Source organism: Hippocampus bargibanti, linkage group LG05 (assembly GCF_051943395.1).
Source record: "Hippocampus bargibanti isolate YZ-2025 linkage group LG05, ASM5194339v1, whole genome shotgun sequence".
Classification (NCBI taxonomy): Eukaryota; Metazoa; Chordata; class Actinopteri; order Syngnathiformes; family Syngnathidae; genus Hippocampus; species Hippocampus bargibanti.
Genome location: NC_142738.1, coordinates 24850299 through 25117800, shown reverse-complemented (window position 1 = coordinate 25117800; position 267502 = coordinate 24850299). Strand labels below are relative to the sequence as shown.

Here is a 267502-nt window from a genome sequence, read left to right as displayed (position 1 = left end):
GAAGGCACACACTGAACTGGTCGCCGGGCAGTTCCAGAGCACGTAATGTAGAGGGAAAATTCACATTCACTCAGTGGGAAACGATTCCGCAACCCCCATACAAGTCATCAGAGAGTACCACTACACCAGGGGTGGCCAACCAGTCAGAGATGAGGAGCCATTTTTAAAAATTATGTTACTGCAAAAAGCCACATACACGCACGCAAGCGCGCGCGCATGTGCACGCAATCGCGCGAGCGCGCGCACGCACACACATACACGCACGCACACACGCAGACGCCACGCACACACACACACACGCACGCACACACACATGCACGCACGACGAGCAACAGCCGGAACGCCCGAACATAAATTCATCCATCCATCCATTTTCCGTACCGCTCATTCCTCATTAGGGTCGCGGGGGTTGCTGGAGCCTATCCCAGCTATCTTCGGGCACGAGGCGGGGGACACCCTGAATTGGTTGCCAGCCAACCACAGGGCACACAAAGACCTACAACAGTCACTCTCACACTCACACCGAGGGACAATTTGGAGTGTTCAATCTGCCTGCCATGCACGTTTTTGGAATGTGGGAGGAAACCGGAGGACCCGGAGAAAACCCACGAGGGCCCGGGGAGAACATCCAAACTCCACACAGGGAGGCCGATGCGAACCGGCGATCTCTGCACCGTGAAGCCGGTGTGCTAACCACTCGACTACCGGGCCGGCCCAAGCATGAATGAAACCTAAAAACACAAACACACAAATGTTGTTTCCCCCAATGTCCTCCTCCCATCGCTCGCAGTCCACTTGGGACCAATCTGCTGGCTCTTGGTCATTTGCGATCGACATTTGCGATCCAGTCATCTTATTGGCTTCCCTCTATGTCAATCAAGTAGCGAGATTGATGATAGGCTGATGCGGTTCGTTCTGTGTAATCAGAAACGTTTGAATGGAAGCGCCATTGGCGAGGCGTTTTGGTTGTCGTGTGAAAGCCCAGGAGCCACATTGAAGCAGCCAAAGAGCCACATGCGGCTCACGAGCCTCGGGTTGGCCACCCCTGCTAGTGTATCACGGTCTCCTGTCCGAGATCTGTTGAGCTTTTGCATCTTGGAAAAGTACGGGAAAATTTGAGCGGAACAATATGGAACTTCTCACGCCAACAGTTCAACTTGGTGTAGAATTGGCTTTGATGTGGCCCCTGTTCGATAAGACCCAGTCTACAGCGAGAATGAATGGTCGCCCCATGGTCACGGTTCTGTCCGAGATCTGTTTTTCCCGGAAGCATCTGAGCTCAAGTCTAATTCAAGTATGGATACATGATAGAGATATATTCTTTATGGATATGCCTTGTGTGGCCGGATCCCACTACAGCGAGATCATATCGCCATGGCACTCCAGTTTTTTTTTCACGGAGCTCAGCAAAGTGATGAATTCAGTGCATGAACAGTAGAAGAATGAATATACATGAGGACTTATTACGTTTTTCCCCCAGTTGCTACGTTTCACATAAAATAGCACAAATATTGACACGAAAGCATCACTGTCATCCGGATCGTAGGACTCATAATGTTTAAAACGTGAAAGATGTGCTTATACATTGCACATTTAAAGGACAACCGACATGGCTTTTTTGGTTTCCTAACCGACATCAGAAAAACGTTTTATAGCATCTAAAATACCCAAAACACGCAGACTGATATTTTTATTCAAATGCAAATCACCAATAAAAATAAGTTAAAGTGTCCAAAATCTGCAAAAAAATTGAGCTGCGAATTGGGCATTTTCAGAGAGTCCCGCCCCCTTGTTCGTGACGTCACGCCAAGACGTCTTGCCTTGCTCGAGAATCAAAACAATGGCTTCAGATTCGGAAAACATGCTTTCTTGTTACACATCCAGTTATGAATATGATTCAAATAGTTCTGAAGGGGAAAGTATAAATGTTTGCAATCGATTAAAGAAGGCCTTCTGGGTCATTTTGATGGATCAAGACTGATATGTAGTGTCACAGAAAATGCAAATGGCAGCAGAGGTCCGTTGGAAATAGTTTTATTTTTCAGCTTGGAATTTTTGTCAACGAATATCAAAGAGTTGCCTCGGTGTAAAATACAACGATTCACCATTGCGTTATTTATGTGTTTACCTTCTAATTTCGCAATCATCACGGATCAACACGAAGTTTTCAGACCAAACAAAGTACCGCAAAATGCATTGAGGTGATGCAAGGTATGGCCTTTCTCAGTCAGGGGCGTTCCTTCAGTGACGTAGGGTGAGAACCCGTCAACAACTCAAAAACAAGACTTCCGGAATATTCAGCGCAAGTCTTAAAACGTAATATATAGCTATATGCGGTGGAATCTTTGTAAAATATGCTCAGTAGAAGTCAGTTGAAGTGATTTTACAAATCATGGACACAACTTGTCCGGAGACATCGGTTGTCCTTTAAGGCGTTCTAATTTAGGCTGCTCATATACACTGCATCCGGAAAGTAAGTAATGAATGAATTATTGTTGTTATAATCCTGACCAAATTTGTAAATATTGTTTCACACGACGTTTACACAAGCTGTGTAGTGTTAGCATTGCAAACCAACAAACTAAAGACAGTACACCTTCTCCTCTCAACGTTCCTTCTATTCTATTCTATTCTATTCTATTCTATTCTATTCTATTCTATTCTATTCTATTCTATTCTATTCTATTCTATTCTATTCTATTTTCTCAAAATCCTATTTTTTTACATATGCTCACCAGAGTTATTTATGAAACACACAATAGAATGGATGCAAAATTTGGTCAGAGAAAGAATAATTATTCGTTAATACAGTACAGTGTCTTAAAGGAAACCCCAATCTTGGGCACGAGTCAGTACCTCGCTTTATCCGCATGATGTCACTGTGCATTAAAAAGGCGATTCCGTGACTTCTAACTTCCGATACACGTTTTATTGAGTTATATTTATCGCAGTCGTCCTTGCCTTCCCTTACGATTGTAACCACCTACTATCACTTAGCGTACAACCTACCCTGCTTATTCATGAACATGGACAACGTAATAAAGAATACATGGCCACGAGTTGAATATTTATGTGAGAGAGTGCCCTGGCCTTTAGGCTGACCGTGGCTTGGGCAGCGCTCTATACATACAGTAGAACGCTGCAGACCTCCTTGGTGAAGCATGAATGGCTGAGAGTTATTAACAGGACAATTTTAGGAGAAGGAGAGTCAGGTAGAAGGTAAAATCACATTTTAATACCAATAAACCTATTTGAATTGGATTGAGGCAATGAAAATGTTGGGTGGGGATGGGATAAAGGAGTGATGATGACAAATGGTGAGCATCAGACAGAGATCTTGTAAGAAAGGGAGGGGGAGCAGGGGCGGGCTGGGAAAACATATCCTTTTATCACAGCCGTTTAAATTATAATCTTGTTACATCTTGTTATAAAATTGAAATCCCCATGGACACTTTAGTGTTTCCAAGTGTTATCACAAGTCATGGGAGCTAAAAGCTCTCACTCTCTCTTTCTATCTCTCTCTCTTTATCTTCCTCTCTCAGAATGGACACACATTCACACACGCACTCTGGCGACCCCTTGAAGGGAAAAGCCGAAAGGAAAAGAAGAAGAAGACTAAAAACTGCAAAACGACAAAGTCTCCTTGAAGAGACTCACAAAGCCACTCAGACTCTGCTCTACTACTTTTCAACCACGAAGCAGAAGACTCACTATTGATTACCACAGACCCATCTTTCCTTTAGGGGATATTGTTTGACTAGTACTCGGATGCCACAGGAGATAAAGAATTCCTAAAATACAGTATGCTGATGGTAACAATAGGCCAGCTATTCATGTACGATATATGTGTAGTGTTTTGCTTATTAGAGATGATCTATTTATGTCAGCAGATGCAGTATCTCCCTATCCTATATATTAAAATTGGTCTGGGACTCTTTCTTGCTGTCTGACTTTCAATTGACCTCAACACAGCAGTGGCTCATATTCCATGTTGGGCTGGGGTATCAGAGTAAAATCCATCCATTTTCCACACTGCTTTTCCCGAAGATGGTCGCAGTGAGTTGCTGGACTCCTATCCTAACTGACTTCGGGCAGAAGGCACACACTGAACTGGTCGCCGGGCAGTTCCAGAGCACGTAATGTAGAGGGAAAATTCACATTCACTCAGTGGGAAACGATTCCGCAACCCCCATACAAGTCATCAGAGAGTACCACTACACCAGGGGTGGCCAACCAGTCAGAGATGAGGAGTCATTTTTAAAAATTATGTTACTGCAAAAAGCCACATACACGCACGCAAGCGCGCGCGCATGTGCACGCAATCGCGCGAGCGCGCGCACGCACACACATACACGCACGCACACACGCAGACGCCACGCACACACACACACTCACACGCACGCACACACACATGCACGCACGACGAGCAACAGCCGGAACGCCCGAACATAAATTCATCCATCCATCCATTTTCCGTACCGCTCATTCCTCATTAGGGTCGCGGGGGTTGCTGGAGCCTATCTCAGCTATCTTCGGGCACGAGGCGGGGGACACCCTGAATTGGTTGCCAGCCAACCACAGGGCACACAAAGACCTACAACAGTCACTCTCACACTCACACCGAGGGACAATTTGTAGTGTTCAATCTGCCTGCCATGCATGTTTTTGGAATGTGGGAGGAAACCGGAGGACCCGGAGAAAACCCACGAGGGCCCGGGGAGAACATCCAAACTCCACACAGGGAGGCCGATGCGAACCGGCGATCTCTGCACCGTGAAGCCGGTGTGCTAACCACTCGACTACCGGGCCGGCCCAAGCATGAATGAAACCTAAAAACACAAACACACAAATGTTGTTTCCCCCAATGTCCTCCTCCCATCGCTCGCAGTCCACTTGGGACCAATCTGCTGGCTCTTGGTCATTTGCGATCGACATTTGCGATCCAGTCATCTTATTGGCTTCCCTCTATGTCAATCAAGTAGCGAGATTGATGATAGGCTGATGCGGTTCGTTCTGTGTAATCAGAAACGTTTGAATGGAAGCGCCATTGGCGAGGCGTTTTGGTTGTCGTGTGAAAGCCCAGGAGCCACATTGAAGCAGCCAAAGAGCCACATGCGGCTCACGAGCCTCGGGTTGGCCACCCCTGCTAGTGTAGTGAATACACTATCAGGGACTTTTATCAGAGTTAAATGATGGTTTAAATACCTTTTTATACTGATGTGAAGAAAAGAGTCCCACACTTTTCAAAGCATTAATTCATTTTGCCTTTCATGCTGACATTGAATTCACACAACTGATGTAACTTAGAAAACACAAGTTTTCAGAGACATTTTGCATAGCCATAGGCCCAAATTTTTTATTATTATATTGCCATTCACACCTTATTTATAGAATTTATATTTAAAAACGGAAATATCTGTACTGATACGCTTCAATCCTCTCCTTTTTCATCTAGACCTGCTTCATGTCACAAAGAGGGTACAGAAAGTGCTGAAGAATGAATGACTCTGTGTTGTCATATTATTTGTCATTTAGTTTTTTAGTTTTTATTTTTACTTTATGTTACTTCCGGGTTGAGTGAACGCTGGCGCGTGTGGCTGCCGCTGCTCACCCGCAGAAAAAATATCTTGTCACTGTAAAGTGTCCTTGAGAGTTTTGAAAGATGCTTATAAATGATAGTGGTATTTCTAGAGACTTACTGTGACTAGGCGCATCCTGGTGACTTAATAATGTGACTTTCTGGCATCAAGTATCAGCGTATCAGGGGGTGCTGAAGCCTATCTCAGCTGTCTTCGGGCACGAGCCGGGGGACACCCTGAATTGGTTGCCAGCCAATCGCAGGGCACACAAAGACATACAACAGTCACTCTCACACCTCGGGACAATTTGGAGTGGTCAATCGGCCTGTCATGCATGTTTTTGGAATGTGGGAGGAAACTGGAGGACGCGGAGAAAACCCACGAGGGCCCGGGGAGAACATGCAAACTCCACACAGGGAGGCCGACGCGAACCGCGACCTCTGCACTGTGAAGCCGGTGTGCTAACCACTCGACAACCGGGCCGCCCCAGCGTGAAAGCAAAGAAACTTTATTTGAAATTAGTATTGAAACTTGTAAGTATAGTTTTGCTTTTTTGATTGTTGCTGTGCTGATGACCATTTTGTGTTTGTGAGCCTTTTACTGAGCGAGTTGCTTGTTCTGTAGCCACAAAGGGACATAAGTCTTCTTGTGCCGGTCCCAAGCCCGGATAAATACAGAGGGTTGTCTCAGGAAGGGCACCCGACATAAAAGCTTGGCCAAAACAAACATGCGTATCATACCTCTGAAGATGGAGGTTACTGATTCGCTGTGGCGACCCCTTGAAGGGATAAGCCGAAAGGAAAAGAAGATTGAAACTTGGAACGCACTATACGAGTGAATAAAGAAGCACGATTAAAACAAATCTAAGAGCAAGAAAAAAAAAGAAGTAACAAAGTGCAACCTAATAAAGAATAGTGAGCCTGAGACAGATCGGAAAATAAGGGAAAGTGCTTTGCAAGCAAACACCAAAGCAGGTAAATTGATTTAAAACAGATTTAAGGGACAAGACTAAATTACAGCCCAAAAAGTGGGAAGTTTAAAGCTAGTTTTGAAGAGAACTCATCAGATATTATGCTGTGGTTTATGGTTTTGAAGCATGTTCACGCAATAGATTACCTGAGCAGGGAACACAGTGCTTATTAATATAGCATGATGAAGTACATGTAATACCATATTGGTTATCTACGCAATCTTCTCATTGATTCAATTCAACCTGGCACCTGGGTGGGGGGAGGAGGGCGGCTCGTTTTTGCTTCTGGTTGACATTGATGATGACATATATAGAAAGATTTAAAATAGAAGTTCAATTAGTGTGTAAATTCATTAGCCAAGGTCAAAATGTAACAATATTGAGTACAGATTAATGACAGTTCAACACATTGCCTCAAGGGGACAATCATAGTCCAACTGGCTGTTGGCTGTTATGAATTCTTACATTTCCCAGGAGTGCATCAAGGTGTCATTTGTGTAGCAGAGATATGATATCTCTGAAATAAAAACTGCAGAAATGTCAATCAGGAAGCAGGTATAGTGGAAACAAACAAACTATGTCTTGCGTAGTGTGAGTGATAGATAGCAGTGTAGCATTGCCGATGTGTATACACATAGACAACTGAGGAAAGGAAGTTCCCTGAGGATAATATTGTATCATATGTATATCGCTTGAATCTCTGAGAATGAAATTGCCTTGGTGCTTGTGGGTTGACTAATGTATGCAGCATTGCAGATTGTGTATCTTTGAATGATCTTCTCCAAAACAACAGTTGTAAATTCAGCAATAATGTGAACAAAAATCTTGATTCGTTACATTCTTACAATTTTCATTTCGGGGGATGGAGAGAAAGCAAGACAATTTTGGATGAAAGCAATTAAGATTCTTGGACATTTGCTCAAGTCAGCCACCTGTGCAGCACATTGTTACTTACTATTGGTTCTCTGCTCACTTTGATAAGATTCACAGTGTAGTGGAAAGTAATTTTTGATAATGATCCAATCAAGGTTAATTGTGCACATTCACCACAAGAAAACAGTTTTCGATATTGTGCTACTATTTACTTAAAACTACAAACATTATGAATTTATTGCATAACACCACATTCATTTTCAAGTCAAGAACAACACTCGTGTTGGAATGAAGGTAATAGTGATTCAGTTCTGTGATTTGTTTGACAGAATTACCTTTTTGAACAACACACAAACACAATGAAAATGTCCTCAATGAATTTTGCTCCTCCTCTATTCTATTGCCGAGAAGGAGGTTCAGACACAAGCCATGAACCTCCGTATTCTCCCCTGAGCAAAAAAAAGTAAACTTGTCTCTTGTCACTGATATTTCTCAACTTTTTATCGAAGAGCATAATTGTATATTCTGTATTTAAAGAAGCATTAACAACATTATGTCTATGTTACACAAGATCACGAAATTCCAATCATCTGAGCAATTTTCCTTGTGTCCATTTTCTCTGGTGATTGAAGACCTTCTGTTGGAACTGTGTGAGTAGTGCAAACACACTATATCACATGTAAAAAAATGAAGAAAGTGGCAGAAGCAATACGTGCCAGCTATTGTAATACTGTAGGTGTCAAGGTCACACAGAAGTTCCCAGAGATAAGCTCAGTAATTACATCTCTGCAGCCCAATGATGTGTTTCAATTGCTATGGAGCCACAATCATGACCTTTGAAAAAAACTGCTTTGTGTACACAAAACTCTAACTTGTGCATATATATAACTTACGTATTTGTGTGCACTAAACACTATTTTGTGCATTCTAGTTTTCGAGTATGTGTGCACATGAAATAGTTACAAACTGCACATAAAGTAGTGCTGATCTGTTATTGGACAGGGAAGGACTGACCGAATAAGTGCCCTCAAAAACTTATTTCATCTGATCTTTAAGTCGCTACACTATGACACAAAGTGTTTTTTTTTTTCATATACATGCAGGATCAACCATGCAACCATTATTCTTCCCAAAAAGTTGCAGTAGCTATACACTAAAATTGATCCAGGTGTCCCAATCACACCTTTGCTGGTAAAGAAACCGAGCACCAGCTATATAATTACCTTAACCCTCTTTTCAAATGCCTTCATGAGAATTATTTCTTGGAATTCCAAGCTTTCCCTGATGTTTTTATAACTCATATCATTCCAACAATCACATTATTTCATCCTGTCCTTGTCAATCATGGAGCTTTCACGTACGACAATTTTCTCCAGCATGACAGCATCTCACTCGCACAGCAATCAGGGGGTGGGAGGGGTGTCCACCGACGCCAAGACAGAACGGGTGGGATCGCCGCAACGCAAACGCCGCGTCGGGCTCACGGTCGGCGCCACCGCCTCTTTCAGACAGGTGACCTGAATTTGTTCTGAAATCTCTCCCTCTAGCACAAACCTCGTGGGCATTTAGGAGCCCAAACTAGCTTTAGTCTGGACCCAAATATCCATGCTAGTGTCCAACTCACAGTTGCCCACATAGGTAGGTTGGCATGGTGTTCTCATTGGGCAGTTGATGAGTCTATGTCGCTGCTGGCCACAGTAGAAGCCGGTGCAATCTTCCCTCTGATGGCTCCTGGCAGCTGCATCGGTTTCTCCCCGATGATGGAAGTCTCCAAAACTGGGTCACATTCTGATTTGGGGAATTGCGACATCTTCATGGTAGCCGATGTCTGCGCCACATACACGCACGCAAGCGCGCGCGCATGTGCACGCAATCGCGCGAGCGCGCGCACGCACACACATACACGCACGCACACACGCAGACGCCACGCACACACACACACACACGCACGCACACACACATGCACGCACGACGAGCAACAGCCGGAACGCCCGAACATAAATTCATCCATCCATCCATTTTCCGTACCGCTCATTCCTCATTAGGGTCGCGGGGGTTGCTGGAGCCTATCCCAGCTATCTTCGGGCACGAGGCGGGGGACACCCTGAATTGGTTGCCAGCCAACCACAGGGCACACAAAGACCTACAACAGTCACTCTCACACTCACACCGAGGGACAATTTGGAGTGTTCAATCTGCCTGCCATGCACGTTTTTGGAATGTGGGAGGAAACCGGAGGACCCGGAGAAAACCCACGAGGGCCCGGGGAGAACATCCAAACTCCACACAGGGAGGCCGATGCGAACCGGCGACCTCTGCACCGTGAAGCCGGTGTGCTAACCACTCGACTACCGGACCGGCCCAAGCATAAATGAAACCTAAAAACACAAACACACAAATGTTGTTTCCCGCAATGTCCTCCTCCCATCGCTCGCAGTCCACTTGGGACCAATCTGCTGGCTCTTGGTCATTTGCGATCGACATTTGCGATCCAGTCATCTTATTGGCTTCCCTCTATGTCAATCAAGTAGCGAGATTGATGATAGGCTGATGCGGTTCGTTCTGTGTATTCAGAAACGTTTGAATGGAAGCGCCATTGGCGAGGCGTTTTGGTTGTCGTGTGAAAGCCCAGGAGCCACATTGAAGCAGCCAAAGAGCCACATGCGGCTCACGAGCCTCGGGTTGGCCACCCCTGCTAGTGTAGTGAATACACTATCAGGGACTTTTATCAGAGTTAAATGATGGTTTAAATACCTTTTTATACTGATGTGAAGAAAAGAGTCCCACACTTTTCAAAGCATTAATTCATTTTGCCTTTCATGCTGACATTGAATTCACAGAACTGATGTAACTTAGAAAACACAAGTTTTCAGAGACATTTTGCATAGCCATAGGCCCAAAATTTTTATTATTATATTGCCATTCACACCTTATTTATAGAATTTATATTTAAAAACGGAAATATCTGTACTGATACGCTTCAATCCTCTCCTTTTTCATCTAGACCTGCTTCATGTCACAAAGAGGGTACAGAAAGTGCTGAAGAATGAATGACTCTGTGTTGTCATATTATTTGTCATTTAGTTTTTTAGTTTTTATTTTTACTTTATGTTACTTCCGGGTTGAGTGAACGCTGGCGCGTGTGGCTGCCGCTGCTTACCCGCAGAAAAAATATCTTGTCACTGTAAAGTGTCCTTGAGAGTTTTGAAAGATGCTTATAAATGATAGTGGTATTTCTAGAGACTTACTGTGACTAGGCGCATCCTGGTGACTTAATAATGTGACTTTCTGGCATCAAGTATCAGCGTATCAGGGGGTGCTGAAGCCTATCTCAGCTGTCTTCGGGCACGAGCCGGGGGACACCCTGAATTGGTTGCCAGCCAATCGCAGGGCACACAAAGACATACAACAGTCACTCTCACACCTCGGGACAATTTGGAGTGGTCAATCGGCCTGTCATGCATGTTTTTCGAATGTGGGAGGAAACTGGAGGACGCGGAGAAAACCCACGAGGGCCCGGGGAGAACATGCAAACTCCACACAGGGAGGCCGACGCGAACCGCGACCTCTGCACTGTGAAGCCGGTGTGCTAACCACTCGACAACCGGTCCGCCCCAGCGTGAAAGCAAAGAAACTTTATTTGAAATTAGTATTGAAACTTGTAAGTATAGTTTTGCTTTTTTGATTGTTGCTGTGCTGATGACCATTTTGTGTTTGTGAGCCTTTTACTGAGTGAGTTGCTTGTTCTGTAGCCACAAAGGGACATAAGTCTTCTTGTGCCGGTCCCAAGCCCGGATAAATACAGAGGGTTGTCTCAGGAAGGGCACCCGACATAAAAGCTTGGCCAAAACAAACATGCGTATCATACCTCTGAAGATGGAGGTTACTGATTCGCTGTGGCGACCCCTTGAAGGGATAAGCCGAAAGGAAAAGAAGATTGAAACTTGGAACGCACTATACGAGTGAATAAAGAAGCACGATTAAAACAAATCTAAGAGCAAGAAAAAAAAAGAAGTAACAAAGTGCAACCTAATAAAGAATAGTGAGCCCTGAGACAGATCGGAAAATAAGGGAAAGTGCTTTGCAAGCAAACACCAAAGCAGGTAAATTGATTTAAAACAGATTTAAGGGACAAGACTAAATTACAGCCCAAAAAGTGGGAAGTTTAAAGCTAGTTTTGAAGAGAACTCATCAGATATTATGCTGTGGTTTATGGTTTTGAAGCATGTTCACGCAATAGATTACCTGAGCAGGGAACACAGTGCTTATTAATATAGCATGATGAAGTACATGTAATACCATATTGGTTATCTACGCAATCTTCTCATTGATTCAATTCAACCTGGCACCTGGGTGGGGGGAGGAGGGCGGCTCGTTTTTGCTTCTGGTTGACATTGATGATGACATATATAGAAAGATTTAAAATAGAAGTTCAATTAGTGTGTAAATTCATTAGCCAAGGTCAAAATGTAACAATATTGAGTACAGATTAATGACAGTTCAACACATTGCCTCAAGGGGACAATCATAGTACAAATGGCTGTTGGCTGTTATAAATTCTTACATTTCCCAGGAGTGCATCAAGGTGTCATTTGTGTAGCAGAGATATGATATCTCTGAAATAAAAACTGCAGAAATGTCAATCAGGAAGCAGGTATAGTGGAAACAAACAAACTATATCTTGCGTAGTGTGAGTGATAGATAGCAGTGTAGCATTGCCGATGTGTATACACATAGACAACTGAGGAAAGGAAGTTCCCTGAGGATAATATTGTATCATATGTATATCGCTTGAATCTCTGAGAATGAAATTGCCTTGGTGCTTGTGGGTTGACTAATGTATGCAGCATTGCAGATTGTGTATCTTTGAATGATCTTCTCCAAAACAACAGTTGTAAATTCAGCAATAATGTGAACAAAAATCTTGATTCGTTACATTCTTACAATTTTCGTTTCGGGGGATGGAGAGAAAGCAAGACAATTTTGGATGAAAGCAATTAAGATTCTTGGACATTTGCTCAAGTCAGCCACCTGTGCAGCACATTGTTACTTACTATTGGTTCTCTGCTCACTTTGATAAGATTCACAGTGTAGTGGAAAGTATTTTTTTCAGGCACAATAATGATCCAATCAAGGTTAATTGTGCACATTCACCACAAGAAAACAGTTTTCGATATTGTGCTACTATTTACTTTGGAAAACTACAAACATTATGAATTTATTGCATAACACCACATTCATTTTCAAGTCAAGAACAACACTCGTGTTGGAATGAAGGTAATAGTGATTCAGTTCTGTGATTTATTTGACAGAATTGCCTTTTTGAACAACACACAAACACAATGAAAATGTCCTCAATGAATTTTGGTCATCCTCTATTCTATTGCTGAGAAGGAGGTTCAGACACAAGCCATGAACTTCCGTATTCTCCCCTGAGCAAAAAAAAAAGTAAACTCGTCTCTTGTCACTGATATTTCTCAACTTTTTATCGAAGAGCATAATTGTATATTCTGTATTTAAAGAAGCATTAACAACATTATGTCTATGTTACACAAGATCACGAAATTCCAATCATCTCAGCAATTTTCCTTGTGTCCATTTTCTCTGGTGATTGAAGACCTTCTGTTGGAACTGTGTGAGTAGTGCAAACACACTATATCACATGTAAACAAATGAAGAAAGTGGCAGAAGCAATATGTGCCAGCTATTGTAACACTGTAGGTGTCAAGGTCACACAGAAGTTCCTAGAGATAAGCTCAGTAATTACATCTCTGCAGCCCAATGATGTGTTTCAATTGCTATGGAGCCACAATCATGACCTTTGAAAAAAACTGCTTTGTGTACACAAAACTCTAACTTGTGCATATAACTTACGTATTTGTGTGCACTAAACACTATTTTGTGCATTCTAGTTTTCGAGTTTGTGTGCACATGAAATAGTTACAAACTGCACATAAAGTAGTGCTGATCTGTTATTGGACAGGGAAGGACTGACCGAATAAGTGCCCTCAAAAACTTATTTCATCTGATCTTTAAGTCGCTACACTATGACACAAAGTGTTTTTTTTTTCATATACATGCAGGGTCAACCATGCAACCATTATTCTTCCCAAAAAGTTGCAGTAGCTGTACACTAAAATTGATCCAGGTGTCCCAATCACACCTCTGCTGGTAAAGAAACCGAGCACCAGCTATATAACTATATTACCTTAACCCTCTTTTCAAATGCCTTCATGAGAATTATTTCTTGGAATTCCAAGCTTTCCCTGATGTTTTTATAACTCATATCATTCCAACAATCACATTATTTCATCCTGTCCTTGTCAATCATGGAGCTTTCACGTACGACAATTTTCTCCAGCATGACAGCATCTCACTCGCACAGCAATCGGGGGGTGGGAGGGGTGTCCACCGTCGCCAAGACAGACCGGGTGGGATCGCCGCAACGCAAACGCCGCGTCGGGCTCACGGTCGGCGCCACCGCCTCTTTCAGACAGGTGACCATAATTTGTTCTGAAATCTCTCCCTCCAGCACAAACCTCGTGGGCATTTAGGAGCCCAAACTAGCTTTAGTCTGGACCCAAATATCCATGCTAGTGTCCAACTCACAGTTGCCCACATAGGTAGGTTGGCATGGTGTTCTCATTGGGCAGTTGATGAGTCTATGTCGCTGCTGGCCACAGTAGAAGCCGGTGCAATCTTCCCTCTGATGGCTCCTGGCAGCTGCATCGGTTCCTCCCCGATGATGGAAGTCTCCAAAACTGGGTCACATTCTGATTTGGGGAATTGCGACATCTTCATGGTAGCCGATGTCTGCGCCACATGGCTGAGCTCAGGTCAGAAACAAAACTAATCTTGTCCGCATTTCTGATTTCTCTCCCGCAACGGGTTGTTCAGGCGGATAGCTACTGTGATGAGCTCCAGATTGCTGCTGTCATCACGGACTGTAAGTTTGTCCGTCAGAGAGGAATTCAACTCATGGCTGAAGATGGTGCAGTTACAGCCAAAACACTGAAAATAATGGCCTTAACAGCTACCGATTGCCTACCATGAATATCACTCATTCACCTGCTCCGGCCTCTCTTCCCTGAACAAGGTGGTGGAATATACAATGGAATTCAGTGACAAACTCAGGGAAGGAAGACCAAGAATTAGGGTCGTGTTTTGCTTATTGCAAGAGAACAAGAAGCTGCATGGCCAGTAAATACATTCAGTTTAGAACTAGCATCGACACAAGCAGATGGCTGTTTATCAAAAATGGAACTGTATAGTGCCACTTAGCAGTTTTTTTGACAACGATACTAGTGCAGCGTGTTCTACCGGAAACAAATTCCTTGTGTGTCCTACATACTTGGCAATAAAGATGATTCTGATTCTGATTCTGATCACATACCAGTAAGCACTAATGGTGGTATTGCCCACACAAATCATGTTTGCCACTATAATGCGGATGATATGGCAGATTCGGTTCGTTACCAACCATTGGGGAGGAACAGCGGTGGGAGATGTACTCCCGTGGTAGTTTTTCAGGTTTCAGGGTTGATGTTCGCCGGTTACCCAATTGCTCCACTTGTGAACATAATTCTTTGAACCAGTGAGCCAGCATGGAGACTGTGTCCTGGAGCTCTGTTAACTTTGTCCCTGGCTGGCCAGTGTAGTCCTCATTTTGTTTGAGTCTGCGGGATCAATGATGGTGAAATTATTCTGTCACGGAGCTTGGTGTTGGAGGGCCCGGAAAAGTAAGCCAGGAGCTGAGTGTACTTGACAAATTACCGCATTTTCCGGTGGATAAGGCACACCCAAAAGCCTTCATTGTCTTCAAAAGATGACCCTGCGCACCTCAGTCTTGTTCGGATCAAACTTAGATAAGTCACATACAACAGTAGTTTGTTTTCTGAAGGTGAGCTAGGAGTGGTTGTTCCCTGAGCCTTGAGCAACCGTGATGTCATTTTCTCTCATCAGCTCGTGGCAAAATGGCCGCCCCCTCATAGTCCACATATGCAACATCAATCAGAATGTTGTGTTTGACTAGTCAGGCTGTATAGAACACATTTTTTTTCTACCTGCTGTGATATCATGAGAGGCTAGCTCTCATCGGGACAGGACAAGAAGTGCAATGGACGACAGGTTTGGATACAAACAAAAGGTTTTAATCAAGGGTTCCAGGGGGAATTCACAAGCAACAAAGGTTTGAATAGTGTCTCTTCCAATACTTATCAAAATAAAGTCTCTTCTGATACTTAAATCCAAATAAAGTCTCTTCTGAGGTAAAACTGAAGACGGAGTTCTTTTCCAAGAGTCTCTAGGCCTCACCCCTCTTGACGTCCTCCTCATGTAGCCTAGCCACCTTAGCTAGGTTCAAATCCAGTGTCCAGTCGTGTGGTCCCAACTGGCAATGAGTTCCACGCAGCCATTAACTTCTTCACAGAGCACAGCAATCGAGCTTGTCTTTCCCCCAAGCTCCACATTCAGAGGCTCTCTGCCTTAAGAGCCTTGCTTGCCAATCAAGCCCTGATCAGCTGCAGGTGTGTGGTTTTAATTGCTGCCTTCCACCAGATGGGGCCAAGACTCTCTCTGGGTGGAGCCATCTTAGGGGGATGTATTTGCCCTCCAGGACACAGCCTCTCGTGACATCACACTGCATAGTAAGAGAGGTGAGGTACACCTTACTAGACAATTTAGATTCTTGAATCAGCCTGAGATCTGTACCAACACAAACTTCACATGAGAAAGCCAATGCAAAGATTTTATTCTCTAACTTCAGAACTAAGAACACTTCAGAACACCTTTTTGTTTTGTTTTGTATGGTTTTGTTTTTTACACAGCAACAAATTTTAAACACAGGAATCACCCTTCTTCATCTAATATTTATAGCTAATATTGCTCCTTTTCTATCAACTTGGAGTTTTACCAAACCCCGTTTCTCTCCTTCTGCCATTCCACGCCTCACTATCTCGTCACACCCTCCCCCCCTCGATCTCGAGCTATAGATAATTCATCAGTGTTTCTCATGGCTGCTGCCTTCCTGCCTACTGTGATTTCCACAGGGACTCTTTCAGGGACCATTCCCACCCAACAGGGAATTAGAGTCAGAGCTACAGAGGGAAATTAATCACAGTCACCTTATTCTAACCCATAAAAGCACACAAACACGTACTATATACAGTTTTCCTCAACCTCTGTCCTTTCTGATTATTAGAGTGACCATATCATTAATGTATTTTTGCTTTTGAAGAAATACAAAATTATTCAGCATGTTTCTTCATTTGGATGGGCAAAACAAGGAAGGCAAGATGAGGCTCAAACAGGGCCGCACGTTCAAGACAGTGGGGCGATTTCACAACTAAACAGGATACTGCTAAGAGCTGTTTGTGCGTGTGTGTGTGTGTGTGTGTGCGTGTGTGTGTGTGTGTGTGTGTGTGTGTGTGTGTGTGTGTGTGTGTGTGTGTGTGTGTGTGTGTGTGTGTGTGTGTACGCATAGTGAGCGTAATGAACAGCAATCGAGTGGCTCCCTCAGTGAATCAGTGGAAAGCTGGGATGTACTTTGAAACCACCCTGCATGCATATTTCTGTGCATCAGGATCGGACTGAGAGTCATTTTCAACCCTGAAGATTCATGGCTCAGACCAGGCCGTATGGCATTAGCATAAAAACATAAATACAAGAATGTAAAAATGTGTGTTGTATTGTACTGTTATTTAAAACAGCTCCATCTAGTGGATGCATAACGCCATCCATCCATCCATCCATCCATCCATCCATCCATCCATCCATCTTCTGCCGCTTATCCGGGGTCGGGTCGCGGGGGCAGCAGCTTCAGTCGGGAAGCCCAGACTTCCCTCTCCCCAGCCTGAAGTCTGAAGCAGCTATTAGGGCACAGGTGTCAAAGTCAAAGCCAGGGGCGCAAATCCGGCCCGCCACATCATTTTCTTCGGCCTGCGAAAGCAAATCAAACTTGTGAAATTCCTTGATGTTTGAAGATGCATGATGCCAAAATTTCATATTTTTGGACGTAAATCACAATAACAGTCATAAAACTAGTTATTCATTAATTTGTTGTGCGCTCTCTGCGTAATATGTGGAGGGGATTAAACAGTCTAATGGCTTCCCCAAATTCATAACAGCCCCCGAGAGGAAACCATAACTACAATGTGGCCCGCGGCAAAAAAAAGTGACTTTGACACCCCTGTATTCGGGGATAAACTCCAATACTTGCAGTGTTGTGGTATTTTTTCCCTGTGTGCAAGTTTAAGATTTGTTGTCTGTATGCCCATTAAAAAAGAGCAATCATCCGTTCATCTAAACAAATGCTGTTCTTGCCTGAGATATGTTTTAAAGCTTTTGATATGGTGGCATATTTTAAAATGAATGAGAGGCAGATGACCAAAATTAGAGTTTTGCATGTCACAGAAGACAAAGTAATGACAGATTCAGAGCTGTCAATTGTATAGCAGTAGTTATTACACATAACCTTGGCAAAAGAAGAGTAGGCGATGTCGGATAAGGAAATTGTGTAAAACAATGTCATTTAATAAAGAGAACTTTAATGATGATGAAATAGAACAGCCTGATTACATTGTCCTTTTCATTTCATTTTCAATTCATTTTTAGGCGGAATTGCAAATTGTACACTTTATTTTCTGAAGGACAATTGATATCCTGTTGTGCATGAACGTCTACTGGGAGCGTGCTTCTGAGTGAAGGGGAGATCATGTGTCTTTCGAGGCCTTAGAAACGACCGAGCTCAAACGAGGCGAGTCAATTATAGGAAAGGTGAGGTCACAGCTTCGATGATAAGGTGATAGATTTCACATCCATACATCCCTACATCCCTACATTCCTACCTCCCTATCTCCCTGCCTCCATCCATCCATCCATCCATCCATCCATCCATCCATCCATCCATCCATGCCTGCCTGCCTACCTACCTACCTACCTACCTACCTACCTACCTACCTACCTACCTACCTACCTATCTACCTACCTACCTACCTACCTACATACATACATACATACATACATACATACATACATACATACATACATACATACATACATACATACATACATACATACATACATACATACATACAGACAGACAGACAGACAGACAGACAGACTAGTATTACGTTCAGACCAACACGTACACTGGCACAATTAAACCAAATGCACATTAAAACACACAAGGCCCTGACCAAAAGTGTTGAATCACAAGCCACTGATTGGTGTTTTAAAAAACACCACAAATGAGTCTTGCAGACAATTTTATCCTGTTAAGATCAACTCTTAGATCATTCTGCTCAACGTGTGTGTCTTGAAACACAGTACAAAGGCATGGGACTGCATTGCTCAAGGTCTCAAACCCTCTTACTCTCTCACATATGCACACACTCTTTACTTTTACTTTCGTCCATCCTTACCGTCTAACCACTCATTAGTATAACCTTCATTCTCTTTCTGTTCTTTTCCTCATCACTGTGTTCATTCCACCTTTGCATACTGTATCTTCATATGTCCTTCAAATTTTTATTTCCCTTTAGATTTTTTTTCTTCTGCACTCGTTTTTTTCTGTCCCCTCTGCTGCCGCATTATCTGCATCCATTCATTTTCTCTTACTGTGTTTGCTTTTTGAAGAAGAAGAAATGTTTTAAAACAGAAATGGCAAAGGGTATCGGGATCACTGTAGATCACAACTTTCTTTTACCATACTTTCCTGTTTTTAATTCAAAACAGTAGGATGTAATGTAAGTCATGAAATGAAACTTCTTTGTGAAAAATAAACACAAGGGGAACTGAAACACATAAATAAATGATATTCATCACTGCAACACAGCAACCGGTCCATCCCACGTTGGCGTGGTCCACGTCATTCTCTTCAGACCGCAGCTCCGTCCTGTGGGGAACAAAAGAAGACTTGTGCCAGGTCACATGTCAAAAGGATTGGTTTCATTCTACACATCACACTTTCTTGGCGTTTCTTTCCCTATCAAAGTCTGTCTCATCATTTAGGCTCTGCAATGCATTCTCTCACAGAAATGGCAGTAAGTCATTGTTAGATGTTAGTTGGTTAGTACATGTTAGTAGTTAGTGAGTCTGCATTTCTGGAGGGCACAACTTTCTTGGGGAATGACGTTGCAGCCAACATCACTCATTACCAAAAGCGAACATTTTGGTAATGGGGATCTGAGCTATCTTCACTCCCACCTGGTGAGACAAGAAAAGTCTCAATTTGCCAACTGGGGACTTGTTTGCGTGAAAAACACGATCCATCTTTGACATTGCACAGATTATCAATTTGTATAAAACCAATCACTGTTCCAAAATTTTGGAGGCCAAATTTTGGCATGTCTCTCAACACCTGCATGGGAAACAAATCATGTGGCCTGTACCACAAAAATTTTGTACGTTGAACGCAGCTTCTCCTGCTGTTACTCCTCTGCTGGCACCCAAGCAAATCATCTCTGCAAATTTTTGTGGGGTAGACATTCGCATGTCGCCACATTGTTTGGGTGGAGGACAGCCTCCTAAAATTCTTTAGCGTGAGTTGACATGGTCTGCACACATTATGGCAATCTGCGTAAATAGTCATCATACTCGCCTTTTGTCATTCAGTCGGAGGGCACCAGTTGACAGTCAGTCTCGCTTCTGCATAGGACATCCATCCGTGCAAACCAGCTTCATCTCCGGTCACCATGGCACAGATGCCCCCGGGAGTTCTTCCCTTCCCTTGATTTTGAAGCTCAGAAATGCTAAAAAAAATAACTTTTTTCTAAATACAGACACACGCATGCACACACAGACACAGACCCTGCTCGGAGTGCAAGACTCCGGCCGACATAGCTCTCAGGGTCATTGAGACGCGCAAAGTGCCTCACCACGATAAGGTGGAGATCCCAGTCGAGACACACACACACACACACACACACACACACACACACACACACACACACACACGCACGCACGCACGCACGCACGCACGCACACACACGCACGCACACACACACACACACACACACACGCACACACACAGACACACGCATCCACACACACAGACACACACACACAGACACAGGCACACACATGGATTTATTATTGTGTTTTTGAATGAACGAGGTAGCAACACATTTTCGGTCTGTCACACTCTTTGTGTGGTATATCGTCAGTGGTCATCTATAAGAACTTGGTCTTCAAATGTTGAGGGTCATGGTTTAAATCCTACTACGGACAAAAGAAATTGCATCTAGCGAGAGAGGTGCTTGTCTGCATTTTGATTACTCACAAGGTGACCTGAACAAAAACTATCCAACTGTATATGAATATAGAATTGTATTGTCCACTTTTTTTCTGTCATGTCTGCCCAACTGTTAATGAGAAATTATTCAGCCGCGCAAATCTTTCGTCATGGACCTATTTCTAAAAATGTGTCTGTGTTTGAGCTGTTCTGCACTTCTGCCCTACTTTTACAGAGCATCGTAACAGTCCATGGTCGTATTAGTAAAGGGCTCCAATAGTATTATCCAAGTAACTTGTGGGGAAGGATAAGGGCTGCCTCACTGATTCACTCTCAGGGTCCTCTTAAAAGGGCTACATTTAGCAACACAACAAAATGAATATCTGAACTCTCCTCTAAAAATAAATGAACAGACATGTTCTAAAGAACCCTGGAAAAATATAGAGCACCTATTATGCTGCTATCTTTAAAGAAAACAAACAAACAAACAAACAAACTACATTTAACTGAATTACCAATGTGTAGCAAAAACAAGTTGCTTGCAACACAGTTACTGTTGAGATCGTCTGTATAAGAGTATCATTGAAATTGTGAAACCGCATTAGTGGTCATAGTGGCTTAAAGTAAAGTTTGTTTGTTTTTTTGTGTTGTTTGTGCTTGTATTGTAAGTTAGTAAGTGACCAGTATAGAGCTATATACTGTGTATATCAAAAAAGAAAACGAAATAAACACTTTATGAATGTATACATTTTATAAAATATTTTATACATTCAACAAAATCAAATAAGCTTTTGCTCAAACATAAAAAGCACTTCCCTTAGAAAGAATGGAAATTGTTGATACATTTTGTCTGTGTAACTATAAACTTCTGATAACTTACTGCTCTCTTCCGGTATGTGCCTTAGCAGCGGATAGTTGGGTGACAAAAAAATGTTAAAATATAACTTGTTTTTTTAAGAAACGAATTCTTTGCACAGGTCATCTGTTTATTTGTATTCCCATTTTCCTTGTCTGGCCCCCTTGTCATCTGGATCAACAGTGGTCATCTATCTATTTATATATGGTGCAGTGTAAAAGGCTGGAGCCAAAATTTCACATTGGCCAGTGAGTCTTCATCTGCTACACCACAGGTGTCAAAGTCAAGGCCCTGGGGCCAAGTCTGGCACCCCTCATCATTTTATTCGGCCCGTACAAGCAAACCAAGTTCCATGATGCTTGAACCAATATTTCAAATTGTCCCATGGAAACCACAATAACAGTTACACTATTCTTGACTTCAAATTTGAAAACAAGTTATTCATTAATTTGTTGTGTGCTCTGTATGTAATATGTGGAGGGGATTACACTTTGTAATGGCTTCCTCAAATTAATAATGGCCCCTGAGGGAAAACGTAAGTACAATATGGCCGGCGGCAGAAAACACGTTTGACACCCTTGCGCTACAACAACCTTTTGTCCAGTTTAATTGAATTTTGTGTGTGTTGAACTTTTGTTTCACAATTTTTGTTATCATATTTTGTATCACATTTTATGTAGAGTATTTCCATTCTGTCAACCCCACAGTGCAGAGATTCCAGCTTTGGCCTTGCTGTTTGGGGTTTGCATGTTCTCCCTGTGCCTTGCGTGGGGTTTCTCCTGGTCATACAGCTTCCTCCCACATTTCAAAATCATGCAGCATATGTTCATGAAACACGCCAAACTGTCCCTCGGTGTGCGTGTATGTGAGTGCAGATGGTTGCTTGTCTAATCCGCCCAACGATTGGCTAGCAACTATTTGAGGGCGTCCTCCGCCTCCAGCTGGGAGAGGTTCCAGCATGCCCCGCAACCACGTCACCATCCACATTCAAACTCAAATTGGGACAACTGTGTCCCCCATTTTTTTATCCCTCCGAAGCATTGGTCCGGGGGATGAATGGAAAACAGCCTTCAAGACACCTTTAGGGCACTTTGAATACCTGGTGATGCCGTTCGGGCTCACGAACGCGCCTGCCGTATTCCAGAATTTGATAAATGATGTGCTCAGGGACTTCCTCAATGTTTTTGTTTTTGTTTACCTTGATGATATTCTTATTTTTTCTCGCTCTGCAGAAGAACACCGGCAACACGTCCGACGGGTCCTGGCGCGGCTCCTGCAAATCCGGCTCTATGTGAAGGCAGAGAAGTGTGACTTCCATGTCCGCTCTCTGTCGTTCCTGGGGTTTGTTGTGGAGCAGGGGCAGCTCAGGGCCGACCCCGCCAAAACCAAAGCGGTGGTGGAATGGCCGATCCCAAAGACGCGCAAGCAGCTTCAGCGGTTTTTGGGGTTTGCCAACTTCTACCGCCGCTTCATTCGCGGGTATAGTCAGAAGGCACTCCCTCTCACTAACCTCACGTCCACCAAGCTCCCTTTCAGGTGGACTCCCGATGCTTAGGGGGCTTTCAACCGCCTCCGTCTTGCCTTCACCAACCCCCCTGTTCTGCGTCATCCCGACCCGGAGCTCCCGTTCACGGTCGAGGTTGACGCATCCGAGTCCGGAGTAGGGGCCGTCCTTTCCCAGCGCTCTCCCACCGACCAGAAGCTACGCCCATGCGCCTTCTTCTCCCGCCGGCTCAGCCCCGCCGAAGCCAATTATGACGTCGGCAATCGGGAACTGCTGGCGGTCGTCCTGGCCCTGCAGGAATGGAGACACTGGCTTGAGGGAGCTAAACACCCCTTCACCGTCTACACGGATCACAAAAACCTGGCGGCCATCCGGTCGGCCAAGAGACTTAACTCACGGCAGGCCCGATGGTCACTCTTCCTCACCCGTTTTGACTTTTCTCTCACCTACTGCCCAGGGTCACAGAACACCAAGCCCGACGCCCTATCCCGTATCCATGAGCTGGCAGAAAGGGAGGAGACCACCGCCAACATCCTGCCGGCCCAGCGCATCCTGGGCGCCCTGAGGTGGGAGGTTGAGAGAAAAGTCCAGCAAGCCCAGGGAACTACCACCATCCCCAGGGGCTGTCCCAAGGATCGCCTTTTCGTCCCCCCCCCCCCCCCCTACGCACTGAGGTGCTTATCTGGGGGCACACATCTAAGATAGCCTGCCACCCGGGGGTCAACAGGACGATCCAACTCATCGCCCAACGGTTCTGGTGGCCGGGGTTTAGGAGGGACATCACTCTCTTCGTGAAGGCCTGCCCGACCTGCGCCCGTGGAAAGGCCTCCCACCAGCCCCCGGCCGGACTCCTCCAGCCCCTACCGGTTCCGTCCAGACCCTGGTCCCACATCTCCGTCGACTTCGTGACAGGCCTTCCCCCCTCCCGTGGCAAGACGGTCGTCCTCACCGTAGTGGACCGATTCTCCAAGTCGGCCCACTTCGTTCCGTTAACCAGGTTGCCGTCCCCCACCGAGACGGCTCAACTCCTGGTTAACCATGTCGTCCGTCTCCACGGGATTCCGACGAACATCGTGTCGGACCGGGGACCGCAGTTCGTGTCCAAGGTATGGAAGCGTTTCTGTCGGTCCCTAGGGGCATCGGCGAGCCTGTCGTCTGGTTACCACCCCCAGACCAACGGACAGACGGAGAGGAAGAACCAGGACCTGGAGGCGGCCCTCCGGTGCGTGTGCCTCCACAACCCGGCGTCGTGGGCCCTGCACCTACCCTGGGTGGAGTACGCCCACAACTCCCTGGTCTCCGCAGCCACAGGTCGGTCCCCATTCATGTCCGCCTGTGGCTATCAGCCGCCCTTGTTTCCCACACAGGAGGGCCAGGTGGAGGTCCCGTCTATCGATCATCACCTCAGACGGGCCCACAGAGTCTGGAAGGAGACCAGGGACGCCCTGTCACGCACCGCATCCCGGAACCGGCGGGTGGCAGACCGCCATCGGCGGCAAGCACCCAGCTACCAGGTTGGGCAGGAGGTCTGGCTATCCACGAAGGACCTTCGGCTGGCAGGGTCCTCGGCCAAGCTGGGCCCACGCTTCACGGGTCCCTTCCCCATCGAGGCCATCCTCAGCCCGGTCTCGGTGAGGCTCCGGCTCCCACCCACCATGCGGATCCACCCCGTTTTTCATGTTTCCCTCCTCAAGCCAGTGGAGACCAGCCCCTTATCCCCCCCCCCCCCCCGGATATTGGACGACGGACCAGTCTACACCGTGCGGGAGATACTGGACTCCAGGCGCAGGGGCAGAGGAGTGCAGTACCTGGTCGACTGGGAGGGCTATGGACCTGAGGAACGTCAATGGGTCCCACGTTCCTGGATCCTCGACCCATCCCTCACCCGGGCGTTCCATGCGGCTCACCCATCCAAACCTGGTGGGCCGCCGAGAGGCGTCCCTTGAGGGGGGGGCACTGTCACATCTCGTCGCCATCCGGGGCGCGCCCCGCCCTTATGCTGCTATCTTTAAAGAAAACAAACACAAACAAACAAACTACATTTAACTGAATTACCAATCTGTAGCAAAGACAAGTTGCTTGCAACACAGTTACTGTTGAGATCGTCTGTATAAGAGTATCATTGAAATTGTGAAACCGCATTAGTGGTCATAGTGGCTTAAAGTACAGTTTGTTTGTTTTTTTGTGTTGTTTGTGCTTGTATTGTAAGTTAGTAAGTGACCAGTATAGAGCTATATACTGTGTATATCAAAAAAGAAAACGAAATAAACACTTTATGAATGTATACCTATTTTATACATTCAACAAAATCAAATAAGCTTTCGCTCAAACATAAAAAGCACGTCTCTTAGAAAGAATCGAAATTGTTGATACATTTTGTCTGTGTAACTATAAACTTCTGATAACTTACTGCTCTCTTCCGGTATGTGCCTTAGCAGCGGATAGTTGGGTGACAAAAAAATGTTAAAATATAACTTGTTTTTTTAAGAAACGAATTCTTTGCACAGGTCATTTAGTTATCTGTCCTCCACTCTTCCCTGTCTGGCCCCCTTGTCATCTGGATCAACAGTGGTCATCTATCTATTTATATATGGTGCAGTGTAAAAGGCTGGAGCCAAAATTTCACATTGGCCAGTGAGTCTTCATCTGCTACACCACAGGTGTCAAAGTCAAGGCCCTGGGGCCAAGTCTGGCACCCCTCATCATTTTATTCGGCCCGTACAAGCAAACCAAGTTCCATGATGCTTGAACCAATATTTCAAATTGTCCCATGGAAACCACAATAACAGTTACACTATTCTTGACTTCAAATTTGAAAACAAGTTATTCATTAATTTGTTGTGTGCTCTGTATGTAATATGTGGAGGGGATTACACTTTGTAATGGCTTCCTCAAATTAATAATGGCCCCTGAGGGAAAACGTAAGTACAATATGGCCGGCGGCAGAAAATTTGTTATCATATTTTGTATCACATGTTCCAGTAAAGTATTTCCATTCTGTCAACCCCACAGTCCAGAGATTCCTGCTCACGCCGTGCTATTTCGGGTCCTTCCCTATCGCCAAGATTCTGTCGCTGGGGTTTCTCCTGGTCATACAGCTTCCTCCCACATTTCAAAATCATGCCTCATATGTTCATGAAACACGCCACTGAGTGAGATGGTTGCTTGTCTAATCGATTGGCTAGCAACAGGGCGTCCTCCGCCTCCAGCTGGGAGAGGTTCCAGCATGCCCCGCAACCACGTCACCATCCACATTCAAACTCAAATTGGGACAATTTTGAGTGTTCCGTCATCCTGCTTTTATCATCCATGTTTTTAGAATGTAGGAGGAAACTGGAGTCCCCGGAGAAAACCCAGGTGTTTGTGCTTCCCGACCTCAAAAATGAATGTGGCACTATGTCTTTGAACTTCAATCCCCACTTTAGACTTTCTTCTGATGTCCGTGGGAAAAGAAGCATTTTTCGAGCTGGAAAAAAACCCTTTGTTTTCATTTTAAGCATTTTAGTCCAGGGTTGTGCCATCTAATTTGTATCCGCACACGCTGCATCACTCTAATTGACGGCAGGACATCGTTTTCTGCTATTTCCATCAGAAATGTTGTATTATGTGGTCCTTTTTCTCTTGGTGTCCATGGAGAGGGGCGCGTTTTATCACTCTAATTGACGGGAGGAGCTTGTTTTCTGCTATTTTCGTCAGGGTTTGCGATTGAGACAATTAAACACAACCAACACAAGAAATCCTGCTGCGCGCCATCAACAGTCTAAAACACAACACTGTTAGACACGTTACACATGGGAAAATTGACATGAGTCAGGAAAAAAAACTCCTGGACAAGAAGCACCTTGTGCATGGGCTGCAAAGGTGAATAATCAGATGCTAACTTGTCGGTGTAGCAGTTCTGAAGTCATCCCCAGATGGTAATACTATGTTACAGTTGCAGCATCAGACAAAAACTCCCACAACTCTTGCCAGAAACTGAAACCAAATGCAAACAGGAACACAACAGCCGCCAGCCTCTTCACAGCTTTCAAGACTGAACCCAGTTTTTCACTGCTATCACCGAATTTATTCGGGAATTGAAATTAGACGTGAAGCGGCAATTTGTTCCGGTTTTTGTATTTCTTACGGTGGTTCCGATAAAGCGCTGGTAAGACCTGTGGCAATGTTTTTTTTCTCTTCCACGAGGGGACAGCATTTTTCTTTTGTACAGCTGGCTCATGTTACTCCTTAACCAAATAAACCAAAAATGAACTTTTTTTCTGATAAAAGAAGAGAGTTTGAGGTTTCTGACACTGTGTTAAATGTTTATGTAGTCCTAAAACTCAATATTCTGTGAGTCCTGGAATTTGAGTGAAAATGACAAAAACTCTGGCACTGGAGTAGACACATTTTCGCACGTCTGGCAGTGAATGAGTTAATGTAACGAGGAATACCATTTCCAAACTCGGTTTCACTCCATGTCAATATATGTGAAGACAATGAATAAATTAGTCATAAACCAGTTGAATTCCTTTTCTATCAAGGTAGTAAAACATCGTGGGATGTAGGTCGGATAATTGGAGGAAAACAAAGGAGAAAAGAGGGCGCAGTGACAAGCACGGACAGATATTAAAGCACAAACACAAATGTTGTTGAATGTGTTTTCTTTACAATGACACAAGGTTGCTCTTGCAAGTGGAACAATCTTTTGGGAATGAGATATGCCTCGATATACAGTATTTACAGCGCCTTTTGAAATGCCAAGGTCATTTCTCGTATGTGGAGAGAATCCATGTCGTGGGGTCTGTGTGCATGCATCACGCATCTTTGGAAAATCCCATCTTTAAAAAATGTCACGTTTGAGTTTCTCCGTTGTTTCAGATGAGAACGGCACTGCTGCTGGTGCAGGAGAGTCACATAAAATGCATTGCTTGAGCCTATTATCTCGTTCAGGTATAAGGAATTACCCAAATGAATTGCCCAACAGCTTTTGAGGTGCTGCAGTACTAACAGGCATCGAAAGCATCGCATTGCATGCTAAAGTCCATACACATTGAAAAACTACTACAGCACACATACTGTATAAAAGGCTGGCTGATGATTAACTCAACAAGCCATTTTCTACCAGAGTGACAAACACATCGTGACAAGTACGTCTTGTACTCCACTCCCCGTAGAAAACCCAAAGGGTCTATCTACTGTACAAGGTTTAGCATATTTTCGATATGGGAAATGGAATTATATGCTTGATTTGCATTTATATTTTCCTCAATTCTGTCATTGTGAAAACCGTCACATTAGGTTCCTATTGTACTATGTTTGCATTGTACATATTGATAATGTCGGCGGCTGTGAAATAAAACAATTACAATGAAAGGAGTTTTAAACATGGCACCTGCACAACTCACAGAATGTTGTGTAGGCAGTGTTTCAGTTCACAGTATTTGAAATGCACAACAAATGCCTAAGTCTTTAACATTTTGCTCATATGCATGCACATTGATATTTGTATTTCTCTCTGCTCCATTTGGGGTTCATTCCAGTGTCCTGCAGGAATGCATCTTGGGATGACATATTAGATACATAGTTTATTTTTATTTTTTTAAGAGAAATTGTGCCCAAATAGCAAATATCACAATGTGCGCACAAAATTGGCTATGGAAAAGGAACCAATTCAAACCTACTTTTCGACTTCCAAATGTCGGAAGACAAATTTATATTTAACCACATTTTAGTGCAGTAGATGTGTTTTCGGAAAAATGAGGCAATTTAATTTCTATGTTATTGTGAAAAATAATGTATGTGGAATTTTTGATCACGAAGGGCACCAGCGTTAGCTCATGCAATTCAGTGTGTAAAATATCAACCACTATCCGAGTTCCCCCTGAACACTAACAAAAAATTTACCACAACTCAAAAGGTTGACACTTAAAAACCTCACTCTTTCCCTACTCAAACACTAAGGTGATACATCAAAGATGGAGGAAACAAACTTTTCATAATTCAAATCCTTTTTGCCTGGCGAAATACCTGTACTGTCGACAGTAGGCTGTTCACAGACTAGCTATTCACTGATTTTTATTTTATACACTCTTTAACCTGAATGGCAACCTACATTTAGCCAATGTTCAACAATGCAAAAAAAAGCATTACATACAAAAAAATGTCTGCGATCCAAACTATGGTTAGCATGTTCGTTGTACTAAATTCATCCTATCTACTTGATAACTAATGTTAAGCAGATTCCTTACTTACAGACAGTGTATTGTAGGTGTTCAAATACCTGACATGTTTCGGCGACTACTTCCGCCTTCGTCGAAACATCGCCTTCGACGAAGGCGGAAGTAGTCGCCGAAACATGTCAGGTATTTGAACACCTACAATACACTGTCTGTAAGTAAGGAATCTGCTTAACATTATATATGGTTAGCATGGTTAGCACCTTACAATGTATCCGGCATTCATTTCCACCTCCAAGTGTGGGTTTTGCATGTTCTCCCCCAGTGACGTGCAGTCAAGGGAGGCAGGTGAGGCCGTGCCACACCTGTCATCATGGAAATACCAAATGAAAAAATAAATTAAACAGTTATATTTATTTCGTGATTTGTACTTTAAAGTTCTTTTCCATTTAATTTCACCATTTTTTAATTTCTTTATTGAAAATCGCTGAATTTTCACATTTACCGTTCAAATACTAAGGAGAGACGAGCGGTGAGGCAGCAGCCGGCTGAGCCTCGCCATGGATTGGGCAATGACTATGCTAACTGTGCTGGCTTGCTCAGTGAGACCGCATTGCTGTCCCTCTATCGATATTAAAGTGTTCAAACACTTTTAGGATATGAACTACATTTCTACAGTTTAGTTGGTGTATGTAATGTAGCGTCACTTTACATTTTAAACACTGTATTACAGTGTTAATTTTATTTTATTTTGTATCAAAACTGTGTGCATGGGTGAGGCACACAGTTCTCCTGCCTCATGACAGGGGGCGCTGGTGATTACAGAGATTCTTCTTGCGCCTCCTCGGCTGAAGAATAATAGAATTAGTGAGAGCAAGCTACAGTAAACAGTTAGCAAGTTAAGTGCAACCATCCAGTCATTTATTTGTGTTGCTTGGCCTTGTTTTCAGAATGGAGGATTACATATCTAAATTGGAAGAAATAGAGAGACTTTTAAAACTGAAGAAAGATAAGGAAGGCTTCTACAAAGAAGGTATCGATGCCTTTCTTCAGAAGGAGCGGCGCATGGACTTCATTTATAAGTAAAGGTAACACGATAATAACGTTTTTTTTATTCGATTTTCTATGCTACAGTTTATATAAAGAATACTGACGTGACATTTTAAACAAAACACGTTAACTGTTGCCAATCAAATGGCAAACCTACTTCCTTTAAAAATATTTTCGACTTCCAAATGTCGCAAGACAAATTTCTATTTAACCACATTTTAGTGCAGTAGATGTGTTTTCGGAAAAAAAAGAGGCAATGTAATTTCAATGTTATTGTGAAAAATAATGTATGTGGAATTTTTGATCACGAAGGGCACCAACGTGAGCTCATGCAATTCAGTGTGTAAAATGTCAACCACTATCCTAGTTCCCCCTGAACACTAATGGAGATGTCACAGTTCCAACCTTATAACAAACAAATGAAAATTCTTCCAAAACCGGATGTGCTTATGAAACCGAAACGTCAAAACTTTTTTTTTTAATTAGTGTCAATATACTTTGATGGAGACATATATGGATGGAGATATACTTGGATTTACAAACATATGAACTCTACTCTGTAGAGTTCATATGTTTGTAAATCTAACTGTGATGACGTCAGTGCCTCACCAGCCATGAACCTCACCGCACGTCAATAATCTCCCCATGCAAGCATGTAGGTGTGCTTGTAAATATTTTTTGTGTGCCCGGAAATTGTCTGACAATCAGGTCAGGCTGTACCCTACGTACAGTGCAAAGATGGCTGAGATGGGCTCCGGCACATACAGCAACCCTCCTGGGGACAAGAGGATTGGAGAAATGGATGGATGGATGGATGGATGGATGGATGGATGGATGGATGGATGGATGGATGGATGGATGGATGGATGGATGGATGGATACTGTAAATCCTTCAGACAGGGAGCCCGGAGTGGAGATTGAACAATCGCCTTCTGCAAAATAACCACTGGTCCATCGACCCGGTCACTCAGGTCAAAGGGCAAAAACGTTTTTTTTTTCTTGAGACCTCCAAGAACTCCTTTACAATGCATGTGTTTCCTGCGATTTGAATCTTTTGCCCGCGCATCTTTGAGTATTTGTGTGACTGTGACATTCCAAAAGCCAAACAATTTTGTGGTTCCTCTGGCATGTGGTCGCGTGCTCTTTGTGTTTAGTTGTTCTCCATGTGCTTTCGCACTTAAACAGTGATTCAGTCATTTTGCAGCAGTTAATTGCACCAATGAAGGTTTCTTCAGATTTCCAAAGGATAAAGAAATATGTAACCAGTGGATCGGAAAGTCGAAGGGCGCGCAAGAATGTGTGGTCACTTGCAGTCGCCAAGGAAATACTCCAACCTCTGTGCTGATTATTTCAAATAGATGTGCTTCTACAAACATTTAGCAGAGAACATTAACTCATTCACTGCCAGACGATGTGCAAAAATGTGTCCACTCTAGTGCCGGGGTATTTGTCATTTTCATTCAAATTACAGGACCCACAGAATATTGAGTTGGAGGACTACATAAACATTCATTTCAGCGTAAGAAACCATAAACTTTCTTCTTTCATCAGAAAAAAAGAGTACATTCCTAAGTTATATGGGTCTGGAGTTATCTGAGCTTGAAATTGGGGCAGCTGTACAACATACAATACAATACAAACATTGATTTATATAGAGCTTTAACAAAAGGTCCAGCTGTAATAAAGCGCGAACATGAGAAAAAGGGAAATGATGCCCCCTTCTGGAAAAGAAAAAACATTGACAGAGGCCACGGCGAGCGCTTCATCGGCACCCAAGAACGAAAAAACAAAACCCTAACAAATTTGTGAATGGCGCTCTACATCATATTTTCAATTCACGAATAAATTCATGAATGGCAGTGAATGAGTTAAGCTCAAACCTATGTTCTATGCCAACAATTTTCCTTTGCAGAACTTGATCTCAATCCGCAGCGACAGGAGAATTAACCCTGGTTTTCGTGGAGCTTTAAAGTGCCGCAGGCAAGAGGTGAGCACTTAATGGTATGCACTCGGAATATCTGAGAAAAATTATTACGAATTGAGGCGTTGAAGAAGAAAAAAACTCTAGTGTGTTCTGTACTTATACTGCCAACGTGGCCTTTCTGTGGAGCATGTTATAAGCACCCCAATTTATAGCCGAGTGCTGTTGTCTTTACTGCACATATGATACACATCTCCAATTTCATGCATATAAAATGCAGCTCATGATGGGCTCTACGATGCAACATATAAAACCGACGCATTATTGTGGCTCCAACACACACAGCACGGCTGACTGTTGATGTCTAACGCCATTGTGCTACCGAGTTGAGGTTGTTCGAGAAAATATATAGTCACAGGAGTGCAAAAATGTATCAATCTGTATTTCTGAGCTGCATTGAGTCGACTCTAATCCAGGCTCCTCACTGGCATTGTCTCTGTCCTCACTTTCACTTTATATGCCACTAACCCGGCTGAGATGCCCTGATAGGGTCAAACACGCACAGTCCGACAAGGTCGGACAACAGATGTTTTTGTTGGGTGCTATGTGTAAAAATGCTACTCTTCGAATTCCAATACATCGCTTGCCATGGAATTGACTGTGTTGTGTTGCGCATGGAGATCGTATAATACCTCTCTGTTGTCTGTTACTGAAACATCACTTCCAGTAATTATAGCGGCAAGAGTAACTTCAGCCACAATGCCACAAGCTTCCAGTTGGTTCGGAAAAGGTGGGAATGAGTCATTAAAACCTATTTTGAATCCAACTGTGGTTGATAATTTGCAAAAGGTGAGGTTCATGTCTTACAAAACATATTAGCAGTGAGAATGTGGCTTTTAAATTTTACCCCAACTCGAGGGGCAAATCTCAAATCTCAGTTGAAAATGGATTTTCCTTGATCTTTAATTGCATTTTCTTTTGTTTTATTTTTGATTTAAATGTTTCATTTTCTGGTTTGTTTGGCCTTGTTTTATTGTTGCATTCTGTGAATAGATTACACAAATGACATATGTGTTCTTCAGCAAATAAACAAAGTTGGCTGGAGACGACACATAACATTTAAAGGACAACCAACGTCCCCGGACAAGTTGTGTCCATAATTTGTAAAATGGCTTCAAATGACTTCTACTGAGCGTACTTTAATAAGATTCCACCGCATATAGCTATATTTTACGTTTTAAGACTCGCGCTGAATACTCCGGAAGTCTTGTTTTTGAGTTGGTGACAAGTCCGTACGTGATGTCACTAAAGGACCGCCCCTGACCGTAAAAATGATGCATTGTAGCGGTCCTTCCATCACGTCAATGTATTTTGCTGTACAGTGGTACCTCGGTTCTCGAACGCCTCACAGTTCGAACAAATCGGTGTTCGAACAAAATATTCGAGATATTCTTGGTTTGGCGTTCAAACATCAATCGGTGTTCGAACGCGCTGAGCGGCACACGGGTGTATCGCTCTCTCCGTGACCAACTGTTGTCGCATGTGGGCGTGGAACGTTTGCGTTGTGTTGCCTGCTTAACACTATGAGGACTCCACTTGCTCAGCGGGTTTCAAAACTCTGAAGTACACTTTTGAGTCAGGGTGTAGTCCGAAGCAGGCTTCTGATTGGCCGCCGGTGCAAATTGGGTATTGCCAAACGAACGTTCGAAGACGCGAAAAATTATGACACATAATGTTTGTTAAATCCTCTCGCAAATTGCCAAACGAACGTTCGTTTGACAATTTGCATACTCGGCACCGGCAGCCAATCAGAAGCATGCTTCGGACTACACCCTGACTCAAAAGTGTACTTCAGAGTTTTGAAACCCGCTGAGAAAGTGGAATCAATGTGGCTCGTAGCGATTTGTTACCTGCTTATGGTGCCAAAAGCAAATGGCACATGAGGGTGCAAAATGATGCAATGCCAGAAGATGACATAAATTTATGGGACGCAGGGAAAATACCTCGGACCGGATACACTTGCGCATTGATGGAAGAGTCCAGGTATGGTGGCGAGTTGAGTCAATCATCTGGCATTGGCGAGGTGATCGCGAACCGTATAAATGCCCCGTGTCTGTGATTAGAGAATTGACAGCAGGTGGAGAACGGCCGGAAGAGGCAGCCCTGCCTCCTCTCCCCCGCTGTCAACTCGCAAGTGACAGGAGCAGAGAGGTGGTTTCGGTGTTCGAAAAAAATCGCTTTTCGAACAGGGTCCTGGAACGAATTATGGTAGAGAACCGAGGTACCACTGTACTTGTTTGGTCTGGGGACCTCGTGTTGCACTCAAAAGCCACCAGAAGAGGGCGTCCAAGCGCCATATAAGGAATTTATCAGGCTGTGGAAACGGAGGTGGCCACAGGAGGTCGCCATTTTGTGCCTCTTTTTTTGGTAAGAGATTTCCCTTGCAATGCTGCCTCAAAATGGCACAAATAAATTATTTAATCGATTGCAAACATGTATGCCTTCCTCTTCAGAACTATTTGAATCATATTCATAACTGGATGTGTAACAAGAAAGCATATTCTCCGAATCTGAAGCCATTGTTTTGATTCACTAGCAATGCAAGACGTCTTGGCGTGACGTCACAAACTGGGGATGGGACTTTCTGAAAATGCCCAATTCGCAGCTCAATTTTTTGCAGATTTTGGACACTTTAAGTCATTTTTATTGGTGTTTTGCATTTGACTAAAACTATCATACTGCATATTTTCGGTATTTTCGATGCTATAAAACGTTTTTCTGATGTCAGTTAAAAAAACAAAAAAGTGACGTCGGTTGTCCTTTAAGTCTTGCTCATACTAACTCAATTTGCGACTACGTCACGTGGAGCACGATAATGTTTTTCTTTTTTTAGAAAGACAGCAGTTACATTTGTTGTTGCTACCTATCAGCACATTTTTTTTCTTTTACCATTTGTGTTAGGGACATTCCAAAAATGAATGAAATCATCAATGAAGTAAAACATATTCCTTTTTTTCATTATGACTACTGTAATTTCTGGATATTGTAGACCAAGAATGTCACATGTAGTCACGGCTTCCTCTTGAGGGCCATTATGAATTTGGGGAAACCATTAAAATGTTTAATCTCCTCCACAAATTACATGCAGAACGCACAACAAATTAATGAATAACTAGTTTTCAAATTTGAAGTCAAGAATAATGACTATTATCGTGGGTTACATACGACAATTTGAAATTTTAGTTCAAACTTGAGCAAGCATCATCACACTTGAATGCTTGATTTGCTTTCGTGGGCCGAATAAAATGATGTGGTGGGCCAGATTTTGTCTCTGGGCCTTGACTTTGACATCTGTGTTGTAGTTCCATGAAATTAATTCACTTTATCCTGACTAGGGTCGCAGGGGTTGCTGTCTTCGGGCGACACGCTAACCACTGGCCCACTGCGCCGCACCTATGAAATTATTACTGACAAATTATTCTCTACCTGAGTTTTTCAACAACTGCCAGCTAACATGAAATGCATGGATGGGCTTGTGCCTTGTGCTTGTCATGGGCAGCATTTTCACAGCGCCGCTTTGTTCAGCGGAAGGGTTGGTGCTGGTGGACAGTCTGCGGCTGGATGGATGCATGGCTTGACGAGCCCGCAATGAGAAGAAAGGAGCTTCAGCGCAGAGCGCCGATGCTTATATGGAACTGTTGCGACTTGGAATTGAAGCGTATTTACGTGTGACAGGAAATGGTAGACAGTCTTTCCATCAATGGTTGCTACAGATCCGTGTTTACTTTTAACATTTAGCTTGTAACAGACCTGCACATTTCACAATTACGTCCTTGATCCACTGGTGAAAAGGATGCTTCGATCCTCTCCTCTTTCATCACAAACTGTTTCATACAACAAAGAAGGTGCGGAAAGTGCTCATGATTGAATAACTGTCTGCGTCTTTTGTGTTGTGTCACATTATTAGTTATTATTTGTTTGTGTTTTTTTGTTGTTTTGACTTCTAAATGGCGCTGCGAAAGTTGCTGCCTTTACATTAGGTCCTGTATTTTATTTTTCGACTTCTTCGTTTCCTTTCCTCTTACTTTGATCACTGTGCTGCTGTGAAATGTAAACTTCTCCACTGCAAGACTAATAAAAGATAATCCAATCCAATCTTGGGAGGCACCCTCTATACAATCACTCGGGTATAGCTGAGTATGCATTCTGCATGTAGGACATAAAATGGCACAGCATATCAAACTTTTCATGACTCATGCTAAAGGGCAACAACTTATCTGCATAACAGTTGTTTCTAAATGGTTCCAGCTATGTGATGAAGGCCTCTCAGTACTAATTCTGGCGGTTTAATTAAAGTTCAAAACGAGCATACCTTCTCTAACCCACTCAAGCATATCTCGGGGTGAAGTCTCCTATGTTAAAATTAGAAGTGGACATTTTTCATTTTGATAGATTAGTCTCCATAATCCTTCCCTCTTCTTTTTGTCTTTAAGTCTGCCGTTGTTTTCGTAGCCCATGACTTTATTCCCTTAGGTAATGTTTTCACAGCACGTGTAAACAGAAATTTCTTGACGTTTAAAATTTACTAGACTTCTTTTTTTACATGAATATCCCAAAATACTTTGGACAAATAACATCCATTTACGCCACATTTGAAACATGATTTTTCTTGATCTCGCGCTGTAGATTGAAAATCTAAACTTGCATCTGGTTCGGTAGATCAACCGGCTCAATCCATGGTAAAATCCAAATGTCTTTCTTGACATCTTCTTTGTCACAGTTATTCATTCGCTGTTTACCTTTTACAAGATTCTTATACACTTGCCTTGAAGCGGTCATTTCATGTGTACACTGCTTTCAAGTCGGACAGCCTTTATTTATTTTAGGTGAAAACAAACAAACAAACAAACACACAGCTCTCATTTCAACACGCGATGTTAGACAAATAGTTTCAGTTTGGTGCATCCTAACTGAGAACAAAAAGTGTTTGTTTTCAAAGTGGGCTTCTCTTTTCTCCCCCATTTGACTGCAGTGTGATCCTGAGCCAGACAGAAGCAACTGTTCCCGGCAGCCAGTTAGAATAACAAACATTTCAGCAGGCCTGAAGGCTCAAACTACAATTCCCGGAGCATAAAATACACTTGGCTTATGATCGGGCTGCAGTGCTGTCAGAAGCACATATTGGTCCCATAATGTAAAGCTACTGTGCAGGATGCCAAAGAGGGTCCCTGGAGTATTCCAGACCTGGATAAGAACCAATTAAAAACACTCACACACGCACACACACACACACACACACACACACACACACACACACACACACACACACACACACACACACACACACACACACACATGCACACACACACACACACACATACACACACACACATGCACACACACACACACACGCACACACACACACACACACACGCACACACACACACACACACACTCACGCACACACACACAGCTCAAGCGCACGCTCACAACGCAGTGACTTCCGCCCTAAAAGTCGTTGACTGTTGTCACACTTGGATAGGAAACTGCTGTGTCATTTCAGCAAATAATGAATAGCTGTAAAATGGTTATCCTTTTGTCAAAGGTAAACGGGGTATGTGTCAATGTTCTTTACAAACTAGTCCAAGAAAGTCTCCGAGAAATGTTTAATTTCCACATCTTTTTTTGTGTGTGCAATTTTTCCCATTGTGGGAGGAATAAAGGTTTTCTGATTCTGATTCTTACTGCATTTTTTCAACCATTAATCCATCAACCCATCCATCCATTTTTCATACAGCTCAATCCTCATTAGGGTCGCAGGGAGTGCTGGAGTCTATCCCGGCCATATTCGGACACGAGGCGGAGGACACCCTGAACAAACAAGCATGTGTGCTCACACTCACACCTCAGGACAATTTGAAGTGTCCAATCAGCCTGCCATGCATGTTTTTGAATGTGGGTGGAAACCGGAGGACCCGGAGAAAACCCACACATTTTTTTTTTCAGCGAGCCTGTTTTTAACACAATTTCATTTTTCAAAGAATCAATCACACTGTGCTACAATACAATTTTTTCATTGATGCGTAGGCAGCACAGTGACCAAGTGGTTTGCACTGCTGCCTTAAAGGACAACCGACGCCCCAGACAAATTTGTAAAATCACTTCAAATGACTTCTACTGAGCGTATTTTACAAAGATTTCACCGCATACATTTTATATTTTATGACTCGCGCTGAATATTCAGGAAGTCTTATTTTTCAGTTGGTGACAATACCTACCGTGATGTCACGGTAGGTATTGTCACTGGCCGAGAAAGCGACACACAATGCATTTTTTTGGGTACTTTGTTTGGTCTGAAAACGTGTTGATTCGTGATGGCGAAATTAGAAGGAAAACACATAAATAACGCGATGGTGAATCGTTGTGTGTTGCACCAAGAGTACTATTTGATATGAGCTGACACAAATTCCCAGCAGACAAATCAGCCCATTTCCAACGGAGCTTGGGCGCCATCTTGTGCACTTTCTGGGACGCTACATTTCAGTTCAGATGCCTCAAAATGACACAGAAGGACTTCTTTAATCGATTACAAACATTTATGCTTTCCTCTTCAGAACTATTTGAATCATATTCATAACTGGATGAGTAACAAGAAAGCATCTTCTCCGAATCTGAAGCCATTGTTTTGATTGTCGAGCAAGGCAAGACGTCTTGGTGTGACGTCACGAACAAGGGGGCGGGACCTTCTGAAACTGGCCATTTCTGGTTTCATTTTGAAGTAGTTTTTTGACACTAAGTCATTTTTATTGGTGTTTTTCATTTGACTAAAAATATCAGCCTGTGTGTTTTGGGTATTTTAGTTGCTGTAAAACGTTTTTCTGATGTCAGTTAGGAAACAAAAAAATGGTGTTGGTTGTCCTTTAAACTTGTGAGGGTGAGGGTCGGAATCTCAGCAATATCCCCCCACCCTCATTCAGCCTAAACCTGCCTGTTAAGCCCACATCCCGTATGTTCTCGGCACAAATCAGCTGGGATGGGCTCCAGTTAGTCCATTCACACTCATGTTCACAGTCACTGAGTGGAAACTGAACCCACAATGACTGATAAACCTTTAAATACATTTTAAGAAATTACAAGTGTGTAAACGGAATTTGTATTTGTAAAAGTAAAACATAGTACATGAAAGAGACTTTATCCACAGCTTTAAACCAACACGTTAAGTCACAACAAATTGTGAAGAGCATAATTACATCCTTTGACAGCATGTGGTTTTGAGTGAGATCAAATGTGTGGGACAGCTTGAAATTCCAGAGGGATTTGATGTGATCAATCCAGTGCTTTCATGCGATGGCTCATAAATGGATCTGTCTTATCAAGCATGGAATCTCTGGAGAACAGTGACAATTTGTGGCTGCAGCGGAACACTCTTCCCCACCTCATCGGTATTAGATAGCTGTGCATGAAGTAAAAGAACCTTACAGTTTAATTAAGGTATAGACTATCATGCTTTATGTACTTGATACGGACACATGCACCTTTAAAGATCGAGACAAGCTGTGCACTCTACGGGCTGTTAAATCCTTGGAGTTCTTCTGCAGATAGATTCATTCAAAGGCTTGTAACAGGCAATTGTCCTATTGTCTGCTGTTTTGATGAACCTGAACAAGCCGCTGGATACAGATCATAGCTTTGTCATTTTTCCCAACTTTAAGGGTTAAATAAAAGCATTAAGACAGCTGGCTGTTTCCCCCTCCCAACTACACGCTACCAGTTCACAACAGTATCATTTGAAATCTGTAAGAAATCGGATTCAGGAAATTCAGAAAGAAAGCATGCATTCTCTCTTCTGGTGTTTCAGAAAAGGTGGACAGTGATAAAATTTGGAGGCGAAAATGCACAAAGTTCATGTCGTATTTACATCAGTCCCATTCTATTGAGACAGTTCTGTTCAAAACAGCAACATCAGAGGAGACAGAAGCAGGATTAAGTAGTAGGTGGCTGCCAAACGACTGACTCGTCCTCTTAGAGACTCTTGGTTGAGCTCTCCTTGGATGTGGGACCCACGCGGGTATGCTGTGGTTAATGTGTGACTGTCACGGTTGGAACACATGTCGTAGAGGTTTCCTGAAAACTGCATCTTCTTAGATTCTTGGCGGAGAGACTCCCAGACGTTTGCTGCTTCCTCTGGACAGCCGATCATTGCCACGTTGGCACAGGCGTGAAACTCATCCCAGGACCTGAGAAAAAAACATTTGGAAAAATGTGAGATTGATCTGAGGATGGATCTCATTCCTTTGTCACTGTTGCCGTTTTTTCTCGATGTTTGCCTTTTTTCGCTTAATCACGTTTAATTTTATACTACAGTATGTCCTTTTGTCCTTTGTCGCTTGTTCATCTCGTCAACTCGTTACGTTTTCATTTCCGCTCATTCCAATCTGCCCTGTGTCAAATTAATCAGCTCCCTCCAGCCACTCGTTTCTTGTCCAGGTGTGCCTCGCAGTCTCGCCGGTTTGCTTGTATTTAGTTGAATGTTTTTTGCCTCTTTATGTCAGAGTTTTGTGGTGATAAGTATTGCTTTTTGTTAATTATTTTTTCATCCTTTGATGGATATTGTTTTTCTTTAACCATCAACATGATCACAAAACAAAGACGGAATATTCTGACTAAAGATGCACCCAGCGGGCAGTGCACGGCAGTGCACAGCATTGCCTTAAATGCACACAGTCTATTTGCTGCCATCATCCTTCTGCTAATGAGGATTTTTCACACCCAATTCCTACTTTGTGGCAGCCCCGTTCCAGCGACACAGTAGCAACTCAAGGCACCTGGTCTGTGCAGAAGCGCCATGAAAGTTACTCCTGACCAACCTTTAAAAAAGGAGATGAATGACAAATGTTTAAGGCCGCAACATGACACTGATGTGGCTGATAGGCATGATCAAAACTTAAAAACAATAATAGTTTAACAAAAATACTCATTACTAAAAAAATTGTAATCCATATTTCACAAGTGAATCGTGATGAGGCCAAGAAATATACGTTGGAAGGAAAAAGAACAGTGTGATGTCACACATACACACACAAATAAAATTACAAACACCTTTTTATAATTTATCACAGAATGGACAGTTCCAAAATATAAATAAATAAATAAATAAATAAATAAATAAATAAATAACTGATGGAGAATAAGAAGTTATCATATTTAAGTTTCATGCTGTTATATGCTTAGTGAACATGTGTGACTCGAACACACAATTGCCGCACGTACGTACATACGTACGTGCGTGCACGCACACACGCGTGCACGCACACACACACACACACACACACACACACACACACACACACACACACACACACACACACACACACACACACACACACACACACACACACACACACACACACACACACACGCTGACTGCTTAAGGTTGTCCATCGTGTCCGATGATGACAGTCCAACTCTACTTCTTGTGAAACCATTTCATGTGACTGTATAGCCCAATCCGTGAGCCACACTGCTTGCCACAGGCAGAGTAGGTGAAGGCATTGACTGGGGTTGTGGGTGTGGCGCTGGCTTCATGTCTCCTTTGACGTTTCGTGGTCCGTCGGTCACCTCGCTCTTCCTCAAGTTTCTGTACTCCTTGTTGGAGAAGCTGCCGCCAGAGCTGCAATGTCCTCCAGCTGGGTCGGGTTCAGGCAACATTTTTTCATGGCAGTCATCACATGGTCTTTATAGCGCCTTTTTGGGTCTCCTGCCAGGTGGCGGCCGAGATGGACCTGGTCATAAAGCACCTTACGTGGCAAGCTCGTCTGGCATCCGGATCACATGGCCTAGCCAGCAAAGTTGGTGCTGCATGACTGTAGCCTCCACACTGGTACAGTTGGTTTTGCAGAGTATTTCAGTGTCTGGGACTCTGTCCCTACAGGAAAGTCCAAGGATACATTGTAGGCACTTGATGTGGAAGGCCTCAAGCATCCTGAGGTGGCGACTGTACAGGGTCCATTCTTCGCAGCTGTCGAGGAGGGTTGACATAACAACAGCCCGAGAAACTGCAGTCTTGGTGTGGAGTTTGAGATCTTTGTTTTGAAAGACTCTCTTCCTGAGTCTGCCAATAGATGCTGATGCCTGTTTGATCCAGTTTTGTATCTCTCTGTCGATGCTGCAGTCATCAGAGAGAAAGCTGCCCAGGTATTTGAAAGACTGCACTATTGCTAGTGGCTTATTGCAGATGGTGAAGGTTGGTGAATGAACTGGAGGAATGGATGCCCACTGACAAATTACCTCAGTCTTTTCCTCAGATTTTTCCACAACACAGAGGCCCTGCCTGCCATAGGCACCTGCAGCAGCTGAGAGACTAGCTTGTAGTGCTTCTGGTGTGTGGGCCACAACTGCACAGTCATCTGCATATTGGAGTTCGATGACTTGCTCTGATCTTACTTTCGTGACTACCTGGAGCCTCCTGATGTTGAATAGATTTGGGTCTGGTGCTATTCCCTACACTTCTCCTGAAGCTGCCGTGCTGTGACCACCATTTCTATGGTGCTCCTGTTCTTCCTGAATCCACACTGGGATTCTGGCAGCAGATCTTCTGTGATGCAGTTTATCAGTCTATGTAGCATCACTTTAGCCAGGACTTTACCAGCAACTGCCAGAAGTGAGATGCCATGGCTTTACCACAGAGGAATTCATCCCCCTTGCCTTTGTAGATGGTGACAATATTTGCATCTTTCCACTGCTGAGGCACAGTTTCATGCTTCCACACATTGCTGATGAAGAGGAAGAGGGCACAAGTGCAAAGGGAGCCTCTTTGCTTGAGAATCTCGGCCGGGATACTGTCAGGACCAGGGCTCTTGTTGCATTTCAGAGATTTTAAAGCACTCTTAACCTCTTCAAAGGTTGGTGGAAGGTCAAGGTCTTGGATGGTGGGGTGATCAGAGAGTTCCTTTACAACTAAAGGGTCTGTTGGGGAAGGCTGGTTGAGTAGAGATTCAAAGTGTTCTGTCCATCTTTTGGTGTTTAGCTTCTGGTCTTTTATGAGTGTTGTACTGTCGCTAGACTTCAGAGGGGAGACAGTACAGTTTCTTGGGCCATATATGACTTTTGCATCATAAATATTGTGCATATCGTTTTTATTGGCATGAAATTGTATTTCAGCCGCCTTCAATGACCACCACTCATTCTGCAGGGCACATAGTTTTGACTGCACCTCCGCCCTGAGTTTCACACATGCACACAGCACTGTGTGCTGTGTGCATGTGTGAAACTGTGTTTGAGCATCAAGGTTATTGTGCCTGTGTTGTCATCAAACGAGTCCTGGTGCATTCTGCGCTTGTATCCGATGGATTTGGATGCTGCCTCATAGAACCTTGAGCTGATAACGGACCATTTTCAATCAATGGATTCCTCTCCCAGAAGGATAGGCTCAATATTTTCCAGGTTTTCAGCAAGGAAGAGACGGAAATTGTCCCGAGCCATATGCTCTCCTAGCCAGGTGCAGTCCAGCCTCTTCTTCCCTGATCTCTGGAGACGAATAGCAGGGCGTACTTGCCCTCGAAGCCTGGTCATCATGAGTCGGTAGTCGGTCCAGCACTCCTCTCATTGTGCGAGTGAGCAAGACGTCTTTTATGTCCGAGCGTCTCACAATGGTGTAGTCGATCAAGTGCCAATGTTTAGAGCGTGGGTGCATCCAGGATGCTTTGTGCTTGTTTTTCAGTTGGTAGATGGTGTTTGTGATGGTCAAGTCATGCTCAGCACAAAGACTGAGCAGCCGTAGGCCATTTGAATTCACATGTCCAATGCCATGCCCACCAATAACCCCACTTCACACCTTGTTGTCCTTCCCCACTCTAGCGTTAAAAACGCCCAGCAAGAAGATCTTATCCTCCTTAGGTATGCCGCGGAGGAACTCATCTAATGCCTTATAGAAGCTGTCCTTAGTGTATTCCTTTGATGGTAGGGTACGTGCATAAGCAGTAAGAAGGGTGGCATATCTTTTTTTTAGCCAGAGGGATCCTAAGTGACATAAGCCTTTAACTTATGCCAATCGGTGATTCTGGGAGTTTTAGCAGGTGACTATTTTTTATTGCAAGTCCCACACCATGCTGATGCTTTCCACCTTGAGAGGGGGGGGGGGTAACCTTGTCCTTCTTCCTTTAGGGAGCCTTCATACTGGAGTCTGGTTTCACTAAGTGCAGCGATGTTAACGTTGTAGCGATTGAGTTTGGCTGCAATGAGTGCAGTTATGCAATGCAGTTTTGCAATGCAGTTTTGCAATGTGTGCGGTGAGGTCTAACAGTGTTGATGTTGGTGTTCAGGAGTGTCCTTATGTCCCATGATGCCAGTATGAGAGGGATTATTTTCTTTGTTTTATTTCGACCGCTGAGTGGAATTCCCGATTTGTGCGGTGGCCTATCCAGGATTTCTTTGAGTTGGCAATGTTTGGGTCACATTTTCTCGGCCCTTCCCCAGTTGGGGTGAGCAGTGCGGTCCTGAATAGGGCTGCTCAGTCGCACGGGGGTCTGCCGGGAGCAGGTGCCACTCAATTCCACCTGCTAGCAACCATGAATAGTCCCGTGCCGCTGGTGTGCAGAGTTCTGATAAGGAGCCTCCGGTGCATTCATACCTGCTCCCGTCACCAGACACCCCATCACCACCAGATTCTGGTCAATTTCCGGTAGCTGGTCCCACCGAGGTAGAGATGGATACCTGCGCGGAGAAATTATTTTAAGTGCAACTGGGGGCGCGCATGTCCCAGCAGCACTTCTTCACTGTAGGAGGATGGGATCCGGTGGCAAGGGGAGCCCAGGATGACCGGCACTCTTCCACAGTTGCAGGAGGCTGCCGGAGCTCCAGTCTTTCTGAGGACCGCCTATTGTGTGCCACCAGAATACGTTGCTTTTCTCTCAGGGTGTGCTCCCATAGCCTTAGTCTTCCTAGACTCCCCACTAGGCAGCAGGGCACACACACATGCATGCACACACGCACACACACACACACACACACACACACACACACACACACACACACACACACACACACACACACACACACACAGACACACACACACGCACATACATTTTTCATGAATTTGCTGTTAATATTGATGACATCAACAGGACATCGAAATGAATGAATATGGACTACCTTTAGACTACAGATAAATACAGACATAAACCTGAATATGTGACAAAAACAAAATATCAAATATGGAAAATGTAGCTTATCTTTCAGTGAGTCACCTGCGTTTTAGTACGATCAAAGACAAATGAAGTAAAACTACATTTCTTTAAATATTAAAAAAAATTATCGGAATAAGTTGTAAATATACAGTGAGAGCTCAAATTACGAACACCTTATTTTACAAACTTTTTGTCTTTCGAACGTCAAATTTCTAAAAATTAAACCTTATAATAAGCATTATTTTCATAATACACACCCACCACGGCTGGTGCAGTAATGTTCGGCGGAAGAACACCAAAGCACACGACCTTTGGATCTGGCGGAGTGATCTTCGGCGGAAGCACATGACCGAATTGCGCTCCAGCCGGCGCTACTTTCCACACCCCCTCTCATTGAATGCACACGTCGATCACCTACGTGGAGCTTTTTGCTGATAATTTTACTATGATGGGACCGAAAAAAAAACACCACAGGCTCGTGTTCAGCCCAAGAAGACACAAAATAAAATCACCGTCGCTGAGAAGAAGGAGATATGATGTGTGCGTTTGTGTGATTTAGTGGCAGAGTACGGCTATGCTAAGTCAACCATTGCTACCATTCTCCGGAACAGAGAAGCCATCAAAGGTGCGTCTGTTGCAAAAGGTGTTTCCGTGCTCTCAAAGCGACGGTCTTGGGCAATCAAAGAAGTTGAAAAACGTCCTTTAATTTGGATTAACGAAAAGCAGCTATGCGGCGACAGCGTGAGTAAAGTTATTTTATGCGAGAACGCACGGCTAATTCACGCCGATATCGCCATGCGCCAACCTGGAAGTTCGGCGCTTATTGAGGATTTTAAAGCCAGTAACGGACGGTTCGAGAACATCTGAGGGCAAGGAGGAGATTACTGCAGCATCAAGTGACCTCATAAAGGCAATTTTGGCAAAGTGGAATGATGTGCAGGCATTTACAGAACAGTTCTATCCAGAAAAGACTGTGGCTATGACAATAATCAACATGATGAACGATAATGTGTCGACTCAGCTTCGTAAGACCTTACAAGTCAGAAAGCAACTGGTGTCAATTAAGAGGTTTTTAATAAGCAAAAATGATGAGTCTCCAAAGAAAAAAGAAGAGAAGCCATACCAGAGGTTAAGTTACCAACAGTCCTTATGGAAGGTGACTCTCTTTCCATAAGTCATCAACGACCATGAAAAAGGTAAATAAAACTTTATTTTACAGCACAGTTTATTTCTTTAATTACAGTCCTCATGTAATGTGCCTCTCTTTGCAAACAGCAATGCCCTTTGACCTTCGACCTCCAACGCCATTCCATCAAGCCACCAATGACCATCACAAATGTAAATAAAGTGACTTTATGATACAATGCAGTGTATTTCTTTCATTACAATACAATAGCACATTTATTATACATGGAATAAGGTATGTTGTGTGTAGTTTTAATGCTTATTTAGTTGAAAAGTATATTTTATGGAAACCCGGGAACGGATTATTCCCATTTTAATGGTTTCCTATAGGAAAAAATCTTGTGAGATACACACTTTTCACTTTACACACTCTGTCTGGGAACCAATTAAGTTCGTAAGTTGAGGTCTCACTGTACATTGGTGACTGTAAGCCGTATTTTTCCCCTTGCAAAGATGGTCCGATAAGCATACATTTTATTATTCCTGGTGTCATGCAGTACTGGCTTCAAAGATATTATTTTGTCAACATTTAATTTCACTTCTTTATCTTTGGTGGCAGGTATTTACATCGAGAATGGCACTGTCGTCTTTTGAAGGAAATCACATCAGTAGGGGCACTTGATGCCTGCATAGCGCACGGATGTTTTTTGCCTCATTATACCCACAAAATGAAATATATTTGCTTCTATCAAATTATTAAAGCTAGAAATAAAATTAAGTATGTATGTTTTATTTAACTAATATACCGTATTTTAATAACCTTGCACCATGCCTTGCTTTAACACTGACATGTATTCCATTTTTTATGTCTGACTTGATATATAATAACCTTGTGCAAATAGTACAACATTATCTGATTCTTCTGATTCCTGTAGTGTCCTACTGTACTTGCTCATGTCATGCAATTGCTCATTTCATGCCATTGCACATTGACTCCATATATGATCACGTTGCGCAAATATGTGTGTGATGTTAACGCATTGCATTAGTCTGAAGTCTATTGATCACAGTCTTGGAAAGTTTGTCAAACATCAAATTTGTCATCGAAACATGTCATAAAACTAATCAAAAGGTTGTCCGCACCGGTCAACAATCAGTGCTGAACTGATTGATTTGACATCGTCAAGATAGTTAATATCCATCCATTTCCTATCCACTTCTCCTCATAAGGGTGACATTTGAGCTGGAGCCTATCCTAAGTTATTTTGGGCGCTGGCCAAAGGCAAACCTCTTGGGGTAGAAAAACCACACACACACACACACACACACACACACACACACACACACACACACACACACACACACACACACACACACACACCTGCTTTTGACATGCACGTTCACAGGTATAAACAATTAACCTGACATATATACTATCTCTCTCTCTCTCTCTCTATATATATATATATATATATATATATATATATATATATATATATATATAGCTAGCTCTCAGCGGGACAGGACAAGAAGTGCAATGGACGACAGGTTTGGATACAAACAAAGGTTTTAATCAAGGGTTTCGGGGGAATTCACAAGCAACAAGGGTTTGAATAGTGTCTCTTCCAATACTTAAATCGAAATAAAGTCTCTTCTGAGTTAAAACTGAAGACGGGGTTCTTTTCCAAGAGTCTCTAGGCCTCACCCCTCTTGACGTCCTCCTCATGTAGCCTAGCCACCTTTAGCAAGGTCCAAATCCAGTGTCCTGTCGTGTGGTCCCAACTGGCAATGAGTTCCACGCAGCAATCAACTTCTTCACAGAGCACAGCAATCGAGCTTGTCTTTCCCCAAACTCCTCACTCAGAGACTCTCTGCCTTAAGAGCCTTGCCTGCCAATCAAGCCGTGATCAGCCGCAGGTGTGTGGTTTGAATTGCTGCCTTCCACCAGCTGGGGCCAAGACTCTCTCTGGGTGGAGCCATCTTAGGGGGATGTATTTCCCCTCCAGGACACAGCCTCTCGTGACATCACATATATATATATATATATTGACCATCCTGCTGCAAAATGTGCCCTCTCTTGCGGTTTGGGATATAATGGTGTTAGAGATATGACAGGCAGACACTGTGGACAGATTTGGAACCAGAAAGATTATCCCTACTGCCGGCAGTAGGGATAATCTTACGAGGTCTGCCAGACCTGGACTTGTCATGAACATCACCGGTTTCTTCAAATCTTTGTCTTATCCTCTCCACTTGACGTTTGGACATATTAAAGATGTATGCCACCTCAGTGGCAGACTTGGTCTTCAGGCTCTTGATGATCAGCACTTTGGCCTGCGGTAGTATCGTTGGCAAGTTGTCAGAGGTCAGGTTGCACTTCACATGTAGGTCTGGTGTTCTGGGGTTCTTTTTATACACACCTGGGAATGTGTTAATTACAGTATTTGTCACAGGTGTAGCTCTAATGCAGGGGTCGGGAACCTTTTTGACTAAGAGAGCCATAAATGTAAAATATTTTGAAATGTTTTTCAGTGAGAGCCACACGCGGGCGCGCGCACACACACACACACACACACACACACACACACACACACACACACACACACACACGTGCGCGCGCACACACCCACACACACATGAAAACACACACGCAAACACGCACACATGCGCAGCCACTTTTCAACAAAATGTCAGAATACATTACAGTAAAGTCTCGTTATATCGATATCGGTTATATCGATAGTACCGCTTATTACGATACTATTTTCATTTCCCTTGCACATTTCTAGTCTTTTTATGTATAATTAGTACCGTTTAGTTAGTACGATACCCGGTTATTACGATAATCCGGTTATTACGGTGCTCCTTTTCATCCCCCGCCGGCCATTTTGCTGTTTATATCGTTACATCGGTCGCGCCATTGGTCGACTTGGTCACGTGACTTGGTTACGTGGCCAAGTCGGCCAATGGCGCGACTGATGCCGTGTCACGTGTCTTGGTTACGTGACACGGCATCAGTCGCGCCATTGGCCGACTTGGCCACGTGACTTGGTTACGTGACACGCAATCGGTCACGCCATTGGTCGACTTGGTCACGTGAGTTTGTTACGTGCCCAGCACCCGTGTAGCAGATCCATTTTCATTTTCAGACGCTAGCTCGTGTGTAGCAGATGAGATTGAAGTGTTTGTGTTAAAAGGTAAAAATGGGAAGCAGAAGAAGATTGATGACTTTTTTAAATTGTATACATAATACAATAAGATGTAAGCGTTGCAGTTTCCCTGTTGTGTTATGTACATGCCCACTGTACTGTATATGAATGCAATCGGTTTTTGCAACAAGGTTTCTTGTTTTGTCTGCTGAAGCGTGATGATTTTGAAAATTATTAACATTCCATACTGTGTATTAAAGGACAACCGATGTCACTTTTTATTCAAATGCAAAACACCAATAAAAATGACTTCACGCCAAGACGTCTTGCATTGCTTGTGAATCCAAACAATGGCTTCAGATTCGGATAATATGCTTTCTTGTTACACATCCAGTTATGAATATGATTCAAATACACTGTAGTTCTGAAGATTAAAGCATACATATTTGCAATCATTAAAGAATTATATGTGCCATTTTGAGGCAACATTGGGGGAACATCTCTCAGCCCCCCAAAAAAAGAGGCACATAATGGGAGCTCATGGCCAGCTCCGTTTCTTATATGGCGCTTGGCTGCCCTCTTTTGGCGGCTTTTGTTAATGCAGTTCGGCGCAGGATCGGATATATCGATAGTCCGGTTATATCAATATTTTGTCCGACTCCCGAGAATATCGATATCACGAGACTTTACTGTATTTAAAATAACTGTGATTGTACTCACCGTTAACATGAATGGTATTCCGTTCCTCGTAATTGTTAAATATCCAGCCAAACGATCGGGTCCATAGGTCAAGTTACTGCTAGCTAGCCTGCACACGGCTCATAAGCTTCCACACCTATCTGCAATCTACTTCTCGCAGAAATATATTGACGCTAACGTTAACATGGGGCTTGTTAAAATGTCACTGACATTCGACTGTTTCATATAGGGAATTGTTTCATTGCAAATTAGAATCAGAACATTTTCTCTCCTCAAAGGCGAATGCTCCGGTGCATTCAAGCTGAAGTGTACTCGTCAGGCTCATTTAAAGGGGAGTTTACCTGTTTCAACATGACGGCCAGTATTATCCAATCAAAATTGCGCTCTCCGCCAACCTAGGTCAGTGTCATCCAATCAAAATTGCGCTTTCCGCCAACTGCAGCCCCAACAGGAAATGAACAGTGACGCGCGGTGAGGTTCATGGCTGGTGACGTCATCACAGTCAGAATTACAAACATATGACAACAGTTAACGTGTTTTGTTTAAAATGTGAAGTCAGCATTCTTTATATAAGCTGTAGCAAAGAAAAAAAGAATTAAAAAAATGTGATTATCGTGTTACCTTTACTTATAAATGAAGTCCATGTGCCGCTCCTTCTGAAGAAAGGCATCGATACCTTCTTTGTACAAGCCTTCCTTATCTTTCTTCAGTTTTAAAAGTATTTCTATTTCTTTCGATTTAGATATGTACTCCTCCATTCTGAAAATAAGGCAAAGCAACACAAAAAAAATGACGGGATGGCTGCACTTAACTTGCTAACAGTTTACTGTAGCTTGCTCCCACTAATTCTATTATTCTTCAGCCGAGGATGCGCAAGAAGAATCTCTGTAATCACCAGCGCCCCCTGTCATGAGGCAGGAGAACTGTGTGCCTCACCTATGCACACAGTTTTGATAAAAATAAAATAAAACAAACACTGTAGTACAGTGTTTAGAATGTAAAGTGACTCTACATTATATACACCAGCTAAACTGTAGAAATTTAGCGCCATACATGGCTTGCAAGCCATAGGTTCCCGACCCCTGAGAGTCTGTGATGAGTTGAGTCATTTAAAGACACGACAAGACTTTTGTCCTTGCAGAAACTGATGTTATGGGTTTTACCAAGCTGTGCACATGAGGACACTTTTTGACGGTTTCAATTTGCTCCCAGTAATTAATGTGAAAGTCCTTGACATTAAAATGAACCTTTTATTGTGACAATTGATTGATTAGTTAAGATATATTAATAATTATAATAATTATAATTAATGGTTAAGATATATTAATAAAGATATATACCGTTTTATGTCCTTATGCAACAAGACTTCTGCCAATGACTATATATATATATATATATATATATATATATATATATATATATATAATTAAGAAGCAATTTGGCCATTTATTGCTGTGAAAGAAGACATTAAGGTAGCTGGTGCGAGAGAAGAGGATGCACAGAACAGGGTTAGATGGAGGACACTGATTCGCTGTGTCCTGAAGGGAAGAAGAAAGTGTATCATGCGAAAAAACGAACAGAACAGTGGGCACAAAATCTATCAATACTGTACAACAGGGGTGTCAAAGTCATTTTTTGCCACGGCCCACATTGTAGTTATGGTTTCCTCTCGAGGGCCGTTAGGAATTTGGGGAACCCATTAGAATGTTTATATCCCTTCAAATATTACATATAGATCACACAGAAAATTAATGAATAACTCGTTTTCAAATCTGAAGTCAAGAATAATGACTTTTATTGTGGTTGACATCCAAAAATATGAAATTTTGGCTCATATTTTAGCAATCATCATGGAATTTAACAAGTTTGATTTGCCTTCGCGGGCCTACAAAAATGATGTGGCGGGCCGGATTTGGCCCGCGGGCCTTGACTTTGACACCGTGCTGTACAACATATTGTCAGTTTATTTCAAGAGTTCGAGTTGGATCTTGAGAGCTCAGCCTGTCTGCTTACATGTACTTTAACAATGTTGGCAATCTTTTCCCAGTGGAAAAGAAGTGTGGGGAAGAGAATGGGGTGGGGGAGAGAGAGGGGGGGAGGGTGAGAGAGTGGATATAGGGGGGTCGGTGAGGAGAAACCGAAGCAGATGGTTCTGTTCATAAAAAATAATAAATAAATGAACTGACAAACACTCCAAATGTAAAGATATTTCAGGAGATTCCATTGAGATTAGCTCCAGAGAAAATCACACTCAGATCATTAACATGACAACAGCAATGTTCATTTGGCACAACACAGATAAGAAACAAATTAAGCAGTCGATAGAATAATGAAGTATTTACTATCCCGACTGGTTTCAAATATGACTTATTTAAGGTGGGGATTGAGATGGTTTGTGTTAAATAAACTATGTAAGACCTGGTGCATAAAACACGTTATTTGCACACCAAATCACACGTGTTAATAAAGTAACTTTTGTAATTTCCACTTTTAACCGCTCACACAGAGGAGTGTGATATGAAACCATTCAAGGAACTATCACCATGCATACAGTATCCACAATTTAGATCCACATACGAAAGAGGCATTAAAAAGTGCACCCTGTGTGGAGTTTGCATGTTCTTATTGTGCTTATGTCTTTTTTCTCCTGGTACACACACACACACACACACACACACACACACACACACACACACACACACACACACACACACACACACACACACACACACACACACATATTCGCGTTTTTATGCTTTCTGGGGACCACTTTTTGGATCATCACTTCTGGGGACCACCCTTTCTGAAACATTTTTATATGTTTTCTTTATTGGGACCAGGTTTTTTTGTCCCCATACGTCAAATGGTCCCCAGGACGTGACTGTGTAAAGAGGTTTTTGTCCCCATAACCACATATAAACAAGAGCATTCACACGCGCGCGCGCACACACACTTACACACACACACGCACACACGCACACACACACACACACACACACACACACACACACACAAACACACACACATGCACACACACACACAGATGCACGCGTACACGGACTCCAACTGAGGATATATTTGTGCTGCGAAAGGATTGCTTCAAGATCCTCAATATTAATGACACACCATTCATAGAGACAGGAGGCATTCACTGAGGCTAATTAAGGTTGCTGAAGTAATCAGAAAACATCTCCGTGGTAGAGGATTCGCTTTGGATACCTCAAAGTTAGCAAAGCAGTAGGTGGTCTCACTTTCATGAAAAATGACAGGAGGGAGTTTTCAATCCACTTATTCAAGAAGACTTGACAAGTGTCAAAAACAGTCAAACAGCATTACAATTTGTATTGTGCTCTACTTTGAGGTATTCCAATGCACGTGTTGTGGTATTGTATTAAATGGTTTCCAGGAGTATGAACTGCAAAGATGCCAAGATGACGAGTGGTGCATCCACAGTCAGAACATGGTTGGTTACATCCTCTGACTTAAGTAAAGTTCTGCCTCAAAGTGGAGGAGTATATTTTGGTCTTGCGGAGTGAATGGAGTATGACATTGACAAATTACTGTTTACATTTTGAACACAAGGTCTTGCAGTCTTCATGTGTTCAGTTTCCAGTCTGTGACGGTGTGTATTTGGTTGTCTGTCTCCATATATGCCGTGTGACTGACTGGCGACCAGTCCAGGTCGTTGTCTGTCTTTCTCATGACATCATTTGGTCACGGCTCCAGTTCCCTGTGACTTTGAACAAGATTAGCAATGTATCAGTTACAGTATATATGAACCAGTCCATATGTAACAACCAAATACACTGAATAAAGCGTATGATAACATAAATCAATCCACCTTTCCACCTGTTTTCTATCAGGGAACCGTAACAGGATTTCAGGTGTTCCGGAACTCATTCCAGATCATTTAGAGATGCAAGGTGATTGCAAGTCAATCAGAGAAAACCAAAATGATAGGTCTTCAACTACTGATAAAAAAAGCCAACCATTCTTGGAAGAAGAAAGAAACTGAATTAAAAAAAAATAAAAAAAGAAGACACGTAATGGTTCCACAGATAGCTTCTGTCTTCTTTCTGTTTGTGACCAAAAGGTGGCAGAGTAGGGTTTCCCCTGCAGCTGCACACCTGTTGGACATTGAAGGATTATTGCTTTAAAAGGACTGCTGGCTGACCACTTGGCGTCGGGTCATTGTTTGTTTATGTCATGTTTGACTGTCACATTTTGGTCACTGTTAGGATTCAGCTTCAGTAATGGCTTATTGTTTGATTATTTGGAATCCTCCTTATGACGTTTTTTTAGATTGAGTTCTCTCTGTATTTCCTAAATACAAGTTGTCAAGTAGACCCAATTCGTCCTTCTTACTCGCTTTTTGGGGTCCATCACCACGCAAAGTGACAGAGTCTCTACACATCGTGACAGCCTCCAGATTTCAAAATCAAAATTCTTTTGACTGTGAAGCATATGTGCGAGCCGCATGTGTTGCCTTCTGCTAATTAACAGTATTTCAAGCATTCTTTTTATTACTTCATTATTGTTTTGTCACTGCTGTATTACTTTAAACGAGGTACTTTATCAGCAAGTTAAGCTTCTTCAATGGTCACCTCGTTAGGATTTTTCATTTAATTGTAGGCATCTAATTCCTTCGACTAATTTTGACTTGTGCCACCATAAAAGTGTCTTTATCAGTATATCTTCTTTATTTCCAATCAATGTTACTCTTCCTGGGTTGTTAATATTTTCTTTATTGAGCTTCAAAGGCATTCCACAACCCTCATAATATTATATTGGAATCTTTGCAGGCTGGTTAAGTCAGTGTTTCTGGATTATTTAGGCTTTATAGCTCAGCTATTAAACTTCAGTATGCAATTGCACTTGTTAGACCAATCGCTACAACTTTGAAACTCTAAATAAAAGGTGCTTTGCTCCTGTCGTCCGGCCTTAAGACAGTTATTTACACCAAGATGATCGGAAGGAGGTGTGTATTTGATGAGCGCGCATCATAGATGATCGGAATGAGGTTCACTGACAACAGATTTTAGAGCACAAACAAGTCACTGTCTATGAGAAGAAAACATTTCAGAAAATATTTGTGTTGTTTTTTTTTTTTTTTTTGATAGAGGCCCAAAAAAACAAAATGATGTGACAGCAACAGAAACAAATAAACACAGGGTGTTTTGTGTGGCAGTCTTTTCAAAAGAGAAAACTGACTACTAAAAGATGCAAGAGTGGTAAAAAAGCCTTACTAGGCAACCTGTTTGTTCAATACAGAACATAACTCTTAAAACAAGACCAAATGTAACCTAAACATAAACAGAATCATGACGGTAGGCATCTCACTTTTATGGCCAAAAACTAACAAAATATTTTAATCTTGAATTTCTATTTGTGAGAAGTGCGAAATTATACTTAACTGTTTCAGGATCACATTTTAGCTCAAGGTTATCAAGGCTAATTTTGGATGGACATCTCACCAGTCATTCACTTGGCATTTGTTGGCCAACAACCATTCACACTTGCATTCAGATTGATTAGCTCTTTGCAGAGCTGAATAAACATGGTTTGGAATGTGGGGGAACATTCCAAGTCAAAGCAATGTCTGAGTCAAGGTTCAGACACACAACCTTTGGTTCTGAGGCAGGTGCACTATCCATATTTGCACAGTCAGCACCCTATAAAATGTAACAAAACTTTTCACCAACAGTACACCAATAGTGCCTGAGTGTGAAATCACCAGGCAGATAATGTGTTATTTAGTTTTCTTTGTTCTTTGACTTGAAGATGGTGCCCTGAGAGTGGCTGCCTTGCCAGCAGCTCCTGTATTTTGTTTTCGTACTTCTTTCTTTCCTTTCATCTTCCTTTCATAACTCTGCTGCTGTAAATTTTTCCACTGTGAGATTAATAAAGATAAATCAAATCAAATCAAATCCAACAATGTGTTAATTTGTGTGTAACCAGCGAACCAAGCGTACTGTCGCAGCTCGGTTTTCGAACATCTTCGTTCTTGAACAAATTGGGTTTCACCCAGACAATTCAAGATTTTTTTGCCCCTTGGATTATAACCAAAAATCGTTTTTTGAACAAACTACTGTAATCAAACCCTACAACGCCACTCATATCCTCCCAGCTTCCTTCCATGAGGAAGTGACTGTAGTTTGGTGCAATCTGAGCAAATAGTTTGCTGGCTTGGAAGCCGTTGATATTGTTATCTCTTTTCCTAGGCTATCACCACGAATAAAAGATCACTTGTCAGCAGACAAGTGACATAAATGTCCTGTTGAAACAACCACATGCTGAGTTGTTGAGGAAAAACACACCTGCTGTGCATATCACGTTTGTCCACTGACCAATGGGATTTGGATTGGCTCTCGAGATGTCAAGATGCCCATCCATTCATTTTCAATAAAGCTCTCCTATGCAGGGTCACAGGGAGTTGGGGTTGACCCCTGCTAATTTGAAACAAAAAGCCAACTAAACACATGACTGGTCAATGGGAGCGTATCGAGACAAACACTCACATTCACACTGTCACCGAGTGAAAAACAAAATGCCTGGATGGAAATCAGTTTAGTAAACAACTTCAGCACCGCTTAAACCACCTTCAGCCAATGAAAACAAGCGATTAGAAAGCTTCGAGAAAAAAGTGCACATCTTCTGACAGAAAAAGAAGATTCTGTCTGTCTATCTGCTTGCCGGTCTGTCTGTCTTCCATCCGTTCATCCTTTCTTTCTAAATGATGCATCTATGTGCCGATTGTTCTTCCCCTCCTATTGTTGCCCGTGTGCGGGTGGGTTGGGGTCGGGGGGTTAACGGAACAAAATGTGGACACTGTGATCACTTAACATTATTCATCAAACTGAGAGTTTTGCAGCTAAATGGATTTTCTTCCTACACAGTGTATCTTACTAAATTAATTTTATGTTGGATCATAAAATTCCAAGTCAGACAAAAGGTCAATGACTCACAGATTGTTAATTATTTGAGCATACCAGAAAATAGTAGCAGGTAATTCAGTTTAAAACGTTTATGAGGGCTTTTTATCCCGTGTTAAGCAGTACTCCACACTGTAAACCTTGAAAAATGGAAATTGATGTAGCATCTTTAATGACTTACTTTTATTTCTGTCTTTTGCTCCTTTTAACCTCTCTTTGTTTGTGCTGGAAGCCACTCCTCATACATGCACATCTTTTGTACGTTATTTTTCCACTTACCTCACAGTTGCCACCACAATCCTCCATATCGTATATACTGTACCCATCTGTCAGCCCTCACACTCATTGTGTCATCTCTACAAACTGTTCTATTTATACATACGGGACATCTTTTATCCATTTTCTCGTGAAGACATGCCACAGACGAAGGTAAAGATCTTCAGCCTGAGTGTCTTCGAAAAAGGTCACAGATTTTAGCATACTGTTACTGTCAAATAAAAATAGCTTAAAAAAAAACGCTAAAGGAAGCAAATGCCATCATATCAGTGACTGGCGCAGGACATGTCAGTCAAAATTACCTGTAGTCTAATGCTGGCTGCTTAATAGAAGGGATGAGGAGTTGCACTTCTTGCACAATACATAAGGAAGTAGGGTTTTACAGCAGAGCATGCTTAATCCGCCAGGGAAGGTGTTCATTTTCTCAAGGTAACTTGGCTTATGTGGTTTGCTCTGGCTATAGCCTGCAAGTCACAAGGCGTGTAGGTTTGAGTAAAAGACGACAACATACGAGTCCTTGGATTTTCCCCACCAAAATCCCTCCCTTTATGTCACCTACTTTATTTTCCAACAGACCAAATGATAAAATTGTGTTTGAAGTGAATTAAAGAGCGTGAGCCAGTACCCCAATCCTTTGCTGAAAGTGTTTTAAGGCTTTTTTCACTGCTTCATAGCAGGTCATTCAGAACCTACAAAGTTGGTCTTGAAATAACACGTAATTCCTCTCATCTCACACCATTTTACAAGTTATGTTAAATGTATAAAACAAGCAAAAAAAAGCTCATGATGCAAGAAATAAAGATAAATATCGAGGTGTCCAACAATGACATAATGGGTTGGTTGCAGAACCAGATGTCATCAATGGACACCGCCGAATCTTTGTAATCCAAATATAGTTCATCTTCCTTTTGGGTCTGTTTCTTGAAATTGTCTGTTTCTCCTTTTGATTTAATGTATTCATGCATTGCGGCGTCTGAGAAACTAGAGACTTGTGTCGCAGAACAATGCAATTACAATGCAGTTAAACATCACTCGAAAAGCCATGGTTGCTTAAAACACTGTTGAATTTGGATATCAGTGTGCATATTGGTACACAACGATGTTCAGGGGGGTAGCTGGTGTTGCTTTTAGAAAAAAGATACCTTACTAACTCACGACTCAAATAATTTTGCCGATGGCAATTTCCAATGACCTTGCTCAATGCCCTGTTTATGATACGAGCACCACCACCACCCGAAAATCAATCCAGCTGTGAGGATATTTGACAGAATAATGAGACATGAGGAGATATAAATGGTTTGAGACACTTCTTGAATGTTTTGATCATTCCTCGGCCATGTGGTCGTTTGGTGCAATCGTTTGGTCTACTAACGAGGACCCCACGTCGCTCATGGGAGCCACAAATGAGATGTGGAGGAGAGAGGAGCAGAGTGGACTGACCAAGATGTATGACAGCAAACCAGAAGACATCGAAGCAAACCAGATTTCCATCCATCATCCATTCATCCATACATCCATCCATCCATTTTCCAATCCGCTTAATCCTCACAAGGGTCACGGATGGTGCTAGAGCCAGTCCCAGATGTCTTTGGGGGGTGGGCAGGGGACACCCTGAACCGGTTACCAGCTAATCACAGGGCACCGCAAACTACTGGGCCGCACTTTTGGAAATCATAATGCATATATTTGAGTAACAAATGACGTGACTTGACTTACGTGTAACCGGCTGCCAGAGGCAGGAGTGAGCGAAAATTGACAAGCCTTAAAGGACAACCGACGTCTCCGGACAAGTTGTGTCCATAATTTGTAAAATGGCTTCAAATGACTTCCACTGGGCGTATTTTAATAATATTCCACCGCATATAGCTATATTTTACGTTTTAAGACTCGCGCTGAACATTCAGGAAGTCTTGTTTTTGAGTTGGTGACGAGTCCATACGTGACGTCAGAAAAGGACCGCCTCCTCACTGTAAAAAAGACGCATTGTAGCGTTTTTCCATCACGTCAATGTATTTTGCTGTACTGTTTTTTTAAACCATGTCTTACACCCAAAAGCCGCCAGCAGAGGGAGGCAAACTCCATGGAAGGAATGTATCAGCCTGTGGAAACGGGCTGATTCATTCCTCACCGGAGCTGGTCGCCATTTTCCTGCCTCTTTTTGGGTGAGACATTCCCCCCGCCTGTTTGCCTCAAAATGGCCCAAATAAATTCTTTAATCGATTGCAAACCTGTATGCTTTGCTCATCAGGACTATTTAAATCATATTCATAACTGGATGTGTAACATGAAAGCATATTCTCTGAATCTGAAGCCGTTGTTTTGATTCACAAGCAATGCAAGACGTCTTGGCGTGACGTCACGAAATGGGGGCGGGACTTTCTGAACATGCCCAATTCGCAGCTCAATTTTTTTGCAGATTTTGGACACTTTTAGTCATTTTTATTGGTGTTTTGCATTTGAATAAAAATATCATACTGCATGTTTTGGTTATTTTAGATGCTATAAAACGTTTTTCTGGTGTCAGTTAAAAAACAAAAAAGTGAGGTCAGTTGTCCTTTAAATGAACAGCACACTCTTCTCACCAACGGTGCATCCCTGACGCATGTATTACAATATAAATCTAACAAGTAAAAGTATATTTAAAAACGGATCTTATTTCGTATATTTGTGCTACCCTGACCTTACAGCCCACCCACATCACACCCCTTCACTATTGTTCAGTTGGTGCTATTCCTTGAGGTACCAATTAAAGCACTTATCCTGAAAACCAGCCGCATTAGCGTGAGTGGGCCTAATGTAATGACAATGGTGTTAAAATACTCACACACTTGTCCATGGACACACTTTTTTCACAAGCTGTTCTCCTAATGTTCCTCCCATAAATGTCATTTCTTTTTCAGCATCTTGGTTCTTTTCTACTAATTTGTTCATTCTTCCTATTCCATCTGTACTCCACCATTCCACGCTTCCCTCTGACAACATGTTTTTTTTTTTTTCTATCAGAGGGACCTAATGAGAACCACCACACATGTTGAGCTATGCTCACTGAGAAGGTACATTTTGCATCTAGGACAAGGTTGCCCCATTGTCAGAGAGATCCCTGGAGTGCATCGCTTCTCTTATTCCTGATCGCCACAATAGGTATTGTGGAGTTGTAATCTTGGCGGCTGCAGACCAGGAGAGGTGAAAAGGAAATATTAGGGGCTAAGGATGCACAATAGAATTAAACAGTGACCTTTTGCGGTGCTAAAGAAGAAGAGAGGCACTGATGAAATATAGTTGCTGTGTTACAACAAGACAAAATTATATAGCTTAAAGGTTACTTGCCCACTGGAATAGCAATGGTAAAAAGCACTAAATAAAATAGGGAATTGAATTGAGAACCATTAAACAATAACTCCATAATGAGTATTCCCCATCTCTTCAACCTACCGACTCAGATTATTTAATGGATAGAGCTGTCTATGTGGGTATGATTGTTTCAGTATGGTCAACCACAATCTGTTCTGGGATGAATGCTTGACCTTGGATATGATTTTATTTTGAAAAAACAAAATTGGGCAAGTTAAAATAATACCAATGTTGTACTGATTTTGAACAAACAAAACCGACAATTTCCAAGTCCTATTACTTTGACAAAGAAATGCAGGGAAAGTGCTTCCACTGTGTGTCAGATGGAGCTGGCACGTAGTGTGTCAGCCATCCAAGGAGCACAATAGCGAGACTGACAACTGAGGGACTGGGTTGGCTCACCATGTAGGGAAAGACGTAGAGCAGTACACATTTATGCACTTAAATCTAGACAACATTCTTTACACATTATTCAGGGGTGTTGCTGGGCATCAAGCTCTACCGGGGCAGAGAACCCAACCCCCTACACTGGCCCTCCAAAACTGGTTCGCGGCCCAGTTCCACTCAATACTGAACTGCACAGACATTACCCCCCCCCCCCAAAACATACTATAGTAGGGAATCTTCTTGCTTTCCTTTCGGCTTTTCCCTTCAAGGGGTCGCCACTGCAAATCAGTGTCCTCCATGTTTAGCGGTATGATCCACATGTTTGTTTTGGCCAAGCTTTTACGTCGGATGCCCTTGCACTAATGTATGCCAAATTTCCCCATTGTGGGACGATGAAAGGCTTTCTGATTCTTTCTGATTCTGATGTTATCACCATGGCAAGAATTGGGTACAACGCCCTTCTATACATACATACATACATACATACATACATACATACATACATACATACATACATACATACATACATACATACATACATACATACATACACACACACATACACAGACACACACACACACACACACACACACGCACACACACGCATACACACATACACACACACATACACACACACATACACACACACATGCACACATACATACACATATACATACATACATACATACATACATACATACATACATACATACATACATACATACATACATACATACATACATACATACATACATACATACATACATACACACACACATACACAGACACACACACACACACACACACGCACACACACGCATACACACATACACACACACATACACACACACATACACACACACATGCACACATACATACACATATACATACATACATACATACATACATACATACATACATACATACATACATACATACATACATACATACATACATACATACATACATACATACAGACACTGCTGCAGTCCCGCTGCTACATTCTTACCCAACTACTTGAGATATTAACAAATGTACAAATTCAAATTTGTCACAACAAATAACAATTTCTTTCATTTATTCATTATCCGAACCGTTTTATCCTCACTTGGGTTTGGAGATTGCTGGAGCCTATCTCAGTTGTTTTCAGGAGGTAGGTGGAGGGGACACACTGAAGCAGTTGCCAGTCAATCGCAGTGCATACAAACAACCATGCATGGTCACACTCAAACCTAGGGACAAAATAGATTGCTCAATCAACCTACAAGTGCTTGCTGGCACCTTTGATGTGTTGTAAAAACTTGATCAAGTCCAATCCATTTTCTAACGTGCTTATCCTAACCGGTGTCTCTGGTGTTCTGCAGCATACAGATGTGTTTGGGCTGTAAGCAGGGTACACCCTGAACTGGTTGCCATACAATCGCAGGAGACACATCGACGAATAACCATTCACAGTCACAATCACATTTAGGACCACCCAGACGAGATCCAAGTTGATCCCAGAAGACATGTCGGAACAGATAACATTTTCCAGTCACATTTGCACAATCACTGAGAGGGGCCACTGGATTGATACATCAGCCACTACCGTTGAAATCAAATAGTAATATCATGTAGAGCAGTATAGTGAAGTACAACGTTGTACATATTCTGATTCAACTTTGATACAGAGTATCTCAAATGTGGCTTTTGATTTAAAGGACAACTGATGCCTCCGACAAGTTGTGTACATAATTTGTAAAATAGCTTCAAATGACTTCTACTATTTTACAAAGATTCCACCGCATATAGCTATATTTTACGTTTTAAGACTCCCCCTGAATATTCAGGAAGTCTTGTTTTTGAGTTGGTGACGATTCCTGACGTCACGTCACGGAAGGAACGCCCCTGACCGAGAAAGGACACACAATGCATTTTGGGTAATTTGTTTGGTCTGAAAACATTGTGTTGATCCGTGTTGATGGCGAAATTAGGAGGAAAACACATAAATAACGCTATGGTGAATCCTTGTGTATTGCACAGAACAACTATTTGATATACACTGACCAAAATTCCCAGGAGACAAATCAGCCTATTTCCACGGAGCTTTGTCACCATCTTCAGCATTTTTTGGGTGCTACATTTCTTTCTAGATGCCTCAAAATGACCGGAATAAATTCTTTAATCGATTGCAAACATGTATGCTTTCCTCTTCAGAACTATTTGAATCATATTCATAACTGTATGAGTAACAAGAAAGCATATTCTCCGAATCTGAAGCCATTGTTTTGATTCTCGAGCAAGGCAAGACGTCTTGGCGTGACACCACGAACAAGGGAGCGGGACCTTCTCAAACTGGCCACTTCCGGCTTCAATTTGAAGTATTTTTTAGACACTTTAAGTCATTTTTATTGGTGTTTTGCATTTGACTAAAAATATCATCCTGCGCGTTTGGGGTATTTTAGATGCTATAAAACGTTTTTTTGATGTCAGTTAGGAAACAAAAAAGTGATGTCGGCTGTCCTTTAAGCTCCATTATACCCTTCTAGGGACACTATTCCAGTTGAGGAAAGTAACTGCAAGAATAAAGCTCAGAACAGAGGTTTGAAAGTTTTAGAATGACAAGAGTCAGATGTTAGCAGCAGTAGAGCAGAATTCTCTTGAGGTTTTCGTCTTCTCTGAACCATCTGCTTGTCTGTTAAGTGTCCTCACAGTTATTCTGCTGTTTGCACACCACCTGTGACTTCAAGCCAAATGACACGCACACATTGCAAGCCTATACATACACACACACATGCGCACTCACACACACTCACACGCACACGCATGATGGATCGAAGGATGGATGGATGGATGGATGGATGGATGGATGGATGGATGGATGGATGGATGGATGGATGGATCGATGGATCGAAGGATGGATGGATGGATGTATGGATGGATGGATGGATGGATGTATGGATGGATGGATAGATGGATAGAATAAAAATACTATGATGTTTGTGAAGTTTTATTTCTGATCTCACTTGATTATGTAATTTGTCCCTGATCATGCCACTAATAACGGTGCTCATTTAAGAAAATGCACTGACCTGCAAATTGACTGTATCTCGTGTGTGTCTTCATCCTTGCGTGCGGTGTCAGTCAGACTGTCACCCAGAGCCATGAGACACTGAGCAAAGCCCTTGTAAATGGAATGACACCTTCTTGTTGAAACCGCATCGAAAGGGTAAGGGCTGACCACTGGAATCATACACAAAGAATCAAAACCAGATTATTAATTTAGAATTGAAGCAAATAGCATCTGTTATCCAAGAGTATATTTTTGTTCAATCTGCATGTATGTTTGACTTCATGATAACCTAAACGTGTTTAAATTATTTTAGTGGATGTCAAGAAAAAAAATCTTTGGACAAATTTGTACCCTATTTTGAATACACACGCCCAAAGCCTCAAAACATGCAGCTGCCACGTCCAAAGCCTCGCGAGACGGGCTTCCTATATCAGCGCCAACTCATAGTTTCACGTGTCAATCAGTGGAAATCAACGACCCAAAAAAAGAGAACATCCCGTCTGTGATTATATTGAGCAGATCTGTCCTAAAAAGGTACAAATTATAGTAACCAGTGCGAATATATAATGCAAACTATGTGATAACATGTGTATCCCTCGTAATATCTTTCGTCTACTTGTTGATATTTCAAAAGTGTTAACTTTGCTCTAAAGAATTTGGGTACCAACAGAACATCTTTCCCTCGACAAAAATGAATGAAATGTGTGTCTTGGTTCATGTTTGTTTGTCAATGTCTAAAGTAAAGCAATTATTTTTTTCAAATAACACACACACATTCATTCACATCACAACTCTATGCCATTTTTACGCAAGAGGATTAGGGCTAGCGCAGAAAAAAAAGTAAAGTTGGCAAGATTCTAAGTTTTATCTCAAAATTCTGAGTTCACCCATCCATTTTCTGTACCGCTTCTTCCTCATTATCCCAGCCGTCTTCGGGCACCGGGGGGGGGGGGGGGGGGGGACACCCTGAATTGGTTACCAGCCATTCGCAGGGCACACTGAGTCAAAGACAAACGACCAAACACACTCACACTCACACTCACACCAAGGGACACTTTGGAGTGTTCAATAAGCCTACCATGCATCCTTTTGGAATGTGGGTGGAAACCAGAGGACACGGAGACTACCCACAGGGGCCCAGGGAGAACATGCAAACTCCACACAGGGAGGCCGGAGAGTGTCTTGAATTTACGACCCTGCGCTGTGAGGCTAACCACTCGACTACCGGGCCAATAAATTCTGACTTTATAGTCAGAATTGTGACTTTATTCTCAAATTCCTGATTTTAATCTGAAAATTTTGACTTTAAAGTGAGGATTTTCACTTTGAAGTCTGAATTTGAGATAAAAGTGAGAATAATGGCAACTATTTTTTTCTTCGTTGGCCCTAATCATCTTCCATACATTTTGACTCCATCAAATCCATGGTATCATTTTAATTACTCTCTCTGTTATGACATTTATTTTCCACATGATGGTCCAATAGAACAAATGAGGCCTCATGATGCTTTGGCCCAGGAGCGAACCATTTGAATGAAAGCCTCATTGCCTCGTGATGCCTCATTTTGCCATCATTACCGAGCACCATTTTTGGTGAACTCTGAATTGGCAAACAACAAATTTGCACAACACTCTCAGTTTCCAAACGGTCCTAGAGAAGCGGTGCATGCTTGGAGGTCATTTTCAAACACATACGTAATGCGCAGGTAACTGAAAGACTCTATCCCCTCACCAACACACATGGGGCGCAGCTGCAGCACAAACACTTAAACAAATATTATATTGGAACAGAATGGCTGCCTACTTGTGAACTTCAAATAAATCAATGCGTAAATAATTTGCCAGGGCATGGGGTTGCTGGGGGGAGTAAGGCCTGACAGATTTTTGATGGGTCTCCAGCTCCCCCTAGCCCTAATGTAGTGCCGTGCATGGTGCAGTTTAAGTAGACTGTTTTTGTTTGTCACTGAACAAATTAGAACTGTTTATTCGGGGTGAGGATGCTATCATCTATAGCTCCACTAAACTTTATTTAAAAAAAAAACTCCCTGCTGATGCCGACAACATCCATCCATCCATTTACTGTAGCGCTTATTCCTCATTAGAGTCGCGGGGGGTGCTGGAGCCTATCTCAGCTGTCTTCGGGCACGAGGAGGGGGGGGGACACCCTGAATTGGTTGCCAGCCAATCGCAGGGCACACAAAGACGTACAACAGTCACTCTCACACTCACACCTAGGGACAATTTGGAGTGGTCAATCTGCCTGTCGTACATGTTTATGGAGTGTGGGAGGAAACCGGAGGACCCGGAGAAAACATGCAAACTCCACACAGAGAGGCCAGACTGGGACGCGAACTGGCGACCTCTGCACTGTGGAGCCGGTGTGCTAACTAACCACTGGACTACCGGTCCGCCTGCCGACAATATGAGCAGCAAAATTTAAAAAAACAATGACAAACATGCTGTCAACTGACTGTTAATTCGCGTTTGGTTTGACAGTCTGGGAATTCTTGTCGTACAAACTTCATGCAGCAGCCACCCCAATCTGCTTGTTGTTATCCATCAGAGTGAATTGTCAAGGCCGCTGGTGACTGCAGTGACTACATCGAGAGCTTTAGAGTGCATGCAGTGCTTACACACCAAAACAGCCCAAGCTAACAAGCTAGCCCAAGCTAGTTATATATATATATATATATATATATATATATATATATATATATATATATATATATATATATATATATATATATATATATATATATATATATATATATATATATATATATATTTTATATATATATATATATATATATATATATATATATATATATATATTTTTATATATATATATATATAGTAAAGTCTCGTAATATCGATATCGGTTATATCGATAGTACCGCTTATTACGATACTATTTTCATTTCCCTTGCACATTTCTAGTCTTTTTATGTATAATTAGTACCGTTTAGTACGATACCCGGTTATTACGGTGATCATTTTCATCCCCCGCCGGCCATTTTTGTTGTTTATATCGATATATCCGTCGCGCCATTGGTCAACTTGGTCACGTGTCTTGTTACGTGAGCCGCCATCGATCGCGCCATTGGTCGACTTTGTCACGTGACACGCCATCGGTCGCGCCATTGGTCAACTTGGTCACGTGTCTTGGTCACGTGTCACGCCATCATTGATCGACTTGGTCAGGTGACTTGGTTACGTGCCCAGCACCCGTGTAGCAGACCCATTTTCATTTTCAGACGCTAGCTCGTGTGTAGCAGACGAGATTGAAGTGTTTGTGTTAAAAGGTAAAAATGGGAAGCAGAAGAAGATTGATGACTTTTTAAAATTGTATACATAATACAGTAAGATGTAAGCGTTGCAGTTTACCTGTTGTGTTATGTACATGCCCACTGTACTGTATATGAATATATATATATATATATATATATATATATATATATATATATATATATATATATATATATATATATATATATATATATATATATATATATATATCATAGCTTGGGCTAGCTTGTTAGCTTCGGCTGTTTTGGTGTGTAAGCACTGCATGCACTCTAAAGCTCTCGATGTAGTCACTGCAGTCACCAGCGGCCTTGACAATTCACTCTGATGGATAACAGCAACAGTGGATAACAACAACAGTGTGCCGGACACTGCTATGATAGGTCTGTTGCGTCACACGAGTGTATGATTTTGAAGTGCGCCTTTCAACACTTTCATGTCTTTCAATTTTTTGATCTCCTTGATGTGCGTATCATCCTGACGCATAGCACACGCTTGTAAATTGTATAAAAGGAGCTGTCACGGGACAGAGAGATTGGGCGAACCACGGGCAGAAGCAGCTCAGACTCACGCCCGGCTCACGCCGGGCGTCGGACGGACATCACGGCACGACTTGCTCAACTCCACGCCACGATCAAGCTCTGCGCGTCACCTGCCTGGGAGATCTGACAACGAACCTACTTACAAATAAAGAGAACCATCCAACTCTTTAGGTCCTTACTCTCACGTTGGGGGGAGGAGAGGACCACTCCCTGCAGCCCCACAGATTGTTCCTACATTCCTGACTAACGACTGGCCTGATTGCCCCACTTCCACCGGTATCACCTCATCAGTATTACTAATCCTATGTTGCTTAAGCAGGCTATTGTATGAACGATCCAAATTGAACCTCACCCCACCATATCGGTTTAATGAAGGATTTAGCTTTTTTATAAAAAATTCTTTTTTTACTCGCCTTTCAAACCATCTATGTTCTTTTGACTCATTGTCATCAAATGAGTGGTTGCTAGCTTTTAGGTGCATATGTACTGCCGATTGAGGCCCACTAGTAGTATCCCTGCGATGTTGATAAAGTCTTTTTTTGAGAATTTGTTTAGTCTCCCCAATGTATTGCTCTTTACAATTTTCATTCTTACAATGTGTTGAATAAACTACATTACTTTGTTTTTCATTTGGCAGCCTATCTTTTGGATGCACTAATTTTTGCCTTAAAGTGTTTATCGGTTTGAAATAAGTAGGAATTTTGTGTTGCCAAAGAACTCTGTAGTTTTTCAGAAACTCCTGCAATGTAAGGTACTGCTACTCCTCTCCTTTTTAGTATCTTGAGAATTTTTGGTTTCATTCCCTATCTTTCTTTCTGACATTTGTTAAACGACCACTGAGGGTACCCACAGTTAGCTAGCTAAGGAGTTTCACCCGTTTTGTAAAGTAGGCTGTGGCTCGGGTGCCTTGATTCAAACATGGCAAGTCTAAACATGAACTGTAGTCAAGATTCCTAACATGACAAACGTGAGACAGACGTGCAAACCACTCACCATGTTTTTAAACGGATCTTATTAATTCTGTGTTCTACTGTCAAAGCAGCCTTGGATTTCATGCAGAGCAGCAACACTCTTCTGGGAGAAAATGCAATGCTGTTTGATTAAGATTATCATTTTTTTTGTCTTTCGAGTAAAGGCCTGCAAGGAATCTGCGCATCAGTGGTGAAATGACTAAATAAAAAGATTTTACCATCACACAATTTTGCCTTCCTTTCAATGAACTCATTTTCCTCATCCTCTCTTCAATGAAGTAGTAACACATTTAGTCAAGTAGTTTCTCAGATGAACAGCGCGCAAGTCTGGATCTTAAACAAGGAGAAAGCACATCAATGCATCAACACAAAATACATCCTCACAACATTACTCACAACTGTGACAGGACACATTGATAAAAAGAAACTCAAAACACTGATTTGACAGTGAAAATTAGATTATCCTTGTGCCATCACCTCATGGGCAAGGCTACTGAAGAGGTGGCATGAATGTGTGTTTATTCACGTCACAGTTAATCCCCTAACTCGCTCATCTGGAAGCTCATATCTGCTGACAGGCAGCACACACCATTGAAGAGCCGCCGGTTGATTTGCAAGGTCTGAAGTGTGCCCACAAAATACACCAGAGAGAGCTGAGGTAAGGAAATGAGGAATGATGACAATTAAAAACGCATCGTCTTATGAATATCATGCAACACGTTGCATAATAGCCTAGCGGGTGACAGTCATATCAGCTCACAAAAGTCGTTCAGCAGGTATGAGCTCATGAGACAGAAATGTATTTATAGAGGTGGTGTGGTACAAAAAGCTTTGAAAAGCTCTGCAGCTCAGCAGCTGCCCTTTCCAACCACCACCATAATGCCCCTGAATAAAGTGTTCTCAAGCAAGGCAGCTAACTCCTCTAAATCAGAAGACGTAGTCGTTTATGTCCACGTTAAAAATTGTCTGTGGAAATGTCGATTAAATATCGAGGTAGTGAGCATCGCTTTGGGCAGATTTAAGACATCTCCTTAAATAACTTTGACAATTTCCAACATTTTGGGGCCAATTTGGTGACTTTAAATCAAGAATTAAAAAAAAGAAAAGCAGGACCTTAAATCATTCTTTCATTTATTTTCTGGGCGGGCTAATTTCAGGGAGGCTAATTCCAGCTGCATGACTATGTATTTTTCCTGGTCCAAGGTTGGAAAAGTCCGACTTCTCACCTTCCTTGAATGCAGCATCAATTCACTGGTTTCTTTCAGTCCTTGCCCACGATGAGTTTAGTCTGATAGTTTGTTACTTTATGTCTGCTTTTCAAACTTAAGATACACATACAGTAAATGTATTTGGGGGGGTAATTCTAAGGTTTTTTTTTATGACTAAAATAACAGGATTTTTAAAAGCCCGCTAGTCTTGCTTCCAGGCAATTGGGTCCTCAACCCTGCCGGACCTTAACAGCGACACAATTAACTGAAAATGAGGAGTGTCCCAAAAAAAGTCTTGTCATGAAACTGTATGAAGAGATCATGTTTGATATTGAATAAACCACCCCCTTCATCCATTACCATCAGTGTTTACCCCCAATGGATTTTAAGCAGGATTACCCATTTACTCTAAAGATTATTGGCTTCACTGTTCATCAAGTACAATCAAACCTCAGCATTACTGTAACTTTGCATGGAAAAGGGTACTGCCCATAGGGACGCTATAATAATTCTGGTAATAAAGTCAGCATTTATCAACTATTTAGTGATCCCTCTGCAATTTCCAGCCTGGTTTGGAGCAGGGCTGAAAAACGTAGAACAGAATAAGGCCAGCAAGATCATTGAGGGAAAATTGTTCCTTCAAATTCAAATCACTTTTTGTCCATCGAGAGCCAAGCTGTTGATTGTCTGCCATGATGGGTGGGATGGCGCAATGTGCGGCCCATTATACTGACAGCTATATCAATCAATCGTCGACTCCCTTGATGGCCTCATTTACATTATTTGCTCCTTCTTCTGGATTTATTGAATGGTTGGGTTCAACCACACCTTTGACATGATTCAACCACTTCTCAGGAACTACTTAGGCACTTGGGAAAACAAAGGTCAGAACTAGAAAATAGAAAGCATCATCCCTTGATTTTTGATTGATTCATGAAAAAGACCCCAACGTGCAATTTAAAGCATACCCCTCTTCATTTACACATGGAAGGTATCTAACAAACTAGCTACATATTTGAAAAAGAAGAAAAGGAATAAAGCAGAGTACACTTAACCTCTTAAGACATTTAAATGGTTAATAAACAACTAATTGGTTATAGCAAAACCTAAATTGTGCATAGCAGTCGATCATATTTTGGGCTATATGGGACCCATTTTTGTCAGAAGCAAATTTGGGCTTATTATGCCTGTGAAAACAATACATTTGAGTAAGTCTCCTTTAGTCAAAATAAAGGGCATCATGGAATACCAAGATGTCAGGAGCAGACCAGATAAGTTTTGTTGCGTCTGATTCTGCACCTAAAAAAGATGGTAACAAATTGCACAGCATGCATTAAAGAATGAGTCAACCCGCTTGAGCTGCTGTTCATCAGCGTGCTTCCAGAGAGACCGTGGCAGCGGATTTGCTCCTGTTTGGCAATACAAATTATCTTCTCGAAGTGGACTAATACTCGCGTTACGTGATGATTGCTAAATAAACACCGACTACATCCGCGGATATGATCGTGAATTTAAAGTCTACATTTTGACATGACATTCCTGAGCTGCAAATCGCAAAAAAAAATGCTCCCAATTTGCTCTATAAAGACTTGCAGATTTTTCGATGAAAACGTATAGATTGAAATTGCATTCTGATTATTTTTTTTGTTCAGGGGGCTGTCACCTTAAAACTGTGAAATGCATGTTGATAAATGATAAACCATTGGCTAACGGCTACAGCCCTACCGAGTTACTCATGGACAGCAGGCGTCGTCACATGTCCCCCAACACTCTCAACTTTACTTCTTAAGAAAAAGCTGATCACGCTATTGTACAGAAAGAGAATGGGAAACGAAGATACTGTATCTCTCTCTCTTCAACATTACCTAAAAGTTCAGAATGTCTGAACAGTCATAAAATACCCTTACATCAGACCACTGTCTGAACTATTTGTTTGAGAAAAGTTAAAACCCGCATAGACTGGATTCGTAGAGTGAGGGAGTTTGGGGGGGGGGGGGGGGGGGGGGTTGAAGGTGCCTTCTGTATTGAAGTTCTTTTTGGAGTATTGTAACGCTCAGAGTGGAAGGAAAATGAAGAAAATTTATATTTTGAGAGTTGAAATGTGATGCAAAAGTGCACTGTGTCATTTAAAAAGGAAAAGGATAAAATGGTCATTTTATTGTCATCAGTGTAAATGTATTTTCTTTAAATGTAAAATAAAGGGTTGGGGTGATTTACTGTATTTTGAAGGTCACAAATCGTAGAGCAAATGGAAGTGTGTGTACCGTAGCTTGCTGGTTAGTGAACCATTGAACTCACCCACATATTTACTGAATACAACACCACTCTGAAACAGTCCTTACCGGTAGTTGTTTGTGATTCTTGTCAATACAAGTGTAAAAATATAACAAAATGGTGGTGTTGCTTTGTTTTATGTTGTTGTTTATCATTACAAATGGGGGGAAAATGTTCTTAATGAGGCTGCATATAAAAAAATAGGCAGTAAACAAATGTATAAGGCGCCGACCACAAATATAACAAAAGACATTGGTGTGGTATAAGCATGCAGTCAAATCAAATGCAGGACTGCTGATCATTTTTTTCCCTGTGTGCTTGAATTAATATTTAATATCTTGACTAAAACCGGGTAGCAGCAAAGCAAGCAGAATCTTTATTGCCTGCAGACTTGATTGTTTTTACAAAGAGGGGATTAGGGGATTTTTTTTTAAAGATGAAGCTGGAGAGACTGATGACATTCATGGCATTTTGCTAATTTTGCGGAATAGTTTAAGTGTAGTGAGGTTAGCAAATCTTGATTTCATTGCGGACTGTAGTTTGGTATTTCAGGAATCGGGATGAGTTGTTTGTTCTGTAGCAACAAGGGGACATAAGCCAGTGTCTTATTGTGCTGGTTTCAAGCCCGGATAAATACAGAGGGTTGTGTCAGGAAGGGCATCCGACGTAAAAGCTTGGCCAAAACAAACATGAAAATCAAACCTCTGAAGATGGAGGACACTGATTTGCTGTGGCAACCCCTCAAGGGAAAAGCCGAAAGAAAAAGAAGAAGGGATGTCAAATGTTAATTGAGTGTGTGAGGTATGGGGAGGTCCTTATGAGGTCCTTATTCCTATGCATTTTCCTTTTTCCAAGAAAATTATCCCAAAATGGGTCTACACGACATTCTGCTGTAGGTACAAATTTGCCCATTTTACATTATGGTAATTGTTGGTTCCCACTACGTGTCAATGTATAAAAATAACATCACTGGCTTTTGACAGTGATCAAAAGAAGAACATCACTTAAACATTCCACGGATACCTGCAGGCATATAAATCCATTTTACAAAGACAGATCGCGAAATCATTCAACTATTATCGTCTGTCAAGAGTTAAAACTTGAGGAGCGGTGATTGAAGACATCTGATTAGATAGATAGATAGATAGATAGATAGATAGATAGATAGATAGATAGATAGATAGATAGATAGATAGATAGATAGATAGATAGATAGATAGATAGATAGATAGATAGATAGATAGATAGATAGATAGATAGATAGATAGGTGGGTAGGTGGGATAGATAGATAGATAGATAGATAGATAGATAGATAGATAGATAGATAGATAGATAGATAGATAGATAGATAGATAGATAGATAGATAGATAGATAGATAGATAGATAGATAGGTAGGTAGGTAGGTAGGTAGGTAGGTAGGTAGGTAGGTAGGTAGGTAGATAGATAGATAGATAGATAGATAGATAGATAGATAGATAGATAGATAGATAGATAGATAGATAGATAGATAGATAGATAGATAGATAGATAGATAGATAGATAGATAGATAGATAGACGCAATGATTGCCAAAGATCCACTTTGCATCATGTCACAGTCAGCGAAGACACGTGGCTCAGGAGATCTGACTTCTACTCCACACATTTTTAACAAAAAAGTTGAACATGTTCATTATTTAATTTGTCAGGTGTTTGCCGTTATTAGCGACTGGCAACTACTCGTCCAGAGAGAGGACAAAAAAAGACATGTTTTCAATAAACCACCAAATTACGCTTCTGAGTTGGTGTTTGGATCAGTGGTAGTTGCTATTGCAATTTGAGACGAGCCCTTGTCAACTCAGGTGCACTATTGTCCACGGTTTGGTTACGTCTTGTCGTCTGGACCGTGTTTCAGAAACATCTGCATGAACATTAGCGACAGTTTGACTTCAAGTGGTTGCACTTTAAACTGTGAAAAGGTGTCGCTAACATCACAACTGTAGTTTTGCTTTTTGTACAGATGGCATCTTGATACATGCTTGCAGACTAACACCCACGGTACTGATCTATTCATGAGTTTGCTTGTGCAGAGGCTGGCAAGATCACATGCTGACTGGACTGAAATGCTACTGATGCCTGCTGCTCTCCTCACCTGACAAGCACATACGCAAGGAGCAGATTCAAATTGATTAGACCTGCAGCTATTTTTCTTGAGCTGTCAATCCATTTCCAAATGATACACATGCCTCCATGTTATCACTGCCTCTCCAATAGCCTGCGGACACATGCAAAATAAATAAATAAATAAATAAATGTGCAGGTGAACCTAGGAAAATTTGATTTGGAGGGAATTTTTCACAAATTGACAATAATTTAGGCAGACCGGAGTGCAGAGGTACCGGGTTCAATTCCAGCTCTACTCTCCCAGTTTGGAGCTTGCATGTTCTCCCGGGCCTGCATGGGTTTTCTCTGGGTACACCAGTTTCTTCCCACATTCCAAAAACTGATTGAACACTCCAAAATTGTCCCTAGGTGTGATTGTGAGAGCGGATGGTTGTTCCCTCTCTATGCGAATGGCGGCCAACCGATCCAGGGTGTCATCCGCCTCGTGCCCAAAGCATGCCCTGCGACCCCTGCTTAAACTACCTTTTTCAATTAACACCCGTGCGCCCCGCTGGCCTTTTTACAATGTCTTATGCAAGACAGACATAATGTATTATGAAAATAGACTGTGCACAATCAGCAAGGGCTCCAGAGTTTTCGGTGTCTGTCTCTCTGGGCTAGTTCAATATGTGTTTGGAATTCTTCATGTAGTCTTTTTTTTTTTTTTGAAAGTCATGTGAAGTGAGATTAGGAAGAAGTTCCTCCCACGCAAGACTACTTTCATCCCCCCCGGATGACAAGTCTTTAAATTGCTGCTCATGTTTTATCTATATGGGACCATTTCACAGTTGTGGTTAAAGTGTAATTCATATAATTTTTATGAGACATGCTGTTGCCAGACGACCGGAATGGAACAGCCTGCAGAGCAGATGTATAAATTGAGGATTTTTAGGGATGCAGCTTGTTAAGCAAGGCGTGTTCTTGTACATTTAACATGTTGTTTAAAGTAATCATGGGAAAGGAAGAAAAGATTTTGAGTGTTTTGCTATTTTTGTTTTGTCCACTCATTGTAATCCTTTTACATGCTCCTTTTTCACCATTAATTATTTATTATTCTCGCATGTATTGAGTGGAGACTGTGCCAGAATGTTGAAAATGTCAAAAAGCTACACACGTGTTTGGAAGCAATACAGTACAGTGATTACTCTGTGATACATTTGGTTGGTTCAACAAAAATCATGAAGTGATCTGAAGCTTCATGAATTCATGAATGAATGAAATAATCCAAAACTCTATTTTTAGTCAGAATGTCGAGCTCAATCAGCATACTGTTTTTTTTTTCTTTAAATGATTAGGTCAATTGCATTGTATTAAAAAAGCAGAGGGAAAAACGATGAGCTACAAGCAGGTATTTGAACCTGCTTGTCCCTGGAATCTCTCAAAACAGCATCCTTCAAAGGCTTGCATTCGTGAAGCTGAATTTAAGTCACCGCTAAGCAATCCCAGAAGGGGTAACATTACAAAGTGGAAACCTGATTTACGAATATAATTGATTCTTTGAGCCCATATGTAACCCAAAACATTCATAAATTAAGGTAATTAAATACAAATACAGGTAACATGTTCCAGTTCTAAATCTAAGTGATACATACCTATTTTTCCACCTGTGGGTGGTAACAAATTAATATAATGCACGGTAAATAAATAAAATGATGATTTTTTTTTTTATGTTCCACATTAGTCTGTGATTCGGATATTTTTAGGCCGGCAGAGAAGGCCTTACAGCACCTGGTGGCCCACCACTGATACTGTATAGAGATGCAGACAGAAACTATGACTTACAATTTCAATACAAGTCATTCAAGCTGTTTTCATGTCAAATATCCCAATGCAATTTGTTTAACCTAAAAGAATGATCTTAAATCAGAGCCACACTTTGATGTCATCATATTCTGTCTCGGAAACAGTTCCCCACCAACATTGAAGTGCAGCAAGCCTTGCTGATACGGTGACTTGTATGTTTAGTCAGGTTCAACAAGCAGCCAGTCGCGTAGTGGACTTACCAGTCGTGCCTTTATAACCACAAGTGAAGAACGCAACTTTGCAGAAGTTACATCGAGAATTTGCTTGGAACTAACAGTTATATTAGTGGTGCATTAAATTGCTGTCAGGAGAGAGAACTCCGATATCAAAACAGAGATGAAATGCCTCTCAGAGTTTACTCAGAGCTTTTTAGTTTAAACCTTGAGACGGTTGATTAAATTGGTTTTAATGGCAGGAAAGCCTCCGTTTTCGTGTGTTTTAAATTCTGGTGTGATGTAAATTGCTCAAATTGGAGTGCTGCCTTTCTCGTCTTTTTGCGCATTGCAGGGCAAGTATACCCAAAAGGTAAAAAACACAGAAAGGACAGATATGCACTGTAAGCAACGACAATTTGGCCCCCACCGACTACAGTGTCTTGCAATGGGTGAGAATGAATATTCATCAGCACATCCCACGAGGTCACAGCTAGAATTTATCCGCGAACACCCAGGCTAGATTCACCCTGTGATGAAATATGGCTACGTCTGCTCATCTTTCTCAAGGAACACCTAAATCCTTGTGTTAATGAGGACAGAAACAATCTATTCTATCATCAGAAGTGCTGAGTCAGGACATGTGAGCAGTGTGCATTAGGGTAAGACCCAACATTCCGTATGGTATGTGTTCTGACAATAAAAGTCATTCTTGCAGAGTATGCCAACTGCAAAGTCAAACACCGGGAATCATGAATTATGTTGTACAACACGTCTTAAATTGTGCAATGTTTGGGCTGTATACAGTGGCAATACAATGGAACAACGTCATCAGAAGACACTCTTCCACCTTCATGCGCCACACAAACAGCTTTTGAGAAAATCGATTTCACTCAACCAGCACAGGTAGTCTGTTTTACTTTCACCTGCTTGATAAACTCATATCTACAGTACAAACATTTGCCTCCAAAGAAAACCCCGCGAATGTGTATTTTTAGCAACTATCCTCATAGACACACACTCCCAATTGGCTCGAATAGCATTTAACTATCAAGAGAGGCGACTCTAAGATTCTACAATAGGGACACTATTTTGCACATTATGCAGTTACCCTGTTTGTTTTCTTTGCTGCTGTCCGCTCTCCTGAGCAAATAAGGGCATCAAAGCTTTTTCTTTACTTTGAATCTTTGTTCGGGTTGACAGGCGCTATTCACATGACTGACATACTAAATGTCAGGCAATATGTTGTTCACCCTGCAATGCCTGACCACAGAAAAAAGACTGTTATTTCATATTTGACAGATTTTTTTTCATAAAAACAATGCAGAATGGTCTCAATGTTTTTCAATTTGAAAAGGAAATGATACCACAAGCATGGCATGTTGTTCTTGCTGATGCAACAGCACATCTGTCTCTTCAGTTTTTTTAGGTGGAGACCTTTTCCATTCACTTTTTTTCTTATTTGTGAAAAGTAGTCAGAAACAAAAAAAACGTTTGGCCTGTTCAACAGGAACAGTCACTATTTTTTTCCAAATTACTATGCTTTCCAATATTGACTGTAAGACAGTTGTGAGGTGTGCTGTCGGTATGAGTGAGGAATTCAAGGTGGAGGTGGGACTCCACCAGGGGTCAGCTCTGAGCCCCTTCGTGTTTGCTATGGTGATGGACAGGCTGACAGACGATGTTAGACAAGAATCTCCTTGCACCATGATGTTTGCAGATGACATTGTGATCTGTAGCGAGAACAGGGAACAGGTGGCGGAGAAACTAGAGATGTAGAGATATGCCCTGGAAAGGAGAGGAATGAAGATCAGTCGCAGCAAGACGGAATATATGTGTGTGAATGAGAGGGATCCAAGTGCAGGAGTGATGCTACAGGGTGAAGAGATAAAGAAGGTGGAGGATTTTAAGTAATTGGGGTCAACTGTCCAGAGCAATGGATAGTGTGGAAAAGAGGTGAAGAAGCGTGTCCAGACAGGCTGGAGCGGCTGGAGAAAAATGTCAGGTGTGATGTGTGATTGAGGGTTTCAGCTAGGATGAAAGAAAAAGTGTATAAAACCGTGGTGAGACCAGCCATGATGTTTGGATTGGAGACAGTGCCACTGAAGAAAAGACAGGAAGCAGAGCTGGAGGTAGCAGAGCTGAAGATGTTGAGGTTTTCTTTGGGAGTGACCAGGTTGGATAGGATCAGGAATGAGTACATTAGAGGGACAACTCATGTTAGAGGCTTTGAAGAGAAAGTCAGAGAGGCCAGACTGAGATGGTTTGGACATGTCCAGAGGAGAGAGAGTGACTATATCGGGAGAAGGATGCTGAGTCTTAAACTGCCAGGCAGGAGACCGAGAGGAAGACCGAAGAGGAGGTTTATGGATGTGGTCAAAGAGGGATAGATGGATAGAACAAAACTGGGATAGATGGAGGGCATTGATTCGCAGTGGCGACCCCTGAGGGGAAAAGCCGAAAGGAAAAGAAGAAGACTATGCTTTCCAATATCAGCTGAATAAAAGCAGAATGAAGAAAATAATGTGAATAATGGACTGTAATTACAGTATTTTAAACACGACAAAGGGATTCATATTTAAGGTGCATAGAACGGAAGCCGCAATAATGACTGTGTTTGCGTTATGCATCCACTAAATAGAATTACAGTGATACCTTGGCTTACGAACTTCATTGGTTCCCAGACAGAGTGTGTAAGGCGAAAAGTGTGTATTCCAAAAATTAATTTCCCATAGCAAACCATTAAAATGAGAATAATCCATTCCCAGGTCCCCAAAAAGGCATAATTTTCTACTTTCTAATTTTCTAAGCCTTAAAACGACACAAAATATACCTTATTTTATCTATAATAAATGTGCTATGGAATTATAATTAAAGAAATAAACTGTACTTTATAATAAAGTTGTTTTATTTACCTTACAATACAATACAATACAATACAATACAATACAATACAATCCATCAATTTTCCGATTGGGTTTATTCTCACAACGAGGTTTTGGAGCCTATCACAGTTGCATAAATATCATAAATAAATAAATATCTCTAAGATCCAGTGAAGATCATCAACAGTTCATTTTACACAAAAACGGCCAGTCTTGCGGCCATTAACAGCGTTCTTTACTACAATGCAGCGGGCTTTCGTGAAACAGTTATGCCAAGATGTGTGGAGGAACCTTATGTCGCTAATGGGTATATTGTGTCTCCACCAGGAGATACACTATGCATCTGTGGCAGTCCGATCAATATGAGGACTGAACCTCTGGAATAAGAGCTTGCAGGGAAATCCCACAACACACTTTCCTGCACATCCAAACTACCGCTGTTTTCTTCACTAAAACCAAATGTAATCAAAACACTTTTGATTCAGTCAAACAAGACAGTATTTCTCTCTATAGGTGCTGCTAACTAACCCCACATGAAAATTTCAACGTGGGATTTACTGAGAAAGAACAGCATACTAAGACTTTGCTGGCTTAAAGAAAGTAGTTGGTGCGTAGCCAATTATACTGACTGACTGCTAAGTCTATGCTGGTCACTGACAAACAAACATGAAGAGGGTTATTAAAGTGCGGCCGGTATTGTCAGATCTATTTTCATTTGCGTTAATATTTATCAAACAATGATTCTCATATTGTGTTTAAATGATTAAAATGTTGGAATTCTTTTTGATCTTATTATTAAATGAAATCCACTAGGCCAGAACATAAAAGATGTTAAACAGTGGGAAGCTGTGTGGTATTTGCGGGTCCTCTTTGTGGTTGTTACTATTAACAAGAGGGTGGCGAGGAAAGTAACAATGTTTGTTTGGTTTGTAAATGGTGGTAAGTACATATACCCGGCCGCGGAACAGTGGACCAGCTCTACACCCTTAGCAGGGTCCTCGAGGGCGCATGGGAATTCGCCCTACATGTGTTTTGTGGACTTGGAGAAAGCGTTTGACCGGGTCCCTCGTGGAGTTCTGTGGAGGGTACTTCGGGAGTATGGGGTACAGGAGCGGCTGATACGGGCCGTTCGGTCCCTATATGACCGATGTCAGAGTCTGGTTCGCATTGCCGGCAATAAGTCGGAATCGTTTTCAGTGAGGGTTGGGCTCCGCCAAGGCTGCCTTTTGTTACCGATTCTGTTCATAACCTTTATGGACAGAATTTCTAGGCGCAGCCGAAGCGTTGAAGGCTTCCGTTTTGGTGGCCTCAGTATAGCATCTCAGCTTTTTGCAGATGATGTGGTACTGTTGGGGCCTTCAAGTGGAGCTCTCCAACTCTCGCTTGAGCGTTTCGCAGCCGAATGTGAAGCGGCTGGGATGAGAATCAGCACCTCCAAATCTGAGACAATGGTTCTCAGTCGGAAAAGGGTGGAGTGCCCTCTCCGGGTCGGGGAGGAGATTTTGCCTCAAGTGGAGGAGTTTAAGTATCTGGGAGTCTTGTTCACGAATGAGGGTGTGAGGGAGCGAGAGGTCGACAGGCGGATCGGTGCGGCGTCTGCTGTGATGCGGACTTTGTACCGATCTGTCGTAGTGAAGGAGCTGAGCCAAAAAGCAAAGCTCTCAATCTACCGGTCGATCTACATCCCAAACCTCATCTATGTTCACGAGCTATGGGTTGTGTCCGAAAGAACGAGATCCCGGATGCAAGCGGCCGAAATGAGCTTTCTCCGAAGGGTGTCCGGGCTCTCCCTTAGAGATAAGGTGAGAAGCTCGGTCATCCGGGAGGGGCTCAAAGTCGAGCCGCTTCTCCTCCACATTGAGAGGAGCCAGATGAGGTGGCTGGGGCATCTGATTAGGATGCCCCCGGGACGCCTCCCTCGTGAGGTGTTCCGAGCATGCCCCACTGGCAGGAGACCCCGGGGACGACCCAGAACACGCTGGAGAGACTATCTCTCCCAGCTGGCATGGGAGCGCCTCGGGATCCGCCAGGACGAGCTAGAAGAAGTGGCTGGGGAGATGGAAGTCTGAGCTTCCCTACTGAAGCTGCTGCCCCCGCGACCCGACCCCGGATAAGCGGCAGAAGATGGATGGATGGATGGATGGATGGATGGTAAGTACATATGTCTGCCTCACATTTTGGAGTTAGGTGTTCACATTGAAAGGGTTTAGTGAAGACGCTGACTCTTTTCATGTGAAATATGAGGGTGAATTGCTCTCCTGCACGTCAGAGACCCACAAATCTAAAGACTCGAGTGCATTAATTGCGAATTGACCACAGAGTTAATTAGAAAACAAATAGTTAAATCACCAGTGAATTCGGTGTAGTTTTGTTTCTTTTCTTTTCTTACAGTTAATTTGAAAACATCCTTTGTTTTTGTTCCAGCTCTAACAAATTGGGTTTTGGGCATACGTCAACCGAGTGGATGCCCTTGACGTGCCATAAAATGATATTGTGCAAAGGCGGTTGCAATTCAAATATAATTAAAAATCATCCAGATTCGTGAAATTGAGTTAATTTCATGTGCCAAGTCTTCAATTTCAGCTGCGACCCCTCAGCCTCAGCTCCTTCACCTGTGAGAATCCAGTAAAGTAAATGTCTCTTACACGTGCAAGTTAATTTGAACGAAAATAGCAGGTTAATACAAATGAAAAACAACAGCTAATATTTACCTTAGCATACACAACATAGGCATGAATGCATACATATACACATACAGCACATGTTTTTCGTAGATTGATCGGATGAAATATTCCTTACGGCTCCTCAAACACATCTTTTGTTGAATTATTATTTTTTAAATAGAACAACAACACAAGGTTAATCCATAAAAATTGATGTTCAGTCTTGTGTTATGAGTACTGTACCTGCTGTAGGATTCTATTTCAAAGTCAAAGTCAAGTCAAAGTCAGCTTTATTGTCAAATATGCTAATATGCATGACATACAGCACAGATGAAATGACTGTCCTCTCCGACACAGCGTTTCTTCAACCTTCTCAGAAAAAAATCCCTCATAGAAAATATCACATTCACAATTTTGCTATCACGCGCCCAATGGTCCAGTGGTGAGAGCATCAACCTCATCGTGCGAGAGTACCAGGTTCAACTCCAGTCCCAGCCTTCCTGTGTGGCCTTTGCATGTTATTTCTGTGTACTTTGGTTTCCTTCAACATTCCAAAAAGGCAGATTGAACAATGAAAATTGTAAAAAAGTGAGTGTAACATGGATGGTTGTTTGTTTAAGTGTGCCCTGCGATCGACAGGCGGTTCCGGGTGTCCCCCACCGACTGCCCGAAGATGGCTGAGATTGGCTTGAGTACCCCCCGACCCTTGGAAAATTGACATAATGACCCAATATGTTCTTGACCAATCTTTGTCAGGAATTTTTATCAAGTGTTTTTCAGTAGCACAAACAGCACTTTTTTGTCTGTGACTTATTTTCTCCTTTGTAGATGATCCGCACGCCATCAGGTTTGAAAGGTTAGTTTGCTAATTTTACATCACTGATGGGATGCTCAATCAGGTTCAAGTATCGGCTCTTTGTTATCCTGGCAGCGTGCTCAGGACACGTCTTGTTCAAAGTCTGAAGTGTACAGGAGCAGTTTTTCATCAAAGACCACTCTTTATTTTGCTGGTGTCATTTTTCCCCCTAGTCTTTGAAAGCCTCCCAATTCCTGTCGGCGAAAAACATCCCCACAGCAAAAAGCTTATATCGCCGTGCATGCTTGACTATAGGTAATGATCAGGAAAAGGGCGGGTAATCGTATTTACTCTGTGAATGCAACTGTTCACACCCCCCCCCCCCAAAAAAAAAAAATCATAAGACATAAGTGCTGGGTTCTTACTGCAAGTATTAATGCTACATTTTAAAGGACAACCGATGTCACTTTTTTGTTTCTTAACTGACATCAGAAAACCGTTTTATAGCATCTAAAATACCCAAAACACAGAGTATGATATTTTTACGTCACGCCAAGACATCTTGCATTGTTTGTGAATCAAAACAATGGCTTCAGATTCTGAGAATATGCTTTCTTGTCACGCATCCAGTTATGAATATGATTCAAACAGGGCTGAAGAGAAAAGCATACATGTTTGCAATCGTTTAAAGAAGTCCTTCCGTGTCATTTTGAGGATTCTGGACTGCAATGTATCGTCCCAGAAGAGGCAGAAAAAATGATGGCGACCAGCTCACGTGAGGAATGAATCAGCCCGTTTCCACAGGCTGGCAAATTCCCTCCATGGAGCTTGGACGCCCTCCTCTGGCGGCTCTTGGGTGCAACACGAGGTCCCCAGACCAAACAAGTACAGCAAAATACATTGACGTGATGGAAGGACCGCTACAATGTGTCTTTTTTTTTCGCTCAGGGCGTTCCTTTAGTGACGTCACGTACGGACTCGTCACCAACTCAAAAACAAGAATTCCGGAATATTCAGTGTGAGTCCTAAAACGAAAAAATATAGCTATATGCGATGGGATCTTATTCAAATATGCTTAGTAGAAGTCATTTGAAGACATTTTACAAATTATGGACACAAATTGTCCGGAGACGTCGATTGTCCTTTAATACATTTGTGGTACACCCTGAATTGGTTGCCGGCCATTGCAGCGGACACATCGACGAACAACCATCCAAACACACAACCAAAGAAAATTTAGTCTTCATTCATCCTGCCATGCCTATTTTTGAAATGTGGGAGTAAACCGGTGTAGGCCACTTGATAGGATACAACCAAGAGTATCGCAGAGAGAGAGAGAGAGAGAGAGAGAGAGAGAGAGAGAGAGAGAGAGAGAGAGAGAGAGAGAGAAATGACGAATCTTAAAAAAAAGAATAATGTTAAATAATTCTAATAGAGATACAAATGAACAGGGAATGTGTGAGGAAAGTGGATTATATTGAGCCAGAGGTAGTAAATAACAGGTTGGTGCTGAATAAAGAATATGTTGGAGGAGTTACATTGACAAGGTGACCTTGGCAAATAGAAAAGGAGAAGTACATTCCACACAGTAAAGCCAGCTTTGGTGCATTGTTTGAAGGTATTGTACGCTGAAAAAGAAGAATGAAAAAAGGAGCGAGAAAATAGCAAAAAATGATGAAGGAAAGAGAAGCAATACATAATTGCTGTGTATATCTGTCAGTCATTTCCTTTACGACAAAGAAGGCATTGATGTGTAGCCATGATTGTTCTTCATGATTTCCCATTGGTGCATGAACACCCATATAGCACACACACACACACACACACACACACACACACACACGCACACACACACACGCACACACGCAAACACACACACACACACACACACACACACACACATAGTGAATGTTGCCGACACACACTGCTATCTCGTTTTCGTGCCCATCAGAGAAACACAGAGAGTCATTATATAGACCTTTGAACAAATGGGGTTAGTGCACGAGGTCTATTCAACTTTCAAAGTGTTTGTCAGTGTGTGTGTTCGAACACATGCACAAAGTGGTACGAATGCCTCACTGAAAAGTTGAATGATATCTGCGTACACACACACGCAGACACACACACACACACACACACGCACACACAGTATTCAGTGTGTGGGGCACCTCAAGAGGTAGATGATCTAATCATTTTGGCAGAAAGCTTTTAAGGACTGTGCCAGTGTTTTATTCAAAAGACAGCATTGCTCTCATCGTCCACGAGCGTGTCACCAACAAATTAGAGCGAACTTTGTCACCAATTCATTTTGTGTTAAGATGTCTTTGCATAACTATCAAATACAGCGTTTTCTTCCTCTATACTAGCTCAAAGCTCCTGTTACAAATAAAGATCTGGTAAGTAATGTGTCAATAACGTTAATGGATTGGGTCACGAAAGTGCAAGTTTCCCCTATTATTATTAGCCAGACTATCTGTCACGTTCCGACAACGACAGTGGCAGCTGACGAGTGGGAACGTAGGGAGTGGTGGTGGATCCCCAAGCAGGTGACAGAGGCGTTGGTGAAGGCAGAAGATTTATTAACAGAAAGCGCGGGTCCAAGATGACACGGACCCGGTAAAAGGTTTGCAAAACAAAAGTGACAAAAACAGCAAGGCTAGTGGGCGGGCGGCGGCAATCCACCCAACCACACTAACTACACAAAATAAAAGGCACAACAGGCAAAACAGCATACGATCGTGGCTAGACAATTCTCGGGCGAAGCAACTCCCGTACTGGATTAAAGTTCATGGTACGGGCCAGAGAGCACTGATATGGCACAAATAAGGCTACTGACGACTGAGCCTCATCTGTCGTGACAGAAATCGTAGATTTAGTGAACACGACAGCTGCTCACGGCTCTCCTAAAATGCATTTTGTTCTATCTATCTATCTATCTATCTATCTATCTATCTATCTATCTATCTATCTATCTATCTATCTATCTATCCATCCATCCATCCATCCATCCATCCATCCATCCAAGCCCAAAAAAAACGCCCATGTGACCCATCCATCCATCCAAACCCAATTCCCCTTCCATCCATTCATCCATCCATCCATCGAAAGCCAACCCCCAAAAAACAACTACCGGACCCGTCCATCCAAACCCACTTCCTGTCACGGCACTCGAGGCTTGAGGGCAGGGCTCGAGTGACGAAAGGAAAGCGGGGAGGTTGGATCCAAAATACACGGCGAGACAGATACTCATGAACAAAAAGTCTTTACTGAGACACGCATGCAAAAATAACAGCAGGGAGAGGTAAGTGAGAGATAGGTGACGGCAGACCTAACGGCATGGCAGTAGTAATGGTGGCTTTCAGAATACTCCGACGGCGACTGTAATGCGCGATCTGTAGATATAGTCAGAAGGCACAATCAAGGGAATGACAACCAGCTGTGGGGACCCAGGTGCATGATGATGGGAGGGGCCGTCTCCAGGGAGCAGCGGAGGAGGTGACAGGAGGGGCGGGGCGCGCCCAGGACGGCGACGAGATGTGACACTTCCCCATCTTTCCATTGATCCATCCATCCATCCAACCCCAAAAAAGACCCACTTCTCCATCCATCCAAACCCACTTCTCCATCCATCCATCCATCCATCCAACCATCCATCTATCCAAAGCCAACCCAACCCCAAAAAAATGCCCACCCGACCCATCAATCCATCCTTCCATCCATCCAAACCCACTTCCCCATCCATTCATACATTCATCCAACCATCTATCTATCTACAGGCACCTGTCCGTCACATGTGGCCGTTTTACACACACCCCAAAAAGACCACTTGACTGCAATATTTCTCACATTCGCTCAACTTCTCTGTTCTTTGCGACCACAAAATGACTTGACACGCATTCCCAGATCACAAAGACATGAAAGACTGGATAATGGTGCAATTACACAATGTGGACATATTCAGTAAATGTCTAGTTTCTGGTGTTTCTGCACAACAATTCGCTACGGACACCGTCTTGTGGCAGCATACATTCGTGGACATGAAGACACGAGGTTGATTAACATGGCCTGTCGAGTGTTTGGCCGCTCTTCTTTGATTGCCGGGTGCCACATCCAGTCAGTACGTCTGCAATGAATGGAAGCGCAACATTTCACAAGGACAAATCCACAACCTCATCAAAGCCGTTCAGGTGGTGTGGTGGATGCACAAATGCTGCCACACCACGTGTATGCCCTGCTTAAATTAGCCTATTTTTTTTAATTCCATCTATGTATTTTGTAAATAAATTGTCAAACTTTTTTCCAGGCTTGAACGCACGCCTTTTGGACCCTTCTAATTCATCTCTGCATCATTAAAGCCACCATCAACTATTTGGCCTTTACCCAGGACAGGCATGTTTATAATACAGACAGTTTGGGTTATGCATGTATGCTGATTGACCTTTCACTGGTCATGTCACGGTACTCTGTGTACACTTGTGTAGCGTCGTGTGCACGTGGCTGTGAATGCATGGCTGTTTGTCTCTATATGATCCCTGTGACCAACTGGCACCTGTGGCCAACTTCACAGTGTTGTCAGCCTGCTGCTCAAAGTCAACTGGAATAGGTACCAGCAACCTCCCTGCGATCCTGTTCAGGATAAGCCGTGTTGAAAACGGATGGATGGATGGATGGATGGATGGATGGATGGATGGATGGATGGATGGATGGATGGATGGATGGATGGATGGATGGATGGATGGATGGGTGGATGGATGGATGGATGGATGGATGGATGGATGGATGGATGGATGGATGGATGGATCCTGATTAGCAAAGCACGCTGGCAGAGTGCACTGATAATTAAGACTAACCTTATATACATCAGTCTTCACACCTTTATTTCATGGCTTCATTAGACAAAAGCAATGGTATATCACAACATCATATCACAGAAGCCAGAGACTTAACTACAGAGAGGAAAAATGGAGGACCCTTGCTTTCCATTTTTAACAACTCCCACTTGTCTGGAGGAAAATGGCTTTTCTAAGCCTGAGTAAAAACATAATGCTCTTTCAGTTTCAAGACAATTTCCAAAATGTGATGGGAAAAACATGATGAGTGTTGAACAAGTAGTGAAGCGAACTCCACCGGACACAGCCCGTGATGGTGAATGACTTGAGACATGTTTTACAAACACAAGCACTCAGCACAAACAGTAGTTTTTGTAAGTAAGGCAATAACGCAAGCTGCCTGTGGAGCCAAATATACAGAGAAACACAATAATTTGCACTTCTACAGAGCATGTCAAAGACTTAGTTTGATGGTTTAACTGCTTTTCCCAGTTGATTTGAGAGGAAAATATCACTCTTTGCTCACTGCAGCATAATCAGTTGTCTTTTCAATTGCATCTTTGCTGACTATGAGCTGATGATGAGATAACTATGACTGACTGGAATGTTGGAAAAATACCCGTAGACTAGACAGGTTGCCCATAAGTGTAACACATTTCAGACAATTAAAATGACGCCTAACATACATTGTCTCCACTTTTCCTGAAGCAGTATTGCAGGATTACATTCCTGTATGTGTTCGCCACCCACTACTTGCAGAGAAATTCACTTATCTGCATTTGTTGTGACGTTTTTTTTTTTTTGTTTGCTGAGAGATACTTTTTTGCTGTTTTTATTTTCAGGCCAATTGCTTGGTTGTAGGATCTATGTGGAAGTGATACAAAGAGCTTCTTTTGATACAGGTCATACATTGTCCTTGTCCTAATTTTGAAAAGTAGTGCTTTGCTGCCATCTCTAGCAATTATATTCTCTCAAGGGGAAATCAATTACTTGTGGAGTTTTGCAGCAGTCACGCACAGTCCCACAAACTGAAATGGAGAATAGTCTGAGTTAGATGAAAGAGGGAGGAGGGCACCACGCCTGATTAATTAATTCATGAATTGATAAAAGTTGATATCCCAAGAGTTTTTTTTTTCATGCACTGCATATTATTTTAATGAAGGGCAACCACAGGGCTGTCCATAGAGAATGCACAAGTGTGGTGGGAGTGTGTATCACAAATTGGATACCTACAACTTCTCCCTCCTCCACCTGTATGTTATATCAACGTGCCCTGAAGGAAGGCACTTAACCTTCCCAAATCTTCTCAAGGCCACATTTCAGTGGAGCGATGCCATACTCTGCCATGGTAATAAATTGGATCGATGATCAACAAGGAGCTCCTGGCTATTACTTGGCACATTATGCAGCCGAAAGGCTTGTTGAAAGGAGCCGACAGTTCAACCAAAATGAAAGATGAAACAAAACTTAGTTGGGTGTAGTTAAGTAAAGCAATAAAGAATCAGTTGGCAAGGAAATGATGAGAGGGAGACAAAGCACATACCCTGAACATCCTGAAATCCCACCCACTGCCCCACGTGAAAAAAGGAAGGGAAATGACACAATTATGATGGGGGCTGGGGGTGCGGCGCGGGGGTTGGAGACGTCATATAGTCTCTTTGTCCATCCATCCATCCATTGTCCGTACCGCTTAGTCTCTTTATGTTCAAGCTATTAAGAACACATTAGAAACGATTAAGGAAAAAGCAAGTTGTTGATGATGATACACAAATCCCGTAAATGGTTTTGACATCCGCATGAATTTCTCATTTTTCCTCATTGACAGCGCATTTAGGTGGCTTGAAAGTCATGAATCCAAAGGAAAAGAGAGGTCCTCCCAATGCAGTACGATAATGCTATTAGCAATTGAGGATCATGGTGTTGCCTCATAATATCGCTAGTCATCATTTGCGCCATTGCTACAATGCAGATTTTAAGCAAGGATTATTTTTGAATGACATCAAAACACTCAGATACATGGGCAAACACTTCTGGGTGTGCGCAGCCTACAAATGTACAGATGTTGGGGCAATTCGGGTACTGTTGGGGCAATTCGCTATACGAACATTTATAAACATCTTTTCTGTTTCCTTTTGCATCATTATGTTTTTCTTGGACTTCCTGACATGTCACATCCTGCCCGCCCTTATATGACGCCACATCCCGCCCTCCTTTACATGACGTCACATCCTGTCCGTCTTTATAAAAGCTCTCCCAACACGCCCCATCTCTCTCTTTTCCTCTTGGCTTTTTCCCCGTCACAATTTGTGCCATCCCCAAATTAAAGAACCTTTTTGTTTTTATTTGTTTCCTGCTTCATTAATAATGACCTTATCAAAACCGTTGAGTCTTTTTTTTTCAATGTCTCAACAACTGGTTTCCATACAATACAAACCATCTTCATTTATAATGCGCTTTCATAACATCTGCGGCTGTAACAATTGTGTTTTACAGATGAGATGAGAGGACATAATCTGCACTTGTCTCACATTGGAGAAATTCCCAATTCATAGCAGCAAAGTTATGAAAGACAGAGGCTGCTGTTAAGGTAGTCACTTTTGCGGCACCATCTTGAAGTCAAAATAATATAATTCAACACAACACAAAAAAAACATGCACAGTCATTCAGTCGCAAGCACTTTTTGTTGTATGAAACAGTTATGTTAATCTGCTTCAATTTCATGCATCAACTCTCAGTTTCAAATATGAATCCACTGTGGACGCTCCTTTCTCCTCATCCTCAGCTCCAGCAGCCACCCCCAGTCTCAGCAACGCAGACATCCAACAGCGCCGACATCTTCGCTGAACAAAATGGAGCTGTGAGAAACGCTGCCCATGAGAGGCGCAAAAAAACTGTCTGCCACAGACGGTCAAATGACACTTCTCCCCACCAAAATCTGTGCAGAAGGTGCAACCATCAAGCAAGGATTTTTCTACTTGGACAAATGTTGTTGCCAAAATGCTCAAAACAGTCCAGAATGGGGCCAATGGACACAATGGTCAACAAACCCCACATGAAAAAAAGACAAACAGCAAAATCCAAGTTCTTGAAGCCCTCACAGACAAATTGCCAACTAAGGTGCTATCTTTATTGACCATTTAATAGTTTCACAGATTTCTTTTCCGTTGTGTCATTCTGTATTGAAATGAATGGAAATCAAATGCCCTGAAATGATCAATAATTTGAAGATTGGTATAAGTGTAAAGTTCGATACCAACCTTTGTCACATTGACTGTTTTCTTTCATTTTATTATCACTTTTTTTATTCCGTTTGTTCCCTCCTCTTCCCTAGAATGTCCCTCAATCGTTTTCAAAAGTCAGAGGAAATGACCCATGCGCTCCCATTGATCCGGCAGCTCACACGTGAATGCGTCCGCAGGGAAAAGCGCAGCCGCCATCATGCGCACCTTACCTCCTTCCAAGAAAGACAAAGTGGGAGGTGGATCATGTTGGACGGAGCCACCGACCCGCTTGTTGAGTTAATGAGCTTTTATTGACTTCAGTACCTGAAGTGGCCACCGCAACTTATCACAGTTAGCACTTGGTTCCCCAGACAGCCCCACCCCCACCCCCATTTTACACGCACACACAGATGTGTATTATTTGTGTGCCAAACTCTTGTGGGTACATGAACACATTCAACTTATAGAAAATGACTGCAGTATTTTCTGAGATTCAAAGAGATTGCAAACACCTGAGTTGTCCTTTCATTGTTCGTTTTTTGTTTTGTTTTGCCAAGACATATGTTGGTAAGAGAAAAATTGGATGATGTCCCTTTTCTATTTCAGCCTGATTGTAGCCAAAGTGCAAAATCAAGGTTACACAAACAAGTCCAAGATGGCGCCCGAGTCAGCAGCCGTCAGCAAGCGGTCTCACCAGCCTTGCTTTTTTTGTTGTTTTTTTGTTTTCGTTTGCCACTTTGTGTTGTTGTGCATCGTGTGGAACGGATACGGATTGTTTTTCAGCATTTTTGGCCACGACATTCATCAAGGAGGAGACTGCTGAGCGGTTGCTTCTCGGCAGCACCAATGTGCCAGCACTGTTTTTGATTTGGGAGGAATGTCATGCCATTTGACTGTCTTCGCTGGACACCAAAGGGGCCATTGTGCTTTTTTTGCACCTGTAATGGGCAGCATCTTCACAGCCCTGCTTTGCTCAGCGGAAGAGATGAAAAGATGTGATTAGATTAGTTTTGGTGTCTAAGACCCTGAAGACCGATGTACTTTTGGGTCAAAGAACAAACATTTTATTCAAAGAAAAATAACATTGAAAAAAATACTAAAAAAAAGAAAAGTCCATCCGTCCCCACACTTGCACTGGGAAGGGAAATATGGCTAATGTGAGGCTGCTATCGAATATTTCCAACCGAAAATGGGGACCCCCGAAGATAGTGTCACTGTTGAATAATGAATAAACATATGAGCTCTTTTCCAAATAGTTCCAGGGTTCATAACCCCTTGAGTAAAGTCAGGACAGAAGGGGAAAAAGGAAGGATGCAGTATCACAACACCTTGTCGTTTAATCGTTCTCTCTCTAAATGGACTGAGAAGTGCCAGCATCAAACATGTAACTTCATACCAATATCATTTGAATCAATAGTGGATTTTCATAGTCATCACAGCCAATATGGACAAACAACAGCTTACAATGTCTCCAAGGACAGTTGTGGAGGACAGAAAAAAATAACTTCATGAATTTATGGCATCCCCGTCACGAGTGGATGGAATATTCTGAGTGCAAGGACACCGTTCATTCTTATGCCTGCAGGCTCTTTAACCTTCCAAAAATGTGTTTTCACTTCGAGATGTAGGCAATAAAAACCTGGAAAAGGGCTTGTTCAAATCAAGGCGGCCCAAAGCTCGCACCGATTCCATCAGGGATTTTTTTAAGAAAGGTAAAAAGGAAGACACAATAAGAAACTACAAACCAAGTAAAAAGAAAGGCCATATCACAATATAGAACATGTAAGCATATTCATCTCTCTGGAATAATTAATAGATATTACAGGCTTGTTCAAAAGAAATAGCAAGGGAGCCCTGAAAGCTGAATAATATTTCTTCAGAAGGAACCCAGAAACATAGATTTAAAGTAGTAAATGATATAAGGAGAGTCTACAAGTCATTTGAAAGAACTGAAAACATCTCATTCTTGATCATTTGAAAAAGCAATGCTGTGGTGGGCTCATAGCAGCCTAAGTCTCTGATGTCCTATTAGAACTCCACTTGCTCTTCCAACAACTAAAGTGGATGTTAAAATCTGAAGCAATAGGAAATAACAAATTAACAGTATCACACGGATTAGTTCCATCGCCAGATCCCAATTCTTGCAATGCCGTTTTCATTTTTCTTCTATTCAATTATTTTCGACATAATATTTCAATATGAGAATGAAGGGGTATGGGGTCTTCAGGAAGGGGTGAAAAGCAAATGTGGCACATTTTATCGTTTTCATTAAAACTGCCAAGATTTTACACCACACCTGGATCAATTTTTGGCTAGAACTGGGCATACGTTGGACGCCGTAAAGCTAGGCTGTGTCCAGGTCAGCTTCTTTTACATCCCACAGACATACAAGCAATGAAGCATGCAAGCACATACAAGTTCACGGGGCATATATGTGCATCCACTGAGACAGGTGCATATTTTTTTCATGCTAACGTCACTTCATATTGTTGCAACGAGTGCAATGTATTTCAATTGAATCCTCTCACATTTGTAATGGGGTGCAGGGAGACAAAATAACTCTATAGAGACTCTAAAATAAATACAAGCAATGATCCATACTATGTATCGTATTTTCCAATGTGTAAGGCATACCCAAAAGCCTTGATTTCTTTTAAAAGATGATCCTGCGTTTTATACGCAGGTGTGCCTGATATATGACGTAATATTTGGCCACAACAGGTCTCACAATTACTTTCAGCAGCCATCGACTCCATTTACCCATGCAGAAGAAGTAGTGCGGAACCCCCGCCTCCAATGTAGCACCATATAATTCGATGCGCCTGATATTTAGAAAACTTTAATATATTATACAGTGATAGCTTGGCTTACGAACTTAATTGGTTCCCAGACTGTGTGTGTAAGGCGAAAAGTGTGTATCCCAAAAATTAATTTCCCTTAGGAAACCATTAAAATGAGAATAATCCGTTCCCAGGTCCCCATAAAACATAAGTTTCTACTTTCTAATGTTCTAAGCCTTAAAACTGTCACGGTTTGCAAGGTGGTGATGGTGGTTGTGGATCCCAAAAGAGCAGGCAGGAGAGAACAGCAGGTTCCTCATCAATTGGGTTCTGTTCAGCTGGGTTGATAGCTTTTTGCATCAAGTGTACAGATGGCTTGTGCGGGTTATTTGTGGAGCCTGATTGATGGGAATTTTAACCTTGCAGTCTCCACTCTGCCTTCGAACTATCATAGTTGAAAGGCTCTCACTGTCTTCTGTCTGTCTCTTTAATGTTTAAACCACCTGCCCTCACTGCTGCATTATTGACCAATCACATGGCTTTAACTGAAGACTGGGGGCGGGGAATAGATGATAAAAAATGTCGGCTGCCATTTTGTTTTTGGGAGAATGGCTTCACTCTCTCTCTGTCTGTAACCCCTCACTGCTGCGTTCTTGACCAATCACGTGGCTTCAACCGACGACTGGGGCGGGGAATAGAGGACCAAAACAAGCCGGCTACCATTTTCTTGTTAGGAGAACGTGCTCATTCACGAACGACACATCAGTCATTGTGGCATCTCCGTGTGTATCCCGAAAAATAGTTCGTATGCCAAGGTAAAATTTTCATAAATTTAACGTACATAAACCAAAAAGTTCGTAAGCCAAGGGCTTCGTAAACCGAGGCATCACTGTATTTGGAAAACCTTTTTCATTCATTGAAGGTGCGCCTGATAGTTTGGTGCGCCTTATATATGGAAAGAGTTTGAAAATACACCAATCCTTGGGGTGCATCTTATACTCCGGTGAGCCTTATACACCGGAATATACAGTAATTTCCAAGCTGTATTTCCTGTTGCGATTAAAAAAAACTACATGGTGGAGAGCCAATCTCCTTTCCCAAAAAATTGGAAGTTTGATGCCAGGCAATTGTGAAAATCTCCAAGTATCTAGGAGTAAGATCCTAAACGCCTAGTTGCTCTGGATCAGGGGTGTCAAACAAATTTTTGGGCCAATAAAAAAATCTCACTCCTATTTATTACCCATGACAAGTTGACATTTTGGTACAGAATTCAGCAAGGATTATGAAAGTTGACACACATGATTTGCTCCCGCGGGCCACATAAAGTAACATGACTGGCCGGATCTGGCCCTTGACTTGGACACATTTTCTGGACGCTGCATCATCAGGAGATGAATGAGGAAACATTGTAGAGTTTTTTGAGAATCTAAAGTAGGGCAGCCCGTTGGTCAAGTGGTTACCGCGCAGGCCTCACAGTGCAGTGATGCAGGGTTTGATTCTGGCTTTGACTGTCTTGTGTGGAGTTTGAATGTTCTCCCAGTGCCGGTGTGGGTTTTATTTGGGTTCTCCGGTTTCCTTCCAAATAAATCAGGGGTGTCCCTAATCGGTCCTCGAGGGCAGTTGTCCTGCCTGTTTTCCATCTCCCCCTGCTGAAACACCCTGCTCATTCGAAACCATAGGATCGTTTATAATGTTGCTTAAAGGACCGACGTCTTCAGACAAGTTGTGTCCATGATTTGTAAAATGGCTTCAAATGACTTCTACTGAGCGTATTTTACAAAGATTCCACCTCATATAGCTATATTTTACGTTTTAAGACTCGTGCTGAATATTCCGGAAGTCTTGTTTTTGAGTTGGTGACAAGTCCTCACCCTACGTCACTGAAGGAACGCCCCTCACCGAGAAAGGAGATACCTTGCATCACCTCAATGCATTTTGCGGTACTTGTTTCCTTGTTTGCGGTACTTGTTTCCTTGTTACCTTGTTGTTTGGTCTCAAAATTTCGTGTTGATGGAAAACACATAAATAACGCGATGGTGAATCCTTGTGTGTCGTGACAAGACTTCTACAGTGTATTTGATGTTCGCTTACAAAACGTCCCAGGAGACAATTTCCACAGAGCTTTGTCGCCCTCTTCTGCCTTTTTATTGGGTACTGTGAGTACTAGAGAGTTTGTCACTACATTTCTCTCCAAATGCATCAAAATGACCGGAATATATTCTTTAATCGATTGCAAACATGTATGCTTTCCTCTTCAGAACTATTTGAATCATATTCATAACTGAATGAGTAACAAGAAAGCATCTTTTCCGAATCTGAAGCCATTGTTTTGATTCTCGAGCAAGGCAAGACGTATTGCCGCAACGTCACGAGCAAGGGGGCGGGACCCTCTGAAACTGGCCACTTCTGGGTTCAATTTGAAGTCGTTTTTGGACACTTTAAGTCATTTTTATTGGTGTTTTGGGGATTTCAGATGCTATAAAACGTTTTTCTGATGTCAGTTAGGAAACAAAAAAGTGATGTCGGTTGTCCTTTAAGAGCTGGCTGATAAGAAGATTATTTGAATCAGGAGTGCTGCAGCTAAAAATATGCAAAAGAGGCAGCACAGCAGCCCTCCAGGCCCAAAACTGGACATGCCTCCTCTAAATTGTCCCGAGGTGTGAGTGTGAGAGTGACTGGTTGTTTGTCTATGTGTGCCCTCCGATTGGCTGGCAACAAGATCGGGGTGTACCGTTCCCACTGTCTGAAGATGGCTGGGATAACCTCCAGCGCGCACCGCGGGCCTCGTGAGAAAATGGATAGATGGATGGGTGAGGACCTGAGGTAGAAAAAGTGTGATTTAAGTGAAAATCTATTGACCATCCATCTTTCACCGCTCATCCGGGGTCGGGTCGCGGGGGCAGCAGCTTCAGTTAGGAAGCCAGACTTCCCTCTTCCCAGCCACTTCTTCAAACTCGTCCTGCCGGATCCCGAGGCGTTCCCAGGCCAGTTGGGTCATCCCCGGGGTCTCCTGTCAGTGGGGCATGCCCGGAACACCTCACCAGGGAGGCGTCCAAAGGGAATCCTAATCAGATGCCCGAGCTTCTTACCTTATCTCTATGGGAGAGCCCGGACACCCTACGGAGAAAGCTCATTCCGGCCGCTTGCATCCGGGATCTCGTTTTTTCGGTCACGACCCATAGCTCGTGACCATAGGTGAGGGTTGGGACGTAGATCGACCGGTAAATTAAGAGCTTCGCCTTTTGGCTTAGCGCCTTCTTCACCACAACAGATTGGTACAAAGTCCGCATCACAGCAGACGCCGCACCGATCCACCTGTTGATCTTTCGCTCCCAGCACCCTCATTCGTGAACAATACTCCCAGATACTTAAATTCCTCCACTTGGGGCAAGATCTCCCCCCGACCCGAAGAGGGCACTCCACCCTTTTCCGACTGAGAACCATTGTCTCAGATTTGGACGTGCTGATTCTCATCCCAACCGCTTCACATTCGGCTGTGATCTATTTACCATGATCGGTTATAAAAAAGAAAACAATGAATAGTGTGTTTGTGGTATGAGTTTGAAGGCTTTGGGCAGATTCTATAAGATAACAACACTAAGCGGAGAAAAAGAATAAAAAACAACAACACTACTGGAAGCTGGAAGGTCATGAGAGTAGTTGGAAAATGTGGATAATAGATAGAAGAAAACAAATAAATCAAATTTTATTTTTGTCAATGTAAGCAATGGATCAGATGGGGTTGAGGTCAGAAGAAGAGGCTTTGTATGCCCTGACTGCACTCCACTGGTATAAAATAAAAGAAATATTAAAACAAAAATTGAGACCATGCAGTGCTTGAGAGCATGACTGATTATCTTTTGCGGTATTGATGTGAATTACAATTAAAAAAACTACATACTACAACATAAAATGAAGCAAAAAAATCGCCAATAACTTGCGAAATGAGCACCTGATCCAGTGTGGTTAATAGCTCGTATTCGTGGCTCCTTTAATGATTTTCTTAAATGGCCCGTTTCCAACATTTTACCTTTCCATGCAGATTCATTCATCTATTGTGTGGGTGTCAGGAAGGCCTATCTCATGTCATCTTCATATTCTACTTGGTGAAGTTACTTCAACATATTTCGAGAGGTGAGTCAGAAAAGAAAAGAAAAAAGTCTGCATATCACCAAATTATTTTGCCCTTATGTGTGCTCCATTTATCTATTTTTCAACTTTTGGTTATATATATATATATATATATATATATATATATATATATATATATATATATATATATATATAAATGGAGTCGGCGGCTGCTGACAGTAGTTGTGTGACCTGCTGTGGCCAAGTATTACTTCATATACTGTATGACGCATCTTGAGAAAAAGCAGAGCTTATACACTGGAAAATACGGTACACATGCTGGCCCATTTACAGCATATGTCAATTTTCTTGTATTCATAATGGATATTGCATTTAATGACTACATTTTGATCTATGTAATTATGGTGTACATATTACTATATTTAATAAAACTATCAAATGTATCAGCTTAATCCTGAGGTATATTGTTTTTGTGTACTATTGAATGTGAGTTCTTATGAGAATTGTTCCTCTTGCTGGTCCTCTGCCTCACCCATCCGTGTACCTCAAACAATTAGCACTCATGGCAGTGTTGAGTGCCAGCTGTCAGGCCAAATAGATCTCCTCTCATCCGAGGGTTTTGTTTAACTGGCACCCTATTAATAAACATATATTCTGCGAGCTTCATACATACAACATGCATGCATGCATTTGAACTCATGACCTCTGCACTGTGAACGACTCAGCAAAAATAATAGTAATTCATACTTCAGAACCTGAAAGAGCATAGACCATACTTCAATTCATGAAAGAATGACTGAAGGACGTCACTCATCCTGCAATAAAATGAAGTACAGGTATTGTGATAGTCGCAAGCGAGTGACTCAGACAGAATGCAGGAGCAGCACAATGCGCTATGGCTCTACAAGTCTGACTGTACAATTCACCAGGAAATCCAAGTACAGCAGGGTTCTTTTACTTTGGAAGGCTTTTGTTGTAAGGGTAACCTGCTCTTTGTCTGCAATCCAAAACTTCTCCCCCAGTACAACTATGTGTGAACGCGTGTGTGTGTGCCTGTGTGTGTTTTTTTGCGTGAGTGTGTGTGCGTGTGTGTGTGTGCAGGCTAATGAGAGGGAAAGATAGAGAGTGAGAGAGAGATGGAGCATTTGTACCAAGTACATGCATGTGAATGAATATTCATGCCCAGTATTATTAAGGAAAAGGAGAAGAGAGTCACGCTCTGCTGATACCTTAATGGTATTTGTTAGAGAAATATCGCTATACGATTCTTTCACACACACACAGACACACGCACACACACTCACACGTGAGTGATTATGAAAGAGGACGGCTCCTCCACTTGTGCACATTGTACAGCCACAGTATTTGCCGCATTTGGCCGATACGATATTTATTGTTATATACAAAATCTTACTGCAACGAAACGATCTGTCACTGCCTCCACGGTGGACTTCAACTAACATGAAGTCTGCTGGGATATTGACGAGCCCCACATCGCTGGCCGAATTGCAAGAGGCACCAAATGAATGGTGGGATAGAAACTTTTAATCAAGTGACGTCGTTACGCCGACTGCATATTTCATTCTGGATCATATTGTCGTGAAGATTTCTTGAACAATGTGATTGGTGAGTTGGTGGGTTGCGCCCCCTCACAATAACCAACTCACCATGTTTGAAAATATTTCATGTAAGGGTATTAACAGTGAAAGTGGTGGTCACTCAAGGTCAATGCTCTCATCATTGTTTGTGGCGTGAACACAAAGATTGAAAAAGTGGACTATTTTGTCCTGGGAGCCATGAACAACAGAGGTGTAATATGTTAGAGACTCTGAGCCAATGCACAGGTGATGAAAACGGACATAAGAGAGAAGCTCTAGGAAGAGAAGATGCAGTCACAGAGATCATAACCTGTATTTATGAAGCGGTGTTTGTAAAAAAGGGCAGGACACAATGGGTTGCTCACTCATCACACCCACTTTAATGTCATTGGAAACCAAAGAAGAAATTGCAGAAAAGCTCTTAATCGTTGAGAATGAAATTGACGGCAGCGGCGGTGACAGAGAAAGGATGTAATGGAAGGAGAGCGTGCATAGAAAAGCTGCAAGTTTCTGAAGGACGAATGAAAGGGAGCCAGCCGTACCTCCAACAGTTTCAAGGGAAGAACTTTTACAAAACCAAAGAGAGAAAAGGAGGCCTTTCAACATTTGAGTCGGTCGAATAAAGATGAGAAATACAGAAGGTTAAAAAGTAGAGCAACGTGTTACACAATCAGTCTTCAGATTTACAGGTGTGATCTCAGACCTCAGAATTGTGTCGTTGAAGTGTACTGTGCTTTCGTTAATGATTACTTATAAGGGAGGTGGGAGGTCTGCGACTCAATGAACTTGCCTCAGATCTTAAGATCTTCCCTTGGGCGTGCTCAGGTTTCAATCAAACATTTATCAGCACCAGAGCTAATAAGAGACATAATCTTGCCGGAGACAGACACTTCTCTAGCAAGTTTAAGGTTGTCAACGTTAGTAGCCTGACTTGACATGTGACAGAATGGAGAAAAACCTGGACTGATGTTGTGTCTCTCGTCAGTACCTGTTCTACATCCATCGTTGTCCTAACCAAGTAGATTTATGGGGTGATTGCAATAATCCAATCAGACAAGTAACCACCTGATGACCTAGTTGACCACAATAGGGGCGCTGGCCCTCTCCTCGGTGTGAATTTGCCCGCCCACCACTGATCTGTAGATGTTCATATGTGTTCGTCTAAGGCATGGGTGTCAAAGTCAAGGTCTGGGGGCCTAATCTGGCCCGCCACTTCATTTTATTCGGCCCACGAAAGCAAATGAAGCGTGTAAAGTGCCATGATGCTTGCTAAAGTCCGAACCAAAACTTCAAATTGTCTCATGTAAACCACAATAGCAGTCATTATTATTGACTGCAGATTTGAAAACGAGTTATTCATTGCTTTGTTGTGTGTTCTGTATGTAATATGTAATTGGATTGGATTGGATTTGCCTTTATTAGTCTCGCAGTGGAGAAATTTACATTTCACAGCAGCAAAGTTATAATGTAATAATAATGTAATGTAATGTTAGTAATAATGAGTTTGACACCCCTGGTCTAAGGTGCTTCGGGTAGAGCGGTTACTGATTGGTGGATCGGGTCATGTCAAGGTCATTTTTGGAAGGTGTTCGGCCTGTTCATTGCCACCTTCCCAGAGCCTGTCCTTCACGCAATCACAAGAGCAATAGCGTCTTCTGACTCAGTAGATTTGTCCCAGATTGCTCCTCGTCCTTCAGGGCGGTGTTTAACCCACGTGAGAAGACACAAAGGAACACAGTCATCGAATGCGCTTTTGAGGGCCAGGATGCGGAAATTCAATGGCGTAGTTGGCTACCACTTGTCAACACTGAACAAAGTCGAACAGCAGTCGTCCGTAGTGTCTTCCCAAATTGGGTGGTGGAATACCAGATATAAATTCACAGACGAAAAGTGGAATTTAGGAAGTGCCATCCTCACTGCAAGTGCTCAAGACAAACCTTGGCCAAACATCGGCCTCACAATGCTGCTGTCCTACCAGCCGTCCTAGGCTGGCCAGAGCTGTTCTTATTTTATCTGGTACAGGATCCACTGTCAAATTATTCTGACACAATTTCTGTATAAACTGAATGGGGATAATATTGCACAATCGTAGACCCAGACAAAATTCATAACAGAATATTCTTAAAAAGGAAAAACGAAGGACCTTCAAAGTAAAAGTAAAATTCCATGGCAACAAAGAGCCAGAAAAACCAAAGACCAACACAAAGCGCTTGCAAAAGGACACATAACAATAATATCCTAAAACACACAGAATGAAATATCAAGAGTCTAAAGACGCATCAATCCGGAAAAGGAATTGTAATCTACAATTTCTGACTATATTTTCTGAATACATTTCCATTTTGACAGATTATCGGGCATTGAACATTTTGGCAATCCCATTTTTTTATTTATGTGAAATAGACTATTTTGGATAACATCCAAGAATATAGGTCTGTGTTGCGCCTCTTTTGATTTTATACGACGGGCATTACCGTGCATATTACCGTCTTCAGTCATTTTTGCGAGTCCACAAAAAAACGCTTGTTATGTTACTGTTGTCCTGTACTCTTTTCACAAAACTCAAAAACCCACGAGCTCGACGCAATAACAGTTGGAGACTCGCACCAGCACATTGAGCGATTTGATCAATGGACGCTGTGTGGCATTAAACAATGAGTCTATATAGGCTTTTGAGGCTGCACTTAAAGTATATTGTGTAGTAACAAGGCAAGAAAAGACATGAGAGGCATAGCTCACTTTCATTCACCCGAATGTACCTGGAGCAATACTGTATGTACATCGCTCGCATACATTTATACATACATGTACAGTGAAGTATTGTTGTAAAACAAAATATAAAGTATGTATGATCGAACAAAATCACAGAATATACTTGTGTTGCTTGTGAAACCTTATGTGCGTGCATGTTGACTGTTAATGGACTTGCAGTGATGCTACATCATACAAAATCAGAGGCAGAGAAACCACACCTTGTGAAGAGCAGCTTCCGAAACCCGCACACTGCCAGAGTCCAGTCGGGTTTGGCTGTGGTTTTGGTCGCTCAGTGTGTGGCTGACCTCTGACACCTTTAATGCTCCCTGAAAACTGTGCGTTAATCAGCTTGCAAGGAAAATGGGGTGGAGAAAGGTTTGAGAACTGTGATGGGGAGAAGACCGCAGAGAAAGCAAGGTCGACGCCCCGGTTGACCTTTACAAGGGTTTCAATGAAGGAGCTTCCACTTGCAATGTTGCTCTACAGTAGAAAAAAATGGAAAAAAAGATGTGGGAGAAAGCGATATGCTGTACTGTAATTGTTCTCAAGAGAGAACAATTAAAATATAATAGCCTGCTCACCAGTGGACGGCTATTGATGTCATGTTGGGGTCTCAGCTGATAGATTGGACTGCAAGTTCCCTCTCCATCTCCTTCTCCCTCTCTTCCTCGAGTCTTTGAAATATAGAGAATTTCTAATACAAGTGGTTTTGTGCTAAATGCCGCAGCAGTTACAAAGCTGAGGTCTGATTTTATGCCGTAAATGTTTAGTATTGTACTTTTTTTTTATTCTATTGTACTTTTTGTCACATGTGGATTACTGTTAATTCTTGACAGCATGCTGAGCTGAACTGTACTGCGTGCATTCAGTCAGTCATTGTGATTTATTTCTCCCGCTCCCTTTTTTTCTTACTAGTTTGTAGCAGGTTTTAAAAAATAACACCGTCCCTTGCCCCACGTTCCATTTTTGAGACTCAGTTTCATTATATGCTGTAAAAACATTCTGAGAAGTCGAGTTAAACATTCCTCATGGATGGAAATTAATGTTTCTCTTGCTGCTTTATTGACTGAACATTTTGCTGTATTTCTTTCTCCTTATGACGGTTGCAAGTGAGCGAGAGACATTTAAGTGTCTTCATAAATGTACGTGTTTTTGGAAGAAGAGGGAAACAAAAACAAGCAAAGGGAGAACATGCAAACTGCACACAAGCCGGCCAGATATTGGAACTTAGGGGCTACAATGCGGTCCATCACATTCACACACAATCACCATCAATTAAACCAACCAGGAAAGAAAGATCAATGAGGTGATTAGGCCTCACGGAAGTGTGTGTCGTGTATTACAGCTTGTTATAAACCTCGGTTGTGGTTACCAAACGAAAAGCAACAGATCGTGACCACAAGCATGCATTGGAACGGGACTTGTCTAGTAAATGGAAGAGTGTAACACACAAGGCCGCCATACAGCCCTGCGCTGCTGCTGCTTTATAATTGACGTACTCTTGTCCTAATACCGCAATACCACGTCTTATTTCGCTGTATCTTTCCAGACGTTCAGACTTCGTCATTGCTTCTCTTATGAGTCGAAAGTATCCAAGCACTGTATTTTCAGAAGCATGAATCTCCTTTGAAGAATAACCTTTTGCACTGCTCGGCAGAGAGAGACGTTTAATCCTTTATAGTTCTACAAAAGATGAACATAGATCAAAGCACATTTGGAGAAGGAATTTCAGGTCATCCATTTTCAAGCAAACTTATCCTCATCGAAGCTGACTTTGGGTAAAGGCTGTGTACACCTTAAACTGGTCGGCAGTTCATCTCGGGCCAGATATGGACAGAGTCATTTATGCTCACTGTCACATGTAATTTGAGTCTTCAACTGAGCCAACATGCGTAACATGTTTCTGGAAAGTGGGCGGACGTGGAGAACCCGCACAAGCAGGAAGAACAGGCCAAGTCCATACAGGAAGACCAACACGGGTCGAACCCAGAATCTCGGAACTCCATTGTCAATACGAAATTAAAACAAACTTAACAAATGTGTAAAGAGTTGGCATTTCTCCATCTGTGTCTTACACACACAACCATCGAAAATTCTATCAATGTGACAAGGATTGAATGACAGAGTGAACTGTCAGTGTGTTTGTGCGTGGAAAGACTTGACGAAAAGTCTCATGGGACTCCGTTGCGAAGAAGAGAGGGAGGAAGAGGAGGAAGGGGACAGATGCTATTCATTTATCTCCATCTTGGAACTTTGTTGTTTGTTCCTTCTCACCCTTGCTGCGCGTTGCTCCCGTGGGACGCTCCAAGCATCTTCATTCCACTGACAGCAGCATGACAAGATCATAATGATGACAAACGTTATGGTAGCTGATGAGCATTTGACGCACGTGCCTTGGACACAGAGTATTCACAGAGGGATGAGATACCGCCTCATAAGTTGGACAGAAGTTGAACAAATACGCATGTATCAACTTGGTTGTGGCTGATAATGCATTGGAAGTATGATGGTCTGGAGGAAAATGATCGAAAAGTTATGAATCAGCATTTATTTGCAGCAAGACACAGCAAGGTGTGTCCCACAAGAGACACACCACATGACCACATGTTGCCTGCAGCAGAGTGCGGCTGAGGATGAACACTTGACGAGGGAGCTCGTCTACGCCAGCTATTCAAGAAGTGCTCTCGTGCGATCCACACCAAACTTATACAAGGTTATTTGTAGTGCGGTACTTACACAGAAGGAAAGCAACAGGCATGAAGAAGCACATAGAGTTCATGATGTTAAACCGTGTCGAGCCACCGGGCAGAAGATTCCCAGACGGATTGTTGAAGATCAAATGAAATCAACTGCTAGAGTCTCTTAAAAGTGTTTCTCTCCTGTTCGGTGCAGCGTTATAGTCCAGAGTGAGTGAGAGGATGCACAGTGCGCTCCTCCGATGGGGAGGGCGAGTTTGTCTGTGCACTGGAGGGGGAGGAGAGGAGACGAGACGAGAGGACTGAGCTCTACCACATCTGCTCAGAACAGATGGTGGTGATGATGTGAGCAAACTTATCGGACAGCAGTTCGATTCTCAAAATGGTTGTGAAACCGTTCAAGAGGTTTAATGTCATTTTGTTTAATGACCTTGGGCCCTATTATCGCAAGAAATGAAAGCAAAACGTAGAATTGTGCTTTGATATAATTTAGTAAAAAAAAAGGTTGCGAATATGCGGTTCATAACAAAACAGTCAACAGATCTCAAAAAGGGACCAACACTCTCCTTCACTGCCATTCCCGAATTCATTCGGGAATTGAAAAGCAAGACGTATAGAGCGCCATTCCTGAATTTGTTCGGGTTTTGTTTTTTTCTTGTGGGGGGTGCGTTTAAAGCTTTGGTCAGACATCTGGTAATGTTTTTCCCTCCCACGAGGGGGCAGCATTTACCTTTTGTACAGCCGCTCCCACTTTCAATGCAGATAACTCGACAACCAAGTAAGCTTGAAATAAATCAGAGAAAAGAGATATCTACGAGAATCTAAGGTTTGTTACGCTGCACAGAATGGTTATGTTGTCCTAAACATCAATATTCTGTGGGTCCCTCAATTTGAGTGACAATGACAAAAACCCTGGCACATTGTCTAGCAGTGAATGAGTTAAGGCCATTATGATCCAACTTTCTCGGCTGTTTTGTTTAAAAAGGGGGATGGGGTGTCATTCTGTATAGTCCGCCAGAAAGTTGGGCAACTTGGATTTTTTTTTATCTAAGTCTTTGTGGTGTGATTTGAATCCCGAGCTGTGCGTGCATGAAATGCGTCACTTAGTATTACCGACTTGAAAGAACAAAGCGACTAAGACCTTTAAGAGAGGATGAACCATCTTAACACATCACAATATATCAATTCAACATTTTTTATTCCAAACGTTTATGGGTAAAATAAACTATAAAAGATCCAAACAGTAAACTAAGCAGTTGAATGAATACAACACAAACACTTCACTTGTTTTATCACCCTGGGCATAGATGTCAAGCTGTATTGTTTTCAGATGCATAACTGAAAAGATTCGGACGGTAGTTGTCAAGAGTGCTTCTTTCTCTCTTCCGAGCATCCAAACAAATGACAATGGATTTTAGATGTGAAAATACAGATTAATCTCCGAGTCTGACTGTAGAGGTTACACCAAACGGCCTGCTAAATAGATAAATGATTGTTAATGTCAATAAAGACTGTGGGTGGGGGTTAATGCGTCATTACTAGAGCTTACTGAAAGCCAAAACAGGATTCAACATGTTAAACAAGATACAATGCAGTACAGATACAAGGCACTTTTTCCCCGGCGACTTCCAATTTAAACTTGAGAGAGTAATGTCAAAATCAGAACATATTTGATGTCGGCATAACAGTGGCCACACAGCAGACGTGTGTTTGGAAAGAAGGTGTGCTCAAAAATGGACAATGAAGAACAGAGGCGAACAGAGCTCTTCGTGCCAAAAGCAGATTGGATGGGCTTCAATCAGGTGCTGCCTCCTGAAGCCCACAAGAAGTAACTGCACATCCAGTTTAAAAAAAAGTAATATTTTGATCAAATGTCAGTAACAAATGTTGAGGTTTCAATACTACTAATTTTGACGAATGAAGATGGTTGAACAAAGGAGACATGTTGTAGGTGTGTAAAAAAACGGCACAGAACAGATAAGAGAATTTGGGAATGAAAAGACAAACCACTTTCTTTGGACAGCGGCCATCATTAAAGCTACACAAGTTTCAGATGGTGAAAGAGGATCTTGAAGCATTCTGCATGATAGTTGCTGTACGAATGTGTGTTTATTTTCCTTGCATCCTGCAGGCAGCCTTGGGGAGAAGAATGTGGAGGGCCAGTTATGATAAAGCAACATCTTCAATATTGCTGCCAAATGTGGATAAAAGCAAAACCTGACGAAACACAAACTGGCTCGATGAAGCCCATTCAAGGGCAACATTTCCAAGTTGAGTTTAACTTTGGACGTTACAATTACTTGACATGAGCTTTGTCAAAAAAAAAAAAAAAAAAAAAAACAACAACAAATATACAAAAGATGTTAAGTTCTGAACTTTTCCAGAGTGTTTTGCAGGTCAAAACTCATTGACAAAACTCAACGGTTTGACAACATCGGTCACTGAAATGGACATTCTTTATGTCCTATGCCCGCTTGCACAAAGGAAAAACTACCAAAAAAAGACAAAAAAAAATTGAGAGTCAAAGTTAACAACAATCTTTCATGTGAGCCAATGAACTGTGCTGGGTGGCGAGAAAGCTAATTTGTTTCTACATTTGACACATGGCTTCTATCAGGGATGAGGGAAAGGACGAAAAACAGCAGGGGCCTATTATTCTCCTCAGCCCCAGCCACTAGTACCTCCGTATTCATCTGCTGCTGTAGTGCCAATGGTTCCACTGTTTTCAGCTTCCCAGGTGAGAACTCTTCTTCTCACCCAAAAATAAAAACTTGCTGGACTGAAGTCATCATTGAATGCCAGAACGGGTCGGTTGGGTTCTCTTCTACAGTTGTTAAGACATACAAAAACTGTCTTAACATCATTTATCCAAAAACCACTTCTTTGGAGTGAAAAGTTAACTAAATTAGTGGTTGATTAGTCCTTGGAGTATCAGCATAAGACGCCGAGCTCTCTTGGTCAGGGGACTCTGGGGGTCCTGCTGCATGAATGCGAAGAACTTCGGTTTGACTTGGGTCAGCACGGAGGCCATGTGATCTCTTGTACGGGGATCACCGTGGTCCAGATTCATCAATGCGTCTTCCAAGTAGCTGCACATGGGACCCAGAGGAAGACTTGGGTTAGGTTAGAATGTTGGACAGCTGATTAAAAAAAAGCATTCTGGCACAAAATAAGATTGACAAGCAAATGCAAGTTCGAAATAGCACGTGGGCCATCGTCATTGGTTGCCTGGAACACCCTCAGTCACTTCAGCTTCAATGTCGAGCGCAGTCCTTGATGGTTTTCCTAGCAACAGCGCTCTTGTGTTAGTAACTATTTTGTGTTTTCAAACACACACACACACACACACACACACACACACACACACACACACACACACACACACACACACACACACACACACACACACACACACACACACACACACACACACACACACACACACACACAAACCTGCAGTGTTATGAACTTCGGCTCTGCCCTCTCTTCCTGCCACCCTGCATCTCTCTTTGCAATTAATTATTCCAGTAAGACATCTGGTGGCATGAGTGTCCACCAGCTTTAACTGTCTTAACAATTTAAGTGAGCATTCATCTCTATAGGGACACTATCCCTTCCGGAGCTATCGTGCCAGCTGGCCCACATTCAATTTGACCATTCTATTGACTTCCCCTAGTCATGGATTTTCAACAGAGTTAAAAACAGAGAGGAAACGAGGACAATATAGCAAAATGTCTAAACTCTAAATCACTACAGGGTACGGATGTCCACAAAGTATTATTGCCATTTCTCTGGAGCGTTTCATCAATGATCGAGTCAGAAAGTACCACGGGACACAAGGCTGTGCAGCGACTCAGCTGAGCTAATAAAAGTTCATAATGAGCCACACCCTCCTCCTCTACGGGGCCGTAGCCCAGCTGCAAACCAGAGGTGTCTGACCTCTACCACCAGGCTGTAAAGAGACATTGCTTGGCTAAGGGAATTGTTTGACTGCAAGAACAGCAGAAAGGAAGAGAAGATGCACACATTCAGAGGCAAAGGGAATATAAAGATGCTTCGGTAGACACTCTGAAGAGAACATTAACTACCTATAGTATATCATTTGAGATTCTGCTATGTCACTGTGTAGTTGTTGTCCACCATTTCTAAGATGGGGTCAGGTGTGTTTGTGTTGTCATTACCATGACATTGGCTACTTAATGACAGAGGTGAATTTATATTCAAGTTAAGTATCGAACACAACTAACAGATTCTGCAGCAGACATTTTTAGACCTTCCTTGATGGTGGGGGTACCTGGGATTGAATGTCGGCAATGTTAAAAGTCATAAAAACATGTTTGGGAAAAATGTAAAAACATTGAGATTATGTGAAAGGAAATGGAAACAACAACAGGTAGGTTACAGGAGTATCAACTCCTGTAACCCGCCAAGTGAAATAGTGTTGGTGCAAATGGACATATTATGAAAAAGTGCAGCAGATGATGATGTAGTCACACAGGGCTTATTGATTAAAAAAATCTTATCAAGGGCCACAAGCCAAGGTTACTCTATTCAGCTAATTTTCAAAGGGGATGTTCATGACATTTACATTTTTCACCCCCCGCATCACCGATTTTGAATTGCATGATTGTCCCATTTTTTTCCCTTTCCCTTGCAATTTTTTAATGGATACTGTTGAAGAATGTCTCTGTCATACCTGATTTTCAGGTCAGAGTGAGTGTTGAGGTTGGATGAGAGCTGCTGTATGAGTGACAGCAGCACAGGCTGGCTGAGAGGACAGGGTTGTTGTCCAAACACCTGCTGAGAGTCGATGGTCTCGCACAAGTACAAGACCAAGTTCAGATCTGTTGCTGACAGAGCCTGGTAAGGGAGAAAAAAGGTTATCCCGATGAAAATTTTTCCTGAATCTTTAATGCCCTCAATGTAAGTTGTGTCCATGCAAGAGACAGATGCATTTCTGCAAAAAAATGGTCAGAAAATATATTCCAACAGGTGTTTTTTTACACTCATACAACAATAATAAAAAAATACACCCACATTAAAGTGGTCGCAAAGAACATCAACTGTTGGTCAAGATGGTCAGGTTGAATTTTGGAGCGGAATGATGCAAACAAGCACCACATAAGATCATTATTTTATTGATTTTGAATGTCTGGTACAAAAGGTCAGTAAGACATCGCTCTCGAGCCACGTGTGGCTCTTTAGCGCTGCCCAGTGGCTCCCTGTCACTTTTGACACATTTTAAAAATGGAAACAGATGGGAGGGAAATATACTTTTGTTTTAATGTGGGTTCTGTAGGAGGACACATACATTCTTAACGTTATCCAATGCTGTCAAAATGTGGAGTTAGATGAGTTTCAATATTTGCCATCCTTGTACAATGTGCGTAAAATTAAGCAAAGCTGTCATATTGATGAGCACGGTGTATTTAAAAGGAGAAATGAGTCATCACTGTTCTTATGTAGTTAATATAGTAAAACTGCACAATGGGAATGAAATATATGCAGAATTAGGAAAAGCCAAGAGGCCAAGGGCATTGTTAATCTATTTACTATATGCAGCGTAATAACACAATAGTTTGGAAAACTGCCAAAGTGATGGATCTGGTAGTTTTACTCTAAACCACTCACGGCCTTTAGCCACTTAGGAGGTGTTGTTGGCCTATGTGACTTGTCAAGTTTGTAGCCTTTTTTTCCCCCGTTCCTTCCTTCCTTTCCTTTATTCCTTCTTACCATTTTTCGTTCCTTCTTTCCTCCTTTCTTAGCAGGACCTGCAATGGTTCATGGCCATGGGTTTCCCCCCTCAAATTTTCTTTCAAAAACTGTAATTACCATTTAAGTCAGGGGTGTCAGTCATTTTTTGCCGCGGGCCATATTGTAGTTATGGTTTGCTCTCGAGGGCCGTTATGAATTTGGGGAACCCATTAGAATGTTTAAATCTCTTCAAATATTACATATAGAGCACACAGCAAATTAATGAATAACTTGTTTTCAAATCTGAAGTCAAGAATAATGACTTTTATTGTGGTTGACATCCAAAAATATGAAATTTTGGCTCAAATTTTAGCAATCATCATGGAATTTAACAAGTTTGATTTGCTTTTCGCGGGCCGAAAAAAAATGATGTGGCGGGCCAAATCTTGTGGCGGGCCTTGACTTTGACACCTGTGGTTTAAGTTAATACTACTGCAGCAAATGTGTTTGTTGCAATTTTGCGCTTGCATTGCAAAAAGGTCTTCTTATTCTAATTTTCCTTTTGTTCACTGACAAATGGATAAATAGGTGAAATGTTTCCAAAGGACAATGCAGACTTGGCCAAACTTGGTAGTAGTTAGTAAAAGGACAATTTTTAATATTTTGTTAGTATGGCTGTCACTGTCAATAGGATGTGCGTTACCTGCTGGAAAGCCTGGTTGAGTTGTCCCTGCTGAAGGAGCTGCAGGATATTTGATTGCTGTGTCTGGTAATCTAGATGTGCAGTTGGTACGGGGGTCCCTGCTGCAGATCTCATTGCCTGCATAATGCTGGAGGTGACCACTGCCTGCTGCTCCTTCATTGCCAGGCTTACTTCACCTTTGACAATATTCTGTACATGACTAAGAATTGACTCCTGCAAACTGAAGAAGAAAAGAACAGTTGATGGGTGGGATTCACATCAGAAGATACATACACTATGTCAGTGGGAGGGGGCGTTCATCACATAAACAAAAAACAGAATGCAATGATTTTCAAACCATGTTGAGACTATAAAGACAAGATATTTCAAGGATAATCTGGGAAACTTTGCTGTGTCTGCAAATATTCATATCTTAGAATTTTAAGTCCACAACGTGTTTCAAATATACTGGGATATGGTTGGATCTAGTTCCGTGTTACATCACATTTTCTTTTCACAACATTCAGAAAACGTTTGGGAACTGAGGACAGTAATTGTTGGAAGATTTGTAGGTGGAATTCTCGCCCATTGGTGATTGACATACAGTTTAAGCTGTTGTACGATACGGGTGGGGTCTTTATTTTATGATTTATATTTATGCATCAGAGATTTTCAATGGGAGACAGGTCTGGTCTATAGGCAGGCCAGTCGAGCATCTGCACTCTTGCTCCGCATATGGGCTGTTGCAACATATGCAGAATGTGGTTTGGCAGTGTCTTGCTCGAAAAAGCAGGAGGACGCGTGAAAAATACGGTGCTTGAATGGCAGCATATACTGTATACATTTCTCCCAAACTAGTATGTACTTTTCAGCATTAATAAGGCCTTCACAGACGTATAAGTTACCAATTCCATTGGCACCAAGAGAGCTCCACACCAACATAGATGCAGACTTTTAAATAAAAATGTCGCTGCTATGTGTGCAATTTCCCAAAACAAGCTTAAAAATAAAATGTATTATTATTCTTAATGAGTCACCAGTTCACAGATCACACTTCCATTTTGCCACAGTCCATCTTAGATGAGCTTGGGCCAAAGAAGCTGATAACATTTTTGGGTGTTGGGTTTTGTATTGCATAGTCGAGTTTGAAATTGCACATATTGTTGTAGCGCTGCACTGCAATTACCGTATTTTCTGGTGTATAAGGCACACCAAAAAGCCATCATTTTCTTGATGACATTAATTAGGGGTGCACCTTTTAGTCCGGTGCGCCTTATACAATACTGCCCGTTTTTTCAGTCATCCTGAACGCATGTGCTTTTTACATTGATGGCAGTTGTTTGTTTGTTTTTTCACTGCCGGCTGCGAGATCGAAGGTCATAAACATACAATGTTGGTTTTCAGCCTTGCTGTTTACACGGAGTGATTTCCACAGATTTTCTGAAACTTTTCATGAAATTGTTGAAAATAGACTTTTCATGCAGTTGCTGAGAAAGACGTGAATCTTGCAACCACCTTCGCTTGTGAATGACAGATTATTTCAATGAATCTCTTTTTACAATGATTAGTTCGTCTGTGTAAGCTCTCAGTCGTACAGGAGTGGTCCATCGATGAGAAGGTTGCTTCAGCCGTCATCTGTACAAATGTGAAGGTTTCGGACGTTTCGCCTCCTATCCAAGAGGCTTCATCAGCGAACTAAAGTCTGACTGGTTGTATCGGCCCTATTTATATTTCTTGTTTCTTAATTATGACAAAAGTATCGTCCACATATCTAAACCAGTGTCTAGGTTTTGTCCCTGGGAAGGATGTGAGGGCCTGTTTCTCCATCTCTTCCATGTAAATACTTACTTTTTGACTCTAACCACCCTTTACAACACAAACTAGGAGTTATCAGAACCCTCCAGCATAGGGCTAAACTAATACCAACTAGCACTGAAGGTAGAGAAAAGGAGTCAAAACATATCAGGAGAGCACTCACTAACTGTGGGTACCCTCAGTGGTCATTCAACAAATGTCAGAAAGAAAGAATAGGGAATGAAACCAATAATTCTCAAGATACAAAAAGGAGAGGAGTAGCAGTACCGTACATTGCAGGAGTTTCTGAAAAATTACAAAGAGTCCTTTGGCAACATAAAATTCCTACTTATTTCAAACCGATAAACACGTTAAGGCAAAAATTAGTGCATCCAAAAGATAGGCTACCAAATGAAAAACAAAGTAATGTAGTTTATTCCATACATTGTAAGAATGAAAATTGTAAAGAGCAGTACATTGGGGAGACTCAACAAATTCTCAAAAAAAGACTTTATCAACATCGCAGGGATAATACAAGTGGACCTCAATCGGCAGTACATTTGCACCTAAAAGCGAGCAACCACTCATTTGACGACAATGAGGTTAAAATCTTAGCGAAAGAACATAGATGGTTTGAAAGGGGGGTAGAAGAAGTGATTCTTATAAAACAACAAAATCCTTCATTAAACCGGTCTGGTGGGGTGAGGTTCAATTTGGATCGTTCATACAATAGCCTGCTTAGGCAAAACAGGTTAGGCAACTTTCGTAATGCTGATGAGGGTCGTTATGCTGATGAGGTGATACCGGTTGGAGTGGGGGTAATGCCCCCCCCAACCTGAGAGTAGGGACCTATCATAGCTGTGTCCGGCGCCACCACGTCTGGACATTAGGGATATATAAATGGGGCCGATACGACCAGTCAGACTTTAGTTCGCTGACGAAGCCTCTTGGATAGGAGGCGAAACGTCCGAAACCTTCACTTTTGTACAGATGACGGCTGAAGAAACCTCATCGATGGACCACTCCTGTACGACTGAGAGCTTACACAAATCATTGTATTGTTTTTAAATTTAATACAAGGTGCCAACTTCATTGGAATTGGGTCCCAGTGTAGTTTTTATTGTAGTTCTGTTTTATTACCTTAGATCTCATTCAAAGCAGTGAAAAGGCGTTAAATGTCGTCAACCAATTTACAATTATCAACACAAACACCAGGCAGCTGTGGTCTAATGTTGCTAAGGAAATTACTGGTAGAAATGTTTTGCACAGACGTATCATAGATAATGTCAGCAGAATGATTATTTTTGCAAGGGCAACGCCGTTATAATTTTAACATTGTTCAACATATGAGATTTATAAAGCTGACCATATTCATCACTTTTCAGGTTGTAGTATCGCAGCTTGCTGAACCAAGAGGCTTACTTTGAGTGACGATGGATGACTCAAAACACTTACTTTCCCACCATCAGCTGGATCTGATGTTGGATCTCAGCCCGGATGTTAGCTGTGATGCTATTGGCCAGTTGATGGTTGGAGCTTTGGAAGCCGTCCATCATACGTTGCAGTTGGTCAATCATCGAGTCTCGCGTTTCCTGCTCTCTCTGCTTTTTGCTTTTTGCATGGGCCTCGAGCTGCTGTATGTCTATAGAGGAAGAGCAACAACTTCAATCTTATCCTCACACAGGCAAATAGGACTGTTGGCTACAATGAGTTTCTAATTGACCTAAGCATTTTACAAGTAATAACAATAAAGATAATTGCTGCGTGTATAAGATTGGCTGTGATCCAGAGCAGCCTGAAATAGTTCCTGACTGCTCATTGTAATAGCATTTAATCTACCTCCACAAATCTCATAAATTTATTAGACTCAGCAGAGGCAAAACATGGGAGACAACCTAATACACCACTTTAATTAACACGCAGTTGAAAAGACTAAATGGTATTTCATCAATGGAAACATAATGCAGCTTTTTTTCTCCCTTAATGCTTTTGCAGGTCTTCACTAATGTTGGTTGAAAATCTGGTCCATGAGTTGAATAAAGTTTAATGTTCTCTTCAGATATGACTGAGTGTCCAGGTATCATACATTTCAAAACATATTTCAAGAACAGAAGAAAGTGTCGATTGACAAGACTTTTTTTTACAACACTGGTCAGGAACATACTTTTCATTACACCGACCCACGTGACCAAAAATCGGGATTAGGTGCTACAGGCATCAAACATTTTACTACTATGGCATGATCCCTCTGGTTGAGGAATGCATCAACTCCCAAGATGCTGAAGGTGCTGACTCGTCTACACAGTAGCATCACTTGATTTATTTCTAAGCTTTATGTGAGTCTGAACCACGGTTCATATGTGTACAACTGAATTTCACCTCAAGGGTCAAAAGATGTTTCTTGATTGAACATGAAAATAAATAGCTACCCACTAAACAAAAAATAAAATCCACACCAATGAAACAGTCCTTGGCTCAAAGAGCGTAGCTATGATAAATTTTCACACACCATGTTGTAGTCAAGTTTACGCCCTAGATTGTAAACCGTCAATTTTGTTCACATTTATCTATAAAGTTTTAAAACACCCCATTTATGGCCAACAAATTGTATTTGTCCTTCCTTCACGCAGAATCGACAGTTTGTTGAAGTGCTCACAATGTTGTGAGAAAGCACACCCTCAGAACTATCGCACATAATTTCGGGTCATGCTGTCACTATATCAACCAACATCTTGTTATATGAACAGGTACTAATGTGTATTTGGATATTTTAGACAATTAATTCATTCACTGCCAAATGTGGAAAAAATTGTCCACTCCAGTGCCAGGGGTTTTTCGTCATTTTCACTCAAATTGCAGGACCCACAGAATATTGAGTTGTAGGACTAAATAAATATTCAATACAGCGTTAGAAACCTTAGACTCACTTCTTTTATCAGCAAAGTTCATTTCTAGCTTATTTGGGTCTGGAGATATAGGCTGTTAAAATCAGGTGGGTATAGCCCAAATGCCTGATTTTTCCCAAAAAGCTTTTTCTGCAGCGAAGCAAATTCAATCAGAAAGGTGATCAAGGACCATATTTTTAACTTCAAGTGACGCTTCAAATATCTTGACAGTTGTTTACTTTAATCAAACACCAACGAAAAATACTTTTGGTGACAAAAGTAAATTTATTTAGGTTTATAACATCAGATTCAGAACCGGAAACAGAAAAGAATTATATATTTACAGACGTGTGTATCTGTTTGAACTATTTACAGCTGTGTGCGTGAGATATTTACAGATGTGTGCATTTGTTTTAACTATTTACAGGTGTGCACGTGAGCTATATACAAGTGTGTATATAGCTCCCAATCTCACCTCCCTTGGGGCAAGCATAGTCATCATCATACATGAAGGAGTTACATATCATATATACTTCTTGTTAGTGTGGTAAAGCACTCTCCAGGGTGCAGCGGGACTGATCATGACTTGCAATAAAGTCTTGTCTCACTCCTGGAGCCCACGCCGTGCACAGACTGTGCGGTGTCTGGTTAGTCGTGCCTTCTTTGGTGTCGGAGCGATGGTCAGCAGCTGATGCTTCTCCATTTAGCACTCTATATTTTATGGGAGTTGGGGCGGGATACTCCACTCGGACAAGGCTCTGTAGAAATATTTTTATCTGTAGAAGCATTTTCATCTCACAGCATCAGAGGTAAAAGAAGGCATCGACATGCGCTTGAGACATAACAGTAGCATCACGTGTGCGCTTATGATGTCACAGTATGAACGTAATTGTACATAACTCGACGAACTGGGCTTTTTGAACATCTGAACTATTACAGATTATTGCAGGAGGGATTTACCTAGCAAACAAAATAAAACTAACAAATGTGAATGCGCACCTGAACTTCCGGGTGGGTGTTCCTGCCTGCTTCTGCTGGTTTGTCGGTGAAGTATCCCGGCTGCTCGTCGATCCCAATGGCAGCCACTCATCGGAAGAATCCAGATCCGGCTCAGATTCGTCCGACAGATCACCCTCAGTTAGTTGTGCATCTATGCTGCCATTCCAAAACTCTGCCAGCGTAGACTGTTTGTAATTGTGACTAAAATGCTTCGCCGCTCTCTTTTCTCCATTAAAACACAGAATTTTTTTTCAAGGTGGCGGCGCGTGACCACGCAGCGGCTACTCTCTTTCCCAGCAAATTGCCGTTTTCGTGTTTATTATGTTTGTCACACTCTTGTAAATGTTCGTCTCTGTCTGCCTCGCTACACCTGAGGCGTACCTACTCCCGTGAGGTTCTGCTGGACATCGGCAGTTCCTTTGTAAAACCAAAACAAGCTGATGCAGAAGTGCTACGCGAGTGCGGATTGCTCCGGGAGTCGGCTCGTCCACCGACCCCTACTTCTGCACCCAACCCAGAGTGGAGGCGCCACAAGCGGTGTGTGAGGAAACGGAAGAGGGGGAAGCGCGGAGGTATCCGCACTAGGCTCGCGGCTAGCCCCCACCGGCCAACCATTTCTACCATCACGCTGGCTAACGTACCCTGCCTGGACAATAAAATGGACTAAACAAGACTTCTCCGCTCAACTTCCAAGACCGTGGGTGAGTGTTTTGCCCTTGTGTTTGTGGAAACATGGCTGAACGACAGCATACCGGACAGTGCCAGCCAGCTAGTCCAGCTAACTAGCTTCCGGTCAGACAGAGCACTCGTCGAGGGGGGGGGGGGGGGGAGTTGCAGCGGGGGACTCTGTTTATATCAGTGATGCCTGGTGCCGCAACGTTGCTGTGGTACTGCTCACTGCTCACCACTTATGGAGCTACACTGCTCACCACTTATGAAGCTTACGGTCGTATAATGTCGGCCATTCTACCTGCCGAGGGAATTTAGTGCCATACTGCTGGTAGCAGTTTACATCCCATAGAGCTCAGTCAACAACAGGCGCGCGGCATTGAATGAACTCTATCAGCACATCAGCGAGCAACAGGCAGTTCTTAACTTGGCTGGCGATTTCAATCATGCCAACCCGAAAAGCGTATTTCCACAACTCCAGGGACACATTAACTTTCCGACTAGAAGTGACAACATTCTGGAGAATGCTTTCACCACACACAAAGGAGCCTACAAAGCCTCCCCCATCCCCCACCTCGAAGCTTCGGACCACTCCACTATCATGCTAATGCCCGCATCCTGGTCACTTGTCAAACCAGTCAAGAAGCAGATAAGGGTGTGGCCTGACGGTCAGAGGCACTCAAATACTGCTTCTCCAACACCGACTGGAACATGTTAAGACAAGCGGCCACATACGACAACATCACTGACCTCCAGGAGTACACTGACGCTGTCACCTCCTACATCAGGAAGTGCATGGATGACGTGACTGTCACCAGATCGTCACCACCCGTGCCAACCACAAGCCTGACGGGTGAAGTCCACAGGCTCCTTAGGGTTCGGAACGCTGCCTAAAAAGTTGCCGATGAGCTGCGCCTGAGGACGGCCAGGGCCAACCTGTCACGCGGCATCAGGATGGCCAAGAGACAGCACTCCAGGAGGATCGCCAACCACTTCAGAGACAGCAGAGACACCAGGAACCTGTGGCGTGGGATACAGACCATCACAGACTACAAGCCCTCTTCACAGACCTGCGAGAACTCTACCACTCTGCTGAACCAGCTGAATGACTTCTTCGCCCGCTTCGATGCAGACAACACCACTCCAGCACAGAAGACCCCACCACCTCACGGCGACCAGGTGCTAACACTGTCCCAGGACAGCGTGAGGTGATCCCTCAGAGGGACCAACGCACGCAAAGCCCCGGGTCCCGACGGCATTCCTGGCCGTGTTCTGAGAGACTGCGCTGAGGAGCTCACAGATGTCTTCACGGACATCTTCAACACCTCACTGAGCCAGGCTGTTGTCCCCACGTGCCTCAAAGCCACCACCATCATCCCGTTCCCAAAGGAGTCGTCCCCCACCTGCCACAACGACTACCGCCCGGTCGAACTCATCCCATCCACATGAAGTGCTTCGAGCAGCTAGTTGACGAACCACATCATGCCTGCCCTCCCCCCCCAACCACGACCATTTCCAGTTTGCATATCGGCCCAACCGCTCGACCGATGATGCCATCTCCACTGCTCTCCACACAGCGCTCAGCCACCTGGAGACCAGAGACTCCTACGTCAGAATGCCGTTCATCGACTTCAACTCAGCATTCAACGCCATAATCCCCCAACAGCTCACCGACAAACTGAGCAAACTGGGGATCAGCACCTCCCTGTGCAACTGGCTGCTGGACTTCCTGACATGGAGACCGCAGGCAGTCAGAGTTGGAAACAACACCTCCAGCACCATCACGCTGAGCACAGGGGCCCCCCAGGGGTGTGTGCTGAGCCCCCTCTTCTTCACTCTGCTCACACATGACTGCCCACCATCCTCACCCAGCTCCACCCTCTTCATAAAGTTTCAGGATGAGGCGGCCACCTGGCCAGGTGGTGCAAGGACAACAATCTCCGTCTGAATGTGGAGAAGACAAAGGAGATTGTTGTGGACTTCAGGAGAGTGCACCCCCAGCATGCTCCACTAACCATCGATGATGCTGCAGTGGAGAGAGTAAGCAGAACCAAGTTCCTGGGAGTGCACATATCCGAAGACCTGTCCTGGAGCCACAACACGGCATCACTGGACAAGAGATCGACCAGCTCCTGTACTTCCTCCGCAAGCTCAGAAGAGATCACAACCTCCTTTGACCGCGGTACCATCGAGAGCATCCTGACGAGCTGTGTCACCGTGTGGTACGGCGCCTGCACCGTGTCCTGCCGTAACACTCTGCAGCATATCATGAGGACAGCTGAGAAGATCATTGGTGTCTCTCTCCCCTCCCTTCAGGACATTTCCAACACCCGCCTCACCCACAGAGCCATCAGGATCGCTGGCGAAACAGCCTCTTCAGCCTGCTGCCATCGGGTAGGAGACTGCGGAGTCTCCAAGCCAAAACCAGCAGGCTCAAGGACAGTTTCTGCCACCAGGCAGTCAGGAGACTCAATTCCCTCCCAGCCCTGCCCCCTTGCCCCTTCCCACTTTGGGCGGCAGTTGGCTGAAAGCGCAATTTTGATTGGATGATACTGACTTGGTAGCCGTTGATGTCGTAACAGGTAGACGCCCCCTTTTAAATAAGCTTGACGAGTAAAAAAAAAAAATATGAGTAACGTACACTTCAGGTTGAATGGACCGAAGGATTTGCCTTTGTGGAGAGAAGAGGTTCTGCCATGATTCTAATTTGCAATGAAACGATACCATGAATGAAACAGTTGAATATCAGTGGCACTTTGACAAGCCTCATGCTAACGTTAGCTTCAATATACTTCTGTGAAAGACAGCAGAAAGTAAGCATGCAAGCTCATGAGCAGTGTGCAGGCTAGCTAGCAATAACTTCACCTATGGACCCGGCAAGTTGACTTTCATTCCGATTGTTCGGCTGGCTTCTTTTTACCAATCATGAGGAACGGAAAAGTATTCATATTAATGATGAGTATTATCACAAAGTTATTTTAAATAATACATTCTGACATTTTGTTGAAATCATGTGCGTGCGTGTTTGCGTGGCTCTCACTGAAAAACATTTCTAAATATTTTACTTTTATGGTCCTCTTAGTCAAAAAGGTTCCCGACCCCTGTCCTAGAGCGTCAACAGGGAAGAGGGCTTTCCTCCCCGCCAACATACTCTGGGCGGATCGGGGCCTGAACTCGTTGGCAACACTTCAGCATAGCCAGGCGCTGATTGGTAAGCTTTGGTGTCCATTGCGTAATGCATGCAGCCTTTGAAACCTCTTTTTCGACATACAATACCCGCAAAAATGTTCATATGTACCATTTTGTCGTAACTCGAATGTCCGTCATCTGGGGCGCGTCTGTATTTTGTTCAGATTTGAAAAGGCATTTTTGTCACCCATCTGGTTTGTACGACCTTTGCTCTGTGGCTCTCCAGTTGGAGTCATGAACAAACGTGGACCCCTCCAGTATTTAAAATACCCATTCTTGCTTTTCATGATCAGAATTTTAGAGGCAATCTGTTTTTTTTTTTGTTAACGTAAGCAGTGTGGAACTCAGCGTGTAAATTGAGCAATGTGATGATTTGGTGAAACAATGAACATTGACTTACATTCTTGTGTTCCTTGCTTGAAACTTTCATTAATTTGCTGGAACATGTTCTGGCAGCTTCTCTCAAAAATAGGTAGCACGATGCTCTGGAAGGCATCTTTGTAGGCAGCCTGAATCGGACCTTGCATTGCTTCTGCGGCGGCTCGGCCAATTGCATCTGTGGTGTTCTAGCAACAAAGAAAGAGCCTAAAGTGAGCAATGTACATCTAAATTGGTTGTATAAGGCATATATAGATCTTAGATCACGGAGTGTCACACAAGGAATGGTGGTGAAGCACAGATGCCTACCTTGGATTTGACAACCTTACTGACATTGTCCTTCAGAGTAACCTCTACAGAGGTCAGTTTAGAAGAAATAGTGGTGTTCAGTTGTGATGTCACTGGCTCCAGACTCTTTGAAATGGCTAAACAAGTAAGAAAAAAAAGACCAAAAAAAACACACACACAATCACCTCATTACACAGGGCCCAAAGATCAATCCATCTTAGTCGCAATGTTTCCTGACTGGGCACAACTTGAATCGTGGTTATTCAAAATTTGCATTCAGATATGATTTGAGGGCTACATTTGGGAGAAGCTAAATAAGGTACAAGACTACCGGTAATCAAAACTGATAACTGTAGTTGATGGAAGAAAACATTTGGGATGAGACTCAAACGTTAGAAGAAAAAAAAGTGAATCATATGAAAACGACCTATTTGGCGGTGAAATGAAACGATTATCTCTCAACCATCTTCCGAAGGACTGTCACAGTTATAAAAACAACCTTTTGTCGAAGGTACTTTTTTTTAAACATTTGTATCCATAATTGTTTGTGCTTCTCTTTACTTGGCGGAACAGTTTTCTTCATCTCCTCTCGAAGAACCTTGTCCATCTTGTTTGTTAGGGAATTGCAAAGGGTCTGGCTCAGTTGCTGACTGAGTTGTTTCTGATGATGCTGCTGATTCAGAGTCTCCGCCAAAACCCGCTCTAGTCTTCTCTCTGAGAACATTGAAAGTTAAAGTTCACAAGACTATGTTGTTGTATATGGGCTATAAATGAGACAAGATTGGGCACTATAATGTCAGACTGGTAGGTAGTATGTATGTTCAAAATACAAAACATTCAGAAAACATTGATGGAAAAATGACACATTTTTCGACAAACTAATGTCCCATATCATGACATGATTCAGGTTCAAATTCCACAATTAAGTCTCTTTCTCTCTGACTGTGTGAGCTCTGCAAATGCTCTTTATAAGGATTACGAGACAAACTAAACCGACATGCTCCATTCTCAGTAGATATGAAGGATACGTTCTTGTTCCTGATGGTTAGTCAGTGCACGTTCTACTTGGGCCATAATAGAGCTTTGCATGGCTTCAATTTGTCCACGTAGTTCAGTTAACTCTCTCTGTTGGCCTTGGAGAAACATCAACAACTCTTGCTGCACATCTGTATTCATCTGCAGAGGGCATGAACAAAACGCAAGAAAAAAAATGTTACTCAAAAACGGGTTTGGTCAGGATTTAAGATTGACTTGTCCTGAATTCATTAAACTCACAAACTTAGTGCACATGCAGAAAGACTGGCCGGGTTTAAATGAAAACTTTTTGGGTCACTCCGGTTCAAACTATTCCAACTGAAGGTTTACTTATTGGAGTCTGGTTTTCACATGTTCCATTACATTTAACAGAAGGACCTTACAGAGACCCCCTTTTCTAGTGTACCAGCAATATGTAGTAATGAATGAAATAGTGATGCTGGTGGGAACATTTTTTGTTGCCAGTAGTGTGCACCTCACCAGGTTGGTTAATGTACATGAGCGACCGCAACTTCAAATGAATGAGAGGTCTCCATATCACCAAAAGGATGGCAAGGCACACTCTGTGGTATATTCCTGTGGTTTTGACCACGATGAAGATATTCTCCAGCCTGCAGACTCGGTGGTCCCCCAGGCCAACAGTTGTGACACACGTCTCATGGTTGACAACTTAGGGAAGCAATCTGAGGGCTTTGGACATCCTGGGTTTATGGCTAAGTTATATAATTAACCACCTCTCGTATTTGCTGCCACTGTTGCCATTATTTTATCCATTAGTACATTTGAAATTGTCAATATGATCAATAAATAGTTTTTGTTAAAGTATGTGGACTGCATAGACGGGAATGTGTCATGGAGAAGGCAACATGCAAATATAGCAGTATTCATTGGGATGGGGGTCAGGTGTGTAGCTCAGAAGTGACAATCGTTTTGACATCTTTCGTCAATCAACAGCTGGACATTAAGTTACAAGTATTTAAAAATAAGTTCTCCCGTCCGAGACCAGCTCTAGTGAGAAACTGCCAATTTTGAAGTGTGTAAGAATTAATGTCACTGTACATTTGTGTCAATGCGGATTATGCGCAGAAAGGATGCCATATGGGTTTTACAATAAAATCATATACATGACTTCTGATCAAACTGGCATAAGTAATATACCACCTCAGAGGATCAGCATGAAATGGCTATTATGTGTATTGTGTTGTGTAGTATTGTATTATTTTGTCATTTTATGTTAACTGTTCTTTGGCAGCGCAGGAACCCACAGGGGCTCCTCTTCTTAATTGTAGTCTGGTTGAGAGGGAAGAAATTTAATCTGTGCTGTATACAGCACATTTTACAATAAAGTTGTACTTCACTTATGTTCATTCCAATTGAAGTTTTTGTATATATTATGTTGATTCGGTTCGGGCACAAGTTTCATTCCAATTTGAATACGAGTATACCGAAGCATAAACACGGTTATGAACAGGTTTGTAACAGGATAAAAACAAATGATATAGACTTTTCTCTAACACTTTTACTTCTTTGTAATACTTTACCTGACCAGAGTCCAAATGTCTCGACTGGGGCGATTCTCTATTGAGAAAAAAAAAAAAAAAAAAAAGAAATGATGTTTTGTTATTTGTTAATTATTTCATTTTCAAATTGACACGAATCATTAAACACCTCTCATTTTTTTTGGTCTTTCTCTTCAACTTTGGTGAGGCTCTGGGTGAGGTCTTCCAGTCTTTAACTTGTATTCTATGGGAGGAATGTGTGCCACAATTTGCAGAAGATGATGATGAACCCGCAACATCATCCTCAGGGTCACTAAATCCAAACAATGAGACAGTGTGTTGAAAATAAAAGAAACATGTCTTTGTGTAGCAGGATTAACAAGAGCATGTTTATTACCTCTGCTCAGCACCAGGATCCTGCCCGTCATTCTGTGAGAGGCAATATGACCGACATGCGTAGGGTGAACTCAGGAGTCTGTCATTTGAATCATCTCTTGAGCTGTGACATGGATGCAAATCAACACTACTATTGAGATAAACCACCACTAGAACAAAGGTACACAGTGATAACAGACACTTTTCTGTAGATGACATACATTATTTGGCTTTGCTATTGTAAATCCAATGCGCTTAATCACTTAGTTTTTGAGTACCATACCAATTTTTACTCAACAGAATCTTATATGGTTCATGGCAAATGATCAAATAGCGCTCAAAAGCTACCAAGTGGCGCACAGATGTGTAACTCAGAGTGCGTCATCGTCAATGGTATTTAAGAGTCTTCTTGAAAATGCATCTATGTGAATTCCCTCGCAAAAATTATAATGTGGAGACCTGTGGCTAATAAACTAAAGCAGTAAGTTTATGTACATTTTTTTACGGCTAAATTTAGCTATCGCAACTTTTCTTCAGCTGGCCCAAGGGTCTGTTCTGAAAATAAACGTAAGGCTGTGAGTTACCAAAAATTAAAACATTGTCAACTTTGGTGAAAAATAGAATAGATTATGCTCAATGTGTGCGGGAGAGGCAGGTTTTTTGGATGGATAGATAGAAAAATAAAGATTGTGTGTTAGAAAAATAAAGATTATGTGTTATGCTGCATCTATCTTCAAAGGATAGATAAAGATTACTGACTGGATGGGTGCGTGCCATATTGCGATTACCAGTCTCCAAGACTATTTTCTCGATTCCTGGTTTCCCTGGTGATGTCTGGAGCAGCTGGCCAAGAGGTGTGGCTAATACTGTTCTCTGTAGACCCTCCAATTAACACAGGGTTATCTTGAGATAAAGCAGTTTCAAGGAGAGATGGCGTTTGACTAAGTCTGGGCTCCAACTCCAGAGCACCTCCAACGGGACCATCTACACATCCAAGTTCAAGGGGTAACAGGCTGTAAAAAATAAAATAAATAAGTCAAATGAAAACAGTATTTACAGAAAGGTAATGTTTCTCACTGAAATATATAGAATTGCAATTCATCAGTTCCTTCCCAAACCCGTTATTAGTGTGTGATTAAAAATATACTGCAATACTGTACATTATAAAAGAAAACACATAAAATTACAAATAAAAATACTAAATCCAATATTTTTTCTGTAGTACGGAAACACTTGACAAATTAACATTTTGATGTTTTGTTTATTTTTAATTAATTGATTTATTTGTTCACACCTTTACAAAATATAATACAATACATATTCACTTGTGTTTTATTATGGTGTGCACAAAAATCACTATGGTAATGTGCAAGTACTTTTTTAAAATAATGCTTGTGGTGCTACAGATTAACATCAGTGAATTGCAGATCAAACCAACTTTGAATGAGAATGATGTATTTGTTCGAACCTCTATGGCAGGAGCGGGTATGTGGCCCTCGGGCCACACAACATGTCTGTTCTATGGCGTATTACATGCAGAAACATCACTACCGAGCCTGCGAGAACCATTTTAAAATGCTGCATGTGGTGCTATAGATCAATGTTTTTGGAAAATGAACGGATGCATCTGGGAAATTAAAAAAGGGGGCCAGTTAGTCCCCTTGTGTCTGAAAAGCAGGCCAAATTCTAAAATTGATGGGTCCGATTTAACTAGACTGCTGATTGAAACTGATTGAAATAAACCAAAATATATTCATTGGAGTATATTTCTAAATTGCAAAAAAAACAATTATTCTTAATAGTAAATCTATGTTTGTAATATATAAAATTCATTCAAGTCAAAAAAAATTATTCATACATAAAATAAACAAACACTAAATGTTCTTTAGTTACTACACAATCAGTCCTGTGCTATTTTGATATTGTATGGTATTACAGAGAAGACAAAGAGAACAGACTTTTCCAATGTGCTGCAAATGCTTTGCAATCATTCCCATAATCCACTAAATTCGAATTATTAGCAGCAATTCACTGCAAAGAATTGTCACTGTGCTCCGCACATTCATTCAATTGTGTCTTAAAAAATGAGTATATGTTTGTTTGTTTGCTCCCTGTTTTTAATGTCTTTTAGAGTTGTACTCCTGTTCTTATGCTCCATATTGTAACCATTGATGTCGATGTATGTAGATACTGCAATGCACCACAGGTAAATAATTATTCAACGATCTCTTTCGGCCGTTTCCAGCAGTTCATGGAAAAGCCCGAGATATCCTCAACCACGACTATGGAGCGCACCAAAACAAATTCAAGATGATTATGGCTCGATATCGCGAAGGAAAGACGACAGTCAAACAAAATTAAAACAAACAGTTTTGAATAGCTGTTTAACTAAATGAATTTATTTCGCTATTTTAACAAAAGTATGTCATATGTGGCGTGGCTTATGTAGCAATATGCCCCAATCGTAATAGACTTGCGCTGGTGCTGGCGCAGTGGAGTTACAAAGTTGCGCCAGCGGCTGTCAAAATGCATAAATGGTGCAAGGGTGCGGCCCATATGCATCACTGCAATTGTGTATAAAACCAACTTTGAATGAGAATAAACAACATATATATATATATTTTAACAGCTGTGATCTGTCGGAAGTGCATGCCAATGTCCTTTAACATCTTGTGATGCAGGTCGTGTGCCACTGTAGCCGAACTGTGGATCGTTCATAGCTGTACTGTACATGTTGGTTTTGATTTCAAACTAAGAGTGTGAATGAAAGGATTACATTTACATTGCAATTGTTCCGTTCCAATATTATGAAATGTAATTGACATATACAGTGAACAAAATAAGTATTTGAACACCCTGTTATTTTGCTAAGAAATCATGGAGGAGTCTGCAATTTTCATCGTGGGTGCCTGTCCACTGTGAGAGAGATAAACTAAAAAGAAAAATTGAGAAATCACAATGCATGATTTTTTTAACGATTTATTTGTGTGCTATAGCTGTAAATAAGTATTTGAACACCTGAGAAAATGAATGTTAATATTTGGTACTGTCATCTTTACTTGCTATTACAGAGGTCAAACGTTTCCTGTAGTTTTTCCCCAGGTTTGCACACACTGAAGGAGGCATCTTGGCCCACTCCTCCACACAGATCTTCTCTGATCAGTTAGGTTTCTGGGCTGTCGCTGAAGAACACAGTTTGAGCTCAGTCCAAAGATTTTCGATTGGGTTCAGGTCTGGAGACTGTCTGGGCCATGCTAGAACCTTGATATGCTTCTTACGGAGCGACTGCTTGGTTTTCCTGGCCGTGTGCTTCGGGTCGGTGTTGTGTTGGAAGACCCAGCCACGACCCATCTTCAATGTTCTGACTGAGGTTGTTCCCCAAAATCTCATAATAAACGGCCCCGGTCATTCTCTCTTTAATGCAGTGAAATCAGTTCTGGTGAAATCCTGCTTGACATCTCTCCTTCCATTTATTTCAGCCATTATTCACTCCTCGCCATCCTCAGGAATCGCCCCTGTCCCCCTCAAAACGGTGGCTGTCACACCAATTCTTAAAAAGCCTGGATCTGATCCCAATGACTTCGAGAACCTTCGCCCCAGTTCTCACCTTCCTTTTATTTCCAAAATCCTAGAAAATGTTGTGTACTCCCAGCTACACTCTCACCTCTCCCAGAATGATCGCTCTCTTCAGCTCTCTTAAAAGTCACGAACGATCTTTTGGCAGCTGATGCCGGTTTACTCTCTATCCTCCTCGTTGACCTCACTGCAGCTTTTGACACCATTTCTCATCCTATCCTCCTTGACAGACTTTCCTCCATAGGGATCACCGACACGCCCCTACGCTGGTTTCACTCTTATCTCTCTGGCCGCTCTCAGTTCATCCAAATCAACTCCTTCACCTCACAGTCCTCTCCCGTATTTACTGATGTGCCCCAAGGCTCTATCCTGGGACCTCTCCTCTTTATCACCTATCTACTTCCCCTTGCTATATTCTCCGTAAATTTGGTATGCAATTACATTGCTTTGCGGATGACACCGAGCTCTATCTCACCGAGCTCAGCAAACCCGACACCTCTCTTCCACCTTCTTCCCTTTCACTCTGCCTCTCTGAAATTAAATCCTGGTTTACCCGTAACTTCCTCAAACTTAACAGCGAAAAAAACTGAAATTCTCCTCGTTGGTACCAAATCCACCTTGAGCAAAGCTAACAGTTTCTCTCTCACTATTGACAATTCGACCGTTTCGCCCTCCCATCAGGTGAAAGGTCTAGGTGTCATTCTTGACAACACACTATCTTTCCACTCCCATATAAATAACTTAACCCGCTTTGCGTACTTCCACCTATGCAATATCAATCGTCTTTGCCCATCTCTCATCCCTCACACCACTGCTATCCTCGTTCATAGTCTTGTCACCTTGGTGTCCCTCAGAAACTTCTCCACAAACTTCAACTCGTCCAGGATTCTTCAGCCCGGATGATCACCAGAAGTTAATCCTTTCACCACATCACCTCCGTCCTCCAAGAGCTCCACTGGCTCCCAGTCAAATATAGAATCAATTTTAAAATTCTTCTTTACACATTTAAAGCTATCCATAACCTTGCCCCCCCCCCATACCTATGTGACCTTCTTCAAATTTCTCTTCCTTCCCGTTGCCTCAAGTCCTCTTCCTCCCTCCACCTCTGTGTGCCCCTCCCTACCCATCTCGATTCTCTAACTTAAAACAGATTCTTATCTTACAGACAGTGCATTTTAGGTGTTCAATATCCTGACATGTTTCGGCGTATACTTCCTCTGTGTCCTCTGACGAAGAAGTATACGCCGAAAAATGTCAGGTAATTGAACACCTAAAATACACTGTCTGTAAGAAAAGAATCTGTTTTAAGTTAGATATCAAGTAGATGAACTTAATACAACTAACATCGATTCTCCTCCCCCCCTTCAAATTGCTGCTCTGAACTGCAAATTTCCCCATTGTGGGACGAACAAAGGTTTTCTGATTCTGAAATCCCATCTTAAAACCCACCTATTTAAAATTGCATTTTCTGTGTATCTCTCTCTTGTTTCTATTTAAAATTGTATTTGATTTATTGTATTCTATTTGTGATTGTATTTTATTTATTATCGTACCTATTCTTGTCTGCGACTGTAAAGTGTCCTTGAGAGCTTTGAAAGGCGCTTAAAATAAAATGTATTATTATTATTAAGACGGGCCTTGACATGTGCTGGTTTAAGCAGGGGAACCTTTCGTGCCATGCATGATTTCAAATCATGACGTCTTAGTGTATTACCTGCGGTAACCTTGGGAAAAGGTGGTCCCAGCTCTTTTCAGGTCATTGATCAACTCCTGTCGTGTAGTTCCGGGCTGATTCCTCACCTTTCTTAGAATCATTGAGACCCCACAAGGTCATATGCTCCGTAGCCCTTTTTGTGGAAGTGAACAATTTTGTCTCTGGTATCTTTGGACAGCTCTTTGGTCTTCGCCATGTTACAAGTTTAAGTCTTACTGGTTTTATGGAATGGACAGGTGTCTTTCTGCAGCTAACGACCTCAAACAGGTGCATCTGATTCAGGATGATACACGGAGTGGACTTTTAATGGGCGCACTAAGAGGTCTTTCAGTGTCAGAATTCTATATGACACAGAGGTCACATTATAAAAAAAAATCATACATTGTGACTTCTTTTTAGCTTATCTCTCTCACAGTGGACATGCAAAATAGCAGGGTGTTCAAATATTTTTCTTCACTCACTTTGCACACAAAACTTTCCTTTTAGGAACAGGAGATATTTGACTTCACTGTGATACCTGTTACTGTTAGCTGAGCGTGGTGAAGTGAGCAAGTGAAGGGCAGAAGCAGCAGAGGCCATACTATCAGCTTGAAGAGCAGACAGGGGTAAAGAGTCCAAATTGGACACAAGACCACGCTGAAGCTGCAGGGTCTGGGATGCAATCTCTGGAATGTCTTGGGACATGACTGTGGAGGCTGAGGAGATAACGTCAGGGGAGCGTGCCCTAGTTGGGGAGGCAAGTGGTGGCAACAGTTGAGAATCAAGAACCTGAGGGCTGTCCAGCACATTTGGGGTGCTTGGGGACATCATTGTCTGGAAAGAGAGGGAAAGGAAGACTGAAAATATTGGTAATATTGAACCACATCTTCAGATTGAAGAGTGGCTGGCAGTGTCCAGTCAGACCTGGATGGTCTCCAAACCATGGAGGACAGCGGAAGCAGGTCTTGGACTGCTACTGGAAACCGGATGTGACAAACTGTTATCTGCCCGGCTGGGACTCTGACTAATGTCAACAGAAGTTCTGTCAAAACCAAAACATACCAATGTCAGTACAGTGAAACCTCAACTTACAAACTTTTCGTCTTACAAACATCAAATTTATGAAAATTAAACCTTATAATAAGCACTATTTTCATAATACACACCCACCACGGCTGGCGGAGTGATCTTCGGCGGAAGCACACGACCGAACAGCCCCAGAGGTTAAGTTACCAACAGTGCTTATGGAAGGTGACTCTCCTTCCATAAGCCATCAACGACCATCAAAAAGGTAAATAAAACTTTATTTTACAGCACAGTTTATTTCTTTAATTATAGTCCTCATGTACTGCGCCTTTCTTTCCAAACAGCAATCCCTTTGATCTTTGACCTCCAACGCCATTCCATCAAGCCATAAAAGACCATCACAAATGTAAATAAAGTGTCTTTATGATACAATGCAGTGTATTTCTTTCATTACAATACAATAGCACATTTATTATACATAGAATAAGGTATGTTGTGTGTAGTTTTAAGGCTTATTTAGTTGAAAAGTATATTTTATGGAAACCCGGGAACTGATTATTCCCATTTTAATGGTTTCCTATGGGAATTTTTTTTGAGATACACACTTTTCGGCTTTCGCCTATTGGTCAAGAATAGATATCACAGCATATGTTTCCACAGCCTTCCCATTGTGTAACTGTGATCAGGTGTGTAAATGGGTGTAGGTGTGTGCAGTATTTATAAGTACATTTGAAAAATTGTTCTTTTTCCACTATTAAACCATAGGGAGAAAAGAAGCAGCTGATTTTGTACGAGGCCATCTTTGTCTTGTTACAGTTAAAATCCTACAATACATCTCCATTTCAAATGGTTCATCATTCTGCAATAACAAAATGGAATGCCTCTCTGACAAACCGATGTTTTAATGTGCTTAAGAATAGAAAATGGTGAATGAGTTATTCCCCGATCCCACTGAGGGGTGAACAATTGCAACTGTTTGTAAAGGCAAAAAAACTCACATGAAGTTGATCAGGGTTTGTGTACCAGGTTACAAATGTTCTTTTCATGTTCATAAGATATTCTCCAAGATTTTTGTTCCTTCATTGCCGTGAGGAAAATATAAACATGTCTGAAGGTATTCAAAGCTTCCTTGCGACACTGCGACAAGTGCTTGTGAACTTCAGGCAAAAGTTTGGCAAACACAAATAAAATAAAAAGATGGGGTAAATTTGCTGCTTTCAAAAATTTCGAAAACACTTGTAATGATTCACTGCTCAGTGGGGTGGGAGCTTTACAGAGTCAAAATAAATACCCATCAGTATCAACACCATGACGATATCCTCTCGAACAACTCACCTATTGGTCGAGTCGCTGATTGCTGTCACAATTGTCAGGCTACTAGCACTACTGCCAGGAGATGCAGGCACCTAAAGAGTATACCAAAAATAAAATATGTTGGGATAGGTTGATGCAATGTCTCAAAGTATGTGTGGGTGGTACGATTGGGATATTTTAAAGTCAGGAAACATTGGCCATTATCAGAAATAATGGTTTTATGAATATGCTGAAGAGATTGTATACCAATGTTTGAACTGCATATGGTATTCTCCAAGTTTCATCACCCGGTGCCGGACTCTGCTATGATAGGTCCCTGCTCTCAGGTTGGGGGGAGCAGAGGACTACCCCTGCAGCTGCTTCACTGATAGTTCCTATCGTTCTGACTAACGACTGGCCTGATTGCCCCACTGCGACCGGTATCACCTCATCAGTATTACTAATCCTAAACAGGCAGCAGTATGCCTAAGCAGGCTATTGTATGTACGATCCAAATTGAACCTCACCCCACCAAACCGGTTTAATGAAGGATTTAGTTGTTTTATGAAAATCACTTCTTTTACTCCCCTTTCAAACCATCCATGTTCTTTCGCTAAGATTTTAACCTCATTGTCGTCAAATGAGTGGTTGCTAGCTTTTAGGTGCATATGTACTGCCGATTGAGGCCCACTAGTATAACTCCTGCGATGTTGATCAAGTCTTTTTTTGAGAATTTGTTTAGTCTTCCCAATGTACTGCTCTTCACAATTTTCATTCTTACAATGTATTGAATGAACTACATTACTTTGTTTTTCATTTGGCAGCCTATCTTTTGGATACACTAATTTTTGCCTTAAAGTGTTTATCGGTTTGAAATAAGTAGGAATTTTGTGTTGCCAAAGAACTCGTAGTAGTTTTTCAGAAACTCCTGCAATATAAGGTACTGCTACTCCTCTCCTTTTTGTATCTTCAGAATTTTTGGTTTCATTCCCTATTCTTTCTTTCTGACATTTGTTAAATGATCACTGAGGGTACCCACAGTTTGTGAGTGCTCTCCTGATATGTTTTGACTCCTTTTCTCTACCTTCAACGCTGCCTTTTCTCTACACTTCAACGCCGCCCTATGCTCGAGGGTTCTGATAACTCCTAGTTTGTGTTGTAAAGGGTGGTTAGAATCGAAAAGTATTGGTCAATGTGCGTAGCCTTACTAAAGACTTCTGTTTTTAGCGCTCTGTCCTCTTTTACAATTACTTTACAATCCAAAAAGGCTAGTTGGTTCTCTTCAATGTCCTCAAGACTAAATTTAATGTTGATGTCTACAGAGTTGAGGTGATCTGTGAAGGATTGAATTTCTTGTTTCTTAATTATGACAAAAGTATCGTCCACATATCTAAACCAGTGGCTAGGTTTTGTCCCCGGGAAGGATGTGAGGGCCTGTTTCTCCATCTCTTCCATGTACAGATTAGCCACTGTGGGTGAAACTGGTGAGCCCATAGCACAACCATGAATTTGTTTGCAAAAGTTCTCCCGAAATTGAAAAAAAAACGTAGTATTAAGGCAGATTTCCAATAATTGGTAGATGTGGTCCGGTCTAAGTTTGGTTCCAAACTACTGGTTGAATAAATATTTTACATCATTTGTTCAGTTATTCTGCATTAAAATGTGTTGCAAAAATAGTTTTCCCTTTATCACAGTTTACCATATTACAGTAAAGTCTCGTTATATCGATATTCAAGGGAGTCCGAAAAAATATCGATATAACCGGGACTATCGATATATCCGACCCTGTTTGCATGTAATTTTCTCCGTGCGTGCATAGAATTAGTATCGATATAACCGGGACTATCGATATATCCGATATCGATATAATGAGACTTTACTGTATTTTGCATTGTTTAACGAGTATTTGGAAGCAAAATGAAAGAAAACAAAAATTAAATTTCACACTAGGTAGAAATTATGCAGCGATGTTTTTGACACGGAAGAGATACTTTAAGACAAAGGGCACTATTGGGATTGAAGTTCAACACTAGATCAATCATGCGTTATTCACGCAATAACTACAAATAATTTATGCCTGTCAATGTATACGTTACCCCTGTATTTTAGACTTTTTTTATCATTTCTAATATTGTACTGCATATTACAACTTTTATTTGCAAAAAAAATTGTGAAAGGATCTTACGAAGACCATTTTGGCTGAAATAAATTTTGTCTCAACTGCTGGTAGCCAATGACAATGCTGCTGGTGATTGCTACTATTGTCACGGCAAACCAGCAAAGGGAATACTCAATAGTATTTTTATTCAGCACTCTGTACGGTCGGATTGATAAAAGAATAACGTGCACATGCACGGTAAGCTGTCTGCATTTCCACTTGTGAGCATTTTTTTCTCATTTCAAAAAATGTATGGCGTAATACAACTTTTATACGAGAATTGTAATCATTTATAAGGGCAGCTATTAGCAAAGGTTGACAGGTATGATAATTTTTGTAGCACAATAGATCACACTGATTTATTTCTTCCATAAAGTGATTATGTGACTGGTTTGGTACATAACATGTCAGAAAATAAGAAAAAATGTAGATCATTGTTTTAAAAAAGAGAATCAGTGTTTGATTACAGAGATAATCAAAATGCTTTGATGAAGGATGACAGAAATATCGAATTTTACATTTGTAAGTCTGAAATCAGAGTATTTGGTCAATCTTGATCAATTTCACAACTGATTGTCAATTATTTATGGAATAAATAATTATTTAACAACGCTAATAAGTTGTAGGCATTTTGCCTATAGAAATGATGCCCAATATGTTGTCAATATGTTATGAAGATGCACTTCTATGTCATTTAAGCTGGTTTTCTATCAGTTTATCTCATTTAAATACAACAATTTAATTTCATTACTAAAGTATAGATCTATTAAATAATATTTTTGATAAATTATGACAAGAGGCATTCTTTTCTGGACAATGCACAAGAGAATACCGTATTTTTCAGTGTAGAATGCATACGCAAAAGGCTTAATTTTCTTCAAAAGATGATCCTGCGCCTTATACACAGGTGCACCTTACATGTGAAGTAATGTTGAGCCACAACAGGTCTTGCACCTACTGTCAGCAGCCACAGATTCCATATCTCCCTTTAGAAGTAGTGTGCGGTCCATGCCCGGGATATATAAAACGTAACCCCAGCCTCCACTGTCGCGCCTTATCATGTGGTGTGCCTTATATATAGAAAACCTTTTAAAACATGTCATTGAAGGAGCGTCTTATAGTCCGGTGCACCTTATATATGGAAAAGGTTTGAAAATTCACCAGTCATTGGGGGGGGGGTGCGCCTTATACACCAGAAAATACGGCACGTTAACCTATAATATATTTTCCATTTTGGGAATTTGTTGAATACATTATTTACCTGTTGTCTCCATTTGACCTCTTATTGTTTATTTTACATTATGTGATTAGGCAAGGTTTGTGGACTTTTATATGAGTGTTGACAGTCTAATTATTTCAATTTGATTGTGTAAGAGCTAGTAAATTTATTTTTTTCCATCTTCTTTTTCGTTGAATAGTTGTTGCATTATGGCACAAGTTTTTATTGAAATTAAGTGCTTTTTGTTCATTTTTTTCCACATTAAATAGTCAATGGAACTCACCACAAATAAATTTACATTTACAGCTAATTCATATGACCAGTATTAACAGATCTGACAAACGAGACTGATCAAAAGATCTTTCTCATTAAATGTTCAGTCTTGAAATTAGCAGCACAGAACTGATCAGAAATCGTCAGCAGAAAACGCCGATCAGAGCACCCTTATAATAAGGTATAGCAGAGTTAAGTCACAAAGAGAAAACAAACATGATTTTAAAAGGTTTATACCGAAGTGCTTGGCGTCATGAAGGCATCAGGAGTCATCAATTTTGGCATTTGCCCATCACCATTAGCAGTATTCGACGGGAAGTCGGTCGGTGCAGGAAGTGATGCTATGTTCCTCAGGTCGGTCTGGGAGCCGCTCACTGAGTCCTTGTCAGAACTTTGGTCGGTCAGATGGGGTGAAAACCCTGTTAGACATGTGACACAACCCGTATAATAATTATTTAAAACTGAAATCAGATAAAATCTCTCTTGCACATACACTGAATTAATAATTGTGGAAAAAAACATAAACCAACCAAAACCATCTGTAGGATCAGAATGGAGCAAGCTTGTAAAGTTGAAGTCCGAATTAGGCTGGAACCAGATTTGAACATCCTGCAGACTCCTAAATTTATAAATGATCAATGTTAGTATATATTGACTACAAAAATACAGTACGAGTTCATATATGGAACATTGTTTTTTTGTTGTTGTCGTTTTTTTTTTTTTTTTTTTTTTTTTTTCATATTTAGCTGCACAACATTTTAAAATGTATTTCAGTGAGGGTTTTAATGGCTAAAAGCTCCAAGACGACTTTGGACAAAACAAGAAAACTCAAATCGAAGAAGCAGCCTGCTGCGGGATAAAAATGAGACAAGAAGCATATTCCCTCTTCCTGCATAAGAACCCTTGAGGAGGGCACAAGCTAACACTTTTTAAACATTATTGAATGAACCGTTTCAAAACTTGAACTGTGTTGAATAAAATAAGAGAATGTGATTAGTGTACGAGAACTCACTTGGTGTGAACACAGTACAGTTTAATCTGGATGCCAGATTTGGACTCTGTGGGGCCTTGAATGCCCTCTGAAAGAAATCACATTCACAGCAATAATAATAATAATAACACATTTCATTAGTAAGCGCCTTTCAAAACTCTCAAGGTCACTTTACAGTCGCAGGATCAGTGTTAACGCGGGTGAGCAGCAGCAGCCACATGCGCCAGCGTTCACTCAGCCCAGAAGTAACTCAAATAGGAATCAATCATTTTCGCTGTTCTGTGTGTGTATGAATACAAGACAATACATACTGATTTATATAGCGCTTTAACAACAGCTGAAGCTGTTGTTGATGACATGATGATGATATAACCATTATTTGTCTCACATTGGAGAAATTCCTAATTAAGCAAAGTTATGAAAGGGAGAGAAGAGGAAAAAGAATAAGTAGAAAAACAAAATCTGGGAGCTCCTATAAAGGCAGCCACTCTCGTGGCGCCATCTTGAAGTCAAAACAACGAAAACGACAGATTATAGAATTGCATAGAGGGGCGATAGTTGGCCTTTTCCCCCTGCTCCAACAATTAAGAGCTCCATGGATTTACCTGCTATTGTGCTCTCACTCTCCTCCTCAGCCGGAAGAACTTCAGTATGTCGCAAACGGCTTTGGACAACATCTTGGACTCCAAAGCTAAGCACAGGATGGGTGAGTAGAAACTCTGACACAGCAGTGAAAGATGCCTTGCCTTTTTCCAGATCTTGTCTCAGCTCCATCACATAAAGAACCTGGCAAGGAGCCATACCATATCAGGATTTAATGATGAATGAAAGTAGGCAGAAATATTACTAGTCAAAAAGTTCCTAAAATTTGACCATAGATATAAACCAGTCAGATAAAGCTTTTTACCCCTCTCCTTAAAACTGGTATTTTATGTAGATATTCACCAAACAGCAACGGAAGCAAAAACACTCACGGCACAAAAGATCAATCACACCTTCAATGCATTTTATAACAATCACTCCTTCAATAATCCTTGCAACATACAAGATATGTGTATGTCTCAATCTTTTTAAGACGTACTAAATTGCAAATAAATAGTGACATACATCCCATGGGCTTTTATTTCAAAAACAATGGCGTAGTCCATTTCACAAAGGGTCCATGCTACTAGTTTGGCAAATATTTTGACCAAAACGCAGTCTAGAGCAGGGGTGTCAAACATACGGCCGGCGAGCCGGAACCATCCCCCAAGGAGGTTTAATCAGGCCTGCAGCATAATTTAAAAGTGGAAAAAATGCACGACCGACATGTAATACATACTTTTAACGAGGTGCAATTCAAGGATTGTCCACCAGAGGGCAGAGTGTGCTGTTTCGATCAACGTAGTAGAAAACAGTGGTGTTTTTTTTCAATCACTGTCTTTTTTTTCAACCATGGTTTCAACACCCTCATTAGCCAAAATGTCATTATCCAAACGGAGAAAAGTAGATTAGGAGTGTAGAATTTCTAATGTGTGTGTGACCAGACCTGATGCGGGCGTGAAGCGGTAAGATTGCAGGATTACAGTGGGAGTTTGTGAAACGTTTTCAGGTAACTATTTGGTGAACTTAAAAAAAAACATTCCGTTCTTCGCTCATCTTTCACAGTTAAAGCTTCTGATATACCGGTCAAAATCCAGCTAGAAATAATTCATTTACAATGGGATGCAGATTTGAAGGGAAAAATTGCATCCATAAGTCTGGATAAATGTTTATCAGTATCTACTACCAGGGTACCCCAAATTAACAACTCAGTCTAATAATAATAATAATGCACTTATTATAGGTTACTAAAATTTTGGGCATGTTTGAAACTACCTACCTTTGTGAACAAATCTTCTCAGTAATGAATAGCAGTAAAACAAAAATGTGTTCAAAGCTCACAAACAAGCACTTAAACGACATTCGGAAAGTGAAAGATGCCAAATATCAGGAACAAAAACAATGGTTTAAAATTTTCATCCATCCATTTTCCGTACTGCTTATTCCTCATTAGGGTCACGGGGGGTGCTGGAGGCTATCTCAGCTGTCTTCGGGCACGAGGCGCGAGACACCATAAATTGGTTGCCAGCCAAACGCAGGGCACACACACAAAGACGTACAACAGTCACTCTCACACTCACACCTAGGGACAATTTCGAGTAGTCAATCTGCCTGTCATGCATGTTTTTGGAGTGTGGAAGGAAACCGGAGGACCCGGAGAAAACCCACGCGAGTCCGGGGAGAACATGCAAACTCCACACAGGGAGGCCAGACCTGGACGCCAACCGGCGACCTCTGCACTGTGAAGCCGGTGTGCTAACCACTCAACTACCGGGCCGTCATGTTTAAAAATTCCTTTTTTTATAAATCTCATTTAATCTTAAAGTGCATTAGTATATTTTTCGATACCAATTTATTGTTAAAGTTTTGTGCCGTTATAGAATCATTGGGATCAGTTCCCATGCAGATATGTGAATAATAAAAGTAAATTGCACATTTGACGGCTGTCATCGAATCCATCCTGTGTTCTTCCATCACCGTTTGGTTCGGGGCCGCCACAAAAATGGACAAAATCCGACTTCAACGGACAGTTAGGACGGCGGAAAAAATCATTGGCACCGCCCTACCCACTCTCGAGGACTTGCACACTGCAAGAATCCAAACTAGGGCGCGGAAAATCCTACTGGACCCTCCGCACCCTGCCCACCACCTTTTCCAGCTACTCCCCTCAGGCAGGCGCTACAGATCCATGCGCACCAAATCCAGCAGACATTTAAACAGCTTCTTCCCCCAAGCCATTAACTCTTTGAACTCTTTCAACAGTAGCCAAAATGGAACTGTATAGTGCCACTTAGCAGTTTTTTTGACAACGATACTAGTGCAGCGTGTTCTACCGGAAACAAATTCCTTGTGTGTCCTACATACTTGGCAATAAAGATGATTCTGATTCTGATTCTGATTTGTTCATGAAACAAAATGTTGTGTAAAAGGGATGTTCATTTAATGTCATTATTTTGCTAATGTTCTTGTGCTTCTTTACACCAAAACTAATGAAAGACATGCTATCCGGCCCACTTGACATCAAACGAGGCCATACATGGCCCACCATGTGAAATGAGTTTGACACCCCTGATGAGAGTATTATGATCTTTGCTTGAATCTTAATATGTTATCAATTTATATTTGGTGAATTGCTTTCCAATTTATTAGAGACACACCATATTTGTATTGCGCCTGGCCATTGACGTTAAGTACCATAGGTTTGCATTTTCTAAGTGTAAATAAATGATTAACACATCTGAATATTTCTCAACATCCTAACACCTAATAACCTTTAGAACAAGGGTGTCAAAATGCGGTCCTCGAGGGCCTGTTGCAAAGCACCTAATTCAAGGGAACGGGCTCGTGCAGACGTCGGCAGAGCTTGCAGATGATCTGATCATTAGAATCAGGTGTGTCCATTAAGCCTGTTACCTTGAATCAGGTGCGTTGCAACAGGGAGACTTGGAAAACATGTAGGAAGCCGGCCCTCGAGGACCAGCGTTTGACACCCCTGCTTTAGAAAGTAATGTAAGTGACAGAATGTGATTTTTTTTAACCAACACATTACGTAAAGATCAAGGCTGCCAATAATGCACTGACCTTCCTCTGTACATCGGAAAGGATGAGATACCCAGCAGACAGGTCCAAACTTGCCTTCAGACTAGGCAGAACTGTCACATTCACTGGATCCGGAGAGAATCTACAAGACAGCAAAAAAAAATTAAAGGCTTGCGCAACTTGACAAAGTAGGGTGTACATAGGACAGGGCAGACGTTTTATAAATGTTTATATTTCTTTTTTTTGTCTGTGTTTATCCCCCCACATTGTATAAGGGTAGAGACAAGGGAGGGCGCAGTAGCCTCTCACTATTCACAAAATAATACATTAAAATCTTTCATTTTGAACATTTTCACTGAATTTGCTTAAAAATTGGAAACATTTGGATGGAACCCCACTATTGGCCCAATCCAGACACTATCTATAAACAACTATCGCAATTTCAAACAAAGACTCCGAGTGTGAAGACTGAATAAATAACCTGATGGTCTGTAAACAAGTCCAGGAAACAGTACACCACATCTTTAATTCTTGGTTCTGATCGGCTCCGGTTATAAGAAACCTCCAGAACGGAACTCTATTGAAAGAAACAGAGTGGCTCTATAAACGAAACAGCAATAGATTCATTTTGTTGCTATTATGCAAATTGCTCACAGTAATCATGACTTGTGACTACTCACTCTGGATCCTGCCTTTTGTGATTGTCACAGAAAAGAAGGCAGGAAAGAGGACGTCCACCATGTGGACAAAGTTCATGAAGACATCTAATTAAGGGAAAAAAAGAGGATATTCTGCTACTGGAGTATGAAAGGAGCAGACAGTACATCAACTTTTAAAATAAGGGATCCATTCTTCTTTCATACCTTGGCTTGTCCTGCCCCCCTTCAATATATATCTGCCAGAACTTGATGTAACCATCATGGCTGGCGGTGGCTAACACTGTTCCATCTGGAGATAGGGCACCTTCACTGACATGCTGGGAAGACAATAAAATATCAAAGTCAAAGTCAGCTTTATTATTTTAAATATGCCAATATACATGACATACAGCATATTATATAATAAGTTTTATATTGCATGTTCCTAATACAAATTCAAAATCTGCTTTCATCCGAGTAAGTCGTCGATTTCTGTCTTGTAAAAAGTGTTCCTGTGGGTTTATCCTTGTCCTAGTGTCTGGATTGTGGCAATCTTGTTTTTACTCAAGAGGGCAAATTACAATAACATTAATTGTCTGAATCACTTATCGTCATTTAGGTCGCAAAGGCGACGGACATCCTAAGGTGAGCGGCAAAGTATGACCTGACTTGGTCTCTAGCCAAAAGCAGAGCACACATCGAGAATAACCATTCACACATTCATATCTACACAAAATTGTCAGTCAACAGAAACTGGCAAAATGCTCAGGCCCAAGATGGATAGAAACAATTGTGCTTAATCTGTATCCACAAGCAAAATATTTATCAGAATAGTGCGTGGAAGCGCATACAACACATTGTACAGAAAATTATGGGGCTTTACTTTTCCTTTAAAACAGTTATTTTTGTCCTTGGTATATCAAGTCTTACTTGGGTATATCCAGTCACAGTAATGAGGCCTTCTTTCAAATCGGTGGCATAAACAGGCCAACTAGCATTGTTGGCCCTCAAAATTTCAAGGTCCCACACTTCAGCCTGGAAAGGAAAAAATAAAAAAATGAAATTAATTTATGAAAAATACAAATAAATCTTAGGATATATCCTAATGTGATCCTGAAATAAAGTCTTGTGGGGGTATGATATGGATGCTGATCAAAGTAATGTGCCAGATGACGGCCCATTTTTTAATTATCATCACAGCCACCAAGTCACAAGTAGTCAGTTCGGAAAGTATGCAGAATGCTTCACTTTTCCCGCATTTTCTTACAGCCATATTTAAAAAAGGAATAAATTCATTGTTTTCCTCAGAATGATCACAACATGAAAGAAGTTTTGGTATTTTTTTTGTAAATTTATTAAAAAGAAAAAAAAGGAGAAAAAAAAATCACCTGCACATGAGTATTCAGAATGTTTTGTAGAAGCACCTTTGGCAGAAATGACAGCCTCAAGTCTTTTTGAACAGGTTGCTACAAGTTTGGTACACCTATTTTTGGGCAGTTTTTCCCATTCATACAGCATTTTTCAAGCTCCATCAGATTGGATGGGCAGTGCTGGCGCACAGCCTGTTCCATGGGATTGAAGTCTGGGCTCTGGCTGGACCACTCAAGGACATTGACAGGGGTGTTCTGAAGCCACTCATTTGATATTTTGGCTGTGTGCTTTTGATTGTTGTCCGGCTGAAAGATGAAACACTGTCCCTGTTTGAGGTCAACAGCGCTCTGGAAAAGGTTTTCGTCCAGGATGTTTCTCTACATTGCTGCATTCATTTTTCTCTCAATCCTGACTATTCTCCCAGTTCCTGCAGCTGAAAAACAACCCCAGAGCATGATGCTGCCACCACCATGCTTCACTGTAGAGATGGTGTACTCCAGATGATGAGCGGTGCCTGACGACCATGTACTATATATTTCAATCTTTGTCTCATCAAACCATATAATTTTGATTCTCATGGTCTGAGAGTCTTTCAAGTGCCTTTTAGCAAACTCCAGCCGGGCTGACATGTGCCTTTTACTAAGAAGTGGCTTCTGCCTGGCCACTCTTCCATACAGGCCTGCTTGGTGGATATCAGCAGAAATGGTTGTCCTTCTGGAAGTTTCTCCTCTCTCCATAGAGGAATGTTGGAGCTCTGAAAAAGTGACCATCGGGTTCTTGGTTACCTCTCTGACTCACCCCGACTGCTCAGTTTAGGTGGGCAACCCGGTTCAGGAAGATTCCTATTGGTTCCAAACATCTTGCATTTAAGGATGATGCAGGCCATGTTACTCACTGGGAACTTTAGAATAGCAGAAATTTTTCAGTAGCCTTTCCCAGATTTGTGCATTGAAACAATTATGTTTTGGAGGTCTACATATAATTCTTTTGACTTCATGCTTGGTTTATGTTCCTACATGCACTGTCAACTATGGGAGCTTATCTAGACAGGTGTGTGTCTTTCTGAAACAAGTCCAATCTACTGAATTTACCATAGGTGGACTCCCATTAAGCTGTAGACTCAACTTGACGTTGATCAGTGGAAACCGGATGAACTAGAGCTCATTTTTGAGCTTCATTAATACTTATGCACAGGTGATTTTTTTCATTTTTATTAATTTACAAATATTTTACCAAAGCCTATTTCATGTTGTCATCATGTGGTATTTTGTGTAGAATTCTGAGGAAAAAAATGAATTTATTGTTTTTTGCAATGGGGCTGTAACAGAAGAAAATAGGGGAAAAGTGAACCGTTCTGAATACTTTCCGAACTGACTGTATTTGCTACTTATTTAGCTTGACATGATCTGCCAGGTACTTGCTTGTGAACTGTATTTTTTTATTTATTATGGAGCCTTTGGACCAAGTGTCACAAACTCAAGGCCCGGGGACCATTTGCAGTATATCCCAGCTTGACAGTTTGTTACTTTTTTTTCATGGTGTTTTTGTCCTTTGTCCTTTTTTACTCACTTATGGGCTACCAGAGAACAAGCTCAACATATTTTGGCAAAACATAATTTTAAAGTGGCAAAAATGGCATGGAATATATATTCTGTCTATCAGTCCTAGGCATATCTGTTCAAAGACTGCTGATAGAGAGAAGAGAAAGGCTGGCAATGTGAAAAGTTAATTTCATGAAAAACAGGAGATTGAATGCTTTCTGGATCGAGCATGGGGACACAAATTCGAGTCTTGAATCCATAGAGAAAGTTGAGCTGGTCCGGAAGTAAGGTATCAATATTTAACTACACATTTTGAGGAGTATGTTAAGTCCCACGTATGTAGTTGACAGAAGGAATTGGGCCACGATCTTGTTCACATTCCGAATTACCATTCATGTTCTGAACCGTTATTGGTAAAGATTGGATTTGCTGACTCCAATGTGCCTAGTTTTAGTGTAAGCTATTCTATTTAATAGAGGGTTACGAAATTTGTTGTAGGCAATGTTATATTTTTTTGTATTGAACCGATACCCTATCTTCATGCAGAAGAGCCAAGGTCTGGCTGTCGTCATCTTGGTTGTCTTCATTTTCATCTGGAATGAAAGGGCACCAGATGAGACGACGGTGTGAGTTCAGTGGCATGTCCTGTGGCCTTCGAACATGAACAACTATCTGATCTCTTAGGGCAATGGATTAAGGAAAGCAGAATAAAGTAAAACACATTTGGGGTTTGTGTGTGCATGTCTGTATAATATCACAGGGTTATGAGTAAGATTTAGCACTGAGTTCTGTCAGTGTAAGACAATGGAGTGCTTCTAATAACATTACTTCACATATGTTTAGGGTTCAATTTTACCCGTTTCCATTTTTGTGTTGACTAAAGCATTGGATATCCTTTCCTTTTCCTTTCTTCAAAAGAGTTTTAAAATAGGAATTTAAAATGGGATAGAAAATATATTGTCTATGTTTATGACATCTCAGAAACAATTGTTGCTGATGATACATCTGTACTTCTTTCAAAGAAGTACAGATGACGATTGAAGAAACCTTTTCATCGATGGACCACTCCTGTACAACTGAGAGCTTAAAGGACAACCGACGTCTCCGGACAAGTTGTGTCCATAATTTGTAAAATGGCTTCAAATGACTTCTACTGAGCGTATTTTAATAAGATTCCACCGCATATGGCTATATTTTACGTTTTAAGACTCACTTTGAATATTCAGGAAGTCTTGTTTTTGAGTTGGTGACGAGTCCGTACGTGACGTCATGAAAGGACCGCCCCCTGACCGTAAAAAAGACGCATTATAGCGTCCTTCCATCACGTCAATGTATTTTTCGGTCAGGGGCGTTCCTTTAGTGACGTCACGTACGGACTCGTCACCAACTCAAAAACAAGACTTCCTGAATATTCAGCACGAGTCTTAAAACGTAAAATATACCTATATGTGGTGGAATCTTATTAAAATACGCTCAGTAGAAGTCATTTGAAGCCATTTTACAAATTATGGACACAACTTCGTCGGTTGTCCTTTAAAGTTTGAAGCTTGTTGTTGTTGTAAAGTTTGAAGCTTGAAGTTGCTGATGTCATCTATTATTACTGTTTTGTGTGGATTTTTACATACGGGTAAAAATGACCCAGAACATAATCGGGTTTTTTTTCAACATAATATAGGGTTAAGTAGGCATCAAAGATTTTCTTTGAAATATAATTGTTGTAAAATTTGTTGGCTAACTTAGAAGTTTAAAAACGGAAAAACTGCTGTAAAAGTCAACACCCCAAGTAATAAAAAGGGTAAGATTGTCTAAGCATTAATGGAGTCAGGATACAGTATTCTACTGCTGGTACATGTGAGCTCCCAAACCATTAGGTTGCCAGCTTCATCTACACAACCCAACAGAGGCGAGTCAAGATGGGCGAAAGCCAGATCTGTGACGGCACCAGTGAAGCCTTTGAGTAAGCAACGCTCTGCAGTGCCGACACTCAAGACGCGTATCATAGCCTGGTTGTTGGCTCCTGAGGGAAGATGTCATAGAAAGGGCAATATTATGGAATACAATAAAACACACGGAATGCAACTCATCGTGCATTACATATGTAGACATTTGTAAAATGCTTTGGCAAATTGCATAATACAAATCTCCAGTCTCATGACTACAATCCCTGACAAAAAATACCAACAATCATCAATCTCAGAAGACTGTCATTCAGTTGTTTAATTTTGTATGAAAAAAATCCCATTGCAGACATGACACAAAACTAAAGTCATTTAAAACAGAAACTTTCTGACTTTTTGAAAAATTAAACGAAATCCCCAAAACAAATCTGGCAGAATCCAATATTTGGTGCATTCATTTTAATTGCAAGTAAAATTAGAACTTGAACTTGCACAGGGTCACATTTTTTCTGTGAGACAACGGGTTCTTTTTCCCATGTCGTTTGCGCTCTGTTGCAATATTGTACCAATCCCTTATCTATCTTCAGTCTTTGTATAATTCCAAAATCATTCTAATGACTTTTCTGCTGAATGTGTCGCTTCAAGTAGTCCATATTTTTCCATCGGAAAATTTGCATACAGTACAATTTTAACTTTGCATGTTTTTAGCGTAGATCTTTCTCGCTCAAGAGAGAAAATATCGAACAGCGTTTCACTACCCGTTATCCTATTTTCACATATTCCGACAACCATTCCAACTTTAAATGACCGCAGTTATCTTACATGTGGCGACCCCTTGAAGGAAAAAGCCGAAAGGAAAAGAAGAAGAAGAGTTATCTTAAATATCATATACACGGCAAGTACTGTAAATGCCATGATTGGCTGCAGAGAGTCATTGCATCGTATCATGTGGCTCCTGTCAATCACTAAAGTACACGGCAAATAGATAGACCACACAAGCATACGTTTTGGATAATTTCCCGCGGCATACCTGACAGTATCTCACGGCACACCAATTTTTAAATTTGGTTGCAAGTTGTATCCAAAGTTAACTGTGAATAACCAACTTTTTATCTTCCATGGCATTCCGTGATGATTTATCTTCTTAACTCATTCACTGCCAAATGACGTGCAAAATGTGTCCACTCCATTGCCAGATTTTTTGTCATTTTCACTGAAATTGCAGGACCTTCAGAATACGTACATGTATTGAGTTTTAGGACTACATAAACATTCAACACAAAATTAGAAACCTTTCATCTTCTAATTTGACACATTTTCACCTCAAACATTTTTGAAGTAGGGTTTGGCTTTGCGAATGTCCACATTTGATGTTATTCAGAATCTTTAGCGGGCGGGCGGACGTGCGTGCGTGCCAGGTATGAGTGCCGGTTTAAACAGATGACCTGTCCTGTGCAGTACACGTAAAATAAATATAACTAAAAAAATGAGTTCATTCCTACTTTATATGGGTCTGGAGTTATCCGAGCTTGAAATGGGGACGGGTGGACAAAATTCAATACAATACATACATATTGATTTATATAGTGCTTTAAAGGACAACTGACGTCACTTTTTTGTTTCTTAACTGACATCAGAAAAACGTTTTATAGCATCTAAAATACCCAAAACACGCAGTATGATATTTTTATTCAACTGCAAAACACCAATAAAAATTACTTAAAATGTCAAAAATCAGCAAAAAAATTGAGCTGTGAATTGGGCATTTTCAGAAAGTCCCGCCCCCAGTTTGTGACGTCATGCCAAGACCTCTAGCATTGCTGGAGAATAAAAATAATTGCTTCGGATTCGGAGAATATGCTGTCTTGTTACACATCCAGTTATGAATATGATTCAAATAGTTCTTCAAGAGGAAAGCATACATTCTGTGTCATTTTGATGCAAACGGGCGGGGGGGGAATGTCGCACCCAAAAATGGCCACCGCTGTTGTGAGGAATGAATCAGCCTGTTTCCACAGGCTGATAAATTCCTTCCATGGAGCTTGGACTCCCTCTTCTGGCGGCTTTTGGGTGTTTCAAACTAAACAGTACAGCAAAATACATTGACGTGATGGAACGACGCTACAATGAGTCTTTTTTTACGGTCAGGGGGCGGTCCTTTAGTGACGTCACGTACGGACTCGTCACCAACTCAAAAACAAGACTTCCTGAATGTTCCTGAATGAGAGTCTTAAAACGTGAATGAGAGTCTTAAAACGTGAATGTGAGTCTTAAAACGTAAAATATAGCTATATGCGGTGGAATTGTATTAAAATACGCTCAGTAGAAGTCATTTGAAGCCATTTTACAAATTATGGACACAACTTGTTCGGAGACGTCGGTTGTCCTTTAACAACAGCTGAAGCTGTAACAAAACTTTGACATGGACAAAACGAAATTTTGATTGGTATAATAAGCAACGCTGCCACATTAACTGCAAAACTAGTGGTTGAGACTTGGTGTCAAATGAAATCATGTGGTAGAACTCCACGCAGTGTGCGACTATGCATTACTCAGTGTGCAATGGCTCTGCGACAGAACAAAAGTATTTAAAAGCTGGACTCTCACCTCTAATTGCATATGCCATGAAGGAATTTGACACAGCAATAAGTCTGCCATAATGATACTTGTGCTCCCAGTCATATTTGGCAACTGGTTGAATCTTCACCTAAAAAAAAAAAAAAAATGAATAAATAAATAACGTAAAATATAGCACACACACACACACATATATATATATATATATATATATATATATATATATATATATATATATATATATATATATATATATATATATATATATATATATATCTCATCTCATCTCATCTCTGAGATGAGATGAGATATATATGAGATGAGATGATGAGATATATATATATATATATATATATATATATATATATATATATATATATATATATATATATACACACACACACACACAGTAAAGACTAGTTATATCTATATCATTTATATTGATAATAGTGATTATTACAACACTATTTTCATTTCCCGTGCACATTTCTAGTCTTTTTATGTATAATTAGTTCCGTTTTGTACGATTCGATTTTTACGATAATCCGGTTACTACGGTGCTCTTTTTCATCTCCCGCCGGCCATTTTGCTATGTTTATATCGATGCAAAAGATACTTAAAGTGAATCGATATTTGCTTAGGGGTTTCTATACAGTACCACCATTATCGGAATCTGTATCGGTCCGCCGTTGGTCGACTTGGTCACGTGACGTGGTCACGTGACTTGGTAAACGTGACCCGCTCCTGTGTAGCAGACGCCATTTTCATTTTCAGACGCCAGCTCGTGTGTAGCAGACGCTGATAAATTCCTTATATGGAGCTTGGATGCCCTATTCTGCCGGCTTTTGGGTGCAACATGGTTCTCAGACCAAACATGTACAGTCATTCTAGTCAGGCACTCTCTCGAACCCCGTTGTCGGGTCCTCCCAAGCCGAGTCACCAGCTTCCGTGTTGTGACCTGTCTTACCGAGCACAACAACAAAAGCGTAGCAGAGCTAAAATACAGTACTGTTGCTTGACACCAATTTCAACCATGGGGAAACGTAAGAATTGTGATATCCGAACAACGCATAAGGCAATCGTGGCTGTGGAGGACAATCCAACAAGCAAATCCTTCATCGCGAAAGAGTTTGATGTGACGTGCAGCAGAATACTTCATCAACGTTAAGTAATGTAAACGTTGCAGTTTTGGTTTTTCATCCATGTATTTAATTGTGTAGCATTCAGATATCTTTATCGCTTGCAACAATCACTGTTTTTTTCTTGGTTTCGTGTGAATAGAACGTGAGAATTTTGCATTGGTTGCATTTTTGAAAGGAAATAATGATTTAAAAAGTGTAAAGACGTTTTTATTTTATGCACACGTTTATTTTTCACTTCACTACTGTACAAAAGCATGTTAGATACGCTATCTATGAACCCAATGATAAAATGACATGCCATATTGAAGATACCCCGTTTACGTGTTGCCCCCCCCCCCCTTAATGCAGTACGGTTATATCGAGATTTTTTCTGACTCCCGAGAATATCGATATAACGAGACTTTACTGTGTATATATACATATACACATATATATATATATATATATATATATATATATATATATATATATATATATATATATATACACACACACACACACACATATACATATATATATATATATATTCTCGGGAGTCTGAAAAAATATCGATATAACCGGACTATCGATCTGTTCCTGCGGCATGTAAATTTTCTCCTTGCGTTCATAGAAATAGTATCATAATAAGCAGTACTATCGATATAACCGATATCGATATAACGAGACTTTACTGTGCATATATATATATATATATATAAGGAGTCCAAGATGGCGCCCGAGTAGGCAGCCGTCAGCAAGTGCTCTGATGAGCCTTGCTTTTTTTGTTGTTTTTGTCTTGTTTTTGTGTTTTCTTTTGTCACTTTGTGTTGTTGTGCGTCGTGTGGAACGGATACGGATTGTTTTTCAGCATTTTTGACCACGACATTCATCAAGGAGGAAACTGTGCTGAGCGGTTGCGTCTTTTCGGCAGCATGAATATGCCTGTACTGTTTTTGAATGGGAGGAATGTCGGTGCCATTCGACTGTCATCGCTGGACAGCTCTGGGGCCATTGTGTTTTTTTGCGCCTGTAATGGGCAGCATCTTCACAGCCCCGCTTTGTTCAGTGGAAGGTCGGTGCTGTTGGACAGTCTGCGGCTGGATGGATACATGGCTTGAGGAGCCCGCGATAAGAAGGAAGGAGTGTCAGCGCAGAGCGCCGATGCGTATATGCAACTGTCGCGGGATGGAATTGAAGCAGATTTATGTGGGACAGGAGATGTGAGACGATCTCTTTTCGTCAATGGATGCTACAGCTGCATGTTTGCTTTTAACATTTAGCTTGTAGTCGACTTGCACATTCCACCATGATGTCCCTGATACACTGGTGAAGAGACGCTTTGATCCTCTCCTCTTTCATCTGGAACTGCTTTATGTAACAAAGAGGGTACAGAAGGTGCTTAAGAATGAATGTCTCTCTGTGTCTTTGTGTTGTCATGTTATTTGTTATTTAGTTTTTTTTTGTTCTTTTGACTTCAAGACGGCGCCGCGAGAGTGGCTGCCTTTCCAGCAGCTCCTATGTTTTGCTTTTCTACTTTCATTTCTTTCATAACTTTGCTGCTGTGAAATGTAAATTTCTCCATTGCGAGACTAATAAAGGCAAATCCAATCCAATCCAATCCAATCCAATATATATATATATATATATATATACACACAAAGCCATATATATATATACAGTAAAGTCTCGTTATATCGATATTCAAGGGAGTCCGAAAAAATATCGATATAACCGGGGCTATCGATATATCCGACCCTGTTTGCATAGAAATAGTATCGATATAACCTAACCGGGACTATCGATATATCCGATATCGATATAACGAGACTTTACTGTGTGTGTGTGTGTGTGTATATATATATATATATATATATATATATATATATATATATATAAAATCAATATAAAAATCTCTTCTGTATCCTGCCACTCACGACAATAACAAAAGCCACTCATGATATAACAACAGGCAGGGCCAGCAAAATAGGAATATTTACAATCTTACCATGTTGCTGCCACGAGCCTTGCTGTTGATGCTTGATTCCTGACTAGCCACAATCTCCACATTGTCCGAGGTGATAGGGATACAGGTAGACTGGTCATCACCAGAAAGGTGACTGAAATTGGAGTCATTGAAAGAAAATTATGTCATCTGGAACTCACAACAACAAAACTTACTTGACATTTTCAGTGATAAAGAAATCCAAGAAGATAAAGAAATGTTTCATGTGGCAAGAGTGAATAAGAAACAAACATTATCTGGATATCCTGAGCAATACTGTTCAGTGTGGAGATAGGTCTGGTCGTGTCTGATGTTAAATCACCGCCTCCGAGAAGACCTGCTGCTCCCAATAGCCCGTTCAGTTCTCCATTTAAGGACAACCTTCTGTGGCCATCACCCGATTCTGCATCTAAAGAATGAAATGCATTTCTCTCAAATGGTTTTCTTATGACTTACAATACAATACAATACTTATTAATTTAAATAGTGTTTTATCAACAGCTGAAGCTTTTTTTTTTTGCAACACAACCGGACACATTAAGCAGCTCCTATATTTCGTTCTTGTTCTACTACTTTTCATGACATTGCTGCTGTGATTTGGGTATTTCTCCATTGTGAGACTAATAAAGGTTTTCTTATTTAGTTTTACAACATACGCTCCAATGCAACGATTTTGGAACAGTGAGGCCAAATCGTTTAATCTCACTGAAGAATGGAAAAATGTCAATGAATGAGATCAACAGTTTGTGTTTTTTAACTGTAATTTCATGTGAATCAACCCTATGAAGAATGAGGACACTGATTCGCTGTGGCGACACCTTGAAGGGAAAAGCCGAAAGAAAAAGAAGCAGAATTTCATTGCATAACAACATTTTCAGATTTCGAAGATCAGCGCCATGCATTACAAGCGCCGGCACATTGATAAAATAATGAGCAATATTCATTTTGTCTGTCTTCATCAAATTCAACATTTGGCCACATACAAAACCTCATTATATAGGACAATTTAGCAAGGTGCTTTCATTGTGAAATCGCTTGAGGAGATTGGATGTATCTTTATTCCTTTCGCAGTGGAGAAATGTACATTTCACGGCAGCAAAGTTATGAAAGGAAGAGGAAAGGAAAGAAAGAAGTAGAAAAACATGTGATGATGTGTTTTTTTTAAACGGTCACCGCTCAATTTATATTTATTTTACGTGTACTGCACAGGACAGGTCATCTGTTTGAATCGGCACTCATGCTTGGCACGCACGTCCGCCCGCCTGCGAAAGAATCTGAATAAAATCAAATGTGGTCATTCACAAAACCAAACCCTACTTCAAAAATGTTTTTAGGTGAAAATGTGTCAAATTAGAAGCAAATTTGGGTGTTCGTACTCACTATTAAATCAACAGTGAATCGAATTTACAAACTGTATAAACAAAATAAAATTAAATCACAACTGTCCTTTTATAATTAATGAATTAATAATGACATTGTGAAGGTAAGTACAAATGCCATTGGCACTTCAAAAGTGTACATCAACCCTTTATACAAGGTCGCTCAAGATTTAATTCCCCTTGCACTTGAATTTTAATCGATTCCTTCAAGACACCGATTCTGCATGCCAGGTGTAAAATAGAGAGGCTAAAAAAGCCCTCGTTCATTTTGAGAATATTAAGCCATTATTCTTTTGAACCTATTTAAATCACTGCTGGGTACTTTTTTTTCCAAAGGAGACTGCACTTATTGTGGTCAAGTTATATTTTAATTGTGCATATTATTTGTAGTAATTCATTTGAGTTTTTATTTTTTTTCCGATTAGATTTTTTTGTATTTGTGGATTGTTGTCGCTTTCTATCTTGCTTGCTGCGCCACGAATTGCTTCATGAGGAATTTAAATGTTCGATACACATTCGAACTTTTCTAACATGCAATGCACGAACCTCATGCAAACAAATCCAACCGTTATTTTGGCAAAAGCATCGTGTATATTAAGTAGACTCGTGTCAATACTGAAATGAACATGTTTGTGTCTTGTAAATTGTTGATAATGTAATGTTATTCTTAAAACAACTTCATAATACGGTTTAGTTTGTCGTTTGTCGAGTGACCCAGCCGAGACAAAACATGTCATTCGCACGATCGACGACTATTTCGTGTTCAGGTCAACTTTATTGTCAAATGTGATCCATGTGAAGCATGTTTATTTCGACACATTTCCACATGATGCGAATAGCTTGGCAACAGAAAAGTAGGATTGAGGCTCACTTGCGAATTTGCTAAACAGCTTACGCCAGAAACAGACGATTGGGTTAACGGACAACAGTGAAGAAAATGTACATTTTCAGATGAAAAGAACATCCCAAAAACACAGTCACGAACAGATGTGTTATTCTGCGGTATATACTTATTGTTTGAAACTACGCGCCCACGCCATTCTAAGATCGGCATCTATATTTTTGGCTAGCGTTTCATTAGCTTCTGCGGCCTAGACTGGCGCCTCCACTTTGCATTCACGGTCAAACTCACCAGTATTGTTACCAGGACGGTCGAGCTTCAGGATATCGCGAAGATGCTGTGTTGCACCCTCAACATCAATACTAGCGCTAAACGCCATGGCTGAGTAGAGGGGGAGCTAACAGGGTAAAGTCAGGGAGTGATGAATAATTTTGGCTTTTAGTGACAGTGTCAGTCTTCAATTCGTTCACCCGGAGCAACCGTCTAAACTTCCGGTGTGCACGAAATAAGCACCGACTACTCTCTGTGCATGTTCAAAAATTCCTACCTACTCTTGCGCCTCGCACCAATAACCGATTGATTTAACATTAAACAAGAGAAACATTGAAGGCTATAAAATTTGAAATAAAGAAGTAAAAATATCACCAATGGATAGTAGAAAGAAGTGCAAAAACTTCGCGAGTTCTACCCCTTGTTCTCCATATATTACTTTTTGATATACACACTACAGCAGTGGCGGTCCGTGCATTTCACACCTTGGCCTTCAGTGAAGTCCTGCTTAGTCCGACTTGAACAAATATCCCTCGTAATACCATAATTTATGACAGACGGCTGGAGATATCATTTACAAAAGGACACGCACGCAGTACTGGGCGTGGCATCACCTTAATCGTCTACAACACAGTCTATTTTCCGGAGCAATTACACATCAATAAATCTGCATCAGCAATTAGAACTTGTCACTATACGTGATACTGCAAACACTTAAAAAAAGGAAATTTAAAATCATTTGTCCACAAAGTTTTATGAAGTCCACCAAGAATATGCAATCTTTAACAAGATTTTACGCTAAATTACAAAATGTCAGTTTAAAATAAGAAAAACAACACGACGTTCACAAAACGAACTATTTGTTGAAAATAAAAGTAAACAAATCTTCATTTGTTCTTGAGAATAGGCCTACATGCGACAGCGACACAATCACACGTCTCTGAGTACTTCCACTACAATCACACAGCTGCGCCAATGCACATTATTTACACACTGCAGAAGAGCAAGATTTTTTTTCATTTTTTTTTGTAGATTTGTCATTTCATTTATTTACCATTGATTTAATATGAATGAAACAACATTTCAAAAACATGTAAACAGTGAAAAAATAAGTAAATACAAATGTTTGCACTCACCAAAACGGTTGTCCTCCAAAACACTTATTTAAATACAAAATCCATTCTTCTTTCTTTCCTCAAGAAGACTTCAATGACTTTGTTGTGCAGTTTGTCTGTGCGTTTCAGTTCCAACAATAAATCATTTTCTATCGACATGGAGGCCAGTGCTGAAAGCCGCGTCTGTCCAGTCGTGTTTCTGGCGTATGTTTTAATTCACTTTAAGGCCGAGAATGACCGCTCAACACACACCCTTTCCCCGCCTGGGACAGGTTAGCTAGCTCGGGGGTCGGCCGGTCTCCTCTCACAAGGTCCAGCTTCTCCTGAAAGGTCCGTCTTGAGAATGGCCTTGCGAGTATATCTGCTACCAAATCTGAGTTGTCCTCTCCTTCAGCCATTGTGGGTTAAAAAAGCGAGTAGATATATTTGGTTTTTCTGCTAAAGTTTCCGGGTCTGATCTGTTGTCAGCTTGGTTGATTTGCATAGCGCTGCCTCCGCTGAGGGCTGAGGTAAAGTGACTATCCAATCACAGGACGCGTACGTCATGTTCAACGCGAGGCCCTCTAGCTGGCCTTACTGTGCCAACTCGTGATCTGATTGGCTATCGCAACTGTATATCAACTACATGTGCCCGTTCATGTACAGCGCACAGACGCCCTCACTGTTGATTCTGAAGGCGTCGGTCAGATTTCATACAGCCTGGCGACACAAACTAGCTGAATTCTGATTGGATTAAAAACTCTGACCTGAAACTACAACACTGAAAGGAGCATAACCAAATGGATATAACATCAAGAAAACAGTATGTAGAATAATTATATATACGTATATTTAGAAAAAAATACTTTTTTAATGAAATTGACTTTTATTATAATTATGATAATGATGTCTGATTATGTTAGGCCAGCAGAGAAAGCCTTGCTGGCCCTAACGGCCCACCACTGCACTACAGTACTTTTGACCAACATTTCGCGTCAGTTCTACTTTTTGCATTGAGGGTTAATTTGTTTATGTATTTCTATTTTATAGTTTTTTTTTGTGTGAGTCAACAGGTGAAAATATATGGTACTGGGTGGTTGCATCATTTCTGTTTTCATGTTCTGCTAGTTATTATTGGTTTCGTGGATGAAAAGGTTTCTTCAGCCGTCATCTGTACTTTTTTGAAGGTATCGGACGTTTCGCTTCTTATCCAAGAAATTTTGTCTGCAAACTAAAGTCTTACTGGTAGTTTAGGCACTACATATATATATATATATATATATATATATATATATATATATATATATATATATATATATATATATATATATATATATATCCCTACTGTCCAGACATGGCGGTGCCGGACTCTGCTATGATGGGTCCCTGCTCTCAGGTTGGAGGGAGCAGAGGACTACCCACTGCAGCTGCTACACTGATAGTTCCTGTCGTTCTGACTAACGACTGGCCTGATTGCCCCATTTCGACCGGTATCACCTCATCAGTATTACTAATCCTATGTTCACTAAGCAGGCTATTGTATGAACTATCCAAATTGAACCTCACCCCACCAAACCGGTTTAATGAAGGATTGAGTTGTTTTATGAAAATCACTTCTTTTACTCCCCTTTCAAACCATCTATGTTCTTTCGCTAAGATTTTAACCTCATTGTCGTCAAATGAGTGGTTGTGAGCTTTTAGGTGCATATGTACTGCCGATTTAGGCCCACTAGTATTATCCCTGCGATGTTGATGGTCTTTTTTTGAGAATTTGTTTAGTCTCCCCAATGTACTGCTCTTTACAATTTTCATTCTTACAATGTATTGAATAAACTACATTACTTTGTTTTTCATTTGGCAGCCGATCTTTTGGATGCACTAATTTTTGCCTTAAAGTGTTTATCGGTTTGACCACTGAGGATACCCAGTTTGTGAGTGCTCTCTTGATATGTTTTGACTCCTTTTCTCTACCTTCAACGCGTGTTGGTATTAGTTTAGCCCTATGCTGGAGGGTTCTGATAACTCCTAGTTTGTGTTGTAAAGGGTGCTTAGAATCGAAAAGTAAGTATTGGTCAGTGTGCGTCGCCTTCCTAAAGACTTCTGTTTTTAGCGCTCTTTCCTCTTTGATAATTACTTTACAATCCAAAAAGGCTAGTTGGTTCTCTTTATTGTCCTCACGAGTAAATTTAATGCTGATGTCTACCGAGTTGAGGTGATCTGTGAAGGATTGAATTTCTTGTTTTTTAATTATGACAAAAGTATCGTCACATATCTAAACCAGTGTCTAGGTTTGGATTGGATATGCCTTTATTAGTCTCACAGTTTTGTCCCCGGGAAGGATGTGAGGGCCCGTTTCTCCATCTCTTCCATGTACAGATTAGCCAGTATGGGTGAAACTGGTGAGCCCATAGCAAAACCACGAATTTGTTTGTAAAATGTCTCCCTAAATTGAAAATACGTAGTATTAAGGCAGATTTCCAATTTGCTTTATTAAATAAAGCAAACATTTGATTTGAAAGAAAAGGTTTTGTTTTTTCTTGAAGAAGTCGTCGGCCACCCGGGCGGAGAAGTTTTGTAAGTTACACGCCCCGGGCGTCCGGGCAGACGCTGTTTCAGACACTGCTCTTGCTTGGGTGAATTGGTTACAGGAGGCTGCACCACATAATCTTAACTGGGTTTAGGTTTAGGTCAGGACAAGGCAACTACAGGAGGTGTATTTCTTTTCTGTTGTAACATTTCAGTCCTTGATTTATTTCGGTCCTGTGGGTTATCAAGTTTACGTGGCCCCTTTTCTGTTGAGCGTTGATTGACAGGCGGATGGTTTTCAGTTACATTAAAAATATTTCAAGACTCGATTTTTTTTTGCAGCGAAACACAAAGGCAAACTTGTAACACATTAAGATGCCCTTCCACTATACATCACAAGTGGGGTGAGATTTTGATTGGTTGCGTGCCCATTGTATGTTTCTTCCACACAACTCAAATGTGGTTTTATGTGTTCATACAAGTTTGCCCGTATTGCTGTGGAACACCCAGCCTGGATGATCCAGGTGCTCTTTTGGAAACAGCAAATATTTAGCTTCTTGTCGGAAAAAGATATCAAGTGCTGAGCTTTCTGCATTTAACAACAATTAGATGCATTAACAATAGGCATAGTTTAGCCTTCAGTGATCCATAGAGACAAGTCATCAGCAATATGAAAAACAAGTCTGCGTTTTATTGTGAATGTTGGCTTTTGTCTATGAAAATTGCCAAACATTTATGTGTAATAAAGCAAGATATTTGGAGCGGAAACTCTGTAATAACACAGCAAACTCAAACATTGTCTTAATTGAGTCTTTGGTGGCATGACAATGAGAAACTGGCAAGGAGCATTGTGAAAGGGAATTGTAAAAAACAATCACACATACGAAAGAAAGCTACGGTGACTAGTGGCATCTACACCTGAAATCATGCTGAACTGAACTGGAGCAAGAATGATCTAAAATTACATGGAAGGAGTCAAACAGAATGGAGTACAAAGAATTACAGATGTGGAGCAGTGTCTTGAATGGTATTTGATGGGTTGGCCGCCATCAGCAGAGAAAGAAAAGAGTTGCATTTGTACTGTCTGTGATGGATTGGGCTCAGTGATTGACAATTATATTCGGGTGTTCATGTACATGTCAAACAAATGAAAAGCAGACAGCAGCAGGGAAGCCTGAGCTTTGTCCCGTCTCTTAAAGGTCAACTCTTCTCCGCCATCCACCACTATGTTTTTCCCATTCCCACCAGAGTGGAACTGTTTAGGCAAAGTTGTGAAGAGCCAGCCTGAACATTTCGTTGGTGCATACCCAAGCGCTATTTATTTCCTTCAGGAGGAAAATCTGATGAAAACCCATGATTTGGTCGTTGTCAGCCTGCAAACAAAAATAGCAGCTGTTGAGACAGCCACCAACACATCAGTTGCACCACATATGATTTCAATCAAACAGATAGGAAGAAAAAAATGTCCAGTCAACTTGTATTGTGACAAGCTTAACACTGGCACTACTAAAACGTTGTATTTGTTGCACTACTTACTTTGAGCTGTCCTACAACCATACTCAGGACGCAGCTGTCCGTGGTTGGCTGGTGGTCATGTGCTGTAATAGTATGCCCTATTTTTTTGATTCCCAGATTCTGTCTCACGTACACAAACAGGCACAAGGAAAGTTAATATACAGTATAGTTGAGATTAATGTCGCTTAGATCATGGATGTCCTTCTTTGTTATTAAAAAACATGTTTACATTAATGTCATGCCCAAAACACCCCATTAACTGATTTTTTTTATGTTATGTATTAATTACAGTAAAGTCTCGTTATATCGATATTCTCGGGAGTCCGAAAAAATATCGATATAACCGGGACTACCGATATATCCGACCCTGCGCGCATGTAATTTTCTCCTTGCGTTCATAGAAATAGTATCATAATAAGCGGTACTATCGATATAACCGATATCGATATAACGAGACTTTACTGTATTAATGGACATATAATGAGAATGTTAATAATACATGTCATTTATCAGCGCCTTTCAAAACTCTCAAGGTCACTTTACAGTCACAGGATAAGTTTTTCTGTGGGTGAGCAGCAGCAGCCACACGCGCCAGCGTTCACTCAACCCACTCATAGAAAGCTAACTAGCGAGCAAATAGATAGCTAATAGCTAGCTTTATAACACTGGACAGTGACAATTTGCTTTGAGACTCTGATCTAAATGGCATGTTTTCACATTTACATTTCACATTTTTCATGTTGCACATTGTGCAACATGAAATGTAAACGGTCATGGTAAGGATCATGGATGATCGGTGTCGTAGTCAGAAGCATAAAACACTGATCAAGAACACCCTTATGTTTAATAATTTTGCATGTGCAACTGGAGATGTAGGTGTGGTAGCTTTCAAATGTATTTGGACCTGTTGAATTGTCACCTCCCACAACAAAGATATACATTTGGAATTTGGGGGGAATGGAATAATCGTGGGAGGAAACAAAAATGTTTTTTTTTTAAGACAAAAGTGAAAAATGTGATGGGCATTTATTTGGTGACCCCGCGCCCTGAATCAATACTTTGTAGAATCAGCACAGATTCTCAGTTGGATTCAAGTCGGGACTCTGACTTGGTCATGCTAACACCTGGATATGCTTGTTTTTGAACCATTACACTGGAGATGTTGCTTTATGTTTCGGATCATAGTCTTGTTGGAAGGGAAATTCGGTTTCAGTCTCAGGTCTGTTGCAGACTCCAACAAGTTCTTCTCAAGAATGACTCTCGATCTGGTTCCATTTATCTTCCAATCAACAGTAACATTATAGCTTGGTTGTGACCAATAAATATGTCAGCAGCAATGAAAGCAACATCATCATTGTATCCATTTCAAATGGAAAAACTTACAAGTAGTTTCTTGGTAATTGCATCTTTGCCGCAGATTTTCTCACCTTCCCAGGTTAGTAACGACTCTGCTATCTGTGTGACAGACAGACGGTGTATAAGTGGGACTTTACGAACTATAACCATATGCAATTGTGATTTCTGTGTTCACAGCCCCTGTAAAACGATTGGTTTGAATGTTTTAAGTAAAAAAATAAAAATAACTAACTGAATTAACATAAGGGCACCGTATAATTCAACTGAATACAATGTATTGCTTCCAACTTTTGATTTTATTATGGCAATATTTTTCATGAGTCTTGACTCTTTCAACCTTTTGAAAAAAAGTGTTCAACAAGACAACTAAAAAAGAAGAAAAACACTGCATGGCGCAAAGTTTAAAGGTCTAGATCAGGGGTCGGGAACCTATGGCTCTTTTGATGATTATATATTGCTCGCCAATAAAACTAAATACATATTCTCACTTTTTCGCTGTTCATTTCCTGTTGGGGCTGCAGTTGGCGGAAAGCGCAATTTTGATTGGATGATACTGGCCGTCATGTTGAAACAAGTAAACGCCCCTTTAAGTAAGCCTGACGAGTACACTTCAGCTTGAATGCACCGGAGGATTCGCCGTTGTGGAGAGAAAAGGTTCTGATTCTAATTTGCAATGAAAGAACACCATCGATGAAACAGTCAAATGTCAGTGGCATTTTAACAAGCCCGATGCTAACGTTAGCATCACTATACTTCTGCGAGAGACAGCACAAAGCAAGTGTGGAAGCTAATGAGCCGTGTGCAGGCTAGCTAGCAGTAACCTCGCCGATGGACCCGGCAAGTTGACTTTCATTCCGATCGTTTGGCTGGATTTTTAGCAATCATGAGGAACGGAAAACCATTCATGTTAACGGTGAGTACTATCACAAAGTTATTTTAAATACCGTATTTTCCGCACTATAAGGCACACCTAAAATCCTTCAACTTTTTCAAAAGCTGACCATGCGCCTTATAATCCGGTGCGGCGTATATATGGATCAATATTGAGCCACAACAAGTCTCGGAACTACGGTAAGCAGCTGAGATTCCATTTTCCCCCGGAGAAGAAGTAGTGTGCAGTGCATGCTGGGTATAGACAACGTAGCATCAACGTAGCATCAAATTTCTCTGTGAGACTAATAAAGGCATATCCAATTAAATCCAAAGCTAGATTGCTAACTGCGTGGAGGCGACGGATGCAGAAGGCGAACACACGTTCACCAAGACGGGGAGACAGCGCCGGACGACATAGGCCACTAGCTGTTCAATTCGGACACGTAAGAAAAATAATTATCTCCAGAGATTCGAACATGACCAATGAACTGATAAAGTGAGCTTTACGTGTTTCCTTTGTGTGTTTACAGTTCAACAAGGGTTGGTCATATTGTGAAGATGGACATTAACGCATGAACAACAGTTATTATGCTATTGCTTTAGAGTTATTATTGTTATCGCTTTGCACTATTAACAGTGTGAGTATTTTGTGATTGTATTTACGTTTAATTTACCATAACAGCATCAGAATGTTTTTTTCGTTCCCCTCCACTACTAGCACTAGCTTGCTGTTGTTGAAAGATAAACTGTGTCACGAAAATACGAATACTTTACCTCTGAGAAAATAAAAAAAACAGTTGTTTATTCATTTTGAGAGTGAATGAAGTTGTCAGGAAGCTGATTTGTAATATATTAATCAAGTTTGACTGACCTCTCTGACTGTTTTGTTGACATTCCGTTTAGCGCTGCACCGTCAAAGCGGCGTCTAGCACCAAATGCATAACGTAACTCCAGCCTCTACTGTAGCGCCTTATAATCCGGTGTGCCGTATATATGGAAAAAGTTGTAAAATATGTCATTCATTGAAGGTGCGCCTTATAATGCGATGCGGCTTATAGTGTGGAAAATACGGTAATACTTTCTGACATGTTGCTGAAAAGTGGCCGCTCGTGTGTGCGTGTTCGCGTGTGTGGCTCTCACTGAAAAACATTTCTAAATATTTTATTTTTATGGCTCTCCTAGTCAAAAAGGTTCCCGACCCCCAGTCTCGAAGAAGCCAAAGGTGCACTCACATACAGATCAGCCAGTTTTGCTCTGTCGTTTTGAAATAACTGGTAATAGTGTCGCACGAAACCAGTGCCTATCTGCTCCCACAAAGGTGAGTCCTGCATCCTGAATCACTCTGCAAGGGACACAAGAGAGAAGTAAACAAAAATGATCACAGAAATTTTCATGAGAAACAGCCATGGACCTGTACAATGAGATGTGTTCTACCTCAACCACAGTAAAATTTGAACTGACACCAGTCATTCAGCCTTTCTTGAGACACTAATCAAAACATTTCTTGACCTGTGTCACAGAGATTTGAATATGTGACCAATAGCATATGTTATCGGGGTTCAACATGTAACAGTATCCCCATGGCCGGGCCATGCTTAGCTAAAGGTACACATAACAGTTAACCTCATGTTGCTAGCTTTGACTAGTCTGTTTACGACTACCTTAATAGGCCCACATCAGCCTCAACCAGACCACATAATGGAGGTGAGCAGCAAAGGCATCGAGGAAGTACGTATAATGATACATCTTAGACAGCTTATAAATGAAATGTATTATTATTATTACAGTGATTTTTAATCTTACATTTTGAACATGTTCATATTTCCCGTGCAATAAGAAAAGTACCGCCAAACGTCAAAGGACTGTTTTACCAAATTCTGCGAGCTTGAACGAACTCTAACGGAAACCAACATTGGCTCCTTTCAAAAACATTCGCAGTTGTTCAGCACTGGTTGAGATAACTGACTAAGATTTAGTATCTCATTTAGGGGAGAGGGATTGCAGGTTTGTGCACTTGCCACTTGTTTTTGTTAAGGTTGATTAAAGGTCACAAACAAACACATTCAACAAGTGTCTCAAGCGATTTTTTGTGTCGGCATGAAATGTTTAACATTTTCAACTGTTTGCAAATGTTTAAACTGTGTGGGAAGGTCTGGGGAATATCTTTGCAACACCGAATGAAACCCTGACCAAAAAAACACGTCTGGAACGCCTCTGACCGAAAAAGCGACACACAAAAAACTTCGGCTGAAAACTTCATGTTGATGGCGAAATCAGAAGGAAAACACATAAATAATGCGATGGTGAATCGTTGTCTGTTGCACCAAGACTACTATTTGATACGAGCTGACACAAATTCCCAGCAGACAAATCAGCCCATTTCCAACGGAGCTTGGGCGCCATCTTGTGCATTTTCTGGGATGCTACATTGGAGTCCAGACGCCTCAAAATGATACGGAAGGACTTCTTTGATTGCAAACATGCATGCTTTCCCCTTCAGAACTATTTGAATCATATTCATAACTACAAGAAAGCATCTTCTCTGAATCTGAAGCCATTGTTTTGATTCTGGAGTAAGGCAAGATGTCCTGGTGTGACGTCACGAACAATGGGGCGGGACCTTATGAAACTGCATCTCATTTTGAAGTAGTTTTGGGACACTAACTCATTTTTATTGGTTTTGCATTTGACGAAAAATATCAGCCTGCGTGTTTTGGGTATTTTAGATGCAATAAAATGTTTTTCTGATGTCAGTTAGGAATGGAGTTAGGAAACAAAAAATGGTGCCGGTTGTCCTTTCAGGGTCGGTGCTAGGCCCAAAACTATTCATGTTGTATATAAATTATATTTGCTGCATTTCAAAATACTTAAATGTGTCTTATTTCTGATTATGCAACTTTGTACTGCTCTGGAGACATTTTTCAAGGTCCTGACAATGATAACAAAAAAATGAACATATTAAAAAATATGTTATCTGTTTATATGTCCTATGAACAGAAAAACAAATGAACGCACAACAAACTCGATTAAGATCATATTAAACTGTACATCCACTCTGTCAGAGCAAAATGTATTCACTGTGTTATGACTCAGAGAGGCGTCAACCTTTGACAGCTCTAAAATCCGGATAATCTTGATACGGTACACGAATCTGCGTGACACAGCAGGGCGTTTCGTTAGCACGCGGGACACCCAGAAGTCTTGTGAAGCTTTCTCACATTGACGATTTCGACCACAGAATATTTTGAATATGTTGGCAGGCAAATCAACTCAACACTTGGCTCAATAAAACGCAGTTTCACTGGGTCTTCTCTTTGCACTTTGCAGGTCAGGAAAGATGACAAGGTTATTTTTATCGCTCATTGTAGAAATGCTTGCATATCAAGAGCTATAGCTTCTTAGCATTTAGCTGCTGAGCCACCTAGCTAACGGCGGTACGCGCTATTTTACCAATAACTGATTTAAGCGTGTTTCGTCCCTTCCAAGACCTTTAGACGCATTATAACACGGTGACCCACGCGATGTCCTTCTGACGAGATTTTATTGACGCTTTCACCTGTTGCTAAAAATAAATACTATGCCCACACTTGTTCATGTATTCAGTGAGTTCGAGCTACAGAACGGGCAAGCCAACAGCCATAGGCGGCCCAACTCAACCAAGAAAAAAAAATACAAATTGATGCACTGTAAGATCAAACAGCAGCCACTATTTTCCGTATAACATTGACCATTTCCAAAAGTGTTTACTTTAAATGAACAACAATCTTTACCTCGCAACCCCGGGCCGGGTACAGACGACACAGTGTGACTTTTACGTACACTGAACGTACTAAAAGGATTACGTCACTCGACACAATGTATTGTGGGTATTGAAGTTTAAAAAAACAGACATCGCCTACAGTCCCGACACAATGCCGACTTGTTCAGTTGACGTCGTACGACAGCAACAAATACACACTGGATCTGACATGACGGACTTTAACAAAATACAGCAACTCCCTTCAACCATTTTTTCATCTTGCTCCCATCCTGGGTCATTACATAACTTCAGTACTGCTGTATCACTGGGCCGACAGACCAGCAGCAGTGGACAATGTACTGTTATCCATTGTGATCATCTTCAGTTTTGTATGCATGTATACTCAGGATTGAAAGTCATGATTCTTGTTGGGATCGACACAAAGATTTTAAGGTTTTTATTTATTTATTTATTTATTACTTAAAACTGATTATTTTAGAGGTTGAATTTAGATAAATGGTATATTTAATATTTAAATCTGCATTTTTCTTATTAAAGGAAACATTAAAGTATATTTCACTACATTTTCTATGTTGGAACCAGATCCACTTGTGTGTGCTCCTTCCTCAACGGCTACACTGGTGACCCTGACGTTTAAGATGTTCCTGTCAACCGACGAAAAGGTATCTTCCTCTGCCATGTGATCACGACCAATGCTCAAACTCGCAGCCGCTGCCCCAGCCGCGAGACTGTCCGAGTTCTGGCACAGCGATCCGGCTTCGTGGTTGCAGCATGTGGAAGCACTTTTCCACCTACGAGACATCACGACAGATGAACCAAAATATTATCTGGTCGTGGCGTCTCTCAACGAGCATACTACTCGTCATGTGCTGCGGCTCTTACGCGCACCTCCACAGAGCGAGAAATATGCGGCGCTCAAACACCTGCTGCTCAGACGGTTCACGTTATTGGGCTCGTAGAGAGCAGACAGGCATCTTTCCCTTCCCGGATTCGGCGACGGTATAGCAGTGGATTTCATGGACAAAATGCTGTCGCTGTTAAGTTCGGATGAAGGCGGATTTCTTTTCCCCCACACATTCCTACGCCAGCTACCACCCTCAGTGCGCACCGTGCTAGCTAACTCGACATGCCTAGCCACCGGCGACTATTGAGGTTTGGCGGAAGAAGCGGATCGAGTGCTTCTGGCGACACAGCGGTTCGCCGTGCAAAGCGTGAGGGCCGAACCCCTCTGTGAAGTGGCATCGAGCATCGATCCGACCGTAGTGGCCGGACTGGTATCGCAGAAGCGGCTATCTGCTTTTTCCATAAGCAGTTTGGCGCAAAGGCTCGACGCTGCATACCCCCCTGCATCAACGAGGCTCAGAGAAACTCCAACGCCAGCACCCAGTAGCAGCAGAGATGGCCGCCGCCCAATCTGAGGATCCGGACATCCACGAACTCAAGGCGGCAGGCACGGCCCTGAAGCTTGAGGAAGTGGCACTGTGTGAAGGGGGTCCGGATCACCTCTGCAATGTGTCTACGGGTCGCAGGAGTGGCGTCGGCAATTTTTTTATTGTATTCATTCCCTCACACCCTCGCGTCCGGGCATCAGTCAAACTACTTGGGGCCAAGTTTGTCTGGCTCAGGTTACGAAAGGACGTCAGGAAATGGGAAGCTGCATGCGTGGCATGTCAGCGCGCCAAATTCCACAGGCACACCCGGGCAGACCTGGAAACTTCCGATTCCGGCCAGGAGATTTGACCACGTCCATGTGGATCTGGTCAGGCCCCGTGGGCCATTCGCGTGGGTGAAGGGAGGGCATTACAGTTGACAGGATCAAACAGGCGCATTTAGTTGCGGGCGAGGATATTTCGCCAGCCCACATCGTAGACACCCTCCGAAACCTCCAGCCTCACTGCAGCATGCAAGGGTTGAGTGTCTTTCCCCCGCTCAGGTCTCACCCGGGTCGCCTGCCCGAGTAACTTCACCCGCACCGTCGAATGAAGGACTGTGTAGTCGTTGTGGCAGGTTGGTCAAGCACCCAGTAAAGTTTTCACCTTGACTTTCCTTCTGGGTATTCTGAACATGCAAATTGGACCGACACATAAAGGCTGGACGCATGATTGAACCTACAACCTCTGCACTGCTAGGTCAACGTGATAGCTAACCACTCAACGACCGGGGCAGCCATTTCTCACTTCTAACACAGCCAATTCAAGTTAAACCCTGAAACGCCTGATTACCACGATTCTGTGTTAAAAGAAGGTGACATCTGAGACTGGCTGGATAGGTTTCTCTCAAGGACTGGATTTGGGTAAGAAAGAAAGGTTGCCAATGCTCTGGGAAACTGCAAACTTTGTACTACCAACTCAAGGCAACATTGGTATTACAAAAAACAGGAATGGAGCTAATTGCATGAAGAGTTTTTATATTGTGTCTTCTCTTTTTAAATTGTTTGATGAGCTAACCAAAAGTATTTCGGTAGACTGGTGTTCATAGAAGACAACTACGTATGTGACTATTTCTTCTCATGTAATGTAAAGGAATGCTCCTTTAACTTCATATCTGTGGCTTGATTGGTAGTAGTAATTCATTAATTTAGCCTCGGAAAACAAATGAGAATAGAAAAATACTCTCATATATTGCTAAATTTCACTTTTATGGCAACATTTTCAATACACAGGTACATTAATGATTGAGTCCAATAAGACATAGCATGTCATTTTTTTGCAGGGCAATCGACACATATCAGCCAATGAGGAGCACACAAAGAAAAGCAATGGTTGTGTCATGATCTGGTTGGTGACCAACGGGTGGCGCTGTAGACCCCGCCTGCACCTGCAGAGGTGCTGGTCGTCCCGATCAGTGGCAGCCTGCCACGTTCGGATTGGCAACCAACGGGTAGCGCTGTCAGCCCTGCCTGCAGCCTTGCAGGTGCTGGTTGTTCCAATCAGTGGCAGTCAAAGACTCCCGGCACGACCATTCGGTGTTGGGTCATAGTATACATTGTATGCATTGTGCATTGTGTATGCATTGTATGTTGTGCATGTGTTTGTTTCACCTTGGCGGACTTTTACTCCTGGTTTTCTTTTGATACTTTGTATTTTTTTTCTGTTCAGATGATGTTGATGTTTTAGATTTTGTGCCTGCTGGCTTTATTTTAATACAATTTGTCAAACACAACCTCCTGCTCCCTCCTGCCTGCTTTTTTGGATCCACAACCGCCATCACCACCTTGCCAATTGTGACAGAATGACCTGACCAACCATCGGATCCCGCAGGTACAACGGACCGGTCTCATTTCCACCCTGTGCCTGGCAGTCAACGTCCATGTTGAGCCAATGCTTCGTCCCGTGATTGTGTGAAAAGGTTCACACTCACGTCCACGACAAGCGGTGCCGCCGTCAAGACCTCCTTCCAGGTGGCCATCCAGGGTGACACTGGGTGTCTGGCAGTGCACGGCCACGTCCAGCCACGCGTCGTCGTGCATGTTGAATTGAGTCGCATCCCCGACGAGCATTGCAACGTCTGCGTCTACATCAGTCCAAGATCCCACCGCTGGATCCAGCAGCTGCTATTGACTGGTCTCGTTTCCCCGGTGCCGGGCCGTTCGCGTCCACGTTAGCCCACGCCACAACGAGTTTGAATTGAGTCACTCGACGAGCCGTAACGTCCACGTCAACGTCCAGTCGAGACCTGTTCCCATGCGACCGTCTGGGGTGCCTCTCTGCGCTTGGTGGTGCACATCCATGTCGAGCCATGCGTCGTCACGTGATTATGCGAGAAGGGTCGTACACACGTCCACGACGATCTGTGCGGCGTCCTCGTCCACGTCAGGCTGAGTCCCGTTCCCATCAGGCCGCCGCCCATCATATGCTGGAGAGGCAACGGGTGCCGTATCCACTATTGTTTCCTGGCTAGTTGGACCTTTTGGGAGACTGTTGGGACTTCTGGAAGCAGTCCCTTGAAGGGGGGGGGGGGGGGGGGGGGGGTACTCTCATCATCTGTTTGGTGACCCCGCCTGCACCTGCACAGGTGCTGGTCGTCCCGATCAGTGGCAGCCTGCCACGTTCGGATTGGCGACCAACGGGTAGTGCTGTCAGCCCTATGACTGTGCCATTGAGCACCAGGCTGGTGCTCCACTTCCCAACTCCCGGCTATACCAAGTCTCCCAGCCGGAACAGGAGGCCCTGAGGGACTACATCAACACCTCCCTCGCGACCGGTCTCATCCGTCCGTCTTGGTCCCCACTGGGAGCGGGATTTTTCTTTATCGAAAAGAAGGACAATTCCCTGCGCCCGTGCATAGACTATCGCGGGCTCAACGACATCACGATAAAAAATAAATACCCACTCCCTCTGATTGACTCGGCCTTCGCACCACTGCAGTCCGCCACCTTCTTCACTAAACTGGACCTCCGGGGCGCGTATCACCTGGTCCGCATCAAGGAGGGGGACGAGTGGAAGACCGCATTTAAGACTCCTTTGGGACATTTTGAGTATTTGGTAAGGGCGTTCGCCCCTGGCGTGTTCCAAAGCCTCATAAATGACGTGCTGAGAGAATGTATTTTGTTTTGTCTATATCAACGACATTTTGATTTTTTTCAGAGACCCTCGACGAACATCGGCAGCACGTCCGGCTGGTTCTGCAGCGCCTGCTGCTCGTCACGGCCGAAAAATGCGAATTCCACATCCAGTCCCTCTCCTTCCTGGGTTTCATCGTTGAGCGGGGCCAACTCAGAGCGGATCCTGCCAATACCAAAGCGCTGGTAGAGTGGCCGACTCCCACTACGCGCAAGCAACTGCAACGTTTTTTGGGTTTCGCTAACTTATACCGCCGCTTTATCCGTAATTACTGCCAGAAAGCGCTACCCCTGACTCAATTAACCTCCTCCAAAACCCCGTTTAGGTGGTCGGAAGAGGCCGACGCCGCCTTTCGTCTACTTAAACGGGCCTTCACCAACCCACCAGTCCTCCATCACCCGGACCCCAACTCCGCCTTCACCGTGGAGGTGGACGCGTCAGATTCCGGAGTGGGAGCGGTGCTCACTCAGCACTCCCCAGTCGACCAGAGACTCCACCCTTGCGCCTTCTTCTCCCGTCGCCTTAGTCCTGCGGAGGCTAACTACGACGTGGGCAACCGGGAGCTTCTCGCAGTCGTGTGGGCCCTGCAGGAGTGGAGGCACTGGCTCTAGGGGGCGAAAGAGCCGTTCACCGTGTTATCGGACCACAAGAACCTGGCGGTCATCCGTTCAGCCAAGAGGCTGAACTCTCACCAGGCACGCTTTTCCTTCACCGTCACTTACCGCCCTGGGACAAAAAAAAACACCAAGCCTGATGCCCTCTCTCGGATCCACGAACCGGCGGGGAAGGACGACTGCGTGGAACCCATCCTGCCGGGCCGCCAGATTTTGGGGGCGCTCAGATGGGAGGTGGAGCGGAAAGTCCAGGAGGCGCTACAAGGTACCCCGGCACCCAGTGAATGTCCAGCAGGGAGACTGTTCCTGCCCCCGGCGCTGCACTCTGATGTGCTGCAATGGGGGCATGCTTCCGAGGTGGCCTGTCACCCCGGGGTGAGCCGCACCGCGCACCTCATCGCCCAGCGGTTCTGGTGGCCACGGCACCGCAACGACGTGGTGGACTTCGTCAAGGCCTGCCCGTCGTGCGCCTGCAGCAAGGTGTCCCACCAGCCCCTGGCGGGGCTGCTCCGCCCGCTTCCAGTTCCTCCCCCTTGGTCCCACATCTCCGTGGACTTTATCACTGGCCTCCCCCTTCCCGTGGCAAGACGGTGATCCTCACGGTGGTGGACAGTTTTTCTAAATCGGCCCACTTTGTGCCGTTGGTCAGGTTGCCGCCCGCCATCGAGACGGCAACCCTACTGGTCAACCACGTCGTCCGTCTCCACGGGATACCTATGTACATCGTGTCTGACCGGGGTCCTCAGTTCGTGACCCGGGTCTGGAAGTGATTCTGCAGGGCCATGGGGGCTTCAGCCAGCTTGTCATCAGGGTACCACCCCCAGTCCAATGGCCAGACCGAGCGGAAGAACCAAGACCTGGAGGCAGCTCTGCGCTGCGTATGCCTCAGTCGTCCTTCGGCCTGGGCCGTCCATCTTTCATGGGTGGAATACGCCCACAACACCCTCGTCTCGTCAGCCACAGGTCGGTCCCCATTCATGTCGGCCTATGGCTACCAGCCGCCGCTCTTCCCCACACAGCAAGGCGAGGTGGAGGTCCCGTCGATACAGCACCATCTTTGGCGGGCCCATTGGGTGTGGAGGGAGACCAGGGCAGCCCTGTCGCGCACTGCGGCCCGGAACCAGCAGGTCGCGGATCATCGTCGCCACCAGGCACCGGACTATCACGTCGGTCAGGAGGTGTGGCTGTCCACTAGGGATCTCCGGCTGGCCGGGACATCAGCCAAATTGGGGCCGCGCTTCGCGGGCCCTTTCCCCATCGAGGCCATCCTCAGTCCGGTCTCGGTCAGGCTCCGGCTGCCACCCACGATGAAAGTCCACCCAGTATTCCATGTGTCTTACAAGCCGGTGGAATCCAGCCCCCTGGCCCCCCCTCCTGCCCACCTCCCCCTCCGCAGATGGTGGTCGGAGGACCAGTCTACACTGTGCGGGAGATCCTGGACTCACGGCGCAAGGGTAGGGGCTTCCAGTACCTGGTTGACTGGGAGGGCTACGGACCGTCCACGAGGCGTACCCATCTAAACCGGGTGGGCCGCCGGGAGGCGTCCGTTGAAGGGGAGGTACTGTACTGTCACGTGCGAGTTGACAGCGGGGGGGGCTGCCTCTCCCGGCTGCCCTCCACCTGCTATCAAATCTCTAATCACGGACATGGGGCATTTATACGGTTCGCGGTCACCTCGCCAATGCCGGATGATTGACTCACCTTGACACTCTACCGTACCTGGACTCTTTCTGTACGAGTATATCCGGTCCGAGGTATTCTCCCCGCGCCCCTGAACTGATGTCATCTTCCAGGATTGCGTAATTTTGCACCCTCGTGTGCCATTTGTTTTCTGGCGTAGTAAGCAGGTCGGATCACCACCTGCCTTCTTACTCACTGTGTTTTCTTTTTGTTTGTGAATAAACATCCTGCTTTGTTGTTTGAATAAACATCCTGCTGTTGTACTTCTGTGTCGCCTGATTTGGGATCCCAAACACTCCACTTCGTTCCGACGAGTCAGCTGCAGTCACTCTCGCTCGGAACTGTTCCATCTTCTAGATCTCCCAGAGCATTGGCAACCTTTCTTTCTTGCAATGAATTTCATGTCATCAATTATTTCGTGTCTAAGATATTGCTCTTGGGGAAAAACATCTGGATTTTAATCAGACTAGTTGACAAAAACATCATTGTATTACAAACACACGCACGCAAACACTCGCACTTACACGCGTACACACACACGCGCACACAAACACGCGCACATACAATGTCACTTTAAATCCCGACTCCAGTCACCTGCTTTGGGTTTTCAGTGGATAACCGATGTGGAAAGTTTAAATATTTGCGTGGTGCTATATCAAGTGAAAAGTCAAAGACTAAATGGAAACTTTGAAAGTTCTTGTTCATTCCCAGCGATCTGAATTGTTCTACGCACATCACGGAATTGCGTTACGGCTGCGTTAAAAAGGTTACCAAAGCAAAGAAGACCAACGGGAAAGACCTACGTATAGCAGGCCACAGAGCGCCTGATTAGTTTCCAGATGCAAACCCCTACCCAAAAAATAACATACATTATTTTTTTCATCTACAGAATGCTAAATAACAATTGTATGTAACAATAAAAACACTGTTATTTATTTCCAACAACAGGAACGAACATCACAACACTTTGGTAACTTCAACATAAAAAAACACCCAAAACCTCACTTCGATTTGCTCACCAATTACTGTACTTTAAAAGCACGATATGTTTACGGTGGAATTACACGCCATGGTTTTTTTTTTTTTGCGTTCACTTATTCATTATTACGTCAACGTAAGCATTTCATGGATTAGGAATGATATATTAATTTGCTTGGTTAACATATCTAATATGATCAGTGGAATCTGCAACGTAAACAAGAATAAAAGTGTGGACAGATTGAATTGGTCCATTTTATCTGGAAAACTACATTTTTTTGCAACCTTGGCTAGTGATGGACCCTTCAGGGGTGCGGTAGCAAAGCCGTGTAGTCTTTTCTGGAAACATTCGCATTAAAGAGCATAATGAAAAACTACAATACCCACAGGGCGCTGTTCCACCCTACAATGACTACATTCTGCTGCTTCGTCGGGGATGTCACGCCGCTGCTATTTTCTCCTCACAGTCCCCTCTCACTTTCAGCGTACAGCTCAAGTGAAGTGAAACGGGGGTTGCACAAAAAAGAAGCGAAGATTCAGACACTGGCCCAAAAATGGCAGAGCTTGGTACGGGGAGCCTGTCATTAGGGGATCCTGTTTTTAATTACCAAGAACATGAGCTGAATGAGCGACTCAAGCGGCTTTACCCGGCCGTGAACGAGGAAGAAACCCCTCTACCGAGATCATGGAGTCCCAAGGATAAATACAGCTACATTGGGCTGTCACAGAGCAACCTGAGGGTCCATTACAAAGGTTTGAGATTTGGTTTCATGTTGTGTGGAGTAGTAACGTTACTCATACTAATAGTGTGGTGTCTCGTATTTGTCTCGATGATTATCTGTCTTTCTCTCAATAATCAGGTTCACGATGTGAATGGTGAATCCAGTAATCGCTGACTCTTTGCCCTTAGCCTTGCTTTGTGTCTCAGACGAGTAGATAAATGCCCAAAGGGTGAACTCACTCAACTCGGTAATTCATCTAATAACAATACTGAAATTACCCATCATCAACTCTGCTTCTTTTCCTTATCTGTCACCAATGACGTTGTTATTTGCAGTGACATGACATCGTTTTTGACGCACTCTACTGTTTGTATTTCTGGGTCAGAGATCATTTATGTGTACGTTGAGGGCTCTGCTGGTATTTCGGAGCTAGCAAACAGCTATGCAAGCACGGTCATTAGCTAGCTAACCGAGGTTTCCGATCTAGCTTTGACTTGTGACTTAGTATGCTCGTCGGGAGCTTGGATGACAGCGTAAACAGGCCACAAGATGCATATGAAACAAACGTGTTATGCTTTAATTCGACAAGACTGAGTGGAACGATCCAATTACTTGGTATTTGTTGTTGTTTCTGTCACGTATGAGCACTCAAAAAAATAATACAGGTATTTAATTCCTGAAAACGTTCTCGTTAAAATAAACGAATAAATACATTAAAACGCAAATTGTCATAACGGTGTGCCCAGTTCATTTCAATCCGTATTTGTCTCCAGCGCACAACATTTTGATGCCTATTCACGGGCAACCGGCTCGTTTTCAACAGCTGCTGGAGGCCGCTGCGCAAACAGAAGGCCAAATTTTTTTCAATCTGATTGTCGACATTTGCCTCAACCAGAAAGTATTTGTCCTGCAGTCGAACCAGTCGTCCGTTCTGATGACAACAATGTGTGTTGTTTTTATTTAATATAGATAATGTGTCATTTCTACAAAGCCATGTTAGAAGGTATATTTTCTGTTAATTCCCATAAGATCAAACTCTCAAAAAGGGAGGCTTCTATTTTGCTCATTTAGACACTGAATCCATTTTTCAGCATGCTGTCATGACTCGAAGATGGTGCATATTACTGTACCCCGTTTCATGATTTACAAACCTGGTGAAAGTTTGTGCATAGCAGCTCTTGGCCTTTCATTTGAATCCGGGTTAGGATGCAGAGTCGGACATTATGTGTGTATACATACACAAATGTTGTCAATAGGAATTTAGCTGTTCCTATTGACAAAGTGTCTGACTTACTAAATCTCACACTGAATAAAGCTTTGTGTGGATTTTGACACATTATGATAATTATCTTATCAGTATTTTCCATTTATCATAAATATTGTTTACTTCAGGCATCCCGTGTCATGGTTGAGATGTTTGCATTCAAATGGATGAGAGATGTTGGATAAACAAATTACCATATATATATATTTCCTTGCTACTTGTTCAAGTGACTGCCCTGCTCCCTCACACTTGTGGTTTCAATGCTATTTCGACCCAAAATGTCCCTGTTCAAGGCAAGCAGCTGTGTCAGGGACTTCTGTATAAGATAAATAAGAATGACCGTTGAACTCTTCTTGCACACAAAGAGAATTGCACAGCCACAGCAAAAATTTAGAGATTAATGCATTTAGTTTACTACTCGGGTTACTAAATCAAGTCCAGCTGTAAATGCAAACTATTTGAAGCCTTCCTTTTAACAAGATCCTGACCTCAAACATTCTCAGGAATTGGATCATGTATGATGCAATGTAAGAGATAGTACATATAGACACTTAACTTTGTAAACATGAAGCCACAATTACGCATTGATCGCAATCGTATTGCAACTTGTGAAACATAACTTTAACAGTGTGTTTCTTCTTTTCATCCCCTCTCATATTATGGTTTGATTATAATGGACAGGGAATGAGTCATTCATATGACTCATACACATATATTTTCACAAACCTGGCTATTCTACAGAGTAGTGCACAACCAAGACGTTCCTTTTGGCTTTTCCCTTGAGGGGTCCTCACAGCGAATCAGTGTCCTCCATCTTCAGAGGTTTAATTCGCATGTTTGTTTTGGCCAAGCTTTTGCGTCTGATGCCCTTCCTGACACAACCCTCTGTATTTAGCCGCATAACCAAGACCAATATTAATTAAAAAACAAATTTTAAATGTATCACATATTCATGAAAAGTAGGGAATCAGCAGTTGTTTGGTTGGGCTCTGTCTCGTTACTCATACTTCCACCCTTGTGCAACTCAATTGCTTGTTCACCTTGAGGATACGAGTGCGGAAGGTGTTCCAATTCTCCAAAGTACTGCGTCGTTCTTCTCCTTGCACACCTTTGTTCACCACTTTGGGATTCATGGCCCATCAGCCAAAGCACACAATTCGTTGATCACCCGCAGAAAAAAATATCCTGTGACTGCAAAGTTTTATAATTTTTTTAAATATATATATATATATTTCATTTATAGCTTATAAATGAAATGTCTTATTATTATTATTATTATTATTATTATTATTATTATTATTATTATTATTATTATTATTATTGTTGTTGTTGCGGATTTCACCAACAAAGCGGGAAACTGATGACATTGTCGATCTTTTCATTGAAAAACCGAAGCAGAGCGTTGCAGGTGTTTGAGGAGTGAAAGTGTGGGAGGTGAGAGCTAGGGGGTTGAATGATTTTGTTGTACAGGGAAAAGAGAGTCCGTGCATTTCCAGTGTTCGAGTCAATCAGTCCAGAATAGTATTGTGATTTTGCACGTGTGATAAAGTCCTTGTAATGGGTGAGGTGAACTGTGTACATGTTCTTGTGAGTAGTGAGGCCGGTCTTCTTGTAGAGTCTTTCCAGTTGCCGAGTTTGGTGGAGCGGAGATGGGCGGTGAACCATGGGCCGGACTGGGTGAATTGGACAGACCCGGATTTTACAGGAGCAAGGGCGTCAAGTATGTTTGTAAGGTCCGTGTTGTACCGGGAAACAAGTTCATCAGGGGGGGAGTTATAGTCCGGATTCAGGGTGGCAGCCATTGCAGTGAGGGTGACAGGGTCAATGTGTTTGATGTTCCTATAAGTGATGATGCAGGGTGGTTTGGGGAGAGAGAGTGTGATGGGAACGTTAAATGAGACAAGGAAATGGTCCATAACAGGTAGTTCATTTGCTGTGCAGTTGGCGGGGGTAAAGCCAGAGCAGCATATCAGGTCCAGAGTGTGCCCTTTTATACGGATGCTGTACCCTCTGCGTGGCCGGCAGAAAGATGACCACAGGGAGGTGATATCCTTGGAGTCGTCGAGGTGAAAGTCTCGACGTGATCCGCGGTGGATATATCTCCGGGAAGGCCGATGAGCGATTTCCAGGAAGTGGATTGTCCATTGGCAGCGGGTCCTGAGCAGCTCCGCCGCCGAATACTGCAGCCGTCCAACGGGTCGATGGAGGAGCGACATGATATCGACCAGCAATGTCCAGAGACAGGCAGCATCCAGGTTAACCCTCAACAGCGGTACAAGTGGGCGGAGATGGTACGTGTTCTCGTCTGTGATCCGGACAAACGATTGGAATCACGAGACGATACGACAGCCAAAACGGACTGGAATTCGACCATAAGTTCGTCTGGTGACTGTCGAGTATTTCCAGTGGTTACAGGAATTGTAAAAACTAAAAAGAAGCCAAAATGTTTTGCGGGCGAATAGCGGCAGCCAAGAGCGAGCCAGCATACACTCGACCCAGAAGTCCTCTAATAATGCATAAAGAGACTATACTTTTAGCAATGTTTTAAAATGATTCACTCAGGCAAGAATTATTTTTTGTCATCATATCTGATTCGCTGTGGCCCTTGAAGGCAAAATGTCTATTCCCTCTCGTTCCCTCAGATCCTCTTCCTCCCTCCACCTCTGTGTGTCCCCCTGCCCGTCTCAGCACGATGGGTGACAGAGCCTTCAGCTGCTCTGCCCCCAAACTTTGGAACTCCCTTCCTCCCAACATTCGTAACATTGATTCTCTTCCCACCTTCAATTACCATCTCAAAACCCACCTATTTAAAATTGCATTTTCTGTGTAGTTCTCTCTTGTTTCTATTCATAATTGTATTTTATTTATTATAGTACCTATGCTTGTCTGTGACTGTAAAGTGTCCTTGAGAGCTTTGAAAGGCGCTTAAAATGTAATGGATTATTATTATTATTATTATTATTACTATTATTAAAAGACGCCCAAAGGAAAAGAAGATATCATCATCTTATGCAATTGTATGTAACCAAAAACGGATTTAATTGTGTAATAAGGTACAATTTTTTGTCCATAAATGTAAGTTTCTATGTAAATATTTTTACCCATATACCTTGAACCTTGCAACCTTTCGCCACATTTCAGGCTTCAAACATAAAGATATAAAATTGTATTTTTTTGGTCAAAATTTATTGGATAATTTAAACCTTTTTAACACATAAAAACTGAAACGTGGGGCGTGCGATATTATTCGACCACCTTGCATTAATACTTTGTAGCGCCACCTTTTACTCCAATTTTCTCCAATTGTTTTTTTGTTCTTTTGACTTCAAGACGGCGCTGCGAGAGTGGCTGCCTTTCCAGCAGCTCATGTATTTTGTTTTTCTACTTTCATTCCTTTCATCACTTTGCTGCTGTGAAATGTAAATTTCTCCACTGTGAGACTAATAAAGGCATATCCAATATCCAATATCCAATATCCAATTACAGCTGCAACTCGCTTCGGGGATGTTTCTATCAGTTTTGCACATCGAGAGACTGATATTCTTGTCCATTCTTCTTTGCAAGAGTGTTGGTGAACAGCAGTCTTCAACTCTTTCCACAGATTCTCAATTGGATTCAGGTCTGAATTTAGACTTGGCCATTCTAACACCTGGATACGTTTATTTTTGAACCATTCCATTGTAGTTTTGGCTTTATGTTTTGGATCATTGTCCTGTTGGAAGATAAATCTCCGTCCCAGTCTCAGGTCTTGTGCAGATACCAACAGGTTTTCTTCCAGAATGTTCCTGTATTTGGCTCCATTCATCTTCCCGTCAATTGTAACCATCTTCCCTGTCCCTGCTGAAGCAGGCCCAAACCATGATGCTGCCGCCACCATGTTTGACAATGGGAATGGTGTGTTGAGGGCGATGAGCTGTGTTGCTTTTACGCCAAACATATCGTTTTGCATTGTGGCCAAGAAGTTCAATTTTGGTTTCATCTGACCAGAGCATCTTCTTCCAAGTTTGGTGTGTCTCCCAGGTGGCTTGTGGCAAACTTTAAACGAGACTTTTTATGGATATCTTTGAGAAATGGCTTTCTTCTTGTCACTCTTCAATAAAGGCCAGATTTGTGCAGTGTACTACTGATTGTTGTCCTATGGACAGACTCTCCCACCTCAGCTGTAGATCTCTGGAGTTCATCCAGAGTAATTATGGGCCTCTTGGCTGCATCTCTGGTCAGTGTTCTCCTTGTTTGAGAAGAAAGTTTGGAGGGACGGCCGGGTCTTGGTAGATTTGCTGTGGTCTGATGCTCCTTCCATTTCAATATGATGGCTTGCACAGTGCTTCTTGAGATGTTTAAAACTTGGGAAATCTTTTTGTATCCAAATCTGGCTTTAAACCTCTACACAACAGTATCTCGGACCTGCCTGGTGTGTTCCTTGGTTTTCGTGATGCTCTCTGCACTTCAAACAGAACACTTAGACCAGGGGTGTCAAAGTCATTTTTTGCCGCGGGCCACATTGTTGTTATGGTTTCCTCTCGACGGCCGTTATGAATTTGGGGAACCCATTAGAATGTTTAAATCCCTTCAAATATTACATATAGAGCACACAGCAAATTAATGAATAACTCGTTTTCAAATCTGAAGTCAAGAATAATGACTTTTATTGTGGTTGACATCCAAAAATATGAAATTTTGGCTCAGATTTTAGCAATCATCATGGAATTTAACAAGTTTGATTTGCTTTCGCGGGCCGAAAAAAATGATGTGACGGGCCGGATTTGGCCCGCGGGCCTTGACTTTGACACCTGTGCCTTAGACTATCGCAGAGCAGGTGCATTTATATGGAGACTTGATTACACACAGGTGGATTCTATTTATCATCATCAGTCAGTTAGGACAACATTGGATCATTCAAAGAACTGCACTAAACTTCTGGAGTGAGTTTGCTGCACTGAAAGTAAAGGGGCCGAATAATATTGCACGCCCCACTTTTCAGTTTTTTATTTGTAAAAAAAGTTCTTATTATCCAATAAATGTTGTTCCACTTCACGATTTTGTCCCACTTGTTGTTCATTCTTGACAAAAAAATAAAATTTCATATCTTTATGTTTGAAACCTAAAATGTGGCAAAAGGTTGTAAAATTCAAGGGGGCTGAATACTTTTGCAAGGCACTGTATTTTCCCAATGACTTGAATGCTTCAAATAGAGCATGAGGGTTTGGCCTTAAGTCAATGTCATGATATAAAATGAATAATTTCAATCGTGACGAGTGTGAAATTGTAAAATTAATGCTAAATTAATTTCAAACTTAATTTAAATTGAATTCTAAATTTCGCATTGCCTCTGCCTTATTGTCTCATAACTCAGTACTTTGTGATGCAAAATAGGGTAAATAAACCATATTACATTACAGATACAATGAATATATTTTTTTACCTTATAAACTCCTCGTCATGGCTGAAATCGCATCTGACTAATTCTCGGTTTTAAAATGTGCACATACTATTTAGCTGTTTTATTATTTTATCACTAGATAATTAATTGTAATGCTAATGTTCAGTTTTTACCTGGTTTCTCTCCGCCTAAATGTGGTTCGAGGCAGATGTGAAAAGCTTACTCTCCACCAAAGCACTTTTTGTGGTCTCGCATTACTGCATTTCACAATAGCTTATCCTTCTTCTCATTGTCAATGAATTGATTGATTGTTGCACCTATCATTGAAGATTTCATGACAAATCAATACAGTGAATCTGAGTTCAAGCGAGAGCGACATATATACAGTACCAGGGATGCCCAAGTCTTGTCGTCCAGAGCTGCAATAAGCCTGTTTTGCACATTTCCCCCCTCACACACACCTGATTCAAAATGATTAGCTTATCAGCACGCTTTGCTGAAGCCTGATAATGATACGAATAGTCATGTTGGATGAGAGAAACATGTAAAACACACTAGACAAGGCTTCTTGACCAGTGTTGGGGCCTCCGGTTTGTCAAGCAAACACATACAATGTTTTTCAAAAAGTTTAATATATACCAATGGATAAAAAGGTGTGAAGATCGAGGGTAAATTTCTTTCATGAGGTGCACCCAAAGCTTACTTCCCACTGTCATTTGGAACCACCAGGGACCGTCAAGGCTGCAGATGAAGTCATTCAAGTGATTTCAGCATTTCAAGCGCTCACAATCATTTTTTTAAATCCCAAGATACACTGTCTTCCATTATTCAATTTAAATTGTAAATATGTTTGTTGTTGTTGTAAAACACACGTGTATTGAATACTGTTTTGACTTTTAGGACTTCGTGTGCCCGCAGCAAGCTCTGAATATCTGGATATAACAGCAGAAAGTTTAAATGTGCAATTAAATGTCGCATCGCTTAATGGACTTGTTTAACTGTCCAAATATTTTGTCGTTCACAATGGCTGTGCTGTCAGATGACCAGATAAAATGGATTACAAGTGCATCACCAAGCAGATCTTCCCCAGTTGTTTGCATGTTTGTCAAGATTATGTCTACAGTATTGGCACAGATACGAGTGACTGAGCCAATTTTTGCATGTGTGTTGTTTCTCAGAATCAGAATCAGAATCAGAATCAGAATCAGAATAATCTTTATTGCCAAGTATGTAGGACACACAAGGAATTTGTTTCCGGTAGAACACGCTGCACTAGTATCGTTGTCGAAAAAACTGCTAAGTGGCAAATAAAAAGTATGGACTCGTTCCTAGGTGGTAGGCACAGAGTAATATCTACAGTCTATTCCCCAGAACTGAGGTATCAAACGTGTTTAATTACACCACCAATGCTAATCAGCTTCTGTCTTTGCAGTTAAAAACAGAGCATGATTTGAAATGCGACCAATAAGAAGTGGGGCCATTTGGGACGAGGCCACAAAGTGACAGACCTGCGAGCTCTGAGCAAATTTGTTCCCTGAGCTGTGGTGTAAATATGCCCAACTTTACTTTATCGGACTCCTCCTTCTAACAGTAGTTTGCAAATTGAAATAAACAGAATCTGTCAATAAATGAAAGAAGAAGCAACAAATAGAGAGTACTGTATTTTCCGGTGTATATGGCACACCGGACTATGACGCGCAACCCCAATAAATGGTGTAGTTTCAAACTTTTTCCATATATAAGGCGCACCAGACTATAAGCACACCTTCAGTGAATAAGATGTTTTAAAATGTTTTCCATATATAAGGCACACCACATTAGAAAGGTGCTACAGTAGAGGCTGGGGTTACGTTTTATATATCCCAGCATTGGCCACGCACTACTTCTTCTACAGGGGAAAATCGAGTCGGTGGCTTCTAACAGTAGTTGCGAGACCTATTGTGGCTCAATATTACTTCACATACAAGGGTCACCGCCCTATAAGGTGCATTTGAAGAAAATGAAGGCTTTTGGGCCTTATACACTGGAAAATGCAGCAATCGTAATAAGTTGACCAAACGGCACTGGCGTTGGGCAGCCATGACTTCTAAAAATGAAGCTATTTTGACAGGAGAGGTTTCTTCCTCAGTGGGATCTCCAGTGCGCTGTAGAGCAAGAAGCTGTTAAGCATATGTTGTCAAAAAAAGGCAATACAATGCAAGCAGAGTTTTCACAGTCAGCCCATGTAAATATGAGCAGGTTACTCGCTTACAACCAGTCGGCAGCCACCGGATGGCAATGAGTTGTTTCATCAGTCACATTTGCAAGGAGCTATGATGCGTAAGTTGTATGTAGGATCATTGTAAAGCATATTTATTTCTCATGATTAGTCCACTGGTGTTTTATTTTATTTTACATTCATTGCACAGTAGAATAATACTGTTTGGAATTGAATAAAAAGATTATAGATCGAAAATATCTCACAATTTGAATATGTTTACAACCTACTTTGTCTGTAACTTCATGTGGCACACTTGCATTGAATCCTCATGACATGTTTTGTACAATATTAATTAGGTCAGGAACTCCTTCAATCATGTGTGCCAAAACATATTTTACAGGCCATATGGCCATTGACAATACTCTACTGAATTGTGTTTCTCATTTTCTCCAATGACCTGACAAATTCAATTCACAATATTTCTGGAGAAAAAAAAATCACAAAAAAAGCAGATGTCCTAACTCAAAAAGATGTGTAAATGCAAACCGGATGACGTGAATCCGGAATGCAATTCATTCAACGTTTTTCCTTCTAAGCATATTTATTTTTCTGTTTTTGTTGCAGGTCATGGCAAAAATCACAAAGATGCTGCATCTGTACGAGCTACACATCCAATCCCTGCAGCCTGTGGGATTTACTATTTTGAAGTCAAAATTGTCAGCAAAGGTCGAGATGGGTAATTAGACACCTTTAAAATATCAGTTTTAGTGCACCTTCCTACTTGTCATTTATGTTGAGACCATGGTTCTCAAAGTCACAGCATGGAAACCATTTGCGCCCATGTTTTGAAGGTGTTGAATGTTTGTGACTGTTGTTTGTTCGACCAGCCTTGTGAAAACTTTGCCAGATCAGTTTTCAACAACAAATAGTTCTTGCTCCAATTTTTAAAAACATTTTCGAAGTTCACTGGAGACAAGACAAATGATTGTTTCAAGTGTGTGTGTGTGTGTGTGTGTGTGTGTGTGTGTGTGTGTGTGTGTGTGTGTGTGTGTGTGTGTGTGTGTGTGTGTGTGTGTGTGTGTGTGTGTGTGCGTGCGTGCGTGCGTGCGTGCGTGCGTGCGTGCGTGCGTGCGTGCGTGCGTGCGTGCGTGCGTGTGCGTGTGTGCGTGCGTGCGTGCGTGCGTGCGTGCGTGCGTGCGTGCGTGCGTGCGTGCGTGCGTGCGTGCGTGTGTGCGTGTGTGCGTGCGTGCGTGTGTGTGTGTGTGTGTGTGTGTGTGTGCGTGCGTGTGTGTGCGTGTGTGTTAGAGTGCGTGCGTGCTAATGTTTTGGCTGGACGATATCACTATTGTATCAAAATCTAAATAAAAACATTCAAGATATTCATATCGAAATGAGGAAGATATCAGTCACGTGACCTTGCAACACTTGTGTTGGATATAATTCTCTCTTCAACCAAATGACAGACGTTCATTGAGTCGCCTACCAATAGTGACTAACGTATTTTCCCACCTAGCTGTGGACAATATAAAGTGTTTTCAAAAGTCAAACTGTTCGCATCAGGTTTCGCTAAGGTCACAAATGCAGTGTACAGACAAAAGGTCGCAAGTCTGTCCTTTCACTAAAATCGCTGGTGAACATTGGGTGGCCGTTTTGCAAGCATTACGATGAATAAGGCCCGATGAACTCTGAGATGAATGTTGAATCTCCGATTCAAAAGGCTCATTCTTCAATTTAATTCACTGCCAGCCAAATGTAAATGGATGTTTATTGGACTTCTATAGACATCACTGGCAATGAATCACTTAAAAAAGAACATCCTGTTTAATTCTTCGTTCACACATCATGAATCAGATTACTGCATTTGACTCCTGCCGGCACACAATGCATTATTAGAAAACGTATGGTTTAGTTCCCCTTATGTCAATGATTAAGTACAATGTTCCAATTCTCACTCAGCTCATACATTTATTTCTAATAAAATAAGACAAAAGGATCATTTTTCATTTTAGTTTTTTTGTCCATGCGTTGATTTTATTTTTGAAATCTGTCATGGCAATGATTTCATCATTGAAATTTCCCAAAAACAAAATATGATCATGATTTCACTGGCCCTAAACTACTGTTCATCTCACTCGCCGAACTATGACATTAGATTACCTGTCTGTGGGTTTGTAATGACAAATGACGTTATAGGTTTTCTTCATTCTGTGAGGTGCCGGCCATGCATTTTGCCATCCTATCTATCATTTCCAAAGGCATTGACAAGCTTAAGCTAAATTAATGATTCCTGGAGTTTCTCCCATCTCTGTTGGTGTTCAGTTTTCTCCCTCACACTAAAAAGTGACATTTATTGCCATGTCGGTTTGGAATGAATGAAAATATCTTTTCCCCTTTTTTTCTTGCCTTCCTTCTTTAAAAGGCAAATTGTGTTGTATTGGAGATTTCTTATTCATATTCAGATGACTTGTCATGTCATGGACGGAGTTTAAGTCTCAGTCAAATCGAGTTACTCCACTTCTGTGCATTTGAGGCCCAAAAGACAATCAGAAATCATATGTTCAAAATGCCTTATGAATGCCATATTGAATGTATAAAATAATGTGAGTAATTTATTGTTTATACCTTTTTTGCCTGCAGCTACATGGGAATTGGCTTGTCGGCACAAGGGGTCAACATGAATAGACTGCCTGGTAAGTAACAAGTCACTGATATTGCATGACAAGACCAGGAGCAATTGTGAAATACATAAATAAAACGTTTTTTGTGTCCTTCATTTTTGAAAGTAAGCATTGTTGTTGGACAGCCTGAACATTGTTGTGCTTGCAGTATTGACTCCTACTGGGTGAACGTGTTAAAGTCTATCAAAGATGCACAAAAACAGCATTTATTCCTTTGCTGTCAAAATGGTTCAATATTTTTCTGCACCAACTGTTATCGTATTTCATTCTACCACTGATCACTTTAGCTCTGCTTGATATTTTGCACATTGTCTCACAGTTGTTCCTGAGAGGTACCACCTACATTAAGGAATGCTCTTCCATAATTATTTCTCACATCTTTGTTTATGATGTTACTAATGCAGTGTTCTTGTGTGTTCAACACATATGGCCAATAAAATGATTCTGATTCAAGTTCTGATTACCCAGTAACCTTAGTCACATAGTGCTCTTAGATCACATTCAACTCGCCACGCTAAACTTGTTTAAAGTCAACTGATGTGAGATTTTATTTTATTGGTGCAGCAATCAACATCTAGAAAACCTGGTTCTTGCCTTTTTCAGATTGTGAACCTATGATTCTCTATTGCGTAAAGACACTCTGGACTCATCAGTGATTATATTGGTACTCATCTTCAGTTATTGGTGCAAAAAATATCAGTGACCCTCAAAATGAACAAAATGCTCCCCAAATTATTATTATTATTATTAATAATAATAAGAAGAAGAATACAGTGATACCTCAGCTTATTTTATGTATAATAAACGGGCTATTGTATTGTCATTAAATAAATAACCTGTACTGTGAAATAAAGTCGTTTTATTTAATTTTGTGATGGTCGTTGATGTAGGACGGAGGAATTCAAGGTGGATGTGGGACTCCACCAGGGGTCAGCTCTGAGCTCTTATTCGCTATGGTGATGGACAGGTTGACAGACGATGTTAGACAAGAATCTCCTTGGACTATGATGTTTGCAGATGAGATTGTGATCTGTAGCGAGAACAGGGAACAGGTGGCGGAGAAACTAGAGATGTGATGGTACGCCCTGGAAAGGAGAGGAATGAAGATCAGTCGCAGCAAGACGGAATATCTGTGTGTGAATGAGAGGGATCCAAGTGCTTCAAGAGTGATGAAAAATGTCAGGTGTGATGTGTGATAGAAGGGTTTCAGCTAGGATGAAAGGAAAAGTATATAAAACGGTGGTGAGACCAGCCATGATGTTTGGACTGGAGACAGTGCCACTGAAGAAAAGACAGGAAGCAGAGCTGATGTTGAGGTTTTGTTTGGGAGTGACCAGGTTGGATAAGATCAGGAATGAGTACATTAGAGGGACAACTCATATTAGAGGCTTTGGAGAGAAAGTTAGAGAGGCCAGACTGAGGTGGTTGGGACATGTCCAGAGGAGACAGAGTGACTATATCGGGAGAAGGATGCTGAGCCTTGAACTGCCTGGCAGGAGACCGAGAGGAAGACCGAAGAGGAGGTTTATGCATGTTGTCAAAAAGGACATGAGGGTAGCTGGTGTGAGAGAAGAGGATGCACAAAACCGGGTGAGATGGAGGACACTGATTTGATGTGCCGACCCCTAAGGGGTAAAAGCCGAAAGGAATAGAAGAAGAAAATTGTCACGGTCCTGAGCGAGCTGCTTTTCGTTAATCCAAATCAACAGGAGTTTTTCAACCTCTTCTATTGCCTGAGACTGTTGATTAGACAACACAGAAAAACCCTTAGCCACACGTAGCAACGGTCAAATTAGCAAACTGGTACTGGGACACTAAGTCACACAAACGCACACCTCGTTTGTGTTTTTCGATGATTTCCTTGTTCTGCTCGACCATAATTTTCTTTTGTGTGCACTTCGGCTTAACACTAGCCTATGGTGGGGTCTTTTTAATAGCAAAAGTACTCTTGATGGCAAACCACATCTGCACTCAAAGGGGGTGTGGAAAAATAGTCCGCCAGGCACCGTGGTGCTGTTCGACTGTGTGGTTTGGTGTTCATCCGCCGAAAACCAGTCCGAAAGCCAACGTGGCGCTGTGTGGTTAGGTTTGTTGGCTGAAAACGAGTTTGTATGCTAAGAATTTATTCTTGCGAATTTAATATTCGTAAGGCGAAAAGTTTGTCCGAAAGGCGCTTGTAAATTAAATGTACAGTGATACCTTTCACTGTACATTTAATTTACAAGCGCCTTTCATAACACCCAAGGATACTTTACAATTAAATGAACAATACACAGAACAATAAAACCAAAGATAAATGATAAACAATAAAATAGCTGATTAATTAAGTCACTGAAAAGGAAAATTGCTCCTCAAAGAAAGAATGTCTTGCGTAGCTTTCGTTTGTTATATTAACAATACTTAGACACACAGGCACACCCACGCATGCACATGCGCACTGAGTCACGTTTACCAACATACAATGACATCAATGAATGTCCCAACACACTGGCCTACACCACAGTAGCTGGAAGCATGACTAAAGACAAAGCTTTCAATCAGATTGTTCTCTTCTAACAAAGCACATTTCAGAGCTTTTAGGTCTAAATCCATTTGACCTGATTCTTGACCAGTCAAGATATATTTTGTTGTTTGGGGTTTGTCGAAAAGCAGTGGACAAACGGGGCAACCAATTCCCTGACTTGATATCCATTCACGAAGATCAATCTTCTTAATTCCAATGTGTCATAGGGTGGAACTGGATGGAACGGGGTTGCATGGATGAATGTGTATTGTAATCCTGTCCAACCTAACAGTCATGAAAATATTGTGGTTGCTTGGACTCCCACGGACTGTCACCCTGCTGAACAGATTACTGTTGATTCCTGAACTGCTGAATGTATAGTGTTTTGTTCATTTGCTCGTGTATATTTGTCATTCAATCTATTCTACTAATTCTTCGACCTCTTTTCTCCAGAACTATTTGTAGACTAGATGTTTAAATGCCCATGCAAGGAACATACTTAATGCACCTTCGCATTTGCATGTGTTTCCCTTGATAGTACAATGTTCCCAACTGCTGACCTCTGTATCTGATCCTGCTGTGGAGTCCTGCCCATTTCATTAGCATGTTGGAGCAGTGAGCCTGGGTTTAGAGGCAATATCCCTGTCAGCAGATTAATCTAATACCTCACCATACAGAGACACAACACAAACACAAAACACCAACACAAGTATTCAAATTATGCAAATTCCAAATATAGATCAGTCACTTCGATACTTCAGTGACTTCAGTCACTGCGATACACACTGTGCATATTTAACTACACTCGTTTGATAAAACAATACCTTGAACGTTGCCATGTTGCAGCTAAATTGCCATGTTGCAGCTAATCTTTCATGCTGCAGCAGTGTCACCAAATTGAAAATAGTTTTAAAACTGACACTTTTAACAGTTTTGAGACATACTTGAATTTAGAGTTGCACGCCTGCAAGGTAGTCGTACAAAATGCTGCAAACTGCCGGACAGCACGGAGCTCTGCTTAATGTCGATGCAGACTAATTAAACAAATCATGCACAGTCAATGTCATTTTATAATCCAGACATTTAATTTCAGGTATGTATTGATGTTTAATTATTTTCCAAATTCATGTTTGGTTGCGTCATTAAATGGACGAAACCAGTAATTCTCCAAAACCGGGTCAGGTTTACTTCCTACTTTCTTCGTCACATAGTCTGAAAGGCACTTATAAAAGGATGAGGACAGATAACGGATGGGTGGGTGGGTAGATGGATGGATTAGCAAATGTGACATTGAAATTAATGATGATGACTCATTTTTATTAATGCCCAATGTTGATGATGTCTGGCCTGGTGTCAATTTGTTGGAAGATTTGTAATTAATTGCTATTCAGTGTCATCACAGTCCCGAGCATACAATTTTTATGTTTAGAATGTGCCCAGTGAGGATAAGCAATATAAAGGACATTCTGGATCAACAAAACAATTTTTTTAGACACCAATGTTATGGTTACATTCTGAAGTGCTAACCTCCCCGTGGGTTGGATTGCGTTATGCGTTCTGCTGTGCCTGCTGACTGACTCACTTGTGTATTTTTTCAAGAGAACCCGCAGCTTGACATGTATTTCACTGAACCATGAAAACCACAACTGCATTCCAATGAAATCTCATTAATGCAAAGTTGGTGGGAAATTGTTAATGACTGTGAGCATCAGACATAAATGAATGACGAAGCCCCTCTTGTGCCAATGAACATGACTCACTTATTTTGTTGAAATTCAGGGTATTTCAAACACTCTGTGTCCTCATGACAGGCATTATTTTTTTCACACGGGTTGAAAGTACAAAGTAAAAACGAATCCTAATCCTTTCAGGATGGGACAAGCACTCATATGGCTACCACGGAGATGATGGCAACTCCTTCTGCTCCTCGGGGACTGGCCAACCATACGGTCCAACTTTCACAACGGGTGATGTGATTGGCTGCTGCGTTAACCTCATCAACAACACTTGCTTCTACACCAAAAATGGCATCAGTTTAGGTCAGTGGAAATGGATCCGTATACCATATTTTCTCGAGAATAAAACACACTCAATGAAATGTAATCACACTTGAGTAAGTAAATGAATGTTTGAAGGCTCCCTCAAAACACAATCTCAGTATGTTTGAAAGTCACCATCTTTTTCGCTGATATGGTTAATATCCGCAACCTGCACACGTTTCTGCTCAGAAGAGAGAACCCACGAATGACACAGGGTGTATCGTCCACTTGCCACATGTGGCCAACCAGAAAGTGGGCTTGCAACCCCTCCATCGTGGAAACTTACAAAGCGGCCGATTCGTTGCGGCCCAGGGAGGCAGGTGTGAGGAGGGTCTGCTGACAAGGTGGCAGGCTGGCGCATGCACTCCAAACAGCACCAAATTGTATATGCTCAACAAAGCATTTTGCATTTTTAAGTATGAGCCACTATCACTTGGCAATCAGACCATACACAGTATCTACATATGAGTGATAGCTGTACGTTTAATTTTTAAGCAATAAACACAGTTAATTTACTTAAAAAAATACTTTGGGCTGTGAAAGACACAAAAATATAAGATATCAACAGGGAGGCGCTTGGTGGATGCCCTTGTGTGGTATCCATATAGCAGCACCTGCAGTGCTCTGTTTCATGACAAATCGGGAAAATTATTTTTTTACTCTTATAAATGGTATATATATTTATAAGTAATGTTAATTACGTCTGTGTAAGCTCCCAGTCGTACAGGAGTGGCCCATTGATGAAAAGGTTTCTTCAGCCGTCATCTGTACTTCTTTGAAGGTGTCGGACGTTTCCCTTCTTATCCAAGAAACTTCGTCAGCAAACAAAATTCTCACTGGTAGTTTAGGGCCTATACATATATCTCTACTGTCCAGATATGGCGGTGCCGGACTCTGCTATCATAGGTCCCTGCTCTCAGGTTGGGGGGAGCAGATGACTCCCTGCGGCTCCACTGATTGTTCCTATTGTTCTGACTAACGACTGGCCTGATTGCCCCACTTCCTCCGGTATCACCTCATCAGTATTCCTAATCCTATATTGCCTCAGGAGGCTGTTGTACGAACGATCCAAATTGAATCTCACCCCACCATATCGGTTTAGTCAAGGATTTAGCTGTTTCATGAAAATCGCTTCTTTTACTCCCCTTTCAAACCATCTATGTTCTTCCGCTAAGATTTCAACCTCATTGTCGTCAAATGAGTGGTCGCTAGCTTTTAGGTGCATATGTACTGCCGATTGAGGCCCACTAGTATTATCCCTGTGATGTTGATAGTGTATTTTTGAGATTTTTTTTTGTCTTCCCAATGTACTGCTCTTGACAATTTTCATTCTTACAATGTATTGAATAAACTACATTACTTTTTTCACTTGGCAGACTATATTTTGGATGCACTAATTTAAAGTGTTAACTTAAAGTGTTTATCGGTTTGAAATAAGTAGGAATTTTGTGTTGCCAAAGGACTCTTTATAGTTTTTCAGAAACTCCTGCAATGTAAGGTACTGCTACTCCTCTCCTTTTTGTATCTTCAGAATTGTTGGTTTCATTCCCTATTCTTTCTTTCTGACATTTGTTAAATGACCACCGAGGGTACCCACAGTTTGTGAGTGCTCTCCTGATATGTTTTGAAACATGCTCTCCTAATCGTTAGTCAGAACAATAGGAACAATCAATGGAGCCGCAGGGAGTAGTCATCTGCTCCCCCCAACCTGAGTGCATGTCTGGGCAGTAGAGATATATGCATATATAGGGCCTAAACTGCCAGTAAGAATTTTTAGTTTGCTGATGAAGTTTCTTGGATAAGAAGCGAAACGTCCGACACCTTCAAAGAAGTACAGATGACGGTTGAAGACACCTTTTCATCGATGTCATGTTAATTACTACAAACATGTACGTCTACATTATTGTTATTCATACACTAATTTAACAACACTAACTTAACAACATACAGTTTAAACAAGTATAAACAGGAAATATGCATGTAGTACTGTATACATTGCTTTGTTTCCCGCTGTTGTTTTGCTGACTCATGTTCCCTCTCGCAGACCCTCTGCGGCGTTTTGGCAAAATGTTTAAATGTGTGTAATTTTAATGAATGCTTTTGCAAAATCTGTGATGCACTGAAATGGCGAAAAGTGAGTCGCGAAGTTGCGAGGGATTACGTGATATTATGCCCTCATTTCCCCTAATTTGTAATTTTCAAGAAATGTACTATTTGCAATTGCCATGTATGAATGAAACATATTCATGATTCATTATTGTGATAGAATCATACATTACTAAAATGTTTTTTTTACCTCACAGGTGTGGCTTTCACCGACCTCCCGGTAAGTACTATATCATTACTTTCACTACACGATGCTACCTACTGAACTTCAAGGCTGTAATTGAGATTTACTTAGATTAATTCATGGATTGATGTACAATGAATAGGAAAAAAATCTACACATACCCGTTCAAATCCCAGGTCGAAGAAAAATAATTTAAAATTTTTCATTCATAACCTGCATCGCTCAATTGAGAAAATTAATTGGCAAAAATATATTGAGATTAGCAATTTGCGCTGTTCAGAACTAACTAATCACATTCTAACTCAGATTAAATGGGAGATATATCTCTTGGGCGGCCCGGTAGTCGAGTGGTTAGGACGCCAACCTTATATTACAGAGATTATAACTTCAAGACCCGGTCTGGCTTCCCTGTGTGGAGTTTGCATGTTCTTTACGGGCCCGTGCGGGTTTTCTCCGGGTCCTCCTGTTTCCTCCCACATTCCAAAAACTTGCGTGGCATGCAGATTGAACACTCTCTAAATAGTCTCTCGGCGTGAGTGTGCGTGTGAATTGTTGTTTGTCTTTGTGTGCCCTGTGATTGGCTGGCAATCAATTCAGACTGACAACACTTTAGGTTAAGAAAAGTTGAGGACAATAATGATATTATTCATGTACCACTGAATTTAATGAGGAAAACAGAAAGAAAACTGGTCAGGGAGGCTGGTAGCAACATTGGAGATGCTTCAGAAAGTCTTGGCAACTTTTGGCTACTCACTTCATGTGATTCACGTTCGTCTTCTTCAAATGGCTGGGATATGGGTTTGGGTGACAAAAGTTGTTTGGCGCAAACACAACACCGCTCATAACGAAAATGCCACATCAAATTGTTGGCATTGACATGGGACTGTTTTACTTCAACTAGAACTGGGGCCTGAGTAAAGGTGGAAAGAGTTCTAAACTTCTTTGGCACAAAACCTTGGCACATCAACTGCATAGCTGAGGAACCTCATCTTTTAGCTGGCAATGATCTAATCAAGATTACATTTTAAACATTACCCATCTAGAATGCAGAACTGAGTCTGCTCAATCATCTATGGAAGAATCTGAAACAGAATAGGCACTGATGATAACATTAGAATCTGACCGATTTAAAAGCTAAATGTTTCACATTGATTTTGGATCTCAAAAACGTGGCGCTTCATGAGGAGTATGTCGACTTTTCATATGCACTGCACCCGACATCGACTTCATTTCCTTCCTTTGCTTGACTCTTGTTCCACTGATCATCATGTGAGCACATTTTATACAATATAATACATATTGATTTCCTGTATATAGCGTTTTAACAACAGCTGAAGCTGCAACAAAGCGCTAACATGGACACGTATCATGTACAGGAAATAAAGCAGTCATAAAGTTAGTAGAACGCACCAGAGTGTGACACCAAGATTAAGTCGAAATCATGCTGAGTCGAATGCCAAAGAGTACAAGTGAGTTTTTTTTGTTCAATAATCGGACAATATGTAAATTTTGGGACTTCTTCCGATGTTGAGAGTTCAAATGATTCCCTTCACAATAATAATTCACCAACCAGATAACATTTTTGATCCAGTTATTTTTATGGTACGCACAAGAAAGGGTTTCTGTTACTGAACATACCATACAAAGGTTCAAAAATGATGTGACACCTCAACGTATTGTTAGTATAATTGTTATTTTTAACTTTCCCACCCTGCTATTAATCCAGCCTAACCTATACCCTACCGTGGGGCTTCAAACTCCGGGGGAGATTGTTGATGCAAACTTTGGGCAGCAGCCATTTGTCTTCGACATTGAGGACTACATGAGTGAATGGAGAGCTAAAATCCATGGGATGATCGCTCGCTTCCCAATAGGAGAAAGGCTGGGTGACTGGCAAGCTGTCCTGCAGAAGTAAAGTTTCATTTTGTTTCAGTATTTACTTGAATTTTGTCTTGTTTGCTGTTTAAATGCAATAGTAGAATATGTTGTGTATTTGTTGTTACTAAGATACTGTATTGACTTCAACTAACCGACAAAATTATATACCATATATGAGTAAAGCGGCAGATGTCATTTGATATTTCAAATTCATTTTGATATTGTTCCAAATAAAGCCAGGTGTTAATTAACTTACTTTGACTCCAGTATGGTGTCCAGCTACTTGGTTCACCATGGATACTATGCCACTGCCACTGCTTTTGCCAGAGCCACAGAGACCATGATACAAGAAGACCAAACATCTATAAAAAACAGACAGAGTAAGTGAATAAACTGCGCTCAAATGCACATGTAAGCACGCGCGCACATTCCCAAAGCCTGGCTGGCAGATTAATTGAATGATATGCTGGCAGATATACTGAATGACACACACTTTAATTTTTTTCTCCACAGAAATCTCATTTTACTTTAAATCATATGATAGTTTTTGAGTCTGTGTTCTTTTCAAAGTACAAATTTTCATCGTGCCGAGATGAACTTTTTCTTATGCTTGTGTATATATTTTTTCCCTTTATAGAGCCAAGGCATATATTTTAAATGAGAAAAATCAACAATAAAGCAAAAATAGCACAAACTGTCAATACTGTTGTCTCAGCCTGGTAATCCCTTAAAGGACAACCGACGTCACTTTTTTTGTTTTTTAACTGACACCAGAAAAACGTTTTATAGCATCTAAAATACCCAAAACATGCAGTATGATATTTTTAGTCAAATGCAAAACACCAATAAAAATGACTTAGAGTCCAAAATCTGCAAAAAAATGAGCTGCGAATTGGGCATTTTCAGAAAGTCCCGCCCCCCTTTGGGTGACATCACGCCAAGACGTCTTGCATTGCTGGTGAATCAAAACAATGGCTTCAGATTCGGAGAATATGCTTTCTTGTTACACATCCAGTTATGAATATGATTCAAATAGTCCTGATGAGCAAAGCATACATGTTTGCAATCGATTAAAGAATTTATTTGGGCCATTTTGAGGCAAACGGGCGGTGGAGGGGGGGGGGGATGTCTGAAAAAGAGGCAGAAAAATGGCGACCAGCTCCGGTGAGGAATGAATCAGCTCGTTTCCGCAGCTCTGATACATTCTTTCCATGGAGTTTGCCTCCCTCTGCTGGCGGCTTTTGGATGTAAGACATGGTTTTAAAAAAACGGTACAGCAAAATACATTGACGTGTGGAAAGACGCTCCAATGCGTCTTTTTTACGGTGAGGAGGCGGTCCTTTTCTGACGTCACGTACGGACTCGTCACCAACTCAAAAACAAGACTTCCTGAATGGTCAGCGCGAGTGTTAAAACGTAAAATATAGCTATATGCGGTGGAATCTTATTAAAATACGCCCAGTAGAAGTCATGTGAAGCCATTTTACAAATTATGGACACAACTTGTCCGGAGACGTCGGTTGTCCTTTAAATTACAAACATAGATGCATTCACAAGATACAAAATTTCTTATTAAAAGAAATGTGTAACTTCCCACTGCGTAAAAGCTCTAGTGGTGTCCTAATGTGCTTCGGCATACTGGTCAGGAATCTCCACATTAGATTCACATGATTCGTTTGTTTCGCCGTAACTGGAGGAACTCCCAAATAACCTTTTTAATCATCCAATTACTATGTTGAACAGGAATACAGAAGTTGGTTTTGGAGGGACGTGTGGGTGAAGCCATTGAAGCCACTCAGCAACTTTATCCGGGCCTGTTAGAACACAATCCTAACCTCCTGTTTATGTTGAAGTAAGTTGGCTTGATTTAAGCTTGGGATTTCTTGTGAAATTTGGTATTGCCAATATGTGTGTTTTCTAGATGTCGTCAGTTTGTTGAAATGGTCAACGGCACAGACAGTGAGGTTCGCTTCTTGACCATCCGCTCCCCCAAGTCCCAGGGAAGTTACCCTGGCTCTCCCAACCTCAGCCCTCGCCAGGGGACTGGGAATTCACACATGCACACCGGAGGTGTTTTTTAATTATAAATATTTATTTTTTTATTTTGTTTGTTGCTTTTCAAACTGTTTTCGGAATCATTAAACCTTGGTCTTGAACAAAGAGATGAATATTTGTCTATTCATCTTTCTCTTTCCTCCAGGGGTCGACAGCCCAACATGCAGTAATGGGGTGACTCCCTCCAAAAAATCAAAGAGCCACAGCAGCGTTGTTAGCAGCAACATGAAATACCCCAGCACATCCTCCTCTGCCTCTTCATCCACCTCATCCTCACCTTCATCCATCAACTATTCAGAGTCTAATTCTTCTGACTCCACCAAGAGCCAGCCACACAGCAACAACAGCAATCAAGAAACCAGGTAGGCATTGTTTAATCTGATGTCCAATAAATCTTCATGTTTAAAACTAATCGGTATTAAATCCATCATTCAATCTGGTGCTGGATCCCACAGTTGCACCTGAATCTTAATGCTTAACTTTGGCAAGACTTTTTCCCCCACAATTTTGTCCTTCTAACTTTGAGGGAACAGTTTGTGGAAGGTTGTTATCTATACATGTCTGTGGCTGAATCCTTAAAATTCAGGAAGACTGATTGCAAGTTCTGATCCTGGAAGCAGATGTGTAAGAGGTCTTCCTCCACATCTTCAAGGGTTTATGACACAATTTCCTGGAAATAATGTTGTCATACGCACTGAGACCCTGCCCACCGTCCAAAAAAGATCTTAATTATCTGCTGATGTGCTTTTACCCTACACAAAAATATTAGTTTCACATATGGTATTTTCTGTCTTTGGGCAGTTGGTGGGTGACACCCTGAACCGGTAGCCAACCAATCACAGGGCACACAGAAACAAAAAAACATTTACGCCCACACTCACACCTACGGACAATTTGGAGTGTTAAATCAGCCTGTCATGCATGTTTTTTGAATGTGGGAGAAACCCAAAGTACCCACTGAGAACATGCAAACTCCAAACAGGAAGGCCAGAGCCACGGCTTTTGCACTATGAGGCCGACGTGCTAAACATTGGCCCACCGGGCTGCCTATATGGTATTTTGAAATGATTTAATCTTGTGCAAGTGATGCCCTTGTTCAAATTAAGTACATTCAAAATGTATTTTTTCCTAGCTCCCGTCACACTGTGTGGAGTTTTCTGCAGGTACTCTAGTTTCCTCGCACCTTCCAAAAACATGCATGGCAAGCTGATTAAACTCTGTAAATTGTCCATCTGTGTGAGTGTGAGCGTTGGGATGGTTGTTCGTGTCTGCGTGCCCTGCGATTGGCTGGGAACCGGTTCAGGGTGTCTGTCCCCCGCCTAGTGCCCTAAGACAGCTGCGAAAGCCTCCAAGTAGCCTTTATTGAAGTGAAATCGAAGTGAAAATCTTGTGTCTTTGTTAATGTGTGCATAGTGATAGCGAGATGGAAATTGAAGCGGAACACTACACAAATGGGGTTGTTGAGGGCTCGTCTACTCGTATCATGAATGGCACATATAAACACGAAGAGATACTTCAGCCGGATGACAACAGCATTGGTAATGGAGTAACAGGTATGCGGACACAGATATTGAGTACAATGAAATATTACTAAGATCCTCTCATTCTAGTTATTTCTTTTTTTTTTCTTTAGTCTTATAATTCTGCTTTATGCGCTCATTGCAACCTAATTGCCTTCTGGTTTACATGATAAATAGTCAATATGTGTCTTGTTGCCAGGAGAGGAGGGTTATAGGAATGGCAGACAGCTTTGTGGAGGCAACCAGGCAGCCACAGAGAGGATGATACAGTTTGGAAGGGAACTTCAGGCACTGAATGAAAAGCTGTGCCGCGAGTATGGCAAGAACACAACACACAAGAAGATGTTACAGGTATACCTCTTCTTCTCGAAACTGTGGAGTTTTGAAAGACAACCACAAAGACAACCATATATGTATTTGTCACCTCCTACACAATAGTGACCTTTTTTGGATCACAGTCAAACAAGGCAATTCCTAGAATTTGATGTTACATTTATGAAACGAGTGTAAATGAAATGTCAGTATCCTACAGTTACTTGGATTTCAGAATTGATATTGTGATTACTTGGCAATTTTCACATTTTTGTTTGCTGCCCCAAATGTACAAAAAAAAATCGATTCACCGATTACATAAGACCGTCATACCGTTTTTATTATCACCCCCTATGAATGATTCAGGCTGAGTTTTTTACAAGTGGCAAGATGAAATGTGTGCCATTTCCAAGGTGGTTGAAGATGCGTCTGTGTGTGCAGGATGCATTCAGCCTGTTAGCGTACTCTGATCCGTGGAACTGCCCCGTGGGCCAGCAGTTAGACCCTACTCAGAGAGAGTCACTCTGTTCCGCACTCAACAGCGCCATACTGGGTAGAAAAGAAAGCACACACTTTGATGCATTATTATTGCACAGAATTTCAGTAAGCCTAGCATGTTCATCAATAAAATAATGTCAAAGTCACATTTTAGATGAAATGTGTGCACATCCTGTACACTCATTTGTGATGCATTTTGGATGATATTCATTCCAATTTGTGTCTCATTTCTAGAGTCTCAAAATCTGCCTAAACAGCCTCCTTTGGTGTTAGCACTGGGCCAGGCCACAGAGTGTGTCCAGCTTATGGCGCGAGTGAGATCTGGTTCTTGTTCTTTCGCCAGAGTGGACAACTTTTTGCTCTAGCCCTTGTGTGAGGTGAGTATGAACTGGAATACACAGAGAACATGTAAGTCAATGTGGTTATTCTGCTTGCAAGTACAAAGCCCAATTCCAATGAAGTTCTAATGTTGCTTGAAGCATAAATGAAAAGAGAATAAAATATTTGCAAATACTATTCGACCTATATCTAATTGAATACATTACAAAGACAAGACATTTAAAATTTGAACTGATAGTTTATTGTTTTTAGCAAATGAGCATTAATTTAGAACTTTAAGGCTGCAACATGTTTAAAAAAAACTGGCACACGTGACAAGCAAGACTAAGAATGTTCAAATACGTTAAGTGGGAACATATCGGTATTAGAGGAGCGTTCCTGACTTGCTCAATCACTTACAAGCAAGATGGTGTGAGGTTTGTGACTGTGAATCACTGTGTGAGAAAATAGAATTGAAGGGCAATGTTTGGATTTGAATAATTAAACTCAAATAAGTGCAATCAAAACTAAACAAGAATTACATAAAGAGAGCAATGTTTAATTAGAAATTTTACTTTCAAAAACAATACCTGTCAACCTGTACGTTTTTGCCGTACAAAGTATGTTTATTATGCATTACAAGATGTGTACGACGTACAAGAAAATCTGTACGGAAAAACGCACATTTGTCAATTATGGGTACCATCCGGTAGACACAGAGTACCACGAAACGGCAAATCAATCAAGTTCGCCGCGGTAGCCTCTATCTCAGTGTTGTTGTTTTTTTTTTTCGTTGCAAACGAAGCGAGCGGTGTGATGCTACTATGCGCAAGCGTCTGCCGCCTGGGGATTTCCCATTGAATCATTCAGATCACAAAGCGGAAGCAGAGCAGGAGGCCTACATTACAACATAGTTTTGAATTTTCTTTGCATACAATCATCAAGTCGCAATGGCCGAACCTGAATTAAAACGCCGTAAGTTAAATGGAAGAGTCAAGCATCACAAAGAGTGGGAGCAAATGTCAGTACGCTACAAGGGATTGATACAAGCTTCGAAGAAAGGTGTGGAATATTCGTATTGTGTTGCTTGCAAAAAAGACGTGAAAGTAGCTGCCTCCGGTTTCTATGATTTAAAGACGCATTTTGATACAAAGAGCCACGCAAAAAACGTAGAAGTCTAAAACATATCAATCATCAGTTATTAAGAATATGTACAGAATGATATAATGAAATACATGTACAATATAACATGTTAAACTACATAAATAAACACGTTTAAAAAATATATGGTGTAAGATTTTGTATTTTGTATGGGAAAATACGACAGTTTGTACGGGCATGGAGCCATGGAGGTTGACAAGTATGCAATTGTGTCATTTGAATTTGAGTATATTTTCACATTCGGTTTTACAAATAAAAATGGAATATTTTCCCATCAGATTCAGTTCGTTTGAATGCTCACTTTCAAGTAACATTTTCAATTTTTAATGCACAAATACGTTATCCAATATCCGGGTACTTAAAATGAACAACGATTGCTGAACTCAAGTCTCCTTTTTGTCCATTCAGCATCTTGATTTTGGTCACATTATACGAGTTCTTTTTTTGGTGGGTTGGGGATATCTCCTAAGTGACCGACCGCTACAAAACCGTTCTTTAACATTATGGTACAAGCCATCGCGGGCCAAGCCAGGAGGGATGAAACTGGTTAAATTTAGCAACGAGTAAAAATGATGCCCTCGGGTTGGCACGTCTCGATTTTCAGGCCGTTGGGCTTTTTTCCAAGCCAAATTATAATGGATGCACGAAACTCTATGCCCAAGGCATTACTTCCACCTTGGGGTAAAAACAGCCCATGTATCGATAGTGGGGGCGCATCCGTCTTTTTAATTCGACACCGGGCTTCAAAATTGATTGCTTATTACTCTTATCCTGGCCTAACACATAATTTCCTTTGTCAAAAACAGCACACATTTAACTTTAGTTGGACTGTGTAGTGTAGGACAAGAACTTTATTTTCTTCACTGACAAAGAAAAAAAACATAAGACAAAATGATGACAACAAAACAAATAACAAAAATAAATGAAGGATGTGATTACAAAATAAAATTGTCATACACCAGGGGTGTCCAAAGTTTTTACGAAGGCAGCAAGATTTGGAGTTTTAAAAATGTAGGGCAGCCAACCATGGCAGAGTTTCTTTATTTCTCCTCTTCTTTTCCTTTCGGCTTTTCCCTTCAAGGGGGTCGCCACAGCGAATCAGTGTCCTCCATCTTCAGAGGTTTGGTCCCCATGTTTGCTTTGGCCAAGCTTTTTTCCTTCCTGACACAACCCTCTGTATTTATCCGAGCTTGGGACCAGCACAAGAAGACTTATGTCCCTTTATGGCTACAGAACAAGCAACTCGCTCTGTAAAAGGCTCCCAAACACAAAATGGTCATCGGCACAGCAACATTCAAAAAAGCAAAAACTATACTCACCATTTGATGACAATGCTCTGATCTTACCGTGAAACACAAAAAAAAAAATCATTGCCGCTGAAAAAAGATTCAAATGATAATAAAATGCAGCCGGTCTTTGGAGACTTGCTTTTCTCTGCCAATTCCTCCAAAGAAACAATTGAATTTCTTTACAATAACAGCAATTAATGTAAATACATTTCAGCGACCCATTCTGTGTTTTACATTTGCTTTTTGATTTTAATTTCAGCTATCTTAGTCATTCATTTGAAACTTGCTATTCAAAATTGAATTAACATTAACAGTCGACTTTCCTCCCATTGTTGATTGTCACCATTTTAGAAAACTGAAAAAATAATGTGGATATTTTTTGTCCCTCTCAGCGTCCTTCCTACAGGCCCAATGTCCAAACCAAAGTCACCTGTTTTGGCATTATTGTCAAAGTATGCAAACTTGGTTCAGATCCCAATAATTGTAATAACCTACAACCCATATCTCACCTTCCTTTCATCTCCAAACTTTTTCAAAAAAATGTTGCCCCTCAACTTCACTCCTACCTTACTTATAACAAGTCCAGTCTGGTTTCCGTTCCTATCACAGTACAGAAACCATTTTAATAAAAATCACCAACGACCTTCATTACGCCGGTTTAATCCCATCTCCCTTGATCTTTGTGCAGCTTTTGACACAATTTCTCACCACATTCTCCTTAATAGACTCTCCACCCGAGGTATCACCCACACCCCCTTACATTGCTTTCACTCCTATCTCACGAGCTGCTCTCACTTCATCCAAATCAATTCATTCACTTCACAGTCCCTCCACTGGGTTTTCTGGTGCCTCCGGGCTTTGACCTGGGACCCCCACTTCATTATCTACTTTCTCCCCCGTGGCAATATTTTCCTTAAATTTGGTTGACACTTCCAGTGCTTCGCGGATGATCCCCAGCTCTACCTCTCCAGCAAAACCAACGCCTCTCTCCCACCCTCTTCCCTCTCACACTGCCTCTCAGAAATGAAACATTGGTTTACCCATAATTTCCTCAAACAGAAATGGAATTAAACAGAACTCCTCCTTGTTGGTAAAAATTCACCCTTAGACAAAGCCAACAGTTTCTCCCTCACAATTGATACATCCACCGTGCGCCCCCTCCAATCAGGTAAAGAGCCTGGGTGTTATCCTCGATAGCTCACTATCTTTTCCCTCCCACATGAATAACATACCCTATATATAATATACCCTATATATAATATATAATAGCATATTTCCACATATGTAATATCAATCGGTTCTCACTCCTCACACCACTGCTATCGTTGTCCACAGTCTGGTCTCACCAATAAACCTCCATAAACCTCAACTGTTGACAACCTGAAGCCTAAATGAACACTAATTTAATCATAGCACTTATCCCTATGAAGAAAAATGCAACTTTATAAAACGTGCAGAGCTTGATGTCCGTCACAAATTCCTCCATAAACTTCAACTGGTCCAGAATTCTTCAGCCTAGAACCACCTCCTTTCATAACATCACTGCCACCCTCCACTGGCTCCCAGTCAATACTGCTCTATGCTGTACATGTAAAGCCATTCATAACCATTCTCTCCCCCCATTCTCCCTCTGTCTGTCCTTCTCCAAATATCTGTTCCCTCTGGTTCCCTCGGTGTCTCATCCTCCCTCCACCTCTGTTTACCCTCTGCCTATCTCAGCACGATGAGATGCAGAGCTTTCAGCCACTGCCCTCAAACTCTGGAATTCACTTTTCCCAACATCCATAATATTGATTCTCTTCCCACATTCAAAGCCCATCTCGTAACCCACCCATTCAAACATGCATATGTATTTCCTGACTGTTTGTCCCGTTCCATGTAATGTCTTTAAATTCATTCCCGTGAATCAGGGTCCATCTCAGAATCACAGGGATTACATTATTTTAAAATGTGGTTGTTTCTATGTAGATGACACAGCTCAATTCATTCAAGTATCATTTTTATATAATTACCCACCCCATATGATCGGTATTTATGATTATTTTCCAAACATTTTGACTGTTGTAGTGTATTCAATTAGTTACACGTTTAACATGGTAGGCAAATCATTGTACAGTGAGACCTCAACTTACGAACTTAATTGGTTCCCAGACAGAGTGTGTAAGGCGAAAAGTTGATGGTTTATGGAAGGAGAGTCACCTTCCATAAAGACTGTTGGTAACTTAACCTCTGGTGCTGTTCGGTCGTGTGCTTCCGCCGAAGATCACTCCGCCAGCCGTGGTGGCTGTGTATTATGAAAATAGTGCTTATTATAAGGTTTAATTTTCAGAACTTTGACGTTTGTAAGACGAAAAGTTCGTAAGATAAGGTGTTTGTAAGTTGAGGTCTCACTGTATTCTGTTTTTATTTGTTTCACACAACATCCTGACTTCATGTGAAATGAGTTTTTTGTTTGTTTTTTTAGTGGACAGTCATTAGGTCTGTATGTCCAATGCAATAATTGAAATGATTGAATGATTGTTGCCGTGCTGGGAGAACATTGTTTCAGAATTACTGACATTATAAATAATAGCTATTTGTTGTACTGTATGTCTCTCTCCAGGTTGATGTTAACTTGCACTGAGAGAGTCGGCATGTCCAGCAGGGGGTCGTCTTGGCTCGAGAAGAAAGCATGCGTGTGATTGGTGTGTTTGGTTGACTCTCAGCTGCTGAGCCAGCGGCAGCGACAGAAAAAGCAGACAGAAGAGTCAAAAGGAAAGCTTACTTTTTAATTTAGTATTATCCCCCCAAAAAAATCAAAAAACAAAAATGTGTGATACTATTTAAATATGAATTAATTCTATTTCTGCTTATCTATATATATTTTTTTGTCAGATTGTAGTGCTGATCATTGACAAGCAGTCATTCTCTTTCGCTTTTCATTGGTGGATTTTGACTTCCGACAATAGGTTTTTCTACAGATTTCAATTTTAAATGTTACCATAGCTTATGCCACACTGTCCACAACTGCTCACACTATGTGGTCATTATCACATCATGCTGAATAAAATACAAATCACCGTGAAATACAAACTTGGACAATGTCATTTTACAATACAAAGTAGAACGTGTGTTACTTTGCCAGGAGTGAAAAACAAAAGCATTTTGACATTGTTTGCTCACCAAATGTGTTTGCCGTAGAAAAACACCCAGCAGATGGGCATTATTTTAACATGCGGCAAATAAGTAGCCAATCTCCTCTGACACAAGTTTAAGTTAATATAAAAGCAGTCTCTATTTCCTTCTTAGTTTTTTAAGGACCCATGTTTTTGGAAACATTTACAGTTATAGTCCATTCCCCACCCATCCCTCTCATCTAAACTAATCACAAACCGCAATGGAAAAAAAACAACAAAAGCATGAGCATAAATTGATTTAATGTCACAGTGTCACTGACACTACACTTTATTTTGTTAATCATCACCATCCTTAGGAAAAACTAAAAACAAATACAAGAAGAACCTTTTTGCATCAATTTAAATTGTCAAATTGATGCAATCCACATTTCATACATACATTCAATTTATAAGCGCCTTTCAAAACTCTAAAGGACACTTTACAGTCACAGGACAAGTAAGTAAATGAATTGTGAGACTAATAAAGGTTATCTTAAATAATACGTGTTGCAAGTAACAACTGATTCAATATTTTTCATGCATGGGTGCGTCTATTGCATTCAACTGGAACATGACTGATGTGTTGCTCCTTCAGTGTCATTTTCACACATTTAGTCACACTTCACAAAACAAATGGAGTGGGTGGTGCGGTTGAATTAATTTGATTCTATTTTTAATGTAGCATACATATAGAATCTGCATTCCTTTTCTCCCTGGGAGCGCTTTTAGCTTTCCCATGTCTTCCAATTAAACATGCAAAATTAAATGGATATCTTTCCTGAAAAACAAGATTACTTCCAATCTAACAAGTGCAATACAACAAAGTTGTTGTTTAAAAATGAAAAAAAAATTAAGGCCTCTTTCCGATTGTGGTGGATATTTTGTTTCTTTCCAAATAAAATTGGAATTCAACGTTACGCCTGTCATGGATCTGGCAAACATTGTATAAGTCTTTGTTTGTATTCAAGCATGACATTTTTACATGGGACAAGCATTCACTCCACAAAGTGCACAGTTTCAAATGAAAATACTGAATTTGCAGGAGTGTTGAGTTTTTTGGACCCCCAAAACACAATTCGAGTATATGATCAAACTTTTTTAAGGTTAAATATGTTCTTGACCAACAAATATAAAAGAAAATAATCACAACTTCATCTGATTTTCAGTGTTAAAGAGCACCTGCTGCACAAACACAACTTCCTGTTTCAACCCTGAATCAACCACACTTTGAGCTATTGCTGATGTATTACACCAGAACTCCCTTCATCCCTGCCTAAACATGACCACTTGTCTGATTCGTGTTGCATAAGACGCAAGACATTTGTTGGAAAGGTCCAAGACTTCACAGAGAACGACTTGACTCTCCCAAAAAAAGCAGTGTCCAACCAACTCCTATTGTGATTTTAATTTGTTTATGTTTTCGGACAGCAAGAATAAAGACTTTCCGTTTATTTTTTTCTTTTTAGTTTCAAGAATTACTGTCTACTTAGCATGACTTTGAAAATCTATTAAAAAAAGTAAAAAATATAATTGAAAAAATATGTACTGGAAATGTGTTAAAGAAATATTGTATTCTGTTTTAACAGAATTATTTTTATTAAAATACGTCCATGAGCATATGACAGACTGAGCTTGTATTTTATTCTTGTTTGAAGCAATTCTCCAGTCATTGGAGGGGTTATCAGTGCAATCCGATTTGAATTTGAACGGTCATATAAAATGAACATTTTATGAACGATTGGATTAAAATTTTGTATTTTTTTCTTGGAATTAAATGACTCATTAGTACGGAAGAGATTTGTCTGTGGTCTACGTGATAACCAAATGAAAGGCTGATCTCACGTTGAATGTGGCTCTGCATATGTGCCGTGCCAGTAAAATAACCTTCACCCAGGCAAAAGCTTTGCATGATCAAGTGCAAAAACAAATAAATAAATAAATAAATAAATAAACACCGGAAAGGCTAGCCAAAAAAGGAAGATATATAATTACCAGAGAAAACAATATTAACTGATCACGTCCCGTCAAACGCGAACAAAATGTCGAGCCTATGGCTAGGCGTGCTGGAAATGTAAAAAGAGAATCATTTTGTACGAATATTTCGTGCAAATAGGCAACATAAAAGTAAGAAAATGCACGGCGTGTAACAGAAGCAGGGCGGTGATAACTCGTGAAGAAACGTCGTTTCAAACTACAGAAATGAGAAGCGTTAAAGCAGTTGAAAATACTAAGCATGACCAAGATCGGTGGTCAGCAGAGTTGTAAATAAACAAGAATAAGATAATACTAAGAAACGATAAGAGGGCTGATTGTAATGTCATGTCAGCCAAAATATTTAGAAAGTTCTATGACCACTCCACGATATAATATTGGCCACTATATGGAGCCCATGGGCAAAACGTCAGCGATGTCAATGATTTCTTTTTGTGTTTGTGTGAGAAAACTCGCCGAAATGGTTTAAAACAATTGATAGACAGACCGAATTGGTTTTTTTTCCCAGAAAGTCTGAATGTTAAAAGGGATGTCCGGTGAGTGGTGGAGGGGGGGTTGCTGGAATTTAAAAAGGGGGCCAGTTGTCTGCCTTTCCCATCCCTCGATCGATGATGCCATCTCCACTGCTCTCCACACAGCGCTCACCCACCTGGAGACCAGAGACTCTTACGTCAGAATGCTGTTCATCGACTTCAGCTCAGCATTCAACACCATCATCCCCCAACAGCTCAACGACAAACTGAGCAAACTGGGGATCAGCACCTCCCTGTGCAACTGGCTGCTGGACTTCCTGACGGGGAGACCACAGGCAGTCAGAGTTGGAAACAACACCTCCAGCACCATCACGCTGAGCACAGGGGCCCCCCAGGGGTGTGTGCTGAGCCCCCTCCTCTTCACTCTGCTCACACATGACTGCTCACCATCATCACCCAGCTCCACCCTCTTCATAAAGTTTGCGGATGACACTACTGTGGTGGGCCCCATCAACAACGATGAGGAGACAGCCTACAGGGATGAGGTCAGCTGCCTTGCCACGTGGTGCAAGGACAACAATCTCCGTCTGAATGTGGAGAAGACGAAGGAGATTGTTGTGGACTTCAGGAGAGTGCACCCCCAGCATGCTCCACTAACCAGTGACAGTGCTGCAGTGGAGAGAGTGAGCATCACCAAGTTCCTGGGAGTGCACATATCCAAAGACCTGTCCTGCAGCTACAACATGTCATCACTGGCCAAGAAATCCCACCAGCGCCTGTACTTCCTCCGCAAGCTCAAAAGAGTTGGAGCCCTGAGACCACCATCACGACCTCCTTCTACCGCGGTACCATAGAGAGCATCCTGACCAGCTGTATCACCGTATGGTACGGCGCCTGCACCGTGTCCTGCCGTAGGACTCTGCAGCGCGTCGTGAGGACAGCTGAGAAGATCATCGGTGTCCCCCCCCCCCCCCTTCTGGACATTTACAACACCCGCCTCACCCGCAGAGCCGTCAGGATCGCTGGCGATCCCGCCCACCCCTCCCACAGCCTCTTTTTATTTATTTATTCCTACATAATTTTAACAAACATTTTCAATTGTCTTTAGTTAGTATACAATCAATCATGTGCTATTTTGATATTGTACGTTATTACAGAGAAGACAAAGAGAACAGACATAGCACACTGTTTCTTACTACTTTCTACTTAAATTTACTTGCTGTGAAGATTTCTAATGTGCCTCAACAGCTCTGAAATTCCCATTATCCACTAAATTTGAATAATTAACAGCAGTTTGATGCAACAAATTGTCACTACCCTCTGCGGACTCATTCGATTGTTTCTTAAAAACGAGAATGTTTGTTGGCTGCTCGTTTTTAATGTCATTTACAGTTTTACTCCTGTTCTCATGCTCCATATTTAAACCATCGTCCATGTAAGAAAAGATGGCAGATGAAAAAAGTTAAAACCTCTGAATTAAAATAAAGTTGTCAATTGCCTTTTAACATTTTTTCTTTGTCTATTTTAACAGAAGTACAGTATGTCATATGTAGCGCAGATCATCTAGCAATATGCGCTAATTGTAAAAGGCGTGCGCTGGTGCTGGCACAGTGGAGTTACAAAGTTGCGCCAGGGGCTGTCAAAATGCATATATGGCGCTGCCCAGATGCATCCCTGATTATTAAGGGACTTTGAAAGCTTGACCTGCTGTCTGACTGAGTGGCATAGCTCATAAATCCAAAGTACAAGGCTAACAAAACCGCACAATTTCGAACTAAATCAGGTCTGAGGACGACGTGCTGTTTTACTCCCACACACATCAGTGCTTCAATTCTATTCAAGTCCCTGCGAAATCTCTACTGCGTGGCCAAAGGTTAGTGGCTCAGATCCAGGCTTGAAATTTCACTTTGAGCGTTGTTGAACTTCTTTTCTTCTGCCCAGCCTGTAATTATTCTCAAGGCGAGCGCAGTGGGCTTCTTCTGACTTTCTAGCGTGTATTATACCCGAGGTCCCCAAGCTCCGGGCCGCAAACCGGTCCCGGTCCGTGGGTCATTTGGTACCGGGCCGCGCAGAAAGAAGAAATAATTTATATAATTCCCATTTTATTTATTATCTGAGTCCGAACTATGTTTCATTTCGCTTTTAAAGGACAACCGACATCTCCGGACAAGTTGTGTCCATAATTTGTAAAATGGCTTCAAATGACTTCTACTGAGTGTGTTTTACAAAGATTCCATCGCATATAGCTATATTTTACGTTTTAAGACTTGCGCTGAACATTCAGGAAGTCTTGTTTTTGAGTTGGTGACGAGTCCTCACGTTACGACATGAAAGGACCCCCCCCCTCCTGACCGACAAAAAGACACATTGTAGCAGTCCTTCATCACGTCAATGTATTTTGCTGTACTGTTTATCTGAAAACCTTGATGTTACATCCAAAAGCCACCAGCAGAGGGAGTCCAAGCTCCATGAAAGCAATCTATCAGCCTGTGGAAACGGGCTGATTCATTCCTCACGGGAGCTGGTCGCCATTTTTGGGCGCGACATTCCCCCCTGCCCGTTTGCTTCAAAATGACACGGAATAAATTCTTTAATCGATTGCAAACATGTATGCTTTCCTCTTCAGACCTATTTGAATCATATTCATAACTGGATGTGTAACAAGAAAGCATATTATCTGAATCTGAAGCCATTGTTTTTATTCTCCAGCAATGCAAGACGTCTTGGCGTGACATCACGAACTGGGGGCGGGACTTTCCTCAAAATGCCCAATTCGCAGCTCAATTTTTTGCAGATTTTGGACACTTTTATTGGTGTTTTGCATTTAACTAAAAATATCATACTGCGTGTTTTGGGTATTTTAGATGCTATAAAACGTTTTTCTGATGTCAGTTAAAAAACAAAAAAGTGACGTCTGTTGTCCTTTAAATGAGTTTGAGCGCTACTTCCCAGCCACAAAAGACCCACGACCTGCCAAGGAATGGATCCGCAACCCATTTGTCAACAAACCAGGTGAATCCAGCATGCCTGTGCAAGACGAAGAACAACTGCTGAAGATCGCAAATGATGGCGCATTTAGAAGTATGTTTGAGAGAACAACTCTGCCGGTGTTCTGGATTAAAGTCATGGCAGAATACCCCGAGATCACCACAACAGCGCTGAAAACCCTGTTGCCGTTTCCGACATCTTATTGGTGTGAAGCGGGGTTTTCTGCAGTGACAGCAACCAAAACAAAACTACGGAGTAGAATCGACATTGTTGACATCTTCAGTGCTTTCGTGATGCATTTGGGAGAATAAAGAGTCGAGATGGTCCTCTTGTTTAGATCATACAAGTAGGATATTTATTGCCGAAGCACAGACAGCAACCACTGCATTCATCGTCGTACGAGAAGTCCAAAACATATACACAAAAGCTGTCAAGTCACGTGATGTCGCGTCGTGGCTGGGTTGCCAGATCAGCTCAGTATTACAGCATTACATAAAATGAGGATATAATCTAACTTTCTCAACAGACATAAGCAAGACACTTCGGCTGTCATTGTCTCCCATTATCCCTAGATGGGACCGTCTCGTTGCAGAGAAACAAGCTCAGGGGTCCCACTGATTCAGTTGTAGTGAGTTTTTATGCGCTTTGTACTTATTTTTGTGGTCTATCTTATTTTGAAGGTACTGTAACGTTCAGTGCTTGTGTTATGCATGTTTGGGGGATGGGCTTGTTGGAATCGCGTGACGACACACACGGAGAGAAGGGAGGACCCGAGAACAGTATGCCTAAGGGAATGTCTGCGCGTGAGTTGTGGCGTAACAGCTCCTGTTTGTGTGTTATGTGTATACCAGCGACTCTCCGCATCATTTGTCACGCTGAGGGGCATTACAGTACGTTTTACCATGGTGACCATGGTGATAGAGCGTTAAGGGGCAGAGACGATGTTACATATGTTGTTGTTGGCGCGATGTTACCAGGACTGCTAATAAAGTTGTATAAAAATACACAATGGATTCACGCTTATTATATTTAAAAAAAAGGAAAAAAAAAGCAGTTTCCATGCCTGTCGTATCATTTTATTTTGTTGTAGTATTTATCTGCCGGTCCGTGAAAATATTGTCTGACATCAAACCGGTCCGTGCCGCAAAAAAAGGTTGGGGACCACTGTATTATACCCTTTAAGGGCTGTCAACATCCTCAGAGCACCGAGAGACTTCCGGCCTTCAGAATTGGGATGAATATTTAGCGTGGTTGCCATGGGGCACAGAAATCGCCATGACAACCAGCTACCTCGTTCTCGTGGGAGGAGAGAAGGGGATGTAAAATACACAACGCCCACTTTTCATATTGCCCAATCACTTGAATGCATGCTTGTTCATAGTCACATCCAAGTCATCGGGGGTATGTTTTCTGACTTTAGTCACCCTTCCCTCCATCCAGACAGGCAGCTACCTTTGCTTCTTTTAGCCTTGCTGAATAATAATTACGTATGTACGGCTAGTTGAAGGATGCGGCCCCCGCCAGCTCTCAGATTGTAATGGGCTCGTAAGCGCCGCTGATTGAATTGATTGCCGCAGTTGGAGTCTGTACAACGTACGATTGGCTGATATGTTTGAACATTAATCAGCTCCCACCAACAGGCTGCTGCGTGTCACTCTAGCACAGTCGAGAATGAATACACAAAAAAATCAACAACACAATACATAATTTTTTATTTCTCGCTTGCACAAATTGTGTTCGGATAGAGGTACATCAAACATTGAGCGGCACTTACCTTGATGATGTTAAACCCGAGATATGAAAAAAAACATAATAATAATACATTTAATTTCTAAGCGCCTTTCAAAACTCTCAAGGACACGTTATAGTCACGGGATGACTTTTTTTTTGCGCGGGTGAGCAGCGGCAGCCGTTCGTGCCAGCGTTCACTCTACCCGGAAGTAACACAGCAAAATAAAAATAAAAAAATTGAATTCCAAGTTCATGGAGTTATAATCCTCTGTATGACGTGAAGACAAACGTTCATGATGAATTGAATGTACAAATGAAAATAGCAAAGAAGCACATTGCGCTCTTCTTTAACAGAGCGTAATTTTGTCCGACTGAAGTTGCTGTAGCATGACATGATTGATCAGCACACGAATATTAACATCTTGAATTGAATTTGCTCGCCCACAGTCAATCAGAATAGTTAGCATTTTCACAATTGTTTATGATGCTTGATAGGACGATTTTAAGTTGGAGCTATCAATGCTTTTTACTTAGATTTGTCCCTGAATGTCTTTTTCATTTTGTCTCATGAAACCATGACTGTGGATGGTTTGAGAAACAAGGACTTCTCAGCCATGCTCTACACTGACTACTATGTGGACACATGATCAACTGTGATGTCTGCCAACGTTTTGTTGCTGACGGTTCAAAGCGGTGCTTAGGCTAAAGCTCCATTTTTTTCTTCTAGCTATAATATTGTTAGTGGGTTCAATTGTTGTAAATATACTACAAAATGTCATGAATAACTCCTTGTATTATTTCATAAACACCTAAAGAAATTGCTTAAATGCTTTGTACTGCTGGGCATTGATTGAATCAATTCTGTGTTCTTCCATCACCGTTTGGTTCGGGGCCGCCACCAACATGGATAAAATCCAACTTCAATGGACAGTTAAGAAGGCGGAAAAAAAATCATTGGCACCGCCCTTCCCACTCTCGAGGACTTGTACCCTCCCCTCTGGCAGGTGCTACCGATCCATACCACCAAATCCAGTAGAAATTTAAACAACTGCTTCCTCCTTGCCATTAACTATCTAAACCAGGGGTCTCAAACTCGCGGCCCGCGGGCCAACTGCGGCCCCCGGAAGAATATTTTGCGGCTCGCCTTGATATGAAAGGTTAATGTTAGTGCGGCTCGCATGATTGATACGAATGAAACTTGTGTGTGAAGCTGAACAAGTAGGCAAGACAAGCCATGTTTAGGACAGTTCATGTTCACTATTTTATTTATGTTAAGAAAGTTAAAGGTTAAAGAACTGTAAATACAGACATTTGAAACTATTAAAATAATTCGTTTTCCTGTGGTTTTCTCAGTCGTCCGTATCTGCCTTATGATCATTATAATTATTTTATTTATTTATTACTGGTTAATTTATTTTGTATTCATTTTTTCATTTAATTTATTTTTTGTGTGTTAAAAATAAAGATTTTGAGAACATTGCAATGTTTTATGTATGCTTTTCTTGTCTTGGGAATCATGATGCGGCCCAGACTCACCCAGACTCTACCTCCAGCGTGAGTTTGAGACCCCTGATCTAAACTGTCACCTAAATCTAACCTCTTTGCAATTTTGTACAACCATATGGAACAGCATCCCGTTATAATCATTGTAGCTCCAATTCTATACTCACTTGACTGTCCGCTTGATACTTTGCACATTGTCCCACAGTTGTTGCTGCGAGGTAGCACTTACATTAAGGAATTAGATTTGATTAGCCTTTATTCGTGTCTTCCATACTTATTTGTCATGTCTTTTTTAGGATGATATTCGTGCAACGTGTTCTTTCAGAGACAAATTCATTGTGTATACTACAGACCAATGAAGATTATTCTGATATAGAGAATAGATACATTCCCATCGTCACTGCGTGATAATTTAACCCAAGCTGCCTAAACAGATATCAAATACAGTGATACCTCATCCTACGAACTTAATTGTTTCCTAGAAAGTGTGTGTAAGGTGAAAAGTGTGTCTGCCAAACATTTATTTCTCGTAAGAAACCATTAAAAATGAGAATAATCCGTTGTGAAGTTGCTGTGCTTTCTCTGCGATAATACCCTCACTCACATTGTCCCCTGCTAGCTGCTTTTCATTAATCCAAATCAACAGAATTTTTTCAACCGCTTCTATTGCCTGAGACCGTTGCTTAGACAACACAGAAACACCCTTAGCCCCACGCAGCAGTGGTGGACTTAGCATACGGGTACTGGGACGCTAAGTCACACAAACGCACACCTCGTTCGTGTTTTTCGATGATCTTCTTTTTCTGCTCTACCGTAATTTTCTCTTGTGTCCACTTCGGCTTAACACTAGCCTGTGGTGGGGTCTTTTTCGGCCCCAAAATAGCAAAAGTACTCCACTCGATAGCAAACCACATCTGCACTCAAAGGGGTGTGGAAAACTAGTCCGCCAGCCACCGTGGCGCTGTTCAACCGTGTGGTTGTCACGATCTGGTTGGCGACCAAGGGGTGGCGCTGTCGGCCCCGCTTGCACCTGCACAGGTGCTGGTCGTCCCGATCAGTGGCGGACTGCCACGTTCGGATAGGCGACCAACGGGTAGCGACGTCAGCCCTGCCTGCAGGTGCTGGTCGTTTTAATCAGTGACACTTAAAAGGACTCCCGGCACGACCATCCGGTGTCGGTTCATTGTTTGTTGCATGCTTTGTCTGCAATCGCATGCATTGTATGCTGTGCATGTTTGTTTAACCTTGGCGGACTTTTACGCTTGGTTTTCTTTTGATACTTTTTTTTTGTTCAGATCATTTTGATGTTTTACATTTTGTTCCTGCTGACCTTTATTTTGATACAATTTGTCAAACAGCCTCCTGCGCCCTCCTGCCTGCTTTTTGGGATCCGCACCCGCCATCACCACCTCGCACAAAACGTGACAGTGGTTTGGTGTTCATCCGCCGAAAACTAGTCCGCCAGCCACCGTGGCGCAGTGTGGTTTAGTTCATCCGCCGAAAACTAGTTCATATGCCAAGATTATATTCTTGCAAATTTAATGTCCGTAAGGGGAAAGAAAAGTTTGTGAGCTGAAGTGTTCGTAAGCTGAGGTATCACTATAAACCACAACACCACCAGTGACACTAAACCAAAGGTGTCAAACTCAATTTTTTGCCGCGGGCCACATTGTAGTTATGATTTCCTCTCGGGGCCATTATGAATTCAGAGAAGTCATTAAAATATTTAATCCCCTCCGCATGTTACATATAGACTGCACACAAAAATGAATAACTACTTTCTAAATATGACTTAAAAATTCACGACTGTTATTATTGTTCCCATAGGACAATTTGAAATTTTGGTTTTGACTTTCGCAAGAATCATGGCACTCGACATGCTTGATTTGCTCTCGCCGGCCGAATGCAATGATGTAGCAGGCCAGATTTGGCCCCCTGGCCTTGACTTTGACACCAGTGCACCAAACAGTCTAGTTCAATTATGATATAAAAATTGAAATATTAAAAAGTGAGTTTATAAATTTTAATGCAACACCTTTACTTGCTAGCATTGCAGCTTTTGAGGCATTTCAAAAAATTGAAAATTCCTTCACACTGTTAGACGGACGGACGAATGAGGCTCACTGAGGTAGACTGTGACTTGTTGTCAAGAAAGTACATGAACAACAACAAAATCACTAGTCTTCCAAAGTGTGCCACACTTGGTCACATATTGCGGTGGTGAATCTTTGGGATAGATCAAAGTGTTCCTCAAACAAAGGTAAACATAACACATTCATTCGTCTTCGCCCTTAACACGCTGTCATGAGTGTGGTGACTTTGATTTAACAAGAGTTTGAACGTAATTGGTCTATTCTGAACAGAACCATTCAGGTTAAAAAAAGGACTTGATTTTTACTTGCAAAAGATTAAAATAGATTAAACATGCATTTATCGTATGTTTATTAAAAAAATACAGGGAAATTACATTTGTATTGTACATTTTAATAATGTGCAACAGCATAAGTGGGATTTGTATGAGGATGAGGACATTTGTGCAACCATCTCATCTCAATTGTTCATTTCCATTTCCTTTCCTTTGAGTTCGTCTGTGTAAGCTCTCAGTCGTACAGGAGTGGTCCATCGATGAGAAGGTTTCTTCAGCCGTCATCTGGACTTTTTGAAGGTGTCGGACGTTTCGCCTCTTATCCAAGATGCTTCATCAGCGAACTAAAGTCTGACTGGTCGTATCGTTTATACGATTTATATTTATATATCCCTAATGTCCAGGCATGGCGGCGCCGGACACAGCTATGATAGGTCCCTACTCTCAGGTTGGGGGGAGCAGAGGACCACTCCCTGTGGCCCCACCGATTGTTCCTACATTCCTGACTAACGACTGGCCTATTTGCCCCACTCCCACCGGTATCACCTCATCAGCATTACAAATGTTGTCTAACCTGTGTTGCTTAAGCAGGCTATTGTATGAACGATCCAAATTGAACCTCACCCCACCAGACCGGTTTAATGAAGGATTTTGTTGTTTTATAAGAATCGCTTCTTTTACCCCCCTTTCAAACCATCTATGTTCTTCCGCTAAGATTTCAACCTCATTGTCGTCAAATGAGTGGTTGCTCGCTTTTAGGTGCAAATGTACTGCCGATTGAGGCCCACTAGTATTATCCCTGCGATGTTGATAAAGTCTTTTTTTGAGAATTTGTTGAGTCTCCCCAATGTACTGCTCTTTACAATTTTCATTCTTACAATGTATGGAATAAACTACATTACTTTGTTTTTCATTTGGTAGCCTATCTTTTGGGTGCACTAATTTTTGCCTTAACGTGTTTATCGGTTTGAAATAAGTAGGAATTTTATGTTGCCAAAGGACTCTTTGTAATTTTTCAGAAACTCCTGCAAAGTAAGGTACTGCTACTCCTCTCCTTTTTGTATCTTGAGAATTTTTGGTTTCATTCCCTATTCTTTCTTTCTGACATTTGTTGAATGACCACTGAGGGTACCCACAGTTAGTGAGTGCTCTCCTGATATGTTTTGACTCCTTTTCTCTACCTTCAATGCTAGTTGGTATTAGTTTAGCCCTATGCTGGAGGGTTCTGATCACTCCTAGTTTGTGTTGTAAAGGGTGGTTAGAGTCAAAAAGTAAGTATTGGTCAGTGTGCGTAGTCTTCCTAAAGACTTCTGTTTTAGCGCTCTGTCTGACACCTTCAAAAAGTACAGATGACGGCTGAAGAAACCTTCTCATCGATGGTTTCCTTTGAGTTGTAATGGTTATACTGTCGGCCACATCAATGATCAAAAATATAGATTGACGTGATTTATCTTGGTTTGATTTTTTAAGCACCTCCACCCCCAATCTTGTATTTATATAAGTGTGTATACGTGTGTGACTTGTTATCCACTGACCATGCATGCACACATATTGCATGCACAAACCTGAGTCTTACCTTCAATGGAATGCAAATCCTACAAGATGAGCTGCAGCATGAAGAGTGGTCCGTACACACAAACTCATGGTTGAGGAAGCACATCTGTTTTAATAACAGAAGACTAGAACACACAAGTTTAATCTTCAGGAATTGGTATCTAAAGGTCGCGTAATAAAGCTGGATCTCTGCAGGATAAGGAAGATAAAGGAGGGGAAGGAATAGAAAGGATACAACGGGGTGGTGCAAAGCGAAATGAAGGGTAAAAATGTATTTAAAAAAATGACCGTCACGAGTTATCAGAAAAAATGTCAGCAAAGCAAAGTGGGGGGAAAGCTGTTCACAGAGTGCAAGCAAAATATTGCACGTTCCAGGGAAAACTGGACGTGAACCAGTGTTTGAAATAATGTCTGCCCGGAGGCCCGGAACGTACAACGTTTACGTCGGGCGTAAGACTTTCAAAACGTTTCGGCCCGGGTGACCGACAACTTCTTCAAGAAAAAAAACAACGATTTTTTTCATTTCACTTTCCAGACGAGCATACAAGTCATCAAAACATTTGTTTTATTCAATAAAGCAAACGCTACAAGCAAACCGCTACAAACCACATGTACTTCTCTTTCTAAGCGCCTTTCAAAACTTTCAAGTACACTTTACAGTCACAGACGGATAGTCTGAAGCAGTCTGAAGGTTTCTGATTGTCTGCCGTGCCGAGTATGCAAATTTCCAAACGAACGTTCGTGGAGCAGTCCACGTGGCTTTGAGCAGACAATGCAACGCAAACATTGCATTGTGCACCATGACAACAAACGACAACTGGAGCAAAATCTTCAAGGGAGCATTTGTGGTAGGTACTTCTTTAATTTTAAAAAATCCTTTATACTTCACAATAATGTTTTTGTTTGCGATTAGTCGACATATTGTGTTTCAAGATGTGAAAAATGGGGCAGGCAATTTATGGCCAGGCAGGCAACTTTTCAGAGTTGTCTGCCCTGGTGTCCACTAACTTTTTGTCATGAGTTTCAGACACTGTGAACAAATGAATACTTCACAAAATAGAAACAAATGAACGAATAAAATAATGTGCAGTGCAATATGAAGGAAAAGCATGTACAGTGGGACCTTGGCTTACAAACTTAATTGGTTCCCAGACAGTGTAAGGCGAAAAGTGTGTATCCCAAAAATTACTTTCCCATAGGAAACCATTAAAATGAGAATAATCCGTTCCGAAGTCCCCATAAAACATAATTTTCTCCTTTTAATTTTCTCATCCTTAAAGGACAACCGACGTCTCCGGACAAGTTGTGTCCATAATTTGTAAAATGGCTTCAAATGACTTCTACTGGGCGTATTTTAATAAGATTCCACCGCATATAGCTATGTTTTACGTTTTAAGACTCGCGCTGAACATTCAGGAAGTCTTGTTTTTGAGTTGGTGACGAGTCCTCACGTGACGTCAGAAAAGGACCACCGTTCACCGTAAAAAAGACGCATTGTAGCGGTCCTTCCATCATGTCAATGTATTTTGCTGTACTGTTTTTTTGAAAACCTTATTTTACATCCAAAAGCCACCAGCAGAAGGAGTCCAAGCTCCATTGAAGAATTTATCAGCCTGTGGAAACGGGCTGATTCATTCCTCACAGCTTGGTGGCCATTTTATTGCCTCTTTTTGGGTGAGACATTCCCCCCCGCCCGTTTGCCTCAAAATGACACGGAATAAATTCTTTAATCGATCGCAAACATGTATGCTTTCCTCTTCAGAACTACAGTAAAGTCTCGTTATATCGATATTCAAGGGGGTCCGAAAAAATATCGATATAACCGGGACTATCGATATATCCGACCCTGTTTGCATGTAATTTTCTCCGCGCGTGCATAGAAATAGTATCGATATAACCGGGACTATCGATATATCCGATATCGATATAACGAGACTTTACTGTATTTGAATCATATTCATAACTGGATGTGTAACAAGAAAGCATATTCTCCGAATCTGAAGCCATTGTTTTGATTCTCCAGCAATGCAAGACGTCTTGGCGTGACGTCACGAACTGGGGGCGGGACTTTCTGAAAATGCCCAATTTTTTGCAGATTTTGGACACTTTAAGTCATTTTTATTGGTGCTTTGCATTTGAATAAAAATATCATACTGCGTGTTTTGGGTATTTCAGATGCTATAAAACGTTTTTCTGATGTCAGTTAAAAAACAAAAAAGTGATGTCGGTTGCCCTTTAAAACTACACAAAATATACCTTATTTTATGTATAATAAATGTGCTATAGTATTATGATTAAAGAAATAAACTGTACTGTACAATAAAGTCGTTTTATTTACCTTTGTGATGGTCATTAATGGCTTGATGGAATGGAGTGTCTGGTTTCCTCAGCATTAAACACTTGATGAGGAGCATTGGCTTCTTTCACCATCTTGAGGAATGATCCATTGTAGGTGCTTTCTCTGTGATAATTGTATCTAGTTCATCAATTGTGATCTGTTTAGCTGGGTTAATAGCTTTTTGTATCAAGTGTACAGATGACTTGTGCGGGTTATTTGTGGAGCCTGATTGATGAGATATTTAACCTTCCAGTCTACACTCTGCTTTTGAACTATCAAAGTTGAAATGGGTCCACATTTCACTGTTTTCTATCCATTTTCTCAGCATTTTAGTTGATTTTTCCCCTTTTCTTTTTTTTTTTTGTTTCAAGCTCTGTCCTCTCCCTTTTGTGTGTGTGTGTGTTTTCTCTCTCTCTCCGTCTGCCTGTCTCTTTAATGTTTAACCCCCCCCCCCCCCCCCACACACACACACACACACTGCTAGGTTCTTGACCAATCACGTGGCTTTAATCGAAGACGCCATTTTGTTTTTTGGAGAACGGCCTTGCTCTCTCTCTGTCTGTAACCCCATCCCCGGGGGTGGGGAATAGAGGAGAAAAAAATTCCGCTGCCATTTCCTTGTTTGGAGAACGGGCTCTTTCACGAACGACACATCACTCATCGTGGCAGCTCCGTGTGTATCTCGAAAAATAGTTCCTATGCCAAGGTAAAATTTTCATAAATGTAACGTTCGTAAACCGAAAAGTTCGTAAGCCAAGGGGTTCGTAAACCGAGGTCCACTGTAAGAGCAAAAAAAAAGTCCAAATGATGTGAACGCCGCAGTGAGAAAACTGCTTCCATGTTGTTTGTCATTCAAACCTCACAAACACTTGCCATTGAGGCTGTGTTGTGAATGCCAAATATCCTGTCAATGAATGGTAATGACTAGTTATGGATGAACATGTCAGCTCCTTCCCATTTCCTGTTAATAACGGCAGCTTCTGCCAGGCTGGCTGACCTCTCTGCTGCTTTTCTACTTCCATTCATCGTTAATAGCAGCAAAACTGCCTCGGAAATCACATTGGCCCAAATGCCTTATTACTTTTCACAGCGGAGTAAAAAAATAAAATAAAAACAATGATTTCCCTGAAATGAATTGGCGCGGTGGGCCTTTCAAATCATGCTTGCAATGTCTGATGTGTGTGACTTTGTTTACATTCTTGTCACAGCCAATGTTTGCCAGTTGACACTCAGTGAGTAAATCTGTGACATGACACCCCACGCTGATGTTCTGTTCAGCGCGTCGTTTTCCGGGCCTGCGTCTTCAAAGAGCTTGCTCACGTGGAGTTTTTGCTGGTTTTCGTGCCACACTGGACCTGCTCAAGACGGCAAGTGCATTGAGAAAGCACAAAGTAAATTCAACTGAACAAACGGGAAAAGCTTGCTATCTGTGATTATTTAAATTTCATTTACATGTCATATCTGGTGATTTTGTGGTCAATGTACATACAGGTAACATCCGATTTACGGCCGGCGCCAGTTACGACCACGGCTGCCAGACCTTTTTTTTGTACGGCTGCATGTTTTTCTACAGCCGGCAACGCTGTTGAACTCCGCAGCGTGTTTGGATTGGATTGGATTTGCCTTTATTAGTCTCGCAGTGGAGAATTATTTTTTTTTGCGATGCATTTGGTACAATAAAAGACTCGGGATGGTCCTTCTTGTTTAGATCTGTCACGTTCCGAACGAGGCAGAGAGCGGCCCACTCGTCGGAGAGCAAAATTGAAAATTCTGGATCCCCAAGTAAGCGACAGAGACAGAAGTCCATGCAGGATGATTTATTAAAGGACAACCGACGTCACTTTTTTGTTTTTTAACTGACATCAGAAAAACGTTTGATAGCATCTAAAATACCCAAAACACGCAGTATGATATTTTTAGTCAAATGCAAAACACCAATAAAAATGACTTAAAGTGTCCAAAATCTGCAAAAAAATTAGCTGCGAAATGGGCATTTTCAGAAAGTCCCGCCCCCAGTTGTGACGTCACGACTAGATCTTGCATTGCTGGAGAATCAAAACAATGGCTTCAGATTCGGAGAATATGCTTTCTTGTTACACATCCAGTTATGAATATGATTCAAATAGTTCTGAAGAGGAAAGCATACATGTTTGCAATCGATTAAAGAATTTATTCCGTGCCATTTTGAGGCTACATTGGGGGTAAATGTCTCACCCAAAAAGAGGCAGAAGAAAATGTCGACCTCTTGTAGACATGACAGTGTATGTATTGCGTTTCCACAGGCTGATAAATTCCTTTTGTGGAGATTGGACGCCCTCTTCTGGCGCAACACAAGGTTTTCAGACCAAACAAGCATTGACGTGATGGAAGGACTGCGACGATGTGTCCTTTTTTCGGTTAGGGCAGTTCCTTCAGTGACGTCACGTACGGACTCGTCACCAACTCAAAAACAAGACTTCCGGAATATTTAGCACAAGTCTTAAAATGTAAAATATAGATATATGCGGTGGACTCTTTGTAAAATACGCTCAGTAGAAGTCATTTGAAGCCATTTTACAAATTATGGACACAACTTGTCCTGAGACGTTGGTTGTCCTTTAAGGGACAACACAAAGCATTGGTCCCAAAAAGAGGACCAGGGGAATAATCATATATAAAGAATACCAAAAACGACGAGTGGAGGGGGGGGGGGGCAATGGGAACCCCGACACGCATACTATAGGCAATGGCGAAAAGCAACTCGCACACGGTGGTGCAGAAAAGCAAGTAAGGATTACGGGATGTGCGGTGGGGTCGGGGGGCTCGGACCGAGCACCGAAGATATAGAAAGCCCGGGGTAATACTCAGTACAAATACAAGTTGACAGCGTCTCATTTTCGTACCCTCTGTCCTGATGGAGGTGGGGGAAGCGGGGAGGCGCGGCTCCGACCCTAGCTGTCAATCCGAACGTGACCATATCGAACAAGTAGGGTGTTTGTTTGCCGGAGCAGCATTGCATAAAATGAGGATACAAAATAACTGTTTCTTAACAAATGCGTCCGACAATTTTCTCCAGCATGACAGCATCTCACTCGCACAGCAATCGGAAAGTGGGTGGGTGTCGGCGCTCGAGCGGGTGGGATCGCCTCGACGCAAACGCCGTGTCTGGCTCACGGTCGGCACCTCTTTGAGACAGTTCGTTCTGCTGTGCGGCGAGATGGCGGTTTGGGCAGGTTGGGCAAGTCGGCGTAATAAAGTCATTTTATTTACCTATGCGATGGTCATTGATGTAGTTGCCTGTCCCTTGCAACGCCCTCTGCTAGCTGCTTTTCGTTAATCCAAATCAACAGAAGTTTTTCAACCTCTTCTACTGCCTGAGACCGTTGCTTAGACAACACAGTAACACCCTTAGCCACACGTAGCAATGATCGACTTAGCATACAGTTAGTGGGACGCTAAGTTGCACAAACGCACACCTCGTTCGTGTTTTTCGATGATCTCCTTCTTCTGCTCGACCGTAATTTTGTTTTGTGTCCTCTTTGTCTTAACACTAGCCTGTGATGGAGTATTTTTCGGTCCCATAATTGCAAAAGTATCCACTTGATAACAAACCACGTATTCAATCAATGAAAGGGGTGATGAAAACTAGTCCGCCAGCCACCTCGGCGCTCCGTGTGGTTTGTTTCGTTTGTCGAAAAGTAGTTGGTATGCCAAGATTATATTCTCGTGAATTTATTGTTAGTCAGGCGAAAAGTGCGTAAACGAAAGCGTTCATAAGCTGAGGTACATACCCACGCATGCGCACACACACGCACGCAGACTAAAGTTGCAGTTGAGGTCTATGAAATTTGGAGGTAGATGAAATGGCCTTCAAGGTCTTGAAGTGCTGTGCTTCATGTTTTATTACTCGCCGATGAGAGCTCTTAGGACCTGAAAAGAACATACACATCCACGCATGCACAGGCACACACAAACACACACACTCAAACACGATGGTCCAATATCTTTCAATTCATATCCATGATTCCGCACTGCACTGCTCTTCAGTGTTTTGTACATTTTTGTTGGTGAGGTATAAAACGGCCTTGTCCAAAGCCCTTTATAAAGCTAGACCCCCGAGCTCTGTATATCATCATAAACATGATATTCTTATGCCACTCCTGTCAAAGGACATTTTAATATCTCGGAGAAGAATGAGGGACATTTAAAACCAAACACTTTGATTTTCCCTGATTTGTAAACACATCATTGTGTTGTTCTTAATCATGGATCTGCAAATCACTTTAATACATACACGTCTTGTTCAAGAAAAGTATATAAAACTGTCCATCCATCCATTTTCAGTACCGCTTATTCCTCATTAGGGTATTGGGGGGTGCTGGAGTCTATCTCAGCTGTCTTCGGGCACGAGGCGGGGGACACCCTGAATTGGCAGGGCAAACAAAGACATACAACAGTCACTCTCACACTCACACCTAGGGACAATTTGGAGTGGCAAATCTGCCTGCCATGCATGTTTTTTTTTTTTTGAGTGTGGGAGGAAACCGGAGGACCCGGAGAAAACCTACGGGGGCCCGGGGAGAACATGCAAACTCCCCAAAGGGAGGCCGGACCGGGACGCGAACCAGCTCCCCTCTGCACTGTGAAGCCGGTGTGCGAATCACTCGACTACCGGGCTGCCCCTGTATAAAACTAATGTATATACAAATATTTTTTTGCGGTATACATTGTTCATACATTGTTGTTACTCACACCACAGTGAGAGAACGAGCAGTTAAAATGTGAAATGTCACATTGTCGACGTAAATTCTTATTATTCGCCACAGCGAATCAGTGTCCTGCATCTTACCCGGTTTTGTGCATCCTCTTCTCTCACACCAGCTACCTTCATGTCCTCTTTGACAACATCCATAAATCTCCTCTTTGGTCTTCCTCTCAATCTCCTGACTGGCAGTTCAAGATTCAGCATCCTTTCTCGATATAGTCGCTCTGTCTCTTCTGGACATGTCCAAACCATCTCAGTCTGGCCTCTCTGACTTTCTCTCCAAAGCCTCTAATATGAGTTGTCCCTCTAATGTACTCATTCCTGATCCTATCCAACCTGGTCACTCCCAAAGAAAACATCAACATCTTCAGCTCTGCTACCTCCAGCTCTGCTTCCTGTCTTTTCTTCAGTGGCACTGTCTCCAGTCCAAATATCATGGCGGGTCTCACCACCATTTTATACACTTTTCCTTTCATCCTAACTGAAACCCTTCTATCACACCTGCCCGGACACGCTTCTTCACCTCTTTTCCACACTCTCCATTGCTTTGGACAGTTGACCCCAAGTACTTAAAATCCTCCACCTTCTTTATCTCTTCTCCCTGGAGCATCACTCTTGCACTTGCACTCTCATTCACACACATATATTCCGTCTTGTTGCGACCGATCCTCATTCCTCTCCTTTCCAGGGCATACCTCCACCACTCTAGTTTCTCCCCTATCTGTTCCCTGTTCTCGCTACAGATCACAATGTCATCTGCAAACATCATGGTCCAAGGAGATTCTTGTCTAACATCGTCTGTCAGCCTGTGCATCACCATAGCAAACACGAAGGGGCTCAGAGCTGACCCCTGGTGGAGTCCCACCCCCACCTTGAATTCCTCCGCCACACCGACAGCACACCTCACAACTGTCTTAGTCATGCTACATGTCTTGCACCCCTCTGACATACTTTTCTGTCACTCCAGACTTCCTCATGCAATAAGGACGTAAATTCAACAACCTAAATAAACCTGATTGGAAGTACTGTAAGAATTCCAAGTAAAATTCAATACATGATCCTGAAGGTTTGATCAGAGTCAAGCCGACTGCGTGTGTATCAAGCAGCTATTTTGGGAGTCAGAAAGTGTAAACTATTGTTGTGGCACACACAGCTTTAAATCCCAATTTTGATCACAGCGGTAAACACATGCAAGCCTACGCATTGCGCCACGTCGCGTTTGGAGTCTGTGTCTGTACAATGCCCTCATCAGAGGTGCTGTCAGAGCCAACAATACTCGGAGTGACAGCTTGCGCTGGCACCAAGTTTAAGTTACTGCAGCCATTGAGGCTCCGCGGGGTGCCGGCTGCCTGAATAAGCTCGCACAAAGCCGGGCCGACAATGTGCTCGCATTGTCCATGCCGCGGCACCGAAGAGGAGAGTGACAGCACGCGGCTCGCCATAGTTCATTAAACCAATGCGCGACTCCTTTTGGCTTTTTTTCTTGTCGCAGTGTTGGCTACTTAATCCCTCCTTTTGTTCCCTCTCTGCTTCTGCCTGCTGAGATGTGCCCTTCTCAGTATTCATTATTATGAGCCACTGACTTCCAGGTTGAACGTGCTTTCTGTTTCAAGCCATGCACATGCACAAAAATAAAAAAATGACACGTTGAAATTGAGCTGCGAATCCACTGTGCTTCTAATTTTCACATTAAAAAAAACACCGCATGGTTCAAGTAACTGACTATCGGTACATGAGGGAGGACTTGGGTCACTGCGTGTACTTTGAAATGAGTACGGAGAAAACCTTGGAGGGTGAGACTTTCTGCCTATTATTTTTCCAGCCTGGGCCGAACAATTATTGGCTGCCTGCTGAATAGTTGTGTGTCATTAGAGCAGGCTAAATTATACTCTTCACTTTCTGAGGAAGGCCCTTTTGCTCCCGAGAGCCAAATAACTGGGAGAAGGCAGGATACTGTTCACAATGAAGCTGACAGAATGTTCAAGGACATTGGGCTTCCATTCTTCTTCATGTCATGTTCCATATTATACTAATGTTCAATTAGCTTGTCAATTAGCTGGTTACTGAAGTGTAATTCTTATACAGAGAGCACCGGGCTGTGGGGTGGTGGGGGGGCTCTTTTATCACGGTCCATCTTATGCAAATCATCTCATTAGCTATTTGAGCATGATCATGAATTCTAATAGCTTATAGAGGGAAGATTTGAAATGAGCACAAGTTGTCAGCAAACTACCGACCTACTTATTTATCTAAAAGCCTGTCCTTTGTGAGCGAGTATCTATAGACGGCTCTCTAAAGCACAAAACAAACAACTTGTAAATAGGAAAATGAAGCTCTTTCAATGAAACGACAGGTCAGTTCATTCTATTTTTGGGGTAAGTGCGTTATGTGGCTCTTCACGTCAATTTACTACACCTAAAAAAAAACCCAGGAGATCGACCCATCAAATCTGTTTGATTGATTCTGGAATTGAAAGAGAACATCGAGTGACTGCGAATCGATCCGGACCTCCAGCTTACGGAGCTCGTAAACAAAAATGCCAGGTCAGAAGCGGCAGGGTAAGGATGGAGTGCATTACTCTTGTGTGGCTGTTTAAACAAGAAGAGAAAATGGATCGAATCAGAATTACTTTAGCTCACTGGTGTCAAAGTCGAGGCCCGGGGGCCAAATCTGGCCCACCACATCATTTTATTCAGTCCCTGAAAGAAAATCAAGCATATCAAGTTCCATGATGCTTGCTAAAGTCCAAACCAAAATTTCAAAGTGTCCCTTGTCAAACACAATAACAGGTGACTGTAAAGTGTCCTTGAGAGTTTTGAAAGGTGCTTAGAAAGCAAATGTATTATTATTATTATTATTATTATTATTATTATTATTATTATTATTATTATTATTATTATTATTATTATTATTATTGTTTTTAACTTGAGATTTTAAAACTAGTTATTCATTTATTTGTTGTGGACTCTACAATGTGGCTGTGGCAAAAATGATTTTGAACCACCTGCTTTACACATTGAAAGTGATAGCGCTTGACACATGCATGACACTGCTGATAAGACATGAAATTGTAACATGATGACAGAAGATGCTTGGTGGTACAGACAGAAAAACCCAAAGCACCTGACTGTCCATGCTTCCTGGCAGCTTTCTCATTCTGCTTCTGCGATTGTTGCAGGGATGCATTTGGGAAATTAAAAAAGGAGGGCAGTTGGCCCCTTTGTGTCTGAAAAGGGGGCCAAATTCTAAAATGGATGGGGCCCCAACTAGATTGCTGAAATACAGTGGGACCTTGGCTTACGAACTTAATTGGTTCCCAGACAGAGTGTGTAAGGCGAAAAGTGTGTATCCCAAAAATTAATTTCCCATAGGAAACCATTAAAATGAGAATAATCCGTTCCCAGGTCCCCATAAAACATAATTTTATTCTATCTATTTTTCTAAGCCTTAAAACTACCCAAAATATACCTTATTTTATGTAAAATAAATGTGCTATAGTATTATGATTGAATAAATAAACTGTCCTGTACAATAAAGTCATTTTATTTACCTTTGTGATGGTTGTTAATGGCTTGATAGAATGGAGTGTCCGGTTTCCTCAGCATTAAACACTTGATGAAGAACATAGGCCTCTTTCACCATCTTGAAGAATGATCCCTTGGAGGTTCTTTCTCTGTGATAAGTGTATCTAGTTCTTCATCAATTGTGATCTGTTTAGCCGGGTTGATAGCTTTTTGCATCAAGTGTACAGAGGACTTGTGCGGGTTATTTGTGGAGCCTGATTAATGGGATATTTTAACTTTTTTCTATCCATTTTCTCACTATTCTCACACTTTTGATTTTTTGTTTCAAGCTCTGTAATCTCCCTTTCGTGTGTGTGTTTTCTCACTCTCTCTCTGTCTGATTGTCTTTTTAATGTTTAACCCCCCCCCCCCCCCCCCCCCCCCCCCCCACACACACACACACTGCTTGGTTCTTGACCAATCACGTGGGTTTAACCGAAGACGGCATTTTGTTTTTTGGAGAGCGGCCTCACTCTCTCTCTGTCTGTAACCCCATCCCCCACTGCTGCGTTCTTGACCAATCACGTGGCTTTAACCGAAGACTGGGGGCGGGGAATAGAGGACAAAAACAGTGGCCACCATTTTCTTGTTAGGAGAACGGGCTCGTTCGCGAACGACACATCACTCATTGTGGCAGCTACGTGTCTATCCCGAAAAATAGTTCGTATGCTAAGGTAAATTTTTCATAAATGTAACGTCGGTAAACCGAAAAGTTCGTAAGCCAAGGGGTTCGTAAACCGAGGTTTCACTGTATACAAAACTGATTGAAATAAAGCAAAATACATTCATTGGAGCATGATATTTCTAAATTGGAAATTAAAAACCATTATTTCAGTAAAATCTATTTTCTAATAACATAATTTGAATTAAAGTCAAATAATTTATTCATACATAATTTGAACAAACATTTTCAATTGTCTTTAGTTCGTACACAATCAATCCTGTGCTATTTTGATATTGTACGTTATTACAGAGAAGACAAAGAGAACAGACTGAGCACACTATTTCTTACTACTTTCTACTTAAATGTACTTGCTGTGAAGATTTCCAATGTGCCTCAACAGCTCTGAAATTCCCATTATCCACTAAATTCGAATCATTAACAGCAGTTTGATGCAACAAATTGTCACTACCCTCTGCGGACGTATTTGATTGTTTCTTCAAAAATGAGAATATGTTTGTTTGCTGCATCTTTTCAATGTCTTAGAACTTTACTCCTGTTCTCATGCTCCATATTGCAAACATTCGCCATGTTCACTGTAAATACTGCAATGCACCATGGGTAAATGAATATTCGATTAGCCCTTACGGCTGATTTCGTTGGAAACTGCCGAAAGACTTAGGAACGCACCGAAACAAATGCAATAGTGATTATGGCTAGATATCAGTATTAGGCAACATGGCAGACGGCGAAAGTTAAAACCTCTGAAGGAAAACGAAAAGCGTTCAATTGTTGTTTCACTAAATTTGTTTCTTTAGTTATTATACCAGAAGTATGTCATTTGTGGCGCAGATCGTGGAGCAATAGGTGCTAATCGTAATAGACATGCGCCGGTGCTGGCACAGTGGAGTTACAAAGCTGCGCCAATGGCTATCAAAATGCGTAAATGGCGCAAGGGCGCTGCCCAGATGCATCCCTGTTGTTGGTAATAAAAAAGATGAACCCCTTTTTCTCTTTTTCCCCCCTTTCACTACCTCTTGTATTCCTCTCCGTTCTCTCACTTGTCTCTGCTCCCCGTTGAATTTTCACACCTTGCTCCCCCCCCCCCTTTCCCCCGAGGTGCTCTCAACCTCTTCATTCACCTCAATTCCCCCATGGTTCCGGTCTTGCTCTGGTGCATTCTCCAGTGGTGAATTAGGAGACGCGGGAAGGATAATGACCACTGAGCGGAAGTGAGCAGAATTGGACAAAACAACTTCCTGCACAGCGTGCCGGTCACTTCATTACCCGGGCTATTAATGTAACATCAACGCCCTGCATGAATTCTTTCTTCCCTCTGCTATCCTGATTCTCTTTCTCACCTCCCCCCCCCCCCCTTTTTCCTCCTCATCACACATCCTTTTTTTGTCTCTCTCGTCTTCGCTGGAGATTCAGGTGATCTCTAAATACCATAGCGCGCAGGCGACAGAAAGATGACAGACCGTGAAGGGTCGCTGTAGGCTGATCATTAGCAGCGCCCTGTGGTTGACTTCAATTAGCCTGCAGTGACGCCGCGCTGCACTGAGAACAGCGAGTCAGAAGGGCTCTGCACCTCTCACATATACAGTTGCATGAAAAGCATATAGCCCTGGAATATACTGGCTATATGTTCCTCAAGGGTCGTCAAACCTTTAGAGTGGGAGATGCAATAGAAAGAAATGAAGATCTATGATTCTGGCAAACGCATCTTTAAAAGTGTATTTGAACACGTCTCCAGACACCAGGCAAATGTGAGATGTGTGTACATTTCCACACTCACGTCAACGGGATTTCAAGTCGTCCTTGTGACGATACATTTCTATTCTCATCATTAACAACAGTATTCCTGCAATTCTTTCTTCGAATAATCATTTGTGGAGTATTGCCGTGATTGTTTTCAATGTTTAGTGAGAACTGATGATCCGAAAAGATGCTATGGCATCATTGCTCCCCCATGACATTTGTTTGCCCCCCCAAAAAAAAGTCCTAATTGACGAGCATTTGCAAATAGTACAGTAATAGTTTGTCCACGTCATGTGCAAAGAAACAAAAATGCAATTGCACATTGCAGTAAAAAAGTAAAATAAGTCCAAGATGGCGCCCGAGTAGGCATCCGTCAGTAAGTGCTCTTACGAGTCTTGCTTTTTTTTGTTTTTGTCTTGTTTTTGTGTTTTATTTTGTCACTGAGTTGTCATGCGTCTTGTGGAACAAATATGGATTGTTTTTGGCATTTTTGGTGACAACATTCATCAAGGAGAAGTCTGCTGAGCAGTTGCGCCTTTTCGACTGCATGAATATGCCAAAGGACTGTTTTTGATTTGGGAGTAATGTTGGTGCCACTTTACTGTCATCGCTGGACAGCTCTGGGGCCATTGTGCTTCTTTTTTTGCGCCTGTAATGGGCAGCATTCTCACAGCCCCGCTTTGTTCAGCGATAAGGTCAGTGCTGTTGGACAGTCTGTGGCTGGATGGACGCATGACTTGAGGAGCCCGCAATGAGAAGAAAGGAGCATTAGCGCAGAGCGCTGATGCGAATGTGGAACTGACGCGACTTGGAATTGAAGTGGATTTACGTGGGGCTGGAGGTATGAGACAATCGCTTTTCGTCAATGGATGCTACAGCTTCGTGTTTGGTTTCAACATTTAGCTTGTAGCAGATGTGCACATTCCATTATGACGTCCCTGATCCATTAGTGAAAAGGACATCCTCTGCTCTTTCATCTCGAACTGCTTCATCCAACAAAGAGGGTGTAGGAAGTGCTTAAGATTGAATGTGTCTTGGGTCACAATACTTGTTATTGAGTTGTTTTTTTTTTTACTTCAATATGGTGCCGCGAGAGTGGCTGCCTTTACAGCAGCTCCTTTATTTTGTGTTTCTACTTCTTCCTTTCCTTTCATCACTTTGCTGCTGAGAAATGTACCACTGCGAGACCAATAAAGGCAAATAAAATCCAATCATGTGGTGCATTTTCCATGACCGTAGTTGATTGGTAATTCCACCTTAAACGGCATAACACTTAGAGCTCAAAAATAGCAAAAGTGCAAAGTGTTTGAAACTTGACTTGCATGACTGTTGCGCCTTTGCAATAAAATGACCCTTGCGTGTTGATGGTTCAAGGAAGAAAGTCGACATTTTCAGTAAAACGATATCTTGTCTTCCAGTCAGCTAATGTGAAACAACGTAGACTATGACAGCAAACACTTAGTGTTGGTAATGTATGTATGTGCGTGTCACGAGCAGGACAATTATGTCGATCTTGTCATGATCTGGTTGGCGACCAACGGGTGGCGCTGTCGACCCCGCCTGCACCTGCACAGGTGCTGGTCATCCCCATCAGTGGCAGACTGCCACGTTCGGATTGGCGACCAACGGGTAGCGCTGTACACACGTCGCACATTTGACTGGTGTCTGGAGACGTGTTCAAATACACTTTCAAAGATACGTTTGCCAGAATCATAGATCTTCATTTCTCTACCAACGGGTAGCGCTGTCAGCCCTGCCTGCAGCCTCGCAGGTGCTGGTCGTTCCAATCAGTGGCAGTCAAAAGGACTCCCGGCACGACCATTCGGGTCGGGTCATTGTATGCAATTGTTTGCATTGTGCATTGTGTATGCCTTGTATGCTGCGCATGTGTTTGTTTCATCTTGGCAGACTTTTACTCTTGGTTTTTCTTTGATACTTTGTATTTTTCTGTTCAGTTGATTTTGATGTTTTAAATTTTGTTCCTGTTGACTTTATTTTTATACAATTTCTTAAATACAACCATCTGCTCCCTCCTGCCTGCTTTTTGGGATACACAACCGCCATCACCACCTTGCAAACCGTGACAGATCTCTTGTGCGGCTACACTCTCCTCTCTCCCGACCCCCTACGGCAGGGGTCGGGAACCTTTTTGACTAAGAGAGCCATAAAAGTAAAATATTTAGAAATGTTTTTCAGCGAGAGCCACACGCACGCGCGCGCACATACAAACGCTCGTGCGCGCGCAGATGCAAACGCTCGCGTGCGCGCGCGCACACACGCGCGGCCACTTTTCAACAAAATATCAGAATGTATTATTTAAAAAAACTTTGTGATAGTACTCACCGTTAACATGGATGGTTTTCCGTTCCTCGTGTTTGGTACAAATCCAGGAAAACGATCGGAATGAAATTCAATTTGCCGGTCCAGAGGCGAAGTTACTGCTAGCTCGCCTGCACACGGCTCATAAGCTTCCACACTTGCTATCTGCAATCTACTTCTCGCACAAGTATGTCGATGCTAACGTTAACATGGGGCTTGTTAAAATGTCACTGACATTCGACTGTTTCATCCATGGTATTGTTCCATTGCAAATTAGAATCAGAACATTTTCTCTCCTCTAATGCTCCGATGCATTCACGCTGAAGTGCACAAGTTGGGCTCATTTAAAGGGCCGTTTACCTATTTCAACATGACGGCCACTATCATCCGATCAAAATTGCGCTTTCCGCCAACTGCAGCCCCAACGGGAAATGAACGACGAAAAAAACGACAATATGTATTATAATATGTAATATTTATCGGCGAGCCATATGCAATCATCAAAAGAGCCATACATGGCTCGCGAGCCATAGGTTCCCGACCCCTGCCCTACGGCAACCTGATGGGAAACAGCCTTTCATTTACTCATTGTGGTAATTGTTGCGTGTGAGGGAGAGGTACATGTGTTCTGCTCCCCCTCTGCGTCTGTCAGAGAATTAAAAAATGGAATTCTCTGAAGAGCGTCTGCCTTCCTCGTCCAATCATCACATTTTCATTATCCACTTGGCGACGGAACACATTTCTCTTTCCTCCAGCCACCAGCCGACAATAATATTTGCAATTCCGCTGTTGATTTACATTGAGATCATGTCGGGAACGATTCATTCAAATTCAATTAACAAGTTCTGCAATTAAATATTTTCTTTTGCTCCGAGCCCTTCTCAGCAAGGATATAAAAAAATGGCCGTGTTTGGATGTCGCTATGACTAAAATTGTGATTCAAATTGGCTGGCAAATAAATTATCTTTATAATTAAGTACAATGAAAATATCCTCTGTGGAATTATTAATTTGCCTTGACTTATTATAACAAATCCCAATTACTTTTAGTTGGGCCCACAAACTCACAGCCCGTTTTATAAGGTACGCCAAACCCGCATTGGCTCGATAATTAAGGTTGTGGACAAGTGCGTTATCGCCAACTAGACAACTTGAGGAACTGCGGCCTATCCTGGAAGACTCCAGGCTACAGGACGATTCATTCAGTTAAACAGTTATGGTTTTCTGTATTTGTTTGTTTTTTTTGGTAATGCATCAGGTTGTGATAATTAGAGCATTGGTAAAAGCATCGCGACATATAAGGCAAAACGTTGAAAATTTTCTTCAGCCGTCTTCTTCAGCCATATGCACCTATGTCCTAGCAACCACTCATTTGACGACAATGAGGTTAAAATCTTAGCGAAAGAAAATAGATGGTATATATATATATATATATATATATATATATATATATATATATATATATATATATATATATATATATATATATATATATATATATATATATATATATATATATATATATATATATATATATATATATATATATATATATATATACAGTAAAGTCTCGTTATATCGATATCGGATATATCGATAGTCCCGGTTATATCGATATTTTTTCGGACTCCCTTGAATATCGATATAACGAGACTTTACTGTATATCCCTACTGTCCAGACAAGGCGGTGCCCTACACTGCTATGAAAAGTCTCTGCTCTCAGGTTGGGCGGAGCAAATGACTACTCCCTGCGGCTCCACTGATTGTTCCTATTGTTCTGATTAATGACTGGCCTGATTGCCCCACTTCCTCCGGTATCACCTCATCAGCATTACTAATCCTATGATGCCTAAGAAGGCTGTTGTACGAACGATCCAAATTGAACCTCACACCATCATATCGGTTTAGTGAAGAATTTAGCTGTTTTATGAAAATTGTTTCTTTTACTCCCCTTTCAAACCATCTATGTTCTTTCGCGAGGATTTCAACCTCATTTTCGTCAAATGAGTGGTTGCTGCTAGCTTTTAGGTGCATATGTACTGCCACCAAACCACACGGCCGAACATCGCCACCGTGGCTGCCGGACTACTTTTCCACAGACCCTTTCTCTGAGTGCATACGTGGCATACGTGGATTGCTATCGAGTGGATACTTTTGCTTTTTTTTGGGACCGAAAAAGACCCCACTACAGGCGAGTGTTCAGCCGAAGAGGGCACAAAACAAAATTACGGTCGAGCAGAAGAAGGAGATCATCGAGAAGCACGAAACACTGTGCGTTTGTGTGGCTTAGCGTCCCAGTACCAGTATGCTAAGTCGACCATTGCTACGTGTGGCTATGGGTGTTTCTGAGTTGTCTAAGCAATGGTCTCAGGCAATAGAAAAGTTTGAAAAACTTCTGTTGATTTGGATTAACGAAAATCAGCTAGCAGGGGACGGTGCGAATGAGGAAATTATCACAGAGAAAGCACGGCAATTTCACTCGGGTATCATCAAGAGGCAACTACATCCACGACCATCACAAATGTATATAAAATGACTTTATTATATAGTACAGTTGATTTCTTTAATTACAATACAATAGCACATTTATTGTACATAAAATAACGTCTATTTTGTGTAGTTTTAAGGCTTATTTAGTAAAAAATTATGTTTTATGGAGACCTAGAAACGGGTTATTCTCATCTTTAATGGTTTCCTCTGGGAAATTAATGTTGGAAGACACACTTTTTGCCTTACACACACTTTCTGGGAACCAATTAAGTTCGTAAGCTGAGGTATCACTTTATTTGTTTTGCATCGTTAATAACTTATTTTGTTTGTCTCTTTTGGGTGTGATTTTATCCTTGACCACTAGATGGCGGTACACAAATCAGGGCCAGTGCAAATTTGAAAGAAGAAGAAGACAAATGAACAGAAGGAAAACTGTGTTGAAAGACAAAGCAATGGCAATAGACTCACTTTAAAACATACATCTTTGGGCATGATTGATGTGTGTTGTGAGAGGATAACTTAACTGTGTTAGTTTTGATAAACTTTTGTTTTGAGTATCATTAACATAGCGAGATTGTGACACTGTTCCACTGCACTCTACATTATTTTTGTGTTCTCCATTGGTTTTGCGTTGGGATTTTTCTATGTGATTAAATATTTTTTTCCCAGAATATAACTGATGATGACTTAAATGGGGAAAAGGTTTCCAAGAAGGTAAGCAAATACATAGATAAGCTCAACCAGAGAATGCCAAACAACAAATATGCAAGAATCCACAAATCCTTCTCGCGAACGGTTTCTTGAAGCGCATCATTTTCTTACAGTTGAAATGTGAAATCACAATTCTATCTTTAACCCTTGGACGTGTCTTTTCAAAGGATGAAAAAAAAGCTCTCCCACCAAGAGGAAGAAGAGAGAAAACAAGTGGACCTTCCACCTCTCCCAAGAGGGGCATCGCCACGGGGGTAAGGGTGGGGTGGGAGGGGGGTTTCAGGGGGTGGAAGGTGTGTGAAGTCAAACACAGCGGGTAGGGTGCGTAATGGCCCCGTGTTGCTTGAGGCAAAGAAAGGTGAGACGGGGCGGCGGGTAGAGCTCCCGAGAGGCGATGTTACGAAGCGGGAGGGAAAATAGTAGAAAATGCCAGAAGGGGAAGGCAAGAAAGACAAGGAGGAGGCTTTCTTTGGAATGGTGGTGGATTTCATGAGACGTGCGAGAATTGGGGGGAGTGACAGTGAGAGAAAAGATAGGTGCTACACGAGGACTGCAGCTGAGACATCTGGAGATGCTGAAAGGAAGAGGAAGTGGGAGAGAGAGAGAGAGAGAGAGAGAGAGAGAGAGAGAGAGAGAGAGAGAGAGAGAGAGAGAGAGAGAGAGAGAGAGAGAGAGAGAGAGAGAGAGAGAGAGAGAGAGAGAGAGAGAGAAAGCAACAGGAAAGATACATTCTCACATTCTTCCTCTCGGACACGCCCCGTAACATACAAAAAGGCTCTTGCCAATATGGATTTACGAGGCGACTTGTAGCGAACAGCTGACTGAACATGAGGGGGAGGGTTGGTCTTCTGTCAATATTCATTTTCTTGTAAATACTATCAGAGGAAATCAGACGTGAAGATGATCAGTTTTATTTGCATGTGCCTGACTGATTTCACCGCACTTGTGCCATCCGGTCTTGTAGTTAGAACTCACGGCCAATATTTTCAGCACTTCTCAAATGATCTTTAACATAAACTTACAGAGCATCATTTTAATATTGCAATAAATAGAAGCAATAAATGTCCTACATTGTATGTGGATCCTCTAAATTGTTGATTGTTAACCTGTGTTTGATCGGACCTGAGGGGTTCGATGAATAGCTCTCAAGGGTTGGACGGAGGCTCTGCCAAAGAAGTTCAGACAAACCTGTACATTCGTTTTGACACACATAGTGGCTGATTAGTTTTGTGCACAATTTAAAAAACAAATTGTTATTTCTTGAAGTTTTTTTCGGTCTTTGATAAATGCATTTTTATGCCTTGGAATGAATGAAGAATTTGGTGAATATGCATATGAACTGATTTGGTTGGGGTTGGTACCTCAAACAAGGCTAAATACCACTGCTCGAACCCGTGTGGCTGTATATATATATATATATATATATATATATATATATATATATATATATATATATTTTTTTTTTAATATTTTTTTTTTTCATAAAAAAATCTGATGTAATATTGGCTAAAAGCAAGTTGCTTGTATCCATAAGTTCAAACTGTAAGGGACAAAGAGGCAATATTTTTGCAGGCCTGCTGCTTTTCACCACTGTTGACAAGTACCTGCGTTTTATTTGCAACAAAGGTTCCTAGCAACCGTTGTCAAGGAAAGACATCATGGAGATGAACACCTGTTTGATCTACCGCGACCCTCTGTGATAAGTGACCCCAGTAACCATGCCGACCGCAATATGGGATGGATGCATAGGGCGCTATTGACAGGATTGGAAGATAAAACGTACACGCGCGTGCGAGCGCACACACACACACACACACACACACACACACACACACACACACACACACACACACACACACACACAAACAGCGAGCGCGGTGGACATGCTTCACACCTGCAGGCGCACACTTACACATGAATAAAATTGCGAAACAATATCTGACATTCATAGAAAATAAAACTGCAATGCATTTACACTGGCGAGCTCCACTGTAGTTTGAGAGGAAACGGAATGCCGTGTGGGGAAGAAGGAGGCACCAGATGAGAGTTACTCACAGCGAACAGGTGGACGACGAAGTTGCAGTGGAAGTCAGCCGTGACCTGTGAGTGGCAAAATAAGAGTTGTGGCTACTCATAAATAGACGTAACATTCTCCAAGAAATTGTTCGTTGGGTCTACTCTAGAACTAATTCAGGTAAAGTTCATTTTCAGTTCAATGCAATGTTTGTATTTGCGCATGAGTCATTAGATCACAATCAATTTGGATAATTCCGCACACATACATTATCTTTGTGTGTCTAAAATGCCGTCCCATCAAAATTGATCATCACCAAACTTTTAAATGACACACATTTGTGTTGTGTGAGGTGATTTGTATTTGTTTTAAATCCATGCATTTTATATCATCTTAATTGAGATTGGTATTAAGGTACATACGGAAAAATAATGCTGAAGTGTTAGCAAATGGCATTCAATAACCTAAACTGGATTGGATTGGATATGCCTTTATTAGTCTCACAGTGGAGAAATGTATATTTCACAGCAGCAAAGTGATGAAAGGAATGAAAGTAGAAAAACAAAATACATGAGCTAACTGCTAAGGTGTTCTGTGTGCAGTAAAGTGTGGAGCTGCACTGCAAACCATTGAGGTGATTTTCTTTTTATTCAACAAGCGTTGGAAAAATTCAAAACCCCTGTGAGCATAATGTGCTGTGATTCGAAACTATTACAAACTAAATCCACAGACCTTAGCATCATTGGAAAGACAGAAAAGTCAATACAGGGTGATTTTGTAGATACTGGATTGATTTCAATGAGACAACGCCCCAATGTAAAATCATAAACACATCTGTACTAAACAACATCCACCTGCTGGAAACACAATAAACATGTTTTTTTTTTACTTCCAAATATCCGCAATTCCCATTAGGAAGCTTGTTGCTATCCACCCCATTCTTCAATTCCTCCTTCCATCCTCAGGTGACCCTTCTTCATCCAAAGACCCCGACTAACCCCCTGAGCCTTCACATCTACTTTCAATAAGGCCACATCAAACAATGGGTTAAGGTTGCCCTTCAAACAGGGAACCAACATGATGAATGAGGAAGAGTAAAGAAAGGAGACAAAAGGTGAAGGTGTGGCGGATGGGAGGCGAGGTCATGGGGAAGGGAGAGGCCAGTACCGAGAATGCGATGGGGGATGCCAAGAAATATTACATATTTTCCTGAGAGTTGTACAGCAAAGGTTACATTGTATTACATTAAAAAGTCCCTGTAGATCTCTGAGGTCTTTGCATTAGGGACAGCTTCTATATTGGATTGGATTTGCCTTTATTAGTCTCGCAGTGGAGAAATTTACATTTCACAGCATATATACATATATATATATATATATATATATATATATATATATATGCCGGCGCGCAGCTGTGACGTTACAACAACAGTACATGTACATAACACTGCAATTAGTATGTATGAAAGCTATTTAAAAAAGTCATCAATCTTCTTCTGCTTCCCATTTTTATATTTTAATATGAACACTTCCATCTTGTTTAACGTTTCTAAAAAACCGGATGCATTTTCTACGGATTCAAAGAAAGATCGCGTGTCCGCAACCCCTTGCAACGCTTTTGTCGAAGTTGCAAAAGGTGTGCATTCAGTCGCTTCTTCTTCATCGTCATCAGCATCATCTTCATCACGGGAATCTCCTGTGGCATATTTGGCTTTGACCTCCGCTGCGATATCCGCATCTGATGAGCTTGGGAATGTCGCAATGTCTTTGTCGACTGCGACATACGATGCAATGTCGGCGACTTTTAGCTTTTCAGCCAACACTGCAAGAGGAATGTTGTCGTCAACCTCTTCGTTAGCTGCAGATGTTTCCTCACTGCACCCTGGATTTTCAAATTTGCAGTGACGGAAGCAGTTCTTGATGGTGTTAAAAGGTGAAGGTGTGGCGGATGGGAGGCGAGGTCATGGGGAAGGGAGAGGCCAGTACCGAGAATGCGATGGGGGATGCCAAGAAATATTACATATTTTCCTGAGAGTTGTACAGCAAAGGTTACATTGTATTACATTAAAAAGTCCCTGTTGATCTCTGAGGTCTTTGCATTAGGGACAGCTTCTATATTGGATTGGATTTGCCTTTATTAGTCTCGCAGTGGAGAAATTTACATTTCACAGCATATATACATATATATATATATATATATATATATATATATATATATATATATATATATATATATATATATATATATATATATATATATATATACAGTAAAGTCTCGTTATATCGATACGCAAGGGAATCCGAAAAAATATCGATATAACCGGGACTATCGATATATCCGATCCTGTGGGGGGGGGGTGCGTAAATGCGGCATCTTTGTTATGGCATGTAATTTCATCATTGGGTTCATGGATTGCGTATCTAACATGTTTTTTTGTACAGTAGTGAAGTGAAAAATAAAGTTGTGCATAAAATAAAAACGTCTTTACACTTTTTAATGACTATTTCCTTTCAAAAATGCAACCAACCAATGCTAAATCGTCAAGTTCTATTCACACGAAGCCACGAACGCCAGCATGTACAATCATATGAAAAACAGTGATTGTTGCAAACAATAAAGATATCTGGATGCAACACAATTAAATACTGTACATGGATGAAAAACCAAAACTGCAACGTTTACATAATTTACGTGACGTTCGAGAGTGGCTGAATAGAATGCCGGCGCGCAGCTGTGACGTTACAACAGCTTTTTGACTGACTCAAGAAACACAAAAAGTGATGTTGGTTGCCCTTTAATGCACAGTATGGAATGTACAGTCATTTTCAAAATCATGACGCTTCAGCAGACAAAACAACAAACATTGTTGCAAAAAACGCTTGCATTCATGTAACAGTACATGTACATAACACTGCAATTAGTATGTATGAAAGCTATTTAAAAAAGTCATCAATCTTCTTCTGCTTCCCATTTTTATATTTTAATATGAACACTTCCATCTTGTTTAACGTTTCTAAAAAACCGGATGCATTTTCTACGGATTCAAAGAAAGATCGCGTGTCCGCAACCCCTTGCAACGCTTTTGTCGAAGTTGCAAAAGGTGTGCATTCAGTCGCTTCTTCTTCATCGTCATCAGCATCATCTTCATCACGGGAATCTCCTGTGGCATATTTGGCTTTGACCTCCGCTGCGATATCCGCATCTGATGAGCTTGGGAATGTCGCAATGTCTTTGTCGACTGCGACATACGATGCAATGTCGGCGACTTTTAGCTTTTCAGCCAACACTGCAAGAGGAATGTTGTCGTCAACCTCTTCGTTAGCTGCAGATGTTTCCTCACTGCACCCTGGATTTTCAAATTTGCAGTGACGGAAGCAGTTCTTGATGGTGTTTTCGGACACCGTGCTCCACGCTTTGGAAATTGCTCTGATGGCATCCAAAACAGTCCATTGTTGAAGACACACGAGCAGCCGTGTGATACACACGAGCTGCCGTCTGAAAATGGCGTCTGCTCGGGAGAGCGTAACAAGACACCTGACCAAGTTGACCAATGGCGCAACGGATATATCGATGTAAACAACAAAAATGGCCGGCGGGGGATGAAAAGGAGCACCGTAATAACCGGATTATCGTAACAACCGGGTATCGTACTAAACGGTACAAATTATACATAAAAAGACTAGAAATGTGCAAGGGAAATGAAAATAATATCGTAATAAGCGGTACTATCGTTATAACCGATATCGATATAACGAGACTTTACTGTATATATATATATATATATATATATATATATATATATATATATATATATATATATATATATATATATATATATATATATATATATATATATATATACACTCATGACAAAAAACTAGGTGGACACCCAGGCAGACAACTCTGAAAAGTTGCCGGCCCAGCCGTAAAGTTGCCTGCCCCATTTTTCACAACTTAAAACACATAAAGACGTCTAATCGCAAAAAAATATAAACATTGTTGCAAAGTATAAGGGTTTTTTAAATTAAGGAAGTACCTACCACAAATGCTCCCTTGCCTAATTTATGGCAAATATCCCTTGCCGAAGATTTTGCTCCAGTTGTCGTTTGTCGCCATGGTGCACAATGCAACACGGCATTGTGTGGTCTGCTCAAAGCTACGTGGACTCCCCTTTCTCTGCGGTTTTCAAAACACTCAAAACTTTCAAAAAAAGTACACTTTTCAGTCAGGGTGTAGTCAGAAGCTGTCATGATCTGGTTGGCGACCAACGGGTGGCGCCGTCGGCCCCGCCTGCACCTGCACAGGGGCTGTCATCCCGATCAGTGGCGGACTGCTACGTTCGGATTGGCGACCAACGGGTAGCGACGTCAGCCCTGCCTGCAGCCTCGCAGGTGCTGGTCGTTTTAATCAGTAACACTTAAAAGGACTCCCGGCACGACCATCCGGTGTCGGTTCATTGTTTGTTGCATGCTTTGTCTGCAATTGCATGCATTGTATGCTGTGTATGTGTTTGTTTAACCTTGGTGGACTTTTACACTTGGTTTTCTTTTGATACTTTTTTTCCGTTCAGATCATTTTGATGTTTTACATTTTGTTCCTGCTGACCTTTATTTTAATACAATTTGTCAAACAAACTCCTGCTCCCCCCTGTCTGCTTTTTGGGATCCGCACCCTCCATCACCACCTCGCAAAACGTGACAGAAGCAGGCTTCTGATTAGCTGCCGGTGCCGGGTATGCAAATGGACTAACGAACGTTCGTTTGGCAATTTGCACTCAACATTTGTAAAAGTGTTGTATTATTTTGTGTACAGCGTCAATTTGATCTGAATGCAGCAGTTACACATGAGCACCTTGTTTACTCCTGCATGCAAAAAAGCTTTTTTGAAGTTGTTAAAAACTTGAAACTGTTTAAAAAATAAAGATGATGTTATAAAAACTGTAGGGAAGGCTAAATAGAAGAGTTTTCATCCTATTCCCGTTTCAGCTGTTCTGGCCCTTCAGCAAACGGCAGATGAGAAGTAGCGGAGTAAGCAAAGGGGCAGAGAGGGGCGGGCGGCTACACCAAATCAGGGAGGAAGACAGGGTGCAGGCTGAGGGCAATGGACAGCAGAAAGTTTCGGTTGTGTGTGTGTTTGCGTGCGTGTGCATCCCCCACCAGCAGTGTCACAGCCACACGCTCGGCTTCTTCTTCCGCGGCTGATTGTGATTGTTGTTCAAACAAGGCCGACAGCTGCCACAAACATCTCGGCCTCGGCGTGGAGCAAATCGCATGCTCAGCTCACTTCACGTGCACGCACATACAAACACAAGTGAGGGTGCTGAACGTGTCACTCTTCACTGTCACATTTTATGGCACCCTGTTATCTTTTTGTTCTGCTTCTCGGTCTCCCTGATAAGACGCTGCCTGTTGTGATTGCCCTCTGCTCTCCTGTAAGTGTGACAGCTCAATCATTGCTCAAATCAACACGTTCCCTCATCACCATTGAATAAGAAATATGTGAGTGTGGCTGAGAGATTGCGAGACGAGACGCTGGTCAAACTCTTCCGCCAATGGCCACAGATCGAGGATTGCTTCTAATGCATGCATCATGACGCCGTGCAGTTTTACATGTCCCTCAACCACAAGAGGAAGAATAGTCCTCAATTATTACAATTACTATCTGTTAAGACCCAAGCAAGTTTACTTTGTTTACTACAGCTCTTATATTGAGTATCGTTATACTGTACGTCCTGAAAAAAAAAGAATTTCATTCTGAAAAAGACTGTTCGCAAGATGATTGAAATGAATTGGCAGCAATTAAATTGACTTTTGGATGTCGCTAAAGCAAAATGAAAATCACGTCACCGTAAACCAAGTACATTCAAGCCCGGTTGTGATGCCTGTGGTTTTTCCTGACGCCTCACCAAGCAATCAATTAATCATGAAAATAATCTGCAGATTAATCTGTAATAACCATCACCTGCAGCGTTAATCACTTTTTCATTCCCGCGTTCACATTTGCTCCCTCCAGTGTGCTGTCTTTACAGACTGCACACTTTCTAATCAGTATGCCGTGCATCTGCAGGCACAAAAACAACAATTTCACTAAATAGAACCAACTGCTCCAGCGTGCCCAAAAGGGGTTTTTAGAAAACAAAAGAAAAGCATTATTTCAGGCAGACCTCTCTCACTGATAATGACTGTGGGAATGAAAGAAAGTGGAATAGTTCTGAAATATAGATTGAACTAGAATGCTTTAAAAAATATTTGTATATGTATCTTGTCAAAAAAATGAAGGCTTTCCTGCAGTTCCCCCTCCCCCCCTGACCCCCACCACACACACACAATTATTTATGTCCACCACAGCAGCTGTACGTAATGGAATGGTAACCAGGCAGCATCTAATTGCAATAATTGGAAGAATGTACTGCACGGCCTGTTTGAACACCTGTTAGCGCAGAATGGCTGTCAGGGGTGCACATTGTACTGTAGGTGCTGTGTCACACCATTTTGTGCATGCATTTGTGAATATTTCTGTATGTGCGCGTGTGTGTGTGTGCGTGCGTGTGTGTGTGTGCATCTGCATGGTATATTGTATATGCAGTACATATGTGTATGGCATGGCATATTTAAACCTCACAATGTGTTGAGGTTGTTCGGGGTTCATATTATTATGTAAATAGGAACAAGTGTCACATCACAAGTTTCCATTTTAACACAGCTGACCCTTCCAGAAGGTGACAGCCGGTCACTAACACATCCCCAGTTGGTATTCACTCCCACTGATTTGGGTCTGTGACAAAATAAATCATATGCATGGTACATCCTCACACCTCTCAAGCTGTCATCACGAGCTTGCAATCACTTCAAGTCTTCCCATCGACTGCCGCATACCCACCGAACACGTATGAATGAGTTGCTTTGGCAGTATAAGATGTGAGTTTCTTTTCCAAAAATCAAGTGTATTTTGTTTACGTTTGCTCTTGTTCCAGTGAGACATCTGGCCAGATGCGAGGAGCTGTCCTCCTCAGCGGTGCTGAAATGTCAATTCATACACTAATCCAGTCTACTGGGAAAACATGCATCGTCGAGTCTGACGTTCATAAAAGCTGTAATTTCATCACGCCGTTCAGAACTCAAATAAAGATCCTCTTCGGTGTTTCCAGCAGGGTTCAATCACAGCCATTACACCCTTAGGTGGGATTCACTACAGTTATAGCCACACTGCATGCTCTCCCTACACACAGGTTCCCTCATCCTATTTTTGTTTATCCATTTATTATAAAACAGGGCTATGACGTTATTATTTGAAACAGAAAGGAACGGTAACAATAATAAAACATTGAGCGGGTGTCATTTGAACCTCGGGTGACCAAAGAGGCTGCTGCCAATCCATTGCAGGTCACCAGCAGGTTGCACTCTGCTTGGGTCTGCAGGCGAGCTTTCCGCCAATCTAATCACTCTCCTGCCATAATTGCTAATTGAGGTGCCCACCGTTAGCGAGATCAATACAGCATGGGTGTACCATTGCGACCCAAGTGTCACGCGCATGTACGTGTGTGCAGTGCGCAGTACACTTTTGAGTTGTTCCAAATACCTGTTGATATTGCCGTAGGTGGAGCGCCTGCCTCCTCGTCTTCATCGCGTCTAAACCGAGGGACACAACAACAAACTGCAGTCAAAGAAAGACAAAGATAACAAATGCCATCGTATATTTCACACGTGACTCTTGCTATACGCGAATAGTCTTGCTTTGTTGCTTTTCCAACAAGCGCGCGTTTTTTGTTGACCTCTTTTTTCTTTCTACGCGTTTGTTTCCCGAGGCGTCAAAACGCATTAAATCTCACCTCTTAACTGACGGTCCGAAAGCCGCTGCAATCTCGCCGCTGGGCCTCGGTGGAGCGACGAAGAGTCGTCAAAAGACCAAAGAGCGAACCATACCCGCTCCTTTAAAAAGCTTCCGCCGCTCCAATGGGAGGTCTGTCAGCTTCAGCGGGACATGACGTCACTGCTCCCTTGCCCCCACCCGCACCCCCAACCTCCCAGCACCAACCCGCATCCTATTCGATCTGAAATATCAGACAAATTATCTTGCTATTATTTTCTCAAGAAAAGGGGCGACGAGGGGTTCAAAGAGATGAGCAAAAAACAGGATTTCTTTTTGACAGGTCGATTTTTAAAGGTCTTTTTTTAATTGAGATATGCGATCAATATGATATCAAAAACAACACAGTTTGTTCACCACACATTTTCACATGTCCACTGTTGGAGATGTGACACAAATCATATTTCCTCCAACAATTAATGCACCAAAGCACATATTACATCACATTCACAACACAATTAGGGACAATATAGCTTTAGAATATTTTACCATCAATAAACCTGGCATGCATTTTTTTTCTGGAGGGGTGGCGGTGGACCAGGGCACCTGGAGAAAACCACGCAAGAACATGCAAAATCCACACAAGTAGGTCGGAGCCTGGAATCGAACGATATACGATTCTATATCATGATGAGGTGGATGTGATCACCAGTTGCCCATCTTGCCCCCCTTCCCTCGACCCATTTGCAGACAGTCATCTATAATTCTCGAGCTTATTTTGTCAAAATTATCTTTCTAACTTTTTTTCAAGCTCAGTGTGTGATGACATGCACATATCTAAAAAATATAGTCATACACCTTGAAAACTTTGATTGATCGGTGTATATATATATATATATATACAGTAAAGTCTCGTTATATCGATATTCAAAGGAGTCCGAAAAAATATCGATATAACCGGGACTATCGATATATCCGACCCTGTTTGCATGTAATTTTCTCCGTGCGTGCATAGAAATAGTATCGATATAACCGGGACTATCGATATATCCGATATCGATATAACGAGACTTTACTGTATATATATATATATATATATATATATATATATATATATAGGCGGCCCGGTAGTCGAGTGGTTAGCACACCGGCTTCACAGTGCAGAGGTCGCCGCTTCGCGTCCCGGTCCGGCCTCCCTGTGTGGAGTTTGCATGTTCTCCCCGGACCCGCGTGGGTTTTCTCCGGGTCCTCCGGTTTCCTCCCACACTCCAAAAACATGCATGGCAGGCAGATTGACCACTCCAAATTGTCCCTAGGTGTGAGTGTGAGAGTGACTGTTGTATGACCTTGTGCCCTGCGATTGGCTGGCAACCAATTCAGGGTGTCCCCCGCCTCGTGCCTGAAGACAGCTGAGATAGGCTCCAGCAACCTCCGCGACCCTAATAAGGAATAAGCGGTACGGAAAATGAGATGAGATGAGATGAGATGAGATGAGATGAGATGAGATGAGATGAGATGAGATGAGATGAGATGAGATGAGATGAGATGAGATATTGCCCGGGTCTTGTTCTTGCCATTGAGCTGGCCTCTGAGGACTTGCCTCACCCGCTGGAGGTATTTGGTCGTAGCCACTTTCCTTGTTGCTAGTTCGAGGTTGCCATTGGCCTGTGGTATACCGAGGTACTTGTAGCTGTTTTCAATGTCTGCTATTGTTCCTTCAGGGAGTGAGACCCCTTCAGTGTGGACTACCTTGCCCCTCTTAGTCACCATCCGACTACATTTCTCCAGCACGAATGTCACTGCTGTAGATCCTGGTTGTGTGGTTCAGGGAGTCTATGTCCCTTTCGCTCTTAGCATATACAGTGAGACCTCAACTTAAGAATTTAATTGGTTCCCAGACAAAGTGTGTAAGGGGAAAAGTGTGTATTTCAAAAAAAAATCCCATAGGAAACCATTAAAATGGGAATAATCCGTTCCTGGGTTTCCATAAAATATACTTTTCAAGTAAATAAGCCTTAAAACTATACACAACATACCTTATTCTATGTATAATAAATTTGCTATTGTATTGTAATGAAAGAAATACACTGCATTGTATCATAAAGTCGGGTGTATATATATATATATATATATATATATATATATATATATATATATATATATATATACAGTAAAGTCTCGTTATATCGATATCGGATATATCGATAGTCCCGGTTATATCGATACTATTTCTATGCACGCACGGAGAAAATTACATGCAAACAGGGTCGGATATATCGATAGTCCCGGTTATATCGATATTTTTTCGGACTCCCTTGAATATCGATATAACGAGACTTTACTATATATATATATATATATATATATATATATATATATATATATATATATATATATATATATATATATATATATATATATATATAGGGTTCGGCGCAGTATTGGTGCAGTTCCCAGCTGTCATGATTTGATTGGCGACCAACGGGTAGCGCTGTCAGCCCTAACTGCAGCCTCGCAGGTGCTGGTCGTTTCGATCAGTGGCAGTCAAAAGGACTCCCGGCACGACCATTCGGTGTCGGGTCATTCTATGCAATTGCATTGTGCATTGTGTATGCATTGTATGCTGTGCATGTGTTTGTTTCACCTTGGCGCATTTTTACTCTTGGTTTTCTTTTGATACTTTGTATTTTTTCTGTTCAGATGATTTTGATGTTTTAGATTTTTTTGATGTTTTAGATTTTTTTCCTGCTGACTTTATTTTAATACAATTTGTCAAACACAACCTCCTGCTCCCTCCTACCTGCTTTTTAGGATCCACAACCGCCACCACCACCATTGCAAACCGTGATATATATATATATATATATATATATATATATATATATATATATATATATATATATATATATATATATATATATACCACCATTGCGCTTTAACTGTTTGGGCGGGGCCCTACTGCTGATTAAAAACATCACATATATATATATATATATATATATATATATAATATCGATATAACCGGGACTATCGATATATCCGATATCGATATAACGAGACTTTACTGTATATATATATATATATATATATATATATATATATATATATATATATATATATATATATATATATATATATATATATATATATATATATATATATATATATATATATATAGGTGTGCACCTGCATCACCCCCTCCCCACCACACACATACAAAACACGCATGCAGGCACACACAAAAGCACACAGTTAATTGTTGGTGTCCTGATGTTTTTAATCAGCAGTGGGGCCCCGCCCAAACAGTTAAAGCAGAATGGGGAGAGTAGTCACCTGGGCAGATGGTTCTATCAGTCTTAGGTAAACCAGCCCCCATTTCAGCCATGTTTGGCTTAACGGCTTTTAGGTAATTCATTATGTTCACTGAGAGAGCGCAGCTGTCCAACTTTGCAGCCCTGGATACACGCGCGCACACACACACGCCCACACACAAACACACTCCCACACATACACGCACACACACACGCACACACACACACACACACACACACACACACACACACACACACACACACACACACACACACACACACACGCACACACACGCATAAGCACACACACACACACACACACACATATATGCATGGCAGCTCATGTGAACGCACACACACATACAATACAGTGGTACATTTATAAACATATACTTGCATGACCAGTTGACCACTCACAAACACACAGATGCCTCCTCCCGCACAGATAGTTTGCAGTTCCATGTCCATGTGACCTGTTGCTCTCTTCAGATAACTAGCCGTGATCTTCGTGAATGCTTGCATAGAACTCGTTCACCTCGAAAGCTCGAGGCTGGTTTAGAATTAAAAAAAAGAGCGAGAGTAAGAAAAAGGCAATGGATAATGCTCTCTCTATCTCTCTCTCTCTCTCTCTCTCTCTCTTCTCTCTCTCTCTTTTTCTTTCTCTTTCTCTTTCTCTTTCTCTTTCTCTTTCTCTCTACAAAAGGCTTCCTGCACATAGTCCAAATTCTGGTTATATACTTTTACCCCAAGAGCTCAGTCATCTCCATAGTCTTTATTGGCAATAACGTTGTACAATCACGTCTCTCTTGCATATTATTTATTCTCAATCTGTAAACAAGCTTAGCCATCAACATGAACTATTATAGTATTAATATGCACAGTCTCTTCCAATTCTATTGAATGTCTTTATTCATGTGCATGACTGAAACGCCGGCACCATGGAGAGTCCTTTCTAAAGACAGCGTTCGGTAATGCCCTAGTAATTTCACAAAATCATTTTAATAGGGGGTAAAAGCTTGTACGTTTGCTTGCTATGTAATAGAAAGTGAAAATACAGACAGAAAAGTCAAATTCAATTCATTGAATTGCATTGCTTTGTCCTAGAAAGTGATCTCATCAAGGCTGTCACAAAATGTAACACGGAAAATCTCGATTGTGGAGATGGTTTCTGCTTATTTCCCTTTGAAATGCTATTTCATAAGAGAGTACAGTATTAGGAACCTTTTGTCTTGTTTCTCTGATCAGCAGCATAATGAAATATTTGCACTGTCTTTATTCCGCTCCAGCCATTTGCTGTTTTTGATGGAGTGGATGAATGAAGGTTTGAAGAAAAAAAACGAGCTGTTTGTTATTCTAACAAATGGTCAGACATCTCAGTCATGTGCGAAGAAACTGCCCAGCCCCGTGTGAGTACTATTGTATTTTCTCTCTTCAAGTATTGTTGCACCTTTCATGCATCACTATCCCATTCTGTAAAGCCTTGCGTCAATGGCACATCGATGCATTTTGCTAGACCATCAGTTTTTTTTCCCCCATGAGGCATCTGCATTTGGCTAGGGGCTATTAAAGCCAAGTTTTGCAGTTGATTTAAATATAAATACAAATATGTAATTCACTTAAGAGTTTTGTGTGAATGCTCTTTTTAAAAAAAAAAAAAAAAAAAAGGTTCACAATTTGCTGAACTTTTGCTTGTTCTGAAATGAGCTGAGTTGCCTCATGAAAAATTAAGACACATACATCAATGAATAAATAAAAACACGCGAATAAATTAATAAATAAACATTCGGAATGTGCTAAGAAATTTTGATTGGTTACCAATACAAAGTCCTAACACCTCCTAGCCTGTCATAAGTTGTCAGGTAATATCATCTGTTTCCACCATTGATTGTCTGGCAGTGAGATGAGATGAAGGCCGGCTCACTTGCAAGGCCGACTTAACAAAAAAATATGCTTTTAAGGAGAAAAGAGAAAGCGGATGTACATCTTGATCCTTGGGATATTTTGCCGAAACTGAGTTCTGTATCGTTGCACAAAAAAATTATAAATATAGCTCCTCGAATGAATGAAGAGGTGAAAAGCTTGGATGATAAATGTTATATTTTAAGCACAAGGATGACAACAATAATATAAGAAGAAGGAAGACATTTTTTGGAATATAGTCCGACTGATGCACGCAGGTTTAAATCAGGTATATACACTCCTCTTCTTCTTTTCCTTTGGGCTTTTCCCTTCAGGGGTCGTCGCCAGAGCGAATCAATGTCCTCCATCTATCCCGGTTTTGTGCATCCTCTTCTCTCACACCAGCTACCTTCATGTCCTCTTTGACCACATCCATAAACCTCCTCTTCGGTCTTCCTCTCGGTCTTCTGCCTGGCAGTTCAAGGCTCAGCATCCTTCTCCCGATATAGTCACTCTCTCTCCTCTGGACATGTCCAAACCATCTCAGTCTGGCCTCTCTGACTTTCTCTCCAAAGCCTTTAATATCAGTTGTCCCTCTAATGCAGGGGTTGGGAACCTTTTTGACTAAGAGAGCCATAAAAGTAAAATATTTAGAAATGTTTTTCAGTGAGAGCCACGCGAGCGCGCGTGCACACACACACACACACACACACACACACACACACACACACACACACATACACACAACACGCGCACACACACACAAACGCACGCGCACGAAAACACGCACGCACGCGCGGCCACTTTTCAACAAAATGTCAGAATGTATTATTTAAAATAACTTTGTGACTGTACTCACCGTTAACATGTTTTTAACATGAATGGTTTTCCGTTCCTCATGATTGGTAAAAATCCAGCCAAACAATCGGAATGAAAGTCAACTTGCCGGGTCCACAGGCGAAGTTACTGCTAGCTAGCCTGCACGCGGCTCATTAGCTTCCACACTTGCTATCTGCAATATACATCTAGCAGAAGTATATTGATGCTAACGTTAACATGGGGCTTGTTAAAATATCACTGACATTCGACTGTTTCATCGACATTATTGTTTAATTGCAAATTGGAGTCGTGAATCCTCCGGTGCATTCAAGCTGGAGTGTACAAGTCATTTTTTTACTCGTTGGGCTCATTTAAAGGGGCGTTTACCTATTTCAACTGACGGCCAGTATCATCCAATCAAAATTGCACTTTCCGCCAACCTAGGTCAGTGTCATCCAATCAAAATTACGCTTTCCGCCAACTGCAGCCCCAAGAGGAAATGAACGGCGAAAAAGCGAGAATAAGTATTTATTTTATCGGCGAGCCATATGCAATTATCCATATATGGCTCGCGAGCCATAGGTTCCCTGCTCTAATGTACTCATTCCTGATCTTATCCAACCTAGTCACTCCCAAAGAAAACCTCAACATCTTCAACTCTGCTACCTCCAGCTCTCCTTCCTGTCTTTTCTTCAGTGGCACTGTCTCCAGTCCAAACATCATGGCTGGTCTGACCACTGTTTTATACACTTTTCCTTTCATCATAGCTGAAACCCTACTATCACACATCACACCTGACATTTTTCACAAGCCGCTCCAGCCTGCCTGGACATGCTTCTTCACCTCTTTTCCACACTCTCCATTGCCCTGGACAGTTGACCCCAAGTACTTAAAATCCTCCACCTTCTTTATCTCTTCTCCCTGTAACATCACTCTTGCACTTGGATCCCTCTCATTCACACACATATATTCCGTCTTGCTGCGACTGATCTTCATTCCTCTCCTTTCCAGGGCATATCACCACATCTCTAGTTTCTCCGCCACCTGTTCCCCGTTCTCGCTACAGATCACAATGTCATCTGCAAACCAAGGGGCTCAGAGCTGACCGCTGGTGGAGTCCCACCTCCACCCTGAATTCCTCCGTCACACCGACAGCACACCTCACAACTGTCTTACAGTCATGATACATGTCTTGCACCGCTCTGACATATTTTTCTGTCACTCCAGACTTCCTTATGCAATACCACAGCTCTTCTCTGGGCACCCTGTCGTACGCTTTCTCCAGATCTACAAAGACACAATGCAATTCCTTCTGACCTTCTCTGTACTTCAGCATTCTTAAAGCAAACACTGCATCTGTCGTACTCTTTTTTTGGCATGAAGCCATACTGCTGCTCACAAATTTCTGCTCTTAGTCTAACTTCAAATACTCTTTCACAGAGTTTCATTGTATGGCTCATCAACTTTATTGCTCTGTAATTAGTACAACTCTGCACATCTCCTTTGTTCTTAAAAATGGGCACGAGTACACTTCGTCTCCATTCTTCAGGCATCTGTTCACCATCTAAGATCTTGTTGAATAATCCAGTCAGGAACACCACCGCCACCTCTCCGAGACACTTCCATACCTCGATTGGTAAATCATCAGGCCCGAGTGCCTTTCCCCCCTTCATCCTCTTCAGCGCCTTCCTCACTTCATCCTTGCTAATGTTTGCTACGTCTTGGTCCACAACAGTCACGTCTACTCTTTGTTCCTTCTCATTTTCCTCATTCATCAATTCTTCAAAGTACTCTTTCCATCTTGCCATCACACTACTGGCACCTGTTAATAAAATTGCCATCTCTATACTTAATCACCCGAACCTGATGCAGGTCCTTACCATCTTTGTCTCTCTGTCTCGCCAGCCTGTCACCTCATCATCATCTTTGTTTCCTGCGCCAACATTTCCATTGAAGTCTCCATCAATTACAACCCTCTCACTTCTCGGGATGTTCTGTATGACTTCATCAAAGTCCAACCAAAATTTCTGCTTCTCCGCCAGCACACATCCTTCTTGTGGGGCATACCCACAAACAACATTGAACATCACGCCTTCAATTTCTAGCTTCAGACTCATCATTCTATCTGATACTCTTTTTACTTCTAAGACATTCCTAACAAACTCCTCTTTTAAGATAACCCCAACTCAATTTCTCTTTCTGTCTTCACCATGATAGAACAACTTAAACCCTGTCCCTTTCCACCTGGTCTCCTGGACACACAGTATATCTACCTTCCTTCTCTGCATCGTGTCAACCAGCTCTCTACCTTTACCTGTCATTATTCCTACATTCTTAGTTCTATACTCTTGCCGTTCCATTTCTCTCTTTTCCTCCGGGCGCACATCCCTCCTCTCCTTCTTCGACCAACAGTAGTCAATGTTCCAGTGGCACCCTGAAGGTCAACAGTACCAATACGGCCGTTCTTAACCCGGTATGGGATTCAGAGGTTTGATTCACATATTCGTTTTGGCAATTTTTTTAATGTCGGATGCCCTTCTTGACACAACCCTCTGTATTTAGCCGGGCTTGGGACCGGCAGAGCAAGACACTGGCTTCAGGTAAATCAGGTATATACACTCATGTATACATAGATGTAATGCCTGTTCCAAGGCGTCTCAGACTAATAGTTCCTCTGCTACCACTCTACCAAATTACCCAATCAGGGCACCCGATAATTGACCAAGGGCAAAACAATGCATTGATCATATTTGCTTTGTGTGAACATAGTTTCTTTTTGCCCTCTGTCAGAATCAGAATCTGAAAACCTTTATTCGTCCCACAATGGTTCACTGTTCATTTCCTGTTGGGATTGCAGTTGGCGAAAAGCACAATTTCGGTTGGACGATACTGACCTAGGTTGGCGGAAAGCGCAATTTTGATTTGATAATACTGGCCGTCATGTTGAAACAGGTAAACGGACCTTTAAATAAGCCGCCGAGAAAAAAAAATGTGAGTACACTTCAATTTGAATGCACCGGAGTATTCGCCTTTGTGGAGAGAAAAGGTTCTGATTCTAATTTGCAATGAAACAATACAATCGATGAAACAGTCGAATATCAGTGGCATTTTAACAAGCCCCATGCTAACGTTAGCATCAATATACATCTGTGAGAGACAGCAGAAAGCTAGCGCGCAAGCTAATGAGCAGTATGCAGGCTAGCGAGCAATAACTTTTTGTATAGACCCATAGAGTTTACTTTCATTCTGATCGTATGGCTGGATTTTTACCTATCATGAGGAAAGGAAAACCATTCATGTCAACGGTGAGTACTATCACAAAGTTATTTTAAATAATACACTCTGACATTTTGTTGAAAAGTGGCCGCATGTGCAAGCCTGTATGTGTGCGTGTATGCGTGCATGTGCGTGTGTGTGTGTGTGTGTGTGTGTGTGTGAGTGTGTGTGTGTGTGTGTGTGTGTGTGTGTGTGTGGCTCTCACAGAAAAACATTTCTAAATATTTTACTTTTATGGCTCTCTTAGTCGAAAAGATTTCCGACCCATATGTTAGTGTGTTGTTTTTCTCTGTGTGGAAGAGAGAAATGGGACATAAATGAATGAATAATAATAGTAGTAGTAATAATAAATCTCTTATTAAACGATACAAGAAGTATAATGTACTTTGTAGTTTGTTAGCGTACCTCACATATGAGCATGAATCAAAACCCACCTATTTAAAATTGCACTTTCTGTGTAGCTCTATCTCTTGTTTCTATTTATAATTGTATGTTATTTATTGTATTCTATTTATTTATTGTATTCTATTTATTATTGTATCTATGCTTGTCTGTGACTGAACAGTACTGGCATATCCATGCTGCCGAAAAGGCGCAACCGCTCAGCAGTCTCCTCCTTGATGAATGTCGTGGTCAAAAATGCTGAAAAACAATCCGTATCCGTTCCACACGACGCACAACAACACAAAGTGACAAAAGAAAACACAAAAACAAGACAAAAACAACAACAAAAAGCAAGGCTCATCAGAGAACTTGCTGACGGCTGGCTACTCGGGCGCCATCTTGGACTCCTTTTGTATGTTCGAAATTACGGCATTCAGAGGCTTAAACAAGGGAGTGACCAGGTTGGATAGGATCAGGAATGAGTACATTAGAGAGACAACTCATATTAGAGGCTTTGGAGAGAAAGTCAGAGAGGCCAGACTGAGATGGTTTGGACATGTCCAGAGGAGAGAGAGTGACTATATCGGGAGAAGGATGCTGAGTCTTGAACTGCCAGGCAGGAGACCGAGAGGAAGACCGATGAGGAGGTTTATGCATGTTGTCAAAAAGGACATGAAGGTAGCTGGTGTGAGAGAAGAGGATGCACAAAACCGGGTTAGATGGAGGACACTGATTCGCTGTGGCGGCCCCTGAAGGGAAAAGCCGAAAGGAAAAGAAGAAGAAGAGGCTTAAACAAGGGGCTGGAGCAGGCATGGGCAAACTACGGCCCGCGGGCCACATACGGCCCGTTAGGCTTTTCAATCCGGCCCGCCGAACTTGCCCAAATTATAGTACAAACAGTGTCTAAAACTCATGACAAAAAGCTAGCGAACAACAGGGCAGATAACTGAAAAGTTGCCTGCCCCATTTCTCCCAACTTGAAGCAAAATGAGACCAATCCCATTAAGAAACATTGTCACAAAGTATAAAGTTTTTTTTAAATCAAGAATGCACCAACTACAAATGCTACCTTGCTTAATTTACGGCAAATGCGCATGGCTGTAAATTTTGCTACAGTAGTCGATTGTCATTGTGGTGCACAATGCAACGTTTGCATTGATTCCTACGAGCCACTAAGCCCCTTTCATAAGTCTCACGTACACTTTACAGTCACGGTTTAATGTAAATTTACGTTTTGTAGCGTCACATATGTTGTTAGCTTCTTTTGAATCTTTCTTCTAGTTTGAGGTTCTGTGCATCTATTTTGGAAAATGACATGCAATTGCACGACTTTGTAACGCTTGCGAAAGTCCGGAAGAAAGAAGCAGGCTTCTGATTGGCTGCCGAGCCGAGTATGCAAATTTCAACTGCAGGTAGTCTATGTTTGTGTGCTCGGCGACGGTACACGTGTTTTGTTAGCGCGTGAAGGCGAGAGCGTCAGTGAGGAGTTTGTTGAGCGCGCGGTCAGGACAAACCATCTATGATTTGGCGGAATTTAACACAAGTAGGTATTATTGAGCTTGAATATTTCGTTGTGTAATAATATGTTTTGAATGTTGAAAGTGATTCCATTTTTCAATAAATGTTGATTTCTTTGCCCCTTCGATGGAAACTTAAAAACAGACGCAATCTTGATAAATCACAGTGCATATGTTATTTTAATCTATTTCCATTTCCTCCTCCAAGTATCTGCGAAATAGTTTGTAAATGCCATATCTTGCATATTCCTTGAGACAAATTTATTAACTGATCAGGGATATTTTTCACATTTGAAAGACAGTTAATAAATTGGGTTGTAGTGTTTTTACTGTGCTATGAGGTTTGTACATACTACATTTAAAGGACAACCGGCACCATTTTTTGTTTTTGTTTCCCACTGACATCAGAAAAACGTTTTATAGCATCTAAAATACCCAAATCAGGCAGGCTGATATTTTTAGTTAAATGAAAAACACCAATAAAAATGACTTCAAAATGAATCCGGAAATGGCCAGTTTCAGAAGGTTGCTCGAGAATCAAAACAATGGCTTCAGATTCGGAGAAGATGTTTTCTTGTTCTTGTTCTTCTGAAGAGGAAAGCATAAATGTTTGCAATTGATTCTAGGAGTCCTCCCATATCAATTCGAGCCGTCAATGACAGCAATGTAGCACCCAGAAAAAGCAGAAGATTGCGCCCAAGCTCCGTTGGAAATGGGCTGATTTGTCAGCTGGGAATTTGTGTCAGCGAATATCAAATAGTTGTCTTGGTGCAACACACAACGATTCACCATGGCGTTATTTATGTGTTTTCCTTCTAATTTCGCCATCAACACGGATTAACATGAAGTTTTCAGACTAAACAAAGTACCCAAAATGCATTGTATGTCGCTTTCTCGGTCAGGGCGGTCCAAACGTGACGTCACATGGGGATCGTCATCAACTCGAAAACAAGACTTCATATATTCAGCGCAAGTCTTAAAACGTAAACTATAGCTATATGCTGTGGAATCTTTGTAAAATACGCTCAGTCGAAGTCATTTGAAGTGATTTTATAAATTATGGACATAACTTGTTCGGAGTATTTCCGGCCCAAACACTCCCTCCAAATGCTCCTGGCCCGGCCCCTCTGTCAAATTTTAGAACCCAATGCGGCCCGCGAGTCAAAAAGTTTGCCCACCCCTGGGCTGGAGTCATCTAATATGGCCTTTCTCAATGCTGAGGAGTATCAGCTCAACAATTAAGTGAGTCCCAGAAGACAGAGTTGCTCAAACTGTCTTTCAGGCAGAATCAAAACACGCATCATCTGGTTTCGGTGCCACTGGGCGTCCGCCACTGCCTGGGTGGACTTCTGACCTGGAGCAATCTTGGCTGTGTTGGCGGGCTTGGGCAACTTTGGGCGGGCCATTTCAGTCCGGGATGGGGATGTGTTGCCGGTTTCCCTCTTGGTCGTTCGCAGCATCGCCGCTGTGGCCTGGTACTGCTCCACCGCTGCCACTGTTTGACACGCAGTAGTCAGCGACTGATGACTGAATATCCTTTTTGCCTCATAGGGCAGGGCTCGTAAGTAGATCCACGACAATGGCCTCGACCACCTCAGCTGCCGTGCTCCTTTCCGGTTCCAGCCACTTCCGTGCGATGCGGGCCAATTCGTGCATCTGTGCCCGTGGAGGTTGGTCTGGCTGGAAAGTCCAGGTGTGGAAACGCTGTGCCATCCCGAACTTGGTGAGCCCGTGTCTGCTGAGAATCTCAGCTTTTAAATAGTCGTAGTCTTCTGCTCTGTCTGCGGTCAAGTCCAGGACAGCATTCAGCGATTCCCCTGTCAGGAAGGGTGCAAGCAATCCCACCCACTGCTGCTTGGACCACTTTTCTCGAGTGGCGGTTGCTTCAAACGTATGCAGGTACGCCTCAATATCATCCGTCTCCCCCATCTTGGCTAAAAAATCACCCGCCTTCACCCGGGGAATATTCTTGGCGGCCATTTGTTTCTGCAAGAGCAATTCCTCTGCCTTCAGTTCATTGGCTCTCTTTTGCTCCTCCAGGAGAGCCAAATTGGCCCGATATTGGGCTTCCTGACTTGCAAGCAGGGTTTTTAAAATGTCTTCCATTTGTAATTGAGGATATTTTCAATTTAGAAAAAACATAACACAAACCAAACCAATGTCCATGCACTTACTAACGCTTGTCCAGTGCCCGCATCCTCCACCATATGTGATATCATGAGAGGCTAGCTCTCAGCGGGATGGGACAAGAAGTGCAATGGACGACAGGTTTGGATACAAACAAAAGGTTTTAATCAAGGGTTCCAGGCATTCACAAGCAACAAAGGTTTGAATAGTGTCTCTTCTGATACTTAAATCCAAATAAAGTCTCTTCTGACGTAAAACTGAAGACGGAGTTCTTTTCCAAGAGTCTCTAGGCCTCACCCCTCTTGACGTCCTCCTCATGTAGCCTAGCCACCTTAGCTAGGTTCAAATCCAGTGTCCAGTCATGTGGTCCCAACTGGCAATGAGTTCCACGCAGCAATCAACTTCTTCACAGAGCACAGCAATTGAGCTTGTCTTTCCCCAAGCTCCACACTCAGAGGCTCTCTGCCTTAAGAGCCTTGCTTGCCAATAAAGCCCTGATCAGCTGCAGGTGTGTGGTTTTAATTGCTGCCTTCCACCAGATGGGGCCAAGACTCTCTCTGGGTGGAGCCATCTTAGGGGGATGTATTTGCCCACCAGGACACAGCCTCTCGTGACATCACAATATATATATATATATATAATATATATATATATATATATATATATATATATATATATATATATATATATATATATATATATATATATATATATATATATATATATATATATATATATATATATATGTGTGTGTGTGTCGAGGCGGGGGACACCCTGAATTGGTTGCCAGCCAATCATCATATATATATCATCTCATTTTCCGTACCGCTTATTCCTCATTAGAGTCGCGGGGGTTGCTGGAGCCTATCTCAGCTGTCTTCGGGCACGAGGCGGGGGACACCCTGAATTGGTTGCCAGCCAATCACAGGGCACACAAAGACATATAACAGTCACTCTCACACTCACACCTAGGGACAATTTGGAGTGGTCAATCTGCCTGCCATGCATGTTTTTGGAGTGTGGGAGGAAACCGGAGGACCCGGAGAAAACCCACGCGGGTCCGGGGAGAGCATGCAGACTCCAAACAGGGAGGCCGGACCGGGACGCGCACCGGCGACCTCTGCACTGTGAAGCCGGTGTGCTAACCACTCGACTACCGTATATATATATATATATATATATATATATATATATATATATATATATATATATATATATATATATATATATATATATATATATATATATATATATATATATATATATATATATATATATATATATATATATATATATATATATATATATATATATATATATATATATATACCCCTATATATATATATATATATATATATATACCCCTATATATATATATATATATATATATATATATATATATATATATATATATATATATATATATATATATATATATATATATATATATATATATATATGCTTTGCAATCTTGATTTAGCCAAGCTCATATTTTACATAAGGAGACGTGGGAAATACATTATATACAAGCATTGTCATCAAATGGTGAGTATAGTTGTTGCTTTTTTGAATGTTGCGGTGCCGATTACCATTTTGTGTTTACTGAGCGAGTTGCTTGTTCTGTAGCCACAAAGGGACATAAGTCTTCTTGTGCCGGTCCCAAGCCCGGATAAATACAGAGGGTTGTGTCAGGAAGGGCATCCGACGTAAAAGCTTGGCCAAAACAAACATGCGGATCAAACCTCTAAAGATGGAGGACACTGATTTGCTGTGGCGACCCCTTGAAGGGAAAAGCCGAAAGGAAAAGAAGAAGATTATTATTGGACGTCTATGTTATTTGGAGTCAGCTCAGAATAGATTTCCTATAGGAACTAAAAGGGTGTTCATTGAAAGGCATTGACAGCATTTTACAGTGGGAGTGATGGTTAGCCAGCACAAGCTCCACCAGGATGGAAAGCGGAATGGTGCAAGATGGGATTTTGTCAGCGTTAACATCCAATTCAGTGCTTGCTTTTCAATGCTGCAAACTGTACATGACAGCATAACAAATACAATTTCTTGCTTGTAGTGTCTGATGGACATGTTCCAACTGGGGGTTGTTTCCTCCAGCCAGCACTCTGCAAAAGGAATAATAATAGAAAAGTGGCCATCACTCTGATTTTCAGCTCACATTCTGAAATGGCAGAAATTACAGGCCTTCTTTGACTCTCGCTCTTGATTCTTGTCTGTAATGTGTACAGCCGTTCAGTCCCCTGCCAAGGCCATTTAACTCTGTCAGAATTGGGAGACGTGAAAGTCGCGCAAAACAAGTTCACATACTCTTTTTTTTTTTTTTTCAAGGCCTTCATTTGAGCTAGGCCTTTTCTTCCTCTGGCTAAACACTGTTGTCTCTGACCTTGCTTCTTTGACTTCCAACCTGGGTGACAAGAATCTTCAACTTGTCTTTTAGCACCGTTCCATATTTGGCTTATTTGCCATTCTGAAAGCAGTATGCTTTGAAAGACATGAAAGTCAAACTTTAAAATAAAGGCAGTTTCAGTTAGAGGCTATGTAAACTTTATACCATTTCATGTGTGTAAAATTAGTCCAAAATGTCACTTATTGAAATAAATTACACTTAAAACCTACTCACTGGTTAGCACGTCTGCCTCAAGGTGGCCGGTTCGATTCCAGGCCTCGGCCTTACTGTGCGACGTCTGCATGTTATCCTCGTGCCGATGTGCATTTTCTCCGGATTACTAAAATACAGCAACAGTGTGTATTGACCTCATTGTTGGGATGATTGTCTTTCATCCAAAGTCAGCTGGGATGAGCTATAGCAACTTCCCGTTGCCCTGTTCAAGGTAAGCGGTGTTGAAAATGGATCGATAAACAGCAAGTTAGCAGTTTATCAATTTCCAGACAGCCGAACCACAGTATGCGATCCAACTGTACCAATCTCTGTCAAACTTGACAATGATTGCAGCACATCTTCTGTTTGCAATATAAAAACTCCTTTGGGACTGTGAATGAAACCTGAGGCATTTTTTATTGCAAAAGCTCATTTAACAATGCACCAAGCAGACAGAAAGGCGCAGCCCTTTCTCATCCGTCTCTCAATGTCCTTGTCACAGCCCAGCAGTACACTCTTTAAGATGGCAGCAAACTGGCCTGTCATAATGCATTTATGATCACCGTAATCTTAGATGGGAGTGTGGGAGGCCAAGATTGCTAAAATGTCCCACTGTGCTCTGAAATTAGGCATTATAGAAAAGTTAAAAGCTTTTGTTAAATGCCAGGCACAACTATCTTACATGGTAAAATGAAGAAATGGTAAAACTAAATACTTTTATTTGCCCCAATGCATCAAATAACCTTTTATAAAGGGCTTTTACATTGTAACCATCCACTTTGCATGCACATACTGTAAAACATATCCTGCAATTTCACTGAATCTCATTTCTCAGCTGTTTCTGCCAGAGAAAGATGTGAGGATGTTGAGCAACCAATTTCGACTGTAAAATAAATAAATAAATAAATACATAAATAAAAACAGTGTCACTTGAAATATACAGCCTGCAGATTAATTAAAACCAGGGCAGGCTGTGGTCAACTTCACAAGTTGCTGCTGAAAGCAGAAGCCACGTGCCTCCGTGGTCAGTGAAAGCAGCCAAATATAAGCAGTTAGTTTTTCTTTTGAATTATTCTCTTCGTGGGTAGCTAACTTACCACATACTACACATATGCAATTTGGAGACAATCTACAGCGAAATTGTAGACAAATTTCTCGCAAGATACAATTGCTTTAAAGTGGATAATTTCACATTTTTCTCCTCATTCACATCATGTTTCTTTTCACACTTGCCCTCCGCGCGCACTATAGTCATGCTATTATGGAAAATGAAAATTATGTGCAAAATTGCAATATTAAAAGAGACCCTTTGGTCAAGGATAATTACTCAAGGGACCATTAGCAGTCTTTCAAGACCTATGTAACATTCACATTATTCTTCATGAAGTAATGTCATTCTTCATCCTTTGGAGCTGGCCTTGTATGAAAGAGAGTGCATGCGAAATAGCCACATTTTACAGTAACGCACAGGACCATGAAAAATGGGAATGGGAGTCCTCTTCTTCAAATCATTGTGGAGAAGGTGGAGTGCCACATTGTCCGAATCAACCCCAAATGAATGTAGAAAGACAGACCAAATACTTCCTGGGCATGTTTTCATTTTGGTTCCAGGCCAAGTCTCGTTTACCATGGTTGTGACAGCATTGCGCCTCTCTGAACATTCTGGCAGACCGAGCTACTGCTCCCCTGGTACATCTGGCAATTCTGTCAATGAAAGTACAATACAATACACAGTGGCGGACCGTCAAGGCCTGATGTTAATTACAATATATTTTGTCCAAGAATTCATATTAAATAATTATCTTTCAGCTTCCTTTCATTTTCTTATTTTGAAGGCACGCTTAAACATTACCATTGTGACCATTGAGCGATAAGAGGCAGAGACGATGTTACATGTTGTTGTTGGTGCGATGTTACAAGGACTCTGCTAATAAAGTTGGATAAAAATACACAATGAATTCACGTTTATTATTAGATTTAAAAGAAAGAAAAAACAGTTTCCATGCCTGACGCATCATTTTATTTTGTTATATTTATCCGTGAAAATATTGTCTGACATTAAACCGGTCCGTGGCGCAAAAAAGGTTGGGGACCCCTGATCTAATGGACTTATAGTAAATCACACCACACTTTTTTCGGTCTGGATTGATTCAGACATAGCACTACTGAAGGCCTAGAGAAATCCACAGCCCGCCACTGACAATACATATTGATTTCTCCAGACCAGGTGTGTCCAAAGTTGGTCCTTAAGGGCCGCTGTCCTACTGGTTTTCCAGCTCTCCCTGGAGCAACACACCTGATTCAAATATTCGGGACCGTTTTGATACTGCTTCAGAGCTGGCTGATGAGCTGATCATCTGAATCAGATGGAAAACAGGCAAGACAGTGGCCCTCCAGGTCTGGAGCTGGACATGTCTGATATCGACCATTCTGTGCATCATTAGTTTCTTACTGGGCCAATTGCAGTTTACCATGTTTGTAAATATGGTGGGTGTGTTGCTGACCATTGCGGTGTATCTGGCTGTCATGTCCCCGCCGCATCTCGAAATTTAATAAGAAAAAGTGGAACTGATTGCAGACATGCTAAAAAACAGGTCTAAATGGTGGTGTACACCGTGTAATGTAATTTTAATGGGTTTTTGATTTTAGTGTAAGACTACAAATTCAGTCCTCAGTGGACAGGTATGGTGGTCATCATATTTCATTCATAAATATTACAACAACCTGGGTTAATACATCTGAATCATAGTCGAAATCTAGTAATTGAACTAATTATTCTCATTGATAATACTTAAAGGACAACCGACGTCTCCGGTCAAGTTGTGTCCATAATTTGTAAAATGGCTTTAAATGACTTCAACAGAGCGTATTTTACAAAAATTCCACCGCATGTCGATATATTTTACGTTTTAAGACTTGCGCTGAATATTCAGGAAGTCTTGTTTATGAGTTGGTGACGAGTCCGTACGTGACGTCACTAAAGGACCGCCCTTCACCGTATAAAGACGCATTGTAGCGGTCCTTCCATCACGTCAATGTATTTTGCTGTACCTGTTTGGTCTGGGGACCTCGTGTTGCACCCAAAAGCCACCAGGAGGCCAGAAGAGGGCGTCCAAGCTCCATAGAAGGAATTTATCAGCCTGTGGAAACGGAGGTGGCCACAGGAGGTCGCCACTTTGTGCCTCTTTTTCGTTGAGACATCTCCCCTCAATGTTGCCTCATAATGGCACAGAATAAATTCTTTAATCGATTGCAAACATGTATCCTTTCCTCTTCAGAACTATTTGAATCATATTCATAACTGGATGTGTAACAAGAAAGCATATTCCCCGAATCTGAAGCCATTGTTTTGATTCTTCAGCAATGCAAGACGTCTTGGCGTGACGTCACAAACTGGGGCCGGGACTTTCTGAAAATGCCCATTTCGCAGCTAATTTTTTTGCAGCTTTTGGACACTTTAAGTCATTTTTATTGGCGTTTTGCATTTGACTAAAAATATCATACTGCGTGTTTTGGGTATTTTAGATGCTATAAAACGTTTTTCTGGTGTCAGTTAAAAAACAAAAAAGTGACGTTGGTTGTCCTTTAATAGTGTGAAAATATTAAAAACATATTTCTTAGTATTGCATTAAAACAAAAACAAACAAACAACATTTTCGAATAAGTGAATGTGAAAGTTTCCCCCTAAAATATCACATTGGTAATTGGGTGCAATGGTAGTGAATGTAAATTGATGTCTTGGCCGTTTCACTTCATTATCCTGGTAATCTTGAGGGTAAGATGTTCAGATCAATTATGAGTGGATGGATGAATATTTACTTCATCCATTATGAGTAAAATGTATACGTTAAGTCTCACGATTTAGTCGGGAGACTCTCGATCTTGATCACAATAGTCACTTTATAAAGCATCCAATGACACAATACAGCAGTGATGTGCAGTCAGGGGAGGCAGGTGAGGCAGTGCCTCACCTGTCATCATGGAAAGCGGTCATGGAAATATCAAATGAAAACATAAATTAAATTGTCTATTTAATTTCACCGTTTTTGGATTTTTTTTCAAAATCGCTGAATTTTCACTTTTACCATTCAAATACTAAGTAGAGACGAGCGGTGAGGCAGCAGCCAGCTGAGCCTCAACATGGATTGCGCAATCACTATGCTTACTGTGCTGGCTTGCTCTGCAGTGAGACCGCATTGCTGTCCTTCTGCATATCGCTATTAAAGTGTTCAAACACGTTTAGTATATGAACTAAATTTCTACAGTTTAGCTGGTGTATATAATGTAGAGTCATTGTACATTATTATTATTTTGTTTTATTTTTATCAAAACGCTGTGCGTAGGTGAGGCAAATAGTTCTCCCGCCTCATGACAGGGGGCGCTTGTGATTCCAGAGATACTTCCGACTCCACGTCTGCTGAATAATAGAATTAGGGACAGCAAGCTACAGTAAACAGCAAGTAAAGTGCAACCCTGCAGTCATTTCTTCGTGTTGCTTGGCCTCACTTTCAGAATGGAGGATTACATATCTAAATTGAAAGAATTTTCTAAACTGGACTTTCAATCGAAGCAGGAGGTAATAATTAAAGGAAGACCAACACAGGAGCTAAAAGGTTTGCTTCAGACAATGGGACACAATACTCGCTCTTTTTCAGGCGGACTGGTACACACGAAAAGGCTGGCTGTGTGGATGTGCAGCAAGAAACCGCCTTTTCTGCCTTTCCTGCCTTCTGTTCTCAACTTGTGACAATGTCTGGACTCAAATGGGATATTGCGACCTGAAAAATTTTACAACGGAGCCTCATCAAACATGAGCGAAGACTCAACATCAGCATCCACAATGCTAAGGTAAAGGAGAACCGGGAGATTTTAAAAGATCTCATCAATGCCACCTGCTTCCTTGCCAAACAACAGCTGGCATTTCGTGGAAATGATGAAAGTAAAGGCTCTGCTAATCGTGGCAACTATGTTGAACTATTACATGCTTTCGCTGAGAAAGATGACAGGCTAGCCCAGGGGTGGGCAAACTTTTTGACTCGCGGGCCGCATTGGGTTCTAAAATTTGACAGAGGGGCCGGGCCAGGAGCATTTGGAGGGAGTGTTTGGGCCGGAAATACTCCGAACAAGTTATGTCCATAATTTATAAAATCACTTCAAATGACTTCGACTGAGCGTATTTTACAAAGATTCCACAGCATATAGCTATAGTTTACGTTTTAAGACTTGCGCTGAATATATGAAGTCTTGTTTTCGAGTTGATGACGATCCCCATGTGACGTCACGTTTGGACCGCCCTGACCGAGAAAGCGACATACAATGCATTTTGGGTACTTTGTTTAGTCTGAAAACTTCATGTTAATCCGTGTTGATGGCGAAATTAGAAGGAAAACACATAAATAACGCCATGGTGAATCGTTGTGTGTTGCACCAAGACAACTATTTGATATTCGCTGACACAAATTCCCAGCTGACAAATCAGCCCATTTCCAACGGAGCTTGGGCGCAATCTTCTGCTTTTTCTGGGTGCTACATTGCTGTCATTGACGGCTCGAATTGATATGGGAGGACTCCTAGAATCAATTGCAAACATTTATGCTTTCCTCTTCAGAAGAACAAGAACAAGAAAACATCTTCTCCGAATCTGAAGCCATTGTTTTGATTCTCGAGCAACCTTCTGAAACTGGCCATTTCCGGATTCATTTTGAAGTCATTTTTATTGGTGTTTTTCATTTAACTAAAAATATCAGCCTGCCTGATTTGGGTATTTTAGATGCTATAAAACGTTTTTCTGATGTCAGTGGGAAACAAAAACAAAAAATGGTGCCGGTTGTCCTTTAAATGTAGTATGTACAAACCTCATAGCACAGTAAAAACACTACAACCCAATTTATTAACTGTCTTTCAAATGTGAAAAATATCCCTGATCAGTTAATAAATTTGTCTCAAGGAATATGCAAGATATGGCATTTACAAACTATTTCGCAGATACTTGGAGGAGGAAATGGAAATAGATTAAAATAACATATGCACTGTGATTTATCAAGATTGCGTCTGTTTTTAAGTTTCCATCGAAGGGGCAAAGAAATCAACATTTATTGAAAAATGGAATCACTTTCAACATTCAAAACATATTATTACACAACGAAATATTCAAGCTCAATAATACCTACTTGTGTTAAATTCCGCCAAATCATAGATGGTTTGTCCTGACCGCGCGCTCAACAAACTCCTCACTGACGCTCTCGCCTTCACGCGCTAACAAAACACGTGTACCGTCGCCGAGCACACAAACATAGACTACCTGCAGTTGAAATTTGCATACTCGGCTCGGCAGCCAATCAGAAG

At 41.8% G+C, this 267502-nt stretch overlaps 4 protein-coding genes and 2 long non-coding RNA genes across 6 annotated transcripts; 2 read left to right on the top strand and 4 right to left on the bottom strand.

The window, feature by feature from the left end:
• Positions 1-39283: 39283 nt before the first annotated feature.
• nrn1la (neuritin 1-like a) lies at positions 39284-105201 on the bottom strand. The gene is made up of 3 exons (XM_088996394.1): positions 105047-105201; positions 64317-64467; positions 39284-40379 (listed from the first exon to the last, which is right to left on the bottom strand). The coding sequence occupies exons 1-3, from the start codon at positions 105087-105089 to the stop codon at positions 40091-40093; spliced, it is 483 nt and encodes a 160-aa protein (XP_088852520.1). The 5' UTR covers positions 105090-105201; the 3' UTR covers positions 39284-40090.
• A 986-nt stretch (positions 105202-106187) lies between these two features.
• Positions 106188-154194, bottom strand: edc4 (enhancer of mRNA decapping 4). Its single transcript, XM_088997449.1, has 30 exons — positions 154003-154194; positions 151744-151900; positions 151495-151606; positions 148399-148498; positions 145724-145910; positions 144425-144572; positions 141912-142016; positions 141207-141319; positions 141024-141107; positions 140825-140920; positions 140386-140485; positions 137328-137508; positions 136744-136810; positions 136262-136350; positions 135969-136150; positions 132124-132194; positions 130687-130804; positions 130301-130596; positions 125282-125506; positions 124516-124617; positions 124288-124431; positions 124161-124197; positions 122613-122760; positions 122146-122298; positions 121606-121721; positions 121319-121484; positions 114632-114818; positions 111404-111623; positions 109703-109866; positions 106188-108095 (listed from the first exon to the last, which is right to left on the bottom strand). The coding sequence occupies exons 1-30, from the start codon at positions 154088-154090 to the stop codon at positions 107912-107914; spliced, it is 4140 nt and encodes a 1379-aa protein (XP_088853575.1). The 5' UTR covers positions 154091-154194; the 3' UTR covers positions 106188-107911.
• A 4078-nt stretch (positions 154195-158272) lies between these two features.
• Positions 158273-165213, bottom strand: nutf2 (nuclear transport factor 2). The gene is made up of 5 exons (XM_088997448.1): positions 165116-165213; positions 162578-162687; positions 160500-160571; positions 159138-159236; positions 158273-158974 (listed from the first exon to the last, which is right to left on the bottom strand). The coding sequence occupies exons 2-5, from the start codon at positions 162674-162676 to the stop codon at positions 158861-158863; spliced, it is 384 nt and encodes a 127-aa protein (XP_088853574.1). The 5' UTR covers positions 162677-162687; positions 165116-165213; the 3' UTR covers positions 158273-158860.
• LOC148898308 (uncharacterized) lies at positions 162700-169053 on the top strand. Its single transcript, XR_016115094.1, has 3 exons — positions 162700-164672; positions 165688-167398; positions 167818-169053. It is a non-coding gene; the product is annotated as an uncharacterized LOC148898308 (long non-coding RNA).
• Positions 169054-173358: 4305 nt separating this feature from the next.
• On the top strand, positions 173359-205820 carry ranbp10 (RAN binding protein 10). The gene is made up of 15 exons (XM_088997447.1): positions 173359-173692; positions 183130-183241; positions 185143-185195; positions 189558-189725; positions 192029-192051; positions 193742-193926; positions 194161-194273; positions 195637-195745; positions 195815-195963; positions 196094-196310; positions 197362-197501; positions 197668-197819; positions 198222-198333; positions 198513-198655; positions 203649-205820. Exons 1-14 carry the CDS (start codon positions 173494-173496, stop codon positions 198641-198643), a joined length of 1863 nt encoding a protein of 620 aa, XP_088853573.1. The 5' UTR covers positions 173359-173493; the 3' UTR covers positions 198644-198655; positions 203649-205820.
• Positions 205821-237073: 31253 nt separating this feature from the next.
• Positions 237074-245343, bottom strand: LOC148898306 (uncharacterized). The gene is made up of 3 exons (XR_016115066.1): positions 245236-245343; positions 244986-245035; positions 237074-237493 (listed from the first exon to the last, which is right to left on the bottom strand). It is a non-coding gene; the product is annotated as an uncharacterized LOC148898306 (long non-coding RNA).
• Between the last annotated feature and the right edge of the window lie 22159 nt (positions 245344-267502).

Excerpts from the sequence above, each read along its gene's own strand:
- nrn1la (XM_088996394.1), bottom strand. The coding sequence starts at position 105,089 with ATGAACTCTATGTGCTTCTTCATGCCTGTTGCTTTCCTTCTGT. Across the intron at positions 64,468-105,046 it reads GCCTGTTGCTTTCCTTCTGT|TGGTCAGCCCTTACCCTTTC; the intron begins GTAAGTACCGCA and ends GTATGATTCCAG. Across the intron at positions 40,380-64,316 it reads GAGATACAGTCAATTTGCAG|GTCCTGGGATGAGTTTCACG; the intron begins GTCAGTGCATTT and ends TTTTTTTCTCAG.
- edc4 (XM_088997449.1), bottom strand. The coding sequence starts at position 154,090 with ATGGCGTTTAGCGCTAGTATTGATGTTGAGGGTGCAACACAGCATCTT. Across the intron at positions 145,911-148,398 it reads CATGGCATATGCAATTAGAG|GAGCCAACAACCAGGCTATG; the intron begins GTGAGAGTCCAG and ends ATCTTCCCTCAG. Across the intron at positions 121,722-122,145 it reads GAAGAAAACTGTTCCGCCAA|CCATTTCAAAGAGTCTGGAG; the intron begins GTAAAGAGAAGC and ends TTACTTGTTTAG.
- nutf2 (XM_088997448.1), bottom strand. The coding sequence starts at position 162,676 with ATGCAGGACTCACCTTTGTGGGAGCAGATAGGCACTGGTTTCGTGCGA. Across the intron at positions 159,237-160,499 it reads CAATTACCAAGAAACTACTT|AATCTGGGAATCAAAAAAAT; the intron begins GTAAGTTTTTCC and ends TACGTGAGACAG. Across the intron at positions 158,975-159,137 it reads TGGTTGTAGGACAGCTCAAA|GCTGACAACGACCAAATCAT; the intron begins GTAAGTAGTGCA and ends TTTTGTTTGCAG.
- ranbp10 (XM_088997447.1), top strand. The coding sequence starts at position 173,494 with ATGGCAGAGCTTGGTACGGGGAGCCTGTCATTAGGGGATCCTGTTTTT. Across the intron at positions 183,242-185,142 it reads GTCAGCAAAGGTCGAGATGG|CTACATGGGAATTGGCTTGT; the intron begins GTAATTAGACAC and ends TTTTGCCTGCAG. Across the intron at positions 198,334-198,512 it reads ACTCAACAGCGCCATACTGG|AGTCTCAAAATCTGCCTAAA; the intron begins GTAGAAAAGAAA and ends TCTCATTTCTAG.